Below are 243,493 nucleotides of genomic sequence, written 5' to 3'. Positions count from 1 at the left end.
AAATATATCTATCTCAATATTTCAATAGTCAAAACGGTGACAACTCTTTTTTCAGAAATCCAGTTTAAGTACTCCTGTTCTTACATAAATATTTCAAGGACATTTTCCAACAACTTATACTGATGTTTTCTGTTCACAGTACAAAAATGGACAACTTGTGCAGACTGAATTCAGGAAGCGAGCAGTAACATGGAGGAGTCAACCAGACAAAAGGATGGATCAGTGCACCACTGATGCTCAAGACGAACAGGACGAAGAGAGGGAAGAAGTACCAGAGCAAAGGGACGCTGTGGCTCTCAGCTCCAAGCTCATTGGTTCCTGCTGGAGAACTCCTCACAAATATATAGGCTGCGGTCGAAAAGTCTTTTTTGAGTGAAATGACCCATGAGTATTTAAGTGGCATCCATAATAAGAGCTGGTAGAATTGTGTAAATGCTTCCTTTCTTATCTCCTTTAGCTTAGGGAACACTGGACCATCCTTTACGAAAGGAAAAGAGATAATCCCACAATTCCTTGCGGCAGCAACATTTAAAGCGACGCACCATTCAGCTGTCAGTAACATCCACCGCTGCTGTTTAATTGTAGGCTACACCGTGGATAAATTGAAAACATCCTTCTTAGGAGTTGTGATTCTGCAGCATTGAGTCTGTCAATACACTCATTTTCTATGTATTATGAATAAAGTTGTTTAAAAGGTGCTCTATATGACATTCAGGGCATTAACATAACATCAAACAACTATTTGCTATGTAAGGGATAATGTGTAGTGAGCCGGTCATTGTTGTGAAATAAACCCCGACAGGGCGAAGCGGAGGGGTCTCTCATCGCCCTGAAGGGGTTTATTTCACAACAATGACCTGCTAGCGGTACATTATCCCGCTTATTACACGGCTACTTACTTAAGAAATCCATTATTTGACTCAAAAACGGTCCACCGGAGTACGACATCAGAACTGCGTCCATAGCAACGGTCTGCTATAAAGAAATAACAGACCGTAGAGTGCCGTGATGGACCAATCAGAATCAAGTATTCAACAAAGCTGTGTAATATGTAAAGATATAGAGGAGCCGGCTGTGCGTGCCTTTTAGTGAATATGAGTGTGCCCCACTAGCTAGCTAACTGCTGCTCTGCACTGCTCTCATACGGCGGTTACAGCTGATAACGCCGTCCAAACCGATGGCGCCGTTGCAGAAGCGTAGCACGCACCCTCCAGTTCCCCCCAGGTTATCATTTGTAGCTCTGTCAGCAGTGTTTCCTTTGTTATCACTGTTAGCACTGTTAGCAACTTAGCTACAAGCTGCCGGCTCTGCTGTCGCCATGTTGAGAGCTGTGTGGAGGCAATAGAAATGCTCCCAATGTCGCATTCAGCACCTTTATAACAAACGCAAACAAAATCTGCCGCAAGTGCAGTCAGATTGCGGCTGTATTTTCCTAAGTCCTTATGAATTCTCTTTCACATCTTTTCTTGACATCTCATTTTCCATCGAGGTCAAGGAAAAGTTGTTGGGAAAAGACATTACGACGTAATTGTTTGACTATTCGCAGCCATAGTTTCACATTTAAAAGCGACATTTAAAAGAGCTTTTACCGATTTGACACAGGTAAGATACAATCCCAGTGCTGCAGCTACGATGGTCAGCTAACAGACACATCGTGAACATGGTCTCTAAGGCCTCGTTTCGGATCCGAACCACATTCAGCAGTTGTCTTTTTTCTAACCATAGTGCCTCGTCACTGAACACATACAGGCATAGTAAATAAGGGAAAGGGGTAAAAACTTTAGAAACAAGCAGACAAGAATTTCATTCAAACCATAAACATAATCGTTAAAACCTGTTTGACTATGAGAGTTAAAAAAAATATCAAATACTGTTCTCCGACACTTTCTTTGATTTTTTCTATATATTAACCAATTTAACTTTTAAACCGCACATCGTCTGAAAAGGTCCCGTATATCTGCCGTGCACATTTAGTGACGATGGTTTGGATGACCACAGCAGATACCAGTATGTAGTGTAGTGCTGATGCTTATGTAGTGGTTATTCTGGTTGCCAGTCTTGTTGAGGCTTAGGAGAAGGTAGCGGTGAGGATGGCCTCTTGCTGCTGGTGATGGAGCGTCCCGATACCGACAGCGGGGGCGGGCAGAGCAGGTCGGCTCACTAACCGGAGCTGAGACAGACAGAAGAGACGGTCTAGTATGTGTAATATCAACAGTTCATTTCAGAACAATTATAGGTTTCAAATCGTGGATGATATTATTTGAACCACTGCTCACCTTACAGGCCAGCTGCTTCTCAAACCTGGGAGCTACAAAAGACCAGGGTCCCATGTTCTGTGGCTCCTCCTGACTCCAAATAAACTCTGTAGGGGAAGTTTAAAAAAGAATTACATTGAGAGTAAAAGAGGACATGACTCCTCTGCGTTTTTTCACCAAACATGTGACTTGTTCATGCAGTTTAGGGAATTTTTTTCAGACTGAAACTGGTTTTGCTTCAGTGAGTTTCGGGGAGGTGAGAACAATGAAACAGAGAGCCGAAGTGAAACCTGAACTTAAAGGTTTTGTTCCAGAAGAAGAAAAAAAAAACTCACAAGAATCACAATGACATTTGTAATAACCAATGATGTCAAAGTTCACGTGATAATAAATAATAATAAGGGGGCGGCTGTAGCTGAGTAGGTAGAGCGGGTCCTCCGTTAATCAAAAGGTTGGTGGTTCCTCTTGCTGCATGATGAAGGATCTCCCGATGAGTTTGGTTGCATCTCTCTTTAAATTGGCAGACAAAATGTTTCTGTAGACTTCTGAGTTCATTTTGTTGCTGCCATCATGTGTTACATCATCAATGAAGCTCAATGAGCCCGTCCCAGAAGAAGCCATGCAAGCCCAAGTCATGACATTACCTCCACCGTGTTTCACAGATGAGCTTGTGTGTTTGGAATCATGATCAGATCCTTTCTTTCTCCACACATTAGCCTTTCCATCACATCAGGTTAATCTTTGTCTCATCAGTCCATGAAACTTTGTCCCACATCTTTTGAGCCTCGTCTCTGTACTTTTTGGCAAATTCCAACATAGCCTTCCTTTTCTTATTGCTAATGAGTGGTTTGCATCTTCCGCTGTAGCCTCTGTACTTTTGTTCCCGAAGTCTTCTGCGAACGGTGGATTGTGATACCTTCACTCCTGCCCTCCGGAGGTTGTTGGTGATGTCACTGACGGTTGTTTTAGGGTTTTTCTTTACAGCTCTCACAATGTTTCTGTCATCAACTGCTGATGTTTTCCCTGGTCTACCGGTTCGATGTCTGTTGCTCAGTACACCAGTGGTTTCTTTCTTCTTCAGGCCATTCCCAATGGTTGAACTGGCTATGACCAACGTTTGTGCAATGGCTCTGATTGATTTTCCATCTTCTCTCAGCTTAAAAATTGCTTGCTTTTCTCCCATAAACAGCTCTCTGGTCTTCATGTTGGTTACACCTCTTTAACTATAAATGCAGTCTGCACAGGCAAAACCCAAAGCTGAAACTGAGAGTAGACATTCAGCGCTATTTAGTGTTTGAATAATCAAAGTAATAGGACACACCTGGGCAACAAAAAACACCTGTCAGTCACATGTTCCAATCATTTTGCTCACTTGAAAAATGGGTGGGTTCAAACAAAAGATGCTATCTTCTAAGTTTTTTAAAAGGTCTAGATGTAAATTCCTGGAAATAGAAGCTGAAATCCTGATCTCTTGTATCATATTCATCTTTTGATGTCAAACCCAAATGTTTTCAGTGTACAGCAAATATAAAGGAATTGGCCTCGACAAAACTGCATCCTCCCCCTCTGATGTGCTGTAATCGTGTTGCAGTTCGTTTGAAGAGCAAAAATCATCTTCAGTAAATACAGTTAACAACCCACAAATGCAAAGATTTATGGGTAAAGAGAAGGATGCAGACACTGATGCCTTCAGTTCCTCGTGCTCGGGAAGTCTTGCATAACAAAAATGAAGCAATCACAGTCGCTCATTCAGCTACAGAGGGTGGACAAAATAACAGAAACACTTAACATAATAGCCCTGCAGTGAAGACCAGTCTGGTGAAGCTCATGCTTTAGATTTTTGTTTGACAGATGCATTCTTTGTGAGTTGTCTAATGTTTTTTTGAGGACTCGTTAACAAAAGACTGTCAGACTTCTATTGAAGTTGCTGCACACTGCTGCTGAATGGCATTCAACTTCCTGTGACTCACTGGAAGAGCTGCTTTTGTAATTGTTTTTCTGCCAGACACTCAAATTTCAGATGGCAGTAATGTATCATCGAGTGACTCTGGTCCCAAGAGTGAAGAAAAATCACTTTCCTCCAAAGTAATCAATGATAAGAACTTAAATTACTTTCTGTTGTCAATAAACGGTCAAAAGGTCATTTTGGATCATTTTCACTGAAGATTGAAACCAAAAAACATTTACACCACAATTACAAGGACGTATGTCTCAGCAAGACCTAAAACCTTTCAGTGTAACATTTTTAGTGGGCCAGACTAAATAAATAAATAAATAACTGATTAAATAAATAAAGCTAAGAGGATTAAAACAAACTGTGGAGAGCTTTTAGTTTCTCTGCACCACATTATGATCTGGAACAATCTTCCAGAAGATCTGAGTTTGCACTTGCTATTTATTACATTTTGGGGTTTTATTTCTGCCCTGTACCTGCAACATAAGACTTATTATGTTGTCTAGTATTTTGTCTTTATGTGTCATTTCATTTTAAATCATTCATTTTCATTACCACTGAGTTTTAAATGTTTTAATGCATTTTAAGCTTGATGTAAAGAACTATGAATCGCCTCTGTGTGAAACATACTATATAAATAAACTTGTGTTGCCTCTTGTGCATCAACCACAAAGACTGCAGTACTACATAATGTAGCAAAGGGAAATACCGCAGAAATCATGACATTTACGTGACATAAGTAAACCTTTTTACAACCCCGATCCCCGGGGATGCTTTGGCGTTCCCTTTGGAAAATATACAGTTGGCCTATATCTTTGTTTTTCATTCATTTCTGAGAAAAACTAAATGAATGTTATTTTAAAAGTTTGGATTATTATTTAAGATATAAACAGGATAAGGGCACGGTGAAGACCTGAACACAATTTAAATTCACAGAGCCTTCCCTCTCTGCTAAACAGCCTTGTCCTGAGTTAGAAAAGTACGCAGTTAAAACAACCAAAGAGCTAATAGAACAATGATCAAGTGTCAGGGAGAAGAAAACACTGAATTAGTCAAAAAAAGAAGCCTATTATGTATGAATAATTGTTAAAAAAAATACTAAAATACAGACAAAGAATTGTATTAAAAATTCCTAAAAATAACAAGAAAACTCATCTCTGATTCAATATTCACAGGAAATAATCTGCTCAAAATTCATCCAAATTGCTTGTTTTAGACAAACTTCCTGCAGTTATTGCGTTCACTATTTGGGTTAATTGTACAGTTTATCAGTTGTTCTGTACTGGTATTGTTATGCATTGAATATAATATAAAATATCCATAAAATATGTCACTTAGTGAGTTTACTCAATCATAGAAAAGGGGGCCTTTAAGGAAAAAGGTTGGGAACCATTGATAGAGTTTGGCTGGATTGTAGTGGCTGTTAATTTGCCCTCTACTGCGTTTCCTCTTTGGTTTTTACGTAATATATATGAACACCAGTAATGGTAATGTATGGTGAGGAACAGCAGCAGTGTTGTGAAAGTGTTAATTTGTTCACAAAGCTGGTTTTCTTGTAATACAGCAGCACAAACAAAAACTTACACAAAACATACAGATATGAACTTTTCCTCAATGACTGGACTGAAATCAAACAAGCTGTTGTTGTGATGGCACTTCTACAGTCAGTATGTCTACTAACAGTGAAGGCGGAGGCCCCACACGTACCTTTGGCGTTGGAGTATTTGTTGAGCTCCTGCTGCAGAGCTTCCAGTGGGAACGGACACAACTCCTCCACACGGACGAGTGCTGTGTTCTGGTTGGCTGCCGACGTCTCCCTCTGTTTCAGGAGGGCGTAGTAATGTTTCCCTGAGCACAGCACCACCTTCTGGACACTGCAGGGAATAACAACAGAATGGACTTAATGTATAGGTTATGCTTTTTCCACGTTTAGCCAGGTTTTTATTAAAGGACTATTCAAAACAAACAATGAAAAAACTTGTTTTAAACAAAAATTTATGACATCTGAAGCCCTACAATTTAAATTATTCCTTAAAATGTATTTCACCACATTGAGGACACACTACAGAATAAATTACAATCATTAAATGTTCTGTACCTTTCTGCGGAGACTGAAGCATCACCCAACACCGGTCTGAAAGATGTTCCTGGTGCCAGTTCAGCCAGACTGGACGCTGCCCCCTGTGAAAACAACACACATCATTCGGCCACTTGTATGGAAATATCTGTGAAAAGGAGGAAATGGATTGGAAATGTTATATGTTAGTGCTCACAGAAAATCTGAGCAGCATCTTGGGTCCGACCACAATGAGAGGTTTGCGGAAGTTACGGATCATCTGCCTCCTCAGCAGGTGGAAGTACTGAGCCGACGTCGTGGGGTTGACCACGGCCATGTTCATAGTGTCGCCGTCCACGCCCTCTTCTTTACTGTCACACATCTAAGAGACGAAGACGAGTTAACAATCATTTACAATTCAGGTAATGTGTAACACAAACCAACTAGAAAACTGCTGGTATAAAACACACAATCAGTTAAGAAGCATCCAAACTTAAATCTGTTAACCAGTTTACAAATAACAGCAGAGGTAGAGCAGTGCTTTGAAAAATAAAAATGTTCCTAAACGCAAGTGTCTGCTGGTCTGTGCAGAGTTCGAAATCAGCAATCCGGGAGGGACAGGCTGGGACCTTTTAAAAAATGGTGTTAGTGTTGTGTGTGTGAAGGATAAGAACTACTGTGTGTTGACACATATCAATTCAGATTTAATGAACTTGAATGACAGACTTTGGCTGACCTAAGGCATCCATGTTTGTTTGGTTTTCAGGCAGTAACGTAATCTTAAGTGCTGACATATCTTTTCCGAGCTCTAATTACAACCGGGATGTTGACATGAACATTATTTACACAAAATCTGGTAACTTGGTTTGACATGGATTACATCACAGACCTGCAGGAAGCGCTCCATACGGCAGGATGAGTGTTCAGGTCCGGCTCCATCGTAGCCGTGAGGCAGCAGGATCACCAGCCCACTCTGTAGCAGCCACTTGGCCTCACCTGGGGACACAGCAGTTTCACATCTGATGTGTGAAGATTTTGTATAACGATAATGAGAGTGTGAATTGTGAATCTGTTGCTAGCACCAGAAGTTTACCTCCGGTGAGGAAGGTATCAAAGATGATCTGCGCTCCGTTGAAGAAATCTCCAAACTGAGCCTCCCAAATGGGAAGGAGCTTTGGCTGTGCGATGCTCATACCGTATTCAAACCCAAGCACTGCCTCCTCAGATAGCGGGCTGTTACACACCTGAAAAACAAAGACATCACAATACCAAACAGGAAGGAGGAAATTGTGACAAATTATATTTTAATCTGGTTTCTAAGGATTTTACCTCCATGAAACCGGTCTGCTGAGGGCTGATGTGGTTCAGAGGGATGTACATATCGTTAGTGTCTTGACACACCACCATGGCGTGTCGCTGACTGAACGTGCCTCTTCCAACGTCCTGTCCGCTGATTCGAATATTAAAGCCTGCAACAACAATAATTGGAAATCCATTTCTTGACATCAAAACAATGAGATGATACTTATGCTATGTTCACACTATGAGCGACAAAAGCAACAAAACGGAGAGCATGGCCAGCTGCATTGTCGGTGAGTCGGCGTTGAAATGTTGCTCAAGCGCTTGTTGACGTAGTTATGACATTAAATAGCTCTGGGAACTGGTGGAAAAAAACATATGATTGGTTGACGCTGAAAAAAGTTGAGCAACTTTATTCGTAGCGCGTTACGCAGCGACAAGTGTCGGGTGTCAGTTTGTAGCTTCATGTCACCGGCTTCCATTGAAAATTACTTGAAGAATGTTGCGGTGTCGAACGTAGTGTGAACACAGCATTATATTTGGGGTTCCTATACATTTTCCGATTCAAAATTCCATACTTTTCCAGACACAAATTTCCAGATCATATTTGACATCTGAGTACACATAGCTAGATATTTATTAATGTAAATAAATGGTTTTAAAATCTAACTGTCTACTATCTGACTATGTAGCCTATGTTATGTTGCCAAATAATAGCCAGAATATTGTAGCTGGTTACTGTAACTCATACAAATCAATTAAAACCAAACCCAGACAAGTTCAATGCACAGCATCTTCTTCAAGCTGCAATGCTAAAACAGTGCAATGTTATTCGGTTTTTGTCACGTAAATAACTGTATACCTTCAGCCCCTACAGTATCAGAAGGGATGTTCATGTACAACTCACCATGGGACTAGAAAAGAGAACTAACTTTGCATCACACGCCATATTTCTTTCCTTGCTTTCGACGACATCAAGCTCACTCTGGCCTGCACTCTTTCACACAGTAGTAAATATTTTGGCTGAGCTAGCTACCTGCTCCAAACGCCGTGAAAAACACTCCGCTTGTATGATCCAATACATTTTTAGAAATTCTGAATTTTATATTTTAGAAAACAGAATAGGGACAATAGTCTGGAGAAACTAATATTTTTCCATCCGCTCTTCTTTTCCCCATACTTATCCAGACCTGGAAATTACTAAAATCAAATTCCATACTGCGTAGGAACCCTGAATATTTGATCTGTTGTATTTTCTGATGAAACACTAACCTTGGGAGAGGAGAGAGCCAAAAGCCAAGGCCTCCGCCGTGGACCAGTCCAGTTTGGTCCCTTCTTCCAACTTGGTCAACCGAGCCTGAGTTCACGAAGAAAAACACATCTAGCTGCTGCCAAGTCAACAAAAGACAATCCAGTAGAAAAGATAGAGACGATGGGTGTACCTGTGCATGGGTTTTCCTGAGGTGGCTGTGCAGCTGTATTTCCTCAGGGATGTCCACTGATTTGGCTCCCACAAACTGCATCAGGGGAACGGGGACGCCCGTGTCCCAGGTGGTAACTCTGGCCTGGGGTTCGACCAGATCCCCCCAGCGGCCCTGCAGGTTGGTGGGTGGAGGGCTGTACAGGGTCATGTTGGACAGCTTGTCGTTGAGCATGGCGTAGTGTTTGGTCTTGATCTCATCGCGCTCGATGGCGGTCATCAGACCCTCAGAGATCAGCTGGTCTGAGTAGGAGTCAGGGACGCTCTTACGGGATCTGTGAGGATGCAACAGTGTGACTATGTCTGTTTCATTACCACGCTTTGTGGGTGTGACTTTTTTTGCCATGTCATCACCATATCTATACAGCCATCTATACAGTGTTTATGGTTAAATTGTTTCCTAGAGCACAACAGTATTTACAAGAGTACAATGTTCTTCATAGATCTAGCCTCGTAATTTTGCTCTCAGTGTGCACCAAATTGATCCATTTAAAGGTCACATATTATACTCCATTTAAACTAGTTATTATAGGTCTCAGACACCTCCAAACCATGTCTCTGAAGTTTTTTTTTCAAAAAAACAATCAGATCATGCATTCCAGCATGTCTCTATAACCTCTGTTTCAGCCCATTTCCAAAAGTGCTGATTTCTGTGTCTGTAGCTCTGTAGGTCTCATATTATGCTCATTTCCAGGTTCATAGATGTATTTTAATGTTGCACTAGAACATGTTTACATGCTGCAATGTTCAAAAAACCCTTTATTCTTCTCATACTGCAGCCTGAGTCTGCCTGCCTCAGAGCCTAATTCAGCCTCTGTCTGAAAACCCCTGATTCACAGCCTGTCTCCTCCCACTCTGCTCTGATTGGTCAGCGTTTTCTGTCAATCAAACGTCCTCAACAACAGCGTCACTATCTCCCCCTCCCTCCCGGAGAAGCTCTGGAGAGAGAGGAGCTAGAATAAAGTTTATAAACCACTTTAAAGTTTATAAACCAGAAACTTCACCCAGCGCACGTGACCGGAGGAATCTGATCAGAAATCGGCGACAAATGATGAACATCTGCGGTCCAGACTCCAGGTTTTCCTGACGGTTTCTCTCAGGTAAATAATACTATTTATATCTCTGTTAGTTAGCTCAGTGTTTACCTCATGCATCAACTCTGTAAACCGTAAACATACACTCTGTTTTACGTCTGTCTTTACAGATCCATCTGTGAGAAATGACCGACAGAATCATCCCAGAGGAGAGCAGACAGCTGAGAGCAGATGGCTGAGAGCAGACGGCTGAGAGCAGACAGCTGAGAGCAGACAGCTGAGAGCAGACAGCTGAGAGCAGACAGCTGTGGGCAGATGGCTCTGTTTACATGGAGATACAGAGCTAACCCGGTAGCATGTAGCTAACCCGTTAGCATGTAGCTACATGCTAACGGGTTAGCTACATGCTACCGCTATGACACGGTGTGTAAACACAGCGACCATCAGGGTGGAAAATAGAAGATGTGAAACAGTAGTCAGTTCATTATTTCTGCTAAAAGATAAATGTATGGAAGATCAGAGTAATGGTATATTATTTACAGTAGTAGCTGTCTCTGTGTTACCATGACTACAGACCACCGGAGCTTAGCTTACCATAGTTTACCAGAGCTGAAGACTTTCTCCTGTACCATGTTAACATAACTAACTAACAGGTGAGATGATTACAAATGCTGTGAATAATTAATATTGTCATCTGTCTACTCAAATAAAGTTTGACTGTGAAACAGAAATGTGTTGTGTTGCTTACAAGTCACTATTTACTACCTGTACTCTGCTACATGCATGACATCAAATATATATAATATATAAATATCATCTGTTTAAACAGTGTAATTACATAAAGCCTTTGTGAAAGAACATGTTATATTTAGATGATGGGAGTACATGAAGACTGTTCTGCTGGTTCTTGCAGACTAACAGTAGGAGCTACTTTGCTCAAGTTCGGTTGAGGAGGAGAGACAGTGACGCGCTGTGGGGCGGGGTCAGCTACTGAAGGTTCTGCTCTGGTTCGACCAGGAAACCCTTATATGGCTAATTCTCAAATGACGTCAGAAGAAAAGAAAAGCTGCGCAGCGTTGTTTCGACACCCATTTCCGGACAAACGGAGCAGGAGAAAAAGAGAGAGGATGGTCTTTTATGATACTATGGTGGCCTGTAGACACACTGGGGACAGATATTGATGTTTAAAATACATGGAAAAGTGCATTTTGCATAATAGGTGACCTTTAACTTTAAAATGTAGGCCACAACATGTTCTTTCTAAATGCATGATGTTTGCAAAATCAATGAGCAATTTTGGCTGTAAATTTTCATGTCGCTCTGATTATCTTAGAGGTCACCACAGGTCATTTTATACAGTGAGGTCAAGTTTTTAAAAAATGGTCTCACTATAATGAAATGTCTCCTATGGGGACTAACATCATCACAGATGAATACAGTTGGGCTCCTTGGATCCAAAAGAGTCTCAGCTTTACAGTGATACACAATTTATGTAATTCAAGACTGTTTAGGGACCCCAGTATGCAGAAATATTCAAACACACCATTTTTAGAATAGGTGAAAATAACACATTTATATTATTGCATGAAATAAACTGCATGTTTTTACCCAAAACTGCATGTGACAAGTGGGCATGTCTGTAAAGGGGAGACTCGTGGGTACCCATAGAACCCATTTTCATTCACATATCTTGGGGTCAAAGGTCAAGGAACCCCTTTGAAAACGGCCATTCCAGTTTTTCCATTGCCAAAATTTTGCCTAACTTTTGGGTTATTTAACCCCCCAAGCATGACATGGTACCAATGAATGCCTTAGGTCGTCTAGTTTCATAAGACACCAATATCCTCACTCTAGCTTTAAAACAGAGCCCACTACAACCTCTTAAAGAAAGTAATGTCGGCCTGAGAAATATGTTGTATATGCTACATTAACATTTGCTGTGATGGTGAAAGGAGGTAAATTGAACTGACCGAATGATCTTGTACATGGCCGGGTTGGTGAAGAAAGGCTCATCCATCTCGTTGTGGCCCCACTGACGGTAGCAGATGAGGTCCAGGATGACGTCTTTCCTGAAAAGCCGCTGGTACTCCACAGCCAGCCGAGTGGCCCGCAGCACCTCCTCCGCATCATCGCCGTTTACGTGGATCACAGCACAGTTCACCATCTTACCTGTGGTACAAATGTGAGCATAAGTTTTAGATTATAACAGGACACATGACCAGTGTCCAGTAATATTTTGAAAACAAATCTCTTACACACACAAATTGACAAAGGTATCTATGCTTGATAAGAAAGTAGCAAATATTTAATTATTTTGATGTTTCACTGACCGACATCACTACAGTACAAAGAGGATCTCCCTCTCTCGGACGGAGTGGTGTAACCCACTTGGTTGTTCACAATGAGGTGGATGCTCCCACCGACTCTGTAGTGAGGGAGGTTTGAAAGGGTCAAAGTTTCTGGAACGATCCCTTGGCCAGGGAAAGAGCCATCACCATGGACCTGTGAGAAGAGAACAGAGATTCACTTGAAGTTTTGGTAACACAGCAGGACAGTTCGATAATGACTTCTTTAACAAGGCCAAGAGTGCAGAGTATGAACCTGGGATCCAGAGAGAAGAAAACAAAAGAAAACATTCAGATGTCTATTATTTGAGTGGCTGTGGACACTTTGTTTCTCAGTGGATCTAGCACATAAATGCCGGTGCTGTTTTTGACTGCCAATTCTGTCTAAGCCACTTATCAGATGTTACTTATCAGATGTTACGTATCAGATGTAACATCTGATAAGATTTGTGTTCATATGGGCACCTGACAATGGTTTTGAGACAGACTTGAAAAATTATGAACACATCCTTTTACATGAGAAAGTGTATACCTCTGCCAAGGCTGCACAATCCTTAAATTTTTTTTATAATAACAGAAAATACTCAAATATGTGTCATCTGGACCTGAATTTGCATCAAAATACACATAGTGATAGAGATCAGGGATTGTGCCAAATTGTCTTTATTCTAGTAAGTGCGTTGGTTAATGAGAAAATTGCAAAAATGTTTAAGTAATGCTTTAAAAATAGGAAAATGTAGAGCTGCAATGATTTATCGATTCCTGTCAACTATTAAATGAATCGCCAACTATTTTGATAATCGATTAATCATTTTTAGTCATTTTTTAAGAAAGAAAAGACTTAATTCTCTGATTCCAGCTTCTTAAATGTGAATATTTTCTGGTTTCTTTACTCCTCTATGATAGTAAACCGAATATCTTTGAGTTGTGGAGAAAACAAGACATTTGAGGACGTCATCTTGGGCTTTGGGAAACACTGATTGACATTTTTTTTTTGTCTTTTTCTGACATTTTATAGACTAAACAATTAAGCAATTAATGAAGAGAATAATCAACTGTCAACTCAAAGGTGGGCCTTTCTTTTAGGTGGCTAAAATACGTTTTGCTGCCAGCCCCGTCAACAGCACTGTATTGGTTTGCTCCTGTGTCGGTACTCCGAACGGTTTCTCCAAACTGGTGTCATGCAGACCGTCATCTACTGTAGGTCACTGACTATGGATAAGTACCTCGTACAACCCCGCTTCAAAACAACTGAACTACACCTTAAATTTCAGACTATAGTGGTATGTATATTATAACCACATCCTCCCCTCATTGGATTCTAGCTTCCTGTCTCTCCAGATGTTTCCTGCCAGTCTCTCCACCATCACTATCAAATAAAGTTATAATAGTATTAAGTTGCTCTTCCTCTTCTTGTAAACTTGAACCTCTTGGCTGCTTGATGTGTGTATTAGTTGTTGTGTACCTGCAGACAGGTGACTTGGTCCCCCGGCTGGGCGTTCTCTTCGGGTGAATAGTCTCCTTCGTGCCTGAGCTGCTGCCTGGCTCTGGTTTTGCCCTGAGCCACGGGGTTGATGGCCTCCAGGTGAGACGGGTTGGGCAGCATGGTCACATGAATAGGGTGTGCAGCGCCGAAATCCAACTGCACTGAGGAGGTGAGGTGGGAGAGGACGTCACCGATGGCGGGCGAATTCTCGGGGAACTCGCTGAGGCCGCGCATCTTACGGAACATGAGCTGGAGAAAAACATTTGTGTTGTCTGATGTTACTCTTGTTTACCCTCTGGCAGCTGGCTGTGACTTACTGTTTACTTGTGCTGCTGATTACAGTCGTGCAAAATAAACAATCTAATCTCACCAGGTCACGGATAATTTGAAAGTGTGCATGTCTCATTAAATGTGGCTGTCTAATTAACCTCTGGTGGGAACTTCAGCAGGCCTGTCAGGAGGTTGAGTCGGCCTCTGTGCGGCATGCCGATGACAATGTCGGTGACGCCGCTGTGGGCCGAATGGTGGAAGAGCTCGTAGAAGAATCCCATCATGCTCTCTGCTCCTTCTCCTCCATAACGTTTCACAGTTGCAAACTTTGTGGCCAGAAAGTGGTCAAATTCCTACAGATAGTGAGAGAAAAGTGAGGAAACAGATGGGTTCAAAATACACAACATTACTAGGGCTGCCCCCTCTTTAGTTTTGTTTATACTTGCGCAAGGCACCGTGGCGTGGGCATCCACAGAGATGGCGCGCGAGTTACAAGCATGCACAAAGGTGTTTATGCTCGACGCATTTTTCTTTGCAGCGTTCTCTGAAACGCCAGAGGGCATATAAACAAAAGATTCTGTGACAAAACTCCTCGATGTAAGCAAGGAATTGTAAGTAACTGTAAACTCATGCCTCATATTCATGGACATACTTTATCACCTTTATACAATCCCTGTATAGAAAGGAGTCAAATATAATGAAACGAAGGTTAAAAGGTTTAATAATATCTTGTAAATAATTTGATTTGGCAGGCAAAATAGAGATCTCCTGCTTTTAAAGCATTTCAAAACTAATTGGCCAACTTTCTAATTAAATATTTTACTTCTTAATTGCTTATTATTGTTATTTGCTTTAAAGGTCACATATTATACTCCATTTAAACTAGTTATTATAGGTCTCAGACACCTCCAAACCATGTCTCTGAAGTTTTTTTTTCAAAAAAACAATCAGATCATGCATTCCAGCATGTCTCTATAACCTCTGTTTCAGCCCATTTCCAAAAGTGCTGATTTCTGTGTCTGTAGCCTCTGTCTCCTCCCACTCTGCTCTGATTGGTCAGCGTTTTCTGTCAATCAAACGTCCTCAACAACAGCGTCACTATCTCCCCCTCCCTCCCGGAGAAGCTCTCTCTCTCTCTCTCTCTCTAGAGAGAGAGAGAGAGAGAGAGAGCCACGAGTGGAGAGATAGCAGCTAGAATAAAGTTTATAAACCACTTTAAAGTTTATAAACCAGAAACTTCACCCAGCGCACGTTACCGGAGGAATCTGATCAGAAATCGGCGACACATGGTGAACATCTGCGGTCCAGATTCCAGGTTTTCCTGACGGTTTCTCTCAGGTAAATAATGCTGTTTATATCTCTGTTAGTTAGCTCAGTGTTTACCTCATGCATCAACTCTGTAAACCGTAAACATACACTCTGTTTTACGTTTGTCTTTACAGATCCATCTGTGAGAAATGACCGACAGAATCATCCCAGAGGAGAGCAGACAGCTGAGAGCAGATGGCTCTGTTTACATGGAGATACAGAGCTAACCCGGTAGCATGTAGCTAACCCGTTAGCATGTAGCTACATGCTAACGGGTTAGCTACATGCTACCGCTATGACACGGTGTGTAAACACAGCGACCATCAGGGTGGAAAATAGAAGATGTGAAACAGTAGTCAGTTCATTATTTCTGCTAAAAGATAAATGTATGGAAGATCAGAGTAATGGTATATTATTTACAGTAGGAGCTGTCTCTGTGTTACCATGACTACAGACCACCGGAGCTTAGCTTACCATAGTTTACCAGAGCTGAAGACTTTCTCCTGTACCATGTTAACATAACTAACTAACAGGTGAGATGATTACAAATGCTGTGAATAATTAATATTGTCATCTGTCTACTCAAATAAAGTTTGACTGTGAAACAGAAATGTGTTGTGTTGCTTACAGTCACTATTTACTACCTGTACTCTGCTACATGCATGACATCAAATATATATAATATATAAATATCATCTGTTTAAACAGTGTAATTACATAAAGCCTTTGTGAAAGAACATGTTATATTTAGATGATGGGAGTACATGAAGCCTGTTCTGCTGGTTCTTGCAGACTAACAGTAGGAGCTACTTTGCTCAAGTTAGGTTGAGGAGGAGAGACAGTGACGCGCTGTGGGCCGGGGTCAGCTACTGAAGGTTCTCTCTGGTTCGACCAGGAAACCCTCACGTGACTTGCATTCTCTAATGACGTCAGAATACAAGGAAAAAAGCGAATTTTTTTTCTGCACCCATTTCCGGACAAACGGAGGAGGAGAAAAAGAGAGAGGATGGTCTTTTATGATACTATGGTGGCCTGTAGACACACTGGGGACAGATATTGATGTTTAAAAGACATGGAAAAGTGCATTTTGCATAATAGGTGACCTTTAATCTTATTAATCTTTTGTGTGATTCTTTGTGGAGAAACTCAGTTTTACAGATCTGTCAATTAGTCGACAAAATCATATGAGTCTTAATCGACTAAGACTTTCTTTGGTCGAGGACAGCCGTAGACATTACCATACAAAACCTGATAGGAAGTGGTGTAGTGGAGGGTATACACAGGTATAAGGAGTATAACCAACTCTTTTGCTGGCGGTTTACAGTATACCCACCCATCAGCCAAAAAGCCATTGGAATATATATAGGTGAGTATACCCCACTTCTTTCTCGGTAACTATCCATCTACCTAGTATTACACTCACCTCATCAACGAGCACTACACCACTGGTAATAAGATGTGGCAAATAATACAGTACATTTTCTTCTTGGACCTACCTGAGACTCCAGCATGATCCTGGCCAGCTGCCTCCTCTCCTCGGTGGAGAAACTCTTCTTCTTGAGTTCCTCAAAGCGGTTGGCGAACCACTCCCTCTCCTCCATGCTGCTCAGCTGGCTGGTCTCCACTGACAGGTGGCCACAGTAGGCTCCTTCCAGGTAGGCCTGAACCTCTTCCACTGAAGCCTCCGCTTTGCCAAAATGTGGAAGACCTGCAGAAGCACATTTAACCCGACAAGTGAGGTTTTGACTCTGATGAGTGACGAGTGAACAGAGGAAAGCTTAATTTGGGTGTTTTCAACATTCATGGTTGTTAATTTTCCTGTTTTACTCCTCAGGACTGAGAGCACCAGTGTCTTTACTTGATTTAAGGAGCTCAATACAACTTCAGTGAACTATTATCAGCGTTTATCCTGCAATGCATGAGAAAATGTGAATAAAAATGATAAGATTACATATTGTTGCATGCATACAAAGTAATAAAACATGGTTAGAAGGAGGAGATCATAATCCAAACTTCTTCCTCATGCTCTCTGTGAGTCTCCACCTGTGGATGTAAGCAGCTGTCATGTATGTACCTGAGGTGTTGAGTAGTCCTGTGATGGTGCCAGCCAGCGTGTCTATCTCCGGGACGCTGTCAACAACAGGCTGCTCGGGCAGTAAGGGGTTGATTTTAGCAGCCTTGTGTCCATGTGCTCTGTATGCCTCCACCAGACGTGCCAGACCATGATCTGCAACACAAACAGACCCCCAAAACACACTTCAATGTCAGCCACTGGGTGTTATAGCAACTGTAGCTGATAGCAACTGTAGCTCCTAGCAACTGTAGCTCCTAGCAACAAGACCACTATGTAGCTAATGAACCCCATACTGACCTTGGTTGAGCGCTGCTGTGCGGTCTCTCTGTAACTGGTGCTGGTCCTCGGTCTGTTTGGGTCGGTAACCGTAAACTCCTCTCTCTGTGTGATAACAGCAGCCGACCACCTGCCGAGCGACACTCGGTGGAAGTCTGCTCACCGACTTTTTCAGGAAAAGTACGGCCGACATTGTCTTAACGTGTAAAACTAGTTAACTTTATATCGTCACACACCAACGGCTACTGGACGGCGGCCATACTGCCAGGTAGTGATGTGTCGGTCACGAACGAGCCGGTTTTTTGAGCCGGCTCTTTTACGAGAGCCGTTTTTTTACTGTGACTGATGGTACGTGTCCACAGGCTCCGTGCTTTCCACGCTTCCCATTTATTGTCTATGTAAGCAGCCGCGCAATGCATTCTGGTAGCATGGCGTCGAGATTCGAGAAACGTAGCGTCACGACGCCCGCTCCTAATTTGTATAAAGTTGAGGTCTAGTCTACTTTATGCAAATCATGGGGCGTCCGACGCGACTCGCCACCTCTCGAAACTCCCGAGAATCTTTTAAAATAAAAGTTGTCAATCGAAAATAAAGACAGATTTAGCAACTGGCCTCAAATGTTTTCAGAAACACATTTCGGTGAACTATTTTCGTGAAATAAGAGAAAAAAGTTTCCAAACGAGCTTCCATACTGTTTCCAGTTTGAAAGCTGGGAGCAGCAGCCCACGGCGTGAAAGCGTTCGTCCAATCAGGTGGGGACAGCCTGTGTCTAGTGACAGCCCATCAAGCGTCCAATGTTGGGAAGCGGCGCGTCCCTTCGCGATAAAAAACGCCCCTGTGGACACGAACCATAAGAGCCGGCTCCCGTCCGAGAGATGTTTTTTTTAACGTTTTTTAATTAATTCAAGACAGAATGATAGGACGATCTTCTCCGCACCACGGGCACTGACTGTGACTGAATGTTGTGTTAATGATGTCCGTGCGACCAATCAGGTGATGACAGACAAGGATCATACCATCAAGGGGATTGGGGTGGGTCACGGCTCGCTGACGGTCTACAGGTACAGAGCAGAAGGAAGAGGAGGAGAGAAAGAGATTGAGGAGTGAGGAGTGTGTTGCACGAATAGCAGACAAAATGAGTGACAGTCGGAAACGAAGCAGCATGTAAAATTACGGTATTCTGGAAATTATAAGGTTTACTATAATTATATTGAATAATTTAAGTGATATATGTGCGCACATACTAATTGTAGGTCAAAACAGCGCTAAATTTGGCTAAATTATAAAATGAATGGCCGTTTGGGAGCCGAAAGAGCCGGCTCTTCTTGGTGAGCTGAGCCAAATGATTTGGCTCACTAAAAAGAGCCGTAATTCCCATCACTAGTGCCAGTAGAGAGGGAGAGAGACTGAGGGGTGTGTTGTGGGAGGAGATGCCGCATCTGAAGCCTATTGGCTGAAGCTTCACGTACTCGTTTCACAACTCAAAACACGAGGACATATTTGAGTATACTTGAGGATACTTTTGTCTCATTTATTTAATTAAAACACATGGTTTGTATTTGTTGTACGTGATAATACATGTTGGGTTTTGGCTAGTTTAAGAAATTCCGAACAATTCCATAGGACTTGAAGTAAGCCCCCGTGACGTAGCGCAACAAGTGTCAAGTGAACAAGATCAGTGGTGCGTTCATGTGCTCCTTGGAAATTCCAGAGTCCACATTTGAAATTTGGAAAAGTGGGATTTCAAGTGTGATAAGAAATTGACCCTTTTCTATGTTTCTATATTGCTTTATCTAGTTATTCATTGCTCTAAAAAATCTTTCAAATAGCATACAACACCTCTCTGGGGGGGGGGAGAGGGGACAAAGGAGGACGGTCTGCAGGACAGATAATAATGCACTATACTCACTTTTAACAGTCTCTTCTGCACTATATTCACTTTTTTAATAGTTCTGTATCACAGCTGTTACCCTGCACTATATTCAGTTTTAACAGTTTCCTTCATCTCCTTGTATTTTTATACCTGGTATATCTTTTTTGTACTTTGCACTACTAACTTTTTTACTAACATGTTTTGCACTATGGAACTGTGATGCTGGAAACTTGAATTTCCCTCTGGATCAACAAAGTTACTATCTTACTATCTATCTATCTATCTATCTATCTATCTATCTACAGGGGACGAATTAAAATGAGTAAAATTATGTGAAGCACAGCACAGCTGTCAGACTCCACAACCAGCATTGCTCCCAGTAGATCACTTACACTTACACACCAAAAACTGACAATAACTTAATTTTACTGTACACTGACTGTGCAATATCATTATAATTATTATTACTCAGGTGTAATTCATACTGTGCAATTTTGTCTGTTTATTGTCAATACTGTATATACTGCTCCTATTTTTATATTTCCTTCTATTTAAATGGTTCATATTTTGTTACACTTTGTTTAGCTCTTTTTTACTGTGTTAGCTGATGCATCTTGTTTTTTGCACTATCCCCTTTGCTGCTGTACACTGCAAATTTCCCCACTGCGGGACTAATAAAAGAATATCTTATCTTATCTTATCATATGCTGTGTCCTTCCCATTCACCAGATCTCAAACCAATTTAACACTTATGAAAGATTTTTGGAGCAATGTGCTAGTCAGCTTTCCACCACCGTCATCAAAAACCCAAATGAGGGAATATCTTTTGGAGGATTTGTGTTGAGACTGGGAGAATTTATGTCAAGGTGCATTAGGATGTTCAGAAGGCTTGTGTTGGCAAAACATCTTACTAAGACACTTTCAGTGCCTATTTCTGAACTAAAAAAACATGTTAAAACAATTGTTTTTCCTTTCAACGTGGAGTTTAAAAGAAAGTCATTAATTTGTTTATATAGAAGTATATAAAAGATGAAACAATCTTAATTAGCCTTTGGCTGCTATAATATGCCTGTGATAAGAGATGTTCCTGTTTCCTGATAACAGCATCAACCCACTATTCATTCAACTTCATTGTCATACTGGGATTTACCCATACCGTAAATGTATTGTATAGTTTTCCTGTGATGTTTACACAGAAACATTGTGTCGTTTATTTTTACCCTGATGTTGATCCAAAAGGCCCTGATATCTTTTAATGCTTCCACATAATGCCAAGATTTAAAACCAAAGTTGTATTGTAGACTGAGACAACACGTCTTCGCTATTTTCTGGTATACTTTTAGGGTATTTCACAGCATTTCCTAGTAGAAGGAAGAGGTAAGCCAAATGAAGCATTTATAAAGTTACTTTATATTGCTTTCAGAAGCCATATTGAAGTCTTAACTTGGGGGATCAGGTAGATTTATTTGTCAAGTTGTTGTAGTATGAGAGGCTGAAGAGGAAAACCTGTTGAGGAAAATGATTAATAACATTTTTGCACATTTTTCCCCCAGACTTTAATACCAAATACTGATATACTAATACCATTATACTGCTCTTTGAAGACACAGTCTGCGAACTGTGCTTAGAGACAGAGCTGTACACCAACTGCAGACTTTCTAAAATATATTATTTTCATGATGAAATTAAACATTTGGTTCTCAGTTTCCATGCTATAAATGTTGGTCTTTGGTTCACACTTTTGAGTCAAGTTTTCTTGCCCAAACGTCCTGTTTCAACACGACATACAATAAATTAACGCGCAAGGTGATCTCTGATTACATCCAAATTACTTCCAAATGTGTGTTTTGATAATTGAAATCACGGAAACAACGTCATCATGTTCCTATGTGGGCAATTCAACCTAAAGATATCCATATTATTAAAAACGTTTTTCACATTCTGGCTGGCTGCCACTTCTGGACCCATTTTGTTGGTATAATTGTGTTTGAAAGCAGATCAGGTATCCTAAACCTGGTAAATATCAGGTTTTCATATCAGTTGCCCAAAATAAAAGAATATTCTAGATAAAAGCTACTATTTTATGTCAATTCAACAGAGGAAACTGTAAAGTAAAAGAACCGGAGATGCCAGTTTCTCCACTTACACCATCATCATGTTGTGTCTTGGTTAAAGGGTGAGGCAGGTGAGGCTCTTTGTCCCGACAGAAATACCTTTATTACACCATGTTATACTGATATTACTACGCTGCTAAAGCTCTCAATCTCTCCACATACAGATAAAGAAAACATTCCCAAGGTGCTGTAGAGCGGCACTCTGGACAATAACAGTCTCAAGTAGCTGAAGCAGGTCAATAACCAACAAAATGTGAACACTTTTACTTTATGACCTCAGAAAGATGCGTAACATTGCAGATGATATACATCAGTGGACATTATTGACCGCAGTAGGAGATAAGTGGATCAAACCAATCAGTGACGTCTGTACTGTCAGGAAGCTGCATCTCCTGATGTATAAAGCAAGTTGCTGCTACTATTTGGAAAGTATTCAAAATTACTACGGAGTAGGGCTGCAACTAATACTTCTGCATTATCAATTAATCGGATGATCATTTGTCATTGTGTCTAGAAAATGGAGAAAAACACCCATTTACAGAGCTCTAGGTGACGTCTTCATATTGCTTGTTTTGTCCGGCCAACAGTCCAAAATCTAAATATATCCACTCCGGTGTACAATGATATCAAACAGAGAGGAAGCAAATCATCACATTTGAAAAGCTGGATCCAACAAATGTTTGTGATTCTTTGCTTTCAGGGTTGCACTGAATGATTATTTCCATTGTTGGGTCTATAAAATGTCAGAAAATTTTAAGAAATTCTCTTCATTATTTTGCAAATTACTTGTTTCCTCCCCCAAAAAACACCCAAGACCAAAAGATATTCTCTTTGGTGTCATGGAAGACAGAGAATAGCTTCAAATCTTCACATTTTGAAAAGCTTGAACCAACAAATGTTTGTGACCTTTGCTCTCAGGCTTGCACCTAATGTTTATTTCCATTATTGATTCACTTGTTTGGTCTGTAAAATGTCAGGAGATTTTGCGGAGGCAAAGTTCTCTTCAAATTACTTGATTTCTCCCCTCAAAAAACATCCATGACAAAAAGATATTCTCTTTCATGTCGGCAGACAGAGAATAGCTTCAAATCGTCACATGTGAGAAGCTGGAACTATAGTGACATAATCATTAATCTATTATCAAAATGATCGCCAGTTAATTTCTTATGACTGACTATTGTTTTGAGGTCTAAAAGCACTAATCTTCTGTGGATCAATCATTTCACTACTACCACGGAGTCTTAACTCAAGGTATTTACGACTATTAATTCAACTTTATATTGAGGATTTATTCATGTTTTCACACAAATGTGTCTATAAATGTCTAGTTTAGAAACCAAACAAGAGATCCCCCATGAGAATGCATTCTTATGCGACAGCGACAAGAAAAAAACTCCCCTTTAACGGGTAGAAACAAACAAAATGTGGGTCCGCAGTCTAAATTGTGTGAGTTTAGGGGTCCCTTAAGTGTTAAAAGTTTGGGAACCACTGTATAAGATACCCAAACTAGCTGTATAATGGCATTTTATAAGTGAAACCCAAAAGAACCCCCTTTAACAGCCCCCAGTCCATCAGACATCTGAAGGTTCACATTAAGGTTTAGATAAACCTGCTTTCCTTCATCGGTTACCGCTCAGAAATAAGCAAAGAGAAGCACAACGAAGAGAAACGAGTTAGCGAGACATGACACACTGGGGGAGGGAGGGGGTGGTTTGTAAAATGTCTTTACAACACTGGACAAGCACAACGCACAAAGACACACAGTCCATATTAGGGGAAATGGTTTAATTTGGAGACAGAGGCAAAGAAACACACCACACATGAACAAACATTGACCAAAAAAGAACACAGAGTCTTTCGGCTACGCACTCCGCTATGGGAAAAAACAGAAAACTCTACACAGGTAAAAAGCAAGGCTCAAACTAAACAGATAGTTAACTCTTCAACTAAGACAATTATCCACACAAAGTTGTCGAAATCCTGATGACCATTAAACTATGTGGACAGCACGAATACTAACATGAAACTTACCACGATTTAGAGGATCCCAACCCCCCCTCCCCCGCCCCGAAACTGAAAAACGAAGTGAGGAACACGTAGAGATCCAAGTAAAATCAAAATCAGGCATCTTTTAGAGACAAAAAACAAAAAAAATTGCTTGACACCACCAAGAGGCCAAACTCAAGACCGGGTCAAGGCGAGGCCGCATTGAGAGGCCAGACAATTTTTTTTTTCCAATATAGATTTTTTTTCCTTTAATTTCCAATATAAAAAGCTTCACTGGTACAAAATACATATGAACAACCAGTTGTAGAAATTGGAAAGCCTGTGTATGTCTTTTTTTTTTTTTTCTTTTTCAAATCCCACCCAGTTTCAAAAATTTTTATATTGACTGAACAGAAAAAACTGTATGTATAATACAGATCACATCAAGATGCACCCACTTTGGCTTTCATCAAGACAAGATAAAACATCTATTAAATTATTGGTGAACAAAGTCCTACCGATTATCAGACAAGAAAATAACACAGGAAAAGATTTTTTTTTTCCTCTTTTCTTTTGGAGCAAGACAATATCTATAGAGATGCAAAGCTACCACACTTGTCAAAAAATAGCACTTCAGAATATGAACACAACAGAACAGAGAAAGTGATTGTTAGAGCTCGAACGAGATTTGTGATGGAAGCCCCTGAAGTGAGTCAAGTTCCTGTTTCGGACCGCTGTGGACTGTACATTGTGCTTTTTTTTAATTTATTTTTTATTCATTCACAGTAACACTTCACCATACGCTGCATACCAACTACAGATCTGCATTTCAGTGTTTGACACACAATTTATCACTTAAAAGATCTTATTAACACGGCACCTAAGTTATTTGTTTTAACTTGAGTTTTAGCTTTTTTTTTTTACTTTTCAAAACAAATTCCCCAACACATCTGGTCACATGTCGTCTGTATCGCAAAGTGTTACAGTACACACTCACTAAGAAAGAGGTTTAACCTTCAAATGTATAGGGAAGTTTATTGTTTATCTACAAGTTTTTTAACCAACTGTTCAAATTGAGTACATCACAATACACATTTACCAATAACTCAACACACAGAGCGAAGGGGAGGAGAAAGAGCAGGTGACAAGAGCTTTCATGACACTGGCATAAATAGACAAAAAAAGGCGAACTGCAGCAATCTCTAAACCAAGGCCTGATAAGGATGTGTAGGCAGTTTCTAGACGTATATATGGCACTTTGAATATTGTATTGCATTTGGATAGAAAAAACACACCGTAAAAAGCACATGCCCATATTAAAAAGTGAAATCAGTGGTACCTTTGAAAATTTGGGGATTATAATCACACACACAACATTCTGCAAAAGTGATTAGCTCCCACATTTGTGCTTAACGTTTCCTTACAAAACAACACCATCCCTCGAGCACTGTTTTCAAATTTGGTACCTCTTTATATTTTTTTGGAATATTTATGCATTTTGAGGAAAGAAATAAAAGGTCAAATGGTGATATAATTGTGCATTTTTGTGTCGTAATCCTGTGTGAGTGTCTCGTTTCACACACAAAAAAAGCCCCTGAGTTGACAACTCTTCAGCGCCATCAGGTACGCAGTTTTAGGGAACCCTTCTTTGGGGGTGAAGTGGTTGTTATTTTACCAGGGTCGTCTCCACAACGTGTAGTACAACAGACAAAATACCACCCCGGTAAAAAAAACGTGTAAACTTCGTGCTGAAAAAATGGAATGTATTTGTAAACCAACACTATTTGTGGTGGATTTCGTATTAATGTGCATCGTGTACGACTGAAACATGATACTGGAAGTCACTTAAAAGAACAATCCGCTAAAAACTAAAATAAAAAAGCAAGAGTGTGTGTGTGTCTATAAAATGTGCAGAGACCCACAGGTCGTGTGTCCAAGTGATCTCTTCTTCAGGGGCTCCCACATTTGCAACCACAGAAAAGTGTTTGGTGTGTGCATGTGTGTGTGTGTGTGTGTGTGTGTGTGTGTGTAAAGAAAACTAGGTAATATTACAGGAAAAAATGTGTGAATTCAAAAACACTGAGTTTGACACATGGGCACTTTAACAACAAATTTAAACAAAAAGACATTGTCTGGCATCTGTATGATTAACAGACATTGTAAATCATCTTTCATGAGGCATCCAAACGGAACCAAAGTGAAACATCCATTAATTAAATTAATTATTAATGAGAAAAATTCACAGAAAGTCAACAAGACGTACCATGGAAGTTGAACACTAAATTTTTCTTTAACGCAGGAAAAAAAAAAAAAAGTCTACATACTGTGACCCTTACAAAAAAAAAAGTACTTCTTTACCCAGAAGTTGAAATTACAATTAATGCAGAGGAATTTTTTGACTTTAAGTGTTTTTAATTTACTAGAAATGACCCTCAAACGGCCACGCTGATCAAACTGATTTTTAGTCCTCTTTAAAAATGTAATACACTGAAGACCCCCCCGACACAGATGACATTACAACATAACCTACAAAAAACCCAAAGTTTTGCCTGGGTTCTGTTAGTTAAACTTCTATAGATTCAATGGTATAAAATATAGGTAATCTAAGTGTGCATTTAAACCACAGATTGTCTATTTGTGAATCAGTTCTAAAAAAGTTGACTCATGTAGGTAGTCATTTCTCTCAACAGAGCAAATGTACCTTTTATTGTGCCTTCAATAGTTCAAAAAAAGGTAAATACACTGGATATTTTTGTAAATGAAAAGAAAATATATTTCTAAATAGCCTTGGTGTAAATCTTCACACTGCCCGCAAAATGTAGAGATCATTACAGAGCACTGAGAGGGGTTTTACTGGTCAGACTTTCAAAAGTGTTGGAAAGTGGTCTGTAGCATTTTTTTTTTTTTTTTTTTAAGAAGCCAACATATTGCTAATGGCACCAAATAGCACAGCTGTGTGCCGATCCCTGTATTCAACTTTCAAGTGAACTTTACTGAGAGAGGTAAAACGAAAGAAACATAAAAAAAAACAAAGCTAAATTAAAAATAAGAAATCCCACAGGTTTTTAAAACATTCGCAAAATCAAAAAAAAAAAAAAGGTCTCTTAAATGAATTCAACGCAGGTAAGTTTTCACATTGATTTGCTTGACCTCTCTCCCACCTGTCACATTTCTATACAGAAAAAACAAAAACAAAAAAAAATGAATATACATGCAGAGAAAATCAGGTTGAGCTAAGGTCAAGGGTCAGTGGGTGGCCAGGTATTGGTCAGGCGAGCTTAGAGAGACATCACAGACAATGGTGGGATGATGAGGCCAGGAGTTTGGCTTGGCTTTCAACATCATGAAGACATGCTAGGCTAATGATGAGCAAACAGGCATGGAGATTTGTTCTAAAAAAAGGAACAAAAACACGACAGGAGGAGAGAGAGAGAGAGAGAGAGAGAGAGAGAGAGAGAGAGAAGACAAAGAGGAGAGAAAGTTAGGGGCACAGCACAAGAATCGTTTAGCCATGAGGCACAAAAACCAACAAAAACAATGCCAATCACCACATACAGTAAGGACAGTGAGGTCAACATTTCCCCCGCCCTCCCACCCCGCCGACACACAAAAACAATACACAGATTTAAGGAAGTGACACCAACTAGGACGATATGGCAGACTCCAACATGCACAAACTGTATACTTGGCACCCAAAGAGATCCATCTAGAGCCAGTCCCCCTAGTGGGAGACCTGGAGGATGGATGGAATGACTGGAAGAGGTTGTTAATACGGAGAAGAGAGAGGTAGCCTAGCTCGACATGGCTTAGATAACGAGAGAAAGAGTGGGAGACAGAAAGAGGAAAGATGGGGAGGAGGGGGGAAGCAAAGATTGAATTTAGAGTGCAAAAGATTTTCACATTAAGAATGACAGACGAACGAGACAGACAAAGCCAAACACAGGTTGAAGCTCTGGGCCCGAGGGTCTACGTGGCTTCAGCCCTTTCAACTGATCCTTAGTCAACCTGTCTAGCTTGACCTGAAGGCAATGGAATGGTATGGAAACACACACCTGATGCTCTCCACTAATTACAGTGACACAAAATACCTCCAGCGAACACTGACTCCAGTGATAGTCATAAATAATCATATACATTAAAATATTTAATCCGACTCAAATTACATGATAAAACCGCAGGAATGAAATACAGTAAAATGTGGAAAGATCTTCGCAACCATTTTTTTTTTGTGTTAGGAATAGAGTGAGTCTCCCTCCTGTGGTGGGCTCCTTTCCCCTTGCCCCACTGAGTCTCTGCTGTGGTGACCTTGGCTGGAGGGTGAACTTACCCTAGCAGTGCTAGCATTAGAGCTGGGGAGGGGGGGAAGGCCCCGGGGCTAGGATCAGTAGGGTTTGCTGTCGTTCTTGGAGCGCTTCAGCTGAACCTTCAGCCTCTTCATGCCGATCTGGAAACCATTCATGGCCTGGATGGCAGCTTGCGCAGACACGGGATTGTCATAGCTGACGAACCCTGGGAACGAAAAGGTGGAGATGTTATGTACATTTAAAGAGCACCCAGTTTTAACTTGAACACACCACCTCCACATACTAACAAAATGCAGTCAACCCAACTACTGTCGTTACCTTGTACTTCAGAGGCAAAGTGTACGAGGCAACATCACAGATTTCTTGAACTAGTTTTTGGTCTAGAGCGGTGATTCCCAAAGACTGGGTCGGGAACAACAGGTACGTCTCGCAGGAAATTTTATAAGGGTCGCCAAATGAATTAGCAGAATTTCCTCCATAGTCTTTTATTTAACATTTAGATCTTTTGAGCCACATGAAGGAGCCTGAATGTTCGTAGGCTAGCGTACTGTTTGTTTTACTGATGAGAAAAAAAACAAGGACCTACTAATTCCACCTGAATGCATTTATTTGGTCACATTTATAAAATATTTAACGTTTATATGTTTTCAATAACACATGCATTAAATGAAGTTGTGATTTCTCAAATGTATTTCTCTTCAAAATGGGTGGCTTTATGTATTCAAGATAATATGAGGCGATGTGGACGAGGCTCCCAACTTTTCACCATCCTCCCGAAATACAACCCTAAAGCCATCCCGAATTTAAAATCTTTGTTTTTCTACCTTATCATTAATTAATCATTCAAAGCAACTTTTAACATAAATCAAAAGTGGTATATTTTTGTTCATAAATTTTACATTTATATTTATAAAAAATATTTATATTATATATATATAACATATATATATATATATATATATATATATATATATATATATATATAATATATATATATATATATATATATAATATATATATATATATATATTTTTTTACTGTTTTACTGTAAAAAAGCAGAAAAACAAACAAACAAAACAACATAGGGGAATACAAAATGTTTCCCACCCCTAGTCTAAACAGAAGTGAAAACAATCCTTAAATAAATTAAACGAAAAACAAATATAACCTATCAATTTAAAACAGAAAATATTTCTGTGTCAACATTCATGTTTTTACATAACACTAGAACAGTTTTAAATGATGGCATATTTCAAAACCATTTAAGCTGCAATGAAAAGATTAAACCTTGTGCAAACATAAAAACACATGTTTAAAACACATTACTGTCGGGGAGGTTCAATGCCTCAAAATGAGCATGGTAACTGAGGGAAAAGGACTTCTGTTACAGGTTTGAACTGTACTGAAGACAAAACTTGAGAACCAAGTTTGTTTGAGAGAAAATAAACGGTTGCTGGCTGTAGATTAATACCGGTTCAGCTCTATTTCAATGGGAGGCCAGGTAGCACCACGACAGCCTAATATCCACCACACAACGTAGCATTAATTATTATAAAGAGCTTCAGAGATCAGTGGTGCCAACACACTTACCAAAGCACTTGCTCAGATTGGTCTGTTTGTCGATGAAGACTTTGGCAGAGACCACATTTCCAAAAGGCATAAACATCTGCAGAAGATCCTGATCCCCGAATTCCTGGGGAAGGTGGTAGATGAACAGGTTGGCGCCCTCTGGCCCTACTCCATTTGGTAAGAAAAAACAGATCAAGACACTCAAGTTAATGACACATTAAGATGCACACACAGACACAATTAGGAGTCATCAAGTCTATCTTATTTAGAAAACAGATGGTTGATAAAATGATGTGAAAACAGTCTGAAACAACCGTGATAATTCTCACCTTCCTTCTGTCCGCCAGCGATGCTCTGCTGCAGGAGAGACTGGCCGTAGAGGGAGGGCAGGGCGGAGGCGGTGTACTGCTGCATCCCTGAGTAGGCCTGGGTCAGAGCGTCCATTGAGCTGGCTGCTGACCCATTGGCCATGGAGGCTCCCAGGCCTCCATTCATGGCCCCCAGACCTGTAAAATACAAACAATTTGATTGTACACTCAAACATATTTGAACCCATGCAGAACATTATTTTGAGGAATTGAATGTTTTGGGCCACCAGGTGGCAGAAAAACAAACTTTTACAAATAGACTTTTGCTCATCAAGTCACACTCCCTGACCACTTTTAGGTACACCTATAAAATCTAATGCAGTCCAGTACCACATGTTCTACCTTTACAAAGATTACAATGGATGGAGTTTGTTAAAACCTTCCAATAGGTGTTAATTCAACTATGTGGTTATTACTGAGGTCCTAGTTAGTGGTGGTGTTGTACTGGACTGCATAATAGTGAAAGGTGTTTCTAATATTCTGTCAATGGAGTGGGCAACACATTACGCCTGGTTCAGACTACACAATATTTTTGATGTTACGATGGTCACTATGCAGATTAGGTGATTGAGAGACATACATTTTTGTTGTGACTTGGCCGAGAGACATGACAGACCTGACTAATCATCGCTGGTCGTCTTTTAAGACGTGCGTGATGTCATTGGGAAGGAAGCTTGATGCTAATGGACTCACCGGGTTGCTGAAGTGCCTCTGCTATTTCAAGCCAGCCTTTTTCGTTTTGCACTCTGTCGTGGTAGTTCCTCAAGGGAACATCAAAAACGCTGGGGTGTCGTTGCCATAGCTCTATAAAGCTTTCCTCCATTTCACAATTGCACCTTACAGAACATCTTTCCTCTTTCGCTTCGCCGTTGCAAACAGCTGTGTGCGTAAAATCAAACATGCTAGACCTTGTCGGGACGTCGTGAGGCGTCCCAGGTGCGGCGTCGGTTGTCGTCTACTATGACTACACAAGATGAAACTCATTATCGTTCCCGAGTCGACACCCTACGACGGCCGTGTCGGGCTGTAATCGGGCTCATATCGTGTAGTCTGAACCAGCCATTAGAAGCACCTTAATATAACGAAGTCTAGTTCGAAACCAAACTACAACCTCAATAATAAACAAAGATAAATCAATACCTCTCAATATTTAACATTATCCTTGTAGAGTCGAATTTATGGATGAGCTGTTATTTAGACTGCATTAGATTTTACAGGTGTACCTAATAAAGTGGCCCCTGATCTATGTATCAGTCTTTCTGCTGCCTCATGGTAAAAATGTCTCAATGCAGGATTGTTGTTAGTGTGCAAATGTTAGCAACTTGCTTCTTTTAGCTTTCATCCAGCAATTTACAAAAGGAGGTTCTTACCACTGACGCTGTTGGTGAGAGCGCTGAGGTTGAGGCCCATAGAGGACCCAGTGAGACCCTGCAGGGTGCCCAGAGATGCCAAGGTGTTCATGGCAGCACTCGCACTGGACGCTGAACCAACTGTTGAAAGACACAATTAAAAAAAAAAAAAAAGACATATGTGTGACCACAGGGGGTTACTAGCTCATGTTCAAATACCTCACATCTCTCTAAACGTTGTTCAAAACACATCATGTCGCTCTAAACGTCTGGCATCTTTGCCACAAATGGTTACGGTTACGAGAGGATGACACAGCAGTGAGGGGGCAGTTAAAAATCTGTCTCTTCTTAACGAGGAGAGGTCATTACCGCAGCAGCAATATGCCAAACTCGGACAGATGGAGCCAATGTATATTTACACAGATTAAAGGGAAATGGGGGCTCTCGTAAAATGTTACATGTGGCTGATTAACTCCCATAAAATAAATGAGGAATGGCTGAGGGCCGTTAGGCAACTAGCAGATCATGAGGGAGGTTTGAAGAGCTGTTGGTTGATACCATCAGAGCAGCAGGACGACAAACTGTTAACATGTATGTTCAACTCATTGGGTGAGGGTTTTTTATTTACACTTGGATTTAAATGTTGTTTGGAGATAAACTAAGATAACAGACACAGGGGACTTTAGCAAACAAGGTCAAAAACTCAGCAAGCAAAACACATCAATAAACAAGCACTCTCAACTGAACTAAAATAACCATGAACATAGGCTTAGACTCACACTGGGTGCTTAATACTGTATATACAGTGCATGCACATAGTACAGCTCAAGTTTAATTACCAGGACTGCCAAGGGCTCCTAGGGCTGCACTGTTTGACAGGGCGCTGGCGGCGGTCGGGCTGCCAGAACTCTGGGCTGCAGCCGCAGCAGCTAATGTGGCCAAGTTCTGCAGCTGGAGGGGGTTCACTCCCGCTGCGAGAACGAGGAAGCAGAGGTGATTACCAAAGTCTTCCAAAGTTATACTGAAGTTATCTCAGACAAACGCCTTTCCAAAAAGTAGAGGAAACAAACTTCTCCAGAATGCAAACATAGAGAATTCATCCTTACAGTTTAAGATGGGATGGGATTTTGGGACTACGTCATCAATTAAAAAACTCAGTTTTCTCTCAGCCTCCTCTATCATACACTGCCTCGATACAACATGGCAGTCTTGTAATCAATCTTCTATCGCAAAATTCGATATGGCATAGAATCGCGATATTTTGCGTGGCAATATTGTATAGATACAGATATCAAGTATGGATCTTTTATTATGTAAACTATTAACCTCTTGATCCGATGCTCTTCTGTATTTCAGAGGTTGTACGGGGCTCAGTCTTAAAGCTAAAGTAAAGACACTGGCTAAGGAATCCATTGGTATTAACCATGTTAGCTTGTCGAGTAGAACGCTAAATAACGCTCCCAATTTACAAGATATGTGAATGAAAACTCAGATGAACAGAGTGAAAACCATCTTATTAGATAAAACAGATGTTGACAAGCTGCATAAATGGGAGTTGAAAAAAGGTCATAAATCGCGATTTATTTCACCGCAATACTCAGCATATCGCGAAATGTTTAAAATCACAATAAGATCGTCACATAAGTATCGTGATAATATCGTATCATGGGGGCTCTGGTGATTCCCCACCCTTACTGCTTTCCATTCACTCTTGTTAGTCAAGTTACCATCTAACACATCCTTAGAAAGTTATCTTTCATCATCATGGTTTTGTTTTTCAAAACATAATCAAGCCATTACAGTTGATCACTCTGGCATTACTGTACCAACACAATCCAAAAGGTTTATGTAGTTTCACACTGGTTTCAGGGTTGTATTAGATAGAGTGCTTTATTAATACCAATGGGAGAATGCAGTACTGGTTTTACTACTAGACCTCTATAGTTATGGTGTGTGCCGTTTCTTGCTTTAAAACATGGAACATTTCTCCTCACAACTCTATTGCTCTTTAATTTAACCAAGTCGTGGTTATGTGCTGTGTGTTTGTCTTTAAGCAGCCTGCACAGGCCTAGAATAACAACACTGATTATTAATGTGCCACTGATCTGAACGAGCAATGTAATTTATGGTAGTTAAAACCATGTGGGCGTCAGGCACTGAGTCACAGCGTTGATGACATGAGAAGTGTCTGCTTGTTCATTTATAGAGGATGACTTAAGAAACAGTGGTCACGACATGTGAGAGGGTGAACTCACCTCCTAGCCTCTGCATACTGTTGAAAGTGCCTTGGTTACTGGTAGATGTGGCCTGCTGCAGCAACTGTTGAGCACAAAGAAAGAAAGACTGAATTCAAGAGGCAAATAGGGGACACACAATCAGGTCTTAATTTATCAACAGTATAATCACAATTGCTTGTGTTCATTCAGAGGGTCAAGTGGTGTCCCCGTGATGGGTATGATATGCTGTCCATTTGTCCCAATTCTCAGCAAATGTGAGTCTTTCCATGTCAAATATTTCCTCAACAATGTCATACACTCATCTTTTAATATGTGATGATTTGTTTGTTTATTGAGAAACAGAATTCATTAGTGATTTAGGACCCATTTACGATTGTCGCTTCCAAGTGTTTCATATCCTGATGAATTCCAGATGAAATTTAAGACACTTTCATTTACACTTAGCCACATATACGAGTCTCTGTTAGGCCGCATCGCAAATCTGATTGCAATCCGTCTTTGTTTTCCTAAGCTACATGCAAATCAGGGTCGGTTCTGCTCCAGTCCAGGAAGAGTTGGTAATGCACCTGAAGCTGTTGGTAACTGCCATTAACACCAGAAAAACAATAACTTATGCTCTTTAGCTGTTTAGGTACAACAATATCAGTTTAGCTGGCGTTAGTTACTTCATAAATAAGATTTATTCACATCTTTGTGTTACATTGTGGATAGTAAACCCTCAATTATACTCCCGAATGGAGGCGGACGCGTAGTAGTTCTGTTTATACTGTCCGCTTGGAGGAGGTGTTCTATGTGCAGTAGATCGCTACGCTATAACTTCAAGCATAGCGGCTGCAGTTATAACAAATCGCCGTTACGTGGACATCCGCACAGAGTCTAAGCGAACACCCTCTGATGACAAAATGTACGTCACGCTGACCCTTGCGTATTAAGAAAATATAACTTAAGTGTAAATGGGGTCTTAGTTTGAGGTGCAGAAACAAAGCAGGGGTAATGTTTGTATAGAAACTCACGTCGACATTGTCTGGTTAAAATAAAAATAAACATTACCAAATGGTGACGTGATGTTGGCTTTACGTTTTACATTTCCCTTAAATCAAAATGTATGTGTATTTGGATAGATGAAACAGCTGCTCAGTCAGTTCAATCCGTTCTTCAAACCTGTCACTACTTAATGTGTTCAGCTGTTCATATTCTGCCCATGTTAATGTCACATGCTCACTGACTCCAAATAAGAGTAAGCACATGCAAGTCACATGCCAGAAAGTGAAACCAGATATTCCTATTCTGAGCCGAAGAGAATCAGTTGAATGTGTGAACCTTTTATCTATTTGATTTCTGCACCATCACACTATATACAGTGTATTAGCCTTATGATAAGCTAATATAGTTTGATAACTTAACAATTTCAGCAAAGCTTTGAGGCCTACGAGACGGTCTATATTGTAGACAAAATGGCTGCTGCATTTCGGTCCTGATCAGTCACAGTCACTGTTTAACAAACAGCAGGTAAACAAAACAGGATCAGGACCTGACAATACAAGTCAATACAACATATCCCTGAGAAAAATCCTGCCTTTTTTCAGTTTTTGTTGGGACTGTGTGGTCTGCTGGAACATGATATCCACCACAAACCACACCCTCTTAAATTAAGATGAATCAACACCTCTCTTTTATCTCACTCCGTCTACACAAGTTCATTTATTATAAACTTCACATGTCTAATGTATTGCCTTATACATATTCCTATTTATTATCAGGCAGTTGTGTTTTTTCTACACTTGTACTTTGCAAGTCAAGAGACCCATATGGTAAACATATGGCTACACTATTAATACATTTTGAAACTAAAGCTGTGCCATATGATAATACAGGAGTAGCTGTGCAGCTCTGCGGGGTTGCGTGTTTTTAGCAACACTTACTGCCAGGTACTGCGGTGTGAGGGTCCCCAGGCCGGCCAGGTTTCCCCAGGTGGAGGCGCTGTTGAGCTGCTGGATCTGTTGTACTAGCTGCTGCTGCAGGCGCCGCTGCTCCTTATCTCTCTGTGTGTCGGCAAACTTCGCCACCAGAGGTGAGGAACAGCCCTGGAGCAGTGAGGAGGTCAGAGACGTTAGACCGACTCAGAAGCACACCGAAGAATCCACAGTTCATTCATCGATGCAACGACACAGTCATTGCAAGGAATTTCTCAAAAAAGGGGGTTATCATCTATGCCTTAATGCATTTTTTAATGCCTGTTGCATTCATATTAAAGCCAACACACAGAGGACATCTGCCATGCATAGCTGAGCCAGGCCACATTCCAAAAAGGGGCAAAGGACAATTAGGGATGCACCGATACAGATACCGGATCGGATATCGGGTGGATACTGACTCAAATAGCTGGATCAGATATCGTTGACAATGTTTATATACTATATACATTATATACTCAAATTTTAATTCCTGTTTAAGTTTTGACCAATTTGTTTTTCCCAGTTGTTGGTGAACGATTTGTTTTAATAATAAATAACAATTCAGTAAATGTATATCTATGTATTCATTTGTTACATTTTGTTTTACAAAGTTAGGAAAGCGATGTTTAAGTCAAGTCTGATGTTGCCTTACACATAAAAGAATGATCCCGGTCACTTCCACATAGTGAGGCATACAGCTTATTAATTAAACACTGGTAACGGATCGGTACTCGGTATCGGACGATACCCAAAGCCCAGGTATCACCATCGGTATCGGGACTGAAAAAGTCAGATCGGTGCATCCCTAAGGACAATGCTGCAGACGGTGAATCTTTTTAGCACTCTGAGGAGCTGAATCGAGGCCACAGACAAGCAGACGACAGATGGAGACAACACTTAAACAGACATTCAAAACGAAGATATGTCAGCAGACGTCAACAAGAAAAATGCATTACAATACACACAATCTCACAAACGGACTGTTCAGACAGACGTATGGACACAAGGCATGCGGTGCTAGAGTATTTTGAGAGTTGAGAGCCAGACAGGGACCAGGCCGGACAGGGAAAATGGCTTCTGCACCAGCAGCACCTCCCATGGCAGCTGAGATTTGGGAAGGTTATGATATGCGGGGAAATAGGTGGCAGCACCGCTGGGGCCTGCGTTTAATCTGGTATGAGGAGTGTTATGTTTGGTTGGGCTCCTAATTAGACTTGGTCTGCTGCTTCACTGGGGAGCCTCTGACCTGCTAGCTGTCAAATTACTGCTGCTCCACTTCCACAAAGATACCATCGGCTACACGATGACATGGACCCAGTTTTTGAAGAAATCTAACATAGTAGCTGCTCCAGTCTTTGTTAGCCTATATTTGATGGTGTGAGCTCTTTTCCCTGTGGCCCAAAAATATAGATTGATCATGGCACACTGGCTCTAAAATATTATCAGAATCAATAGAGTGGTGCAGGAATGAGTCCTAAAACCCGGAAATTAATGAGCATTTGAGCACTTACGGTTCCCTCGTCTGGAAGTCAATGGGTTTTTAGTTAGATGCCTGAAATAAACTCTGTAACTATCCAAGCTGAAGAGATTTTAACATTTTGTTCTATGACATAAAACACATCAATAAATACCCCATTAGTGAATTTTGAAGCCTTTGTGTCTTAAAAAGGCGGTTGCAAACAAGTGGCTAAGTGAGACTACTAAACGTCATCACTTTGACTCGTCCGCCTGTACAGTCTCGTTGTGTATACTGTGGTGTAGTTTGTTTATAGCCTAGCTTTAGCTTTTTACTCCTGCCGATTGCATTCACACCTCAAAATCATAAAAGTGGTGATCATTTGTGGAGATTATCTTGCTGAACAAAATCTTTAAGTATCATAAAGGTTTGTTTGCTACAGAGCTTATTTTCTGCAATAATCGAAAACTCAATGGAAAAATCTCATTGGCTTTTTGTCGAGGGAACCCAGGGCGATGCCAACTTCCTGGTTGACCTACAAAAATATGTCATCCCTGGAGCGCTCTATAAATGAGATGCATTTAGTTCAGCCCAAAATTAGAGATGACAGCAGTTCTCGTTGTGTCCTGTTAGTTCCGGATTCAGCAGCTACGTGAGAGGCAATGTTTCAAGTTTTATTCAATTATTTCGCAGACGACAATGTAATTTTGTAATTAGCAAGAGTGGTTTTGGAAATGACTCATGCTCTGTGATAAATGGAGGCCATCTGCTTGGACAGGTTGTTCATCTTTCCAACACAAGGGGGCAGCAGAATGCATGAGAGGGGGAAGGGGGGGAAATGAGAAATAGGTGCTAAGGGGTACAGTACCTCCATAGTCTGAGAGTGATGCATGGTTTTGATTGCATTCTGTGCCATTGCCCTGGTAGCAAATGTGACAAACGCACAGCCTGTAGGGGGGGAACAATAGGAGAGGGGGGGAGGGAGGGAGGGACAAGAAGAAACAAAACAAGACAAAAGGTTTGGACAACTCGTTATGAACCCCAAAAAAACACATTACAGTACAGAGAATGGCAACTCCCAAGCACACAGATCCACCCTCACTGGTTAGCACACGGAGAAAGAACACAACAAGGAGAACAGTAACACGTGTCACATGAGCACAGTGATCGACGGATTAAATTGCCACCCAACGAGGCTCGACTATGTGGTGTCATGGTGAAACAGTGATTATAAACACATAAAATGCACACATAAATACACACTGGAAGGCTTTGATTTGCTAAACTGTGTCAGATCTGCAAATATCAAAGGGTATTTTAACATCCATTTCAAATTGTGGTTACATTTACTAAAAAAAAAAAGAGAGAAATTCATGGTCAACTGTGTATCGTATACATCAACACGAGAGGCTCGTGCCGCCTGCTATCTGAGGCTTTATGTAGTTGGGAGCTACGTAGGAGATGCGACGACAAGCTAATTCCAGCCTTTGTAGAGTGTGATGAAGGAGGCGGTAAAGGAGGAGCTGAGCTGAGCTGAGCCGAGCCGAGCCGCCTGCCAGCTGAGCCCACGAACACCGGCAGCCAGCGGTTGCCAAGGCGACGGGCCATTGTGCCGGACAGCGAGTGCAGTGGCCCTTCGCTGTAGAGGCTGGGAGTGTAACAGTGGCGGGAGGATAGACTATGGGGAAGGAATGGGTGCTACTGGAGGTAAATAGCACTTGATTTTGGGAGTGGGGGGGCTTTAAATGAAGGAGAAGGGAGGGGCCTGTATAAATACTTGATGAGAATATGTACTCGGCTACGCTGAGGGTGTCGGCTGTGAGGCAAAGACACTCTGTGCCTACGCTGAAAGCACACCTACCTCTGCTCTGACCATCTGGTCCCCGGAGAATTCGGCACTCTTCGATCTGTCCGAAAGACGAGAACATCATTCTGATCTCGTTCTCGCCGTATTTCTTTGAAACCATTCCAATGAAGAGTTTTCTGTCTTCTACCGCTGCAGAGGGATGAAAAGGGGAAAAGCTATTCAGACAAACAATTACGGAGCTATGAAAGCGGCAGTTACATCAGGCGTTAAATCTCGCACTTCTCTTTTTCAAGCTCTCTCTCCTTGTCATGCTGCCACATTTTCTGCCTCTCGCTCACGGTGCCAGCCTCTTGTCCAAATCTCTGCAACTTGCAGCTTTGTTTTCCTCGGTGTGTACTTCTCGAGACAGATGACTGTATCATCCATTTGTGCTCTCCTCCAGATCCTCTGTACCTGCTCTACTCCTCTCCCCTTGGTGCCTTTTAAAGCCCTTAATCCTGCTAACCCCTGACACTATAGAGAAATTGTGTATTGCTGCACATTTCCTGAACTAAGTCCCTCTCCGGCCTTAAACGGGGTCATAATCAAGCCCCCGTCTTCTTTTAAAATCTCATACCCCATTCGTCATGGCTAAATCTAAAAAGATTTTTCATCAACAGATATCATGCCTGTATCCTCCTGTCCTATGGCTGATGTCACCCAGCCTCTCTCTATATAAAAAAATTGTATAAAAAACATTGAAATATGAAAATTAATATTCGATACCAAGGCTGTCTGCCTCACCAGCACTGAATGCACCGCGTGACGGGAGTCACACAATGTCACTTTCATTAATTGAAAATCAATTGTAACGTTAGGTCAAGCTGAACGGGGAATAATTTAACAACAACCGTAATGATGGAGAGAACTCGGCCGCAGAGAGTGACACTGTGTCCTAAGAGCAACCGTTACGTCATGTAAACAAACAACGTACTAGTGGTAGGCGATGTATCGAATATACTCAATGTATTGTGGCTTGTTCTAGGTGGGCTGTAGTAAATGACTATCGCCAACGTAGAGTATAAATAGTAATTTTTTTTAAACCGCCGGCACAAGACTCGCTTTGGAGTTTCGCTTCTCCCCCGGCTCTCTCCCTCCCACAGACACACTCTCCTGGGTGTGTGAGGCGTTTGAGCATGGATGTGCGTATGGGGCGTGTGTTTTTGTATCTAGGAAGCAGGGAAATAGGAAAGAGCCTGAGAGAGCGGAAGAAGTGAAGCGCCAACGCAAGTTTATACGTGTTGAGGTATGAAAAGTAGAGATGTGACCGGTTAATAAATCCGTGACAACACCGGTGTTACCGATAACACTGGGCATTTTACAAGAAAAGATGGCGATCAATATGTGTAGCGCGCTTCCTTTGATCTTTTTAACGTTGGATGACTGTGTGTCTTGCCTGTAAGGTCAAGCTTTTCTGCAGCGCGCACACCAGTTGTGACCGCTCCGTCCTCCGCATGCTGATTGCCTCATTAACGTTATGGTTCCCTTATAGCATTAGGTTTAAATCTGAAATATTGCCAAATAAGTTCTTTTGCTTTTCGCTTCGACACCAAATCCTCCGCCATCGTCTTGTCTGTCAACTCTCTCTCGTCCCGTGTGGGAAATCTGACTCCTGCTACTCTGGGCTGAGACTCTGTATGAAACACACTTTCACTTTCAGTTTGTAGCGTATTGATTACACGCCGCTGATACGCCAAAATGAACTAAATGGGTTTTATTTCTATAAAAAAAGCAAAACAACAGTGGGGGAGTTGGGAAAGGAATGTAAAGTAATATAATTAGTAAGTAATGTAATCGGTGTGTGCCCAAACACCGTGTAAAACAAGTAACACTGACTACTGCGGCAAGCCTAATAAAAAGGGTGATGAAGATGCCAGCCTCCACCTCAAAAAAGCATCCATATCGCCCAGCACTACCACGTACCCATCAGCTGTGCACTCAAGGTGAGCAGTACTTGCAACGTTTGTACTTTTTAACAGAAAACACATTAAAAAAACATATATTGGGATATTTAGTGGAAATGAAATACAACACAGCCAACAACAAGTAGGAAACATTTAGACGATCTCCCTCCAGCCAGCTGCCTCCTTATTTAGGTTTTTGTAGTGAAATGAGCAGGTATCGTATAGATAACTCCTCATTTCACCTTCCCGAATCAGCTGTTCCTCGTCCATTGTGGCGCTTACAAAGCAAGCGACAGGACTAAACAGAAACAGGGCTGCTGCTCTCTTAGCCACTAGTTGAAAAACTTAACATCAAGTTTGGCTTTTGAGAAAACTCACATATATAGTTAGAAAGAAAGCTTTGGAGTTTTATGACATCTTGGAAATGTTTTTGGAATTTGTTAAAAATGGTGACATTGAAGAGGCTCTGGATGTGTGAAGTTAGAGTAAAATGACGAAATTATTTTTATTTTTATTATTATTTCATATACTGCCATAAGTTCAATTTGGGGGAAGTTTCTGTGTTGCATCTACAATGTGTTAAATGTATAAAATCAATAAATATATGTAAAAAAAGAAAAGAAAAAAGAAACAGGGCGGTTCAAAACAGCACGCCACGTCGCACAGCGCGGTGTCGCCCGGTCAGATAGGACACGATGTCATGGACATAATGCGCAAAAATAGATATTCGAATCTCGAACAAGTGTAACACGAATCCACTTACCACTTGTTTTCTCACTGTCAGCGGGTTTCATCTGGATAGGATGATGCATCTGGAAAAAAAGGGTAGAGAAATGGTTAACACCACACCTGTCACCATTATAAACTAAGCAGGTGCTTGGCCTCGTTATCCATCATCACAAGAGGCTCATATCTTCACACTCATCCCCTCCATCTTCGAGCATTCCTCTCTGCCTCTTGTGTTCTCTCACTCACAACACCATCATCATCCCTCACCACCGCCAGATTCAAGAGGAAGTGTCTGAGTTGATGGCGGGGATCAAATTCTCCAGCATCCAATTTCACTTCTCGCTGTAGTGTGGACTTGTGATTGAACTTATCGATTCTTCCTGTCAACATCCCTCATCTACTTTAGAGCAATTTTACGGAGATGGTTGACAAGCAAGCCAGATGTACAGAGTTCTAGTTGTCCTTTATTATATATTATATCACATAAAAACACAACAAGGTGTGGCAAATCTGAGCTGTGAAAAATCTCAGCCTAACATCTCTGAACATGACGCTCTTTCTAAAGCTGTGTGTTTCGTTATGTGAGAAAGTGCTTCAGGATCTGTCATTTTCATGCCATTTAATGAACACGTTTGTCCGAGGCAACTCGCAGAACTTCAAGAGAATATATTTTTAGCACATTTTACCTGCCATGTGATGTGAAAGAGAAGAAATAAATCTAGCCGCGAGATGCCTGAGCGGGTTGTACTTATGAAAAAGTGGTGGGTTTGTTTTTGACAAGCACTAAAGAGAAGCCGACAGATGGCCTGCTCAGTATGGGCACTGGCTAGCGTCACTGACCAAGGAGAGCGAGGCACAGAAGGGAGAGAAAACAGGAACAGAAACAAGCTTTTCCACTGTCACGCAAACCAACCTGCAGTCAATGCCAGTAACAGTATGATCGGGGACTGGGATGCGAGAGCTGTTAGACCACACTTTATTTGAAATGTCTGGCTGATTGATAGTCCTCCAGTGAGGAGAGCTAGGGCCTGTATACTCAGCCTGCTACACTCATTTATCAACCCAGTTCAATATTTACCTGTAACCCCACCGACAGTGGCTCCGTTTCCAATAGACTGTGCTATTGATTTAATCGACGGCTGGAGTTGTTTGTTACAGATTTAATTGATTGGAAGGGAGTTATTCAGAACGGTGTATAGGCGGGGCAGATTTGTGGCGGTTTAACAAGCAACTATTCCAGTTGACTGGGCTTTAATCTCTAGATAAATTAAGACCACACTCCCTCTCACCAAGCGTCATTGTTAAAAAGACTTCAAACTCGACTCCCTTTATACCTCCAACTTTGGGAAATAAAAATGTAGATGTGCATCAATGATTCATGAAGACAAGCATTAATAATTTGTTCCACTTTGCAGCGATCGGGTCCTGTGCCTCAGTGAATAACCTGCTGCCTGGTCAAGCACACTTCACCTGATACCTGCATGTGTGTGTGTGTGTGTGTGTGTGTGTGTGTGTGAAGGGTCAGCTGGTTTATCAATGTAGTGTGTTGAGATTCAGGGCAGTCCTCAGTGTGATGTTGGTGCATAGTGGGGGCCGAGATATTTTTCAGGCCAGACAGGCGTTCAGTGAGCCGAGAGCTCATTATCGTCCGGCGTACAGCTCACAGCCTGCACCAGGGATGTAGAGGGGCTCAAGCAGCTAACAGCAGCGCGTACTGTGCTTACTCACCCCACTTAAAGTCTTTATGTTGTGCAGTGCATTCTGGGCCTCCAGTGCAGCTTTTCTTGTATAAAAAGTTACAAAACAGCATCCTGCAGAGAGAGAAAAACAGGGACAAACAATGGGCGGGGGGAAGGAGACAAAAACAGCATTAAAAACGCAGCGCATACAGACAGTAAATGTAATACCACGACTGCTGCAGAGCAGCTAAACGGACGAGTGTATGTTCTCTGTGTATCACATGTTTCAAACATGTGACAGGATATTCTTAGCGCCAACTGTTGGATGGTATACTCATGTAGGAGCTTGCAGCGAGGACACTGGAGTAATGAGACAGTTGAAGGCTGTTGTGTGACATGGCCATAGAGATGACCACAGGGTTAGATAGCTGTCAGGAGGCGCTGATGCAAAATCCGCAGGTCAACGCAACCCAGGCATGCCAGGGCACAGTACCAACACATCGGAGAGTGTGGTGGTGCGTTACATAAGAATCGCATACAAACATACATACATACAGGAGGCATGAAAACAGCACAAAGAGACAAGAGGAGAGCAAGGAAGAGGAATCATGGGAGGAGAGAGGAGGTGGGGGAGGGGGATGAAGAAAAGAAGAGCGGGGGAGAAAAAAAAAAAAGCCTCTCATCCTTCCGTCCCAGCAGACCGCCAGTGGCGTTCCAGCCTGTCAGTTTCACTGGGCTGGGGAAGTGGAGCACTGCAGCGTCTCTGACCTACATAGTGTGTATTATGCTGTTACTGGAGCTCCCAGGCCGCGGGGAGGGCTGTTGAACTCTAATATGCATCGAGCTGCTCTCTTCTCTCTCTCTCGCTCTCTCTCAACCAGCTGAGCTCTCTCTTTCTCTGCTGCTTAGCCCTGCCTTCGATTTACTGGAGCTAAATAAACCATCCAGAGAGGCGCGATAGTTATCAGATGATTTTTTCATGACCTGCGGTAGTCGTGACCTAAAAAACGCGCAAATCTGATGGCTCCTCAATAGATCCGTGGCAAAGTAAACAACCAAAATGGAAGTGGGATTACAGCAATTTCTGCGAACAAATCAAACAAAAGCAAGATTGATGACCGAGGAAGGGGGCGAAGGGTGCATTATCTGCTATGCAAATAAACATAAGCCTGATATCATCAGGCCATCGTGCTTTGATAAAACTGCACCCACTTCTCCCAGTAGGAGTAGGACTACTGGGAAAGGAGGATGGCAGTGAAAGTGATGGGCGTGGGGTTGCCGCTGCAACATATTCACCTCACACAGGCAGAGTGAGCCAACGACCGCTGTGATCAGGCCAGATTATCTATTAGAATACATTAACATTGCATTAACATGTCAATAGGCCATCACAGCTGACACTCCACACAGAACAGGGGAGTGTTGGGGTAAAAAAAGGGGGCTTTGAACTCTTCAGCCTCCCAATGAACTGCACACTGTTTGTTGGCTGTATATCTATATATACACACAGAATAATAAGCACCCTGGAGATTTTCTGGTATACCTTTAAACACACTCAGGATTATTTGGTCACATTAGAAGTGTGTATATCTTTTTAAAAAAGATCATGTGAATCAAGTGCTGTCCTGGTCACATGTTGTTTTGCCATTAGGAACCTGACACACTAAAGGCTCCTTTTGACCAAATAGTCACAGTGAAGTGAGGAGCCCTGGGAACTAAAATCGAGATCTAAATCTAGGTTTCTTTTTGCATATTCCATGAAGCAAATTATACTGCTAACTAGACTTGCCGTGATAGTCAGTGTTACACGGTGTTTAGCCATACCATTGGCGTACCAACATTACTTGCCCACTGCCCTCAGTGTCGTTTTGCTTTCTTTATAGAAATAAAACCAGTTTAGTTAATTTTCGCATATCAGCGCCGTGTTATCAACACATAGTGGGATGACAGACGCTACGATCTGATAGTGAAAGTGTCTGCTCCGTACGGAGTCTCAGCACAAAGGAGGAGTAGTAGGGGTAGGAGTCAGATTTCACACACGGGACGTCACGAGAGTTGACAGACAAGACGATGGCGGAGGATTTAGTGTCAAAGCGAAAAGCAAGAGCGCCTATTTGGCAATATTTCAGATTTAAACCCAAGGCTATAAGGGAACCATAATGCTAATGAGGCAATCGCCGTGTGGAGAACGGAGCGGTCACAGCCGGTGTGCACGGGGCAGCGGCGCTGGGTGGAAATCTGCGGCCTTGCAGCAAAAGCTGGACCAGAAAGGCCAACACACACAGCCATGCAACGTTAAATATCAAAGTAAGCGCTCTACATATTGAACTTCATCTTTTATTGTAAAATGACTGGTGTAATCGATAACACCGGTGTCACAAGTTTATTAACCAGTGGGAAAATTTCCTCACCGTGACATCCCTAGTGCTAATCATTTAAAAAGGAAACACAGACAACACAGTGTTGTCATGTTATGATTCATTGCTGCACGACTGTTAGAATGAATGCTGGAAAAAAGACAAAGAGGGAGAGTATAAGCGCCAGAAAGGCAAGATGTCTGTCTTAGCTGCAGTGTTATCAGCATGTCTTTCACTTGTAAAAGTAGGAAGGGCGGAGGCAAAAAATAAAGATAGACTGTGCTAAATGGGTAAAATCACCGATTCACTTGGCTGAACAGCCAGTCAGGCAACACTCTCTCAAACTCTCAACGATTTTACAGACTCAATCAGTGGAACGGCGGCTTATACAGGTTGAATAATGCCAATACGACCTCAAAAAATACCGGTTGGCTGGAGTCCTTGGTCCGGCTTGGTGTGTCAGGGCCATGAAACCACTGGTGGCCCAAAACAGGCTCCATTTCGATACAGAGTCCAGCATCAAACAGGGTCCCACCATATTAAAACCCCACAGTGGATTAGTGCCTTTAGCCATCGTGAGTCACCCAACCATCAAGGGAATTGAAATTCGGGTGATGTCATAAACCCAGGACAGTTACATCAGGGAAACTGTCGCTTACTTTATTCACCTGCAGTTAGTTACGGGAGACTGAGCACTTGCAGTAGCACTTTGCAGCTCTCTGCAGACAGCAGGCTTCCACTTCACCGTCTCCTCTAATTGGAACCTGAACTGAATCGCTCAACTCGAGCACCATTTCTAAGGTGAGCGCATCGATAGATGTCTTAATGGAAAATAGCAGTTGAGTAACACTTCCTTCATACAATGCTGCTTTTAAGCCAGCACGGCAAAGTAAACGGAAAAAAAAAGAATATTCCTATAATGCAGGGTTATGAAAAAAGGTGCTACTTTTTAACCCTGAAACAAAAGACTATTGAATCATCTCATCTGCAAGCACTAACACAGCTGCATTGCGTGTGCAGACAAGCAATGCTGTGCACTGCCTGAGGGGGTTGTGCTGAAATGTGATGGTAGATGACATGGCAATAACAGGGTTTTGTTTAAAGTGCTTGACCACAAAAAGCCAGGCAAATACAGGTAGAGGACAACGGCGGCCATATAAAGGTCTACGTTTCTCTGTGCTTTGGAAGGTAACCAACCAATCTTTAGATGTGCCAATTTAATAAGGCGGTAACCATTTAAATAATAAAATTAATTGTTAATTTATGTTTTAAATGAAACAGATAATTTACTCTATAATATGTAAAGAATATCAACGCTCAATGCCAAGTTACGAGACCCTAAAATGTCTTAAATCTGCCTACATACCAACACCTCATCTTCCTATAATATGAAATGGTAAGAGGCAGGAAACTGCTTACAATTGATAATCTGTTATTTCGTACAGTGTATTTCGTGTTAATTGGTTAAAGCTAGGGTAGGCAATTTATTTCAGAAGCATTTGTAGAAATTTTCATTACATCCCGACAGCTATCAATAAATCAAATATCCTGAACTGATTGGACGGCCTACCTACCCGTCTGCCTACGTGCACTTATTAACAGCTGTAGCAACAATAGCAATGTTTGTTGTTTATGTTCATTATGATAATGTTGGGTGTTTTCTTACATTATCAGAACCAAAATGCCCTTAAATTGATCTCCCTCAATGCTACATATAACAGACTCTGCAGATTTATACTAGGTTGTTCTTTTTGTTTTGTTTTATTTACACACCATTGCACAATAGTTAGACACACTCCGGTGGCTCCCTCTCGATATAAGACGTCAATTTCACCAATTTATTTTTAAATGCATTAACTTTAACTATCATAATTGCTTATATGTCAAATTATTCACTAAGGCGTTCTGATCAGATCCTCTTTGTAGTCCCCTTTGTATCTAAAGAAGTTGGTTAAACAGTTTTTATGTTTCGGGCTTCTTCTGATTGTAATAAGTTATCCCTTATCCCTTCCCCCCTCTCAGTTATTTAGTTTGTTATTTGTTGTTTGTTTTGTCATTGTTGGGTTATATAACATTGTGTCATATACTGTTCTGTTTTCCACTTGTTTTTGAGTGTTTGTTTGGGACCCCATTGAAAACAAGAGGATACATCTCAAGGGGTTTATCCTGATATAACAAATTGTTAATACATGAGGTAGTTGGATATGGTTAGCGATGACAATGCGCTCCCCTCCCCAACGCTGTCTCCTGGACTTGCCCTCCAGCAGTAGCTTTGGAGGGAGGCCTGGAGTTGCCTTTCCCAGCTTTAATATGAACTAACTCAACACTATAAAAAAATGATCTAAATTTTAATAATCTAGAATTCAACAACCTCTGTGGCATGGTAGAACAAACGATCACAAAAATAATGTTGTGCTTCGACCGTACCTTTGCTCTGAGGGGGATTCTGGGTGCGATCACGGAGGATGTTGATCTGGTGCACAGCTCCGAAGGGCTCAAAAAGCTCTTTTAGTTCTGTTTCTGACCAAGCCCGCGGGATCTGGCCCACAAACATCTTGATGGAGTCTGGATCCGGCTGGTCCAACTGCTCCAGCGACCCGTTCATCTTGCTGCCGTTGCCGTTGCTGAGAGAAAAATAAATAAATCTATTATCACACTAAAAACAACATTTATTTGTGACGCTCACATATTTTGTTAATCACCAAATCCATTTTAACAAACTGTATTGTTGCTGCCACACACTGCCAAGTACTTTGTTAGTAACGTGCTGTTCTAATTTTTTGTTGGAGAGATTTACAATGTGGTTGTCTCCTAAAACAGCTAAATCAAAACCATAAAACAAATTGTTTTGGAAGGCAGTTTCATAGCCATCTTTAACCAATTGTGATTCTTAATGGACGGTAAGAGTAGTAACATTTCAGATTTAAGCAATATACATAATCAGTTAAACAAATTACGTCATTTTAATAAGAGATAAATACAGCTCCAAATATCCTTTTCAAAACCCAAATACTTCCAATGTTGATACAACTTTTCTCATTAATTATTTGACCGTTTTAACAAGACTCTTGTTTGCTAATCGGCCTGCTCGGAGAATGACTGGTCATTGAAACTTTGCAGGCAGGCAATTATTTTGACTGATATTGAAATTGCAATATGATTGGCGATATTAGAGGGAGTGATAGTTTTTACATCATTATTCTCATTTTCATTGAAAAACATTAAAATGATTACGGTGTGATTTTTTTTACAGGGATCTGTACCAAACAAAGATGGTATATAAAGTCTGTGAATATGACGTGTAGGCCAGGACATCTCTGCAACACCACAATATTTATGTTAAATGGTTCTTTGACACACATTTTGCCTTTAACAAATAATGCAATTATAACAAATACTGCAATTTGAAAATTGCAGTAGGCCATTTTGCTCTTTCGATAAAATTTTGATTAATTGTGCAGCCCTAAGGCTATATAATAACCAAAACATAATGAAATCAGGCTATATTTTGACTCATTAGATGGGCTAGAGTTTGTGTCTTTGGGTTTTCATAACTAATCTTAATGTGCTTTGACAGTTTTTATAAATTTCAAATTTACTACCAAGGAGTTAAATGGTTTATAGAGCATTAAATCCTTTGCAATGTGACTATTTAACATGTGTAGACTGAAGTAGATGGTGAAACAATATATTGTTTACAATAATGGATGGTGCAACAACTCTGAATTGCATAGTCAACAACATATCGAGTAACAATCTGGGTGTTCGGGGGTAGTAGAGCAATGATGGAGATGAGTGAAGCACTAAATCGTGCCATTTTCCTTTTGAGTCGAGCCTTAGGGACAGAGAATCAATACCCACCAGTGTACCTACGACTACAGCACCTCTGTCTCACTCACACACACAAACATTTCCTGACAAGTGCAGAGGTGCTGGAAACCAGGAATGAGGCCGGGGCCATAGCCACCCACGGGTGTCGAGGCAGAGAAATCATGTTAAGCATAAAGCATCAATACCAAAACACCATGTAGTACCATAGAGGATCAAAAAAGGCCATGAGTACAACACAATAGATTTGGGGTGGGAAAGAAAAAGAAAAGAACGTATGTATCGCGATTTTTATATTGATTTATCAATGCCAGAATCAATATATTTGCTTCATTTGAGTCTATGCAGAGCTGGAAGGAAGTTACTTTTAATGTTATAACGTTACGTCATATCCGTTCTGTATCCGTCAACCAAAACAAAACGCAGCTGGCCACAATGAGGAAGTATAAAACAGCGGACGGTCCGCGTGGCTATGACTTGAACCCTCACATTTTAAATGCAAAGTGGTAAACACTAAACATACAGTAAAGTATGGAAACACTTTGGGCTTCATACATTGACAGAAAAAGCAGAGCTAGACATCACGGCTAAAGCTGCATGCTAACTCTGTCAGGGACAGGAAGCGTTATCGTATTGCGGTAACGCGCGGTCAAGCCAGCCATCCACTCGCATCTCCGTGGTCAAATTGCCTGACGCTACAACTGTAGAGCACCCATATACTGACATTTATGTTAAATGCATTCAAACGGCTGCAATAGAGCTGACCATGGAGGTATAAAAAGAACTGGCGGCAGAGCTAGCAACAGACTTTGCGAAGTTAGGGGATGTATACACGTGTGACTATGTCTGGTTTTCAAAAAAAGGGTGTTAACAAAGGGAACTGTATATACAAAATACATATGGAAATAAGATTGATTGGATTATATTAACCAGAAGTATAAAACATTACATGTCCCTTATAAATTAAAAAAAATAGCACTAATTTGTGTGGGAAATGTCTTTATTCTTTGATTTTTGGGTTGCTGGGGAAAAAATTTATAAATAACGCCTGACAATGACCAATATATTTGACTACAGGACATCTTAGGCTACATACATGCTGAAAATCAAACATTTTTACTGTATTAATTTAGATATTTTCCAAAGTAAAACTCCCTAGAAGCGTATGATTCAACTTTTTCCCATGGTCCAGTGTGACATTTTTTTTTACAAAAATGGCAATAAATTGTAATATTGAATTACAATACTTGTAGAATCACAATACTTAATAATCGCAATACATATCCAATCGGCACCCAAGTATCGTGATAGTATCGAATCAGGAGATGGGTGAATCGTCCCAGCCCTACAATAGATGGTACAAAAGATGTCTGGCGCACACACACAGTACCAAATTCTTAAAACAACATTGTAAAAAGAGGACAAAAAGATACCCTAACGTAAAAACAATATCACAAACAGACCTTTGGACGCGAGCCATCCATCTCTTACAAATTGAGCCCAGCCGTTCTGCAGAAACACCAAACTCCTTGAGGGACCTAAACGACATGCTAACAAATCACACTTCAGTCCTTGTTCTTCTGAAATCCAACTCCACAACTCAGTATGAATGTTTTTTCTCCTGGAGGCTGTCAATACATTCGAATGACGACATATAAACAGTAAGGAAAAAAAGCTCCAGTGAAACAAAAGCCTCTCTCCACCAAAAAAAAAAGGGGTGAGTGCCCCCCTCCCACCAGCTCCGACAGCTAAAGGAAAACAGCACTGCAGAGCTCTAAACCTACAAAAATCACTGGTTAGCAGACAGAGATTTTTCGGTGCATCTCCTCCTCAGGCGCTTTGGCGATGGTACAGAGAGTAACCTACAGCTTCTTCACCACAGCAGGGGGAACAATCACATATTGTTCGCCCATGCTGGAGAACACTATTCACCGTTCCTCTACAGCACAATGGGCCAAGTCAGAGAGATGCTTTGGAACACATCGAAGGCTACGTCTGCTAAGGCCACAGCGCTGGTGGGTGACACCATTTATCCAGTTTTGCCAGTGGCACTCCCGACGCCATTTTGCTGAGGGCCCTTTGATGAAATCTCGCTGTAGAAACAGCAAACCTCACTTGAAAAACTGGATTTGTGTCACAGCTTTCAAAAAAACATGACGGCTCAAAATCAACTCCCTTTGACGCTGTCTCCTTAACATTCGTAAAACGCACATGCCCCCTGCAGCTGTGCATTGTCTCTTCAGCTTAAGAAGCAGAGAAATGTAACTGGAATAATACATTCTTTAGCCTTCCGAAACACCCCAACAAAAATGAGTTTTAATTACTGCAAAAACATCTATGTAACTCAAGTAATAAAAATCATTGATTCAAATTGTCTGCCTCAAAGTGGAACTACAGTATATTTTAAGTGTAAGAGAGCACAGACAGTAAGCACTGTCACACTGAGAGCTGTATTGACCACTTGAGTTGAAACTGGAGGAAAGAGAAAAGAGGAAGACAGGAAGGTAAAAAAATATCAAATTATAGAAGAGTATTTCAAGTTGCTGCGCTAGCCTTAACAAATAGATAGACATTTCTTGCTTCTCTTTCTTGCAGAGAAGATCAATACCACTCTCATATCTGTAGGGTAAATTTGAAGCTAACGCAGGTGGCCAGTTAGCTTAGCACAAAGATTGGAAATAGATGGAAACAGCTAGCCTGGCTCTGTCCAATGTTACAAATCCATCTGTCATTACCTCTAAGGCCAAGAAATAGTCCAGCTCCTCTCCTACTATCGATAAGAAACCAAATAATTGCCATTTAAAATGTCAAACCACTCCTTTAGCTTAGCTTAGCTACCAGAAGGTGACAGCTGCCTACGAGGATCAGTATCTGCCATATCAGTTTTAAGTGACACCTCATGACATTAAGTAGTATCCATCAGTGGAACTAGAGTCAAGCCATTAAGGCTGCATAATGATATATCAATACAGCAGTGGCATTACGCCAATACAAAGCTGCTGAGATACGCCTTAAACAACACTGTCAACAGTTTTCACAGGAGTTATTTCTTCACAAGAATTAGTTTCAATAAAGACTGCTCACAATGGGTTCAGTGATGTCAGAGTAACCAGGAATTTGTTTCAGTAAAGACAATGCAAAAATTTAAGCACCACAATTGAAATTGCATTCACCTCTCTTGTATTGAGGTGACCCCGGTGGGCAACCTCCGGGCCTGAGAAGTGAAGCCAATGCTTAAGTGCCTTAAACTTGCATTCTTTCTAATAGCCAGCAGGGGGCGACTCCTCTGGTTGCAAAAAAGAAGTCTGATTGTAGAGAAGAAGAAAATGGCCCTACTTCTCACTAGATTTATTACCTCAGTAAACATTGTAAAGATGAGTTTATGGTCTCAATCGCTAGTTTCAAGTCTTTTTCAATACAGCATGATGTTCATTTAGTAAATTATGGTCCCATTTAGAGTCAAATAGACCATAAAGCAGGGTAGGCTTTAGGGCGTGGCTACCTTGTGATTGACAGGTCGCTACCACAGCGTTGTCTGGTTTCAGAGTTGTCTGTGTATTCGTCTTACAACCTTCACCCTTTCAGTGTGTTTTCAGTTCATAAAGGTTAATTATAACCGTTTTGGTCACCGAAAAATATCTTATTCAGCGTTCGGTTGTACTTGTCCACCCTCTTGTGTCACTTCTGGTTGCAAAAAAAACAAGATGGTGACGGCCAAAACGCCGAACTCAAGGCTTCAAAACGTCAGTCCACAAACCAATGGGCGACATAACGGTGACTACGTCCACTTCTTATATACAGTCTATGGGAGACACCAGAAATCTCAAGACAGACGTATCTCAAAACCTGAGGCAATATAACCACTGCTATCTGCATTGCTTGATACTAGGGCTGTACCGAATAGTTCGAAGCTTCTTTCATAATGTTGACATTCAAATTCTAAATCAATATTCAAATGCTGCGCAGGTTTTTTCCATGTCTATTTATTCTGTTTAAACTCTGTATTTATGCTCAACTGTAGATAAGGCTATTTAGCTACACTAATATTATTAGTATTATACCATTTGTAGAATAAGATTACAGTGGTGGCTGCGTTGTTTCCGACTCGTGTGATCCAAACATTTCCAATAACATCAGAGTTGTAAAGTCCAAGAGTCAAATAAAAAAAAAAAAGGGATAATAGCATAATAATAATAAATAATTTCCAAAATTCAAAACAAATCCATATTCGTTGGCATTTAGCCTTTCACAAACAGCCTGGCGATGTGGCAGCTCATCGAGCTCCGAGACGCCCTGCAGCAGCTGACGAGTCATTCAGAGCCAGAGCCACGACAGTTGCATGCTTACTGCTGCACCACCCGTAAAAACAGGTGATTTATCTGGACCATGTGTCTGTCCTGTTGGTGAGCTCTGACCGCGCAAGTATGCCAGCGACACCTTTGCTGTGCCCGTAATAGAAAGCCGGCCAATTTGCCTGGTAATGCACAAGATTGTGAAAGCTCAGCGTTGTGTGTTTGGACGTTACTCATCTCATCAGGGGTCACAGCAGCAACACATGTCACATGATTTTGTGTTGTCACCATTGCTGATGGAAAGCAACATAATTGTGGTCAACTACATTGTTAAAAACCCTTGCTATAATTATATTTTATCATTACTAGCCATTTATTAAGGTTAATTGGTACTCACTTAAACACAATGCAACTTTAATTACAATATTGCGCAAACAAGTCTAGGGCACTGTTACACATAATGTTTTGCCTCTTCCTGTTTTGAGTAATATACTAAAACTCCTTTGCCTTGGGCTGTTTTGGCAACCAGCAGCACACTGCTGTCATGCTTTATAGGGGATAAAAAAGTCAGATCACATGGACACACGTAATGCTTCTGAGAAAAGAGGAAAATCAGTCGACTGAAACAGCTGTTTGCTAGTAATACCCACAAAAAAAATCATGAGTTGCTTTTTCTTTGAGGAAACCAGTGGCCTTATAAGCTGATTCAACGAGACACAGAATGCCTCGGTAATATTTTTGACAGCTGTCAAGCAGAACATGAAGGCTTTCTTTTCTAGCTCCATCTATTTTCACTACTACCACAAAAAGAGAATTTTTTTTTTGACAGGTTGAATAAGGTTTGGCATAAAAATATACTCCTGACAGGCTTGGAGTTGTAACTTGAAAAATGGTCACAGAAAACAGTAGAAGGATTTACATAACGTTTGCCGGACCCCTGAGGAAGAACCAGTCAGACTCGTGGCTCAGGTTTGAAAGAACAAATGACGACCAAGGCTGGATGTCGCTTGAGGCCAGAAAGCAGAAACGGGAGGGCTGTGCGTTATTTGATTTCCATACCAAGTGGTCGACCCCTAATCAGCACATTGTGGTTCTGATGAGAAGTTATTAAGATATTTTCCTCCTGGCATTAACTCCAATTCAGCTCAATATGGCCTGATTTCATTATTGCATTTCCCCTGATGAAGACAGACATGTTCAATCAGCCTCTGAATAGACTGCATGTTAACAGACGGCCAGCATCTGATGACAAGGCCCGCCCCATTAGCTCCATAATCACACCAAGCATCCCTGGCGGTTATGGATGACGTTGCTAAAGCAAAGCTTGTGTGTTAGTTCGTGTGAACGAACAGTCACACATCCAACTAAATAAACTCTGCTCACACCTCTGTTGGTGTCAGGTGGAGCATGAATTTAAATCTTCAGGTGGAACTCACCAGAACAGGCAGCAGCCTTAACAATGCAGCTCAGATAAAGAGCACACTAAAAGCAGCAATTACACTTGATTACTTTGACAGAGTATGCTTACTGCCTTGACTTACTCAGTCATCCATTATCCTAACTCCTGATAGGCAACAGAACATCTTTAATTAACACAAAACTCCCCTTACTATAACATGCGATTTTTTGCTTTCAGTTTATGCTTACAAATACCGCACAATTTTATATGGCTGTGTCCAAAATCACTCCCTCATTCACTACTTCCTATATTATAGACACTTAATAGTTTACACTATAGAGTGGAGCTGGGGATGACATATTTTGTGGGCCAACCAGGAAGGTAAAATTGAACAGGTTCCCTCGACAAAAAGCAAATGGTATTTTATTGCAGAAAATAAACTCTGTGGTAAACAAACGTTTGATAACTCACACGTTTTGTTTTGTAGGATAATCTTCACAAATGAACACCACTTTTATGATTTTTGAAGTGTGAATGCAATCGCCAGAAGTAAAAAGCTAACGGCTATAAACGAACTACACCACGGTTGTATGAGAGCAAGTACACACAACAAGGCTGGAAAGGCGGACGTTTCGGCGTGATGATGTTTAGTAGTGTCATTTAGCCACTTGTTAGCAACTGCTTTTTATAAAGACATAAAAGCTTAAAAATGTGTTTATTCTGGGCAAAAAAGACGAGCGTTTAAGCTATAAACCATCACCAACGCTGATGACACTGAAATGTGTTTGTCTTTTTGCCCAGAATAAACCAAGAAAGACCTTTATCTGTGAGTGTGAATTTCACTGCTGGTATTTTTAGGGCAATATATAATGCATAAAATTCCTGCTCAGAAGTTGGACACTCAAAATAAAAATGACAGTCATTTATACTACAGTATATATTAAATAATTACTGATTTCTGCTCCATAAAGCCATCAATCCACAAGAGAGGTATCTTGTTGTCACATCCCTTCAAACCAATCCATTACTGCGACTCTTGACCTGTCCACTCAAGTGCTTTTACATTCGATTTCATGTGAACTGCAGACACTAGATCACAAGCATGCTGACCTGAACAGTGCATAATCTTAAAAACATTATGCTAATTGATATCCAATTTTAGAATCATAAGCTCAGACAACCCATAGCTTATTTTGCTGATTTAACATGCCTCTAGTGTAGACTCTGTTAATAACTAAACAGCCGCACAGTACAGACAATTTCATGGACATGATGGGCGCATCTGGTCTTATGTAACCATGTCCCACAATATCTCTTGTTTGCGAAGCTTGCAGAGGAATTTGCTCAACCTTCGATCACACACCGCCCCACATAGGGTGCGTGATTATGAGCGTTCCAGGTCTGTGCATGTAGCTCCAAGACAGCCAGTCGTGTAATTATTGCAGTGCCAAGCCAGCAGCAGGAGCGCAGAAACAGGTGACAGGCCAGATCAGAGCCCTCCTACTCTTGGCCTTCAACATCTGGCTCCATGGCACTCTCCCACCGCCACCCTCACAGTGAGCAGAACAGCTGGCCCGGGCAGCCCCCCAGACCCTGTGCCAAGATCCTACACTTTGCACAGATCAACAGCTCCCCGACCACAACAAAAGGGATCACTGTGACGCTTAGCTTACCGACACGGCGAACGCAGTGGCTGCCAAAGGATCACGCTTAAGCCCTCATAGTGACTCTTACGGTCAACAAACAGGGGGATAAATCAATCAAATACAGCTGGGACAAGATCTAATCACCACCTCACTATCTCCAAGTAAATGAGATAATCTTCAAAGAATATCCTGTGAAAGTGATATATCATAAAAAAAAAAGAAAAAAACATTATTTATACATAGACACCTATTGATTTCACCAAGCTTTCCTCAGTTGGGGATTATCATCAGAGGGTAGGCCTACAACAAATTATTTTCATTAACAATTAATAGACCAATTATTTTCTCAGTTAATAATTATCACAGTACAACAAAATACAGGGTAAATGGTCAAAAAAACAGATCAAGAACTGACCTTGCAACCATTTATATCAATCACACTAACATGAATTAGTGCTAAAACTACTAAAGCTGTTAGAAAATGGTGAAAGGCTTCCATCACAATTTCCTTATCTTCAAATTGCTTTTTTTGTCCAACTAACATTCATAAACCTAAAAAGATATAGCCTACTTTACTGTCACATTACACCAAGAAAAGCAGCAAATCCTCACATGTGATAAGTTGGAACTAGTTTGGTATTTTTTATTGAAAAATTACATAACAGTATTTTTCTGTTAATTGGCTGTTTCAGCTATAATCACAGAACAAAATATAATAAAAATAATACATTTTATTTGTATAGCACCTTTCCATTAAAATAGTGCAAACGTCAAGATAAAAACAATACAGAATAAAAACATAGGCCAAAATAAAATGTTGAACATAAGCCTACATAAGACAAAATAGGCTAGTGGTTATCAACCACACCGAAATAAGTTAATGATAAAACTGCTAAAAAAAAAACTAGTGTGAAGAAATACTGTTAGGAAATAACAGTTTGATCATGACATTTCTTTAAGTGTAAGACCATGAAATCCAGGCCTATTTTACTTTAAGAAAAGCAGCAAATCCTCACATGTGATAAGTTGGAACTAGTTTGTTATTTATTATTGAAAAATTACAAAACAGTATTTTTCTGTTAATTGGAGGTTTCAGCTATAATCACAGAACAAAACATAGATTAAAAGGATCAAAATAGGCAAGTGGTTATCAACCACACTGAGATAAGTTAATGATAAAACTACTGAAAAACTAGTGTGAAGAAATACTGTTACGAAATAGCAGTTTGATCATGACATCTCTTTAAGTGTAAAGACCATGAAATCAAAAAAGGACCAGGCCTTTATTCTACTGCTAAATAAAGATAGCACTCCTAAAAGTGTAAACCTTTTAAATTTTAAACAAGTCGTGTAAAAGCAGGCTGTGTGTGGTGTTTGGAAATGTTTGTGTCAAACAGGATTAGCTGGTGTTATGTGGAGAGGACAGAGTTATAATATGGACCTCTGCTCTTTGGTGAATGTCTCTTTCTCCCTTGTTGTGTACATGCCCCTTGTCACAAGATTTCCATGAATGGCTCAATAATGTAGCAAACCACGTGTTTTTTTTTTCTGCAGTTAAGTAAGCACATTCAACATGGACGAGGGCACCAACACTAACACTACTACTTCTGTTTTTATGCACCAAATATCTGGAACAAGCTCCCAGAAACCTGCAGGACCAACTCCACCTCTGAGTTCTTTAAAATCAAAGCTTAAAACGTTCCTGTTTGCTGCTGCCTTTTATTAAACCAGATATAATGATCTTATACTGCACTAGAGCTTTTACTCTTGTGTGTTATACTCTATTTTAGCTTCTATCCAAGCTTCTATTTTCTAATCTTTAATGTTTTTATAACTGTTTTAAGTATGTCTTAACGTCCTTTTGCACTTTGTCTTAATGTTCTTGAATGTTTGTGTAAAGCACTTTGAATTGTCCTGTTGCTGAAATGTGCTCTACAAATAAAGCTGCCTTGCCTTTAGGAGGCTCCACTAGCTGCTGCTGTGAGCTGCAGATAGCCATGTTATCTAGCTTAGCTTAGCTTAGAGAGGGAGCTAACAGCTCGTGTGTTGCCTACAAACAACCTCCAATCTGCTGTTATTAATCACCAAATAAAACAACACAAAACACTATCAAAGTCAGCAACAAAAACATTAAATAGCAAACTTTACATCAACTTAAACACGGTTAAACTCAACTCAACGCACTTCCCCTTTTTATTAACCCCTGTTTGTTTCAACACCTAAACCAGCACAACAACTAGGTCAACAAAACCTGCACAAGATGCTGTGTTTGCACAAGTAAAAACAGCAAACACAGCCACCGTATGTTGTTCTTTACAAGCTAAAATAGACTGTTTTTATGGACTGATACTGAAACGTGTGATGTCTCCGGAAGCACATGTCACTTGACTACCGTAGCTAGGCTAGCAACTGCGTTTACTCTCCAGTTATATGCTGTTAGCTCAACATATATGTGCTCTATTGCAGTTACGAGTCGTTTTAAATGTACTTAACAGACTTATGTTGATGTTAGTACATTATAATGTGAGTTGGACACTTTAACTCCAGGTGAGAGGTTACCACCACACTGCTAGTGTCTGATTAGCATCGTTAGCATTGAGCTAACGGTAGCAGCTAAAACACACAGAAACACGCATACTTAGATTACTTACATTGTGTCGCCGGAAGCCAATAACCGACTCTCGGTGAGAGCCTGGAAATCCAGGTTGTACGCCGAAGTCATGCTGAAAACAACCAGTCTATCTATCTATCTGTATATCTATCTAACAATGAGAGAGAAGCAACGTCCGCTCTCTCACTCACTCGCAAAGAGGCTCAACAACTCCTGCGAGACGAGACGAGGCAGAGCAGGTGCAGGCTGCAGGCTGCAGGGAGCAGAGACCAGGGAGGGAGAGGGGGCGTTCTTCTTCTTCTTCTTCTTCTTCACAACTGCATGAGCTATAGAGAGAGAGAGGGAACCGGTATCCGCCTTATTCCGGTATCCGCCTTATTCCGTCCTCCTCCTACTAGTGATATCGCTCTCTCTCGTTCCTCCTCCGACTGACTGACTGACTGACTGAAATAAAATCAGGCAAGCAGCCGCTGTCACACTCTGACTGCACACACACACACCGAGCTGCAGCAAACCAGAGGCGTGGCCTTTTTTCAACAAAAGTCTGGAGCCATGCTGCTGCTGCTGCTGCTCAGCCTCACACCACCTCTCTACCCCCCATGTAAAAGCACTGTAATGTCCCTGTAGGGGCTGGCACGTGGTCTGCTATAGAGAGTAGTACTGACCTATTTGTAGTTTATGTTTTATCTGCTGTAGTATATTCTTATAATGATTTTACAGAGAGAAATGGCATATTATCCTGTGCAGCTTTATTGGTCTAATGATCCTGATTAGAGAGCCATTTAACATGTTTTCATTATCATCAAGGTTGATAATGCTGCTCAAAATACAGGGTAAATGATCAAATCTTACAAACCTTGCAGGCATTTATATCAACCACACTAACATGAATTAGTGCTAAAACTACTAAAGCTGTTACGAAATAGTGAAAGGCTTCCATCACAATTTCTTTATCTTCAAACTGCTTGTTTTTGTCCAACTAAAATTTATAAACCTAAAAGATATAGCCTATAATTTACTGTCACATTACACCAAGAAAAGCAGCAAATCCTCACATTTGATAAGTTGGAACTAGTTTGGTATTTTTGATTGAAAAATTACAATACAGTATTTTTCTGTTAATTGACAGCTATAGAACAAAACTGTATTGTCCCTATAGGGGCTGGTACGTGGTCTTCTATAGAGAGTTTACTGACCTATTTGTAGATTATCTGCTGTATTATATTATTATAATGACAGCCTTTTCCAGAGAGAAATGGCACATTATCCTGTGCAGCTTTATTGGTGAGTCTGCCAATGAGTCAGGTATCTAATGATCCTGATTAGAAAGCCATTTAACATGTTTAAATATAGAACCCAAGTCATTATCATCAAGATTAATAATGCTGCTCCTGTTTCCATATTTTCCCAGGAGTCTTAGCACCTGTTTGTTTAATTGGATTACACAAATAAGTAAGGCTATTTCTAGGGTTGCACCGCCACCGATCCGACTTTTTCAGTCCCGATACTCATAGGGCTTTGGGTATCCGATACCGAGTACCGATCTGATACCAATGTTTGACTAATAATCTGTATGCCTCGCTGTGTGGAAGTGACCAGCGGTGTAAGAAAATATCGATACACATGAGTATTGCAATATTATGTTGTGTGATACTGTATCAATTTTTAATTAAAAATACGGGAATTACAGTTCAAGTGTAAACCTTTTTAATGCTGCAACAAATTGGTCAAAACTTAAACAGGAATTAAAATTCCAGTATATAATGTATATAAACATAGAATTGAATAGATCGACCCCATTGTCACCGATACCCGATCCAGCTATTTGAGTCAGTATCGGCCCGATATCCAATCCGGTATCGATGCATCCCTATAGCTATTTCCAGCTTGCTTATTGCCTCACATTGCGTATAGGTCCATAAATCTCTTCCAATCAAAAGTGAGATGCTTAAAATGCAGTTTTTCTTGCTGTCATCAGTCCTGCTTTTCCCCAGGGTCATAGGTCATGTTCCCCTTTGTGCTGGGCCTTGGTTTCCCTGGGGGAGGGGAAGCTTATCTTCTTTTGTTGTGTTGGACTGGCAGGGCGAGGCCTCTACACTTGGGGGGGAGACGTAGGGGGCCCGTTGTCAAGTACTGTTTGCGGGGGGGGGGGGGGGGGGGGGGGGGGGGGGGGTTAGCCTAATTAGCAAATCATTCATTAATGCTCCAGCAGCTGCACAATCCAAAAATAATATTCATAGCGAGTGTTAAGAAACATCCCAATCATGAAATCCGATTTAATCCTTGTATCCATAGCAATTTCAAGGCACCAGGGCAGAGCATGCTCTATTAAACAGTGCCTAAAAGAGGTTTGTATGCATAATGCGATATGCGACCTATTTTGCCATATATAAATGCAGACAAGCCCACTATGCAACATGCATTACCATTAAGCTTGAGGGGCGGCTATAAAAAGATCTCTCTGGAGAATCAGGTTTCATTAAAAATGGAGGAACAATACGATAATGTCATCCCATCTGCAGCATCCACATATTTCCTTTGACTCAATTAGATCTCAGGGGATCTCATTGAATAGATTTGTTATAAAAGGAGCAGGATTCTTGTGAAGAGATGCAGCTCCTGTTTCTCTTGTGGGTGTGTGCAATACATACAGTACAGTTTTTCTGTACAGTTCATTATTGCACCAGTTTGTGCATCTTGTGCGTCTTCTCTAAGAGATGTTTGGAGTTCAGAGGCTGATGTCTAGTTTCTAGCACCTTCTAGCCGCATATTCTTAATCTCAGATTATTACTACTGTAATCCTATCATAATCCTTCACACGTACCATGCTGTTGTTGTTTACATCAAATGTTTTCCCCTTATGCAGTGGAGCTGAAGTCACCCATCATCATCATCATCATCATCATCATCATCCTCATCATCCAGCATTTAAATTTCCAACTCTTCGTGACAAACGCACGGTGTCAAAATAGGCCAGCTTCAAACCCAAATGGGTCACATCATCGTCATGTCTTTTTGAACACGAACTTGGAGGCACACTTTTTTCCTCAGCTCTGCCTTTCGTGGAAGCAGTTGCAGAATGGCGACCAACTAAAAGGGCTCTCAAAATGGAGAGAGAGAACTTCATTTCATCATGCTTTCTAGATGAAATCTGCTGGATCAAGATGTACTGAGTATGCATGATAACGCTGCCTTATCAAGATCAAGTTCCTCTAAATTAATTATGTAAATGGTCTTGTTCTTTTAATTGATATATATTTTTGACTGAGGGAGTAGGCCTACAGTGAGGCCTGGGTTGGGTTCAGTAGATATCTAATCACGCGGTTTGTCTTTTTCATCTCAGAGAGAAACACCTGCATCACTGACACATCAATGTCTCTTTATTTATTTATGAAAGTATCTGAGCCCTTGTTTGAACTTTGAAAAGAGGAGGAAGGTAATTAAATGACATGATGATGCTATAAGGCATTGATTTCTCTATTCAAATACAATATTAAAACTAATCCTCTATCTTCTGATTGAATCATTTTGGTCTAAATGGGATTGACATGAACAGCCAAATTCATTACATTTCATGGTTTCTTGGATCCCAGAGAAAAAAAACCCCACATCCCACACCCTGCCCACAGTCACAGCATGAGAGAACGCCTCAACTGGAAACAATACATCCTATGACAATATTCAGCCCAGACAAAGAAGCAGTCCAGATACGGGCTGCTCCACAAAAGCAGCGAGCCCAGATTTGAATGAGGGGCCAACCCCAACATACCTCATAGGCAGGTCCTCATTCCTGACAGAGATCCCGGCCGCAGAGGGGGGACAGCGCATGCTGTTGGCATACAAACTCTGCACCAGGGCCAGCTCAGAAGAGTGTTCCAACATCGGTGCTCTGGAAAAATCCACCCGGTGTAATGGACACTTTCTTCTCTTTCCCTCTTTCCTCTATGTGTTTCTCTCCCTTTCTCTGTCTCCCGCCCACTCCTTCTCCTCGGTTTAGTGCAGCAGAGCGGCGCCCACCCCCTTCGCTGACTGGCGTGGCTGAAATAATCCTCTCTGACAGCTCATCGTGCGCTAATGCATTGTGCTGCCTGCGGCAGCCCAGTTTGCAGCCTGTAAAGCTGTGGCAACAGTAGCACTCTTGCACTAATTGACACCCATATTAGGAAAACTTCAGCAAATTGGACATGGATGATTTATTCCCACTGTCAGATTGGGGGGAAATTAGAGGAAACATCGACACAAGATCTCATCCACAAGTCCTGGTTTTGTGGCACACTTCTGTGCATGCTGGCATGTTTGAATGCTCCAAATGAAGGCCATATGACTGCAAATGGGTGTATCAAGCCTGGTATCCTGAAACTGTTCCCATTATAAGTATTTGTAACAATAAATATTATGCCTGTGTATTGGCAAGAATCTGGCGATACAATGCGTATCATGATGCAGGGGTAACAATTCAATACATTGAATATATTGCAATACTGTAAGGAAGGTGATGTATTGCGATTTTTAAAATTAGTTTTAGGAAAACTGTCATGGTAGAAAACACACCAGAAAAAACACTGGATGTAAAAAACTGCATGGTATTTGCCCCAAACTGCATGTGATTATCATAAAGTGGGCATGTCTGTAAAGGGGAGACTCGTGGGTACCCATAGAACCCCTTTTCATTCACATATCTTGAGGTCAGAGGTCAAGGGACCCCTTTGAAAATGTATGACATGCTTGGTATCAATGGATTCCTTAAGTTTTCTATTTTCAAATGATACCAGTATCTTCACTCTAGCTGTAAAACTGAGCCTGGTACAACTTCCGAAATATCGATTGCGTCAGTGTGTTACGGTTTAAGTTGCCTTTCAATCATTATCGCCAAAATTGTGCGTAAATTTGGAGCGTTATTTAGCCTCCTTCTCGACAAGCTAGTATAAAATAGTTGGTACCAATGGATTCCTTAGATTTTCTAGATTCATATGATATGACTTCACTCTAGCTTTAAAACTGAGCCCACAACAACCTCCGAAAGATTGAATAGCGGATTTTTAAGAGGTTATTTGAGAATCAATACAGTATCACACAACATAATATCACGATACTCATGTTTATTCGATATTTTCTTACACCCCAATTAAACATTCTGCTCATCACTGAGCACCTGCAAATTGTAGGTGAATATTACAACCAGCTCCTGTGGGGATGTACATGTCACTGTCCCCCCCCGTGAGCTGGCTGATGATAAACCAGTGGCTGACAAGTAGAGAGCTGACAACCTCATGCCATTATTATTCTGGAGTAGACAGGGAGAAAGATGGCCTGCTAGAATATAAGCATACATTTTAGTCAGCATGAATACTTGTTAAATAAGGACAGGTTACAGTACGGCCCCCATTGTTCACAATTTCAGACTGCAGACAATTTGCATTGAAATACCTGCAAACACAGGCTGTTACAGGTCCACCTCAGGACCGACCTACAGTATCCAAGGCATAATGTACATCACCAGATTCTTACTAATACACAGCCCTCGGTCCTTGGCACTCTGTCAGGGGGTCCGCAAATTATTTACTATAAATTATAAAATTGTGCTATATCATTAATAAGTGCATATCTACAGATGGGGACCATTTGCGGCAATAAAACAAGCGTATTGTGTCCATTACTCCCACCCATGTTAGCTTTGGGCCAATAAAAACTCTGATATGATTGTGACACACAGCAATAAGGTAATTATTTTAAAGTTGAAGCACATACTGAAAGTCAGCTTTAGACTGGTAAGTTTACATATTTGGATTTATTAGGACTATGACAGTCTCTTGTTACTGTTCATTTTCTGAAAGCTTTTAGGATCAATTACTTGAACTGTAGGCTATAAATGCTGTTAAATTGAGTCCAAATGCAATTTCAATAAAATCACCCTCTGTTTAAAGCTATATACTTAGACTAATAAAGGATCATCTCATCTTATCATGATTCAAGTTGAAATGTTTCTGTTTATTACTATGAAACAGGTCTGAAGTATTTAGGATGAAAAGTTTTATAATATAAATAGTGCCAGTGGCATCTAAGAGTACAAATGGTAGTAAACATAATGCTTAATCTGTGTTACAATTACGAGGGGGTCCTTCGAAAGTTTTCTCCCCTGTAAGGGATCCCTGGCCCCAAAAAGTTTGAGAACCCTTCATCTAGGACAGAAAATGGTTCTCCACATTACATTACAATTAAATTACTGGAGCCCTAACCATCAACTGATGGCGTTTTGAAGAGGCTCAATAACAGTGTGTCATAAAAACTCCCTGCGTGTTAATTTGCATTGGACAGAGCTCATTTGCCTATGTCCTGAGTAATATAATATGATGAAGCGGATCTTGAAGCTGCTGAACATCACAGTACACATATTCATAACTAACACTCTAAAAGCATGTTTTTGCTGTCAGTATGGCATCCAATTAAAAATTTGAAAGCCATTTTGTCTCAATATTCCTTCCACAAAACCCAAGAGGAATCAAATCTAGGTCTCATTCTCCCATAGGTGTTGTGTCCTGTTAGAGTAACGTGACATTAAGTAGGAGAGTCATCTGAAACAGGGTCATGTCGGTGTGTGCTGCTGGTGTCATAGCTGAGAGGACCAGCGTGAAGAGGCTCCACTTCCTCTGATCATGGCACAAAACCGTTTCCATTCCAGCCCTGCTCTTTTCTGCTGACATGCATATTTTAAACACTGAAATCCAGTTTGTTATGATGGGTTTGCTGCTTAGCGTGACTGTCAGAGCCACAGGCGTCATGGAGAGCACAGAAAGCTCTGATCTACCAACATGTAAGAGCACCAAAAATGCTCAATGCAGTAATGGTTTCCAGTTGAATTCAAAATAGCTTGCAGGAGTAAAACAATGCAACACAATGGCATTTGAGTGCTGTATGAAATGCTTTTGTAACGTGTGAAAGCATGTGCAGCAAAGATGAGAAAACGACCACATCCTGTTCATATCCAGAGTGAAGAGAAAGGTGCCGTTAGTAGGTCTGAACAAAACACACTCATGCCTGTCGTGTAAAAAGTAAAATAGCAGCACATATGTACGGCGCTGCAGGTGGCCTGGTGATGAGTGAAAGCAACCATCAGCTTTCCCTTTTTACCACTTGTTGGCTCTCTTGGGACTGATTGCACAAACAAATACCGTCTGTGTTTTTGTGGATTAAAACTGAAACTGTTACAGCTCGCTGCACATTGTGCTCTGTAGCGTGTACTAATACAGTTCTGCACACGCAAGTTTTAACATTGAAGATTCATATTCTGTATTACATCAGAATTATATTCCTGTAAATGGGATGTTTGCCCTAAATGTGATTACTATTGGATATGTGAGTAGCAGCTATATATTTAGCAAAACCTGCCCTGGTTGTTACTATCATTTTGATATAGGAGCGATAACTATACTTGCCATGTAAACTAGTATTACCATGACAAGTGAATGATAGCAATAAGATAGAAAATGCTAATGCTTACCCTGTATGCTTGCAAATATGTCACATCATATGTGTGTATGTGTGTGTGTGTGTGTGTGTGTGTGTGTGTGTGTATGTATGTATATATATATATATATATATATATACACACACACATATACATACATATATACACACATACACACACACACACACATACTGTGTATATACATATACACACATATATATATACTGTATATGTACACACACACATACATACATTTATATACACACACACATATACATACATATATATATTTATATATATATATACTATATATACGGTATATATTATTTTTTATCTTATTTTTCTTCCTGTGGTCTTATTAGTTTTATTGTTATTAAGGTTTTCTTTTTCTTTCTGATGTCTTTGTTCTGTGTGATGTAACCTCTTTTAAAAAGCAATAAAAAATGAATTACAAAAAACATATATTGTATCCCTGTTTATGAGGCAGTGTGGATGCATCTGGACAAGGTGAAAGCATTTTTAACCTAATAAGAAATTATCTTTTTAACGTCAGACGGGGAAGAGTGCTATCTTTACCTGCACTGGGCAGTAAAATTTATGATCCAACAGATGCTGTAACAAGCTTCGACTGTACGAGACCTGACACCAGCATGTGTGACTGAAGCATGTGTGACCACGAGTGGAGTTAGCATTTTAGCATGAGAGGATTTACTGCTATCTACGACCTTCTTGATATTTGAATGCATACAAACACTCATCTGTCTCTCAACAAAAAGCTTTTATTACACATGTATTTATTAATATACTGTGTTTCCCCTCTAACTCTGTGTTAATAGAACTGTTCATGTGGGCTTGCATGAGTGAATGCATCTCTATGATAAGAAGCAACACCACATTGAAATGTCAGCTTGTTTTAGGCAGAAGTCCTTTTACTTCCTCTTTTACTTCAGTCTCACATCATTTTTTCCACTTCCTCTTTTGATTTAGTGTTATCGGAACACACTGGGCAGATTTCCATCCGGGCCATCTACGGGAGCAACACACTCAAAGAGAGAGAGAGAGAGGGGTGAATAAGTAAAAGGAGTAGTTCACAAGTTTAAAAAGTGAGTGTGTGCTTTTCTAGCTCCAGATAATATGAAGCATCCACATATAATCAAGGTAATTGAGGGCCTGAGGTTTAATGCTATATATTACAAAACTAGGACTGTTGTCTGTGACCGCTCTCACCAAATAAGGGCATTGAATTCAGTGATTGGTTGCCTCAATTTCCTTCAACTAAATGAGGATAGTAGACAGTAGACTGAGGATAAAAAAAATTCTGACATTTTACAGACCAAACAACTAATCGACTAATCAAGAAAATAATCAATAGATTAATGGCAATGAAAATAATTGTTAGTTGCTGCCCTAAATCACACTTAAATTTTTAACAGCAATCAAAACAAAAATCAACCTCATATATACCCCAAAAATATAGCAGAATTAGAGAATTAATGTCGGAACAAGATTTTATTAAACTAATCCATGTTTTTACCTTTAGTAATAATAATAATAATAATATCTTGGATTTATATAGCGCCTTTCATGAAACCCAAGGACGCTTAACAAAGACATAAATAAATACAACAAATGTAACAGTAGCTAGAGGCCATAGGCCTTGGTGAAGAGGTGGGTTTTGAGGAGTCTTTTGAAGGTGTCCAGAGATGGTGCGTTGCGGAGCTCTATGGGGAGAGAGTTCCAGAGGGTGGGGGCTGTCACACTGAAGGCTCTGTCCCCAAAAGTTCTCATTCTTGTGTGAGGGACGGAGAGCTGACCCGTGCCTGAGGATCTAAGGTTCCGGGGCTGTGTGTAAGGGTGGAGGAGGTCAGATAAATACTGAGGAGCCAGGGCGTTGAGGGATTTGTAGGTGAGGAGGAGGATTTTGTAGGTTGAACGACTTTAACAGGCTTTTCTCAGGTTTTCCTACAAGCTCTCTGACAGCTCATTTACAACAATGCTGCTCTGCACATCACACCACAATTAATCTAATATTGATCGTGATCACAATTTTGGCTTCCCACAATTAAATGAACATGATCATCTGAGATATTGACATTTAAAAAATGTGTGTATATCAAATCAAGCGCTTCCACAAGCCGATGATTGAGATGTTTTGGCTTCATTTTTGGGTATATATTATCTATACAACCATTGTGTTTATGATTAAAGTAAGAGCATCAAATTGTTTATTACATCTTATTGTTGCTAATTTTGCTCTCGAAGTGCGCCAAATTGAAGTATTTCACTTTAAAATATAGCTAACTAAGGGGTAGGGTGAATATTCCTGTATTTTCTCATATTGCAATATATATAGCAGAAAAAAATATTGCAATGTCAGTTTTTTCCAAAATCATGCAGCCCTAATTGGTACATTAACAGGGGTGTAGCACAGCATGGAAGTGAAAACAGTGCTCCGTTTATTTTAATGTGAAAGAGCAAAAAAATATGTTGTCGCGAAAATCAATGAATAATCGTGATAAATAATCGTGATATCAATATGGATTAAAATAATAGTGATTATAATTTTGTGATGTATATAATCGTGCAACCCTAACTAGAGCTGTCCCGAATAACTTCGAAGCTTCGGTGAGAAATATTCAAAGGTATTCGAAGCTTTGGGGCAGTGCCACCGCCGCCGCCCTACTGTACACACACGCACATCTACACATAACAAACAGTGATATTTGTCTGAGAATAATTAATAATGAATATAAATAATGTGGGATTATTCCTTATTTCATGGGCTATTTGTGGATTTATACTTTATTATTACATACTTACAACAAAAACATACAAAAAGCATTTGAATACTGATTTGGAGCTCGATTACCATGGCAATGGTCAAAGCCTTGAAGCAGTCATGTCCGCCCAACACCACTCTGTCAAATAACTGATTTTAAAGTACTGCTAAACCATTAAATACAGTTGTGATATGCTGTAATATATCAACCAAGAAGACTTCTGAGATCCAGCCAGCACTGGTCTGCTGATTGTTCCCAGAAATAAATAGAAGCACAGACAAACATCTCGACCTTTCACAGACTTGTGATAAAATAAAACCTTCTCCTATAGATATAACAAACCGTTCACTGGAGCATTTGACTTGAATGGAAAAAGCTAGATCAGACACGCAAAACCTGCCTCATAAAAAAATACAGCTGGGGAGATGCACTTTACTATCTCACATTCTCTTCTATAGATTTATAAGTCTTAATAGCTTCTGAGTGGCTGTAAATCCTATTTCAAGTCATCTATAGGTCCTCTCATAAAGGATGGCACTTCTGCGGCTACTTGTGAGAGAAGGATTCAACATGCATCAACTAAGAGACACCTGTCACATTTCTTACATGCATATTGTGGTTTGTGAGCTGTGCTGTATGTGCATGTCATGAGCAGCATGCCTCATCGTCTGCACATGAATAATGACACCGTGTGGTCACTGAGGGGAAAGCAAAAACAACTGTGCAGCAAGGAGACATATTGTCAGACAACACCTCTAAAGATGAGAGAAAACAGCTCCTCGCAATCCACAGTCAATCTTTTAGAAAAACGCCACCCTGTGCACTGTGACTGCCGAGCACTCTCCCACATACCTCATGTAGGTGAAGTGCAGGATGACAACTCTGCAGAATAGACGCGAATCTAGCCGAATGCATTGCACAGACTGCTGCAAGGGAGGATCCTGGATTTGCACACTGCTGAGACGAATAGTTCTGTCATCAAGTCTAAAAATGAGCAGGAACAAAAATTCAACGTCTGACACTTGGTTCGTTAAAAAAATATTTCCAATCTTTTCTATTCCATTCAAGCAAATGAAAATATCAGCTTCTAGATAGAAACTTTAGGGTACAATTTTGATGGTAATGACATTTGCGTCTTAAAGTCTGTGAGTGCACAGACCGTTAATCTTTAATATTGAAATATCAGCGAAATGAATTACATTACAAGCACAGCTACAGTATGTATTAACCTCCAGGACATATCCATGTGAAGACAAAATAAAAATACAAACTTTAAATTTAAAAAATGTACAGAAATTACAGAAAATCATTTGAGTTAAAAACCAATATCTGAAAATGGATTTAACAAGTCAGGATCCGAAGAACAAAATGCACTTGGTTTGGAAGTTGGTATTGACACATTTATACACACCTGATGCCATCATCATTATATACATGACATTTCAATGATACTGCAGAAAACTGGGGAGAGGTTTGACTTGGTGGTCATTCCTTATGAAACAGAAATAAAGACGATGGGTGTTAGTTGTTCTCTGCTTTGTTGAGCTCTCATCTTAGACAAACTGTCTCCTTACACAAACATAATTGTCATGATCTCCTACGACAGGACATCCAAAACAACAAGCAAACAATTTACAGTTGAAGAGGGGAAACCACAGAGCCCACATGAGAGCTAAGGCTGGATATGTGCTGGTTAAATCCTTTTTTCTTACCAACTCACAATGCATCATGGCTGACATCATTTAAAAAAATCATCAGATGTTAGTTTCAGCCACAATTTTCTTTTTTATTTTACAGCAGTGCCACGAGTGTTCAGTGATGGCTTCAAGTCCAAAAAAGTCCAAAATATGTGCTTTTTTGCATAGTCTCAATGCAGTTTGTGTTTCCTTTTCTTGTGTTTTTTGTCCTTCTTCTTGCTGGAACATTTAACACAGAACCACTGCTGGTCCTCCGGAGGGGCTGTAAGCATCCCAACACAAGGCCTGAGCAGACGAGAGAAGAGGAGGGGGTCAAGTTAGTGACAAGATGCAGAGGATATTTCTACATTTCTAGTGTAACACCACATGTATAGCCCCGTTTCCACCAGGACGTTCCTGGTCATTTTAGTTCCGGGACTAATTTTCAAGGAACGAAAACGTTCCTTCAGCCCACTGTTGTCTGCTTTTCCATAGCGGTCTAAAGACCTACAAAGATTAGGCATATTAGTCCGCTGACGTGTGAAAAAGTAACAGGACATCATACTTGCCAACCCTCCCGATTTTCCCGGGAGACTCACGTTTTTCATTGCCCTCTCCCGGTTCCCTCCTGGGGTCACACTTCTCCCGTATTTCTCCCGATTTATGACAAATGCTCACACCTATTTGTCCTTTTCATTATCTCAACCTGTGCATGAGCCATATGTTTCCACCCGGACAACAGTACAGCTACACCTAATGTTTTTTCCTGGCAAAAGAGAGCTGCTCGCGACACAACATTGAGCTGCGCTCGCCGCTGGGTCACAGCGTGCAGCGCCCAGAGTTGGGCTTTGCTCGACGCAGAGAAAAGCCACCATGGTGTGGCACAAGCCATTGAAAATAACTTGTTTCAGAGCGCAGTGGTCCTGTTGTCGCCGTTGTGTCTGAAAGGGCCTTCAGTGAGTGAGAGAAGGAGAGGGAAATGGAGAGAACTAAGAGAAAGAAATACTCTAGCAGGGGCAAAAAATTAATGAATGAATGACAACTGATGAATATTAGTTTATGCCAGAGGGGCAAATTATTCAGTTTTCTTTCCTGAGAATTAAAAGTAAAATTAAAAGTAGGTCTACTTAACATAACAATGCTGTTACAGTGTACTTATTATTTTGCTATTTTCATTCTTTAAACGTCAACAGAATGCAGGAAACAAAGTCTCTGAAACTCAAATTTTGGGTTTTGAAATCCTCCTTATTTTTGTGGTCTCAAGGTTGGCAAGTATGCATGACATGGGATGAGGGCTGCTGGTGGTCGCAGCGGTAAACACACTCTGCAGCCTTCAGTTCAGTGTGCCCGCCTGTTTCATCTAATATACACGTTGAAAAAAGATTTTGTCTCATTGCAACGACATTTACTGCTGCATAGTATTTACTGCTGCATGCTGGATGTAATGAATGAAATGCAGAGGAGGAAAATGAAACATAAGAGTGTCTGTCTCCACAGTAAATCATCTGTTGAGTGTTAGATGATTATTTATTTGTGCTTTAGAACGTAACCGCCGTGAAACAGAAAATAACTTCTTCTTTTTTTTCATCCACAGCACCGCCACGTTGTCTCTCTCTCTTTTCTACCGCTCAAGATATGCCAAGTTAACTAAATGATTACTGTCAAATAAGCATTATGCTTGTTCTTAAATGGGAAAAAAAATGAAGCACCAACTGTCAATCAATGTCTGAAGCGCCTGTCAAGTTGCCTGGCCATGGAAAAGCTGACGTACGCTACCAAAGGCCACCTACAGATATTCCCAAAAATATAGGGACGCTTCATACAGTACTTGTAAACCAACCTATTCATCTTGGAAGTAGGTGAAGTTGTGCCAGAAAACCCCACTCTGCTTTTTCTTTTTTCTTACCAACTGTTTGCCAACGTTTCACTGGCCAGTGAGCTATACATTTTTAACATTTTTCAAAACAAAGGACAAAAATGTCTTCATCTGCGTTTCTGTTGTTTTCACCGCTGTACTGAAAACCCACCTAACCAGGAACTTTGTGTACCATTACAACTCACAAAAACAGATCAGTGAATTAAAGAATTGATAGTAGCAATTCAAACTTAACTGTCAATGTCAACTATGCAAAACTATAATCTTATATAAAAACACGCCATGCTGCAAAGGGAGTCTTTAGGCTAGAAAATAAAAACGAAATAAGTGTCTTACCAATGATACCAATCATCACAGTCATCACATCCTATCATGGGACTGCCATCATCAGCTTTGTTGCATCCAGGACAAATCCAGATCTGGTTTCCCCATTCGTCTCGGATCTAAGGTAATTACATAGGACAAAAAACATGAGCACCACACTGCTCTATGACAAAATAGCCATTACATAAACAACACAGATAAGTCAAAAAGAACATGAATAACCATATAGTTTGTTTTATCTTAGGTGTCATTAATTTACTGTTCACCTAGACTAGAATATCTCTAAAAGATTAAACATACTTTAAAAATACTGTTATCATATGCACATATGCATTTATCAATAAACAAAGTGTACTAGCACTCACCACGTAGGTGCTGACGGTCTCAGTCACTACGCTGCGGACCGGTGTTTTGAAGGATGCGGCGAAAGAGGTGGGGGCAGGACAGAGCAACGACGAAGGGGCAGGAGCTGGTGGGAGTGGAGAGGGAGGTGGCGGCAGAGTGGGTATGACTGGGAGGAGGACTGGGGCTGGCGGTGGCGTCCGAGGGCGATTCCCAGGTCCAGACTTGGCAGCTGGGGTCTTGGGTGTCGGCGTCTTGGGCTCTGAATTTGGAACCACCTTGCTGATAACACTGGTGATGGACAGAGACAAATACTAGTTAATACAGATAGGAGACTTTACTATCTCTATGTAAGCTATAAAATATCAAGAATAGAAATAAATGTCATATCACATTGTAATAACGCCCTTGCTTTTACATCTTAGTGTTTTATTTTTTTAATTTCTATTATTTATGTATTAATTCATTTCAAGTTTTGCTTTGTATAACTCTTTTTTAATATTTTTTTTTGTAATTCTCTTGTTATTGATCTTTAGAGATACAAAACTGCATAAACAAAATTTACACCACATGAACATTAAGACTTTTCAAGCATGAAAATTATAATAATAATTAAAATAATTAAAATACAAAAATAAATAAAATAATAATAATAATAAGAAAAATAAATGAATACAAAATTGGATAATATACAGTAAACGTCATGGACCAATGGGAAGTTATGATTCTCTTTTTTTATATTGTAATGTATATTATTGTTCTTCAGTATAGTGTATTGTTTTCAACTATCTAATATACTCAGGTTTCCCTTGAAAATGAGATCTCAATCTCAGCGGGACTTATCTGATTAAACACATCTTACATATTTGATTTTTTTCTATATTAATAGCAACATCATACCTGCGTTTTGATTTATATATGTATACTAACACAATACTTTTTTTTTTTCTTCAAATAATGAGTAATATAAACATGCCTTTTCCCACAAAACCCATTTCTCACGTAACAAAAGAAGCCAAATGTTTTCAAATATTAATTACAACAACTTTGTCAACAATTAAATAGTCTATAATTTGTAACATTTTGATTCAAATCAGGAACTATCTTATCAAAAAAAAGAAAATAAGACTATCTGAACAGGAATTTGATGAAGTTTTATGAAGTTTTCAATACTGCTATAATAATAATAATAATAATACATAAATTAATATATACATATATATATAATATAACAGAAGTTCAGCTACAGATGTGTCTGTATGATAATACTGCTGCAGTAACAAACATATTTAAGTTTTTTAAATAAAGACAGATAAAGAAAACCTCTCGTAACGTGCAAAGGTGACGGGAGAAATATTACCAGAACTATCACTAGAAACTTACATTTTGTCCTGGCCTGCTCCCACCTTGAGCGTCAGTCTGGGGATGACTGGAGACAGTAGAGCTGCTGGAGTGTCTACTTTCACCTGAGGAAACAGGAAGGACAAGGTAAATATCAGTGACACTCTAACACAGACACATCCTGACATACCAAACAGGAAGACTTACCTTCTCCAATCGGATTCTCTCCTTTTCTTTCTCTTTCTCCTTTTCTCGTTTTTCCTTTTCTCTCTCCTTTTCTTTCCTCTTCTCCTCTTTCTCCCTCTCCTTCTCTTTGGCCTTCTCCCGCTCCTTATCCTTCTCCTTGTCTTTCTTTTTCTTCTTCTCCTTCTTGTCTTTCTTCTTGTCCTTCTCCTTGCTCTTTATGTCCTTGTCCTGGAGGATCGGGGCCAAAGGAGGCAGCATGGAGGGGATGCGCAGGCAGGCGGAGGGACTGAACAGTGCGGGGAGTTCACCCAGAGCAAAGGGGGCAAACGCAGACTTATTCTGCCTGTCCTCCTTGCTCCTGTCTTTACCCTTGTCTTTCTTATCTTTGTCCTTTTTACTTTTTTCTTTATCTTTCTTTTTGTCTTTGTGTTTCTCCTTCTCCTTCTTAGGGACATCTACATCTCTGGTTTTTATCTTGATGGAGCCCTCAGGCAGTGTGAAGTCTCGCTGAAGGAAATGCTCGTCGTCCCTCACTCCAAACTCCTTCCAGGACATTTTGCCATCCTTGTCCTTGTTTTTATCCCTGTTCTTATCCTTGTTCTTCTCTTTCAGCTTGCCCTTATCCTTTTCCCGCTCTTTGTCTTTCGGCTTGTCTTTCTCCTTCTTCTTCATTTTCGTTTTGAGCTCCTTCTTCAGCTTTTTCTTGACATCTACTGTTGCAATCTTGATCTTCTCCTCAAACACCTTGAGTAAAGGCTCAGGAGTGGGTGGTGAGGCTGATCCTGATGAGATGTAGCCTCCTTGGTGTGGCGGGGGAGCGGACGGACCCCCCTGGTTGACCTTTCGGATTACCTCATTGATTGAATCATCCATAGTCCAGTTTCCTGGGCCTGCTTGTGCCTGTAGGTGAAGCGGTGTCGACGTGTCTTTTACCGAGATCCCGATCGAGAGTTTAGGTGTAGACGGCTCCATGATGGTCAGCCTCCTGGGACTGGAGAACCCATTGCTATCCGAATCAGAACCCGAGGAGAAAGCAAACGGATCAGGCTCCCGCTCGGCACACGCTCTGGCAATCACAGAATCAATGGAGTCATCGATGGCTGCATTATCGGGTTCTAGTTTCTTGAAGGGGTCCTCGGCTAACTCCCTGTCCTCTATGTTTTGACGCATATGGATGTTCTCTTTGCCCATCCTCTCACTCAGCGCACACAGCGGTAGCTTATGCACAACATCTGTCTTGCTCTGGGGTTGGGATGTTTTGGCTGAAACCATCTTTGGACTCTTGGGGCTTTTAGGACTCTTCGTCCTCCCTGGGGATTTCTTCTTTTCCTTAGACGGTTTTGGAGAATGGATGGGACTACCGCTCACCGGAACAGTTACGACCCCTTTAGGGGACTTAGTCCGTTGTCTGCCAGGCGATGACACCTTAGACTTTCTTCCTGGAGTGGTGAGGCCCTTTTGATCCGAGTGTTTTGGGGTTACCGGCTGGGGTCTGAAGGAAGGCGGGACTCCAGAAGGTGTTTCAGGTGACAGGGGGTCGAGGCTATCATTTGAAGGCAGCATGCCCGGGGGAACGCGTTGAGGGTTGAGAGATGTGAGGGGCTCCCTGGGCTCAACCCCCCATTCTGGGCTGAGTCCAGTGTACATGCGTGGTCTCTTGGAGGTAGGCATCATGCCCATAGCTGCGTCAGGACTGTCCAGGTGCCTCTTCAGCGGGTGATTCTCGTCGTTGACCGTCTCGTCGTCATCCATTTCCTCATCATCCTCTTCCAGCGGCACCTGCATAGCTTCGGCGGAGGTGCCCATGTCAGCAAGGGCCTCCTCCTCCTCCTCCTCTTCTACAGAGCAAAAGGACAAATAAAATGAGTTGAGTACTGTTTTCAATGAATCTCCAAGGATGTTTTAACACATATACAGGTTATTATCATAGCCCATCCAAACTCATTTGCCCCGACCCACATATATAGTTTCATATACTCAGTTGCCAGTTTATTAGGTAAGCCTAGCTAAAACAGCAGTCTAAGGCCTTGTCTACACGTACTACAGTAGGGGTGTAAGAAAATATCGATACACGAGTATCGCGATATTATGTTTTGCGATACGGTATCGATTCTCCAAAACGATGTATTGATTTTTAATTAACCTCTCATAGATCCGACGACCCGCTGTCGGGCACGGCCGCTATTCACTGGTACTGGTATCGACTACTAGATTTCTGGTACCGTGACATCCCTAATAACCATCATGAATATAGAATAACTTGCAGATTTAGCTAGATGTATCCAATACTAGCATGTGAGTGTATATTTGTATTATGTATATTCTATAAACTGTGGATTAGTTGAAAACATTTTGCCTACCAGTGGAAAACACTGAATACACACACACACGAGAGATATGTGCATATAGATATTGTATGTACTGACCTTCTTGTAAGGAGACGAGGGGTGGCATGTGATCTGGAATGTAATCCTTCCTCTCCTCTGCATCTCGGGCTCCGGGCTGGGGAAACTGCAGCACGTTGTTTTTGCTGACAGGAAACAGCGGCGTTTGTTGGGCGAAGGCCACGGGCTCCAGGTTGTGGACGTAGTCCTCCAGTTCACTCAGACTCACCCCCAGCAGTCTGAAGGCCTGGCTGACATCATCCAGGACTGGATCTGTTCTTCCATCTGTGAAAATGCAGCATCACAACATAGCCCTTTAAACCTCAGAGATCTATAAATTATGGCACCGTATGGCACACACATGGTTCATATCTGATTCTGTTGGAACCGGTTACACACTGCTGGGCTCAATCTGAAACACTTTAAACATTTCTACTTTTCTAATCATATAGTCTGGGCTTGACTTTTTTCAGTGATTTTGTTAGTAAGAGTAAAGTACATGAATATATTGACCAAACACAACACACAAGACCAGTAGCTTCTACACACATTGTACAAATCTGTTCGTACATCCATGCATTTCCAAAGGCTGCAAATAAAAGTAAATATAATATAGTACATAAACACAGCAAAAACATTTGTGGAGCCTAAAAATAAAGCATGAATTACATATTGACCTCACACAAAGTGCACACACTCCACATACCTCCTACTCCTACTAAACTATACTGATAATAAGCTGGGACTAGTGATTGTGCTGCACATACAAGAAGGAGGTGCCCTGATTGATGTTGACATTTAACTTGAAGCTATACTCAGCAGGTACCACATTAATAGAGTCAATCTTTGATAACTTAGATAACTAATGCATGTGACTGATCACAGCTGGAAGGCATCACAGCCACAATAACAACAACCCAAGGGAAGCTAGGGAGCCATGTAGCTACAAGCCCTTTTAAACATCAGCACACACACTCCCACATGCCTCCTACTCCTACTAAACTATACTGATAATAGCCTGGGACAAAAGTGTGTTACTACATACTACTTTCATAGACTAAGCTCCTGGAGTTAACCTGCACTATACTCATTTTTAACAGTCTCTTCTGTACTTTTTAATAGTCCTGTATCACAGCTGGTACTCTGCACTATGTTCAGTTTTAACAGTGTTCTTCATCTCCTTGTATTTATATATCTGGTATATGTTTTGTACTTTGCACTACTAACTTTTTTTACTGCCTTTTTACTAACATGTTTTGCACTATGGAACTATGATGCTGGAAACTTGAATTTCCCTCAGGATCAATAAAGTTACTATCTATCTATCTATCTATCTATCTATCTATCTATCTATCTATCTATCTAGTGATTGTGCTGCAGATACAAGAAGGAGGTGCCCTGATTGATGTTGACATTTAACTTGAAGCTAGAAGTAATACAAACAAGTAAGAGTACTTAGATATCTAATACATGTGACTGATCACAGCTGGAAGGCATCACAGCCACAATAACAACAATCCACTGAAGCTAGTAGCCATGTAGCTACTGTACTTGCCATTTAACTCCTACTATACTCCTGCTCCTACTAAACTATACTGATAATAGCTGATGGGACAAACGTTTGACTCCATACTAGTGATTGTGCTGCACATACAAGGAGGTGTCCTGATAGATGTTGACATTTAACTTGAAGCTAATACTCAACAAGTCCCCACATTGATAGAGTCAATCTGTTTACAAGTTACTTAGATAACTAATGCATTTGACTGATCACAGCTGGAACACACACATGCCTCCTACTCCTACTAAACTATACTGATAATAGCCTGGGACTAAAGTGTGTTACTACATACTACTTTCATAGACTAAGCTCCTGGAGTTACCCTGCACTATACTCACTTTTAACAGTCTCTTCTGCACTATATTCACTTTTTAATAGTCATGTATCACAGCTGTTACTCTGCACTATATTCAGTTTTAACAGTTTTCTTCATTTCTTTGTATTTTTTTGTACTTTGTACTACTAACTTTTTGACTAACATGTTTTGCACTATGGAGCTGTGATGCTGGAAACTTGAATTTCCCTCTGGATCAATAAAGTTACTATCTATCTATCTATCTATCCATCTACTCCTACTAAACTATACTGATAATAGCTGATGGGACAAAAGTGTGACTCCATACTAGTGACTGTGCTGCACATACAGGGAGGAGGTGCCCTGATGTTGACATTTAACTTGAAGCTAGAAGTATTACTGAAGTAAGAGTACTTAGATAACTAATGCATGTGACTGATCACAGCTGGAAGGAAACAGACACAATAACAACAACCCCCTGAAGCTAGGTAGCCATGTAGCTACTGTACTTTCTGACACATCAACCTTTGCTAGGGGGCGCCAGCTGCAGGACCCGGTCAACAACAACGTGATCGACCACTGCACGGGTTCACTGGGTTAAATAAAGTACTAGTACTACTAAAGTCAGCACTTACAGAGCTCCGAGTAGCGGTGGCAGACCCGGGCCAGCTGCTGGATGTATCTGTGCAGCACATCGGACAGCTGATCGCAGGCGGTGAGTTGAACCGCGTCCCAGCCCAGAGCCTGGCAGATCTGCGCCACCGACACACGCAGCAGCGAGCGGGCATAGCTCTCACACATCTCGCTGGACTCTCTGGTGGTTTCAGGGTATTAGTCCCCGCTCAGTTCCTCTTCATGAACATGATGCCGGTCTTCATGTTTCACGGAAACCCCTCAGCTCGGGGGGCTGGAGAATAACCCGCTACGGGAGGTGAATGTTGGACATCTACTTCAGTAAAGAGATATTGGCGCTTTCGCCAGAGACGCCATCTTGAGTTCCATCGATAGACCCAGCCCAGAATGGTACATCGCGCATGCGCACAGATCAACGTCTGCCTCCAACGGCTCTGCGGTGCTCGAGCGGGTCATCAACGGCTGAAAGATGCGCAGCGACTTCCGGTTGACAAAATGAAGTTAACACATGTGGTTCATATATATATATATATATATATATAACACCTATATATATATATATGTAACACCTATATATATAACTATATACAACACCTACATATATAACACCTATATATAACACCTATATATATATAACTATATATAACACATATATATATATAACACCTATATATACAGTATATAACACCTATATATATAACTCCTATATATATAACTCCTATATATAACTATATATAACACCTATATATATATAAAACACCTATATATAACTCCTATATATAAATAACTCCTATATATATAACATCTATATATAACTATATATAACACCTATATATATAACACCTATATATATATAATTATATATAACACCTATATATATAACACCTATATATAACTATATATAACACCTATATATATAAAACTATATATAACACCTATATATATTTAACACCTATATATAACTCCTATATATATATAACACCTATATATAACTCCTATATATATATAACTCCTATATATAACACCTATATATATAACACCTATATATAACTATATATAACACCTATATATATATATAACACCTATATATAACTCCTATATATATAACTCCTATATATATAACACCTATATATATAACACCTCTATATATAACACCTATATATATAACACCGTCAATGGTTTCTGATTCAGCCTGACTTAGTTTATCGATACGGTGGTATCAATAAGTAGAGACAGTTTAGCTCAGCTTCTAGGATGAATGTTGTGCAGGCCAGTAATCTTAACATTAACATATGATTTATTTTTATAACATCTTTGATTAAAAAACGGCAAAGAAGAGAGTGGTCGTGTCTAGAAGGGAGCCCGCAAATTGCAAAATCTCATCTGAGAGCTGCAAAAACAAACTCTCGCGAGACTCGCTGCCCGACGACCTGCTCTACGACATCCATGGGTTAATCGGGTTAATCTGGTTTCTCGGCAATGGAGGGCCACGAGAGTCACGTAAATAGTAATAAAGCATTTAAAGGTCCCATATTATAAAAAAGTAAGATTTTCATGTTTTTTTATTATTAAGCAGGCTTAAGTCCTAAATACTGTGAAAGTATCAAAACACTCAATCCACAGGGAAATACACACAGCCTGTATTCAGAAACTCTGCATTTGAAACAAGCTGTCCGGATTTCTGCCCATTCGTGATTTCACGAATATACAATATTTAGACCCTTGACACAATTTTTAAACGTAAACTTGGCCGTGGTTGGAGTACGCAGGGGAGACCGTAGCTTTGGTCTCCAGGACTGGAGTCTCTGCTGTACTCTGCTCCTCTGCTCCTCTGCTTGCCTTCACTCAGCTCACTCCACCTCACGTGCATGCGCACACACTACACACTGCAGAAGACTTCGTAGCTCTGAGAATATCTAGTGAATGTACAGTGGACGTTTGTGCAGAAATAAATGCTGCAGCTCCTCCAGACCAACAGAGGATTCCTGTGTCTTGTGAAGTGACGGGGCTCCGCAGAGAGAAACGTTATCGTCTCTGAACGGGTGCCGGTGTCTCCCCTGTTCCCTCCGAACGCGGTGCTTATATTTTATGTATGTATCTAAGTATATATTCTGTAAAACGTTCCTCAAAAATGTTTTGTTGGGGTAACAATCCGCAAAGCCTTGCACACCATCTGTTCCCCTATTTCCATTAATTCCAGCTCCTAACTTAAATTTACATTTTATAAATACTTATATTACTGTTTCACAAGGCACAACTGACAAGACACAACTCATGTGAACTATTTATAATTTGATTTCAATGACATCCCAAATCTTACAGATCTTGGGATAAGTTGTGCTGTCAGTCTTTTTAAACTATTTTATTTGGTTGCAATTTTAGGATAAATAATAATCATCACTGTTATGTTTTATTTTATCCATTTTATGTATTCATTTTGAAGAAATGCATATTTGTTTTTATATTCCGTTATGGTAGCCTATATCTATTATTTTATCACTTTTACATTATCCTTCTGATCATATCTGCCAATCAGATGATATAATTAATTATAAGTCTGACCTTTAATGTTTTGCAACGTCTGTGCTCAAAGTGCTGCCGCTGTCTTGTCCAGGACACTCCTGTCGAAGAGATTTTTATTCTCAGTGAGGCCCTCTCCTGGTTAAAGTTCTTACTTCTAATTTTCCATGCGTGTGTCACTACCTACACATTTATTTTTTTCGGTTGAGTAAAGACAGTTTTTGTGCTCATTTGAGTCTATTCCCTATACAGCAAGACGGAGGCCACTTCATCCAATCATTGTAAACATTGTCGTGGGCATTATTTCTGTATGGGTGGTCTGTGAGTGGGAACACTTTGGGCGTTTTCACATATAGTCCTTTTTAAACCAACCAAACTCAGTCCTCTTAAAGTGGACGAACAGAAAGTATTACATATAAACAGTCACTGAAATGCAAATGAAATTCACTATACACAGCCTATTTAAAAAAACTCATTGTGCAGCTGCACCACCATCCTTCTCACTCAGAAATATTAACATATAATCTACAATATTATGTTCCATCAGTGCGACCAATGACATCAGGAGTGATAGAGATCATTATTCACTGATCCTACGGGTCTAAGCTTCATACTGATTTTTAGTATATACACTGAGATTACACATTATGTTTAATAAACATTTTAGTGGAACTGCTCTAATTGACAGCTGTCTCAGTCAGTGTTTTAAAAATGAACGTCGCAAAAGAAGGACAAGCAGAGGTTTGATTCTGAGCTGAGGGGGACTTGATGTTGCGATAGATTTGAATGTGACGGCAAAAACCTCTGTTCAAAGAAATGACTGAAAGCACATAAAAGCTGTAACTTTAGATAGTCAGGAGTAACAAACTTATATTGTAATAATATATAAAGCGTCTTGAGATAACTTCTGTTATGATTTGACGCTATATAAAAAGAAATTGAATTGAATTGAATTAATATCTTTAAATTCTGACATGAACCTCCGCTAATTAATGCGCTTCAATACGGACTGAATGAATGAGAAAAAATGCCATGGTTCCGTATTGTTTTTCAGATCGTCACAGTGTACAAGCCGTACAAGCGCATGTGATCAGTCTACGGCAATTCTAGATGGCTAAAATACAATGGCAAAAGGCAAAGCCAACCTGGAGCGCTTTGTGTTCACAAGGCAAAGATTAAGCGAACCGCAACGCGTACTTGAATCGGCTAACATGGATCGAACTCAGACCTCCTCGGGAGGTGGTCCGAGTTCGGTTCGTTTCAGAGGGGTCTGAGTCAGCTTTGGGAGTGTTAACATATGCGCAAAAAATGCTGACTCATCACTCTAAGTTCGTTTGGAAGGCTGAAAGGGACCAAGTGTGAAAACATCCATAGTGTAGTGTGAGTAGTCAGGCGCCAAGTGTAGATTCGTAAGCTTGGATAATTTTTTCTGTAAAGCAAAACAATTAAAGAAATCTCTTTATTCTCAGTCAAATTGCCCTGTACATGAAACATATTAACTTATTAGTATTAATGTTAAATTGCTGTGCTCCAACTATTTAACACTCAATTGTTAAGAATCACTGCCAGCAACCTTAACAGTGTACAGTAGTATACTTAAATATATATATTTATACACCATTAGAAAACAGCCTAATTTAGCTTTTAAGCAATTTGTTGAATTTTACCTAAAAACTAAAGATAATGATTGTGCTGCAAATATATAAAGTCAAGATATCAAAGAAAACAAAATATACACTGTAAAAAAACATTTTACAATACAAATATAATACAAAATGCATACAGTATATACAGTACACCTGCCTGTATATTGGCATTTTTCTCACTCTATCCATTAACTGAATGATAACTTAGTTGAAATATGAACAATAAAAAAAAACCATGTAAAATTATAAATCAATAATTATTGCTCCGTACAATGTACAGTAATATGTTTGATATCACCATAAAATGGTACGTTACTGGTTTCTCCTCACATCCAGTGAGTATTTCATCGTTGTGTTCTTGAAATAGCATAACTTGTGTGTCCATCGGACTTTTTCCAAGTCAGGCTGTAAATGTTTTGCTTGGCGAATACGTCAGGAAAGACTCGAACGTTGTTGTTAAAATCCCATTCTTTCCAAATGCGCTGTCTGTTGTTGTATCTGTAAGAATAAGAAAAACATGTCATTCCTTATGTTTATGTTTTATGATGATTATGTTTATTTTATTTAAGAAGGGACAATGCACATTAACAAGCACTTGAGTCCATCATGTAAATGTGCCAGATTTAGAGCCATACAGGCTAATTTTCATCTGCAGACAATGGCAGGTTGATGGCATTAAAAAAAAACATACAACCGTACAATTACTAAAACATTTATAGGTTAACCCGGACACAGTGCAGAAACTCAACCAGTACTATGCGACTTGTGGGGATTTTTTTTTTTTTTTTTTTAAAGTTATTTTTTGGGGTGATTTTTAAGTATTTATTGATAGGACAGTGGATAGAGTGTTGGAAAGGGGGAGAGAGAGAAATGACATGCGGAAAGGACCACAGGCCGGATTCGAACCCGGGTCCACCGCTGCTAGGACTGAGCCTTGGCGATACATGGGCGCTCGCTCTACCGACTGAGCTAACCAGCTGCCCGTGGGGATTTTTTAAATGTCCAATTAGTCTGCCTCACAGGATGTAGACTGTGGGTATAAATCTACCATTGGCCGCGGATCTCATGCAGCAATCTCCTTCCCTTCTGCGCTATCTATTTTGCAAGGTCGCTGCATCCTGTGCTTAGTGTCGCCCAAGACGAGTGTGATTGGTTTAAAGAAATACGAACAAGCCAGAGCGTTTTTTTCCCTTATACCAGAATGAGAATGTGTAGAACCAGACCTTTCTTAGCTGTGACAAAGCGCTGTGGAGATGGGTTTTGCTATGCAAGACTAATGTCCAATTAACATGGTCGGTTTTGAGGCACTGAAGCAGTGAAAGCAATTGTTTTTAGTTATGTATTAGAGATGTTTATAAAATCTTGCAAACGACAACGCTATCATGTAGTGGGCAACTCCAGGGGCTGAAAAGTGAAGCCAATGCTGAAGTGCCTTAAACTTGCATTTTTTCTAATAGCCAGCAGGGGGCGACTCCTCTGGTTTGCAAAAAGAAGTCTGATTGTATAGAAGTCTATGAGAAAATGAGCCTACTTCTCACTTGATTTATTACCTCAGTAAACATTGTAAACACGAGTTTATGGTCTCAATCGTTAGTTTCAAGTCTTCTTCAATACAGCATGATGTTCATTTAGTAAATTATGGTCCCATTTAGAGTCGGATAGACCATAAAGCAGGGTATGCTATAGTCCATGACTACCTTGTGATTGACATGTCGCACGCCGGTCTGGGAGTTGTTCGTGTTTTCATCTTAAAACTTTAACCCTTTCAGAGTGTGTTTTCAGTTCATGAAAGTTAATTGTAACATTTTGGTCGCCTAAAAATGTCTTATTCAGCGTTCGGTTGTACTTAGGTCCACCCTCTTGTGTCACTTCTGGTTCCAAAAAAACAAAATGGTGACGGCCAAAATGCTGAACTCGAGGCTTCAAAACAGCAGTCCGCAAACCAATGGGTAACGTCACGGTGACTATATCCACTTCTTATACAGTCTGTGCTATCATGAGACTCATTGAGTGTAATGGTACAGTTAATGTATTTGTGCATTAGTGTCTCACCGGTTATAAAAACAGGGCAACGGGCTGATATATTCTGGACCTGCAACCGGGCCAAACATGACAGATAGTCGGGCTGATCTTTTGACATGAGGTCACACTCATGATAAGGCAAGACCTCCAATATTCCAGTTTCTTGGCACCAGTTTAGGAAGTGCTTCTTCTCTTTTGCCTCTGCACTCAACCTGGACATGAGAGGAGGAGACATAATGTTAACAGAAAGTCTTTTATAATGTGCAAAATCAGCATGAGTCTTTCATAAAATGATGAAAAACACTCTGTATGGTAACTGTGAAAATGTAAGGATAATCTGTGAAAGAGATTTGAATTAAAATATTGAAGAGAATATAAGGAAAAACATTGTGGTTAATGCCAGGAGGTCAGTTAGCAAAATCTTGAAGTACCAAAAAAAGACTTTTAGAACATCTGTAACCTGCTATATAGGGAAGTGTGAAACAAGAGTTTTTTGTAGTTATTTTTCCAAAGCTAACCCCTACCTTGCATTTTCTTTCAGCCGACGGCTGTCTCTGTAGTGCAACATCCATTTCCACTTCCCCGTTCTGCTTAGCTCTTGCAAGATTTCTGACATTTTTTTCAGGTTGCCTTAAAATCATACAAAGTTGATATTATGAGCACTGGCTGCTTACATGACAAGATCTCAAACTACACAAAGCTGGTATACAAATAAAAGTGACATACAAAGGCTGAGGGGCTCCAGTGCTGCTCTGTCGAACATTATAAAGCCACCTCTCGTAAAGAGCTCCTGATGGGTGAGATTCACAACATCATCTGGTTCGTCGATTCCAGCAAAGTGCACACCTGGTGACTTCTTCAGCTCGAGCAAATGTGGGACCTGAGATAGAAGAAAGTAGTCATTAGTTCATGACTACCTATTGCAAAAGTCTTGTCATGATCTTTTTCCACCAGCTGATCAATTACCTCACAAATGTGCTCTGCAATGTCTTCATTCCTGAGGATGATGAGTAGAGATGAAGAACTATCCTCACCAAGGAAGAACTCAGATGGCTGTACAGCAGTGTGGCCCTCTGCTTCTAAATGTGCCTTTTAAAAATAAAGAAAATTACGCAAACTTTAAAAGCCATTTTCCATTAGCAAGTCTTGCACTGCTTTAACAGTAAAAATTAGTCCCGTCTTGACTTGCTTTAATATATTTTGTGATTGCAAATATGTACAAGGGTTATTAAAGGGCTGTATGATATCCTTGAATTCAGTATTCCTTTGATATGATCTTCTTAATGACCAACCAACCTACAATAGCTGTTACAACAAATGTAGTGAGACGTTACATTAAGCTGGAAATGTCTCAGCTGCTTTGGCTTATGCACACGTGTCTGGATCATAACTCCTTTTAAAACCCTCCTGGGAATATATCTCTAATGATACTCCATCCAAAATGTATCTTTCAGTTATGAAACACTCACCCCCACAGGCTTGAAAAAGAGCAGTAAAATATTTGATGCTCCGTAATGAAGTTCAGAAGCTGTGATCAGTTTGGATTCAATGCAGTTAGGACAGTTTGTGTGATTTAAACAGCTGTCTGCGTTGGACGTCTGCCTATCTGCCCACTGTTCACGCAGCTCCCCAGGAGCTGCTTCTGGCCGACGGCTGGCTAACCTGACTTCACCAGGCTGACTGACTGCAGAAATTTACTGAACCAAATAGTTTTCTGTTGGCTCCAAGGGAAGAAATCAACAGTGTTTGAATGTATTGATTCATTGATTTTCTTTCCCCAACCATCGTATTGAGAAATGGGGAATCTGCCTGTTAATAAGCTCAAAACACAAATACAGCGGGATATACTGTATGTGTTATTTTAACAACTGCCTATGCAGGTTACAATTCACTACATGCAACAAAAATAGACTTATAGCTTAAAAAACACAGGGCACGGAATCAGTGTGGATTGATACACCTAATAAAATGGTAGCTTATGTTCTGTGAAATGTGCGAGTGACGCGTTATTCTCCCCCACCCCCCAAGAGTGTTCTGCCTAGAAGTTTGCATGGATATTTCCGCTGTGTAAACATGAATCCAAGCTGACCACAATCTCTTATCTCCATTAAGGAGCAAATAACCAATTTGTACTGGCACTTTCTATACAGGGGATGAGTGTTACATTGTCAAAAAATAAGATTTGGGTGGCATAAGTTAGTTCAGGAATGAAAGCTAAAAAGAGTTTTGCTTTGAAAAAAATTGTTAATATAAAGTCAATAGAAATACTGCATTGGATGTGTGTTGAGAGCTCTTACCTTGGTTTCCTCGAAGAAGGCATCATCTGACGTGACTAATATGTAGAATCTGTACTTTGTTTTACAGGATTTCTTCACGACTGAATTCAGACTACTGCGGAAACTCTCCATCTCTTTCTTCATTTCATCACAGAAGTCAAAATGGTAACTTGGTTCAGTCTTTGGATAAACTCCATCCATTCTGAAGTGCTTAGGTCTAGATGGGACCGTTTTGACAGCACAAACATCATTCATCATTGCCTCATACACCCTGGTACACTCTGAAGTCACACCGGAAACTCCAGCATGTTCCATTGGGTTCCCTGTTCCTTGAGATATTTTTTGAGGATGCAAAGTCTTATCTTCCTCTGTGGTGTCTGTCAGGTATTTCCTGTCAGACATGTCTACCTTGATTTTTTGTCCAAAAAGAGACGGTGCATCCAAATGTGCATTCAAGTGATCCACTGAATCCTCCTGCTCCTCTAGACTGCAAAAGTGCACAGTCACAGGACTGGCACAAGACAAATTCTGTTTGTCATGTGTGTCCTGTTGGCGGTTGTGTTCCCTCTTAGTCCTTTTCAAAAGCTGTTTCATTTGTTCCGAGAAGATAAGGCTCTCCTTCTCCATTGACGCCTCAGTGGGGTCATCTTGTAGGCACCTCTGAGAAACCTGCTCCAGAAAAGAATAAGATCTCTTCTGGCTCGTATTATAGACCGTACACATGAGTGAGCTTTGAGGTCCCAAGTAAAGACTTTCATCGATTATGCCACCATCTTTGAAATCAGCATGTGAGGTTGATGCGTCTGAGCAGTCTTTCTGATCCATCGCAATGCACTCCTTAGTTGTTTGCCCGACTTGCTCATGAAAAGTCATGACACCTTGGTTTCCATCAACACGTTTAGAGGAACTTTTTGCGTATTCAAAAGACTGCAAGGGGAGAGATGATGAAGGAATCTTGTTGAATTTTGAAAAGTCCCTTCCTTTGTGCTGATATAAGGGATCTAGACATACAAATTTAGCTTGATCAGAGTTAGGCTTACTGGCACTAACATTTGAAAACCAATTGCTCTTTGAAGGAAGCTCACTGGCATCTTGCTTATCATCATTTAGTCCTTCAGAAGTTCTCTTGAGACTTTCTGTCTTTTTCTCCAAGAGCATGGTAGTGGGTATGGTGCATGTGATTAGGGGGATTTTATGTGACATTACAGTGTTTTCAATTTGTCTGTCTTTAGACATGTAATCTGCTTGATTTTCATCACTCTTAGATGGTTTCACTGCCATGACAGGACGCTGACTGTATGAATGTGGCTCATGACTTAAATTGGTCTGTGATGTTGTTTTGAGTTTATCTTGGTCAATATTTGGCTTAATGGCTCGCAAACTCTCAGTAGAGGGAACAGATCTGTAAGAATGACAATCTCGCCCTACGGAGGTTTCCTGTAATTTATCTGTTCTTTCAAAATAGTGTTGATGAACTGAGTCAGTTTTTTGTAGCTGCAACTTTACACCGAGTACTTCCTCTAATTTACTTTTGAAAGGTGATATAAGAAAGTGACCTGTTGATTCTGTGTGCAGTTCTTGTGAGGTAGAGGCCGACACCACTGCTGGTGTTGTATTGCGAATTTTCTTGTCCTTAGAGTCAGATGAGGTATGGCTTGAGGCTAAGCAAGTGGGGATGTACTTGCTTCTGGGGTAAGGGGTTTGATCAAGAGAGTGTTTCATACCAGCTGTTTTCATCTGGCTGGAAGTGTCAGTGTGGCTTGATTTGGAGAGGAACTTGTCTATACTTTGTAGAACTCTTAGAGTTCTTAGTTCAAGATCAGGGTGAAGATGATGAAGGTTGGCATCCTTGTTAACAGTAGACTTGTGAGGCATCTCCTCCTTCATGGATGTTGAGCCTCTGCTAGGTGATTTCTGAGTCAAGTTTTTGGAGGTTTCATGACCACTAAAAGCAGAAGCACTAGTACTACTTGGGCCAGAGCAAGTTAAGTACTCATATGGTTTCTCATCCATAGTTGGGGTAGAACACCGGTCATCAGACTCACTTTCCGAAGCCACTGGCTGGTTGGTTTCACTTGCATCAATATGTGAAAGTGATATTTTGCCAGCAGACAGTTCTGCCTTTTGATTGTACATTTGAGATGTACTGCATACCTCTGTGGGTTGGACAGTTTCAGGGTAGGTAGTTTCACTGATGAATGGTATTTTTTCCTGGCATTGAACAACTTCTTCAATCTTGCCTTGTGAGTGTGAGACATGTGGTTGTATTGTATCCTCTCCTGAGGTGTCTATTCCAATAAATGGAATTACAACCACATTATGGATCTTTTCCAATCCCTCATTTGTTTTGTCGATCTGTTTGAGATATGTTTCTTTAGTCAGTGCCACTTCAGCTTCACACTGAGGTGAATGAGACTGATGATGAAATGGTTCTTTTTCAGTTGTGTTATCAACATTTTGCTCTCCCTCAATTGCTTTGGTATCCAGATTTTCATGATAATCACTTGTTTGATTGAAGTTTGCCATTACTTTGTTTGGGCTTCCTGTTTCAACACTGCCATTTGTCTGGGGAATAGACCCATCTAATGAACAGTTGTTCTCATCAGACATGGGTAATTCTGTCTTTGCTGCCAAACAAATATAATTTTCTGAACTTTTCCCAACTGCAGTTTCAGCAGAAATATGCTCCATTTCTGATGGAGCGGGAGGACATTTTTCTAAAATGGCAGGTTCATCTGTCAACCCACTGCCATTTGCACACAGCTTTTTCAACTGCAAATCATGGCAGGCATCGTCTTCGTTGTCAGCTTGAGGTGGTTGCTCATCCAATGGTGGTTCTGGATTACTCTCTGTGATGGAGTCCTTTTTTAATGAGTCTGGGCCATCACACATCATAGGTACTGGCTGATCACTTAAATCACTGTCAGCTTGCACAGGTGAAACACAGCGGTCTTTCTCCTCAAGTCCATCTTCTTTTTCAAAGTGATCTTCATGTTTCACTTTCCAGTTTCCCCTATCTGGCTGATCACTCAAATCACTGTCGGCTTGCACAGGTGAAACACAACAGTCTTTCTCCTCAAGTCCATCTTCTTTTTCAAAGTGATCTTCATGTTTCATCACTTTACCTTTGTGTACTGTACAATCATCCACATCTTCATTTACGTTGTCAGCTTTGCCTGGTGAGATTGCTTTAGGCTCCTCTCCAGATAACTGCTTATCATTTTCCAAAAGATTTCCATTGTAGAATATACCTGATTCTTTGTTTGTTGAATCTTCATTTGTATGAATCAATTTTGGAGAAGGTCCTACTTTGCCTTCTTGGCATGTTTTTTCTTTCACTTTCCAGTTTTCCCTATCTGGCTGATCACTCAAATCACTGTCAGCTTGCACAGGGGAAACGCAATGGTCTTTCTCCTCAAGTCCATCTTCTTTTTCAAAGTGATCTTCATGTTTCACTTTCCAGTTTCCCCTATCTGGCTGATCACTCAAATCACTGTCGGCTTGCACAGGTGAAACACAACAGTCTTTCTCCTCAAGTCCATCTTCTTTTTCAAAGTGATCTTCATGTTTCATCACTTTACCTTTGTGTACTGTACAATCATCCACATCTTCATTTACGTTGTCAGCTTTGCCTGGTGAGATTGCTTTAGGCTCCTCTCCAGATAACTGCTTATCATTTTCCAAAAGATTTCCATTGTAGAATATACCTGATTCTTTGTTTGTTGAATCTTCATTTGTATGAATCAATTTTGGAGAAGGTTCTACTTTGCCTTCTTGGCATGTTTTTTCTTTCACTTTCCAGTTTTCCCTATCTGGCTGATCACTCAAATCACTGTCAGCTTGCACAGGGGAAACGCAACGGTCTTTCTCCTCAAGTCCATCTTCTTTTTCAAAGTGATCTTCACGTTTCATCACTTTACCTTTGTGTACTGTACAATCATCCACATCTTCATTTACATTGTCAGCCTTGCCTGGTGAGATTGCTTTAGGCTCCTCTCTAGATAACTGCTTATCATTTTCCAAAAGATTTCCATTGTAGAATATACCTGATTCTTTGTTTGTTGAATCATCATTTGTATGAATCAATTTTGGAGAAGGTTCTACATTGCCTTCTTGGTATGTCTTTTCTTTCACTTTCCAGTTTTCCCTATCTGGCTGATCACTCAAATCACTGTCGGCTTGCACAGGTGAAACACAACGGTCTTTCTCCTCAAGTCCATCTTCTCTTTCAAAGTGATCTTCATGTTTCATCACTTTACCTTTGTGTACTGTACAATCATCCACATCTTCATTTACATTGTCAGCCTTGCCTGGTGAGATTGCTTTAGGCTCCTCTCTAGATAACTGCTTATCATTTTCCAAAAGATTTCCATTGTAGAATATACCTGATTCTTTGTTTGTTGAATCATCATTTGTATGAATCAATTTTGGAGAAGGTTCTACATTGCCTTCTTGGTATGTCTTTTCTTTCACTTTCCAGTTTTCCCTATCTGGCTGATCACTCAAATCACTGTCGGCTTGCACAGGTGAAACACAACGGTCTTTCTCCTCAAGTCCATCTTCTCTTTCAAAGTGATCTTCATGTTTCATCACTTTACCTTTGTGTACTGTACAATCATCCACATCTTCATTTACATTGTCAGCCTTGCCTGGTGAGATTGCTTTAGGCTCCTCTCTAGATAACTGCTTATCATTTTCCAAAAGATTTCCATTGTAGAATATACCTGATTCTTTGTTTGTTGAATCATCATTTGTATGAATCAATTTTGGAGAAGGTTCTACATTGCCTTCTTGGTATGTCTTTTCTTTCACTTTCCAGCTTTCCCTATGTTTGGATTCATTTTCATCATGCTCAACTGTATGAACCACATCACTTGCTGCTTTGTTGGAGACTACCTCTTTGTCTGTCACAGATTTGGATGAATCCCTTCCATGTTTTTGCAATAAACTCATCTCTGTAGCTTCAGAATTTTCAATGCCATCTTTCATATCCCTCTTCTCATTGCTGCATCCATGTAACAAGTAGCCAATTCCTGAAGCAGTCTGATCATTTTCTGGCTGAACGGATACACTTTCCATCGCTTCTTGTACAAGAATGAATGTTCCATCACCTTTACAAGATGGTCCTTTCGTGTGCTCCAAGCTCCCAGTTTTTTGCGAAGGGGTACAACTCTTCTTATTTTCAGAGGCGCTTCGGACATCATTCACCTCGTTAATAATCTCTGTTGACTGTACCGTCTCTTTCTGACACTGGAAAAAGAAAAAGAAAACAGAATAAGAATAAGAATTACATATATTTATTACAAATGTCTTTCATTCAGTGAAAACCATGACTGCTGTTTCTCTCTGAGTGATTTTTCAAGGTTGACCAATGAAATCCTTTGCTGTAACTGATCTCCACCATTCTGCATAGTAATTAAAAATGTGCTTCTGTAGTACGATTTTGGCTAAAATGTTTGGGAAATACTGCGCATACCACTGGATAAATGAGACTTGGATTGTATTGCACGAGTTGTGTGTACTCCATTGTCGGCCAAGTCTGGATTCTTTGTTCACCGTGGAGGCAAGTTTTCTTCAAGAATTTAAGGTAACACACTGTGAGTAATTGATACACAAATGGTCATTTTAAAGGTGAAGTATTTCTTTAAGAAGATAGTTGCTGCCTGACATGGGGATGCATCAGTCATAAACAAAGTACCAATTTTGGCATTAAATTTGCCTGCTTTTCTGTCCACTTGCCAACTTTATGCCCATCAATCGGAACAGAGCCCTAACACAATAAATGGGATGTATGAAGGCATTCCTGTTCAGTTGGTTAAATCTCTGTAGCCTTTATACAGTACATCAGCAGCATGGTATGTGCAGTCCATCTGGGGAATGTGTGCATTACCAGAGTGCAGCACAAGACAGACATGATAGGCACTGCACAGGGTTCTTGGAAATAAGTACACAAACATCAATACTTCTTCTAGTATATGGTTTATACAGTGCAAACCATTAGGAGCATATGAGGCATCTTCAGGAAGATGGGATGGACTTCCATTAGACTGCCCATAAGGGAAGGCTAAAAAGGGATAAAACGAGCTGATGTGATGGGCCATCTCTGAAGCTACGTCAACTGCAGATAATCTATTTCTACTGTACCAGAAGTACGCGTCAATGATTGTGGAGTTTGCATGGGAGCATTGTTGTCAGGGACAATAGTTCTTGGTAGCGTCTCCCATTGCAAATTGGTCCATGTCTAGAGACCAGAAAATGAATGATTTGAACACCCTGATGAGAAGGCCAAAACCGGACATAGCCACCTTATCTGGAATATGGAAAATGGGCCTCCTTCTTGATACCAAGCCTTGGAGGGAAGTCTACACAGGGTTGCCTAGTAGCTGGGCCTAGCCCCATGCGTCTTAGCCAATCTGAGCCCACAAAAAGAAGGCAGGGCCTTTTCTGTTTTGTGGTAACCATCCACTAGGAAAGGAATGAAGGGTCTGGTACATGGTTAGGTGGGCAGCAAGCAAAGGTGCAGGCCTTGTCCAGTTGAACACTAGCTACTGAAACTATCAATCAGTATGTGGAATGTCACCTTTGGTGGAGAAGGAGCTGAGGCTTGTGCAGAAGGCAGAATGGCACCAACTATATGTGGTTGGACACATTTCTGTACTCCTGGATAGAAGCTGGACTCCCCTTGTCTGGAGTCATTCAGGGTGCTGGCCTTGTGGGTGTGAGGATACTCAAGTCTTGGTTGTATGCTGATGTGTTGGAGTGTCCCCCGGAGAATGAAAGGATAGCCTCAGTTTTGTTTGTGCTGATGTGCCAAATAGCATTTCAGAGTCTTTACATAAAATGATGGTAGAAACTGGTAGATTGACAGAATAAACCTAAATAGGGTAGTGAATTGAACTCTGAATGTACGTCAGAGCCTCAGATTTTTCAGCATCCCAAGGGAGGCTGGAGACAATCTCCATTGCAGTGACAACTGTTTGGAGCTGTGGCCAAAAGGTCTGAGAGGATTTGCAGAGAGCTTGTGACTCCCAGTCAGATGCCACAGCACTCTGCCAGAAAACAGTAGATTGTCCCTTCCAACTTACCCTATTAACTTCAATAGATGATTGTATGTCTATTACTACATGACAAGCACACAAATTTGATTCTTTAATTGTTCTATATTCTAAACACCATCTAAAAAAAATCATGACAAAAACATTAAATGCATAATAGTTTGCCTTCAATGTAACAGTAACATTAGAAACAAACCTGAATTGCTTCCTGTAGCTCCACGGATGACTTGAGTGTGTTCAATGTTTCACTAGCTTCTTTCCCATCGCTGGACACAGAAGTCTCTTTTCTGTTGACTTGTGGATCTGAAGTGACTATCTCTGCATTGGAGTTTCTCAGTGACAAGTCCAAAACCACAGATCCTTGGTCCAACACAGAGTTGTCTTTTTTGCTGAGGTCCAAAGCTTTTGAAATCGAAGGGTCTGCAGTGTCTGTTGTACTCGGGAAAGGAGCAAATGAATTGGCCTTGAGATCAGACTGAGCTGGGGCTGGTACCATTGCACTGGGCATTTCCAAAGAATCACTCTCTTCTGAACATGGGTACGAGTCATGAAAGAACCTGGCTGTTGACCGGCTGTAGAACAGACCTATCCACATGTGGACAATGAGCCGCACCTCTTCACTGGTGTCTTGCATGGAGAAATCCCACGGGCTATCGAAGAAGTGAAATGTACACAAAATTAGCTCTTTCAGTTGAATAATTGGTGATCATGTCATCTGAACTAAAAGTAAACTTCACCGCATATTGCCCACATTTGTCAACTAGATACAAATAGGTATAGCACTGAAATTATGTGAAAACTAAATATACTTATTTTACTTTTATGTCGATATTTCTTGTATAAATAAGTAGCACAATGTACATACCCATGCAAGGCTCGGACGATAGTTCTATCCTTTGGGTCACTTGTAAACTTGCTGTCCAGATCAAAGTCATAGTTTTCTTCCCATTGCTTCGTGACTTGGATAGATCCATCCTGGTCAATAAAGGTACGGGTCTGTCTGAACTTTCTTCTGCACACCATGTGTTTTTTCAGGCATTCTGGAGTTCTGCAGTTTTGATCATTTCTGTCTTTCTGGCCGACAGAGGGGTGTAGTGTTTTAATTCCATTGCCATACAATGTGTGGTGATGGTGCAGCAGTCTGGTAGAACCACTTAAAGGGGATACCTGGAAGGGTGTACCTGGCAAACCCAACAGTAGAGAGGAAGACGGGGGCAATGAGTAAGCATGTTCTTTATTTACCAAATCAACCAATTCAGTGCCTCCCACAAGATGGCTTGGTGTAGGAGACTCAAGAGGCTGCGTGGGTCTAGCAGCAGCAGCAGGCTGTCTAAGCAGAGCATGAAGAACTGACTCTTGTTCAGCACTGGTAACATCTTTTGTAAGGTCACACTTCTTCAAACCTGTCTCAGGTTTTCTCCCAAGTGCTGGGTCTGGCTGTGGTGGAACCTGGTCATTACTGGCACCGAGTGCCAAGTCAGCAAGTAAGTTCAAAGCATCTGTAGATGAGCAAGCACTGGTAATTTTTTCCTTAACAGTCTTCCTGACAGAATTATCCCTAGTACACTCTTTGTTTTTGAGTTTTTCACTGGCAAAACAAGCTGGGGTTTGAAAATGCAACCACCCTGTGAAGACAAAACAGAGGAGAAAAAAGAGCATGAAAATAAAAAGTAGCACATTGAAAGCATTTTAAATATATACCAATGTATTACTATTAGGAACCTGTCACCAACTTGTGAAGGGATTGGTTTATTAAGCCAGTAACACCATGTATGGGTGCAGACGCGCAAGAGAAGCAAAAATGCAGCACAAGCCAGAGAAGAACAAAAGCAATCTATGAACTAGCAAAGACTTAGCAAAGACTTAGCAAAGCGCAGCGACAGCATGCTTAGGACAGATGCAGAGGTGACAGATCCAAGAAAAGGGTCAGTTTCAATGTCATGCACAATACTGAAGAGATGTTAGACACCATAATGCACAAAAAACAAGCATTTCAAATTTTGAAATACAACTTACATTTCTTTTTGACATATTCTGTAGAGATGCCTTGATGCTTTTTGAGCGTTTTAATCCTTCCCCTTCTTGGAAAGATTGATGGAGGCCTATGTAGGATCTGAGGTTGTTCGTCTAAAATGGTTTGCTCTTGTGTCTTTGAAGAGTCTTTCCTTTGTTGAGTATCCTGACCCTCTGTAACCTTATCTGGTGGCTCTTTTGGGGTCAGGCCAAGGGCATATGCAAAAAGAGGGTCAACTGACAGCATCTTTGAAACGTCCTTGACATTGGCGTCCTGGACACTTGTAATTGCATAGTTACTCATCAGCATCCCAGTTTGTGAGTCAACTCTGCCCTTCTTGAGACAGGGCTCAGCGTCTTGGGCACCATCTGCAGTTGTTTCCCCAAGGAGATCCGTTTTTCTCTTTCCTCTTAGAAGAACTGATTTTAATTTACTCAACAGAAATTCACCCTTTGCAGCAATCTTTCCAAGGGAGGTGGTATCAGTGAGTTTTCCCTTAACTGCTTCTGAGGGAGGAGTTGCTGTGCCATCAGTCTTGGAAGAATGTTCACTGCTCTCTCGATTCAAAGTCAATGAACCATTGCCATCATCTGACGATCTCAAAATACTGAGTTCAGGATTCACGTCACTGACGACAACATTTTGAAGATGGTTCCCTCCATCCTTGGATGTTGTGGGCTCTGTTTCGCCCACTGCTGTCTCTAAAGCAGTTCTAGACTCTTGCTGGATTTCAACTGTGCCATGAGCATTCACAGAGGTATCAACCAACATTTTTTCAGGGCACCGTTCGTCTTTTCTAGATTGAAGCTTCGCCTTTAAAAACTTAAGATCAGCAATATCTACAGACCCATGAGGAACCAAGATTCTTCCACATTCGCTGATGACCGGCTTTAAGTCCCAACGCTCTGTTTTCTTTCTCAGAGGAAAAGCTTCAAGGTCCATCAAAACGGTGCTTTCCAAGCTCTCCTGTCCAGGGTCTGTTTTTTGCTCCTCTGGTTCTTCTAATCCAACAGAAGCAGATCTCAAATTTAAATATTTTGACAATGGCATTCTAAAGTTGCGCTTTCTCCTTCCTACTTTCCTCTGATCAACAGTTGAAGGACTACTCAACTGAGGTGATGATTCCTTGGCCAGGTCTTCCTTCTGACTCTTCAAGTTGACATCCTCCACTGGTATTTGTAAATTGGGAGTCTCAATGCAAGCTTTAGATACCCTTTTCTGAACTTTGGACTGTCCCCTGCGTAGTTTCCTCTGTTTTGTTTTTGTGAGATTGGTGACCTCAGGGCAATCCAAAATCGTTTTGGTTGTAGCAGTCTCATCATTCAGAGAGTTCACTCCTGCCATTTGCAATTTGTCTGTTGGAAAACCAGAAAGCTGAAAGTCATTATGCTTTGTTGCAGAAACAGCATTGATCATACTTAAACTCTCATCAGTGACAGCTTGCTCTGCCGAAGTGATGCTGACAATCAGCTCTGCTGGAAGTTCATCTGATGTAGAGGGAATCAGGAGATTTTTTGCTCCCATGTCATCAGTTTTGATCAGCATAGTCCGATCAGATTTGCAAATGCCTTTGGAAGCATCTCCCGCCTGCAAATCATCTGGTGCAACATTTTGAGGCACAGCTGTTGAGTCAACTTGTGCTTCGGTGCTTGTTATACAACTGTCCACAGATGTTTCAACATTTACAGGAGATCTCTGGCCTGTCAACTGGTCTTCTGACTCCATATTAACAGGATTGGTTGGTGCCTCCTCAGGAGATGACAGACAGATGTAGACATCATCATCAAGGTCTTCTATTCGCTCCTCTTTTCCAGCCGCCAGGATTTCTGAAGCCTTGGACACTGGCAGTTGAAAAGAGACTGGTTTGCTCAGGTATGACTTGAAGCTTTGCCATGCCCTGTTAGTCCACTCCGGGGATGAGTAGAGGTGCTTGTGGGCATCCGGCACATCATACTGATCTGGAAACATGCTGACCTCCCTAGAGGGACTTGATGCCAACCCAGGATTTATCAGTGCTGCGTAACTCTGCATATGCTGCGTCAAGACTTCACACAGTTCTTCACCTGGGTCCATGGGTGCTTTCTCAACTTCGCCCTCTGCATAACTTAGCACCGGTAGGACCTGCAGGATTTCAGATGACATGGCACACTTCCTGTGGCCAGATTTTGTGTCTGTGAAAAATCAAGAAAGAATACTTGTTTAATCTCTGCTTTTGTATTCATAAACATATCAACATCAAATCAATATACCAAATGAAAATATCCATTGTTAAACATATGCTTTAGTCACCTCTCTGTATAACTTGTGAGACTGGAAACACAAACATGCCTTGCAGGACATCAGTTGCACTGGACCCAGTATCTGAAAAAAAAAAGCAAAGATATTGTATGTTAGAGTTGGGTCAATTCCCGGATTTGCCAGTCCAGTTCGGTGTACAAGCTTACATCGGTTTGATTTTATGCCAACCAGCAATTGTCACTATGACACGTTATGGCAAATTAAAAAGTAGCCTACATCAGCAACCTGTGCCAATGGCGTCAAGGCGCTAAAGCCAGCTTGTAATGCATTAGTAATAAGTAATATGACAACGTGATTGACATAATATTATGCTTGTTTATAAACAGACTAACAGAGCCACTAGTGTCTGTCAGGCCACGCGCAATTTACTGCCGAGCCGAGGCTGGTGACTTCCACTTAACACCGGCAACATGAAGGAGAGTGGTGCACATTGTGTTTCCTTACTAGGAAGTTAATGTGTTTTTTGGGGTGACGAGACAAGACGGGTTTCCACCAACCAGTGTTTTGCAAGCCCGGCAGCCCGTAGTGTTAGCGAGTGTGCGGTTGCTTGAGAGAGAGAGGGGGGGGGTGGAGCATGTGACTGTGACGGTTAGTATGAAGTTAGTAGAAACGTTATAGCTTTTAACGTAGCAGTGAAGTGTGTGTACAGTTTAGACTGTTGGTGAATAGATGCTACAACTCCTTGAGACCCAAGCAAAGTTCCTGTGTCTTGCCAGCCAACTGCTGATTAAAGTAAAGTAGGTTAGCCCCGAATTTAGCAACAACAACGGCTCACTTAAGGTGGGCTCACCTTTAAGGTGGACCAGCTACTCTCATTTTAGTGACAAACTACTCCTCCAAGTTGCGGCTGCTGAGTCCAGTGCGACACGTAGTGGTAAAATTCGGTATACAGGTCCGGTCCGGTGTTCTGGCTTAACATCAACTCTACTGTATGTAGCTGGTATGAAGTTGGTGGTTGTAAACAAAGATGGAATTCAGCAAATTTTATCGTGAGACTGACAACATAGTACTCTGTTGTCATTTTCATATCTTACCATCATATGTGAGGAAATGGGAGGGGTGCAACAGGATAAGAAAACCACCATCATTCAGCTGAATAGTGAGAGCCTGTGCATAAATGAGCAAGTTTGTCAGGTACAGTTTAGGGATGTTGAATAGCAAGTCAAGTTCAACAAAAATATCATCATGCAGTGCGAGCTGATACAAAAAGGAACTGTTGTAAGGCATTGGAAAATGAGGAAATGATTTTAACAATCATTTTACTGTTAAAGTCATTCTTTGATAAAAAAAATATAATAATTTGCTGGTTACAATTGTAAAAATATTATGGTTTGCTTTGTTACTGTATTTCATATCAGTATAAATGGAATACTATATAAGGTTTCTGACTGTAAACAAACTAAAACACCACTTGATAAGTTGTGATGGGTTGACATTTCTTGGAATGATTGAATAAGCCCTGCAATCTCTGATAGGTTGATAATAAACAGAAACTCACAAGATCTTTTTCCTTGATCTCCCGCAGAAGTAGAGAGAGTGAGCTGGTGTCTTCCGCCTCAGAAGAAACCAGCTCACACAGACTGCAGTATAAACCATCCAGAAAGACTGAAAGACATAAAAATAAAAAAAAATTCACCATTGAAATGTTCAACGAATCTAAAAGTATTTTTGAGATAACTCCTTGAAAATGTAACTCCTGTGTAATAAGGCTGATATTTTCTTTATATTTTCTTTATATTTTCTAACAGCACACCTTCACGAGAGAAGCAAGTTTCAAAGACAGCCTTTGGCAACAGCTGTCGCAGATCCAACATAGAAATGGCTCGGTCAATTTTCACCACTGGTGGCCTTAAATGGAAAAATAAGACAAAGTACAGAAAATAGGTTATAAAATCTAAATTATCAAAGACATTTAAGATGATTAAAAAATGTGTGTATTTTTTATGTGCACATTTTAGCTTACAGTTCTGCAGGGATCAAGGCCCCTGCTGTAGACCTCAGACCAACATCACAGAACTGGGTGCCTATTTGAAGCTGACCCCTCCACAGAAGGTAATGACCAGCTGGAGAGGGGGGAACCATCAAATAAAACAATTATTTAAAAAAATGAAAAAATGAACAACCAGTCCATTTTCATTATGGATATAGGTGTAATACTATTGTATTAGTATATTGCTATGTATTTGTTATGATGACATATTCTTAAAACTAGCAGTGATATTGTATTTCTTTTTGACAGCAATATGTATGGAGAAACACTACCAAGTTTGCTATTAATTACATGTTACTTACCGAGTTTTTTCTCCTCACTGAAAAAAAAAAATCAGGAAACAATTAATCAATATGACTTAACTATTCTCAGTTTGTATGAAATGGTATTTGTGTTGCGGTAGTGATACTGTACCTTTTCTCCTGTGGTGCCTCAAGTGTTGCTTTGGTATCCGTATATGAAAAGGATACAATGGCAAAAGGACAGGCAGCGCTGGGAGACTGAGTCGTCACATCGCTTCCATCATTTAGCAGCTCATACATGTAATACTGCAAGGACAAAACAAAACACACTTGAGCTTCCTGGGGTCTATACCCATGTTTCCTTCTCAACATGAACCCATACATTCAGGTACTCAATATTGTGCTCACAAAGATGCATCCACACCATAGACCGTATATAAAGATGGACGACATGACAGCTCCCCAAAGGTGAAGCCAAAACATCTTGATGCCCCCTGGTGGCTGGCTTCAGTATAGGTCATAAAGCCCACCTCCTCCATGTTAGTGGATAGGACATGGGCCAAACTAAAAAGTCAAAGTATCCGTGAAATATTTTTTTTAGATAGTTGTTATCATGCTGTTATTTGATGCTATAAAAAAGGGGTAAGATGTCATTATTGACAGCTGCTCTGAGTCAAGTAGTCACGGAGCCAGAGGCTCGGGAATTGTACGAGAGGAGATGTAACCTTAACTTTCCGTAACCGTCACGAGTCTGTGTAATAGAACATGGATCAATTTGATCATAAATGTATTTATAGAGACATTATGGTTAGATGGTGTGTCTTTCTAGCCAAACAGCTAACGTGGCGCTAACATAGCAGCTGGGTGGCACACGCTAGCAAGCTGCAGCCGTGCTCGGCTCATGCAGGTGTGTGGGCGGGACCTCGATACCGCGGCTCCAGCACCCCGATCACTACTGCGCAGATTCTGGCTCCAAATAACGTCAAAATCTCAAGATGGCAGCTCCCCTATCCGGGATATTTTGGCTTCACTATTGTACAGTGGGAGGAAGTGGAGACGCATCGCCATCTGTATATACAGTCTATGATCTCCACACAGACAGAAAAGGACGACACATAGCATCATCACTGTACGACGTTCATCATCAGTCACATTTTTCTCCTTACCTGGGTTCGCTCAAAGGCAAGGAAGGAGCTGGTTTTGGCAGATACTGAAGGCAACTGTTCAGACACATGACAGTCAAACCCCACAGTGGGTGCAGTGAAATTCTGGGTGTAGTTCTCCAAAACCTTTTTAACTCTACCCTGTTGGTAACAACAAGGGACAATGATGAAAAAACAAAGAACAAAAAACAATGCTTACATACCTAAGGAAAATATATATATATTTTTTTTTCAATACCTTTGTCAGCCTGATGATGGCAATGTATCCAGATTTCCCATGATACCAGCGATTTAGATCCAAACAGTCAGAGTACATTGATATGTAAACACCTGAGGAACCACAGAATGTGTTCAATTACAAATAAATACAGGGATGGTCACTTATCAGGTTTTTTGAGGACATCATAAAAAAACTACAATAATTAACTCTTTAAAGTGCCCTTCAGAGGAGCTGACACTCCTCCAGCAGCAAGGCCACACCTTGAAATATGAATGTGTCACAGTTGTCAAGGACACACCACACAATTATTGACAACTATTTGAATTACCCACTGCAGCTGAACTCAAAACAATGTTATATAATGTTCTTTATACAGTTTTTAATAAGCCTTGAATACATACATTTCTTTACGTTTACCAGCAAGAGATTTTAAGATAAAAATGAAAGTCCAAAGGGGGTGAACACTATAGATACTTAAGGCATTTTTTTACTTTACAAGCTCCTAACCCATTTGTGCCCAAAGACTATATTTAGTATAAGGAAAAATGCCACAACATTTGTTCCGATTGATCAAAAGTCTTGAAATTTGGTATGGACTTACATCGGGCAAGTATCTTACAGTAAATCTGTGAAATGTTTAGATCACATGAAAAATCACACTTTTATTAATAGTCAAAGTCAGGATTTTGAAAAAGAAAAAATTGGAAAAACTCTAACATTGTGTTTGTTTTCCATATGAAATATTTTTTACACTGTATATGTGTTCATATCTTTGATATTCAACTTGTTATGAGTTGATAGATACCAAATACTCGACTGTTCTCCGTGAAGTTTCTGAGATACAGCCATATTCTTATCATACTATATATCTAGTATTTGGGCACATGGGACTATGTTTTTTTTACTAAAATATAATGGAGTCTATTGCAAAAACAGTAGTCCCATGTGCCCAAAGATATATAGTATGCTAAGAAAAATGTATTCACAAAACTTTTTCACATTTGTGCTTGGCCAAGCCCAGAAAACAAGTTAAAAAATACTTAAACAATTAAAGGCCTTGTAAAGCAATAATAAATATGCATTCTGGGTTTGTCACACCACAGAAAAATATGTTACTAACCACCCAGCCAAATTTGAATGATAAAAAAAATCGCCAAATATATATAATTAGCTTTTCAAAATCATGGAAATATAAGCAGTGTTCTCTGCTCTGACACTTTGTCATTTTCCTGGGCTTCTCTTTTGCCTTTCAGATGGCTCCACTGCGTCATCGAGCCAGGGTTTCAGCCCCGCCCAAAAAATCCTAAACACAAAACTGGCTTAAAACAGTTCAACGGTTTAACTTTACAATCCAGTACTACAATGTTCAGTCTTTTCACGTGTTTTCAGTAATTATTTTCCAACATTTGTAATGTGTTTAGAAATAAATCTCTCAATTTCCTTTACAAGGCCTTTAACAAATTAAAGATTTCTGTTGCGGGCACAAATTCTGTTAATTCTTATTTTCCATAAGGCAAATCAATAAACTTTATTGATTAGACAAGGCGAACATGTAGTCTCCCAGCAGCAGAAAGTAACTCTAATGGCCACTAGATGATAGGATAAATAGTTACTTTCACTACTTCTAATGTGTCTTGGTGAGGATTTTACTACAATACAGATTAGATAAGAAATGTAACAATGAGTGACATTCAGGAAAGTTCTCTCAGGTTGCAAATCTCAATGTAGGAGGCTAAACAAAGAGCCAATAACTGGTTTGGCAGGTTGGGTGTGTGTCTTTCACAGTCCCCTGACGGCAGCGTGCAAGCAGAAAATTACGACATAAAAGAAGTACAAACTGTCCTAACTTTACAAATGTCTCTTTGGGTCGTTAGGAAATGCAGTCATAATGTTAAGAATGAATGTGGCTTGTGAGAAGGTATTTGAGGAAGTCTGTTAAAGTAGCATTGCAATCTGCACAGGAACTGAAACAGATCCGAACAGGCATGGATGTGAAGTTAACCCATGCAACGCTGCTACATTCAATTACACGTGACACAGTGGAGCTCTTGTTCTCAAAACCACCATTTATGGAAAGACAAGGACTTTGACCATGTTTACTTGATAACTTCCACACTTATCAGCGTTTGTGGAGGGATAACAGACAGAATCTTTGAGGGGAAGCATTTCAAATGTGAAGTTATAAAGAAAAACATTGAGTTAAATGAGATCCATGTTACAGTGTACAGGGAAACACACAATAAATGCTGAATTCATTGTCTTTCTGCATTCAACACAATGCATATCCTGAACTGCTGTGCACTAACTTATAGTTTCTGTTTCACCAGAGATATTCTTCCACTTTCATTTTTATACCAGTGCTATCCTAAAGCTATTTAACTTGCTTTCACTTTCAAAGGCACCAGACACTCAACATGTGCCATAACTTAGTTTGATCTGCACAACAGAGAACTTTGGACAGGCTGCATGCATGGACAACATCCTGGATATGGCCATCAAGGTAATAACTTGGGATAAAATACTTACAATATATAAGAAAGGCTTCTTTATCAAGTAACTATTAAGTATATCTATGTTATATGTTACAACAGCTGTTGTGTACAAATTTTAACTTGGTGTTTTCTGCATAGTAATATGGATTGAACTGTCCACAATGAAATGTCATCGTGATCTCACTACTGGTTGACATAGTGACAGCATGAAAGGGGACAAAACATCATAATTTACCGTTCGAGGGATCTCCTAGCGTTGTACATGTGCTGTTTCCATTGAGCACACCGCTTTCTCCAAGTGCATTAGCCTTCAAACAAATACAAATATAGATGTCAGCAAGATTTGTTGGAGCATGTTGTTTCTCAGGTGTGCCAGCGTTTCAGTGTTTTTTACCTTGTTGACATCATCAAATAGCAAAAAACCATAAGACTCCTTCAGATCCTCTTCTGAATATCCTTCTTCTCTCCTCTTTGCTCGGAAAGCACAATACTGATGTAAAAGATGAAAGAAGAAATCAGTTTGAAATCTGTCAAATGTCATTTAGATTTCATGTTTTAGCTTCCTCTGATAGCATTAAAGGGCCGTTCCTATGTTCACGTAGCCTGTTCACTATCTTTGACCATTTTTCCTGACATGAAGGATAATACACAAATTAAAGCTGCAACAATTAATTGATTAGCTGTCAACTATCAAATTAATCGCCAGCTATTTTGAGAATCAATTTATCAGTTTGAGTAATTTTTTTAAGAAAGAAAAAGTCAAAAATCTCTCATTCCAGCTTCTTAAATGTGAATATTTTGGTATTTTTTACTCCTCTATGACAGTAAACTCTTTGAGTTGTGGACAAAACAAGACATTTAAGGAATTTGGGAAACACTGATGGACATTTTTCACCATTTTCTGACATTTTATAGACCAAACTAATCGATTAATCAAGAAAATAATCAACAGATTAATTGACAATGAAAATAATCGTTAGTTGTAGCCCTACTTCAGACCTACATTTTTAACAGTGATCAAGACAAAATCAGCCTGTTATCACACAAAACATATAGCATGATTAGTGAATTATTGTCTGAACAAGACTTAATTAAACTAATCCATGTTTTTACATCAACAGGCTTTTCTTAGGTTTTCCTGAGTTAGATCATTCACAACAGCGCTGCTCTCCATCACACCACTCTGTCAAATAATTGATATTAAAGCATCTGCTACTGTTTAGAGCTGCAATGATTAATTAGTTGTCAACTATTAAATTAATTGATTGACTACATTTGTAAAAGAATGTATATTTAAAATGTATTTGGTATATTGTGATTGTGATTATTTTTTTGTGAACACTTTAAAATTGTAAACACTGAGTCAGTGGTACCAGACCGTAGAAATTTGGAATATATCAGGTTACCTTAATCCATAACTATATTTAATTTAGGCTTTAGAATTGCTTTTTGAAAATAATATTTCTTAATATAAGGAAAACCTGTCTGCCATGTTGGAAGATGACCTGGATTTTTTAACTGCCACTGCCAACATTTACCCTGTATTTGGCAGGTGACAGGTGCTAATTTCATTCCCTGATGCTAATAAAGCTTATTTGAATTTGAATTGCCAACTATTTTGATAATCGATTAACCAATTTGAGTATTTTTTTAAAGAAAAAAAGGTAAAAATTCTCTGATTCCAGTTTCATAAATGTGAATATTTTCTGGTTTCTTTACTCCTTTATAGTCCAAAACAACTAATCGAGAAGATAATCAACGGATTAATCAACAATGAAAATAATAATTAGTTTCAAGTCTCCTTGTAGTTACTGCTACTGGTCAAAAGGAGTATTTAAACAAATATAAATAGCCAATTTATGACATCAAACCCTGTGAAAAGCTATTGATTAAATGTGAACACATTCAAGGTTAACCATTTACTTGTGGTTTAATATTTAATGACCTCTAAATGTTGAGATTTAACTGACCTTTTCTTCCTGAGCCTTGTTATTCACCAGGACTGCAGACTTGTATCTGAAGGACTGCTTTGACTCCTCATACAAGTACGCACTTTTAAGTGGAGCCAAGATATTGTTTTGAAAGACGTCAGAAGTTTCTGAGACAGGCACTAAAACACCTAGAAGTGGATTAAAAAAAACACCAAACATTAGCATAATAACACAGAAGCGAGATTGCGAAATTGCAGCTTTTTTTTTTTTTGTACAAGTTTCTCAAGAAGTCTGGGACTGTTTGTCCTGAGATATATGACACCTTATCTACGCGTCGTGGTTCCTCTAATGACACAGCAAACTGTAGGTCTGTTATCTCTAGTTTTAGTTAGAGGGAATTCACACCCGATCCACATTTACTTGATGATCCTAAAGTGAAACTTAAATATACACGAGGAGGGTTAAAAAGAGAAAGAAGCTCGTCACCTTTACTCGAGGCTCCACCATCCACACTTTCCATCGCTTATGAAATCTGTCTTTCTGCCTTCAGCCTTCGTTGAAAACACTCCTCTTTGGTTTTAAACATAACGGAGATATAAATACACCCTGTATCCAGTGAATCTCTCAAAGTAACTTGATCTTTCTCCGCAGTTTCAACAACAGACATATTATAAAATGCGACAAACCAGGAAGTTACAAAATAAAGCGACCAGTCCGCGAAACACGTAGAAAACAACGCCAATCCACTCCTTAAATCCACGTTTATCACGATGTAAATCCGTTTTAGTTATTAAAGGTTAACCAGTCTTCACTGCGGGGGTCTGATCAACGCGTGTAGAGATCCTCGTTTCGAAAAAGAAACAGAAACCTATCGAGGCGAAAGCATCCATCTTGAAAGTCTACACCAAACTGTGTGGAGCTGCAGAGAGGCAGAGCAGCTAGAGATAGAGAGAGCAGGTCTGACTGCTGCCTGACTGTGGTGAGCTGTGCTCACTGTGTGTGTGTGTGTGTGTGAGTCTTTTCCTCTTTCCAGTGAATAATTAATGATTGCTAACTGTAAACGAACACATTAAAAAACATGTTTTTCTACCCCTTAATGTGATGCTGATTGTTTAAGCTTATAATGTGGATTCTACACTACACACATTTACAGTATGTTTAGTGTAGTTTAGTAACTGTAGAGGGAAGTTGGGATCAGTGCTAACTGCTAGCACATTATACATTTTTACACTCACGTTGAGGCAATCTTTAGTTCAAAGTTATATTTCTGCTGGTATTATAATTTAAAGTGTAGTTTTTTGTGTAAATAAACCAGCAGCCTAATTCTGACAGAATTTTGGATTTGAAGACCGTTCTGCACTCTGTTAGTTATTAACAAGTGAGCACTAACATGGTATGAGGATATGGTTTGTATACTCTTACACTGGACAACTATGCTTGCTTTATGCAAAGTCAAAGCCGGTGAATGTAGATGATCGTCAAACGTGGAACTTTCATGACAGGATGAAGACCCTAAATATGTAATTTGTGTCTCCCGTTTTATGAGGAATTGACAGAAAAGCTCACTGTGGATCTATTTCTCTACTTTGTGCTTGAGGCTAATTTAAAAAAAAGTATTATTTCAACTGTATTTGAATGGTTGGAATGACAAAATAAATTTGATTTTGTTCATTTTAAATCAACACGCAGACACCTAGAAAATGTAAACACAATGAATAGAAAAGTAGGGCTGTCAATCGATTAAAGTATTTAATCACGATTAATCACGATTAATCACATGATTGTCCATAGTTAATTATGATTGAATCGCAAATCAATCGCACATTTTTTATCTGTTCAAAATGCACCTTAAAGGAAGATTTGTCAAGTATTTAATACTCTTATCAACATGGGAGTGGGCAAATATGCTTGCAGTCTTTTCCTCTTTCCAGTAAATAATTAATGATTGCTAACTGTAAACGAACTGACATAAAAAAAACACGTGTTTCTACCCCTTAATGTGATACTGATAGTTTAAGGTTATAATGTGGATTCTACACTACACATATATACAGTATGTACAGTGTAGTTTAGTTTAACTGTAGAGGATTGTGTGGGGGAAGTTGGGATCAGTGCTAACTGCTGGCACATTATACATTTTTACATTCATGTTGAGGCAAACTTTAGTTCAAAGTTATATTTCTGCTGGTATTATAATTAAAGGTGTAGTTTTTGTGTAAATAAACCAGCAGCCGATTGAAGACCGTTCTGCACCGTTAGTTATTAACAAGTGAGCACTAACATGGTAGGAGGATATGATTTGTCAAGTATTTGATACTCTTATCAACATGGGAGTGGACAAATAGGCTTGCTTTATGCAAAGTCAAAGCCAGTGAATGTAGATGATCATTAACATGTAACTTTTTATGACAGGGTGAAGACCTAAATAAACTGGGGGAAAAAAAGTTCAGAAACTTGTGTTTGGTGGATTATTTCTCTGTTGTTACAATGCTAATGGACATTGTATTTTACATGGTTGGAAAGCCTGTTTATTTACCTTCACAATGATGTCCAACTTGCAAGGATCATGCATTTGTGGGATGAGCAGCACAGCTGATTATGTGGGTAGCACCGAAGAAAAATTTGCCAAAATGCTCTGCCAATAGTAAACAGTGTATTCTCCTGTTGGAATTGACTCTTGTTTTGAGTTGTTTGGTGGATTGGATGATTGAACTCTATCAGTAACAAGGAACAAACAAGACATATTGGCAAATTTACACTTCATTCATTTAATACACCGTCAGGAGCCTCAGTAGCGGTGGAAGATCCATACGCAGCCACAACAGCCTGGTACCTCCTCCTCATGCTGGTCACCAACCTGGTCACATGTTGCTGTGGGATGGCGTTCCATTCCTCAACCAGGATTCGTTGCAGGTCAGCCAGCGTGGTTGTGTTGGTCACTCTAACACGTACAGCACGCCCAAGCTGATCCTACAAGTGTTGAATTGGGTTTAGGTCTGGACTCTTGGCAGGCCGTTCCATTCTCTCTACTCCCACATTGTGGAGGTAGTCTGTGATAACCCTGGCTCTGTGGGGGCGAGCGTTGTCATCTTGGAGCAGGAAGTTAGGTCCCAGATTGTGGAGATATGGGATCGCCACTGGCTGCAGAATCTCATCCCGATATCTCACTGCATTGAGATGGCCTTCAATGATGACAAGCCTTGTTTTACCAGTGAGGGAGATGCCGACCACCAAAAGCTGTTACTCGATCGGTGCAACAATCAGCATAGCGTTCTCCGCGTCGTCTCCATACTTTGACCCTGACATCCAACTTTGGCAGACAGAACCTGGACTCATCACTGAACATGACATTCCCCCACATGTTCAGGTTCCATTGTCTGTGTTGTCGACACCAGCGCAAACGGGCTTGACGGTGAAGGGTAGTCATTGCAGGCTTCCTGGTAGCCTTATGAGAATACACTGTTTACCGTTGGCAGAGCATTTTGGCAAACTTTTCTTGGGCGCTACCCACATAATCAGCTGTGCTGCTCATCCCACAAATGCATGATCCTTACAAGTTGGACATCATTGTGAAGGTAAATAAACAGGCTTTCCAACGATGTAAAATACAATGCCAATTAGCATTGTAACAACAGAGAAATAATCGACCAAACACAAGTTTCCGAACTTTTTTTTCCCAGTTGATGTCATTTTTGTCTCGTGTTTTATGAGGAATTGTAAGAACATCTCACTGTGGATCTATTTGTCTACTATGTGCTTGAGGCTAAATGAAAAAAAAAAAAGTAATATTCCAGCTGTATTTAAATGGCTAGAATAACAAAATAAACTTGAAGAAAGTTGTCAGTCAAGACGCAGACACCTAGAAAATGTAAACACAATGCATAGAAAGTAGGGCTGTCAGTCAGTTAAAATAGTTAATCATGATTAATCGCAAATTAATCAAATTTTTATCTTTTCAAAATATACTGTAAAGGAAGATTTGTCAAGTATTTAATAATCTTATCAACATAGGAGTGGGAAAATATGCTTGCTTCATGCAAATGTATGTATATATTTATTATTGGAAATCAATTAACAACACAAAACAGGTACTGCATTTAGCATAAAAAATATGCTCAAATCATAACATGGCAAACTGCAGCCCAACAGGCAACAACAGCTGTCAGTGCGTCAGTGTGCTGACTTGACTATGACTTGCCCAAAACTGCATATGATTATCATAAAGAGGGCATGTGTGTAAAGGGGAGACTCGTTGGTACCCATAGAACCCATTTTCATTCACATATCTTGAGGTCAGCGGTCAAGGGATCCTTTTTGACAATGGCCATGCCAGTTTTTCCTCGCCAAAATTTAGCAAGCTTGTTTGCGACAAGCTAGTATGACATGGTCAGGTCAATGGATTCGTTAGGTTTTTCTAGTTTCATATGATACCAGTATCTTCACTCTAGCTTTAAAACTGAGCCCACTACAACCTAAAAATCGCAAGTTGCGTTAAATAAATTAGTGGCATTAAAACAAATGTGTTAACGCATTATTATCGTGTTAACTTTGACAGCCCTAGCTTTAATGCATATTTGTATTCCATTTACTTACAATTTTAGGCAGTATATAATGTAGTAATATGTACGTAATTTCATAATGTAGCAGAATGAAGTGGGTGAACGGTGACACCCACTGTTGAACATGAACAGCAACTTTAAAAGACCTAAAACTCCAATAATTCAGTGACAGGAAAAATGTACATCTATCTATTTCTGCTATTTCATAATTAATACAGTATGATAGAGGCTCTCTTTCCCCAACAGATGGTACTTTCAAGCAGCATGCCAATCAAGTACTCTGATTGGTGAGAGGGGTTACTGCTCTTTCAATATATTCAGTTATGGCAAGTTAATGTACCACTTATGCAGCGTTACGGCTCTAAAATTTAGCTCATACACCTCAGAGTTGTCATACCACAAGACCGCATGTACCTGCCCAAATATTATTCGTTTTAACAGGGGGAACTCCAGGAGTTATACACACACAAACATATTTAGAAGTAGCTGGTTGGCCACACTAATGACATGGGGATTTTTGCGGTTTTTCTTTGCAACTCAATCTTGATGATTTTTAACTGTTGCTATACTGACATGAGAGGCAACATGTCTTTCCCAACAATATTGTAATAGTGCAATATTTAACTACATTATGTACCAATCAAAACTACAATAAGTGCCTAGTTGATCAAAAAAGTTCCAAAAAATGTTGCGATCTTCTGTGTTAGATATTTTTTCAATTTGTGATAACATTGGGAAACAGAAATTTTACCTCTCCATATGGGGGTAGAACCAGCTATAGAGCATCTTTGGCAGAACTAGCTAAAAGTCCAACAGGAAAACATTGGGCAATCCCACGCAAAAAGTGTGGCGTTCCCTCGCAATACTTTTGAATTACCTTGCAATAAGTTTTGCATTCCCGTACAATAACTTTTACGTTACCTCACATTAATGTTCCCTCGCAATCAAGTGCAAAGTTAGCCTGTAGGCCAACACTAGGATCAGCAGTGATTCATGGAGCGACCTTCGTCTGGTCAGCTAACATTACTGCCAAGCAGGTGAAATATAGAGTGATATTGTGGTTTTAGCTGACATGTGTCGCCTCACTGTTTTGAGCGGTGCTCGTTCATGTCTAGAGCAAGCAAGCGCGAGCCCGACGCTGACTTTCGTTGACTTAACGGCCACAGGTGTCGCTGTTAACAAGCATTTCTGAATCTTACAAACAGTCCCTTTAATGTCAACTTTCTCAGCTAAATATAATCGTGTTCGCCTAAAATTTTAAAATGACACTACCCCAACATAAAGTTAATGCATTTGCTGGTGTTGAAATGCAAATGGTAGAACCAGAACAAAACCAAAAGCCACACAACACATCATGGATTAGCAAGTGTAACTAGCTAGCTAGCTAAAGTTAACCATGTTAAACACAAAGTGTTCTTACCTTGGCATTTGGAAACATCTTTTTCTAAACCGTTTTGTATCATGTTAATGTAGTTAAAGCTTTATGTTATTGGTTAACTCGTTAGCTAAAGCAAAAAGCCACGTTTCTAATGATTGTTCATTATTTAACTTGAATGTAGGAAACCTCCACTGGTCTCCATCTCTTCCAGGTCAGTCGCCTACATATCCCAGAATGCAAAGCGCTTGTTTATTTGGACTGAACCACCGCGGCTCTCTCATTGACACCACCTCGGCTGTGATTTTACAATAATGATAGCCTTCTGCTTAAAAACGATGATCATGTTTGGCTGAATGTAATTAGTTAATATAAACGGTAACATGAAATGGAGATCACTCGGACCAGACCGTCCTTGTATGGAGAAATCGGTAAGTAGCTTACAGTTGACCAACAGTAACCCAGGACAACAGTTATAAACAGAGTCAAGCTAAGCGAACGACCGGGTGGAGTTTGTAGCTGCAGTAGCCTTCATTAGCTTTAACTTCATGGTGGCTGGCTATCAGTGTCTGTCAGACGGTATATAGCTATAGGTCAACGTTATCTAGCATGCCCTCTTATCTAAAGTACATGATAGCAAGCTGTAAGCTCGTTAGTGAGGCCAGCAGGCACTGAAGTACAGTTAGCTTTGCTCTGTAACAGCAAACGTGACATACTTAAAGATTTGTTTATCTTTATCTTTTTATCTTTTATTCGGATCTCCATTAGCTGTGGCTGAAGCCCAGCTATTCTTCCTGGAGTTCACTTAAAGGTCCCATATTATGCTCATTTTCAGGTTCATACTTGTATTTTGTGTTTCTACTACAACATGTTTACATGCTGTAATGTTAAAAAAACAACTTTATTTTCCTCATACTGTCAGCCTGAATACGCCTGTATTCACCCTCTGTCTGAAACGCTCCGTTTTAGTGCATTTTGATGGAATTGCAACAGAATTGCTTTGCTAGGCAACAGCTTGGGTCCATGTGTACTTCCTGTCAGCTGATGTCATTCACATACACTGCAACCAGGAATAAACTGGGACACAGTTAGAATGTTTACGTTTAAAATTGTGTCAAGAGTCTAAATATTGTATGTTTGTGACATCACAAATGGGCAGAAATCCTGACAGCTTGTTTCAAATGCAGAGTTTCTCAACACAGGCCGTGTGTATTTCCCTGTGGATTGAGTGTTTCGATACTTTCACTGTATTTATAAAGGACTTAAGCCTGCTTTATAATAAAAAAACATGAAAATCTCACTTTTTTATAATATGGGACCTTTAAATCACTTTGAACTGATAGGCTACATCTCAGTACACAATCACATTACAATCTTTACCAACAATGACCACAACATCAAAAGCAACAGCAACAAAACACAACAATATTCAAGACACAGCCCAACACACAACACAGGATCTATAGGTTCAAGTTAATACTATTCACAGAGTATAGAGGTAAATATGATTCATTAGAATAGATTTTTGCTATTTTCTTGAATGATATACCCAGGCAGAGTGTTCCATTTCACCATTGCTCTGTACACTACAGTTCTTACCAACATGTTAGTTTTCCCCTTCGGAAGTGTGAATCTTCATATAATCGACTGAATGAATGTGCAGGTCAATGGACCCAATAACACACACCGTACAATGTAATACAATACACAAGTGCTATAACTGTGTGCATGAGTGATTTTGTTCCTTTCTGTGCCAGTTAATGTAGGTGATCATTAACATTTAAAGCTTCCCAACTTGAAGGTGAATAACTTTTATGACAGAATGAAGACCCTAAATATGCCATTTTCTATCCAGAAAATGGATGGATGGATGGAAAACAAATTTGCGTTAACTTTGACAGATCTAATATAAAGGCTCAGTATTGTTTTGCTTCACATATTTGCAGCTCATGGTCTTGGGTTCTGGACGGACCGGTCAGCAGTGCATGAGGCAGCTGCACAGGGCAGGGCCCTCCAGCTGCAGAAGCTGATAGAGGGAGGTGCAGCAGTTAACATCGTGGCAGTCAACTCCATCACCCCCCTGCATGAGGCGTGTATAAAGGGACAGACCCAGTGCGTCAGACTGCTGCTGGTTGCTGGTGCACAGGTGAGATGGTGTCATTGATGTCGATGGCTTCCTTCGTCAGTGCATGATTGACTTTATTATGGCTGTGTCTTCCAGGTGGATGCTCGTAACATCGATGGAAGCACTCCGCTCTGTGATGCCTGTGCAGCTGGTAGCCTAGAATCTGTCAAGCTGCTGTTGGAGTACGGAGCAACAGTTAATCCTCAACTGTTTACCTTCTCACCGCTTCATGAGGCTTGCATGGGAGGTACGTCTTGTTACATACAACATCGCACAGGAATGTATGTATGTTGAGTCATGTATCTAACAAGATGTCTTTGTTTCATCAGTCTTGCATTGCCACCAGACCTGATTCCAAACAATGTTGGTACTGTGTCAAAGCTGGTGAAAAGTGGGAGAACTAGTTATCTTTCTGGAAAATGTGAATAAATTAAACATCAAGGCAGGCCATAACTTCATTAAAGGGGTAGTTTGGGTGTTTTGAAGTGGGGTTGTATGAGGTATTTATCCATAGTCAGTGTATTACCTACAGTAGATGACAGTCGGCACGCCCCCAGCTTGGAGAAACACAGGAGTACCGACACCGGAACAAAGCAATACAGTGCTGTGGACGGGGACAGCAGAAAAACATATTTTAACCACCTAAAAGAAAGGCTCACCTGAAAAAAATTAATGTCAGAACATTATCAGTTTGAGTGTACTATATATTTAGAAAATTTTCACCGCTTTATCTTGTCGTCAGACAGCCATTTCCTTATTTTTTCCGACGGAAATCTGAAGTGAAAATGGAACTTATCCATGCTCTCTCCAAAGCCAGCAGGCTCAGATGACAAACAGTATAGATACATTTCACTTTTTAGTTCAGTTCGCCATTGGAAAATATTGACTCTCCATTCGGATGATTGCAGTATTGACTTGAAAACTGAAGTGACGAGTAATGAGAAAACGAATGAATGAAACTCCAGCCAAAATCTATTTATGCTGAACAACCGATTCTTTACTACAAAATACATCCACCTTTAAAGCCATCAGGAAATGAGTGTTGGATAGTTAAAAGACAGAATTTTGGGTGGAGTACTGTATCTGTGTTAACTGCCACTTCCTGGGATTTGTTTCCCAGCTGTGCTTGGTAAAGTCACTCTGCTGCATACATTTAATTTTGTTCTAAACAGATATTTTTCCTGTCTCTCACCACAATAGGGAATCCAGATTGTGTTCAGCTCATGATTGATCAAGGAGCTTTCATGGAGGCCCACGACTGTCACTATGGGACACCACTTCATGTAGCCTGTGCAATGCAACATTACTACTGCGCCAAAGTTCTCCTCAATTCAGGTGAGATCACATTTGTCCTCTGCACGCCAGAGCTGGGTAAAATTAAGAGTCACAATATTTAACGGTCAAAAAACCTGGATATGGATAATTTGTCATTTTAATGTGATATTTTGGTTGTGACCATCTGTATATGCATATAGAAATTATTTCAAGGCTGCAAGGCTGTGGTCATTTGACTAGTACAAAAAAATGGCGATTGTTGTTAGTTATGGTGTAAATTGTTGTTGCAGCTGGCAGGGAAGAGAGCGGACGCAGCTCGTTCTCTTCATACATCCATGACGCAGCTCTGGAGATGGATGGCTGGCTAGTTAGCTGAGTAGCTCGTACTTCTCCGGAGCGGTGAGGAGTGAGGCGGCGGAACTGTTTGACCCAGTGCTGCCACTAGCCACCAGCCCGCTGTTCGGCACATTTTCTGTCTCATCTGGCAATAGTAATGTGCTTTCCTCCGCTGTGACAAGAGTGTGTGGATGAAGCATAATATTGTTAAATTGTACTCATTTACTCTGGCTCTCGGTGCAAAACCTCACCTCAGTGAGTCCGTGACTTGCCAGAAGTAGTTTTAGTTTATACAGAAGTTTTGGTGCATTAAAATGAAACTCGTGAGAACACCGCTGCTAGGCAACAGCATAATTAACGTTGGCATCTAGAAGCCACAATTTAGCAAGCTAGCCAGCGGGTAACATAATGCAATAAATGCAAAGGCATAATGACGGAGGAAAAGGATGAGGCTGTTCAATATCAACATTTTCCTCAGACATATTATAAAATTACGAAGAAAAACAATATACGACAAACTACAATATATTCACTTATGTACTGAAAAATTTACTTCCAAGGCCTCCGCCATTTCTGACAACGTCAACAAACACGTTACAACTCGTGAACTCTGAGCTTTCTGAAACTTTCCACTTATGAGGTTGTGAATACCACAAGAGGGGGGCGTTCATATGGACTCTTCTCGTGAACACGGTAAACACGACCCCATTTGAAGGCACCATCAGCCCACTACAATGGTGGCTATGGCAACGGTACACATAAAAATGGTCACCACTCTGACCATCCTACTATGTTGATTTGAATGGAAATGTCCATTCTACTCCTATTCTATTTCTGTGGTATAAACACAACAATGCTATCGTACAGTTTTGTCTTTCTTTCCCAAAGGGGCAAATGTGAATGCTGCCAAGCTACATGAGACGGCCCTCCATCATGCAGCCAAAACCAAGAGAGTTGACTTCATTGATCTACTTGTGGAGTTTGGGGGTAACGTGTACGCCAGAGATAACCTGAACAAAAAACCCATCAACTACACCAGTGTGGGATCTCCCTCTTATCTCTGCCTTGAGTTCTATGAGAGTAAGTTTGTTTATTTAAAGTGTCACTAACAGTGTATAGATCATCTACGAGCACAGAAAAATTTCATCTCTGATGTTTTCTCTTCCCTAGATACCCCTCTCAGTCTACAGCAGATCAGCAGAGTGGCTGTCAGAGGGGTTCTCGGCGTAAGAGCACGTGAAGTTGTTTCCAAGCTGGACTTGCCCGCTCGCATCATAAGTTTTCTTTCTTACATGCCACCTCCAGTTATTGAAATTGAATCACCTATGAGAGACTTAAGCTACAGCTCTGAGGGTTAAATCTAGACCAGTTATGTCTGCTGACTCTGTGGATCTCTCTCCCGAAGGTCATATGACAGAATGTTTTGGCAGAAGTGCAGCACAGATGAAATGTCTTAAAGGGGACGTATCATAAAAAGCTCACTTTTTCAGTGCTTGTGCTCATACATTTGGGTATCTGGAGTGCCTACTAACCCACAAACTGTGAAATAAGATAACCAAGTCAGTTTTTGTGGGCTGCCCTACATCAGAAAACATGTGGTTCAACCAGCCATTCAGATTTGGCTCCCCTTCCTATGTCACATGCAGGCTCATTATAATATATCACCCACAGCTTGAGAACTACCTTTGCAAAGGTGCACCATATTTTTCTCGCAAACCAATCAGAGCAGACTGGGCTTTTTCAGGAGGGGGTCTTTAAGAGACAGGCGCTAAAACAGAGCGTTTCTGACAGGGTGAATACAGATACATTCAGACAGATAGTATGAGAAAAATAATGTGTTCTTTGAACATTAAAGCATGTAATCATGTTCTAGTAGAAACCCAAAATACAAGTATGAACCTGGAAACGAGCATGATGTGTCCCCTTTAACACTGAAAAACAAGTAAGGTGCAGAGAGATTTCATAACTTAAAAAATCAGACTGTTTACCCAAACATATTAGACAGTGTTGATATATGTACGCTCAGCTTATCAGGATGTTCTGGCCATCAAACAACAGCAAACTACTGCCTGCTTATACATCCAGCAAACACAGAGCAACAGGAGCATCCCACTGGAGTCTTGTTAGAGGCCACCAAATTAATGTTAAAGGATAACTTCAATATTTTTCAACCTGAACCCTATTTTCCCATGTTTTTGTGTCTAATGCTAAAATCACACCTGGCAGCGGCGAAGTGCGGCATGCTGTAATAATAAAATGTTTCTGTGGCCGGGGGGCGTATTCATGTGTTCAGGTGGGAAGAAATTCTTTGTAACATAGGTCAACATGTCACAGGAGTCACAGGATCTCTTTACTGTTTGTCTGCGGGTACTCTCTGGCCGCACTTCACCGCTAAAAGTTAATCTTTTCCCAACTTTTCTACTTCGCCATAGAATCAAACGGCCACAGCTTGCTGAACTCGTGAGCGGCTGCCGCATTTTATTGAAGACATTGCATGGCAGCTCGCTGCAGGCTGCTGCTTTGGTGTGAATTCAGAGTAAGTGACTAATGGGAACAACACTTTTTGAAACTGGTCCAGTAATGAGGGAGAACGCTGCAGCTGCTAAACAGGCTGTTATGTAATCATTTGGGGAAACCTGGTGCCGTCAGTTTGTGTCTACTAAAAGTGCTTGTTGCACTCCTCTCTCCAACTCTCACTCACGTTTCCACCGTTGTCTTCCAGCAACAAGTGAAATAACACAATAACAACTGGAGAGCGAAAGGCAAGGAAAATGTTTAATTTCTCTGTAGGGTCCTTTTCCCTTAATGTTGTCAGACACTTATAAAAACAATCTGAGCCTGTCAGTGGCAAAAACAAGCACTTTTAGTGGGCGTAAACTGACAGTGCCAGGTTGCCCCAAATGATTACATTACAGCTTGTTTAGCGGCTGGCGGCTGCAGCGTTCTCCCTCACTACTGACCAGTTTCCCTATTAGCATTCAGACACAGAAACATGGGAAAATAGGGTCCAGGTTGAAAAATACTGAAGTTATCCTTCAAGTCCAGTATTTACTTTCATTTAAATAATTTGTTTGCAAGAAAAATGTCTGCTTCTGGTGGTTAAGAGAGATGAGACTCAACCATACAGTCTGGATGATGGCCAAACGACTATAACAACTAGTTATAAAACCACACAAGTGATAACTGTGTGAGCATGTACAGACTGTCCATCAAACACAGACTCTTTTGTCAGCCCTTTGCAACACATTACACCTTGTTATTTTCTTTATTACTCAATGGAATCTGATGTCCTCACATAACTTCCAGCATAGCTCAGCCCACGTTCACCCTGAGCAGACGCCAGATCAGCCACACCTGTGTGGGCGTAACAATACATTCCCAGAAACTTTGGCGTCACAACAATTTCACCTTACTTGGAGTAATTTGAATCTGTGTTAATATCAAAAGTATTGCTTAATGGAGCATGAAATATATAAACATGAACCAAGCATGTGTGACTTCATCATAAATCCTGTAATGCTGAATTGAACCCACAGGGGACATGAAGTAGTTTGATTACTAGGATTATATCACTGTAAATATTATGTAACTATTTATTTTTAATGTAAATTTGTAAATAATACAGATGGTTCTACCTCTATTAAATTTGTGTAAAAAATTAAATAAATAGACCACTACAGGACTATTGTAAAAATAATTATTCAGTGTTGTGTCTGTAACTGAACTACAAGTATCAAAATTGGTTGTTGTTGTTTTGTTTGTAATGTTTCTTTCAGGAAAATATTGCTTCAAAAGGGCTGCATTTGTCAAAACTACATTATTGTCATGAAGTAATTCAGTACAGACTTTTCAAACTAATATGCATATTATAAAAAAAATGCATTACTTATTGAAAATGCAAAACTTATTGCAGACTTTCACTGTGTCAAGCAAGTTTCAAGAGCTTGCTAAAGTTTTCATAATGCATGGAAATGCAAACTGCCCCAGAACATTAGGGGAATAATGCATCCAAATACTGTATTATACACATTTGAAATGATAAGAAAAAAATGTTAAAGGGACAGTGTGTAGGATTTGGTGGCATCTAGTAGTGTTGTTGCAGATTGCAACCAACTGAGTACCCCTCCGCTCACTCCTCCCTTTCTAAGACTGCGGTAACGTGAGACGCAGAGTGTAAAACTATGGCACTGCCAGCCGCCGTCTGACTTTTGTTGCTCCTAAAGTAGTGTTATTATGGTAAGGATGGCCTCTGAGCGAGGCGAACAGCGTAAGCACGGTTTTGCACTCAGCGGCTCACATTACCGCAGTCTTGGAGTGAATTGAGGAGTGAGCGGAGGGGTAGCCTACTCCTTTGGTTACAATCTTTCACAAGCGTGTCGGAGAACTACGGTGGCCTACAGGTAACGTAAAAACGCAAAGGGCTTTCTCTAGAGCGTAAAAACGCAAAAGGCTTTCTCTAGAGCCAGTGTTTAGTTTGTCCGTTTTGGGCTACTGTAGAAACATGGTGGACTCTGTGCCGCTCCCTATGTAGATCAAGACTTACTGAAGAGGCTGGGACACAGTCTTGAGCTATGTGGTATGACACATACATTGTGTAACTGGAGCTGTGGTGGTGCTTTGCTATTGGCTCAATTTCGGCGAGTGCAGATAAGAATTTATGTTCTTATCAAGGTCATCTCATGACTGACACGCTGTGCAGATATCAGGGTAGCGAGTTAGAGAGGGATCTACTGAAGATTAGATGCAATCCAATGAAAATGAGCTGCACCCAGGCACAGATAATAACTGCATTCATTCAGTCTGACTTTCATAAAAAACATGTCTGAACTTGTACTGCTGCTACAAAGCCTGACAGGTACCAGGTGTAAAATGTTTCATTACTTACTTAGTCCTTGTTATGCCTGGTGGCACATAGGGCAAAGACTAAAGATCTCCACTCATCTCTGTTGTTTGCTTTCTTCTCAATGTTGTTCCAGCTGGATCCTCTCGTCTTCATCTCTCCTTCCATGTTGTTTTGGGCCTCCCTCTTTTGCGTTTTCCCTCTGGTGTCCAACACAATGCCACTTTTGTCATGTCATCAGATGGTTTCCTTAATAAATGTCCTAGTCATCTCCATCTTCTCCTTATCAATATTGTTTCCATGTCCAAGCACCCTGTCGTTTTGTGTAGTTCATGGTTTGTAATCTTCCTAGGCCAGAATATCCTCATGATCTTTCTGAGGCGGGTATTGTGAAAGCTGGAAAGCTTCCCTATGTCTCTCTCAGTCATTCTCCAGCACTCATTACCATATAAAAGGACAGATAGTACACAGCTGTTGTATAACTTTATCTTGGTGTTTCTAGTTATGTGTGTCGACTTCCAGATGTTTCCAAGTCTTAGAAATGCTGTCCTTGCTTTTCCTAATCTGGCCATAATGTCTTGGTCAGCTCCACCATCTGATGTTACCCGGCTTCTGAAGTACTGTATGTGAAAGATGACGTCAGTTATTGTCCATTTAGCTCTATGACAGGTGGTTCTTCCATTTTGAGGGGCATGACTTATTTTTTCTTGATGTTAATCTTAAATCCCAGCATGCTTGCATTCTTCTGTAGTCTAGATGTTCTGTCTTGCATGTGACTTGGTAGATGTGATAGGAGAGCAAGGTCGTCAGCATAGTCTAAGTCCTCTAAATTGGAAAAGAGGGTCCATCTGATGCCAGTGTTTGAGTTGTTTAGGGTTGTTCAGTTAAAATGTTTCATATTGATGGTTAATTAAATGAACAGAAACAGCCATTTGAAAGATAACATCTGATCCAATATGTTAGTAAGCATGTTTTTTTATGTATGTGTATCAGTGGTGGCTGGTGACTCAAAAAATCGGGGAGGGCAGGAGGAAAACAAACCCATGGTGTCATGTCATTTTATTAAGTTATTTCTCGTATTTTGCACTTGCATCTCCATTCTATGTATGGGCTCAGTGCTGCTTGATATTTATTTATTTTCCTTTATTTAACCATGTTAGTCCCATTGAGATCACAGATCACTTTTACAAGGAAGACCTGGCCAAGATAGCAGCAAGACAGTTATAGTGAAAGTAACAGACCACACATAGATTAACAACATTATAAAACTCACTCATACAAAACACTTGCACACAGACAACCTGGACTGCAGTGATTTCACCAGAGCCTTAAACTCATTCAAGGTAACTAAATTGAAGATCAGATTGTACATTATTCCAAGCAGTAGGTGCCGAAAACCTAAAAGCTTTCTTTCCTAATTCAGTCCATTCTCATGTTCCTCATTTTATCATACGTGGGGTTTACATGGGATTTTGATTTTTTTCATTTTTATTCTGTAAATCTTTTTATCTGGAAAGAACTTTGTGCTTTAGTTTGACAAGTGTTATATAAATGATTATTACTACTACTAGTTGCCTAGGTTACTTATGTAACACTAAGCAGTAAAACATAGTTTATATGATTTCCCTGCAGCCTCAGGGTGTGTGTGATGTGTGACTGCAGTCCGTTGCCCAGCAACGTGATCTTCAGGGCTGCTAGGCGACAACAAGCTAACTGTTAGCTGCTAACACCAGTAGCTAGCTATAGCTCAATAAACAGGCCTAAATAAAAAAAAGGATTTGTTTTGTTATGTATTTAAAAAGTAGTTCACAATGTGTACGTTATAATTCATGTCCTAATAAGCTGCTGTCTGATACTTATTATGTTGAGCGTAAGCTACATCTAGCTAGCAGTGTAGCTCCTAGCTAGCCTGCTGCTAACAGGCTTAGCTTGGTGCTACTTCCTGTTTGACCGGACTAACTACAAAAACCTGTAACACTAGTTCCTACTAACACAATGACTTCAGGCTTTTAACTCTGAGGATGGATGAAGTCATATAACGGCATTGCTTTGTATTTATAGTGTTTAAATTATTAATTATAATTAATAAGGAATGATATTATATGATATTTCCAACAGCAACTATGGCAGGATTTGTGCAAACTAACTAAGTTAAGATGATCCAGATAGAAAGCCTAGAAACAGAGATGTTTATAGAGGAGTGTGGTAAAAAATGATGGAAAGAAGCCCCAAAAATTGTTAGCTAAATTGGGTCTGAGAGGTCAACTGTTAGGTTAAATTCGTAGCTGATAAAGATGGTTTAAATTTGAGGGGTAATTGGTGTAAAATGAAAGACAGACAATCTCTGAAGAAGTTGAAAATCCTAAAACCCTTTCACCTCCCTGAGCTTGTTTACTCATTTGATCCTACCTGAACCACAGCTGCCAGTTGTCTCCACTGATCACCTGCAGGAAAGCAGGTGTTGTGTTTGTAGGAGTAGGGCATCAGGGATAGCAGGATATATTTTCATTGGGCAACCACATTGAGCTACCAAAAGGAATAATCAGGGTTAATGGTGAATCAGGTGGTTTTACACGAACTGTTGCCTTTTAAAGGGGAACACCACCTAAATTAAGAATTCCAAAATGTTATTTCCATGGCCTCGGAAAGTTAAAGGGACTGTTTGTAAGAATCAGAAATGCTTGTTAACAGCGACACCTGTGGCCGTTAAGACAACGAAAGTCAGCGTCGGGCTCGCGCTTGCTCGCTCTAAATAGACATGAACGAGCAGACGATGAGGCGACACACGTCAGCTCAAACCACAATATCTCTCTATATATATTCTCAGAGCTACGAATTCTGCAGTGTGTAGTGTGCGCGCATGCACATGAGGTGGAGCGAGCTGAGTGAAGGCAGGCAGCGGAGCAGAGTACAGCAGAGACTCCGGTCCTGGAGACCAAAGCTACGGTCTCCCCCGCGTCCTCCGACCGCGGGCAACACTGTTTTGAAAGACGGGCTTCACTAAATATAACTTTGCGGTTTTGGTGCTTCCGTGTAGTTTGTGTTGGAGTCTTGTCTGAACAGCGCGCATATGCGCGCTCGCATGGGACACTGACCGGGTGATTTATACGTGTAAGAAGTTACAAACCGTCCCTTTAAATCTATATTTGTGAACATGAGCTACTCTCTCTCTCAAAGCCAGAAACCAGAGAAGTAGGTCTCAAACTTGTGATGTCATATGGTATAAAGTCTGGAGCTGCTCCATAGACAGTGAATGGGAGGCTGATGTTGTGGACCCACAGAATGTTATTATATATTTCCTTTTTTTTTTATACCCAAATGAGCTTTATTCTATTGTAGTGTTGTCAGTTGTGAAACAGAAATGTTACCCTATACTCAGAATGTTATCCTGGATGCTCTAGGTGTCATCTACAACATCTCTCCCTATTCATTGTCTGTGGAGCAGCTCCAGACTTTATACTGTATGACATCACAAATTTGAGTTTTAGCACTCTAGTTTTCGGATTTGGGAGAGAGTTGTTCAAGTTTACTAATATTTTTTTGGACTGTCTTAGACCATAGGAATAACATGTATGAATTTTGAAAGCGGGCGTAGTTCCCCTTTAAACTCTAAAAGAAAGACTGAATTGGCAGCAGTAAAACTGCACGGTGTCTTACTTCTGCAGAAAAATACATTTTGAGGAAGATGGTATCAGCACGCAAGCAAGTTAGTGTTCGTGGTCTTAGCATGAGCTATATACGGTATACTGCAGGTTCAGCAGCTGACACTGTGCCAGAGAGGCTACTACAGCCACATGGGTAAGGGATGTGGTGTACAGCTGTGGTTGTGGCAGGACCAGCAGGCATCTAGAAGAAAAAACTTTCACAACAAGGCACATGTTGCTGTGGAAATGTTGGTTTAAATTTATGACCCTGATCTTGTCCCAAACACCTGCACCCCAGTTGCACATTACTGGTGAACCAGATGAGTCAAACTATCCATTTGTTTTCCTCTAAGATTAATTAAGCCATGCACTGGAGAGTGCCCTGATCAAGCCCCTCTGAGGGGTTTTGCACCTCTCCATGGACATTTGTTGTTGTTAATGTAATATCAACTTGTACCTTTTATATGTGTAAACAAATAGAATCTAAATCTAAGAGCTGTTCACACAGAAGGAGGATTGAAGTCTGTCTCGTTCCAGGACAGAAATAATTCAAAAGTTAGTTCCTTTTTTGTGTTCTTTCAGTTTTGGTCCCTTAACTGTTTTTATTTCCTAATGAAACCGCAGTCATTTTGATATCTGCATACACACATCAATGCTGTTTTTTTTCTTCTGCATAAACAATTGTGATAAAGTACATCTCCTTTTCTTATCTGGAGTGCTAGCGTGTCACTTGACACACCAAACGTTGATAATCATCGACTTTACAGGAAATTATTCAGCAAATAGTCCCTTCTTCAGTATTCAAAGTCTTTGAGGCCAAAAACAAGCTGAGTATAGAGAGTATATCAACAAGTCTCACAAAGCAGTCATCAGCATTTGAGAATAAGAACTAAAGTGAGAAGGTAGAAAATGAGTCAAACATGTTTCTGAACTGAAAATAAGTAAACGTGATTTTCTTTCAATGAGTATTTAATGTTTCAAGACATTATATCAAATAGCCTGTACAACTGTATCATTCTGAAGTGAAAAATTAACTACAAAAAGGATATGCAGGATTTCACAACACTAAGTGGAAAGAAGCACACTTCAGAGTTTTCCTCAGCTTCTGTTTGCCTGACAAATGTTGCAACACACTGTTGAACAGCTCTGTCAACAGTAACAGGAAGTGACTGAGGGGTCAAAGTACTACCGAGAGGATGTTGGAACAATCAATCATACTTCGTCAATCATACTCAGGACTCTTTAAGTACAAACTAAATGTTTTATCTTTTTTCCATTTAACAAGTTTTCACTGAATACATCTAGATTCATTCACCTTTTTTTCTCCAATTTTTTTTTTAGCATATTCATGGTTATAGTGTTCTTACTCATGTTCTGCTCATTATCTCAAACATTTTTAGACTCTTCTTCCTGCACATACCACTGAGGCCATCACAGTTTCTCAGTTTCCTGATCCCTTATCTTGGCACAGATAACACTGCACACATGCTACTTATGATATACATGCATTTACATTTTGAGAAACAGAGGAAGTTTAAAAGTGTCGACACTAGAATGACACAAATTTTAAAAGGGCTACAAGTGGTATAAAGTTGTTTGTAGGTAAACACATAAAACCCTAATTCCACACACATTTAGCTGGTGTAAACATACATCTCAGTCACACTGACACATATAACTTTTTTTTGTAAACTAATTACACTTTTTAAAGACTAAAATGTGACAATACATTTGGACGGAAATGATAGGGAAGACCTTTTCAGTGCAGCTACAAGGACAAAGAAAAAGCATGAAAACAGCGGTTGTGTGAAAATTCACCGACAGACATGTGACGAAACATGTGTCTGTCCAAGAGGAACCCTTGTGCCGGGTTAAATGTCTACACTCCAGTCTCCTTCCTCTTTAGTGAGCCTTGTAACTTCCGGTCCAGTCTGGTTTTAGACAGCTTCTGAGGCCTGAGTTTAGGACCAGAGACAGGCGGACAGTTCTCGTCTGTCTCCTCATCAGAGACGGCGACTGAGATGGTGGAGGAGCGGCGCTTGGCTCTCACAGCTTCTCCCTGCTGAACTCTGGGTGGCGCCCCCTGTTGTTGGGTCATTGCAGTGCGTAGACAGTTGAGCCACTGCTGCTTGTGGTAGACGTCGTTGACATGCAGGGTGTGGGACTGGCCATGGGAAGGATCCAGAGAGCTCACACGAAATACGTTCTTTGCTAGAGGGACACAGGAAGAAAAGAAATACAGTCATCTTCTGGGATCTTCTAAGGGTGCTTTCACAAGCCAAAGTCTGTTTGGCCAGCCCGAATCAGAGTGAAAATTATACTTTTGGTTATTTTTCAATTTAGTCTGGTTCAGTTTCACTATGCACAAATTAAAGTGGACCAAATAAAAAAATAAAAAAAGTTGTTGCTGGACTTGTATGAAAGAGTGAATTTATGTTTTCTGTGTCAAGAGCAGCCAATTCTATGCAGGGAATCACAGACTTTGAAATATTGTAGTTGAATTTTGACCTGGCACTGATCTACTATGCGCACAAATCCCTTCTCCTCCAATTTATCTGGAATTATTTTTTAAACGTCACTATTTTTGTGGACTTTATTTATCATATTCTGTATGTTGTCTTCGGTCCAGATGTCAAGCAAACACCGAACTTCTGCAGAAGTCCAGGTCAGTCCTCTCCCACTCATGTTAACCTGTTGTTTACTTGTGTCCATCTCAACAAATGCCTGCACAGGCAGCCTGCGCTTTGGTTTGCTTGGAAGCAGTCCACACCAGAGTACGATTACTGAGTTAACAACGGACTAAATGTTGGCTTGTGAAAGCGCCCTAAGTATAGGTTACAAAAATCTAGTGTTATGTCACTTCCTTAAAAAAAATCCTTTCTTTCCTCATGCCATTAGGATGACAAACTGATCTTGCAGCTAGAGAACACTGGCACTACTCTAACTCCCCTCCTCCATCCAAAATACTGTACATATTCTTTCCATGTAGTAATTACTCTAACTTCTCCATCCCATTGTTAAAGACCACTTTACAGCACAGCAAATTAAAACGGCTTATCTTAAGTATGGATCAAATGACTATGTATAATGCGAAAGGGGTTTCTTGTAGTGATGAACCAATAGAGTTTTACCATCTCAGTCTGCAGTTGAAGCAGTGTTTTTTTCCAAACAAAAAAAGCTCTGATGAACCCACATCTACAGTAGCACCAAATGACAGACAAAGTTTACAACTAGCTGGAGAAATATAGTGGAACTTTTAGCTGCTAAAGAGCCATATATCCTTCATGAGTTGGTGTAGACCACAAAAGTGCCAAAAGAGAGTGAATGTGACTTACATTCACCAGGTGGCCAGGTACACATCTCTAAATGAATGACATTTTTAGGTGACCAAAAATTAACTTTCATGAACTGAAAACACACTGTGAAAGGGTTAAAATTGTAAGACAAAGACACGGACAACTCTCAGACCGGACAATGCCGTGGTAGCGACCTGTCAATCATAAGGTAGCTGCGCCCTAAAGCATACCCTGCTTTATGGTCTATTTGACTCTAAAGGGGACCTATAATTTACTAAATGAACATCATGCTGTATAAAACAAGACTTGAAACTTGTGATTGAGACCATAAACTCATGTTAACAATGTTTACTGAGGTAATAAATCAAGTGAGAAGTAGGATCATTTTCTCATAGACTTCTATACAATCAGACTTCTTTTTGCAACCAGAGGACTCGCCCCCTGCTGGCTATTAGAAAGAATGCAAGTTTAAGTCACTTCAGCATTGGCTTCACTTCTCAGACCCGGAGGTTGCACACTGAGCGCAGCCCATCTTCCTTGGCCTATTGTTTAAACCTTTTGTTTGCCTCTTCTTCTTCTTCTTCTTCTTTAATAATGAGAAAAAACAGCCCTTTGACATTGTACATTTGTGTACACTTGTGGTGCTTGTCACTTCGCATTTCAATGAAAGTCCTGGGATGTGCATGTGACTTTCACTTCTGTGAATTATTTGTCAATGCGTCATTTAGTTTCCAAAAGGTCAGACCACAGAAAAATCCCCCAGGACCCAATGTGACGACCTCAAATTGCTTTGTCTGGCCAAGAGTCCAAAACCTCAAAAGATATCACATTTTCAAAGATATTAAAAGAGAGAAAATCTTCACATCTGAGAAGCTGAAAGAAGCATCTTTGCTCGATCAATTAAATAATCAAACACTTAGAAATTCCTGTCAATTAATGGGTGACACAACGTGCCTCAGCCGCACTCCGCCAGCAGGTGGAGCTCAACACAACTCAACCCACCTTTCTCTCCATTGGTGAAAGCCCCTCTGAAGGAGCCACCCATGCGGATCTCTCCATCCTGAAGGTCCTCCAGAGCCAAGTCCCGAACTGGGATGGGCTGTCGATACACCTGGAAGCAGCTCCGGTCGTTGCGGGTCACCGGTCGGGTCAGGACCAACAGCTCACAGAAGAGGAACACATGCAGCCTCTGCGAAGAAACACATTGACAGAGAATGAAACTCAATTTAATACAAGATAGACGACATGTATGTGGATAGTAATTATAAGGATCCTAATTCTCACCGAGCCACTCTTGTTCCGCAGCTCGCCGTGACAAAGTAGAGTCTTACAGTTATCTATGAGAGGGTCCCGCTGCTTATCATCCAGATACTCCAGTTTGTCTATATAATACTGACACTCAGACTCTCCTTTTCTCACGTTGATCTCAGACAGAATCTCCTGGATTATAGTGATCTGGTTGATTAAAGAAAGACCGATCTGTTGGTTATTTGGCAAAACACACAAGACTACATAATCAGGGAAATAATACCATAATATGTTATTTATCAACAGCTAAATATGAGGAACAACACTGTCTGTGACTGCAAAGGTATGTAATTTGGATAACATACAGCTCTCTCTAGACTGGCTACGTCTGAGTGATCAGGAGGAGTGTGTCTGAGGATCTCTCGCAGCAGCAGCGGGTATTTCACTAGGCGTGATCGTGGGATGTCCAGGAAGCTCCAGAGGTCCAGCTTCCTGCTGAAGGGCGACTCCAGGCAGCGCTGCAGGAAGTCCTGGACACGCTTGTCCTGCTTTTTCTGGTCAAGCAGGGCTTTAGCCGCGAGCTGGTTGCTGCAGTAGCCTTTGTAAGCGTTCAGACCAGGTAGCTGAGAAGATACAGTAACAGTTACGATCTTTTTGCATGATCAAATTGATCATATGTGTGTGAGGTAAACATCAACACATACCCAGTCTATAACGATCTGTCCAATCTGAGCTACTGTTCCATCGGGGCCAGTTCCCTCCGTCAGTTTCATCAATAAGTCTGCAGATAAAAAAAAAAAAGGCACACACATGGTCAAAAACACTGGCGCCATTGGGCCAAAATTCCATAATAACCTTTCACCATACTGTAATTCATATGGTACCTCAGGGTGGGCAGTTTTCTGTAGCGAGCTACAATATCAGCAAAGTGTTTCAGAGATGGAGAGAAAATGTTGCTAATACTTTAGCCTTCTTTTTTTAAAGCCTGAAAACAGAGCCATGAGGAGGTGCAGAGGTCTAGTTATCTCTCAGAACACTTGAATTACAATATGCTGAAAGGTTATTATGGCATTTTTGCCCAATGGCGTCAGAAACAAACAGCCTACCCCCACTTTAAAAGAGTTAAAGTCCAAGAATGGTTAGTGGTCATTTACCCTCATGTAAGGGGATGTATGCATCCAGGTCCCCAAATATGTGAGCTAGTTCCTCCTCTGTCATGATGAGGAGTTTTAGCATCGGATCATGGTATGCCTAAATGTGAGAAAAGCAGAGTGAGCATAAAAGAAAGTTTACAAAAAGGGAGCATAAATATTTTGATTTCTTTGTATAATTTTAAATAAATATTTTTTTAACCTTTCGTGCAAGTTGGAGATCTTCTATGAGATCATGCTCTCCCCTGTAAAGCTCATGGATTGCCTGAAGAAGAAACACAACAGAAGCAAGTTACTTTAATCTGCTCTCCGTACTTTTAAGATGACTGTGCTGTAGACTTTAAAAAGATTGAACTGCAGCACCTCTTGTCTCTTGATCTCTTTGGTGGAGAACGTGCTCTTCTGATGGACGTCCAGCGTCTCCGACCACAGCGTGCTGTTCCTGCGTTTAGTGGGAGTGGGACCTGCTGCCTTGCTGCCGGCTTTCAGGGACATCCCTGGTGACTTGCTGTCACCACGTAATGACATTGACTAGAGAAAAACATAGATTTTAAAGTCAAACACAAATTGGACTCATTTAAATTTCTACATAGTAAATTTGTAAAGTGAGTGTTAGGCTGGGTATCGGTACTCGATACCTTTAAGGTATCGACCGAAATAACCCAGTACCAAGTAGTATTGTAGTATATACTACACGCCTGTGGTGTCTGATAAAAAATACTTAATTCAATACCCATCATTCTCAAATGAAGTAGAAAAAAAAGTATCAAATGAAGCACTCTGTTGGTATCGGTATCACTTTAAAAAGGTACTGGTATCGTCATTTTTTTAAATGATACCCAGCTCTAGTGAGTGTCAGAAGAGTATGACATTTACCTGGATGGTCTGACCAAAGCGCCGCACGGCTCCATTCTTTGAAGGCGACATCAAGTTGACGAGGGATGAAACTTTGGCCAGAGGTCGGACACGCTTGATACTGGGTTCCTGGGAATCAAGGAAATAAACTGTCTTCAGTTTAACTTGATTGTACTGAGGTGTAGACTGTTGTGGTGTAACAATACCTTGAATAATACAATATTGTTTAATACAAGGCTCTCAATTACAAATTGTGAATAAAACGGTTACCAACTCATTTTGTGTAACACATGATAAAACATGCTGATGAAAAATTAGATATGTCCTATTTCTGTCAGATCTACTTTTTTCTCTTTATTACTTACTTACAATATAAGTAAAGGATAATATCCGACGAGGTGTCCATTATCAGGAATTAATGGACACCCTGCAGCCAATCAGAATCAAGTATTCACCAAGACCATGGTATAATAGTTGATATATTATAAAGCACTGCTTTTGCTTGGTGTCATTTATACTGCTGAGAAACCACTCTAAATGCGTCAGGAAAACTACATTGTTTTATTCCGCTTTCAAATAGTATAACTGACTTTTATTTAAGTTTAATATTATGGTATCAAAATGGAAATGTAAGTCGTTGATGTTGTATAGAAAGTGTATTAAACAATTTTCACAGAGCCATGTGATTGCGATCCTGCTGGAGGACAATGTGGCTCGGATTTTCTGTCCCCATTATCATTTCCTCAGACAGACACTTGTGCCAGTCTTAGTGGGTAGTGGGATTATCCTGAGCTCATAACACACAGGAGCACTCATGGCTGTGTGTGGCGGGAAACCTGAGTCATGGGATTAAAGTTTATTGTGGTGACACGTTCAAGGGTGCTACGCTGGACTGTCTTGCACCCAACGGACAGACAGGAAGCTGCCCTGACTCTCACCTTGAGGTCGAAGCTGGACAGACTGACTGTGTCGTCCTCCTTCTCTTTGCGCTTTCTCTTCTGTGGCGACATAAGAATACAAACTGGTTACTTTCACAACACATTTGCAGCAACATCTATAAGATACATGAAAGGATCACAGCCCAAAATACTACCACGTATTAGTGAGACATGTCCTTCGACAGATTATAGGTGCGTGGATGGGACCACTGCAATCTAATATGATGGTGTTATGTTTTTATCATTTACTCACTAGACTGAAGTCCCACGGAGTCCCAGGTGTGAGGAAGGTGAAGGAGCCGCCTCTCTGCAGTGGTGGTCTACAGGAAATGACACAAATAAGCAACTGTAAGCACAGTGACAGAGAGTTTATATATCTACTTCATTGCAGAGTGACCGCCTACTACTCTGCTGAGGAGGTTTTCTTGTCTTCTATTGATGAAGACGTACAGATTCTGATCATACATGCAGACATAGCAGCTGAAACACCCCGCAAACAGCAAGTCGAAGCAAACAAACACGACTGAAGAGAACTATTGTTTTCATAGGGAATGCATTGATGACGACTTAGGGATGTTAATATTTAAAATCAAACAAGGAGCCGGACTGCTCTCTGCTGCTGCAGAAAAAAAGTCAGTTAAGGTGACAAAACAATGCAGCTACAGTCTTTTTCTTAGTGCATGACACCCTGAGGGTGCTGTCAAGGCCAAGGTCAGCTGAACACGCTGCTACACAAACCTACTACTTATAATCATGCCTTCAAGCCACAATAAGTGGAGAGGGAAAGATCAAAGAAAATGATGAAAAATAATTGGTAAAGTTGCATTTATCTGCAAACCAAGTTCATTGAGATGTGATTTTGAAGGGGGCAAAAAGCAGGTCAGCATATACACAGAGTAATAATTACAAGCTAATAATCATATTAGTTAAAATATTCTTATATTACTTTTTGAACTTTGTAAGCATACGTTACTACACTCTGTGAATGCAGCGATATATTTGAAGCCAACACAAATATTGAGTATTTCCTCAACCCTATCTGCAGTCTGGAAGAACAAACAAAGGTGCAGTACAGGTTTAACTATGCAGACATGCTTTTCTAATGGAAATTGAGTGTGTCCACCATGACATACAATACAGGCAGAGAAACCATGACAATACCAACTCCACAGTATCCCAGTATCAGCAGTATAAACAATCCTGAACTGATAGGATGATATCTGCTCATTCTGCAGATTTTAAAAGTATGATGATGCAACTTATTATTTAACTTAGACTACCATTGATTCTAGTGCTTAACATATTGATCAACAGAAAAGTGACTGATATTCAAGTAATTTATCATGCAAGAATGCCACATTTGCTGGTTCCAGCTTTTAAATTGTGCCAGTTTTCTTTTTCAATTTCACACCACTGTAAAATTAATATCTTTGTTTTTTTTTACAAGCAATATGAAGACATCTTTTGGGGGCTTTCAGAAGTTGTGATAGGCAATTTTTTTTTACATTTTATAGACTAAACCATAACTCAAAATCTACTTTAAACTTCCATGCAACACACACACACACACACACACACACACACACACACACACACACACACACACACACGTCTTTTTGATATATTTACTGTATTGTTATTGTTGTTATAATATATATCTTGTCCTAATTGTTTTGTTATCACTATTATGTAGTCATATTATTTCTTTATATTAATCTTGTCTCTGGGTAGAGGCTTCAGATAAGCCCAGTGGGTTTGTTTGGCTCTTCCTGCACTGTATATTATTCATTTATTTTTGTTGTTATGTTGTAATGTTGTATAGTCTTAAATTGTGCAAAACAAATAAATAATAAACAATTTATCCATCGATTAATCAATAATGAAAAATAATAATAAGTTGCAGCTATAATTGATCATATTTTCATTCTTATTTTTTTACTTGTAGTTATCATCAGCTAAAAACGCAATCATTAATTATGGTAGATAGATATATAGATAGATAGATAGTAACTTTATTGATCCTGAGGGAAATTCAAGTTTCCAGCATCACAGTTCCATAGTGCAAAACATGTTAGTAAAAAGGTTAGTAGTGCAAAGTACAAAAAATATATACCAGATATAAAAATACAAGGATGTAGAAAACTGTTAAAACTGAATATAGTGCAGGGTAACATCTGTGATACAGGACTATTAAAAAAGTGAATATAGTGCAGAAGAGACTGTTCAAAATGAATATAGTGCATTATTATCTGTCCTGCAGACCGTCCTCCTTTGTCCCTCTCCCTGGTATATCTTATATTTAGTTTCTCTTGTACATTTATTAGTGACACCACACGCAGGTTAAAGCATGGCAAATCGTGGTGACAACATAAAGACAATAGTTTCCGAGGTGCACTTGAACGCATCCTTTGCCAGTTACAATAACAGACCTGCCCTTCACAGTCGGATAACCCGATAACGATAGCTCCAAATGTGCTAAACATTACAAAAAGAGCTTCCAGATAAATATGTAAACAAGTACATATAATGATATGGCATATATCTGACGTCTCCTACTCACTTCTTAGAGTTGTTTCTCCGCAGTGTGAGAGGAGACGGCTCCGCAGCGCTGATGGTGGAGGTGGTGGACGTCCTCGATGACATCCTGCGGAGTTTGGGCTTCTTCTTTACCACCGTCATTCCTCCAACTTCTTCATTCTCTTCCATATTTTCAGGAGGCTTAGTTTTGAGATCAGTTTTACCGAGACGTAGCGACAAAAAGACAGAGTCCAGACGTATAAAAACTGTCCCGATGTGTACAAAGAAAGAGAGCAGAAGATCGATGACAACAGAACACACCACACACCACGGCGGAAGTTTGAATATGGCGGATTCTTGGAAATGGACCAATCAGGAGAGGGCTCAGAGCTCCGCTGCTAGGATACCGTGAGGTGGGAGGGGCCAGCGAGACTAATGGAAGAGGACCTTGAATGTAGCATCATCATGTTTCTTACCAGCGAGGGATAATGGGAAACTAGGCAACTGTAAAATATGTTATAATAATAATAATAATAATAATAATAATAATAATAATAATAATAATAATAATAATGATAATAATAATAATAATAATAATAATAATAATAATAGTACTACTACTACTAATAATACCAATATTAATACCAATAATAATAATAAATAATAATAATATAATAATAATAATAATAATATATAATAATAATAATAATAGTGATAATAATAATAATAATAATAATAATAATAATACCAATAATAATAATAATAATAGTACTACTACTAATAATAATACCAATATTAATAACAATAATAATAATATAATAATAATAATGATAGTGATAATAATAATAATAACAATGTATAATAATAATAATTATAGTGATAATAATAATAATAATAAAAATAATAATAATAATAATAATACTGGGGAGAAACATATAAAGTTGTCCCACACTTATGGTTTTATATGATTTTTTTGCATGAGATTGATATAAATTTATTTGATCTTTAGTCATATTATCTTACCCCAAATATCATATATCTTATACTGTATATACTGTACATGTTCTTAATGTATATGTTCTTAATATGCCTGTATATGTTCTTAATATGCCTTGTCCAAAGTATTTCCTTTTATAATTGTAATATAACTTATTATTTTTAATGGAGCTTCCCAGCAAAAAGCATTTCACACGATTGTACTTGTATAACCGGTGTGACAATAAACATCAAATAACTTTGATAGTGATATTGACCATGCAACAGTAACATTTCTGGATTTCTAGCACAGTAACAACCAGACCATGACATTTTATAAACAAAAATGCAACAGTTTGACCTGTATATAGCTGCTTTGTTTTTATGTTATTTTCCTCATATTTTTGTTTATACTTGCCTGTACACAGAAGCTATATTTCTTTTACCATTGTTTAGCTTTGTTGTCTTTGTTTCACATCATGTTTGTTCTCTGCTTTGTGTATTTAGAGCTACTCATTCCTTGTATGTGTCAACACAATTAGCAAATAAATTAGATTCTGATTCTGATAATTCAGCTGCCATATTCTGTGTAGATGAGCTCCTAAAGGCGACAGGGAACAATTTTGCCCGTAGTGGGTTAATTAACATAAACTTGTATGAGATTATAGAGAAAAAAAACAAAAAACAATTTGTAAAATGTCTCATTTGAATATACAATATAGACCTGTTTGTGTTCAGAGCAAGGGATGTAAATATTATGGAAATGAATGATATCATATAAATATTATATCAGGATGCCTGCCTGTAACTTTTTCTCATGCGTAATTGCTTTTGATATACAACTCAGAAACTATTGTCATTTCAGTATAAAGGCAATGCATGTACAATTTCAAAAACTGGATGAAAACAAATATGATGTCATTGATTCCCTCCAAATATCTTGTCTTGCCATCAAAATAACAAAAGACTGGTGATGTGCAATAAACATTTTTGTTACCTCCATATACTGTATGATCAGAATTAGATCTTGTAGATACTCAGTGAGCTTGTTTGACCGTCCCCTCTATAGGACGACCTGACCATCAGTCAAACAGGACGCATGTGAGCTCCTCGGACCCTACAGCTCTGTCCTTCATGAGCACATCATCGCCTCAGTGTGGCCATCCATTCCCCTTTAATCAACATACCTGTCAGTCACATGAAATACGATGCCTGACATCACTGCTGTATAGCGTCTTCATGAAGTCAGGGCATTTTGAAAGGGCTGCTTTATGAACAAGATAAGACATGTAGCTACTGTACAGAAACCATGCAACATGTAATAGTATGCAGTTGAATGAGACAACAATCCCACAAACACACATTCACATTCAGTAGCTGTTCTGGAGTTTCAGTTGTTTATAATGAATAAACCAACATGGACTCAGATTGTGTGATCAAAAGCTCAAAAGCAGCTACTAAATGGACCTTCCAAGATCGAGACCATTAAAACCATTAAAGAGGTGATGGGGTTTTTACATTTTTTCCAACAACTGAGTCTGGCTAAGTGAGGCAGATGGATCAAATCCAGCCATTCAATTGGTCTCAGCTGAAGCCAGAAAACCTTGAGTGCTCACAAAGCAGTTATCTCCAGTTGACAGAGTACAGATGAGTTTAACCGGGGACATGTTGGTAGCTGCACTGAAAAGCTTTATTGTGAATGTTTTATCTATGACAGATGCTGTGAGATTTATCAAGGACACACAAACACCAACATGTAGCCTAATTTTACAATTTTATTACCACAAAATACAAGTTCATTTCAGTATTTTATAAATAAATGTACAGTAACATTTGATTGCCTCAAACTGTATAAAGTTAAAATCTAAATAGTACATTTCTGAATCAGTTGGAAAAAAAACAATACTATATAGAGAGAATTTAGTAATGGGATGAAAAGCATGCCAGTAGTTGGCACCAGACTTCAGTCAGAAAATAGGCCTTTTAAGTGAGACTATGTAGTTTTTGAAAGACCTCGTCCTTCGTCTTATAAATGAAAAGTTGAAGGTAATAACAATAATAACAACAAACAACACAGTGACTAATGTTAGCAAACTTTAGCTAGATATTGTTGTGTATTGTTGCTACTGTTACACAAAGTTTTTGCATTTACTATCATCTCTTAATTGGCAGTTATGGCCACTGTTACATACTGTAGTTTAGCTTAAATATCCAAAATGCATTAAAGGCACAATAAGTAGGATTCACTCTCGTTTTGGTACAAGCTTCATCGGCTTAGCTTTTCACCTCACTATATTTGCGTTTTTTTGGCACTGAGTCCACCATCATTCATAGCTTCCTCTTGTATGCATGCTTACAATCTGGCACCTGGTCGCTACTTTTTTATAAAGGAAATACAGGCAGAGGGCAGCGTCTCTGCAGATACACACACCGCCACACACTTCTACTGTACAATAAGAGGGATTATTTTTGTATACATAGTTTTTTAGGAAAATCCTGTTTATTATGCCTTTAAACAACAAAGCTAATGGGTTCAGAATTCATGAATGAAAGTGGATTCATGATAAAAGTATGCTTCAGAGGGAAGAAAAAGGTTTAACAAGAAGCAGGACAGCAGCTGTAACCAGTTAGTGAATGAACAGTAATTTATACAAATGTGACCTACTTTGTTTTTGGCTGGCATTATAAAAACATCTCATATTTCAGTGTATTCATGTACATGTCTGTACATGCTGATGGTCCACCTCCCAGAACACTGATTTCATATGGTGCTAGAGACTGGGTACAAACATCTACGTCACCAAATGAAATCAGTTTCTGAGTGCAGTCTTCCGATTTTATAGACGTGAGACAAGCAATGCAATACAAGACATGTTGGATTCAGAAACAGAGATCTTTGATATTGTGTAATACGGTCCGCTAAGCCTCGTGCTGCTGATTGGATGCAGATGTAGGTCAAAGTGGTGTTTTGAAGAGTCCTGTGTTTGCTCCTCTCGCTGCACGACGGCCCGTTCTACAAACGAACGGCAGAGGGTGTGGTTACATTGAAAGCCAGAGCCAAACCAGTGACCCAGTGGCGAGGGAAATTTTAAGGTGAACCTCATGAAGTTCAAAGGGGATATTTTTGTAGAGGAAACCCCCGCGTGTCTCCTGGTACTCCACCTAAACAGACCAAACTCAACACACACAAACATTATAGTAAAAACAATCATATAAAGTTACAGACTGACGTGGTGTTGTACATCAGGATACTTCTGGGGAAAAACATTTTTGATTGAGATGATATTTTACTATCGGTAAGGGTGTTTTTGAAGGAATAGTTTGACATTTTTGGGAAATATACTCATTGGACTCTAATGAAGCTACGGCCAGCAGGGGGAAACAGCTAGCCTTAACTTTGGATGAAAATAATGGATTAAAAGTAGGCCTATTTAAGATAAAAATGCTGTTGCAGTGTACTTATTATTTTGTTATTTTCATTCTTTAAAAGTCACCATAATGCAGGAAACAAAGTCTCTGAAACTCAAATTGATTTGATTTATTTGGTCATTTATTTGGTTTTGAAATCCTCCCTATTTTGAGGTCTCAAGTATGTGTATCCAGTCTTTATGCAAAGCTAAGCTAACCGTCTGTAGCTTCATGTTTAACAGACAGAAAATAGAGAGGGATCGATCCTACCCTCTCACTCTCGGAAAACAAACAAACAAGTGTGTTTCCCAAAATGTCAAGACATTCCTTTAAGAGAAGAAGTCGCTGGAGAAAAGGGAAAACTGAGTATGAGTTGATGCAGAAGCAGGGTGGACACCTCCATGCTGCCTTTATCATGTCAGGGCGGTGTATCAAGCATCATCTAACAAGGTCAAATCCTCCATTCAGGTTAGCCTATAAGGTCAAAAAAGGTGTTATGATGTTGGTGACGTATATAAATTACAGCCTTAATATGAAAAAATTTAAATGTGACAGAAAACAACAGGTATTGCAAAGAAACAGCAGCAGGAAGAGAAGCGAGAAGTGCATTCAAAACATGCATTATGGTTGAATAATCAGACTTGAGCTATAGAAATACTGTTGACATTAAATGTGCAACATAAAGGGATCGGGTCTAGCGGGTCTAATAATAATGCTGTGACTCATGTTTGCTCCCAGATGGCTTCATTTGAACAGGAGCTGAAGGAGGTGAAGGTTTATCATATGACACACTGTTCATCACACCTCCTCTTCCTCTTTCTTCCCACCATGCATGGGCCGAATCCCATCTGAATAAATATATATAAAAACTACATGCAGAGACAAGAAGATGGAGGATAAATCATGTTTCAATTCAAGGAGAAGGTTTGTCGCGGAGCAATCTTCGCTACACCATCCTGGATGAGTGAAAGGAAATTAAATTCTGCCCTCCTCTGGGTTTGATGGTAAATGCTCTGCGTCACCAAACTGGGACGATGACTGAGCCACAGCTAAATGAGAGAGGCCCTGGGAGGCATCCAAAGACACTGTATCATCCATTTATCTCTCATCACTCCCAATATTTTTGTCTGGAGTCATCGAGCGTGCAAGAATTCAGAGCAGGAGTGAGTCAGAAGAAGACAGTGGAGAGTCATGGAGGAGGAAGATGATGTTTGTGACGTATCGTTCCTCTGGGCTCTTCCTGAAGGTGGTGTGTATCTCGCTGCAGCTTCATGTTCCTATTGGACCGAATGCTCCTCAGCATGCTTAAGTGAGTTCATGCCTAGGGCAAGCAGAGCAATTATCCTTAATGGCGGAAGGTATAACCCCATGAATATGTGCAATCATGTGCTCGCGAGGCAGCGAGATGAGGACGGGGGAAGGAGTGAATCTAGAGGAAAGGTTTCCTATTCATCATGACATGAACAATAGGAAAGGTTTCCTATTCATCATGACATGAACACGGAGGCTTGTTGACCCAAGCAAAGCAGAACTGACATTTAGGTTCCTGAAGTATTGACTGATGAATTTGATCAATTCAGCAGGTGAGGGGAACACGAGTCACCTTTGGGTGACTTAAACCAATTATTTGAAGCATTTACCCTCCAGGGCAGCACTTTAACTTTTAGCTTAAAGCAGAACAAATACCGATGGATCGTTCTCATGATTTACTCCCAATGAAAAGTCTTTTTTTAGCTCATGTGACATGCAGACACATATTAGCATCATCAAAGAATTTCTGCTTCCTTCAGGCTAAAGGAGTAGTTCAACATTTTGGGAAATACACTTATTTGCTTTCTTACTGAGAGTTACATAAAAAGTTTGATACCGCTCTCATATCTGTCCGTTAAATATGAATTGTGACCGGAAGGTCACCGGTTGAATCCCTCAGATCGGCAGGATAAATCTGAGTGGGGAAAGTGAAAAAGCAGCGCTTGCCCCTCCCTAATTACCACCAATGATGTGCCCTTGAACAAGACCCTTAACCCCAACCGCTCCAGTGGAGCTGCTCAGTGGCCAGCAGATCAGACTGTGGTTGTACTGGGCAGCTTCCAGGAGTGAATGTGTAACTGTGTGAAAAAACCTACTTAGTTAAGTTTAGGAAAAGATTGAGATTTGGGTTACAATAACTCCGGAAGTGCCGTAACTTAAGTACCAAAGTTACGTGACAAATAAATCCACGTTAACTTCTGGTTTCACAAACTAGAGTCTCCTGGGCAAAAGTCTGGTGTTTTTTGACCCACCCATCCCAAACTCCTCCCTAATGCAGCATTTGATGCTCTTTATACTTCCTGGTTCACGATTGCTTGGATTACATACAAATTGACTCCGTGGTATATATATATAAATTTAAGTGCATTACTTTTTGTAGGTATAGCTACGAACGGTGTATAAGAACAGCCTGGCAAGTTAGCTTAGCTTAGCATAAAGACTGGAAACAGAGGGAAACAGCTAGCCTGACTCTGTTGACAATGATATCAATCTTCTCATCAATCTCTCGAGAAGAAAGTGAATCAGCATATTTCCTAAAATCTCCAACTATTGATTTAACAGAAGTGTGAATCTACAGGACGATGTTAGGATTAGAAACCCAGTAAGGCTTCTGGACATTTGGCCACATGGAGGAAACCCATCCCCAACTGCCTTTAACTGTAACTGATTAGTCAATCCACCTCCACTTACTGTTTATGATGTCAACTCTTAAGCTGAGATGTGCGTCATGTGCCAACACAACAACTTTACTTAAAGCACTCAACCTTGTGACAGATGAGTCATAGAAAATATTTCCTGGGCTTTTTCATCTTGAAGAGTCAGCGGTGGACAGTTCATGAAATCATACATCTGTCTCTCGGTGTGGTGATGGTTATGTATGAAGACAAGTATGTAAGAGAAGCAGAATTATTTTTTATCAAAATATGGAAATAAACGTCATCGTATTTGATGTTGGAGGATGAGCAACCAGTGGATTTTAGAGACCTGCCAGTCTGTCGGTAATTAGTCTGGACCTTCGTCGCCTTGCCTGAGATCAATGACGGTGCAGACAAAGAGAGACTTCATCACACGCAGGATTTAAATGACAGAATGAGGTTTGCAGTTAATATAGGCTATACTGTAGCTATATATACCTGCACCAATGTAGGACTCACACATGCAAGACTTAGATATGAGAGCAAGAGAGCAGAATAAAGACAGAAAGTGCTGTACAGACAAACAAGATAGGATAAAGGAAGGATGTTTAGCCTTGAAAATCAATCTCACAGACTCACCAAGTGGCATCACATCTTTCTGAGTGCAGACTGAGAGAAAGTGTTTCTCTGAGAAGAGACAGAAGGACATCTAATACTTTGTGTTAAATCATTTGAGATAGTAACTCAGAGAATAAACCTCCATGCTGGATCTCCTCCTGGAACTCTAGCTGATTAATTTCCTCCCACCATCAACACAATCTTCATCTTGTTCCTGGCAGAGTTGTAAGTGTATACTCAAGAAAAATGCCTTCACAGCCAAACAAGTTTTTCAAGACATGATAGCAATCAGTCCCTCCGCATGGCTACAAGTGACTGACTGTGGTTCAAAAATAGAAAGTGAAACTGCCACGTCACTTTCTGTTAACACCCCATAAAATTAAATCTAACACAAGTTGTGAAACAGAAGAAGCAGCATCTTTGTCTTCAGAATAACTCAAATAAATGAGCACATACATGAGCACACAGTGATAAACACAAACACTAACCTGTTGCAATTGATCCGTCACCTACCACACGATGCATTATTTCCTTCCTGGAGACATTTTTCACCCTCCGACTGTATTAACTGTGGATGTTGTAGTCCTCATGGTTGTCTTCAAGCTGTATGAATGTGTGTTTCTGTGTGTGTGTGTGAACACACTGAATGACAGAGGAGTTATGAGATGGAGATGCCAGAGAGAGCACAACCCCCTCTCCTCTCTCTCCTCTCTCTGCTCTTTACAGTCAGTGTGAGCTGTTCATCCAATGGCTCTGCCAGAGTCATTATTGTAACTGTGAGTCACACACACACGCACACACACACACGCACACACGCATGCACGCACGTACATATATAGACCGCCCTGTATTAATATCTATATTTACAGTAAGTTATGAGGATGTAAAACAGTGAAGATGTTAATGTTTTGTAAGCCTTAGAAACACTATAAGATAATTATTCATACAGGAAATAAAATCTCTCGCGTCACAAACAAACATTACACACCCAGCATGACAAAGCATCTTCTCTCTTGCCAACTCAAACAAGCCATTTACTCCATTTACACGCCATGATTTATTTCCTCCATGCTCTGAAATGATGTGAGATTAGTAGCATGTTTCCTAGTTTCCCCTCATTTATTACTGGATTAGACTCCTGACCTTTAAATTCGAACAATAAATTGTGTGCAGAGAAAACAGGAACACAGCCGCAACTTGTCTCCGATTATTGCCAGAACAACATGGCTTAAACAAACTCGGTAACTTCCTCCATGAGTACAAACTGGGGAATTCCCGGGCCGAAGGGGGAAAGGGAAGGGTGAAATAGTATCCGCATGGTGAAGGCAGGTGAGAGGGCACGACTCACAGAGCAGGAATCTCACCCTGCATTCCTCTGGTGTGACGGGAAATGGAATAATTGTGCCTCTGTCAAACACCAAAGGCACTCATACACATGCATGCATAAGCCCATCACCCATCACACACCACCCTACACGTGCTTCCTCTCCCAGTATCCGTTCCTATATGGTGAGTCAGCTGACCACACGATGAGTTGCTCCCTCTCCTCCTTTCATCTGTCCATCCTGAAGATGCCAAAGGAAGTGGCTCTGAGGGCTGAGTCACGTCAACTTCTCACCCCCGAAAAACCCCTCCTCATCATCACTACAACATCTACACTTTGATCCTGCTGCCAGCATCCTCCTCCAGCGCTGTGTGCACCTGCTACTACCGTCTCGTCCTCTGACCTCCCACCCTTCTCTTTCACTTTAATGCATCTGTCCAGCTGTGTGTGAATCCACAACCGCAGCATTGACAGGAATGTCTCTCTAAATGTCCCCAGCCGGCCTCCGCCCGCCACCCAACATCCTGACCATCCTTACCAGAAGACACTCTGCTATAAAGACTCAGAGAGACTGAAAATATCTCTCCTCTCTTCGCTGTGATGCACCTCCTTCTTCTTCTCTCTCTCTCTCTGTTTGTGTAACTCTGACAACCAGCGTACAGCTATATCGAGACTGCTGAACTGTCAAAAGCTCAGTTTAACTTCACAGTCTGCGCTGAACTGAAAGCTACATCAAGATTTCCTGACAGCCTTGGTGGGTGTTGACTTTTGTACTTGTTGGGGGAACATGAAGCAGAAGTTGAAGAGTGGAGTTAAAGGAATAGTTTGACATTTTGAGAAATGCGCTTATTCACATTCTGGCAGTGAGTTAGATAAGAAGATTGATACCACTCTAGTATCTGTCCGTTTAACCCAGTTTCATGAGAAGGCGTATAAATAGAGCAACATTACAAGGACATTCTGCGTGTTATGAGGACACATTTTAGGCTTTTTTCGTTTGTAATTTGTATAACGTCCGCAGTTAGGTTGAAGCAACAAAACCACTTAGTTAAGTTTAGGAAAAATGTCATGGTTGTAAGTATGTAAACTAAGTAAAATACGTACAGAAACAACGTAACAGAAGTATAGAAAACACACGTCACTAAAAAACATGTGACAAAAATCACTAACGTGACTTACAAAACAAAACACTGGTCTCCTGGTTAAAGGTCCAGTGGGTAGGATCTGGTGGTATCTAGCGGTGAGGTGAGGAGATTGCAACCAGCTGAAGCCTCTACCGTGTGCTAAGTGTGTTAGAGAGCTACGGTGGCCGATGCAAAAACGTGAACGTCCCTCTCTAGAGTCAGTTGTCATAAGAGTAGTGTAGGTCATTTGGAGCAGAGCCAGTGCGTAGAGAGTGTGTACATGGGAAGTGAGTGGTGAAGCAAGAGAGAGAGTGGCGGCGACAGCAGCGAATAATGTTAGCGACTCCAGCCCAAGCAGGAAAAGTTTGCAAAGTTCGTCCGTTCTGGGCTACTGTAGAAACATGGTGGTGCAACATGGTGGACTCCGTGGAAGAGGACCCGTTCCGGATGTAGATATAAACGGCTCATTCTAAGGTAAAGAAAACACAACGATTGTTACTATCAGGTAAATATACACTAAAGAAAACATACTTATTAATATTATAATCCATTTCTGCCAATAGATCCTCTGAAATGTTACACACTGGTCTTTTAAAAGTCGTGTGTTTGTTGGACTCATCCACCTCCCCTCCTGCCCACCAGGAGCGGCCTTTCTTGCGTTTTATTCTACATCACTATCTCCGAGTGTAGCATATTCAAGTGGATGCATTTACATTGCAGTCAATGCAGTGCACTACATGGCGCACAAATGACACGCCAAAAGCAAGAAAGGTGTTCTTATTGCACGCTAAAGGCCTTGCACATTATTGTGTCATTTATATGCCTTTTTGTGCAAACAGGCCACCGTTAAATATGCAGCTACAGCCAGCAGCCGGTTAGCTTAGCTTAGTACAAAGACTGGAAACAAAGGGAAACAGCTAGCCTGGCTCCGTCCAAAGGTGACAAAGTCCAGCACCTCTAAAGCTCACTGATTAACACGATGTGTCTTGTTTGTTTAAACCATAAAGTACACAGATAACAAGTTGTGGTTTGAGTCTTCCGTGTCTCACATCACAGTGAGGTTGCCAGGCGACCGGCAAGAGACTCCAGGAAGTAACTGCACCTAGTTAAGAAATAACCCTGTGGCACAACCCGCCTGGTAAAACAACCACTTGTTGTTTTTACATCCATTCCATTGCTGAGCAAAGATAAACTGGCTGCTTTTTGTAGCTTCATATTTAGCGTACAAACATGAGAGTGGTGTGAAAAGGACTGAGAGGTGTGGGTGAAGGGTGAAGGACGGTTGCCACTGGAGCAGACAAACTGCACAAAGACAGGACGAATGAACACAGGATGTTGGTACATTGTTAGAGAAGAAGGGTAAGGAGAGTTTTTAAGGGAAAAATAGATGTAATATCGGGAATAAACGCTGTAAATTTACCCTATAAACATTGCAGGTTGCAATAAAGATACTGGTGCGTGGTGCATTACAAGTGGATTTTGTTGCACCTACTGTGTGTATGACCTGTGCCCTGCGGGATTATTATGGTAATATCTCATCAGATGTCACACTCTCCCTCGGGTTCAGCAGGCTACAAGGTGACAAGAGAAATACACAGAAAAAAACAAGCAGCGTTATGTAACAACCCTACACAAGTAGTCTGCAAGGCTTCAGATGCGTCCTTGGTAACAATCACTATAGCACCACTGAAGAAAGGACAGGATTGCATAACGACAAACTCAATGCCTTTGAAAAGTAGCTTATGAAACTACATACGGTACATACAGTACAGTACAGGTGACACTGTGAAGAGGATCTTTATGTTTTAGTAGCCAAAGTTATGATTAACATGAGGAACATGCAGTCCTGCAGCTTCATAGTATTGTTTTATTGTTTCAGCAAAGCCATATGCACACCTCCCACACAAAGAGATGAGTAGTTTCCCTCAAAGGAGCAATGTGTCCTTCATTTTGTAACATGCAACTGATGATACATTGTGATGTGATGCCAGCCAGTATTCTTTATCTAAGTGTAATGTGAGTTATTTTGTGGTATTTTTCAAAACACTGAGTGGGTGATAAGGTTACAGTGACGGGCTTTTCTCTGTGGGATGCGTCTGGGCACCTACACGCCTCCTTTTCTTGTTGTTTTTATTTTATTTCGTCCTTCTAAATATATTTTTATCAACTTACATTCACTCTCCTTCCAATTCCAAAAGACCTACGTCCTTCAGAGACATCTAAATGCTACACTTTCTATCTTTTTACTTGCACAATGCGCTGAGAGATCTCACAAAGCGATGTGTATCAGAGAAAATCTCAAGGACATCTGCCCAAAACATGTGGTACATGTATCTGTTTCTGTAATCACTATCATTGAATGTGTTTTATCCAACACTGAGGCAGTTTCACAATTGTTCCCAGTAAAAACTTGCTGCACAGTGAGGGCTTATAGTTCCTTATTAATGCTACAACAACTATGAGAATTCACAATGTTAAGGTCCTATTGATTGAAAGCACTGTGCTCACTCAGATGCAAAAAAAAGGTGTCATTCAAATCTGACAGATTTTGCTTCTGAGGAATTTCTTACTGAAAGAGAAGAAAGCAGTCTTTTAAAGCTTGTTTACATGTCAGCAATCCACATGAATGAAACTGTCGGGTATATTATCCTCTGCACAGTCTGCACATTTTACATTTTACTCTTTGTGTGATGTTGCATCATAAAAATAACTTTAATATAAGACAAATTAACACTAGGAAAATGTATTTTCTTTGTTTTGGTAAACTCAAAGGTGGTTACCATGTATGGTCAAAGCGAAGGATCATCAAGATAGAAGTGTTAAACCTCAGGTCGTCTGCTCTGACTTGTGGCTAGTTTGACCAAATGTGGTGCAAGGAAAAGGTTAAAGGTGCGCCAATTCAGCTCAACTTCCCAACTGAACACGACCTCAGCACTAACAGCTAGTGCAGAGAGGAGGAGGAGGAGGAGGAGGAGGAGGCCTCAGCAGCCAGTTACTGTTGGTGACTTCAGTCCACCAGGAGCAGATTGACATACAGGTCCTGAATCCAGAATCCAGAATCCCTTCAACGACATGATGTTTGAGGAGAGGAAATTTGTGGGAGTCACCTCCTGTGTTCACTCACCTGATGGACGACATAGCCCGTGCAAATGGAGAGTTGACTGCAATCTGGAGGGTCAGATGATCCTGTCTGTGATCTGCCCCATGACCATGGACGTGACAATATTCAGCAATGAGGACAGACAGCAGGACGACCACATAAAGAAACAGAGTAGCCAGAACCTGAGAATATTAGTTATTATTAAACCTGCATTCAGTGATTGGTTTTGGCCACTTGGAGGCAGCGATAAACTGTAAGCACAACATTTAAATATACTCTAGGCTACACACAAGTAAATGGTGAACATGTTTGCAACCTGTCCCCTATTTACACATCCAGCACACACAGAGTAACATTAGCATTCATTTGGAGCAGACTGTGTATAAGAAGTGGACGTAGTCACCGTGACATCACCCATTGGTTTGTGGACTGCCGTTTTGAAGCCTCGAGTTCAGCAAGTTGGCCGTTGTCATCTTGTTTTTTTGCAACCAGAAGTGACACGAGAGGGTGGAGCTAAGCACAACCGAATGTTGCATAAGACATTTTTAGGCGACCAAAAAAGTTCTAATGAACCTTCATTAACTGAAAACACACTGTTAAGACAAGTGCGGACATAAAGCATACCCTGCTTTATGGTCTATTTGACTCTAAATGGGACCATAATTTACTAAATGAACATCATGCTGTATTGTACAAGACTTGAAACTAGCGATTGAGACCATAAACTCATGTTTACAATGTTTACTGAGGAACTAGAACAGTAAAGTTGAGCACGTAAAACCAAAACAATGACTTATTACTTCTTGTGGGAACCATGAATATCTGACACAAAGAAATATTGATATATAGTCCAACTTAGAATCAAATAATGAATTAATCAACCAACCAGTCAGTGATCAATCCATGAATCATGTGAAATGAGAAAATCCAGCTGCCCTTGCTATAACCCATCACCACCAACAAATACTGTGTCTCTCGAGTAGCTGGGAGAACAGAGCGCACAAAGGTCCACTTTTCCACTTTTGCATTTTATTGCAGTCGATGTTTGTACTTCATTTGATAGTAAAAATGGATCAAACACATACAAAAACACAGATACATTTAGAGTAGCGTTATTTTCAAAAGGCATGCGTGTACTCAAATGCAATTACATAATGTTTAACACACACCACTCTTGTGCATGAACACAAAAAGCCACAGATAAACACTGGTGAGTTTGGCCGCTGCTTCCTCCAATGAAAGAACATGACGCCAGGTCTGGTCTGCAGACCACAGCTTCACCTCTGTTTTACTTTACTGGCCATGTAAGCTGCTCGGGTAAAATAAACACTTTAACGTCTGCTCCCATCCATTACTATTTGTGGAAGTCCTTAGTGAAGGCATTGACATGAAACAAAGTTGTAACAATATCTAATTATATAAATTAGATTTGTAAATTTTAAGCTTTGACAAATTACTAAATTTGTGAGGTCAAAGCAACAGAGCGAGCCGACTGAATGCAGCAAGACCGGAATAAGAAGGTTAAAACTCACAGACACATGCAACTTTACCTCTAAAATGTAAACATTTAGGGAACTAACAGAACAGTCTCATTTTTAGCTTGACAACCATTCAATAGTCAATTTATTGAGGAAGTTTCCATTGCTGTAGAACTCTCTCAACCTACATAAAGAGCGATGTCATCCTTTGATTTCATTTCTTGCATGTAAATTGGAGTCTTAACCCAACATCTCTCTCTGGATGTCTGCACCCACGCACAGCCACACGTACATGCAAACACTCACTTCCTCTTCATATTGACCAGGACATGGTGCACCTAAAATTAGATGAGACAAACACTCACATGTTTACAGACACGCAAGTCCTCGATTTAGCTGCACTGTGGTTTTACTGAAATTAGGAGCACAAAGACACAAGATTGGGTAAGAAAACTCATGTTGAAATGTAACTTACCACAGTTTCACTTGTACTTTACTTGCAAGTATTTCCATTTTATGCCGTTTTATGCTTCTACTCATCTATATTTCAGAGGTAAATATTGTGACCTATGACACATGTGACCACTTTATGCAATAAGATATAGATTAAACTTTGTAAAAATATATAAAGCAGTTAAAATTAGACCTCAAACAAATACAACATTTAAGTATTGCTAACTTGTTATTATGCATTAATATGAATTATCCAATAATATAACACACAAGGGGTAATTCAGCATAATGAGTACTTTTGATACTATAAGTTGCTTAAAGGTGCAGTGTGTAGGATTTGGCAACATCTAGTGGTGTGGTTGCAAATTGCAAACAACTGAGTACCCCTCCGCTCTCTCCTCCCTTTCCAAGACTGTGGTAACATGAGCCGCTGAGTGCAAAACCGTGATAACGCTGTTCACCTCGCTCAGAGGCCATCCTCACCATAATAACACTACTTTAGGAGCAACGGAGGTCAGCTGGCGGTACCACGGTTTTGCACTCTGCGGCTCACGTTACCGCAGTTTCACAAGGTGTCAGAGAACTATGGTGGCCTTCAGGTAACGTAAAAACATGAAAGTCTCTCTCTAGAGCCAGTGTTTAGTTTGTCTGTTCCGGGCTACTGTAGAAACATGGAGGAGCAACATAGAGGACTCCGTTAAGAGGACCTGCTCCCTATGTAGATATGAAGGGCTCATTCTAAGCTAACCAAAACAATTTTTTTTATTCAACATAGTTATGAATATTATATTCCATTTCTGCTAATAGATCCCCCGAAATGTTACACACTGTTCCTTTAAGTTTATTTTGTTGCCAATACTTATCTAGTTTTGCTCGTTACATTTTGCCAGACTTGCCAGACGTACTTCTAATGGAATATTTTGTATAGTGTAGGATTGCTGTGTACACATGTGAATACTTCTAACATTTATTGAGACACAATCTTTTACTGCTGCTGCCAAGACTCTTATTTACAAGCAAATGGAAGTCACTGAACTTAACCAGTAGTAGTAGTAGTAGTAGTAGTAGTAGTTTCTACTTGGTATAATTGACTCTAACAACAGGGAATGCCTTCCTTCTTTGAGCCAATGACAGATGAGGAAGGAAAGGTTATGATCAGAAGCCTGTAGCTGCAGGTGGAGGGACCTCTACTGGTGACGTTGTTATCAGAGTGTCCTGTCTGATGTTGAGCTCCTGCAGAGTTTGAAAGTGAGGAATAAGACACATTTATACTCCTACTTAAAGCAAAGTGTAAGAGTGACATTTAAGAGCAACTCTCAAGTGATTAATCATACGTATGTTCAGAGCAGGAAGAGCCAGTTCCATACTACTAATTGTATACAATAGGGATGCAAAACCCAGCCGTAAAAAAAAAAAACGTTCAGTGACGCACAAACCAAGCTGTGGGCTTGTTGAACTGTTGCACCGCTATTAAATACAGGCCTGCTAAGACAGAGAAGAACAATTATCTGTACATAGGCCTACTTGACCATTGAGTACCCTGTCTTATTTCATGTATAAAATCTGTGTTTTGGCTTCATATAATATAAAAATAGCATTCATTACTATTAGTCAATATATTTATATATTTTAGAGTTCAAACACACTGGAAATGGTTCTGTTTTTCTTTTCCCTTATATGCCACACAAACTGAACCGTGGGCTTGTTGAACTTCTGCACCACTAGTATATAGTATATGATATTAATTGTCTTAGTATATTGATTTTACAGTCACAAAAAAAATCTACATATTTACCTGTTTTATACTAAAAGGAAATGATGTATTACATGCATCGATGCATGTCAATCACTCAAATAGACCATATTATTTCTCTAAGGATATAGCGGATTGTTATTTTGTTTTCTGAGGTGTTCCGGCTGCTGTTTTACCATCCATGATGTTTATTATATACAGTGTGTGTATATATATATATATATATATATATATATATATATATATATATATAGAGAGAGTTTTGTCTTCACATATACAGTACATCTCACATCTATGAAATCTGTTTTATGTTTTGGATATATTGTTTTATGACTGAATAAAATCAAATCAACAAGGGAATATTAAAAGGAGTACTACGGAGATTTCTAATAAACACAATTATTTTGAAATAAGCTCCACAACTTCTGTAAATGATGGAAAATAAAGTAAAGGTTCAGTGCTTCGTCTGAATTATGAAATGAGGAAGAATGCACACCATGTGTTAACTTTTAAAGAGAAGATAATTCACCTGTGTACTACATCACTTTTGTTTTACAAAGCAGAACAAATGTCTCAACAGAACAGAACGTTTTTATAATATCCCTCTAATATTCCAACAAGTGGAAGTTTTCAGTCATGCAACATTATTATTAATTAATTATTATTATTAATAATAAATTATTCCACTGAACTCTCACTACATGTACATTTTTTAATTCTTTAACAACAATGTTAACTCTATTTTTAACCATAGATTAATAACATATGGTTTAATTCCAGCCTAATGAACTGTTTTCTTTACTAAACTGTGCACTCTTTCATTTAATCTACATCCACCAGAGGGCAGCAACCACCTACCAATATTTTCTCAAACTGCACAATATAAAAGCCATTATGTGATTCCACAACAAACTTTATTGTGATGAATTAAATTGTCGGCTTGCACCAGAAATAACCCCCAAAATAATTTATATACAGTACAAACACGTACAGGTCTTTGTTGCTTCACACTCATTAAACAGCTCTTTCATGCATCTGCAATCTGATAATTAGCTTTCATAACTTCAAGGCACACATACATGATGATTTACCAGCATCTCATTTCGTATATATATATATATCTCATACCTCAACCTTACTTGAACTCACAAGTTAAACTTTTCTCATTATTTGTTGTGTTTTGCCTCTTTTACAAAGACAACCACTTAAACTGATTTGACCCATCCGTTATTGTTGTGGCACAATTGGTTTTAACGTGATCCCAATAACCAGATGAGGTTGAAAACATGGCATTACCAGTAAGAACAGACTACTGGGCTGGGTATGCGGCACTTCTTCCAGATGTATGCAAAGGCTTGAGATGATTCTCCTGTGACTCATCTGTTTGTTGACTCCTGTCCATCAACTTTTCTTTAAAGCTGTCAGACGTTGTCATCTTCATTAACCTCCAGTGCTCGATTTATTCTGTAGAAATGTCACCAACAATAAATCAACGTTAGCAACAAGTAGTGAAGAGTGAAAGCAGTAAATGTTTATACTGTATGTAGAGTCATACCTTCTTGGCGTTGTCCACACACTGCATGTAGGCCGAGGCGATACTGGAGCAGGACAGCGTCTTTCCTGTGTTCTCCTTGTAGCATTTTAATATCTGACTCTGCAAGTCACCGCACACCGGCTGGATATTAAAACGCCTGAGAGAGACATGCAAATACAGTTAGGAGCACCACAATATTTGTGAAACAATCAAACTAACCTATTATCTTATGTATAAACTTCTTTGTAATGAATGTCAAGTCCTTTTGTCCTTGTACCATGTGTCAGGGCAGCCTTACTAAGCCTTACTAAAAATGTTTGCATATTATTAAGACTAGGTTATTAATAAAGGCACATTAGCATATTATTTTTGCATTTATACAAGCACGGTGACTCCACACTTACGTGAAACGGTTATGAGTCTCTTCTTTGCCCTTCTGGAAGCTCTCAGCAGTCACTTTGTAAAACTCAGTACACTGTTAAAGAGGTAAAAACACCAAGTTACCATCAAGGTAAAATATATAAATACTACTCTGAAAACATCTGCCTGCTGCGGCTCATAACGACACTACAGTATGGCTGTGGTCGGAAAGTCCCAAAAATTCGCTCCAATGTCTTTTACGAACCACTTTACCTTGACATCGATTGAAAACAGGTCCTTCCTTCCTGCTGCTGTCACACTTTACCATTAACACTGCTCCAGTAGAACGCAGATACCAACACTGACAATTCATTTATGCAATATCAATTAAACTGTTAAATATCAATATTTCCTACGTGCAATAATGTGAATTCAACCGTTCACCCTGTCTACTTATTATATTTTGCTTTTTTTTTTTACTGTTTAATTATATATTACAGGCCTATCTTGCTTTTTAACTGATGCTTCTTGTTATTGTACTATCCCCCTCGCTGCTGTAACACTTATTCTAAATGTGGACAACTCGGTGAAAAATATTACTTCATTACCAAGGTTGGAATTGAAATAAAAAAAGAAATATAGGCTACCGAAAGGTGCATCGCTTTAAATGTTATGGCCGCAAGGAATTGTTGTTGAATTGAGATAAGAAAGGAAGCATCGACACACCTTTCCTAAGCATTTAGAGAATTCAACCAGCTCTTGTTATGGCTGCCACTTAGATACTTCCAGGTCATTTCACTCAGTTAGGAACCTCCCTAAGCAAACAAAAAGACTATACGACCGCAGCCTATGAGAGCAGTGAGAGTGAACCAAAACAGTAAAGTTGTAACTGGACCACTGAACAATGAGCTGAAACTCAATATGAAGCTCTGTAAAGTCGAGAGGAGCTGCAGATTCAAGTGTTAATGGTCCCGTCAAAAAAACTCGTGAGCTCGTGTTTACAACATGGGAAGTCGTGTACACAATATGCTTGACGTTCAAGTGGTTAAGTCGTGACAACACCGCTGCTAAGCAACAGCAATATTAACGTTGCTGTCGGCATCTAGAAGCCTGTGGGTAACATAATGCAGGAAATACAAAGGCATAATGACAGAGGAAAACGATGAAGCCGTTGGGAACATCAACGTTTTCCTCAGACATATTATAAAATTACCAAGAAAGACAATATAAGACTAAATATACAATATATTAACTTCCATGGCCTCCGCCATTTCTGACAACGTCAACAAACACGTCATAAGTCGTGAACTCTGAGCTTTCAGAAACTTTCCGCTTACGAGGTCGTGAATACGACAATAGGGCGGCGTTCATATGGACTCTTCTCGTGAACACGGTAAACACGACCCCGTTTGAAGGCACCATAATTCTCTGTAGATTCTCTTTCACATTGCTTTTTGAGTCATAAATATTTAATGTTATCAAGAAAAACCTGGGGTTTACTGAAGTTTTCAGGGGCTTTAGTGTAACTTAAACTTAAATGAGATGCAGGGATGAGGAATACTCAAAATGTTTCTCACCTTTGCTTCAAGTTTTGCGACATGTTCCCTGTAAAGAGCGTCTCGCTTCCTCAACTGTTTCTCCCTCTCCTCCAGCTGATGAGCCTGTGTGAGTTTAACATATTTATAATGACATCATCCCGCCTCTGAAACCATATTCATATTCATGCCAATACAACACTTTATTGTTTTATATTTTGTATATGCACAGAACTTCCACACGGTTCTAAATAATTTTTTTGTCTCATAAGACATAAAGAGCAACGAAACGGAGCGGCCATTTGAAGTGGGATTAGAGCAGAATGAAAGTGAAAAAGAAAGTGAGTCATGCTCGTATAAATTCTCTCCCGTCTTACCTTCAGCTCCATCCGCTGAAACAACACAAGAGGGCCAGAAAGAAAAAGAAGAAGCAAAGTAAGAGGAAAGATTTTCATATTTACAAGAGCGATCCTGACACATGTACAGATCGTGTTTTTGTCTTGCTTACGTAAAGCTGCACCATGAGCCTCTCGTCTTCAGTCTTCATTCGCTCCTTCATGATGGATTCCGTCAGGTTCTCCATGTACGCCGCCTTCTCCGTCTCCAGCGTCTTCCTCACCTGATGCTCCACCTGAGCCTGAGCGGCTGCCTGGGCCTCTGCTTGAGCCAGAGCCCTCATCTCCTCCAGCCTGCACACACATCACACTTTAGTACTTTACATACTTACAGTGATGCGTTCTTCGTACATTTCATTACAGTGAATGATTAGTCGATTAGTCGATAGACAGAAATTTCATCAACTGCCATTCTGATTTCCAAAAAATAGTTGGCTCCAGCTTCTCAAATGTGAAGATTTCCTGCTTTATATCACTATAAACTGAATAGATTTGGGTTATTTACTGACATTTCATTCACTAAACAGTCAATCAATCAATCGACTAAAGTATTTGGGCGGTTAACTGATACTGAAAACAATCGTTAATTGCAGCGTTACAGTTCATGTCGTTTTATAATTTTTCTTTTCCCACTCATACTTTATATTTCTGTTTATGATTTGTGACATAGATGCACCTTTCTGTGCCGATTATCAACTGCTTGTCATTTGAAATATAACATCCGATACACTTCATTCATGCGTTGCACCCACAATTGCATTTTGTACCTTTCGTAAATTATATTTTGTTCTACTTTATTCTTTTTAACTACGTTCATATTCATGTATTTTACAACATATTAGGGCTGCAACTAACGATCGTTGTTACTATCGTTATTCTGCTCATTATTTTCTCAAATAATCGATAATTATATCCAATGAAATATAAGAAAACGGTGGAAACGCAACTCATAGGGAAAAGCCTACGACTGTCATTAAAACACAGTTGTTCTTAAAGTAGCGGTATTAATAAAATGGGGTATTGTACTGTTTTTAACAGCAGGGTATTGTGATACCTTTCTAGAATCGGTATAACGTGCAACACTAGATTTGAAAAGTCAGAACAAGTGAATTTTCATTCTAAATTAAATGATTAATCAATCGACTATAGAATTCAATGACTAACTGTTTCAGCTTTACTATTTATATCGAGCATCTTACTTTACTTAAGGTAAAAAAAAAATCCTTACTGTCGCTGCAGCTCCTGCCTCCTCTGGTCGATCTCCTCCTCCAGACTTAGCTGCAGCTTCACTTTGATCTTCTGCCTCATCTCTTCCTCCACCACTTCCGGAGGAACGGGTGAAGCTGTAAGCAAACACATTAGAAAATAAAGCATCAGATGTTTAGTTGATTTATTTCAAACTGCTGCTACAATCATCATCATCAAGGTGGTGATCAGTTCACCTGCTGCAGGTGGTGGCGCTGTGGTGACAGCAGGTACTTCGTCCTCAATAACAGGGGGCAGAGACGGGGTCATGGTGGGCTCCTCAGCAGGCGGAGCCGGAGCAAGTGGAGGTGGCGTCAGAGGCTCCACAAGGGGTTCGCTTACAGGTGCATCAGTGGGTACGATGGCCAGCTCCACACAGCGAGAGGGCAGCAAGGGCTCTTCAAAAGTGAGCTCTGGAGGAGGAGGGGGTGCCGCCACCGGCTTTGGAGGAGGAGATGGTGCCGCCACCGGCTCTGGAGGAGGAGAGGGTGCCGCCACCGGCTCTGGAGGAGGTGAGGGTGCCGCCACCGGCTCTAGAGGAGGAGAGGGTGCCGCCACCGGCTCTGGAGGAGGAGACGCTGCCGCCACCGGCTCTGGAGGAGGAGACGCTGCCGCCACCGGCTCTGGAGGAGGAGACGCTGCCGCCACCGGCTCTGGAGGAGGAGACGCTGCCGCCACCGGCTCTGGAGGAGGAGAGGGTGCCGCCACCGGCTCTGGAGGAGGAGAGGGTGCCGCCACCGGCTCTGGAGGAGGAGAGGGTGCCGCAACCGGCTCTGGAGGAGGAGAGGGTGCCGCCACCGGCTCTGGAGGAGGAGAGGGTGCCGCAACCGGCTCTGGAGGAGGTGAGGGTGCCGCCACCAGCTCTAGAGGAGTTGAGGGTGCCGCCACCGGCTCTGGAGCAGGTGAGGGTGCCGCCACCGGCACTGGAGCAGGTGAGGGTGCTGCCACCGGCTCTGGAGCAGGTGAGGGTGCTGCCACCGGCTCTGGAGCAGGTGAGGGTGCCGCCACCGGCACTGGAGCAGGTGAGGGTGCCGCCACCGGCTCTGGAGGAGGTGAGGGTGCCGCCACCGGCTCTGGAGGAGGTGAGGGTGCCGCCACCGGCTCTGGAGGAGGTGAGGGTGCCGCCACCGACTCTGGCGCAGGTGATGGTGTTGCAACCGGCTCTGGAGGAGGTGAGGGTGCCGCCACCGGCTCTGGAGGAGGTGGAGGTGGAACCAGTTCGCATGGAGACGGTGGATCGACAGTTGAAACCCGGACTTGTGGCACTTCTTTTTCAACTGCAGCCGGTGGGACTACAGGCTCAACAAGAGTCGTCTCCACTTGCGGATGTGACACTACAGCTTCAACTGGAACTGAAGCAGCAGGACAAGGTGGTGTTATTGTTTCAACTGGTGTAGCTTCAACAGTGGGTGGAGGTTGAACCATTTCCACTGGTGGCGTAGACAGGACAACAGGTTCAATAATAGCTGGAGGTGTTTCAGAGGGCAGAGGTGAAGCTAAAGGTTGAGCTGATTCTACAGGTGGAGGCAGGACAACGTGTTCTGCTATCGGCGGAGTAGACAGGATTTCTGGCTCTACATGAGGTGGGATGAAAGATTCAACAGGAGGTAGGACTACTGGCTCCACTACAGCAGGAGGAGGAGGTGATGCAGGTGCTTCTACTTGTGGAGAAGGTGTAGATGGAGGTGGAGGAGTGGCTGGGACAACACGATCGGTTAGAGGTGGAGTTTTTGGCTCTAGAGGTGGAGTCGGGGATGCAGAGGTAGGAGGCAGGGAGTGAAACTTTACAGGAGGAGGAGGGACGAGTTTTACAGGTTCCACTGATGGAGGTGTGGATGGGGCTTCCTGAGGAGGAGGTGGAGATGGGATGAATGGAGGAGGAGGTGTCAGAAGAGGTATTAAGTGTTCGACAGATGGGGCGGGAACTGGAGTGGGTGGTTGTGTTTGAGGCGAGTAAGGACATCCATTCTGGGAGGGCGGAGGAACGACCTTTGAAGACTCTTTCATCCGGTGGATCACTTTATCTGACAGCTGAGGAGAAACAAGAGAAATGTTATCATTAATAATATGGACTTAATTAGCATCTCTTCGTATTCTAATGTGTTCTTCTTTCAAGTGCATCCAGCCTCTTTCTCTCCTTCTGACCTCAGCAGCCTGAGATGTGACCAGCCTATATGTTGATTTCAATGTAATGAGTCTGAAAATCCTGTTTTTGCAGCTTTGTTTCTGTCCAGTTTCTACTTTTGTATTTTTACTTTAGGAGGAGGAGGACCACACAGGTCTGACAGCACATTATATGGTTAGATTTAGGGCTGAAAGATTTTGAAAAAATATCTAATTGTGATTATTTTGAGTGATATTGCGATATGATAGGGAATGATACTTTTTTACATCTTTATTCTCATTTTCAATGAAAGACATATTAAAATGATTATGGTGTGATCTTTTTGGTGTGAGGGGATCTGTACCAAACAAAGATCTGTAGAATATGATGTGTAGGCCAGGACATCTCTGCAGAACGACAATATTTAATCAAAAATGGTATTTTGACACATACAGTATTTCAACTTTAACAAATATTGCGCCTCCTGCGATTTGAAAATTGCCGTAGGCCATATTGCGATTTCGATAACATTTCAATTAACTGTGCAGCCCTACTTAGTTTGGGTGTCTTCCTTTTCTTGTAGACATTTCTCACAATCACTTCAACCTCCTTGGCTCTAGCATTGATTGCAGCCTGATCAAATTAATGTTCTTTTGAGTTGATAACATTTTTTCACAATTACAAGAAAACATTTTAGATTGAAGGTTCATTCTTGACCCCTAGAAACCTAGAAAGAATAAACTTTCACTTTTTGAGCAAACCTGAATGAGAAGCCCTTAAAGTGCTCAGAAAAACAGATGGTGTATATGTGTTTTAGCCTAACCAGGAACAAAGACTGCAAATTAGCTACGCTAGAAGTCGAATATACATTGCAACGGGTTTAATTGAATCTAAATGTAACAATGCTTACAAGTATAGTCCCTGTCAAATAAACTAATACAATCAAATAAACCTGGACATCTACAACTCCATCTGCTGAAGAAAAGAAGAGTTTAACAGCCTGATATGATGAAATAAATACATTATTATCTATTTCAACATTAGGAAATCATGATAAACTTATCATAATCACAACTGTATTATTCTATGAACCACCTCAGATTATTGTTATTATTTATAGTGGTTGGTAAAAGGACATGTTTTGGCTACTCGGTCCTTAATGTTGGTGAGGTCACTGACAGAGGTCAAGGACTGATAATTGTCAAAAAATAACTCAAGGATTGTTAAAGAGTTCATTCACAGACTTTAAACTCCTTTAAATTATATTGTTTATGTTCTTTAAGGATTTAGAAAAACATAATAATTGCAGTTATATTCATGATATATTTGATAAATGCAGATGTCATAAGTATGTTTCTTTTAGTGTGGTCCACGTGACAACCGACTATGTTCTTTCTATATTTAACACCAACAGCAGTGAAGACAAACAGCTGACTTTGTGCAGAGTCACAACAAACATGAGGGCTGATCAATACTTATTGATCACATATCACAGAACTAGAGAATTAAACATCAGCCAGGATTGCAAAATGAAATATGAACAGTCATGCACTCTGCAGCCACAGTCTCTCCATTAAAAAAAAAAAAAAAGTCTGCACTAAAAACATTTTAGTTTGATTACTTCCCTCCATGCATTTCCCTCCCGGAGCTTTCACTCACCCGAATGCCCTTCACAAAGTGAACTCCTCCACCTTCTCCATCCTCCCCAGAGAGGTGACTCTGGCTGTTTCCTCCCATCCACACAGCTGCACACTCCTGCTATCAGCACTGTGTGTTTACCGACACAATATTTAATCCACAACGTGGAGTGAAATCAACTCTAACAGCTGCAACAACCTGCCCTTCCCACCAAGAGACGCAACAACAGCTGCTGCTATTGGTCGCAGCTGAACAACAACTCTCCTGATTGGTCGACTCATCCTGAAGCCAATGAAACGTGAAGGAACATTGTGTCCCAGCGTTTACATTTATAAAACTCATTAAGGTAATTTCATATCTCCATAACGATATATATATATCCAGCTATAGGTCAATTCATATCTCCATATCGATATATATCACGATATAGGTCATTTCATATCTCCATAACAATAAATATATCAGCTATAGGTAATTTCATATCTCCATATCGATATATATCACGATATAGGTCATTTCATATCTCCATAACTATAAATATATCAGATATAGGTCATTTCATATCTCTATATCGATATTTATCACGATATAGGTAATTTCATATCGGTATATATCCAGCTATAGGTCATTTCATATCTCCATATCGATATATATCACGATATAGGTCATTTCATATCTCCATAACTATAAATATATCAGATATAGGTCATTTCATATCGCCATAACAATAAATATATCAGATATAGGTCATTTCATATCTCCATATCGATATTTATCACGATATAGGTAATTTCATATCGATATATATCCAGATATAGGTCATTTCATATCTCCATATTGATATATATCACGATATAGGTCATTTCATATCTCCATATCGATATATATCACAATATAGGTCATTTCATATCTCCATAACAATAAATATATCAGATATAGGTCATTTCATATCTCCATAACTATAAATATATCAGATATAGATCATTTCATATCGCCATAACAATAAATATATCAGATATAGGTCATTTCATATCTCCATATCGATATTTATCACGATATAGGTAATTTCATATCGATATATATCCAGATATAGGTAATTTCATATCTCCATATTGATATATATCACGATATAGGTCATTTCATATCTCCATAACAATAAATATATCAGATATAGGTCATTTCATATCTCCATAACAATAAATATATCAGATATAGGTCATTTCATAGCTACATATCGATATTTATCACGATATAGGTAATTTCATATCGATATATTTCCAGATATAGGTCATTTCATATCTCCATATCGATATATATCACGATATGTCATTTCATATCTCCATAACTATAAATATATCAGATATAGGTCATTTCATATCTCCATAACAATAAATATATCAGATATAGGTCATTTCATATCTCCATAATGATATATATCCAGATATGTCACTTCATATCTCCATAATGATATATATCCAGATATAGGTAAATTCATATCTCCATAACGATTTATATCCAGATATAGGTAATTTCATATCTCCATATCGATATATATCCAGATGTCTGAAAATTGGACATAAAAGTGTTAAGTGAAATTATAGTGATTTTCTTTTTTAATATAGGCCTTGCCTATATCACGATAGAAACACTATAGAAAAATACATACAATTCATATTGTTTTGACGATATATATCGTCATATTGCCCAGTCCTAACTCAAATAAAAGTCACGTTTACTTAAGTAAAAGTACAAAAGCATTAGAATCCAGACTACTTAAAGTAGACTACATAAAGCAAAAGTAATCATTATGCAGAATTGCCCATTTCAAAATAATATATATCGTATCATAAATTTGTATGCATTTATGTGTGCATCTCTTTAATGTTGTAGCTGGTAAAGGTGGAGCTAATTTTAACTACTTTATATACTGCTGGGTTGCTTAACCTATAATAATACACCATAATCTGAATCTGCAAAGTAACTACAGGTCTGATAAATGTAGTGGAGTAAAAAATGCAATACTTCTGTCAGAAATGTAGTACAATAGAAGTAAATCCTGAAATCCATTAAAATTGTACTGTTATTTCCACTTGCCATATGTCTCGATTTACCTATTTAATCAATGTTTAGACTGATGGAATAAATGTTTTGGGACAATGTAGTAGTCTTTGGTTAGTCTGTGTTTTATAGGTTGTACATGTCACTGTATAATACATACACTTGTCAAATTTAGACAACGTGTTGGTATTTAAAATATGTTTACTATTAAGGAGCATAAACTAGAAATACTCAAGTAAAGTACAATTACCTCAAAATTGTACTCAAGTACACCGCATCTTTTCAAACATGCACTTCTCATGATAAATGATTTGACCTTGCAGCAACAGGGACTCTCTAATCTCTATTTTGTAGCCAGGTTGTCATTTTAATGTCAGTGTGCAGGGAGTGTAAAGATTTATTGTTTATTGAGAAGTTTCCTGTTGACAAATAGCGGACTAATACACCTGAGACAGTTTGACACATTACAGCACCTACACTTACCTCCTTAAACATGAATACTGTATATAAATGCTCACTGTAATCCTATTGATGAATGATATCAGTGCAAATATGGAGTAAATTACCTATCACCATTAGAAAATAAATATTAAAATCATATTATAGACAAAAAAAAAGAGTTTTTAAACAGATTTTGCAACTGTGAAAGCTAATGAGGTACGAACATTAAAGGATTGGGTTGGTGATACTCTATATTCTATTATAATTAAAAGACAAGCAGCCAAAGCCTGATATAACTTATTCATCTGTGCCATTAAAACACATTAATGAGCCACATGACATGTTCCCTCAATGAACGTGAGCATTGTAGCTACAGTAGCCAGTTTGGCACAGAGAAACTCGGATTACAACACACACAGAGGGAGAGTGACTTCATTCTCTGCTCAGGTAGACATTACTCCCCTATAGCTTTACATAGGAAATAGTTGTTTGCTGCTATATTAGTGCTCTGGATATCGAATTTAGTGCCTTTTAATCCAATATTCACCCTCTTTTAGCTCTGTTGTTGTCTCTACCAATTCCCGAGGTAAATGTCTATGAACTGTGTTCACTAGCTAGTCGCTAACTGTGTCTTTCTGCTGTTTTAGATACAGACTGAAATGAAAATGTAAAATATCACCAGCCTCATCCTGTACACTGTTGGGTGTCTGAGAAGGATTTACTACGGCCTAAACAAAATTACATAACGGTATAAAATCGCAGCAGGATAGTCGACCAAAAAGTCCAACACAGAGGCTGTTTTTTTATTCGACCACCAGTCCCTTCTTCTTCTTCTTCCTCTTCACTCTGCCTTCTTCTCCTCGACATCAGGTTCACGCAGTGCGGCCCGTACGCTGCTCCACACCTCCGTGTACAGCAGCGTGCCCAGGAAGACCACCGCCGTGCCCACCCAGTGCCACACAGTGAAGGGGTTTTGGAAGTACATGATGGAGATGATGAGGCTGAGGAACTTTCTCAGGGTCACCACCAGGGTGACGGTCAGCGAGGCGCACTCTGTGGTCAGAATGAACACACCGCGGATGCACACATATCTGAAAAAAATGGTTAAAGTCTGTAACAAGAGTGTGAGAAAAAAACAAAAAAAACTGCCATTTAAATTAAACTTTAATTCCTCGACCGCTAGTGATATCAGTAGTTTTGTCGGTTTGTCTGTTTGTTAGCAGCATATTTGCAGGAATGTTGATTTCTTCACATAAATCTAACTACAAAGCGAGGAATCTCTGTCTTTCTGTACGTCCTTCACATATCTCAAGAACCGTTCATCCGAACGACTTTACACTTTAATTTGTCTAACCTATCTATTTTTTTTTACATTTAACAAAATATGCATGCTTTATTCAGTGTATTAGTGTTTAATGTTGTGTTAACATATGCAGAACTACAAGAACTTTGATTTAAAATTAGCAAAGTATCCAATCAGATAATAGTAAATGGGATTGATGCAATGCTTCTGTGACGTCGACGATGTGTCTCGCACTTAAGAATCTGAATTCAACACCAACTTTTGATGCTCGGCCCTTCAGACAAAAAAAAACAACCATTTGGAGCAAAAAAAAGTGATGCTGTTTGATCACCAGCACTAATTTTTGACTCCTTACTGTAAATTGAAGCAGCGTGTCTACTTGCAACCTATCGTCACAGGTTGGATGTGTCTATTGTGCCAGTTGGGAGTAGATGTCCAAAGAAGCAGAACAATACTGTATTTCACAAAAAGAAAGCACTGATAAGAGGAAAAAATTACATTTGTGTGTTGTTTTTCTATCCTTTTGTAACCTCTTGTTGAGGTTGGGCACCAATATAAATAGCTATAGAAACCAGTGAGGTTAACTTGACAGGATACTGTGTGATGACGTTGATCAGCAGGTAGAGCCACATTATCGGCATAGTCAGTCCAACCACAGGAACAACTGTAGGAGCTGAGAGAGAGGAGAGATTTATTCACATCTGTGAGTAAAGATACAAAATGTAAACTTTCCTGAATGAATCCTGATGGCACTCACTGCTCTGACTGAAGTAGACACCGTGGTTGTAGATGTCTGTGGAGAGAAGCAGGAAGCCCGGCAGAGGCAGGCAGTGCTATAAAAGGGACAAAAAAACAATATTATTCCCAAGAGAGAATATTTCCCAACAGCTCAAATGAAGCTTGAATCTCCCCTGAAGCTGTTTGGATCTTTTGGGAGTGTCCTGCAAGTCGGAACAGAGAGAAAGCTCACATTGTAGAATAGGGCTTCCTTGGAGTGTTTTTTTCCGTACTGCTTGTACAACGTCTCCTGGAAGATGCCCATCCTCGCAGACATCAGCAGAGCAAACGTCAACATGGCGATACCTGAATGGACAGAAATCAACAACGCTTAGTGTTAAATCTATGTGAATATCTCTCTAGTTATCTATCTATCATAGAAAGAGGTGAAATATTCAGCTGTTTAATGAATTATCTAGTCATTTATTATGCAATAATGACAAAAATGATCTTTAGCTTAGCTGCTTTTCTCTCTTTCGTTTTGGAAAGAGTCATTTTGGACTGTTGGCTGAAAAACAAGCAATTTGAGGACGTCACTGTAGGAACGATTTATTTGTTGTTTTACTAATAATAAGTAGTATTGTTTGATTTATTATTATTATATTCGATTTTTGATAGTGTTTTCTTTTGCTAGTTATTTGTTTAGTTTGGTATATTTCGTTTTTTTCGTTTGGTACCCGAAACTCACCTATAAGCCAGTGCATGAATGCATGAAAGCCTTCCTCTTCTGATCCCTCATTGGCCACATTCTGCACAAACAAAATGACAAAAAGCATTACAAAAAATATTACAGGTCAAGACTGAGTATTCATAGAGAGAGTTAGTCTTGGATTAAAGAAATTACTGCATAGAAATACTAGAATAATGCAACATGTTCTGCCGAGGACTCACCACTTGTTTGGCAGACATGATGGTGCAGATGAAGATACCAGCTGAGATTAAAGCTATAGACAGATATTTACTAAATGAATACCTGCAGGGGGAGAAGAAGGTCAGACACCAATATCTACAACCAAACTGCATATTGAAGCTTTTAAACCTGCAGACATTTTTCATCTATACAAGTAGAGTTTTTCCGATACCAGTATCGGAAAAAGCGTCCGATACTGCCCAAAATTCGGTATCGGCGAGTACGCCAGTCTATGCACCAATCCGGTACCATAATTTATTAACCCAGAAAAAAATCAACTTGTTTATCAATTCTTCTACGCTGCTACAAAACAGCAGCCCTCACTGTATTGTCGCCCTGGATGTATCATGCCTGCCACTGGCAACTACTGTTTTAGAGCAGTGAAGAAGAACTGACTGCAGGTAGTTTGTCACGTGACGATAGCAAACAATAACCGTGCGGTGCTAGTGGAGAGTATAAAGGTAGTCAGAGCGAGGAAAATGCCAGCAATTTGGCAATATTTTACAGTGGAAAATCCAACAAGTAAAACTGTATGTATTTGTTCATGTTTTACAGGGTTTAACCTGAACCAGGCCATAAAACAAAGATAGTAATGACATCACATCCATACATGGTCAGAAGTAAACAGCTGTTTGCTACTACTATTACTACTACTAATGATAATAACAATATATATTATTAATATAATGTATATTTTTTAATCATGGTGCTATCGGATCAGTACTTGATATCGGCCATACCACAAGTTCAGGTATCAAAATCGGCATCGGAAAGGAAAAAATGATATCGTAACATCTCTACATTCAAGCTCTGAAGTATTATTGTTGGCAGAGGAAGTACCTTTTCTTCAGGATGATTATTCCCAGTATCATGTTTGCGATTAATGATCCCTGCAGAGAAACAAGACAGAGATCAGCCTGAGGTGGAGGTGACGGATGGAGGTGAGGGGATAAAAGGGAAAATTCAAAACTGAAGGTGAAAAGCAGACAAACAACAGGTCTTACCGATCTGAAGATCATGTGTAACGGCATGGCGATGTTGAAGTTGAGAGCGTAGTTGTTGATCACACTGACTGTGAAGAACATGGTCACCATGATCACATAGTTACTGGGAAAAAAAGGGAACATAACAGGTTTGTTTTAGCATCCGTTCTTTATCTTTACCTGCAGCGGGAAGTTCAAACCCCGTTGATGACTTTTTACCTTAGAGGGATCGCTGGCTTCTTCCTCCCAAAGTTTGTTTCAAAGATGAATCCTTCTAATGCGATGAAAACAAACTGAGCGAAGGTGACGATGTTTCCACATCCTGGAAACTGTCTGAAGGACAAAACAACAGAACATATACAGATTTAAAGATGTTTAGCTTTAAATGATGAAGTTGCAAAACACGGACCACCATAAAACCGGCCAAGACAAGATGTTTATATTTATATTACATGGGATCATTTGAACATTTATTGATATTGTTGATCGTGTTGTTATTGATTTGGTTGTTCATTTACTTCACAACAAGTAGTTGCCGGCACTTACCATTAATCTCAGCGTATTTTTACTGATGTGGCCCTGATCTTTATTTCATATATTTTCTTAGACCTCTTTGAGTTGAATGGAGACCAATGCACTCCTAATGAATAATCCATATTTTGTAATACATTCATCCACTTACTTGTATTTATATTTAACTGTGTTTAAGTAACTCCAGTGCAGACCTCCTTTGTGCCCTGCAGAAGCTAATGAGGATCCAGTAAATAAACAAATAATAAAATAACCAGTGCCCTCATTTGTACTTTGAAAAAACTACATGTACATTATTATGCTAGTTACATGAGTACCTCAATAGTTTCCACCTCTGGTAATGCATCACTCCACAGTAACTACACTTCATATGTGAAAAATCATTTGAGAAACTGTTTATTGGTTCAATAACCACACATTAAATACCTTATAGTTATTTTTACTGATGTGGTCCTGATCTTTATTTCATATATTTTCTTAGACCTCTTTGAGTTGAATGGAGACCAATGCACTCCTTATGAATAATCCCTATTTTTTAATACATTCATTCACTTACTTAAACACAGTTAAATATAAATAAAAGTAACTCCAGTGCAGACCTCCTGTTGTGCCCTGCAGAAGCTAATGTGGAACAAACTTCCAGATGAGATCAAAGATGCATCATAGACTCAAGACCAAACTGTTCTCAGACGCTTTTTATTAATTGATCAAATGCTGCACTTTACTGTCTTTTGATTGTTTTTATTATCCTTTTAATTTTTTTCTTTTAACTTATACTTTTATATTCTTTTATTTGTTTTTATCTTATGCACTTTGTGCTCTTTTATCTTGCTTTTATATATGTAAAGCACTTTGAATTGCCCTTGTGTATGAAATGTGCTATATAAATAAACGTGCCTTGCCTAATGAGGATGTATTAAAATAAACAAATACTCAAATAACCAGTGTCCTCATTTGTACTTTGATTGAACTACATGTACATTATAATGCATTACTATCACATGAGTACATCAATAGTCACTTTTCCACCTCTGGTAATGCATCACTCCACAGTAACTACATTTCATATGTGGATACATATGATAAGTTACAGCAGTGAAAACTTGAATGCAGTGAAGTCGACAGGAGTTCATTAACAACCTAAGTTAGTCACTGACCTTACAAGCAGCTCCAGAGACACCACATTGCTGCAGCATCCAACAAACACCAGAACCATAGCAGAACCAGGACCCATGGTGGTTTCACTGGTGGTGACAACAACTCTGTAGAAAATGTGTCACTTAATAACGCGTTGCTCTGATCGGTGCATATCTGCAAATAAGCAGGAGATCTTCTGCCTCAACACAAACTCAGCTGAACACGTCTGAATCTGAAATTGAGGGACACTTCCGTACCGCGGGGGCTCATGGGAGTTGCAGTTCCTCCCTGATATAACGGGTAAAAAGGTACGCAGTGTCGCTAATGTTCTCTGTAGTTATGGCAATATTACACATTAAATATATATGTTGTCTGGCGGCAATAGTAGGTGTAAATATGAGTGAAATATGCGAAAAACAACGTAAATTAATGAGTTAACGGCGCAATGACTGCGCAGTCGTGACGCAGGGGAACGTTCACGAACGCGCATGCGCAGATTAGTAGCGTGTTTAAACTATGTGAAGAGCTGTCACTCTGCTGGAATCTCTGGGTACCAGAAAAAACAAACAGACCACAAAATAGCTCTACACTGCTTTCTTTGGACCACACCTACACTAATATACTATGTCAAGATAAGATAAGAGATAAGATAAGATATTCTTTTATTAGTCCCACAGTGGGGAAATGTGCAGTGTACAGCAGCAAAGGGGATAGTGCAAAAAACAGGATGCATCAGCTAACACAGTAAAAAAAGAGCTTAACAAAGTGTAACAAAATATAAACCATTTAAATAGAAGGAAGTATACAAATAGGAGCAGAATATACAGTATTGACAATAAACAGACAAAATTGCACAAGTGTAAAATGATATTGCACAGTGAGAATGAAATGAAATTCCACCTGAAAATATTGCACAGTATGAATTACACCTGAGTAGTAATAATGATAATGATATTGCACAGTCATTATACAGTGAAGTGCAGTTATTGTCAGTTTTTGGTGTGTAAGTGTAAGTGATCTACTGGGAGCAGTGCTGGTTGTGGAGTCTGACAGCTGCAGGAAGGAAGGACCTGCGATAGCGCTCCTTCACACACATTTGTAAGTAAAAGTTGCAATACCGCAATATAAAAGTATAATAAAAGTAGAAGTCCTGCATTCAAAATTATTCTTATAATATAATATATATATATATATATATATATAATATTCTAAAAACTATTTACAACATATCTTTTTTTTTAATGAAAGTGCTGCAGTTTAGTGCAAAAGTTTACAGTATTATTAGATAGATAGATAGATAGTAACTTTATTGATCCCGAGGGAAATTCAGGTTTCCAGCATCACAGTTCCATAGTGCAAAACATGTTAGTAAAAAGGCAGTAAAAAAGTTAGTAGGGCAAAGTACCAAAGAATATACCAGATATAAAAATACAAGGAGATGAAGAAAACTGTTAAAACTGAATATAGTGCAGGGTAACAGCTGTGATACAGAACTATTAAAAGAGTGAATATAGTGCAGAAGAGACTGTTAAAAATTAGTATAATTTAAGTAAAAAGAATATGTTCAATTTACAAAATAGAAAAAAAGAAGAATAAAGAGTAGCCTACGAGTGTAAAGTTAAAAGTAGTACAAAATTAATTAAAATTGTACTGATAACAACATCCACAGATTGTGTGTGATATGTGAAGATTGCACCAACAACAACTGCAACATAGACGATCTTTGGTGGAATTACGTGGCGTGCGTGGCTCCGGACCACGTAACGTAACGTCAACGTCACCAACAACCCGCTAGCTCCGCTCTCATCTCTCTACTCTTCATGCTACTGTTGCATCGCTAACGGAAGAAAAGCAGCTGGTTTGAGTCGTTAACGAGCTTTATGTTGTCTGATAAATTATCCTGCTGCCGCCAAAATGATCTCACTCACGGATTCACAAAGTAAGGCGGGTTTTATGTCTCTCCGTGTCGTTGTTTGTGTGTATAAACCGTAAAAACCCGGTTAGTTATCTGAACATTATGAGGATAGCAGCTCTAACACCATTGGCTGAGAGCGTCCTGACGTCACGTAGCTGCACGTCACTATTAAGGGTTTTAAATTAAGAAATAACTAATTTGTTTTCTTCTCTTAATATGCATTTATGGTATCAACTACTTTGTTTTACTTGATTTATTAATAATTTATCTATTAACATATTAGTTACCGTCAATTACCTAAATCACCAGGTTTTAAACTTGGTCTGTGTAAAATATACCAAAGTATATTTATAGAAATATGGAAATGCAAATGTGTAATTATTTGTATTGTCATTAAATTACTATAATGATTATAGCTGTCAGACTCCACAACCAGCACTGCTCCCAGTAGACCACTTGCACACCAAAAAACTTCATTCATTCATTCATTCATTCATTCTCACTGTGCAATATCATTTTCCACTTGTGCAATTTTGTTAAAAGTCTGTTTATTATCAATACTGTATATACTGCTCCTATTTTTATACTTCCTTCTATTTAAATGGTTCATATTTTGTTACACTTTGTTTAGCTCTTTTTTCTGTGTTAGCTGATGCATCTTGATTTTTGCACTATCCCCTTTGCTGCTGTACACTGCACATTTCCACACTAATATCTTATCTTATTAATTGATTGTAATTGATTCAATTTCAGCACTAGTTTACACCGAATGTAGTTTTACATTGCCGTGATATATTGAATTTTCTGGAAAACATCATTTGAGAAACTGTTTATTGGTTCAATAACCACCCATTAAATACCTTACAGATCAAATTACTGTGTCTCATAGATGCAAAGATCATTTAAAAATCCAATATTATCATTAAGCAGTCCTACTTAGTGCAAAATAGCCCACAATAAGCGGATACAGCCAGTATGATACATACACAGAACACTTGAATTACAATATCCTGAAAGGATATTATGGAATTTTTGCCCAATGATTCCAAAACTATTCGGCCTACTGCCACTTTAAACCAGCCCTGCTGACAAGTCATGGTACCACATTGTTGTTATAATAACGGTTTTGTTTCTTACAGAAATCGGGATGGGGCTGACGGGGTTTGGTGTGTTTTTCCTCTTCTTTGGGATGGTGCTGTTTTTTGATAAAGCTCTCCTCGCCATTGGAAATGTGAGTTGGTCAATAACACTACTGCCACACTGCGTGACAGTCAAACATCTCCCTCACCTGTGTTGCTTGTTGTGCAGATCCTCTTCGTCTCAGGCCTGTCCTTCGTCATCGGCCTGGAGCGAACCTTCAGATTCTTCTTCCAGAAACACAAAGTAAAAGCCACCAGCTTCTTCCTGGGAGGAGTGTTGGTGGTTCTGATCGGCTGGCCGATCATCGGAGTCGTTCTTGAGATCTACGGTTTCTTCCTTTTATTCAGGTCAGCTCAAACAGAAAGAAATATCTTTATCATCAATGTCCTGAATCAATGTGGATTATTTTGGTCTCACCTCATTCTGTCTCTTTCTCTAACAGAGGGTTCTTCCCGGTGGCGGTGGGCTTCATCAGACGAGTACCTGTGCTCGGTTCTTTGCTCAGTTTACCAGGGATCAGTAAAGTAAGTATCATGACAATCAATGAATCACAAATTGAATGGCCAAAATCTTCTATCCCGATATCGGTCATTTCATATCTCAATAACAATATATATCACGATATAGCATGTTTTCCAGTAATTCAATAAATAAAGTCTATATGAAATAACCACATGGTAAAGCCTATTTTTGTATACTCTTGTGTGAATTAAATACTTGACAAATGAAAAGTATCTTCTCATTTTAAGAACTTGAGTGCAAAATGAACACAACAGTTTTAAGTGAAATTGTAGAGAAAAAAATAAATAGATAAATATAGACTATATCACGATAGAAATGATACAGAAAAATATATACGATAGACATTTTTATACCGTTTTGACGATGTATATCATCATATTGCCCAGCCCCAATAGTAATATCATATATGACAAAAAAAAAGCATAAAATCATCACATTTTAGAAGCTGGAACCAGAAACAATCGACTAATCCATTAATCAAGTAATCATTGCAGCTATATTTATGCCATTACAGAGATTTCCCTTAGCAGCCGACTCCAGTCTCAATCTCCTGAATTTCCCCAAATACTTAAACATACCAGCAGGGAAGACTGTCCATGTTTACGGCTGTATTACTATGCAAGATTCAAGCCTCTGCAAGTTAGATCTGCAAGACTAATAACTAAAACCAATATCTGACAGGAAAATAGGAAATCATTCTGAAAACGATCAATAAGTGTCTGAAAACGCTGAACAGTACTGCAAAGTAAACCTAGTTTTTAGCTGACCTGTATAAAAAGGCATGAAAGTTAAAGGTGTTATTGATAACATTGATATCTTTCATCCAATAAATATCACATTCTCCCTCCGCCGCTCCATTGCATTTACTTCACAACAAGTCGTTGCCGGCTCTTACCGTCAATCTCAGCCATTTATCTGTTTTTTTTCCACACTAACTGACGACCCAGAGATACCAACCTCGTTTTACTATCGGCTCACAAGCCTTGATAGAAGCGGGAACCAAACGTCAGATATCTCACACAGAGATAAACAAAACATACATTTTCAACCCGTCAAAAGTTTTTAAATGATTAATTCACAATCATAATGTTTTTCCAGGAAAAGCCATACTTTCATTCTGCACCTTTTGTAAAGGCTCTGTGGATGTATTATTATTTATTTTTTAATATTTGTCCACATGAAAATTGATTATTGTTCAGTCATTAAGACCTTTAATTATACCCCCGAGACAACGTAGTCGGGGTTATATAGCGCTCCGCGTGTCCTTCCGTCCGTACATCCTTCCGTCCGTTTCGTTTCTGGAGCAGAACTTGGAATCTATTTAACTTAGGAACTTCAAATTTGGTATGATGGTTGACAGTGTGGTGTAGTTGTGCGTTTTGGGGGTTAGAAGTCCCAAAATGTTTGAAATTTTGGCCAAAAAATGACTTTTTCGACTTCAAATAAGCTAGAAGTTGAGATCATTTAGTTAATCTGTGCTGTCTTTGTGAAACCTTTTTGAATTATTGGGTACAAAGGTTTATAGGAAGGCTTTCACTGAGTGTTGACAGTCTGAGAACAGAGTCTCTGTTGTACTGAACACTTAGAGTCTGTTGTCTGTGTGAGACCTTTGTAAGTTTATGAAGACTGTCGGCATCCAGGATCAGTTATAAAAACCTCATTGCGTCTTCAGGGAAAACTTTCAGTGGTTTCAAATGAACCGTCTCACAGATATCTTCCTCTTTCTCTTCCTCTTTTTCTCCCTCTTTTCTCCCTCCCTGAGCTCTAAACTTTGTTTGCATTTAATGTCTTTGTCTGATTCAGTATAAATTGTAAAAACAAATGCAGCTTATAAATAACTCTGTTGTCTTATTCTCTTTCAGCTGGTGGATAAAATTGGCGAGAGCAACACGATGGTATAACAGAGGACTGGTTTTGTATCGGAGGAGAGTTTCAGTATTTATCATAGTTTCTAATAGTGACTGTATATTTTGGTCGTTGCCACTCCAGAACTGTGAATCCAAACAACGTGTAATCTGTTGACGTTTGACTGATATCATGATGTTTTGTATCCGACTGCCAAGAGATTTTTTGATTATTTTAAAAGCTGGAAGCAGGTCTCCCATTTTGTATCATTCCTGTTTGATATTTATGGACTGATAACTGGGATCACTGGATTAACTCTCCTCCAGATTGTGTGCCTGAACAGTCACTGAGAGCTTTTTTATTATTGTAAAGTCGATGAAGTGTTACTGGAATTTTGTACATTCAAAATAAATAATGTTGAGCTAAATGTGTTTTGGGCAAAGAAACCTGAACTGTTGTGGAAAAGGTTTAAGAAGCTTACTGTAACTGTTTTACTGTAACTTTTGTAAGTGCATACTTGGAATAAAGTGTGTCTTTTATAAAATTGTGTTTCATTCTTTTGCTGCAGAGATCCCTGGATTCAAATACGTCATGCATTAACTCCCAGTACTTCAGGGTAACGGTGTCCTTCTCAACAAAGAGCCTTTGATTGGATCACATACACAACATTTCATCTCCTGTCTGAGAAGTCAGAGATGACTAAAAGTTTCAGTTCACGTTACATTTGAATTAAATCATGTCTTTGATAATTAAAATGTAGGTTTATCCCTCCTCTTATTTTCTTATTTGCTGTAATAATATAGTCATTATAGAGTAACACTTAGTACATTTACTCAAGTACTGTACTTAAGTACAATTTTGAGGTACTTGTACTTTACCTGAGTGTTTCCATTTGATGTAACTTTATACTTCTACTCCACTACATTTCAGGTGCAAATATTTTACCTTTTACTCTACTACACTTATTTGTTACTTCTTAATACAAATTATAAACCAACTAATAAATTATGATGCACCTGTGATTGGTCAAAGTCTCCCATCACTGGCTAGATTTAAAGCCTGAAAACAGAGCCATGAGGAGGTGCAGAAGTCTAGTTTTCTCTCAGAACACTTGAATTACAATATGCTGAAAGGTTATTATGGAATTTTTGCCCAATGATGCCAGGAATATATACAGCCTACTGCCACTTTAACAAGTTATAAAAAACTAATATGACAATATGACACAGGCAGCTTTTTATGGAAAGCATCAACACCCTCCCCTCAAGGCCTCAGGCCTCATGCAGGTGTCTACGCCCACGTACTCTACCAACACGCTGTCATCACGTCAACTTTCATTCATAAAATGTCACCAGTGTCGTCATCACGCGGTGACCCCGTGAAGAGACGTGAGAGTCTTAAAAAGTTTAAATCTCTCTCAGTGTGTGTCTGTGATTAATGAGCAGAGACAGTTTTAACAACACCTGTCACTCTCGTCAATTATAGAAGTAATTAAGTTACCAATTAGCCTCATCAATGACGCTGTATAATGAGGTGATTTACATTGATAATGTAGCAGTGACAGAGGAAGCACTAATCACACATTTAGCCTGCAGAAGAGCACAACACATACCATTAACGGTAAGCATTTTATTATTATTATTATGATTATTATTATTATTAGGGTATTAGTAGTTGTTGTTTTTGTATTTTGTCAGTATTTTGCACTATTTTCCTTCCATACCTTACACTTTTCCAGATATCTGTGAAGTCAGAGATGAATGAAAATTGAGTTTATTTAATTGAGTTATAATTAAAATATCAATTTAAACAGCAACACTTTACTTTAAGTGACCATATTTAGAATAAGTACTTAATGAAGAGCTTGTAAGACACTGAAATGAAGATGTAAGTATAAATAAGAGTTAATTAATGTATTTGTCAACAAGTATAACTCCTGTGTGTAAACAGATAATGAATCACAATATAGTAAAATACATTTGAAACTATAATATTAATATGTCTTCATAGGAGAAATTATAACTCTTGACAAATGCTGTACATTAATAAACACTTTAAATGTCCTTATATCTGATTATAACTACATCATATTGTGTTATTCCTTTTCTTCTATTCTGTTATCATTAGTAGCAATATTAGTGTTATTTTTAATTAAACTAAATCTCGTTGCAGAGTTCAACAATGTCTCTAATAGTCACGTTGCTTGTGATGACATTGGTTACTGGGTGTTGGAGTTCACCACAGGTTGGTTTTCTATCATGGTTGAGCTGAATTTAAATAAACACATTAAAACCTAATTATGAGATAAACCTAATGATGATCTTTTGCACCACGTTTCAGCGGAGGAACTGGACTCCTCAGGCCATCTTATACCTAAAAGGAGCACGTAAGAATTTGCAGATGCAATTTAAAACTGTAGTAGGTTTTGAGCTGCTTGTCTTGTCAAATGAAGAGAAAACAGCGTTGAATGTTGATGTTTTACAGAAGGACACCGCTCAGTGCTGCAGCGCACCAGCAGAGAGGAAGGGGATACTTTTCATATAAGTGAGTGATATGTGATGCTCTGCAGCTAATAAATAAAAAATAAAATAGTTATGTATGTCTAATAAGTGTTACATTATAAAGAGTTTAGCTACAAGTTGTAACTAATGAATTTCTTAATGGTGAATAAATGATACGAGCTGTTTACGTTAGAACTGCAGACTTCCATTGTTGTAAAAAACGTTTTAATTTCAGATATGACCACATGAATTTCCCTTTGTGGGATAATAAAGTTGACCTTTGACCTTTGAGATAATTTTCTAACTTTTGGCTTAACGTTGGCTCATTAAGAGTGAAAAATTCATTACCCTAAATTACTTTATTAACATACTGTATTGATACATATCATCATCTTTTAGATACGCCTTTATTTTCAAAGCTTGAAGGACTTTATATTTAGGCTTTTTATTAGAAAGAATAGATTTGTTTTTCATTTAAATAACTGGAATAGTCCACCAATAAAATTGTCAGATCATATTTTAGTCGTGTTTTTGTTGATATAAATGTAACAGATTGTGTTAAATGGGCATAATGATATCGTCTCATATCGATCACAGAATGAATTGAATCAAATCAATATGGTATCGTGACAGATTTTGTATCGTTGTCCAAAGAATCTATATAATATCTTATTGTGATGAAACTTGTGATTTACACCCCTAATTTATAGCCCAAGACTTGACTATTGACTATTAACGACTTAGCAGAAAGACAGATGTTTCACAACCTGGCAACTCAAAAGGTGCTACTGTTAATGAGTTATACCTGATCTATAAAGTATTCATTAACCATTAATAAAGGCCATTAATTACACTATTACTTGCATGACTAGTCTGCATCCTGTTCCCATCTGAAATACTGTCGTCAACAAAATTACATTACTATTTTATATTTACATATGTTTATATTTATTTTAACTGCACTATTTTATGCCTTAGATTATCATTTTGCTTGTGCTTTTACTTGTGTGATTTCCCCTTTTATACATAAATATTGTATGAGCATTGTTGAAGGAACCTGAGACCAACGATTTTTATTGCCAACAAATGACAAATAAAGAACCTTGAACCTTGATTTTTAAATATAATTTCCTTTTTAAATGTCTTTGCTCTGCATCTCTGCAGTGACTCACAACCAACGCAGCAGTGATGGACCTGGGTCATCTTTGTCTTCCATTCTTCTGGAGCTTCTGCAGCGAGCTGTGGAAGAAGGTAAACACACTGAAAACTATCACCAACACAGTCTTTTAAAGATTTTTGTTCCACTTCTTTTATGAAAATCTATTTTCTTCCTCAGGTAGAGGCAACCCAGATGATTACCCAGATGAACAAGACCTGATTTTGAACTATTTGTGAAGAATTTTTTTCTTTTCTTTTCTTATATTTCTAATTATGTTTTCTTATGCATATTCCTTGTCGCTGTTTGAGTTTACTTGTAATCAAATGTGCTAAATAAATAAATTCACTTGCCTTGTCGGTGAGCTGCAACATGGAGGGGTTTCCTTTTACAGACGCACAACTTGACATCGATTAAGAACAACAACAAAAATGAAGTCTGGTTCAGCTTGCGGCAACAATTAAGTCATTCACACCACACAAGTGATTAACACCATGCTAAACATCACTCAGTCATTCATCATCACACTGTCTGAGAGAGGCGGCCCAGTCAGTTTGATGGAAATGGCAGCTTGAACCTGCCGTGACTGAGTCAAAAAAAGGTCACCAGCTTTTTTAGACACATAAATCTGAATAAAAGCTAATTTCTATAAGCGTATGGTTCCTAAATAAACAACTATTTAGCTTTAGAAGATGTTAAATGTGATCGGCACTGACTGGAGGTCACGCATGAGCTGAACATTTACATTTTGTCCTTTAAAAGATCTTAAACAATAAAGATTGTTTACAATAAACGTTATCGGACATGTCAGATCTGATAAATGTGGGAAATATCAAATTATATATAGACTGGCAGAGGTGGGACCAAGTCATTGTTTTGTAATTCACAAGTCTTTGCACTCAAGTTCCAAGTCCTAAACTTTGAGTTTTGAGTCCTAAACAATGTGCTCTTCACCAAATGACACCATTTTAACGACAGAGTTATAATATATTAAATTTACAAAAATCATGAATGCTTTTTCAATTTGTTTAAACAATAGCAACTGAACTTAATCCTTAAAAAAAGATCTTGGGAATTAAGTGTCGACTTGCTGGGAATGAATAGAGTTAATGTTAGTTGATTCAGGAAATGAAGTGAATTGTGGCACACTTTTTAAATAACATACGTCTTAATCTTTGGGCTAGGGGGGTAAGATAGCAAGTATTTTCAAGTTAAAAGGCTCCAAGTCCAAGTGAAGTCACGAGTCATCGATGTTAAAGGTATAATACGCAAAGAATATACTAAAAAACAATGTTCTATACATTGTTTTTAGATACAAAAATAAACCCTCTCAATCATGACTTATGTCAGATACAAAGCGGCAATATTTCACGGATGAGAACGGTTTGGCCAACTTTGAATGCGGTGTGTTTTTACAGGCAGCAACCTACAACAGTTACATATTATACCTTTAAAGTCCAAATCGTGTTGCAAGTCTTTTTGATTTTGTCAAGTCGTGTCCAAAGTCATAAAATTTGTGACTCGAATCCACAGCTCTGTGGACTCGTATTTTGCATCATCATGCACCATATTAAACCTGTTATTCAAGGATATCTATACTCCATGACTATAGTTCCCCTACATGTGATCGATGTCAGTGTAAACATTATGCACATGTCTATCCTTAGAGTTATTTAAGGACGTACATAGATACGGATGGACAGAGATATTATATATTACTGTTCACAGTTTTATTCCTGATCTCTCCTTCACTCTCTCTTTCTGTACGAGAACAACATTATAGCTTTTGTCACCTTGTTAGCAAGACGAGTGATATTAAATGTCCAAATGTCCCTCTCATTCTCATTAGAATAGACTCATTAAAGGTCTCATCTAATTAAAAAAAGACTTGAACTAAAGCTTTTATCAGGAGTTCATCCACTGACACAGATTAATGACTAATAGAGCTTCCTGTCTGTGATAACACATACAAAAAGATTTTTGACTGTAGGGCTGTGAATCAGAAAATACACCCACATCCCAGTAAAATCCCCTCAGGAGCTTTCACGGGTGTTTTAGGATTTATATAATAATTACTTTAACCTTTTAGATAAAACCTTCAGGGCACCCGTCTCTGTTCCCTTCACTACTGAATAAATGGACACATGCACTTTACTGTTCAAGCAACAACAAACTTGTTTTATTGGACACCAAAGCAGCAACACGACTGAGTGAGTCCCACTCTGCAACACAGCCGAGGACAAATGAATCAGAGCACTCAGCTGATGTCACAAACTGACACCTACAGCTAAATCTGACAGGATTAAACTCCCATACGCCTGTGAGTCTACAGAGGGCAGTGGGTTGGAGGTGTGGGAGGTGGAGCTGTGTGGTGTTTAGTGACCGCAGAGTGATAATACGTCAGGAGGGTACAGCTACGTCGCTCCCTGCTGTTCAGTTAGACGTCCTGCAGGTCCTTCTGGATGTCCCACAGCGTGTTGGCACTGGCCTGCAGTTGGGCCACCTCGTCATCTGTCAGGGTCATGTTGACCACGCTGGCCACGCCTCCGCTGTTCAGCACGCAGGGCAGACTCAGATACACCTCGTCACTGATCCCATACATGCCCTGAACACAATGAACAACAGCCTCACTGTCTGTATGAGACCATACTTCACATCTCACAGACAGACACGAGTCAGTGGAGAGAGAATATAAACTAAATCATTTGAATTATTGTGCTAAAACTTGAAAAGGCTGAAACAAAAAATTCTAATTTGCCACAATTCGAAGCTGAATTCTTGAAACTAAAAGTTATTATTTGGTCATTTGTTTTTCACACCTGTTTTAAATGTGACACCCATTGAACAAAATATATGATATATATAGATATTTTTTTTTTATTGGGCTATTTTGCTTCCATTACATGTTTTCTTTCAGACTAGTGGAGAGAAAACATCCCAAATACACATTTAAAAGTTTATTTTACTACTTTGTCTGTTAACGGCTGTACATTTCTCCTAATTCACCAAAGTTAGCATTAAATAATGCCTCATTTGCATATTTAAATCTTTAAAGGCTGTTTTCTCAAAACTCATTTTTGGCACTCTGAGCCATAAATCTCCACTTCAGCAGCACTGACATCCACCACACTTTCAAGTTTCATTCCTGTCTATATTCTGAAGGTTTCTACAGAGGGGTTTGTTCATATATCATTGAGAGTCTGATTTGTAGAACATTTTATTCATAAAAACATGATGAAAATGTATTTTTTTATGGCTGTTGACAGTATTTTCTGGTTCATGGAGTGATAAAAAGATATCCCTCTGTAAAACCATTTGATTCTAATATGTCAACAAAATGAAGCAATAATTTTGAACCTGGCTTTATCCAACTTTCAAATTTCTGCCCTAGAAATTAGCAGATATTTAATAAGACGATGCATCATTTGCATATTTAAACATAAAACTTCAAAAAACTTGCAATACAAAAAATAATTGCCTTAATGTAAGTAATTAATTGGGGAAGTTTCATGGTGATATCGATTAGTTAAAACATTTCTCTATTGACCTGGGGTGTCTCCCCTTAAAGTTTGAAATAAGTATTATTTTTTCAAAATTGTATTTTAATCAGCTTCAATCATAATCTGTTTCAGATTTTGCCTTAAACCTTTTTTTTTTTATATTTCTTGCAATAAATCAAAAAAATAATATTTAAACTAAAAAACTAACTGATTTAGACGATGCTACATAGCAACATAGTTTTTGCAGGCATAGGTACAGTTTGTATTCATAACTCGCTTCAGGCTCTGTGAAAATGAATCTGTGTGTGTGAGCTGCCGTTACCTTCACCATGGTGGAAACAGGATGAATCCTGTTCATGTTCCTGATGAGGCTTTCTGTCAGGTCAGCTACACTCAGACCGATGGCCCAGTTGGTGTAACCCTTCAGTTTGATCACCTCGTAGGCACTGAGAGGCACAAGACACAGTTTAAGGGTTGAGGGACGGCTTTCAGACGGCTTCACGTTTGTATTTATTACAGTTAGTTGATTTGAATGTTGATAAAGCAGACGAGAAGTGCTAAAAATAAACACACTCTTAAAAGCAGATTTTCCCTCAGGACTGCTGCTTTTGTCCTCTACGCTGATGACAGAGACAGTGACAGAGTCAGACAGAGAGAGCTTTTTTATGTCTGGTCATCTTATTTCAAACATAAGATGATCTTTTATTTTCATACTAATACAATACTAGTTTGTACAGGTGACAGTAGAGGGCAATATGGATACCATTAATATGCACAGACTGTAAATAAGAAGTGGATGTAGTCACAGTTATGTCACCTATTGGTTTGTGGACTGCCGTTTTGAAGCCTCGAGTTCGTCATTTTGGTCGTCACCATGTTGTTTTTTTGCAACCAGAAGTGACATGAGAGGGTGGAGCTAAGTACAACCGAATGCTGAATAAGATATTTTTTTCAATACCAATTTCCAGACCGGACAACCCCATGGTAGCGACCTGTCAATCACAAGGTAGCCATGCCCTAAAGCATCCCCTGCTTTATGGTCTATTTGACTCTAAATGGGACCATAATTTACTAAATGAACATCATACTGTATTGAAGAAGACTTGAAACTAGCGATTGAGACCATAAAATCATGTTTACAATGTTAACTGAGGTAATAAATCAAGTGAGAAGTAGGCTCATTTTCTCATAGACTTCATTTAGCAACCAGAGGAGTCGCCCCCTGCTGGCTATTAGAGAGAACACAAGTTTAAGGCAATTCAGCATTGGCTTCATTTCTCAGACCCGGAGGTTGCCCACTGTTAATATGTCAATACAGTAGTTATCACTTTGTCTCCGTTTTGATATGTGACAATCATTATAGTATTCAAATTAGATAATATAAAATTTGACTTATGTGTAAAACATTGTGTAAGACAAATGATTTTTAGGGTTTTACTGGACTAAGACCCTATAACTTAAGAAATTATGCTGAAAACTATACGTATCTAGAATTATGATTATTTAAGGTCTAATTTTATGACCGGATTTTGATAAAACAACAATATTGAATTATCACCCTACTCTACACGGCTTATATAAAAAACACCAAACCTAAAAACTGCATATTAGGCGAGGAACTCTGTCCTACCTGTCCACCACCTTCCTGTGTGTTTCCATCCAGTTCTCTTCATCACAGTCAGTGCCGATGTCCGGGTTTAACGTCTGCAGGTTGACTCCGGCCACGTTGGTTCCACTCCACACAGGCACTAAAACACATGTTGAAACCTGAGACCTTGGTCCACTTGCTTCACACATCACACAGTCACAGTCACTGCGCCAATGTTGCTCAACAACATAATAACATTCAGAGAAATCCCACTGATCCTCACCACTGGTGTCTCCATGTTCTCCCAGGATCCAGCCGTTGAAGCTGCTGGCGTGGATTCCCAGTTTGTCGGCCATCAGGAAGCGGAAGCGTGCCGAGTCCAAGTTGGTGCCACTGCCGATGACGCGGTGCTTGGGAAGGCCGCTCAGTTTCCAGGTTACATACGTCAGAACATCAACTGTTGAAGAGTGTTGTTAGCGTTATTAGAAGGTGCACACTGTAAGTCTGAATGAAGAAATGTGTGTTGCACCGTACCTGGGTTGGAAACCACAATGATGGTGCAGTCGGGGCTGTATCTGACAATCTGAGGGACGATGTGTTTAAAGATGTTAACGTTTCTCTGGACGAGGTTCAGCCTGCTCTCTCCCTCCTGCTGACGGACTCCAGCTGTCACCACCACAATACGGGAGTTTGCTGTCACGGAGTAGTCTGAGAGAGAAGGAGTAGATTTATCATAATGGTTAAGTGTCCTCTAAACCTGGTTGTCTTTAGATAACCAAGGTCATAAATCAAGAATCTAGGCTATTTTAATGCCAATAAGGACAAAGACGGTTCAGTCACAATGTTATCCAGTCAGCTTTACCCTGTGCTGTCTGAGGCGTTAACTTGCCTTTGTCTGCTACTATTTTTGGGGTTTTGAGGAAGAGGCTGCCATGCTGCAGGTCCATCATCTCTCCTTTCAGCTTGTCCTCCATCACATCCACCAGGGCCAGTTCATCAGCCAGCTCCTGCACACATCAGGGAAGTTGAGAACACCTCCGCTTCCCCTCACAGTACACTCATTCACCAATCTACCTGTTTTTGCAGTTGGGGTTGCAAGTTGAAATAATCTCAATAAGAGAGGTTCAGGCTGTTTGTTTGAGGTAGAGGTAGACGTTTTACAAACTATCGTTATCGGCAAAACTGGGCTCTGATTGTGGCCGATGGCTGTAGAGCCACCACCGGTCACGCCGGGACGCGTACACAAAGTCAAGGTGGAGAGGGAGAAAAAAGTTATCTCTCGCATATATAACGCAACATCATCAGCTCTTTGTCCACAATACACAAGACAGGCAGACAGGGAGGAAAAGAAATCATTCAACTGTAATAAAGTACATAATCCAGCCACGTAACCATCCATTCATGAAATGAAATCGCACACTTAAGGATCCTCCTTACCCCGGGAATATGCCAGATAATTAATGGTTTGCAAGAGTGGCATTTAACAATGTGCGAGACGTGCAACAGAAGTAATCCTGGTCAGTCATACTGTTAGCCACAGAACAGCATTGCAAATAAATAGAACATTTTCCAATGATGTAATCACACTTCAGGATATTCTCTTACGAATTATTAAATTTGGAGTGACAAATAAATTATTTATTAAAAACGTGGTATGCAAAAGTCACCGACTAGGCTGCTGCAGAAGAAGATGTCAGCCAATTAATCGGCTATCAGCTTTTTCCTGCTCCAAACTATCGTTATTATATAAGCCTATATCGGTCGACGTCTAGTTTTAGGGACTAAATATATACCTGGCTCACTATTGTAGTATTGCCTCCTCCACCTTGCACAACCACTGGAATTGAAAACCGTCTCGAACCTGATTATAAATATATTTACTTGCTTACATATCCCTTGGCAATACTTAGCCTTACTGTGCAAGCAGTTACCGTCTTTGCCTACAGTATAATGGGTATTAAAATGTGTCATTGTGTATAAGTAAATAAGGTCAAATTGGTGCCATCACTTCTGCACAGACAGAAAACTGCTGCCCAATTTCAGCTGCTTTAGTAGAAAGTCATTATAGGTGTTCCCTTTTGATGACAAATACATTTTCTGTCATTGTCACGACACCTTCACAAGGACAGTGAAGACAGTCAGATCAGACACCAAGAGGTCAGTAATAATCCTGTGTCAGTCCAGGAGGATCCTGGGTATTATCCTGTCCTGTCACACCAGCAGGCATGAAGGTAATCTGAGAAGAGGCAGAAAACCAGCGGGACTCTTACCCTGAGCAGGATGCTGATGGCACAGGCCATGCCAACCTGGCCCACGCCCACCACTGTCACTTTATTCCTGGGGGGCTCAGGAGGACCGCTGAACAGCGGGGTGATCAGCTTCTTCAGAATTGAGGTCATGTTCAGTGCTGAGGAGAGTAAAAGGGGAGGAAGGAGGAAGAGAAGAGCGTTCCTGGTTAGAAAACATGTCGGCAGCAGACGTGTGACAAACACTCTGTACAGACACAACTGATGGAAACAGTCCTGCAGGCTGCGTGCTCAAACTTCATAAATACTGCATTCAGGACGCTGCGTTTTATATGTGAGAGTAGAGGGATTACAAAGCACTAATGGAAGCATGACTTCTCTGTCATCTAAATCCATTACAGAAAAGAAGAGAAAACACTGACTGAGCTTTTTGTCCCACACATTATCTTTCTGCAGAGTTCACCTTGAAATGACAAGCAGTCAGACACAGAAAAAGCAGCAATACTTGCATTGTTTGGCGAGGATCCGAGCTGCGAGGTATAAATACCAACATGTAATCAGCATGGCAAAGTGAACGGATACCTATAGGTGTGTTCCCACAGAGCTGCGTACCCCCTGCATCCACGACACCTCCCACAGTTACTGTGCGTGCTGAGGAGGCAGGTATCCGATCAGCTGCAGAGGTAGCCCATGTGACTCAGGGCAGGCTCCTCTCCTCCTCTTCCTCCTCCTCCCCCTCCTCCTCCTCCCCGAATGGAGGACGGAGGAGCGCTATAATCGGATGCTGAACTTGACTGACTGACTGACTGCAGACTGTTAAAGGAGTTACTGTAATCCCTTAACGCTGCCGCCATCTGCTGCACCCGAACTACAGATGAAAATGAACCTTGTATCTAATAGGATGACTCTAAAGAACAATTACAAATTACTTCTATCATATACAGTCTAAGAAGTATTTTACACATTATGCTACCTTAATTCTCTCTCAGAGATGAGTGCAATGCGATGCATTATATCCGATATTACAGCTATAATATTGCCACTAAAAAAATAACAGGCAGAAATTATGTGTGATAGCTGCCACTGAATTTTCAGCACATCTGGGAATATTTTTTACTTTATGCAGCAGATTGTAGATATTATAATACATGAGGCACTCTCCAACTGTTGTCCGTGCACGAGATTACTGCTTGAAGTTAAATAAATCATATTATTGTGAACTAGAGCTGGGCGATATGGCCAAAATCTTCTATCCCGATATAGGTCATTTCATATCTCGATAACGATATAAATCACAATACAGCATGTTTACTTGTAATTCAATAAATAGATAATCGATATGAAATAACCACATGGTAAAGCCTATTTTTGTATACTCCTGTGTGAATTAAATGCTTGGCAAATGAAAAGTACTCTCATTTAATTAAGAACTTATGTGCAAAATGAACATAACGGTAAAAAGTGAAATTATAGAGAAAAAAAATGAATACATACTCTGACTATGTTTACATGCATGCATACAAATACAGAGTAATACGATTAAGACAATATTTATTAGTAGTTTAACTGAGTTTGATCCGGTTTTCTGACAAATTTGAGTTAGTATGTGCTTGTTATTATAAATTTAGAAGACGTATTTGTGTATCACGATATCTCGGTATATGATTTAACCATTGAGACGATAAATTATCGAGACGATATGAATTATCGCCCAACCCTATTACGAACCAAGACATCTGCAAAAATTAGCAACCGTTCTCACAATTTGCCATCTCTTAAGGAGGACAAAGGTCCCATTGAAAGTGTACTGGTAAACTCTCCATTCAGTAGCTGTTAGTGTCACTGGATTACCAAGAGAAAGCGTTATGCACTCAAAGCACAAAGTAAACACGAGCGGTTAATGAGAGTGCTTAGCCTGCAAGGTCACAGTGGGGACAGTAGCTTTCGTGACTTTTAGTTACACAAAATAAAAACAAGGTTGGTACCTGAATGATCAAGGAACCAAAGTATCATCAGAGACGTTGTCTTTTTACACCAAAATTGTAGACAAGACGGCTGTTGTGTAGCAACCTGTCAAATGTTTGTATGTAACTGAGACGGTTAAGTCTATCTTGAACTTGAACACAGACAGCGCACGGTACAGATGGCAGACAACACATTAAGTAATTAAAACTGTTATCTACACTATGTTGTGTAAAACATTGAACTTTGATAATTATGTTTCATGTAATTATTTGATGAGCCACAAGGTCCCAGATAAAACTACATTTCAAAGGAAACAACCTACTCACCCATCAAGATGTTTATCTATTTATCTTTAGCACGTCATTTATTGTTCTTGATTAAAAAACGTGACTTTCAATGGTTCAGGTGGTGGTTGTCTCAGCGTGCCTGGAGATAAACTGGAAGCTGCCACAGCTAGTGATGTAAAAACTGTATGTCGAAAAACTGTGGTGGATAAACACATTACCAAAAAAACATTTCATTTGCAATTCTAAAACGCCTGAAAAGCACCAAAACTCTAAAATCGGCACAAAGGATACAGAGAGCAAGACAAGGACACACACAAAAGACTTTATAAAGAAAAGGTTGGACGGAGTAACTTTCCCCACAGTTAGACAAATGCACTGCAAAACCAAAAATCCAACCAACCTTATGTGCCTTCTGCAGATATTTAACATTTCCACACAACAAAGGGAATCGTGGCTGTTCACCTGTTGTCTTGAGGGTCCAGTTATTTTGGGTGCAAGTCCTTTCTCCAACACTTCAGTAAGACTCTGGACTGAGTGCCTGCTCCTCTTCCTGTTGTGTTGTCCGACTACAGCCTTCTGGATTTAATTGACTAAGCCTCTCCATCCCCTACAAAGACTCAGTTTGGCACTCCAAGGGTCACCTCGGTCAGCTGGTACATATTCCCCTACAACAACACATGCTAAATAATAAAGACAAAGAAAGATGGTTAAAAAATGTTCCATATGCAACTTCACAATTATGATTATCTATTCCTTTTGTGCAAACCCACATAAAAAACATCAACTTTGTAGGAGCCAAAATGTGTATTTAGCCTGTGTTGTTTATGATTGTTTGTTTAGGCTGCACACGTTCATCACTTCTGATTTACCTGTTCACTTGGACATCAGGATTCACACAAAAAGGGTAAGTTAGGCTTTGATATTTTCTGTTGACCGTCGTGTCCTACTTTATTTATTTCAGTACAGTTATTGCTTGTAATAACTGTAACTTTTCGTTTAATAAATCGCATCTGGACTTAAGTATGGATTTTTTGGGATTTGTGTCACAGTTAAGAGCCTACTTAGCCTCTTAGCGGCTTTTTGATCAAGAGTAGTCGCCATTAACTTTGTTTTTCATACTCAATGTTACACACCTAGAGTTGTAAATAAGCACCTGCTTCATAACCTCTCTGCACTGGTTAAAGGTCCTATATTATAAAAAAATTAGATTTTCATGTTTTTTTATTATAAAGCAGGCTTAAGTCCAATATAAATACTGTGAAAGTATCGAAACGCTCAATCCACAGGGAAATACACACAGCCCGTGTTCAGAAACTCTGCATTTGAAACAAGCTGTCAGGATTTCTTGCCACTTGTGATGTCACAAATATACAATATTTAGATCCTTTACACAGATTTAAAAATAAACATTCTTAATGTGTCTCAGTTTGTTCCGTTGCAGTGTAATGTGAATGTCATCAGCTGACAGGAAGTACACATGGACCCAAGCTGTTGCCTAGCAACGCAATTCTGTTGCAATTTCGTCAAAATTCCATCGAAATGCGCTAAAACGGAGTGTTTAAGACAGAGGGTAAATGCAGGCATATTCAGATCGACAGTATGAAGAAAATAAAGTTTTTTTTTAACATTACAGCATGTAAACATGTTCTAGTAGAAACACAAAATACAAGTATGAACCTGAAAATGAGCATCATATGGGACCTTTAAGGCCCAGTTGAAGGGCCAATGCAGAGCTGACTATTTCACATGAAAGTGACTCCAGCACTTCAGAGCTGCTCCAGAACTGATGGATTTCAGGGAGTGTGTCTAATTTTGGCAGAGTTACCACAGACAACAGGTTTCAATCATTTACTCACCCCTCATCTTGAAAATGTTGACTGCTGAGCTGCATTTCTTAGTGAAGCACAGACACCACTGAGCCATCAGAGGGAGAGTCACTGTTAGAGCAGCAACCACCGCAGGGAAAACCTGGAGGATGAGCAGACAAGACAGACATCTGATTAGCTGTGAAGGACAGCAACACTCAAGATAGCCATTAGGCTTGTGTCAAATACATACTGACTATTAGCATTTGTTGACTATCTGCCAGTCATGTTGTCCACCTCCGAATATGAGAAAGTTCCTTACTAACCTACAGACTAAAAGCCTTAAAAATGTTTTTTCCCCTGGAGTGCTTATTTTAAATTGGTCAGGCAACTTTACTGGCAGCTGACAACACATAAAGATAAGAAGATAATTAATTTGGGTCTCAATTTAGTGTATAAAAAAATATTCACATTTAAGAAGCTAGAATAAGAGAATTTTGACTCAAACCGATTACAAAATAGTTGCCGATTAATTTAATAGTTGACAACTAATCAATTAATCATGACAGCTCTACTATATTTGCCTCTTTCACAAACATTCATGCTTTAGGACCTCAGGTAAGGACACTTTGCAGCAATCAGGAATTTACCCAGAAGACCACAGCAGTGTGTGCGCTGTCAGGGAGAGAGAGAACAGTGGAGCGCTGAAAGGACTTTAGCTGGTCAAGCTGTCACATGAGATGCACATTCAGGTGAACAGAGGCCACAAGAACAGAAGGAACATTTGCATGGTAAGAAAATGTGAATTAAAACCTTCCTTCCGGTAAAGCATCTTCTTCCAACAGCTGGCAAACTACCTTAAAGGAACAATATGTAGGACTGACAGATAGCGTTTAAAATGGGTAACAGCAGTTCAAGTTCAGAATATTGGAGCCGTGGCCCGTCCGTTCCTCCGGAGTGACTGATATTAGTGAACGTTTTCATATGTGGCAGCGGGGTGTCGGAATGTGCAGTGGACGGGATCACACCGGCCAAAACAAAAACAGACGTTCTGGACCGGAAAGGAAATTTCAAAGGAGAACATGCTGGCTGTAGCGTTGTTGTCGGAGTAGCCAATATTTCAATTTAGCATGTTTCCTTAATCTCTGATGACATATCATGGTCATTTAATGATTTATTACAGTAAATATATTACATGTTGGTCCTTTGAGCTAGCAGTTATGTTTATATTGTTGGCTAACTGCTGGCAGTGCTTCCATCACATTAACTCCTTCCCTCAGGTGTCAGTTTATTGCAGTAGCTGTGTTTTAAACAAATGTATTTAGAATATTCAGAATATCCCCTTCGTCTTGGTATTATATTACCATACTATTTTAAAGGACGTGTGTGCACCTGCCGTTGTTTTACATTCAGTTTCTTGAGGTGTTATAAATTAACCCAGATTTGAACATCACATCATCTTACACTTTAAAACACATTTTCATTTTCTACATAACCCCATATTGATTGTGACTTCAGGCAATAGTAGTCACAATATTCTCTGCGATCACATCCACATTCAAATGAATGGAAAGCAATGGTATACTTTTTAAAAAATCCTAAAAAGTATAGATTGTTGGGAAAATGGTTAGTAGTGATGTTATATGTGTATGTGTAGCGATAAATTGGTTAAAACATGCAAAAACACTGGTATTGCCCAGACAGCGCTACAGAAGACAAAGAAAAAGTACCTGGTAATAGTCACGTTTATTTCATGATACACTGCCTACATTATCATAAATAAACAGATTAAAAATCCTTACCCACATAACCCCTGTCGATTCTGTTTGTTGTGGGAGAGCTGCCTGGTGATCAATCGCTTGTGTTAAGTCAGCAAGGTTCAAATTAAGATACAGTATCACTTTCACGTATTACATATTGCTTTCAAATGTTACCTTAAAATGTGCTATAAAAAATTGAACACGTCATTTTAGAAAAATATCAAAATAGAAACAAAGATTCCCCAGAAGTCATCCCACCCCAACATCACCTTCAGTGAATGAGTCTTCTCTCCCAGCGCGTTAACGGCCTCTTTCAAAGTAACATACAGTCTCTTAATTGTGGTAATTTGCTCAGGCAGAAGTAGTCAAAGAGTCCTGAAGAGAATAAATTGATCAACTGTCCCAAAAGGATTAACGTTCTCCATGTGTCTTCTTTGCATGTCTGGACACATACAGTCAGTGAGGCGGGCTATGTGGGTGCACTGCAACAGCCAATCCTGCGTGTAGGACTGAAGGATCAGAAATCTAATAAAAACAGGACAAAAAAAGCACAACAGAGCACTAAAACCCAAAGCATGTAAACTCAAATGGGCACACTGGCAGGGCTGGAAAAATCAATAATCTATGATCAAACACTGCAATTTTAGTTTCCTTAAGGAGGAATTGTCAAATAAGCGCTAGATAAACACTATAAAGCTGTTTCATTTAGATTTTTGTTTGTAAATTGAGGAGGATTGATAAAAGATGCCGAAAGTAAATTCTCTTCCTCAATCCATTAACCTCAACTTGAACATGGGCGGATTTTTCCTCATGCAGCGATGCGACCTGATTACATCATGTGTCTCCTCCCAGCACGGACCACATTAAAAAGTTTGAGCTGAATTAACCTGAGCACCATAGAAATAATGAATCACTCTACCTAACTAGCTACAGAGCAAATTTTTTGAAATTCATACAGAAACACATGAAATAAACATTCTGGTATTAGCACTGCTTTGCGCTGGAAAACGGGAGGGCACTACGTGCTAAGAGTGTCCAGGCACTTCACCATCAGAAAAACACCTGGCACAGAGAGTTAGAAACTACAGTATGACCTCCAAAAACTACAACCATGCATGGATTAACTGGCCGCTCCATTCTGCATCTGTTTCTACATATAAGGGTTAAATACACACAAAGACACAAACAATTCACAGATTAAAAGCAACATTGAAATGAGTCTCTTCTGTGACTGCCACAAAACAGTGTTATCCAGAAGCTACTGTTTCCTCGTGGTGAGAGGAAAGTCCAGACAGGAGAAAGTTTATCGTTCCAATTAAATCTGTAACCTTTGTCCAACCATGTGGGTAAAGAGAAGAGGTGAGCCAAGTTTGCTGCTTGAGTTGTGGTGTGCTGTGGCAGGCGGCAGGGAGGTGGCGTGGGCATGGCGAGAGACTGCTGAGGGTCTTTAATTGCCAGCGCTCACTGTGGCATCGCTGCTGCCGATGCCCAGGTAGGTGGCTGCGTTGTTCACAACGCCCTGAAGGGGGACGACGACGTTGTCTAGGAGGCCTTTAAGGGTGTTGATGCTATCGGCATCCAGGTTCTGGTGGGCGTAGAAGAGAGAACCACCTACCACGACAAGGAGCAGGAGCTTGAGCAACACGGACAGGAAGCCTCGTCGGGCTGGCGCTTTGCTCCAAGAGACGGAGCTGCCCCCTCTGGAGAACGACTCGGAGTAAGAGCGTGTCTCGGTGAGGACACTGCGCTGCACACGGGACTCATCCAGCCAGTATTCACTTGGTTTTAATGGCCGACCAGCTGCCCCTCGGATCGGGCGCCTGCGGGTTGCACTGATCAGGGAAACAACAAAATCAAACTTTTAGGCTAGACGTAAAAACATATCTTAACCCAAGATCCGCTTCCTAGATTTTCTAAAGCTTTCAACTGCATCTCATGGTCTTCTTTAGCAGTGTATGTTTGCTCAGTTGTCATGGAGATAGCGGTCACACCTGAAACAAAAAAAACAACCCTAAAGGAGCTTTGATCACAGTCCCTGTCTCTGTTAAAAGATGGTCTTTGGTTATTAGGCTACATCCCTACATCCACACCATTATGTTTTAAAAACGCATGGTTTTTGCTATGTTCATGCCGAGCTACTCCGGCGTTTTAGAACCACTAAAACGGAGACATTTGAAAACGCTGCAGTGGTGTTATCAGCCCTACAGAGCGGATGTTTGAAGGCATGGTTTGCAGCTTTGAGGAGGGCAATAGACATAAAATGGAAGACTTTCCTTTTGTTATCTATGCTTATTTTGTTCTGCACAACTATTGTGAAGTTCACAAAGAAACTGTAAACAAAAAAGCATAAATGCTGCTCTTCAGTAGAGCTACGAGTGTGAGAACAGACAATGTCGACCAAATTTCTTGACCCATAATGTAGTAAAACTTTGATTTGTAACGGTTTTTAAAGTACATTTGATGTGTGTGTGTGTGTGTGTGAGAGAGAGAGCAAGACAGGCTATAGTAACCCAGTAGCAGCCTTGTAGCTCGAAAAATAAAAGTTTTTCCCCAACTTAATTCATCTCTGATTTTGTTTTTTTGTTTGTTTTGGAAAGATAGAGTAAGATCTTAAGTATCAAACAAGACTTTTTATTACAGGAAGTACAATACCAGTCTGTTGTATTTTCTGTAACTAAGCAACCAACCGCAGAGTAGACAACCTGATTTCCTGTTTACACTGGCACGCGCATGCCCAGTTTACGTGAATGGTCATGTGATATGCGTGTTCAGGCGTGTTATATGGACGGAGACTATTTCTAAACGGTGCTAAAATGCTTGCGCGTACGGAGATTGTTTTCGTTTTAAAATAAAAACGTATTTGTATGGATGTAGCTTTAGATGCGACAGCTACCATTGCTGAGTAAGGATGTGAAATGGAGTTGAATGCTCTGGAAAAAAGCTAGGAAGTGAACCTTGATTTAAGATAATAAATAAATAAATAAACAACAAAAATCAAGGTATTGTTTCCAAAGTTAATTTTTCAGGCTAACATTTTGGTTGATATTTTTGCAGTACATGATTCATGTGCTTGTTACCTCATGCCTGTTGGTGTGCTTATTTCATTGGCAAGGATATCTTCAACACTGTCGCTGGCCTTCTTAGGGGTGTCTTCAATAATAATTTCCTCCACCTATCAGAGTGATATAAAGACAGTGTTAATACAAACTTAAAACATTCTCTGATCACCAAGATTGGAAATGGCAAAATGTGCGTCACCTTGGTTTGTCGTCTGCTGCTGGTTCTGGTGGTAACTGGAGTTTTCCCTCGGCTCCTCACAGGCTTCTCCACCACGGGAACAGGCTCTGGTTCAGGGGCAGCAATCTCCTCTGAAAAACATGAGTAATGTTAGCACAACAGTGAAACATGGTGATATCAGTACCTTAATCAGTGTTTTTCCAACATTTAATCAGGGACCTGTTGCAAGACGCAGGTTTATAAATGTGTCTGGATAACTTTGCAAATAAAAGAAAACATACTGACATATTCAGGCCATGTTATTTGTTATTTGTCATGGCCATTAAGTAGATCACAAGTAATGTGTGGTTAGAACTCACCATCTTCCTTGTCACTGTAATGGTCTGAATTTGTGTTTCCATTCTGGTTACTGTCTGCCTTGGGGAGAGCTGTGACGTCCGTAGGAGCTTCAGGTTCAGCTGGAGGCTGGTCCAAAAGCTTCTGCAGCTTCTTCTCATACAACTTACGGGTGGTGGCTGAATGGAGGGGAGGAAGGGGAGAGTAAGGATGAATGACGTATAATACATTGCATTTAACTCTTGAAGGATTTATACGTTTAGACCTAAGACTGCCTGTAAAAAAAGGACTCTAAAACATATGCAACTTTTGAAAACAACCTCCTAAAACCTGAGGGTTTTCTTATAAACTAGCAGAATTGTCAACTAAAACCTTTACTTCTCAACCTCTGAAGCAGATAGAAACATGAAATGAAAACCAGTTGAGAGCTTAAACGTTTGTTTTTTATTGTTAAACATTGTCTTTGCCCCGATGACCATTAACATTACATTTTTTTTTTAAATCAATAAACAAAAGAAAAATGTACTGAATTGAAAATGTTGACAAATGTTTCCAGCCATATTTTCAGGATTTTTACCAAAAACGTTATGTATGTGGCTAATATATTATTAGAATTTAAAATATCAATATCAGAAGCAGCCTCAAACATTCACTGTATGTTGGGCTATACTTAAAAACTTATTTGGAACCCAATAAATCGCCCAATTTGTTGTTTGATACATTGGTTCACAATTGATCGGATAAACTGGTGAGCTAATGTACATATACGATAATACTTTATTGTCAGACAGATCTGTAATCACAGCAGCTCTATTTGCAACATCACAAAAAGGACAAAGACAAGAAATAAGGATACTTACATTTAAACATTACAATCACAGAAGACGATATTCAGGGCCCTTCAACGTACATTTAATCTGGGATTAGGCTCCATATTTAGTTTTAGGATTGAATATGGAGCCTAATCCCAAATCAAATGTACGTTGAAGGGCCCTGAATATATATTAATAATAATAATTAATAATATATATGATTTCTAGGAGAACTGCTTTGTTACTTGGTGCTAAACTAATTAATAATGCCAATAAATGTATTCCTAATCTCACATCTTTGTATATTTGAATAAATGTAATCGTATTGCTCATGTTGGGAATAACATGAAGACAAGGCCTCCAGGAACTCACCAACAATGGGTCCTGAGTCCACACCGTGCTTCTCCAGCTGCTGTTTTAAATCATCATCAGTGAGGTCCGTCACCTCCACCTCCTCTGTGCGAGGCTTGTCTGTCTTTTTGGTTGCTTTCTGCAAGAAAATATACATAAAGTTGCATATCAAGTCTTAACTCACACGTGTTCACACATACAGACGACCATCACATCACAGTTATGTACAACATTAAAAACAAAAACTCTCTGCACTATGGACTATTTCCTATGACCTCCTATATACATTTTTTGATCAGAGCTGTACCAGTGTTTGTTTGTTTGTTGTTGTTTTGTTTTTTTATTCTTATTGTTTGTGAAAATAAGAAAACCCAATAAGTATATTATAAAAAACAAAAAAAAACATACTCTTCCAGATCAAAGAAAAGATTCATAAAGTTGCATAATCAATACAACAAGTCTTATAACTCACACACGTGTTCACACATACAGACAACCACAGCATCAGATCACAGTTATGCACATTAAAAACAAAAACTCCCTGCACTATGGACTATTTCCTATGACCTCCTATATACATTTTTTGATCTGAGCTGTACCAGTGTTTCTTTGTTTTTTTTTTATTCTTATTTTTTTTCTCTTTTATCTCATCTTGTTTTTATTCTTGTATTTATTGCAAATATTTTTATTCTTGTACTTTTATTGATCTTGTACCTCCCCATATGCCACCTACTGTGTTCCCAGTTATAAAGCAAATAAAACAGGTAAAGTAGATGTAATAAATAAATATATACAGAAGTGTTACACTAGAAGTATAAAATATAAAAACAGATGTAAGTAAACAGAGGTAATTGCACACAAGCACACGATATATAGATATATGCTGCCTTCCACTGTGTAATTGTCTGAAATATATTAATTATTTCCTATATTATTTTTTATCTGAGCTGTACCAGTGTTTGTTTGTTGTTGTTTTTTTATTCTTATTGTGTTTGTGAAAATAAGAAAACCCAATAAACATATTATAAAACAAGAACTTACTCTTCCAGACCGACTCTTGTTGGACACCACAGGAGCAGGCAGGTCCTCATCGCTGGAGAAAGTGTCTGCAGGAGGAGGACTCTTGTTGTTCAGCACCGTTAAGTTCTTCAGATACAGCTGCACATACACATCTTTCTTATGCTCTCCACTGGGAAGAGACACATTGTTGAGTGTAAGCTCATTCTTCAGCTTATCCTTCGTGAGAGTCGACGGATCTTCCAGGTATTCAGCCATGCTTGACTTTATTCAGCCCGCTATAAACAACAACACCGCCGCCGGTACCGTGAGGGAGTAACGCGCTGTTGTCTGGCGCCTAAACGCCGCCAACTCTAGCTTTAGCAACGCAGACGCGCTTTACCTCAATAAAAGCACCGTGTTGTGCTTTAGCCAGCTGGATTAAATACTCACAGGTAGATGCGATTTTTCACTAACAGATGCGCGCTTGTGCTGCAAACTAACCCGATGCAAAACAATGAAAATGAACCCGCTGAGATGTGATTGAATTAGCTTTAGCTTCCACTCGCTTCTGTCTGTCCGCGGTCACAAAACAGGAGCCAAGCAGCGAGCAGCCTCGCTGTTGGCTGGAAGGATCCAGTAAGATGCGCTCTGATTGGCTGGCTGTGAATGGAGCAGCAGGCCTTGTTTCAAAGCTTCACATGAACACTGCAGACCACATTTACCCTATTGTTTGAGTTAACAGGCGTTGTGAACCTTATTGTGTTAATAAGGAGACAAATGCGAGTTTAAATGATGAATTTGAGTGGCATTGCGTGATGAGATAGCAATGTGAATGCTGATTTTTTTTTTTTATTGTGTTATAAAGTGATTACAAAACAAGTGAAGATGTGCAGGGACATTATACAGAGAAAGAGAAACAAAGTACAAAACAAAACAAAAGCACACGAGGGGATAAAAGCAGGTTGAAGAATGTGTGCGTGCGTGTGTGTGTGATGTGGGTAACGTGTGTTTGTGCGTGTGGGTGATGTGGATAATGTGTGTGTTTGTGATGTGGATAATGTGTGTGCGTGTGTGTGATGTGGATAACGAGTGTTTGTGTGTGTGTGTGTGTGTGTGTGAGATGTGGATAATGTGTGTGTGCGTGATGTGGATAATGTGTGTTTGTGTGTGTGTGTGTGCGTGATGTGGATAATGTGTGTTTGTGAGCGTGTGTGTGTGTGTTTGTGGGTGTATGTTGGTGTGTGTGTGTGTGTGTTTGATGTGGATAATGGGTGTGTGTTCGGCAGTGAATGAGACTAGATGGTCATATATGATATATCTACTCTTAAACACATATACTGTACACATGCACACATAACTAAACACACACACGCATACAGATATCATTCCTTTTATGTGTAGAGCATAGGGGGAACAAAAACAAAACAAAAAGAAAATAAATAAGTAAAATATATATATAATACAGTGTATATACATACACATATATATTAATAATATGAATAATAATAAAGATGATGATGATGATGTCATGATAATAATATCAATAACAATAATAATACCAACACTTACAATAATAAGTGAGATAAATAAATAAATAAATAACAATAATAAAGAAAAAACAATGTTTTAAGTTAATTTGAAGATCATATATAATTGAAAAGTGATTTAATAGTAGTGGCTGTTGCTCGCTTTTATACACAGGCCGTTTCAGTCTGTAGCATGTTTGTGGCATGAATTAATAACGGATAGCAGTTAATAACAATACAGTGTCACCAATGGTTTCCATTTTACAATAATGTAACAGTGAGTGAATATTATGCCATTTAGATGAAGTCTGCCTCTGTAACAGAAGAGGGCAGCATTGGCCACGTTATTCAAAAGAATCTTATTTTAGGTTTCATGTTATTCAATATCAAGCCAGCAAGCAAGCAAACTTAACGTTATATAGCTAAGTAAGTTCTTTATAGGAAAGGAAATTGGGAAAGAGACAGGAGAACAGTGCAATATGTTAAATTGGGACAGTGCAATATGTTGCATCTGTGTAATATTGGACTATTGTCTGTGCAATATGGGCAAGACGGTAGACGGTGCAGTGCACTACCTGGGTGCAATACCTGCCATGGTGTGTGTGATGGTATGTGCCATTATATATGTGGACTGTGTATGTGTTCAAACATCTGTTTCTGTGAAACTGTTTCCCTGTCTTGTGTGGAATCGTTTATTATTGTTGTTGATGTTGTTTTAATTTAGTGTTTGTAACTGCAGTTGGACGGAGTCCAGGAAAAATGTCCCAACGGGGACAATAACAGTATATCTTATCTTATCTTAGAAGAAATTTGTGTGCAGCCTACGAAATAAAATGTATAAATAACATCAAGAGAAAGCCAAAGAAAACAACGATGTTTATTAAGAGTGATTTTGCTTTTCTGAGACTTTGGCAACAGCAGCATCAGAGCGATCATCATTCGTTTTCAACCTTGAACTGGAAACAGCTAGATGTGTCTGCACAGAAGTGCTCAGACGCACTTTTGTTCCACCTTATAGCTGAACAAATATGAGATGAGGTCTGGAGCCAGGTACAATTTTCAGTATTGTTTGACATCTTATTGACTAAATGATTCATTAAAACTAATAATTAAATATTACACAGGCTTCATTTTACATCATTACTGAGAAACAAACTTGGTCAAAGCTCTCCTAAATGTATTAAATGCAATTCAGGAAATTGGCACATATGCACATATGTTTTGGAAATGTGCAAGGATGCAAACATTTTGGAGATAAGTAAAAAATGAGTTGGTTACCTTGATTGGATATGACTTGGAGCTATCACCTCTTCAATGTATATTGGCAGCTAAAGTGGACAGTGCAAGCAACAACCACAACACTGGGATACTCCTATATATATCAATAAAGACTATTCTCAAATTCTGGATCTGTGATGACTTCCCTGCAGTGGATGGTTGGTATAAGGAGGTATTGAGAATACTCTGGAAAAGCTGACCTACACCTTTCATGACAATGTCGAGGGATTTGTTAAGATATGGCAACCAGTCTTGGACACGGTGGACCCATCTGGACTAGACTTTGTTCTACCTAATTAACAACTAATAGCTGACTACAGAAACCCTATTCATTTTAAGGTAATCATGTAATTTTTTTGATATCATTTTTGTAAAGTTGTGACTCCTGCTGTCTTTGTGTTGTGAATTGTTATGGTTGTTCAAAAACGATGAAAAAATTGGTTCTGTACTAGGCTTGTTGCGGTAGTCGGTGTAACCGGTGTTACGCGGTGGTCGGGCACACACCGATTACATTACTTTTTTTTAAAGAAATAAATCCCATTTAGTTCATTTTGGCGTATCAGCGTCGTGTTATCAATACAAAGTCGGACGACGGACACTACATACTGACAGTGAATTCTCCGTACGGAGTCTCAGCACAGAGTAGCACGTGTCATATTTCACACACACACACACCGGACGAAAGAGAGTTGACAGACAAGATGATGCGAAGCGAAAAGCAAAAACAATATTTCAGATATAACCCCAATACTACAATGGATCCATTACGTTAATGAGGTCATCGCTGTGCGGAGGACGGAGCGGTCACAGCCAGTGTTCGCTGTGGAGCGTCGCTGGGTGGAAACCTGCAGCCCCGCAGTGAAAGCTGGACCGGAGAGGCCAGACACAGCCACCTGATGTTGAAGATCAAAGTAAGCGCGCTACACATATTGACCGTCATCTTTTCTTTTAAAATGTCCGGTGTAATCGGTAACACCGGTGTTGTCACAATTTTATTAATTGGTGGGAAAATTTCCGTCACATCCCTATCTGTACATATTCGGAACTGGACATATATGCAGTTGTTGCCAGAACCTCAATAAAAAAAACGTAATAATTGACAGATCAATCAATAATGAAAATAATTGCAAGTTGCAGGCCTACACACTCGCACACAGACATGTTAGTGTTTTCCCACCTCCTGCCTGTCATGCTGGTCTCTAACTCTGCGGTGAGGCCTCCCCCCTCCTGCCGTGGGGACAGTGGTTTGAGGTGGCACTGTGTGGCTCCCCACCTGTCCTTCAGACCTGCCTTCTGGGGCTTTCTGGGATGCTGCTGCAGAAACCAAGCAATTGATCCCCACCTCAGCTCCAAACCACACTAAAATACAGCACTTCAAGTGTAGTTCAGCTTTTCCATAGTGCATTTGCCAATGGAGTGCAAGCATAAAAAAATGTTGAGCCCTTGAGAAACACCTCTTAAGCTTTCTTTGTATGTAATTTATACAGAAAATAAGGCATGGGCCAAGAATCATAGCGAGTGCCTCTTTAAGCATAACAGTCATGGCCTCTGAAAAATGATCAAAGCCCGCTCTTTAATCGTCAACATTCACATTTTCAGAATGAGTTCATTTAAAATGGAGCTGCTCCACTCAACGTCGAACAGTCAGTATAATCGACGACATTTCTTGACAGATGATTGTAAAATAAATCTGGAGAGCAAATGAAACAACTGGCAAAGACACAACACAATTCATGGGAAAAAAGACGGCACATCTCAAACTAAAACATCCATGTTATAAAGGTGGATTTCTGATCACTTAGAAAAATGTTCAACACAGACTCCTCGGCCGAGTTTATCTTGGATTTTAAACATTTCTAAATCCCAATTGAGCCAACCACAGAAGTAGCTTAGGAAAAGTCAACCTTTACCACCCAGAGGATGTCTGATCCAATTCCACTGACACGACAAAACACATACTTCGTTATACCTAGTTATGACATTTCAGCACAACGTGTGATCACAGCCCTTGTCACCTCATGGGCGCACATCTGTTGCTTGGTCCAGATTTACATAGAAAACTAAAGCTGTCAGCTGTTTTTTTCTTTTATAAATTCTTTTAAAAAGGTTTATTTTGTTTGACAAAATTCACATTTAAAGGAACAGTGTGTAATATTTCAGGGGATCTATTAGCAGAAATGGAATATCATATTTATAACCGTGTTTTCATTAGTGTATAATCACCTGAAACTAATAATTCTGTTTTCGTTAACTTAGAATGAGCCCTTCGTATCTACATAGGGAGCGGGTCCTCTTCATGAAGTCCGCCATGTTGCTCAAACAAAACACTGGCTCTAGAGAGGTCCTTTCACATATTTACATTACCTGAAGGCCACAGCAGTTCTCCGACATGCTTGTGAAACTGTGGTAATGTGAGCCCATGGATGTATAAAGAGAACTGGATACAGCGTTGTAGGCGGGCTCCCGTTCATTCCGATGAGAGTTGCTCAGTGGCGCATGAAGCCAAAATGGTTCAACTGCCGAGTGATAAAGTTCCCGGATCATCCAGTGATCTTCTGCATCCATTGGGCCCATAGAGCAGGCGCAGTAACGTTTCCTTTAACTCCGCCTCCCAGCCCTCGCTCCAGCCTAATGATTTAAATAAGGGCTTCTCAAGTGTTCATACTGGGAAGTTGATTTACTTAAAAAACAAAATATCCGCTGAGTTACAGATGCCTCTTTCCCAATGTAAGTCTATGGGACTCGGATGTTGTAGTACCACCGTTTGGCCACTACAAAATTTGCTTCACAGCCCAGCACTCTTCCTGGGGACTTGCGTGAGTCGCAGATTGCACAACCATGGTACCGCCAGCCACTGTCTGACTTCCGTTGCTCCTAAAGTAGTGTTATTATGGTAAGGATGGCCTCTGAGCGAGGCGAACGGCGTTACCACGGTTTTGCACGCTGCAGCTCAGGTTACCGCAGTCTTGGAAAGGGAGGAGTGAGCAGAGGGGTACTCAGTTGGTTGCAATCTGCAACAACACCACTAGATGGCACCAAATTCTACACACTGTCCCTTTAGGATTTTTACATTACCAGAGCATTTTGTTGTACCATCCAAAACTAAAAAAAAGGTAAGGTTTCCTGCACTAATGACAACAATCTCTAATCCTCAGAGGATGTTATTACACTGTGCCAAACTAATTAAGATCAAGTCCTGGGCAGTTTCCTGTGCATAAAGGAGGGTAGGGTGCAGGAAGTGTCAGCAGTGTATTTCACAGGAGCTGAGATTTGTGTGTCCTGGCCTATGAACAGCCATCTAGTAATGCTCACACAGTATATTTTCATCTGTTGACAATCCAAACTGGACACACGCTTAGTTGTAGGCATTTCTGTCCGAAGGAAAAATGAGACTCCCTCCCTGGTCCTTGTTGATGCCCATTTGGCCAACCGCCTGTTTGTATCATAAGTACTCCTCCATGTATTTGCGTTACTATTATGATTCGGGCTTTTCCCGTTTTATTTGGCCATTGAGTACAGAGACACACTTGCTCATGTCCTCACTGAACTTAAGGCAAACATTACTGTGTGTGAACTTCCATGTAGTGAATGAGGAATTTCTATAAAGTCTCCACAGTGTGGCACCAATGGGATGCCGTGTTGGATCACTGGGAGGAAAACTTAATGTAGGCCATCCATCTCCTCAAAATGTAATGCACCGACATAAAAGGATCAAGACAAATTTGATCCGTTAGAGCCGCTGAAAGTGCCTCTTCTGCTACTGCAAATGCACTGCAACGCTAAGGAGCTTCACTGATGTAGATCTTTTATCCACTTCAGGAGATCACGGACTCTGTGTGCATAGATAAAGCTGCTACTGAAAAGTATAAACAGAATCAACTTTTGGAGAAACACAACCCGACGTCACACTGCGGTGGCCCTTCACATAATCGTCAATCCAGAGCTGTACAACCCAGCCATGACGGAACAAAAGACGTTAATCGTCACAGTTAACGAGCCATTAAAGTGACTCGCAGAGGCCTCCGCACAACCCTGTGGCGAATCGCCACAATGCCGGATTTCACGTGAATGCAGCCTTAGAGTGTGTCTGTGTATGTGGGAAATGAGTGGTGAAGTAAGAGAGAGAGAGAGACAGCGGCGACGGGAGCGAGAAACGTTATCGGCTTCGGCCACAGCAGGAAAAGTGTTTGGTTTGTCCGTTTTGCGCTACTGTAGAAACATGGCGATGCAACATGGCAAACTCCATGAAGATGACCTACTCCTTATGTAGATATATATGGCTCATTCTAAGGTAACGAAAACACAACAACTTTTATTTTCAGGTGATTATACACGAAAGAAAACATACTTATTAATATTATATTCCATTTCTGCCAATAGATCCCCCTAAATGTTACACACTGCTCCTTTAAATTCATCAAGTGGCCAGAAACACAACTCCAAATGAACGCTGATGTTGCTCCACATCTGCTGGATGTGTAAAGAAGCAACTGTTGGCTGAGAAGTTCCCCAGATAAACTTTATAAGGTGATGTTAAAGTTGTGTTTTTCAGCTTGTTCCTGCTGCCCCCAAGTGGCCAAAAAATCAGTTAATGCAGTTTAAAGGAGAGCATGTGTTAGTGAGCTACTGTGCGCCAAATACAATCAGCAGCCTTGCCCAAACAGAAATGTATCCACTGTTCCTGAGCGCAAACCTGGCTCCAAAATGACAGGGCCTTCAGGAACTCATTGCAACTCTACACTTCAACAACTTGTTGAAGGAATTTGTTCAAAGTGAACGCTTTCTTAGTTAAGAGACAATGATACGCAAAGCAATATATTGTCAAAACAGTCTGTAAACACACCGCAAAATTTCAGAAACTACATATTTGACTTAACTCATGGTTCATCACCAGGTTGGCCTTATTTTTAACGTGCCTGACACGGCTGAACCGAACGGCCGGTGGCTCGCGACGAAAAAAGAGGGCAACCTCACACAGGTGACTGCCAGACTCTTGAGTTAACAGGAAAGAAATATTTCCGTGCTTAACTTGGCCGAAGCTCTCAACAGACCTGCCTCTGCTTAGTTTTTCTGTCCGCATGGCTGAACACTGGTACCGGACCAGTATAGGAAGAGCCAAGGACTTCTCAAAAGCCTCCTGTGATGTGTCGGTTGTGACACCGCCATGCCCCTCGACTGTTTCCTCTCTCTCCCGGACGCCTGGGCTCTGAGCTCACAGGCCCCTCACTCAAGCAAGGAGTCACCATTCGGGAGCGTCAGCAATAACCGTACCTAATGAATGAGAAGTAGACAATCAACAGAGACTCAGCAGCACTCCTGGGTGCAAGTGCCAGATACGGGAACATGCCAACAGCTCAGTGCATTCAGCATTTTATTGCAATCGTTGGCAGGACTCAAGCTCAATTTTCAATTAAGTACCAAAAAAGAAAAGGGAATGGATTTTATAAAAGCTGACAACAAGGGAGCTCTTTGGGGACCTTTGTGTGAGGTGCTTCCATAGACTGACATGACTGTGTTTGTAATTTCCTTACGGGTGGATTTGAGGTCCTTCTGGTGTCGAGTTATTTTAAGTAATAGCTCTCAGCTCTGTCTCTACTGCAGCCAGGACACATTCCCAAAAACCTGGTGCTTCAAGCTGATATGATCTTATTTATTTAATCTTGAAAACTGAAACTTTTAGGCCTCATAGTGCCTAACCGCCTGAATAGACATGCTCTTTAGCCCGACCTACATCAGATCTATTTGGTCAGTAGACTAGGAGGTGCACCATGTGGAAAAAGCACTTGTCGTCATGTTTACTGTCCTTCCAGGAGGTAGTGTTGATGGTTCGGCTCCTGTAGCAGCTCATAGTTTTGGGTAGTAAAACGCCGGGGGCCTATCGATGCTCTGAAGCCTCACAGCGTGGCTCATCCGTGCCAGCGGTGAGGGACAAATGTGCCAAAGTCTGCTGGGTTTGGCTCTTTTCTCACCCCCTGGCTTCCAACACCGATGTATCCAGCTGAGGTACAATAATTTGACACCTCTTAAGCAGCTGGACCCTTTAGCGTGACAACCGCTGCTTTGTTTCATATTCCTGCGTATTTTGAACGCAATCAAAAATTACAGTCAGCAACATCTAAACTGTGTTTTTATCCACTTTGGACTTTTGCCCCTCTCCACCCCCCTTCAATCTCCTTTATCCCTCCCTTTCCTATGTGGGATTTAACGTACACTTTGTGGTAACCTTGCTAAGTTATCAATTTTTTCTATGTTCTCTCACACTGAATAAAGGCTTGTTTCTCTGCGCCTGCTTGTTACGACTTCAAGGACAGCTCCCTCCATCTGGCATTAAGTATTCCCGGTGCCAGTGTCGGGTTAACTGACACTCCTGCACTTAAACTAATGGCAGCGAGCAGTCATCTCCCATGAGGTGCTCACCTTGGAAAAAATCACCCAGCTCCCTCATCCTCAATCATAGTGGTGCTCTCGCCACCCACTGAATGAAACCGTGGGCATGAAAAGAGGGATTGTTTCACTATTCAGGCATACATGAGGGCAAATGAAAACATGTAATACGCATGTCCTGCCTTGGATTTGCCCTCCTCCCGAGTTCAATGAGACGTTGAGGAGTGGGAAGAGTTGAACAGCACGCAAATAGAAAAAAGACACAGTCAGCAAATCGTCACTTTCATTAGGAAGGAAACATGCAACCGGATTTCTTAAGCAAAAGAACAAAAATAGTCAAGTATTAAACATTCGGATGCTTAAAAGAATAGTTTTGAGAAACTTAAATCTAGACTAGAAATTCAGTATGGGGACAAATTTTCTTTCACTGTGAATTCCTATTTTTTTCCCCACACCTGCACCGTATATATCCAGTATATACCGTATAATAAAGTGCTATCTTATTTGACTCTTTTCTAGAGTTGCCAAAGTTAACGCGATAATAATGCGTTCACACAAATTCGCAACTAATTTCTTTAACACATTAACGCAACTTGCGATTTTTTGGTTGTAGCGGGTTGAGTTTTAAAGATAGAGTGAAGATACTGGTATCATATGAAACTAGAACCAAAGAATCCATTGGTACCAACCATGTCACACTAGCTTGTCGGGAAGGAGGCTAAATAAGGCTCAAAACTTACGCTACATTTTGGTGAGGAAAAACTGGCATGGCCATTTTCAAAGGGGTCCCTTGACCTCTGACCTCCAGATATGTGAATGAAAATGGGTTCCATGGGTACCCACGAGTCTCCCCTTTACAGACATGCCCACTTTATGATAATCACATGCAGTTTGGGGCAAGTCATAGTCAAGTCAGCACACTGACACACTGACAGCTGTTGTTGCCTGAGTTTGCCATGTTTTTTTGCCATCATTTGAGCATATTGTTTTATGATAGTTCCTGGACAATATTTTTCATTGTTTTGTGTTAATTGATTTCCAATAATACAAATATACATACATTTGCATAAAACAAGCATATTTGCCCACTCCCATGTTGATAAGATTATTAAATACTTGACAAATTTCCCTTTAAGGTACATTTTGAACAGATAAAAAATGTGTGATTGGTGATTTATCACGATTAAATATGGACAATCATGTGATTAATCGGGATTAAATATTTTAATCGATTGACAGCCCTACTTTTTTCATCAGAAATTGTGTTATTGGTCTCGACCAAAAGTTGTTAAGGCTTCACACCCCTTCCAGACTCAATAATCATTTTCTATGTTAATTAGAGTCAAAATATCATAAGGAGAATTTATATATAGGCTAAAAATCGGTTAACTGTAATGATAACGATGTCTCTTATTGGATTTCCCAGGACCTGTCTTCTTATTTTAACACATTTTACTTGGCTGTCCTTCGGAGATCGACTATTTCCATCCTAGGTAAGCTGTTAACATAAACATCTTGTACAGGTGAGTCCAGGGCAAAGAGAAGCACCTCTCAGACCACAGGAGAGCAGCATCACCACCCGTCCTCCTCTGAACCCCCTTCTCAAAGGAAACCTAAACAGCTTTTTAAGAATGAAGAGGTTTTTCAGTTTGTTGCTAAATATAGGCCAGCCCGGTGGGAGGTGGCAGGTTCCAGAGCCATTTTCAACAAAGATGAGCCCCAGGTCCTGCCCAGGGCCCGGCGGGTGGTGACTGCCGGTGGTCCGCCTTTCTCTTATGCACCGGCTCTTAAGTAAACACTGCAATCCTGCGGTCAGCTACAGCATGGCAACGGGCGAAAGGACTCACTGTGCAGTTGCACACAGCTATGGTGTGTTGTCTCCTCCAGCCCACTCAATCTTGGCTCCTCCCCGTCACAGAGGCCTCGGCAGGGGTCGAGGGCCAGCGACAGACCTTGATGTGTGATCCCAGAACCCTGCTGGGAACTCCTGGTGGGGGCAGTGTTGGACTTCACCCTCTGGACCCCTCTGACGGACCATTTTCCTTCTGGAAAAAGAGGTCTAAATTAAGAACATTATCGTGTTTACTGGCATTATGTTAATTCACGATGATTTGCAAGTGAAATTTATCAGGACGGAGGATCTCAAACATTAACGAACCATGATCCGCTGTGATGGATAAAATATACCTTTATCAGTGAATTGTTTAAGATGTGATAGGTTTATTTATTTATTTATTTATCTACCAGGGACAGTGCACATTAATCAATATTTCAGTTTTTACCTTGATGTAAATGTGCCAGAGTTAGCTAAAGAGCTAATATTCATCTGTAGTCCCTGGGCAGGTTATTACAAATTAGGAATATTATCAATACAATGCTTCAGTAAGCACTACAGTACACTCATCAAAGGGAACACAGAAAATATAATAATGATATAATACACTGAAATTACTATGGTTAGCTCAGAAGAAATGCTCCCTGGAGCTTCTTTTAGGTTGAAACAAAAGTTTGCATGTTGTAGGCATTTCTTTGTCCATATCAAATTGTCCATAAATTAATATTCCTACAGTGAGATAGTGTAAATGGTTAATTGTGCGGATGGAATTATGTATATATCAGGTTTAGTAAGTTTAGCGTGTTAAGGAATAACAGCCACAAATATCAGGTTCAACCAGGAAATATCTGAAATCTCAATGTTTTTATCAGAAGGGCAACCTTTCCAGGATAATATGCCATTAATCATCAGGATCATATCCAATAAAGTGCCAGATTAATCAACACAGAGGAAAACTGACAGCCCTAGTCCTTATCCACTGAGGAAAATAAGGGGCAACAGGTAGGCCTTTATCCATTGAGCTCTGTTCTTGCATCGCTCCCCTATACACGAAGATCATAATTTGGGGAGTCTCAGTGGCTACCTGTAAGGACCACAGGGGTGGCAAATAGCAGGGCTGTGGCTTTCTGAGCTTCTTAGTGGTGCGAGCAGAAGGATTTACGGTAACTCTCAGACAAGCGTTCACAGCTTGGACTCTTGGCACGGATTCGATATTGTCCCTGGCTGAGCATCAAACCCACTGAACCTGAGGTCCAAAAGTACCTACACAAAAACCCTGGGATGTTTGAATGATAAATCGCCGACATTTAGTGGCAGAACAAAAAATATTGGCCTTGCTGGGGATATCAATTTTAATTTTAATTCACAGTGAGAGCGCATACTGGGTGGCTTGATTGACCAGAGATCGGCTTCTAGTTTAATTGACGGGCTCTTCTCTTTCGGGTGAGTTTTCCTGCAAATTCAGCACAGGTGCGATAGCAGAAGGCAACACTGCGGTGTGAAAGGTGCAACAAATGCCAGCGGGGGGGATATCAAATATCAACCATGATTTGAAATGCATTGACAAAGTTATCTTTAAGTTCATGTCCAGTCCCTTTGGGACACATAATTTATTCCTCTGAGTAACTGGACTCTTTTCTCGGTGCCGGCTTCAGCCCGCCATGGCCAGCACTTCTGGTTTTGATAAAGGAGAAACCAGTTCCATGAGATTTCCTGAGTTCAATGATAAAACCATGTGGCAAAAATAGCTCAAGAAGTTAATACATCTGACATGCCAAGAAGCATAACGAATCAATTCAGTAATCTGCTCTGTTTTTAAGAAGGATTAGTATTCAAAGTAAGGATGTTTTTGAAATCACTGGTATCATTACCTTCAGGTAAAAGCATTTTAAACAAGGTTAATGCTGGATTTTATTAATGTGCTGACTGCTGATTATGCCAAGAGGTGCTTTACGAAGCCACAGGACTGAATTTAAGGTGAAAGAGGATGCACTGAGCCAAACACACCAACCGCCACCCTGGAGAAAAAAGCCATGTTGCTAATATTAGCGGGAAGACTGATTACACTGCTACTATTAGGTTTTGGCGTCAATTTTGGTCCATAAGTAGGAACGCCCTCGGCACTTTTCTTTGGTGTTCATGCCCTCGGCCCTCAATGGCACACTACATGATATTGTGAAGAGCCAGACCAAACATGCCGAAGCAGACCACAGGGTTACTCACAGCCCCTGCACATTCTTTTGAGGCTGAAATGTGACCCGGTCCTATTTTTCAGCAGCTTGTCAGACTCAGTGTGGTGCAGGGAGGTAAGCTAGGAGGGAAAACTGTTGTCACCTTTCTATAGCTCTTACTTTTTCTGACTTACAAGATGGCAACCTCGGGTGTCAAAATGAGACCAGATGGGCGGGTTGGGTGAGTGCTGGCAGTCGCCACGGATATGGAAAGCAAAGATATACTTTCAACATCAGCGGCAGTAGACAGTAAATGGAAATTAGTTTATTGGTGAAGCTTTGCAAGTTGACGGACACACTCTGGTAAAGTAATAAGTGTAGTAACCACATGCATTAAGACATATAATGCCATATGTGAGACTGAAATTGAAGTGACAACATAATGATTTGGGGTGAATTCGGTGAAAATTTTTGTAGCAGCTTTAGGAAGCCGTGCATGTCCAGCTGTGTGTAAGATGCCTAAAACATTGCTGCCCCGGATGATGTCTGCTTCATTTCCAAAAAACATTCATTTTCTGTTTCCTCTCTTTATACAGTTGGAGAGCAAAGTCTTTGTTGGACAGCTTCAGACTTGGACTGGAAAAACACTGTCGGGCATTCAATATGTCCGAGGTTGTCATCAGATGAAGCTCATTTTGAAAAATGCTTGTTATGACTGCTGCTAACCATATCCACCCACTCTGTGCCCAGTGAGAGGGACAGCGGAGAGGAAGTGTTTCAGTCAGTCAGGTCGTACTTCATCTCAGCAGGCTATTGAGCTGCTGGACGGTGGACAGAGCTTTAAAGTGAAACTTTGCACACTTGAAAGCTGCTGGTGACACAAAGCATGGGAGAAAAGCAGCAAAACAGTTTCTGAAAACACTGTAGGACTGTCTGAGGAGGTCACTACAATGTAACACTGCATTTCCTTTTGTTAACATGATGCGAGTACAATGTTTTTGACCGAAATCAAAACCCGCAAAATTAGCCTGGTCCCAGATCTCTGAATAACTGCCTACATGTTTTCAGCGATTCAAAAAGGTTTGGTGTTGTGCTCATCGATGGCTCTGAGCCAAAATAAGCTTTGCATGTGGGATTAAGAATGGCGACGTCACCTTCCTGTGCCAGAGCCAGAAGAAAAGGGACAGAAAGATTTCCACGAAAATGGTAACAAGTGTGAATGAGATTGACGCAGCTGTACAGGTTGTGTTAAAGGAACAGTGTGTAACATTTCAGGGGATCTATTAGAAGAAGTGGAATGTAATATTCATAACTATGTTTTCATTAGTGTATAATCACCTGAAACTAATAATTGTGTTTTCATTAGCTTAGAATGACCCTTCATATCTACATAGGGAGCGGGTCCTCTTCACGGAGTCCACCATGTTGCTCCGCAAGGTTTCTACAGTAGCACAGAACGGACAAACCAAACACTGGCTCTAGATGCCGCCAAATCCTACACACTGTACCTTTCAGTCAACTTACAGCAATAACTCTTAAATTTGCATATTTCAATGTTGAAAAATGATTAACGGCGTGCAGCAACTACTAGTTCTGTGTTGACTAAAAAAAACATTGGTTGCGAATTTTACCAACCCTCGTGTCAGAACCGACAATCACTCATGCAATCAAATCATTTTTCACATTCCCAGACTTATTTTCACTCACATATGTAGTGAAAAGCTGGACTGTAAAGCCTGGCTGTCATTAAAGAGAGCAGCGCTGTACCACTAGCAGGTGGAAGTGGATTAAACACAGTAGAATACATTAAACAAAAGGACCGTATTTCATTCCATTAAAATATGCCCGGATCTATCGCATTGTTAAGTATCAGCATAGATCGGGACACCTCTAACTGTAATTATGGTAACTCTGATATGGCATGAAAGCATTATCTGCAAAAGTTACATAGGCTCACTTCAAACTACCTTTACTATTAATGAATTTTCCTACTTTATGATTTCCTACATTTGCCCTAGATTACTTTACATTGTCATGCATACTGCTGTTGGTTTTATTTGGAGAGCCAGTTAAAGTCACAGTGAGGATAGCAAAAGCAAGACAAGAAGTATGTTGGGTATAGGGCTGTCTTCGACCAAAGAAATTCTTAGTCGACTAACAATCATACGATTTTGTCAACTAATCGATTAGTTGATTTAATCAACAGATCTGTAAAACTGAGTTTTTCCACCAAGAATCACACAAAAGCACCAATTTAAATCTGGTGTTGACCAGAGATGTGCTCATAAGTTTCTTGGAAATAAGTCATTCAGCATGAAAAAAGCATACAAAATGACTAATCGACTAAAGAAATCTTAGGAACTAAGACCCAAACAACCGATTAGTCAACAAATCGACAAAGAGGGAGCAGCCCTAGTTGGGTCACTTACTCAAAACACATCTTGTAGCTGCAATGCATTATGGACCACTGAGGTGGCTGTTAGTGAAGAAATTGTATCTTCTTCCTCCATAATGGATTTCTCCCTGTAACATTGTTGTAACCCCTGCACTTAACTTGTATTACTGATGTTTGATCGACACATTTTGTGCTGTCATACTACATTATCCAGTCAAATTGACAGTCAATGTGATGCTCTGCTGGCCACTTTTCTGCAGTAATAACAATCACAATGTTTTCATTTTAAACATGAAAGACTGCGATCAGTCTATACCTCCCCATTATGACCAGTTCCTCTAACTGCAGGTTTCCACCGACCACAAACCTACACATTCCTCCCTCCGAGCACAGCCACAAAAGCAGTTCACCTCCGCATTGACCAAAACTCACTGTGCGAGTTTAAAAAAGGGCCAGACTCCCCAAGAAACACGGCCAACTTTACCACTGAAATAGATTTCAATAAATTTTAATTTCCGCAGCCACTTTTCCCGGTCTCGAGAACGTAATGAATTACCAAACAAAAGCCTCAAAAGAATTCCTTCCCATTTCGCTTTACTCAATGAATTACCTGCGACCACACAAGGAAAACAAAAGATGGCAAGTTTATTTTTCTGTGGTTGGGCCGTTTCAACGGAGCGATTATTCACTGACACCACCTTCAAAGGTTCCTCAATCAAAACCTTCAAGCACCACTGATAGTCCTGAGCTACAGTGGGAACATTCCTGTACTGTGTATTACATTGTCACTTTATAATTAGTTAAGAACTGGAAGGGCATGTTTTGTATATTTTTTCACTGATAAAAGTAACATCTGTAAAGTATTTATCCAAGAAAGGTTTCAATGCTGTAAAGCAGATTGGCACGCTGTTTAAATGTATGACTTCAAGCTACTAATGTGTTTATTATAGTCATATTTAGATAGTTGTACACAAAGAAGCATATTGTTCATTATGTGAGCACAGATAAGATTAGATTATTACAGCAGCAAACACAGCATTTGGTTCCACACCTTTGAATCGATGGCCAAATCTAGATTATTTTCAGTCTGATTACTGGCAAAACACCATGCAGCAAGAAAAAACAAACTTCACAGGAAAACAAGTAAAATTCTTTAAACCGGGGTTACAAAGTGCTTTACAATTGCAAATAAAGGCGATAAAATGCATTTGAATAAATATTTAAATCAAAGACGAGCATGAATTATTAAAGAATAAGAACATCGGGGAAAAGAAGCACCAATAAAATGTATTTGACAATAGTGAGATGAGATTAACACTCCCTCAGAGGGACAGTATGATATAACCCGGGAGCCTCACCGTAAAAAGTAGAAGCTACACCGAGACCAAGTCATGACCAAGACCAGAGTGCATCGAGACCGAGTCAAGACCGAGAGCAGAGTGCATCGAGACCGAGTCAAGACCGAGAGCAGACCAGTGCGAGTCCCACACTGCTCGAATTTTGAGCTGCATGACTAATTTTCGAGTCAGACCGAATTTCAGATTTGTCGGGCGCCGTTTGCCATGCAGTGTACAGGGAGGGGCTGAGGACCGATTAACTCCTCCCGACTGTCCGTCGGACATTTTGGTCGGCCGTCCACAGGCTCGCGCACAGTTGAAGCAGAGCCACGAGCCGATTCTCCAATGTCAGTGCCTTTTTTTTTTACTTTTCTTACAGTAATCAGAGCGTAACTATCAAGATAACAATGTACAAAAGATATAGTAAAAAGTAGCTGGCTTACCTCCAATTTTCTCTGCAAAATAGACAAGCCATACTGTTCACGTCTTCCTAGCCACCATACACCGGCGCCTCTTTTTTTTTGTTTTGATCAACAAGGCAGCACATTGCTGCCACATTGCTGCCTTGTACGGGTCACAATGCTAACAAGGCAGCACATTGCTGACTTGTTGGCATTGTGACCTGTACAGATCTCTGCCTCGGAGCTTTCTGACAAATCTTTATTGACAACTGTCAACAGCCAGAGCGGTCCGCAGGGGCCGACGGGCCGTGTTTTTTAAAATGATTTTACATGTACAGTGTGAGCGCTCGGGTCCTGGCAGACGATTGGACCGTGCAGTGTGAGCACATAAATCGTTAGCTTTGGCTTTACATCGGAAACTATCTACTCGTACAGTAGGGGCAGGAATTACACAACAACATTTCTAAAATCGTACAGTGTATGCCCATCTTAAAACAAATGAGGATTATGTAAATATAATCATAAACAAAGTGACATGAAAACTAATTAAAAACTGGATAATAATAATAATAATATGGGAATAAGAAGAAAACAGATGTGTGAATATATGTCTGGTGCATTTTGTTGCTCTGGCAGAGACCGGTTTATTGCAGAAAATACTTGTGTGTTTGTTTGTTTGTGTATGCTTGTATAACTGTGGGGGTATACATGTATGTGTGTGTGTGTGTGTTTGTAAGTGGCCTGTGTGTGGCCAGACTCGCTGGGCTGATCTTGGCCCCTGGCTGTTGCTGGCGTTCAGCATGTCTGTAAAGAAACAGCTGGAGGCAAAGCCAACACCAGTCCCGTTCAGGAGCTCGGCCCTGCCAGCAGCGACAGATTCCAGAACTTTCCATGGTCCCGCGTCGCCATGCCAACAGGTCTTGGCACGGCACAGCTGTCCTGATCTGCACACCTGGCCCACCAAGAGTCCAGAATCACCTCTCCTGTCACTGTGTGATGAACAGGTCATTTACAACCCAAGTGTTTGTGTGTTTTTAAGAGTTATGGGCCCAGGTAAAGAAAACACCGTGGCAGTGGACCTCCTGTATGTTGCCCTAATCAAACAGAGCTGAGGACCTTAGCACCGGAGAATAGCCGGGATTGAATTTGTTCAGACGGGTACTGTGGAAAACCCACACAGAGGGATATTCAAAAAGAAACTGCATTATGGAAATGAAGCTTGATAAAGATTTGTTTTGTTTGCCTTTGATTTTTGAGGTTTTGGGAGTTTTGGGGTTTCAGCTTGAACATAGAGGGTCGCGCACCACACCTGGGACAAACAGGAATATCTAACTGCAGTGTAGCTACAGGGAAATATTTGAAATTCAGTCCTCACAAATTATGTGACATATTTTTGTCATCTGCTATGCTTTCCAAAGTGACAAAATGCCCAGGTTTCTCTGGACAGAGAGGTTACTCGCTGGAGAAAGTTAATAATTTTGCTGTAATATTCAATTTCTCAATTCTTGTAGGTAGAGTGTCTCCATTACATTATATTACATTTATTCAGCAGACAACTTTGTCCAAAGCGGCTTATATTTTTTAACATCTTGACTCAATGACTTTGACATATAGACTGGTAGAACCAGGAATCAAAACACCAACCTTACGATTACTGAGCTCTACCACATGGAGCTGTACCCGCCCCACTGGTGGCCGCCCCATGATGAAAACAGGAGGGATCTACTCCATGACATTTCCATCATGTGATAATTTCCAGTTTGCCACCCAGCTGCTTGCTATAAGGAAATGGTCTTTAATGAGAAAAAACAGAGAATAAGTGTTTTTTGTACTACTGGGGGACAAAACGGTGGGTTATTTTAGAGTTACACTGATCCACTTTTTTTTCAGTTACGATCCAATTCCGATACCGGAATTTGGATATTTGCCAATACAATATAAGTCCGATATCAGATATCTTTTTGTACAAAATTTGCATAACATTGCAGTTTTGCATTTAATTCAAATGTATTGCAAAGCAATTTAAAGAGCCAAAAGACCGTCACTGACTGAGACAAAACAAAGGCAGGCCATGTTTATACACACACACACGCGTTTGAATGAATCTTTATTGAGAGCACCGTGGACTGGCTCTCACCGCCTGCTTAAGGCGGGCCGACCGTGTTTTCCCGGTTGAAAGCCAGGGGATCGTTACTGTAAAATACCAACAATAGTAATGTGTTGTTTATCATGTTTATTTCCTCGACCTCCGTGCTAAAGACGCTAGTGTAGTTAACTGGCTTCTTTGCAGCCGTAACACGGCCGGAGGGACTTTCTCCAGTTTTTCGCCACACAATATTACATGTTTTGAATGGTACGTGGATTGGTAACCTCAGGCCGATATCTAATGCGTGAATTACGTCAGTATCAGAACCCGATACCGATATTGTATTGGATCGTCCCATCTCTAGATTATTTGTAACGAATAAAATAAAAACAGGATATTTAGCAGGAGCGGTAACAAAAACTCAAATGTTAGTAAGAGATTGTCCACAGCACTGACCGCTGTACCAAATAACATGATCACAAACATACAAATTTTAGTAGTAGTTTTAGAGTACTTGTGTAAATGTATTGTGTTGCCCCCTTAAAATAAGGGGCTAAATGTAACAACTGTTATGTCAACATTAAAATGGGACATTAAGAAGCCAAAATAATTTGATCTTATCACGTCTGTTTTGCAACATAAGAACAAAATAATCACAGTAAAACTGTTTACATTATTCTGTTGCGTACAGAACATGAAGACCAGATAACACTGGTTAAAAAGGTCTATAATATTCATATCTGAACCACATTATACATGCTGAGCTTCACAATGATAAACTCCCTGGCTGAAGGAGTGAAGGACGGTAGGTTTTGATTTAATTTGAAGGATATTTTGTTCCCTGCTAGCCGTGCTGAGACTACAGCAGTTATTACTGCTGAACCTTTACGTTCCTGCGAGGAATGCTGACAGAATATGAACCATGAAACACTAATCTGAACACAGCCAGATTCATGACAGCCAACATGTGTGGCCCACACACTTGAGATATCATATATCACTAATCTAATATCAAGTGAAAAGTGATAATTTAGGCTATTAATGATATTGCAGTTAAAAACTTTGGATCAATTCTGAATACAGTCACGAGCTTGAGCTCTGTAAATAAGACAATTTTATGTTCAGCGGCTTCTCTGTTGCTTTGGCCAAGTGATGCTTTGACAGCATCTGGGCTGAAAACTCTGTTGATGTGTTCAGTTGTGACTAGCCACTCTAATTCAATTACGGAAAAAAACATTTCAAAACCTGATATTTAAGGAGGAAAAGTAAGAGGTTATGCACATCATGAAAATGCACATTTCACCTGGTGTATCTTGGCTCGACATCTTTTAAAAGAAGCCAAACTTTATTGCCATTGGAGAAAAAGTTGTAATTTTTGAAGTGGTGTGTGTATGAGGGGGATTATTTCTTGCTCTGTCTCCCTGGATATAGTTGCCACCCATGATATCTAACTCTAAGCTTTACACATAAACACACTCTCACACATTAGGGGTGGAGTACGGAGAGAAAACATGATTTGTGTGTGGATGTCCGGCATGTGAACATTTTGATTGATGGGCAGCTAAAGAACACAGGCCGATCCTTATTAGTTAGGCTGAAGGCTGCCAGCTCTGAGGGATGCGTGGGCATGTCCTCCTTGGTAAGTGATCAGGTGTTTGACTATGTCTGGTAGGAAGGAAGTCCTTATTAATGTTGAGGAGAAGGCCGAGGCTCAGCAACCTCAGGCATGCCCGCCCACACACACACACACACACACACACACACACACACACACACACACATACACACATACACACACACACACGCTCCCATCCAAACAGCACAGTACTGCTCTCGCTGTGGTTCATTACTGTAGAAGAGAGCTGGTGTGCTCTTACATGAAAAGTCATGATTGGGAACAGATATCTACAGCTGTGGAGGTGTTAAAATAAATCTATCAACATCTTTTACCGTTTTAACCCTCCCTGTACTTTTTTCTTTTCTGGCCTTTGTTTTACCGAAATACTTTTAACCTGCATTAACTAACGTAAGGTGTAAACACAACAGTGACATATTATCACCTGTTAAGTTAACCATAGACTATATATAAAGATGGACGACATGGCAGCTCCCCTGAAGTGAAGCCAAAACATCTTGATCACCCCCTGGTGGCTGGCTGCAGTATAGGTCATGAATCCCCTCCATGCAGATGGGACATGGACCAAATTAAAAAACACGTCAGAAACATTTTTCCCAAAGATGGTTGCTGTCATTTTAGGTTCTTATCACGTATGTTCATGTGTTCATTTTTCTGATGAGTTTGGTTTTAATTAGTTATTTGATGCTATAAAAAGAGGATGAGACGTCATGATTGACAGCGGTGATTGGCAGCTGCTCTGAGTATAAAGCTAGTTGTACGTAGAGTAGGAACGTCGAGAGGAGATGTAACTTTAACTTTCCATAACCGTGAATGTTTGTTTCAACCATAACGATCTGTATATAAAGTTATTCATAGAAACGTCTGTATATATAGATCTTTATATAACATATAATAACATATTATATGGTTCATACAGTCACTGACCGTGTTGCTTGCTAGCTTAGTGACATTTCCACTGGTGGTTAGCCAGTGATGTCTGACCATTGTGTGTGTTCATATCCATACGCAGATAACTTTTGTACAGTGGGTGGAAGTAGAGACACGTCGTCCATCTACATATACAGTCTATGTGATGAACATGCCACTTTAGTGTAAAAAGGTGAAAGTCTAGAGCCAGTGTTTGGTTTGTCCATTCTGGGCTACTGTAGAAACATGGCTTTGCTAAATGGCGGGGTCCGTAGAAGAGGATGCGCTCCCTGTGTAGATATGAAGGGCTCATTTTAAACTAACGAAAACATGATTCTTAGTTTCAGGTGATTATACACTAATGAAAACACAACGAATATTATATTCCATTACTGCCAATAGATCCCACTACGTTCTACATACTGGCCCCTTTAAGTCCAATATTCACTCTCTTTTAGCTCTGAAACTCACTAATTAACACATTATATCTTGTTTGTTTAATCCATGTGTAAAAACAGCATGCTGTGGTTATATGTGCCAGACATCAAACAAACGTAGATATATTTTGTTAATTAGTGAGCTCTAGAGATGCTGTCAGGTGTATTTTGTTACTTTCGTAGTGAGCAAGACTAGCTGTTTCAGTCGTTCAGCTAAGCTAAGCTAACTGGCTGCTGGTGGTATCTTCATATTTACTACGAAGATATGAGAATGGTATCAATCTTCTCATCTAACTCTCGGCAGCTGCAAGTCATAAACCAAAAAAAATGAGCTGAAAGAATCGGGACCACTTTTACATACAACTTGTGATTAGTGATCAGTGCAGCTTTAAACTCTGTATCTTTAGCAAAAAACACCATCCATTTTGGGTGGGTGTGGGAATCCCCTTGACCCTTCATCGTCGGGGACAGAAATACCAGCGACCCGTGAAACGAACACATCACACCTACACAGCCACTTCACTCCCACCATTAACACTGAACTTTAAAGGCCTACAACAGCTCTTTTCCCCCTGTAATCCATCTGCACCACAAAGCTCAACTCTCCTTGGGGACAGTGTAATATAAACATATTCAGCATGCCTCAGTATTTCCAAAGCCACCCACATTAAGCCTTACCCCATCTGAGAGAAAGGGGATCTAGGTCTGAATCAGTGCCGCTTTATTTACAACTCTTACAAAACAAACTTTTAAAAGCTAATTCCCTTTTGCTCGTGCAGTGGAGAGGCAATGAAAGCCCTGCCTTATGTTACAGGGTTGTGAGACCGTGGGCAGCACAAAACCAACAGTTGTGAGCTCTGCCTTCCTTCCTTTGCTTTACAAGGGGATGCAGATTGGAGAAATATGTTGGCTGTTGTGAGCAAATCCGCTTCATGGAGTTAGACTGTTGGAAAACCACAGTCGGACAGAAAACAAGCCGCCTGGCCAGAGCCCATGTTTGAATTACACTCAGTGTTGATTTATCTGCTGCCCAGAGTATGTAATCGAATGTCTAATGGACTCACTGTTCATTAGTGAATTAACACTTTTGAACATTTACATCATCAAGTCACGTGTTTTCAATTTATGAAAGAAAAAGTTATTTCAGAGTTTTTCCTCAGAGGGTGGGGATATTTTTTCTCTGGTGAAACCCATTCTGAAAAATATAGAATTACAGAACCAGTTTCATTAACTAAAGGTCAACACGAGACCAGAACACCTCTTAAAACTGTGCCTCGTAAAGATTTAAAGGGAACATTACTGACATTTTTAAAGAACCAATCCATAAATGTCTGTCTGTGGCCTGTGTTGAAATACTATCATCCCAAACTAATCAAAAACTCAGTGTACTTTTCTTAGTTTGACAGACAGAACATGATGTTTGACCTACATGTCGTGTGAATTTACTAGGGGTGGGGGAAAAATCGCCTAATCACCTATGTTTCGCAATTTTTTTTTTAAGATTTTGAAATTGATTTTTGAATGCCATAATATACTGTATAAACAGTATATATGAATATGATGGGGCTGCACAGTGGTGCAGTGGTTAGCACTGTCGCCTCACAGAAAGAGGGTTCCCGGTTCAAATCCGGCTTCCTTCCACAGTCCTAAAACATGCAGGTTAGGTTAATTGTTGACTCTTAATTGCCCGTAGGTGTGAATGTGAGCGGGAATGGTTGTCTGTCTCTGTGTCAGCCCTGTGATAGTCTGGCGACCTGTCCAGGGTGTACCCCGCCTTCGCCCAATGTCAGCTGGGATTGGCTCCAGCCGCCCCGTGACCCCGGATAAGCGGTTACAGATAATGGATGGATGAGTATGATGTCTATATATGTCTATATATATATATATATATATATATGTCTGTATATGAGTCTATGAAGAGGTAGAAGGAAGTTACCGCTTTTATTGTTGTAGTCCGAGTAACGTGATGTCATATCTGTTCCGTATCCATCAAAATCCAAAACAAACTGCAGGTAGCCAAAATGAGAACGTAGAAAACGACGAAGGGTCTGCGTGGATACGACCTGCACCATCATATTTTAAATCCAAAGTGGTAAACACTACAAATACAGTAAATGGAAACACTTTGGGTTTCACACATTGCCAGGAAAAGCAGAGCTAGACATGGCTAAAGCTGCATGCTAACTCTGTCATGGAAAGGTATGTATCGTATTGCGGTAACTAGGGCTGTCACGATATCAATTTTTCTCAATACGATTATCATGGCAAAAAAATATCACGATAACGATATTACGCAATCACTTGAAATACATCTGTAACTTTATTTGGTCCAACGTTTGTTTGTTTTCTTTCCTAAACAATGGATAACAGTGTATTTTACATAGCAGTGTGTGTCTTAACTGAATAAACAAATACAATATAATAAATAGGCCTAGCTGACCTGCTCCTTTTTCATTCCCTGATGATTTCTCACGTTTCTTGGATGCTGCTGCCTGACCACAAGAAGTAGAGTACCAGCTTTCACTGTCTTGTTTAACAGACAGTGAAAGCTGGTACTCTACTTCTTGTGGACATAATCATTCACTATCACCGGTGGGGTCCGAGCTAGCCAACACCGCCCAGCTCCAGCCGGTTGAAGCTGGCCAGCCAGGACCCGCCGGTGGTGACGGGTGGCTCGGCTGGTTGGAGCCGGGTGGGGTTGGCCAGCCGGAGCCCGCCAATGATAGCGAACGACCCAGCCAGCCAAAGCCAAGCAATGCCAGCCGACCGGTTCACAATTAGTAGTTAATAGTTACAATTCAACTATATATGTCACTTTACTGAGTTAAAACATTTTATTATTATTTTCCTGTCTTGATTTTAGCATCAGCCTGATTTTGAATAGATATGATGGTATTTTATAAATTTGTTTAGTGTCTGTTTCTCAGTGACATTTTACTGCATTTACTTTCACATACAGCTATTTTAATAGCCGTCAAAAAGAAATGCTTGTTTATAGAGTCTGTTCATTTAGAGTAGATCTAAAGAGACATAGATCCTCCTTTAACACTGTCCTCTTGTATTTGGTCACATTTTTAGTGCTGCTCTAATTTATTGTGTCTGCACAGAAAAAAATAACCACTTAGATGACCGAGCTCATGTAATTTTAAAAGGCTGTCTGTCTGTGTTTGGTGAAATTGTCAGTAACAAAATATGTGGGCGTCTGTAAAAGAGCATGATGTCATTGTTTGTGTCACCACATTTGACCATTTTTGCTTTATAAACGAACTGGAATGCATTTTCTATAAAATAACAAATACCATCTTTGAATATTGCAGATTTAACAGTTCCTTTTACAAAGACACTAAAAAACTAAAACTAAACTAAAGAGACCACACACTGGACCATACCAATTTATAATAAATTATCAAACATGACATATCCCTTCTCTATTTAGCACCAGTGAGTCTGACAATGGAGTGGCTCCTTCTGAAATTTGTTTTGCTAGAGCCATAAAACTTCATGTGCGGTAGTTTTCTTTGTAAATGCTATTTGCTGCTGCAGTGACCCGGTATCATCGTACTACTTCTCACCTTGTCTTCAGGATTCACCTTTAAAAGGTGCTAAATATGAGATTGGGAGCATTTCTATTGCCTCTGCACAGCTCTCAACATGGCGACGGCTGAACCGTCATCTCATCGCTAACGGTGCTAACAGCGAAAACAACGGCAACAGTGCTGACAGAGCTAAAGGCCTCACAGTTTAACATATGTCTCAATTCCCTGATTATCAGCTCTTAATTAAAAGATTCGTTTTTCCACTCAAAAAGTGCAGCATTTGGAAAGGAATACGGTTGGATTTCTGTGCCAATGTGTTAGTTAAAAATACTTAATAAATATAAAACACATTACAAGGATTGTGCTGTTGCCCCTCTCCAGTTTCCAATCTGTCACCGCTTGTGTCAGAGATGCTCACTGTGTTGCTCTCATAAAGGGGGCGCATCTGCAAAACACAACTTTTTATCTTCCACTCTGAAGTGATGTGGTGGGCAGCCAGTCACAGTTTCAGTCATTTTCAGTAGCCCTGGATGTCCATCCGTCTCTGTAGTAAGAGCTACACGGTACAATTCTTTCACAATTCCTAGTCGTGTCTGTTCGAGAATTACTGTGTTGCTTAAGCGCGGCTCAAGTAACGATACGTTAATCATATGCTGAAATCCAGCGTCCTCCACGACTGCAAAAGCTGCATATCTTTCGATATAAACCTCCCCAATGCTGTAGTTGTGGTTTTTGCCCTGTCTGAATCTGCTTGTAGAGGCTGTTTAAATGCTGCGGGGAGAAGGAGTTGTTCTTTCCCACCCAGCTCTCTTCTCCTTGCGCTAACGACAGACACACCGAGGTGATGTCTTCATAAATGGCTCATCATATTGGAAGTATTGCCGCTAGCATAAACCAGACATGTTGCAGAGTGTCCGTTTTATCCACCACATTTTTCCTTCGTTTTCATAGGTAACACTAAATCCGTAATGCTCCCATACAGTAGAGCGAAACAATGCTGGTGGATCCTGTACTTTATCGTGTCCACTCACCATTTCCTTAACTGACTGACAGCCGCACTCTGCATTTCATCCGTGCCAACTGAGAAGGAGGCTTGGTCACGAGCCAATAGCAACGCACGACCGCAGCTTCAGTTACACTCGCATGTGTTATACCCCATACCTCAAGACCCATGTTCGCCCGTGTCCATGCCTCTTTCCATAGGCCTTGAATTGTAGTGTGACAATAAATGGGAGCCTAACTCTACATGAAATAAATACACAATCTGCCTCATAAAGTGTTTCAAATGAACCGAACAATGCTACATTTCCACAACGGAGTTGTCGGTCGGAACGGCATTATCAGCTGTAACCGCCTTATGAGTGCAGTGCAGAGTGGGCCAGTACCAGTGGGGCACACTCAAATGCACGAACATGCACTAAAAGCATAATGTGTTTTCGTTACCTTAGAATGAGCCGTTTATATCTACATAGGGAGCGGGTCCTCTTCACGGAGTCCGTCATGTTGCACCGCCATGTTTCTACAGTAGCCCAGAACGGACAAACCAAACACTGTTTACTTTTCCTGCTTGGACCGGAGTCGATAACTTGCCTGATTTCTCTCCAACCAGCAGTCCAAAACCCAAAGAAATTCAGTTTTCTATCACATACTTTAAGACAAAGGAAAGCAGCCAAACGTAACATTTGACAATTAATATATCATCAAAATAGTTAATGTTTCTGTTGATCAGCTAATCTATTTTGCTTCAGCTCCAATTTTAAGAAGAAAAACATATGTAGTCATTAGTAAATATATTTTTTGCTTCTCAGTTTATCAATCAAATTACTTAATAAACTCATGTTGTACTTAACACCACCACTATTAAATGTATATAATTCACTTAATAATTCCCCCATTGTAGTGTCTTTTTAAAGCTGTTCTTTCTTAATAATGTATTAAGCAAAGTTAGAGTCTTCCTATTCTCTGGTTGGCCTTGATATCCTTTCATGGTCACACAGCTTTAAAAAGTGCACAGTGTTCTCCAGTTCTCTTGGAGAAGCAGAAAATTGAGTAACTGAGGCCGGGGAACGCCGTGCCAGTCACTGTGCCCTGGTGAGCACGAAGCGGGTGGCCTCGCTCGGCGCAGGATAAAGCTGTCCAGAGGCTGCCTTCAGCATCCGTGTCTGTCTGCCAAGCGCTGCTAGCATGTCCCAGGGTAGGCTGGGAGGACAAGACCGCTCAACAAGGCCTCTGCATTGAGTGCAGTCCATTTAAAATAACCTATGGATAAATAAATACAGGACCTAAGTTCACTGTACAGTAATTGGTCAGGAAACCAACAGAGACAAGCTCATTTACAGTAAATGGATCAGCTTTGAGTCGGTGAAGTGCACTTGGCTCACACCGTGCATTATAACGATTTGGAAATTTCAAGTGAAGCTTTTTTTCTTCTTCAGTGTTTAAATACTTACTGAAATGTCTCATAGAAGTATTTTTTCACTGGGAAAACAAAACTGTATCTGTGTGTCAGAGCACAAGTAAATATAGAATAATGTTAAATATAGAAACATTACAGCGAGTGCTTATAGATGATGTAAGAGCAAATTAACACGCGAGGAAAACAAGGGGAGTCTGACTAATTCTGATAATATTACTTCAGTTTCTGCAAACTTTGTTTTACTTTTCAAGGACATGCAGGAACATGTACACACACTCTCTCTCTCTCTCTCTCTTTCTCTCTCTCTCTCTCTCACACACAACCACACACCCACACCCACACACACACAGTGGTTAGTCTGGCCAACCTTGTTGACCCACTGGCTTAGCTGTGGTTGCACGCTGGACGCAAAGCACTCATTAACGATTTGAGCCTGCTCTTCACTTATGCAAACAAACAGACTCGGCCCGTCATTACCGTAACACCATGTGTGTGTGGTCTTCTCAATCAGACCTCTATTGATTCTTCAATTTTCGCCGAGGCTGAGGCAAGGCGAAACGGCACGATTTGTCAAGCGTGTAAAAGACGTGGAGCACGCAGACTTGTGGCATGTTTCAAAGCGGTTCTCACACCGGCGGACACATTTTTCATCAGCCTCAAATACTGCACAGTAGTTGTTGCAGCGGGCAGAAGTCTGTTCCACAGGCAATGCCACGGCATCACCACAAGCCACAAAACATAAAACACCACAGTGGGTTTTATGTTGCGTGTAAAATGCCATCATAACCCGAGAGCGCTTACCTACCCCTCTACACCAGCTCCACTTTCGCCCCTCAGACAGAGCTATCTTTACATGGACGAGCAGTGCAGAGTCTGACTGTGAGCTCTGCTCGTGTGTTGCTTGGCAGCCGGGCAGAAGTTTATGGTAATGTTTTGGGTGATAGGTCAGGGGCAGGAGGGTGGCGGCCATTGGTGGTGGCTGTGTGGTGACTGTGTGGGGTTTCAGGCTGTGTCCAGCTGGCCTGGGGTCTACCTCTGAGGTCAGGAGAGTGAGAGGGGGGCATCAGACATGGGGCAGCTTGTGGTTTAGGTTTGGGGGGGCAAGTAAGGAGTAAGGAGCAAGGAGCCCCCCCTCCCCTCCCCAGAGCCTGGAGCACAGGGCCACTGCAGAGAGGCCGGCCACAGTCAGACACCCCACCATCAACATCTGCCAAGAGAGAAATGCTAATGTGGTGGGCACCTCATAAAGCCAGGTCAAAGACTCGGCCTCTGGACTTGTTTTTCTGCTTTTTGAATCACTCTGAATCACATCATGGGCATGATCAAACACACGGTTTAATCATAAGATGAACAACATTTATGGTTTTCACTAGAAACAAGCTCTAACATTGAATAAATGGGCGTAAAAACACTCCAGTTCAGATGAGAGTAGAGCTGTGCCAGGCAGGAATCATTTCATCTTAGAAATACATTTTACAGGCAAAATGTCCAGTGGCAGATATTTCCTGTCTGAAAAATAATGATTTAATGTACCTGTGCTCTAGACTGAGTCTGGACAACATGCTTTTGTCCTAGTAGGACCTCCCCGACTCACTGTCTCCAGGAGCTTGACATTTATGGTTAATGTTAAGAAAAAAGTCCAGCAGTAAATAAGAAATCAGCCCCAAAGCGCTACCTGAGGAGGATTATCATATATCAAGCAGCAGAAACAGAAACAGACAAATCTTGCAGCTACTTTCAGATCAAGTAAATGCGTGACGGAGGAGGGCATGTTTGGGTAACCCTGAGCAGGAATTAGGTAATGTTCAGGATGTATGCCTCTTAAAGTGTGGAGCAGTGACCCTTCTCTGACATCCTGACTAAACTGTCCATTGTGCATTGTGGCTCAAAACTGAAAAGTCTGCTTTTACTTTTGGAAACATCGACTCAAAACCTGCAAATACAATACAATGGATGTGAAGATGTAAAATGTTGTACAAAACATTATTGTTTTAAGCAATATGCTAAGAGCTACATCCACAGTATCAGTTGGATCCAGGTTCTTAAGGAATTCTTTAAACGTTATAAAGTCGAAACAGTTAGTCAATTAATTGATTATTTGATTGACAGGAAATTAATTGGCAACTATTTTGATAATGAATGAATCATTTCAATATTTTTTTGAGCAAAAATCCCAAACATTCACTGGTGCCAGCTGCTCAAATGTGAAGATTTGTTGCTGTTATTTGTCACATATGACAGTTGACTGAACACTTTTGGATTTTAGACTGTTGGTCAGAAAACAAACACAAAACCATAAATTGATTAGTTGAGGAAACAATCTGCAGATTAATAAATTATGAAAACAATAGTTGCATGCAGCCCTAAAACAGTATTTATATAATAACTGGCACACTGCTATGGCTAACAACAATATCAGAAATGTCCATTCTTTAAAAGGTGCTAAATGCGAGTGGGTGCTATGCTTCCGCAACGACGCCTTCGGTCGGGACGGCGTTATCAGCTATAACTGCCGTATGAGAACAGTGCAGCCCAGCTATGTCAACAAAGAGAAAAACTCGTACAACACACACAGAGGGAGAGCGACTTCATTCTCTGCTCAGGCAGACATTACTCTCAAACATGTTTACATAATTCTGGATGCTTCATTCATTTAGATTCGGTACCACAGCACCACCAATGCAATCAGGAAATATTTTTGGAATAAAATTGTATACAAGTTTTATAATTGAATATGTAATCATGACTTTTGTCGTGATTTGCAAATGATCCAGAAATATTGTTTCAGTAAAAGGACAATATATTGTTTACTCTAAACTCAAAACCTGCCTGCTAACTTTTTCTGAAACTTCAACCACATCTCATGGCCTTTTCTCGACAGATGGAAGTGGTCTGAAAATATAAAAAAAACTGAAAATAGCCTGAAAACATACAGTAACAAACAATACAGTAAACACCATTTTACAGCCTCAGCACATACAACAGCATGGCTCAGCCATACTAAAGAGCGATTTAATGGAAATCTTTAACAACTGATTTCCATTTCCAGAGTTTTCCATCTAACCAGACAAATCACTATTTAAACAAAGTCACCTGAAGTTCACAGCATTTCAACTTTGCAGTGTCCCAAAGCAAATCTAATGGAGAGCTCTATTCTTCCACTGCTGAATTTGAGCATCCAGATTTAATGTGACACATTTGAAGCACCAATAAACCACCAACCGAAAAGAAAACAGAGTGCATCAATTTTAAATTTCATCTCCTGAGCTTTTATGAACAAAACGCTGCCTCAGTAGCAGAGCTGTTGAAAATAGCTGAACCAGAAGAAGGTAAAGAGGAATAAAGAGCATTCCTGGGATGACAGTTATGATTGGTAGGTGTGAATGATTAGAAGAAAACTCTTCCAACTACCCACAATATGACATTATAAAGCATGCCTCAGATGAAACGACTGAAACGACCCGTACAGTAACTCACCGTTAAAAAACCATTATGAGGGGAAAGTAACTCTGCAAAAGTCATTTTTCAAGTGAGGTTTTCCAGGATAACAAACCTTAAGTTCTCATGTGAACAAATGGCCAAGCGATTAAAGCCCTGAGTGCATCATAAAGGGACCATTATCAAATACACTGTAAAACCTCTGATTCTGTTTTTTGCAGCTAAATATATGGTTATAGATGACATTTGAGGTGTTATATAAGATTGTTTGAATGTCATGTTTAACAGAAACGGCAGTGAATTATTATTTTTTAAATGTTTTTAGTGTACATGTCTTCACTTTTCACTTAACCGTAATGTTCAAATTTCACTAAAGCTGGGATAGTGTTAAAGGGGAGTGGTGCTGTAAAAAAGTAATAAAATAATAGAGAACGCTGACAGCACCAGAGTATGACTTGTGCGGGAATTAACACTGACTAATGTACATGCCAAGTACATGGTGTCTCTGAATGTAACTCCACAACAAAAGCAGGAACTGTTGCTGCAACTAAAGCCGGGATTTATGACATAATTGGGTGGTCCAATAAGAGGGAATGGGTACAACACATCCAAAAATAGATGCCGAACTCTGAATTTATACATGAAATTTGGGTGTTTCTCTGGATGCAGAGTGTGTGTGAGCTGGATGCTTGGAACAGGAGGGTGGGTGTGTATATTATGTTCTGTATGTGTGAAGTAGGTGCAGTGTGAAAAGGATGAAAAACGGACAGGAATACTGCTCTGTGTTGAGAGTGCAATTTAGCATGAATCAAAAGCAGCTTTCCTGGCTCCCGTTCCCTACGCTGCTGTCTGCCAGGAAATGGGATTTTTTTCATATTTTCTTGCAGGTAAAGTCTTTGCAGAATGGAATCAAATGAGGTATTTTTTCCCCACCGAATGTTAAAGTGTTGGAAGTTTGAGGCAGACTCGCTGGAAACAGAAGAAAGCTGAGTTTTGGAGACAGCAGGGGGGGTCCCGGCCCCAAACCCCTTCTGGACCCCTTGCTGAATTGAATCATGACTGCTAGTAAAATACTGAGCCCTCTATTAAGTAATTTACCACCAACTGGTCTACAGTCTAGCCTGAAGTGATTCTACTAATCATCACTGCTTGCAGAAATAATTTATGGGTTTTATTCATGAGGAGTAATGCAAGTTATTCCATCCAGTAAAACAGTGCAAGTAGGTGCAGTAACCACATAAATGACTCAGAATTTTTGAATGGACTGTATTCATCTTAGTCACCTCACAAACATTTTTAACTATGAATTCCTAAAAAAAGGCAAAGACGCAGTGTATTTATATTGTATCTATGTTACACTGTAAATGTTGCAGTACTACATTACGTATATACTGTAAGTATAATATTACAAGAGAATATATTTAGCAAGAAAAAGAGATTGATAAGTATCTAAAACCTAAAAGCTGTGCAACTCCTTGGTCTGAAAAGTGAAGCCAATGTGGAAGTACCTTAAACTTGCATTATTTCTAACAGCCAGCAGGGGGCGACTCCTCTGGTTGCAAAAAGAAGTCTGATTGTATAGAAGTCTATGAGAAAATGACCCTACTTCTCACATGATTTATTGCCTCAGTAAACATTGTAAACATGAGTTTATGATCTCAATTGCTAGTTTCAAGTCTTCTTCAATACATCATGATGTTCATTTAGTAAATTATGGTCCCATTTAGAGTCAAATAGACCATTAAGCAACCAAATTTCATGGCAATCCATCAAATATTTGTCAAGACATTTCACTAAAAGTCAAATAGTCAACCTACTGGTAGCACTATAAAAAGCCAGGGGTCAACAAAATCAGTAAGGTTCATCTTCTGGGGACCATGGATGTCTGTATACAATTTCACGGCAATCCATCAAATGGTTCTTGAGATATTTCAATCAAGTCAAGAGGTGGACAGAAAGACCGACCAGCGGACAGACCAATACTGCTATTCCTAGAGCCACACCACATTGAGTTGAGTATAATAAAGGAGGACATTGGTAGTCTGTACGGAGGCGGAATTTCAGAATGTACTTACTGCATCAGCAGCACAGGCTGTACTATTGTTCTTCAACTGATGGGTCATGACCCAGAAATGAATCACAGGAACATTGAACTGATTTGAGAACAATCTGCTGCCAGACCTACACTAACTGTAATCACAACTGAGAGACTCTCATGAACCCTGAGTACACATACAGCCATGTTCATGTTCTCATTATCTTTCATTTGAGTCCAATTACATTTTACGCAGAGATCACTTTGAACAAACTCAAGAACAACATGTTCGTATTGTACCTACCATGAATTATGCGGAAATAATTTGCAGACTGTGAGATTCAAGATCACAAAGTTTCACAAGCGAAGCAACATGCAGAGTTTACGGTCCTCAGTTCAAGGAAAATGTTTAAGATCAAACATTGCAGGCTTCAATTGATTTTGCATCGGACAACACATTTTAGCCATGATGGCAGTGTGGCTCTTTAACGTTGGTCCAATACTTTGGTCCAGAATGCACCTCCTCATGGCTCTTTTTCGTTTCGTTTTCAGGCTTTAATCAGGCCAATCACAAGTCATTTCAGAGAGAGCGTTCCTATCGGCTGTGCTCTGGCTGGTGGGCGGTGCTTGGTATTTCCTCAACTGTTCTCAACATGGCTGCCGGGTCAAAAATGTTCTCATTTTACAGCTGAACAGAACACTACAAGATGTTTGTAAAAACATTTAAAGTGAGAAAAGGCATTACAGTAACAGAATATTGATTCATATTTGATCAGCGCTGCCTAGTTTGACCGTTTTATCGGAGTTCGCAAGTGATTGACAGCTCCTCAGAGACGGCAGGCTCCAGCTCGGCTCCGATTGGTTGTTTTCCTCCGGTCTGTGAAACCTTGCAGACGCCATTAGGAGCACCAGAGGACACAGAGGCACATGATTTTTTCAGATTACCTGTCTCATGCACTACTGTGGATATAGTGACTGCTCCATTTCTACCCACTGCTGCTTTAATACTTGAAATTAACCATGCTGCATATACTACTACACTTGGGCATGTCATGCTGTCAATCAATGTGATACTAAAAATACATGCACTTTTCACCACAGAGCTACCTCTGACATCAGACTACCGAATTTTAATGCGTGTATTTAATACGTTTTCAGTAAAATCACAAATGTTGCTCAGACTTCAGACCAACACAGTGAACCAGGAACTGTATACAGTTGCCTCAATGCAAAGCTCTCCACTTTCCTTATTAGCTGGATTTGAGAGATACCTCAGAGCCCACTGTAACCATTCGGTGGTGAGCTGGTTTGCTGAGGCAGAGTGGAGGTGAATTGAATGGTCTGCAGTGAGCGGCTGTGGGTTGGGTTTCTCTGAGGTTATGGTCATTCTCCCCTGGGAAAGTGGTTAGGTCTGGCTGTTTACTTTGGAGTAACCCTGCCCCTCCCCTTATACACTCTGCTTGGTAAACCATGATTACCTCCATTGGTGCACACCTGTCATTTCTGACCTCTTTATGATGAAATAATTAGTAGACTTTATTTGAATAATTTGAAATTGATTACAAATTAAGCTTGTGTTAAGTAAACTCTTGTGTGTGGGGGTTTGGATGCTACGTGGGCGCCACCTTCTTGTCACAGCAGGTGTGTGTGAAGGGTTGGGGGGAGAGAGAGAGGGGAGGGTGTTAGGACTAGACTTAATGGGTAGGGGCTAAGGTAGTGCCTGCATCTTCACCCAAAGAGGAGTTTGGCTTTCTCACTGTGCCTCTCTCTCAGACAGACTCACACAGTGCTGGACTGTAAAAAACCCTCTCAGCCCTGCTCTCCGGCTGCGGCCACCAGAGAAGATGCTTCATCGCCACTCTTCATGAGATTACTGCAACACTGGGTGGAGTGGCAGCGCTGCAGCTGATGGGCTGCTGCTGCTGCTCTTTCCATCTTTATCTCTCTTTCAATTGGGACGCTGGGGAGAAATAAATAGCTCGCCACACACTGTTGGGAGGCAAATGAATGGAGCAGAGTGACGGGGGATTTCCCCAGGCTGCCTTCACACCAATGGATCTGGACACAAGTTTTGAACTGGCCAAACTGTATTGGGCAGAATAATTTTTTACTTTGTAAATTAATTTTTGCAACGAGATCATTTCTTAGGAGCTTGAAGACTGACCTTTTTGTGGATTTTCTCTGTAAAGATTCACACCATGTAAGTCTATGTTTCTTCTTTACTTTAATAAACTGTTTGTTGGCACAACTAATGCAGCCTGGGAGATCTCACGTACTCAGGAACGGTGTCATTTTTCAGCTGCTTTCACTGCTACTGACAAACAATTTAGTATAAGTTCGTAAAACAAAGTTTTATTTAATTCGTTGAAGTGACTGATATAATATTTCTTGTGTTCTTCAGATCTTAAGCTCAAGGATGTGCTCTATAGTCGTGCTTCATCAGTGGAGTCTGGCAGTGTTCTTGCTGTGCTCCCCAGTGACTCTTGATGGGAGACCAGTTGATGCACTTAGTAGCAGAATGTGAGTTATTTTTTTTATTAATTTTGATGACCATAGAAAAGTAAAAGCAATATGCAACTCAAAAATTAAAAAACTAGTTAATTAGTAAAAGTGTCAAAGCAGCATTTTTGAAAGATTCCCGTTGTTTGGATTTAGAAAATACATTTACAGTTAATTAATCAGATTATATTAAGCTACAGAAGGTTTTCTCTGTTTCACCTCTGGCTTGTTGGGGTCTGGAGCTCAGATTAGTGATGGCTCTCACAAAGTTGTTTATGCTGCCACCTACTGTACTGAGGTTTCCTGGTGCCTGACCTTACATTTCAGCTTCCACCACTTCTAAAAACAGAAGCTAAACACTGTGATGTAAAATACAATTTCAAAAAAAGGTCAAACAAAAAAGAAAACAGATTTTGCTGGTGCTATCTCAGAAATGAGGAATTCTGGTTTAATTGATTCACTGGTAATGGTGAAAAAAAACAAAACAGATTTCTGACACATTTACAGAAAAGTGAACTTGGTGCTGCTCCCATCTCATATGATGCAGTTTTAGGATTTATTCATTAGCTTTTATGCAACCTTCCTTGTTAATCTGTGGTCTGTTCACTTTCACGCTTTAAGGAAGAGGTCAGTGAGCCACGCCCAGCTGATGCATGACAAGGGCCGCTCCTTGCAGGAGTTCAAGCGCCGCATGTGGCTGCAGGAGCTGCTGGAAGAGGTGCACACCGCCGACGAGCGAGCTCCACCTGTGCAGAGCAGAACCCAGAGCCAAACCTTCAGTGGGAATGCCCTGCTTGAGAAGCCCCCAGGGGCCACCAAGAACCTCCCTGACAGGTTCAGGCTGGACAGAGAGGGCCCTAACCTGCCCCAGGAGACCAACAAGGCTCTGGCTTATAAGGACCAGCCACTAAAAGTGGTCACCAAGAGGAAAAAAAAGGTGAGGTTAGGCCGACGCAGAGAGAGCGACAAGAAGCGGAGGCGAGCGCGGTCTGTCTCAACAAAAGAGCCATGAAGGACGCAGTGCCCTGGCTAAGAGACTCACAATAGCCTTTACATGGTACTGCACTAAGACACTGACATAGTTCAACTAGGCTGGGATCTGAGAGACTCTACCCATGGCTGACTCAGTCACTTCATATTACAGCCCCAGGTTGTACTTGTAAGATAATATTTTGCTGTGTTTGTATTTCCGATCATGAAGTCATATCAACTATCATCTTCTTAGGTCCATATTTATTTGGAACATCTCTAGGCATCTGTAACTTTGACTTCAAAACAAAGCCATATGTTGTCATCTCTAACCAGCTGTGTGCGCGAGTAGATCATAGGAGGAACTATTTATTGCCTAAATATAATGTAACTTCACAAAATTGGGAGGCTGAGTGGTCTACTTTTGTTTGGCTCTATATGTGTTGACTATCGTGAACTTCAAGTTACATACAAACTGTTCACTGCATACATCTGTTCCAACTGTTCTGCCATAATTTATTTCACTTTGAAAGTGTGTATTTATTTTGTGAATGTATCACGGTGCTGCTGACTAAATTCCATAATGCACTTTAGTTATATCCTGTACATGTTCTTTTGTGGTTGAGTTTTATTTTGATGTTTCTTTTTGATGGTCCTGCTCTCCTTTCCCACCTTAGATCCCTCATGGACTTGTAACTTATTGGATGCTTCATCAAATCCACTCTCACCATGTCACATTATAGTTTATTTTTATAGAAAGAGCCCGAGTCAGGGGCTGTCAGACTCATTTAATGTTCTTCACTTGCACTGAGGGCATACTGTACATGTTTCCAGTTAATCATTAAACATTAAAAGTGTAGCCATTAGAAATATTTTTGATTCACGGTCTCTTTGTTCAGCAGCCATATTACACCGGACATTTTACAAGAAAAGATATTCGCCAATGAAGCCCAATATCTGTAGAGCGCTTACTCTGATCTTTAACGTTGGATGGCTGCGTGGCCCATTATTGTCTAGAGTGGCCACGATCAGCTCCGGCGGCCGCGTCACAGTTGGAACGTGGCACAGCTGTGTTCGGTGGAATCCCAGGTGTGTTTGAAGGTGTGTTAAGATTAAGAGGTGTTGTCTCCAGAGGCTGCCACCTTCATCAGACAAAGTTCACAGATTGCCTCATTAACGTCATCAGGTTCCCTATTAGCATTGGGTTTAAAGCCAAAATATTGCCAAATAAGCTTTGCTTGTCGCTTTGACACCAAGTCCTCCACCATCATCTTGTTGGTCAACTCTCCTTCCTCTCATCACGTGATAAGTTAATAAGTCCTGCTACTCTGTGCTGTGACTCTGCTGCTGCATGGAACAGACACTTCAGTTTATAATTTTAGCGTCCACGTTCGTTGTCCGACAACACGCTTAGTATTTTATAAATTATAGTTTTTTATTTGATGAATGTGGGCGCTGATGTGCAAAAATGAACTAAATGGGTTTTATATCTAAAAAAGCAAAAGCAAAATGACGGTGGGCAAGTAATGTAATCGGTTTATGCCGGAACACCGAGTAACACCGGTAACACGGACTACCGTAGCAAGCCTAATGAGGTAATAGTAAAATGATTAGTCAAGTAATTGATTAGATACTAAACATTACCTTGATTTACTGCTTTTAATAGTCTTTTGTGATATACTGTATTTGAATTTGAAGACACATTTGAAGAGGTCACCGTGGGAAAATTATGATGGGCATTTTCGCTATTTTCTGTCATTTTATAGTCCAAACAATTAATTCAGAAAGTAATATAATATCCCTAACAGGATAAGTGATTGCAGATGATGGATGGATAATAAGATGAATTGATAATGAAAATAATTAGTTAGCCTAGTCGTTAATGACAAGTCAGACACTCTTCTCTGTACCATGATTGCATATATGTGAACTTTAAGTGTTGGTTGCATCAGGTGGACGTGAACACCTCAGCACTCTTTGAGCCAAAAATGAGATATAGACTAAACGCTAGTTTTGTTATTTCTCAGAGTAATATGCATAAAATTATATACTACAACCATACGTAGATTGATTGCTAATCAGATTAATCTGCAACATTGACAACTATGTATTTTACTTCTAAAACCTGACGATTATTATTGACTATTATTTTTGATAAATCATTTTGTCTATACAATTTGAGAAAATAGTGAAAAATGTACAAGGTGACCTCTTCCAATAGCTTGTTTTGTCCGATCAAAAAGCCGAATATATTCAGTATTTGATCATATAAGACAAAGAAAAGCAGCAAATCCTCACATTTGAGAATATGGAACCAGCAAATGGTTTGGTGCTCTTGCTTGAAACGTGATTCAAACAATTTAATTGAAAATAGATTATCAAAGTAGTTGACAGTTGATTTCCTGTTGACTAAAAGATTAGTCAACCAATTACTTCAGCTTTATTGTGCATAAATAAATGAATGATATACTACAAGGTAATACAAAAACTATGATTGCAAAGCAGCCTAATTTGCAGCAGGACCAGTTACCCATTTTATCCCTAAAATCTTAAATTGATAAGGACAGGACCAGTATGCACTACCAGCCTCTTCATGAAGAATCAGTGGCTTAACAGAATCAGGTAAAAATGGCAACGAATGGGCCTGAGTTCAATCAGCAGTAAGTATCTGTCCTGCTGAAGTGTCTTTGAGCATATCATTGACTTCCTTTCAGTTTTTGAGGTGCTGGTTTGTATATTTCATCATAACCTTTAACCTTACTAAAGAGGTGGGAAGATTTGGGTCAAGACAGGTTTTTAAAATTGACTATAAAAAGGTGAAAAACATCAATGTTTTTGTTGACTTTTGGGCACGGACAGAGCACAATGAAGCTGTTAAAGTCCCACTTGAGAACATGTGGCATTTTTAACAGCCGCTTACTGAATGGCACAGACACTGGTAATGGAGGGGTTAGCAAATGCATCAGCATCAGCTATATCCTGTGCTAAGAGCAGCAGTGTACACCGATGGCCATTAGCTGACACAGAGTCATAAATGCTGTGGAAAGCCTGATAAAGCCGCCGTCAGGAGCCTGCAGCTCACACTGAACAAATCAATCAAACAATGGAGAGAGACATTAATATCTCCAGAGGAGGGGAGGAACAGTAATCAATGGACTGGTCTCTCTTTCTTTGGAGAGTGCTCATTTTTAAATATAATTCATACAGTGTGAATGAAATCCTAATAAACAGAGAGGCTTAACAGGTTAGGAAAGGTCAATACAAGTTTATACAAACAGCAACACAGTCTCAGTCAATGAGGTATTTTTATAGTTCCGAAAAGACTGATATAGTTCAACAAGTGTAGCGGTTACTAAAAATGAAAATAACTAAAACGACTAAAATACACACATCCTCTAATAACAATAACAAAACAGGCATGTATAGTACATCACTGTTCCCTGAGCAGCTGGTCGTTTCTCTTTAAACCAAGTCAACCAGAATCAATTTGACCCAAGTGATGTTTGCCTTCCTTCCCTTCACATTCAGCTATCACACTTTGTAATGAGTCCTGAGAGGCTGCCACCTCTCCCTTCATCAGTCCAGTTTAACAGGATGGACACCAGTGAATTACAAGTTAACATTATTGGGATAGCTCACTCACAAACATGAGCCTGAAGATACTGCTTTGAGGAACGACGATGGTGAGTGTGTCCCGATGATGGAGAATTATTACATATGGCACCATTTTATAATGCAATGACCTCTGATCAGACAAACACCTGTTACAGTTGATTACACTATCAGTCCAAATATACAGCAGTTAAGAGTAGCTGTCAACACGTTTTGTATCTTAGCAGACGACCATATTGCTGTTGCTATGTAAAAACCTTGTACCTTTTATTTTGGTGGTATTACATTGTGTGTTTTGGTGACGTTATGATAGAAAACATACTATCAATATGGGTCTACATAAGCCTTTCGGATGCTATTTGATTAACAAAAAATGCATTTTGGCCATGCTAGAATGACAAAGCTGTTATGTCTTGATAAGAAATGTAACTCTCCTCTAGTGCTGCAACTAACGATTATTGTCATTGTCGATTAATCTGTTGATTACTTTCTCGATTAATTGATTAGTTGTTTGGTCTTTAAAATGTCAGAAAATGGTAAAAAAATGTCGATCAGTATTTCCCAAAGCTCAAGATGACGTCTTCAAATGTCTTGTTTCGTCCACAACTCAAAGATATTCAGTTTACTGTCACAGAGGAGTAAAGAAACCAGAAAATATTCACATTTAAGAAGCTGAAATCAGAGAATTTTGGCTTGTTTTTCTTAAAAGAATTACTCAAACTGATTAATTGATTATCAAAATAGTTGGCGATTATTTTAATTGGTGACAACTCATTGATTAATCGTTGCAGTTCTAGTTTCCTCTTTCACTAACAACATAAATAGAGCTCCAACTAATGATTATTTTCATGATATTTTATCAATTAAATGATAATGTTTTGTATACAAAAGGAAAATAGCAAAAAATACTCGTGTTTTTCCAGAGGCCAATGTGACAAATTTTGTCTTGCTTTGTTTAGCCAATAGTCAAACCCACCAAAATATGAAGTTTACTATTGTATATGACAAAGAAAAGCAATTTGGAATTTTTGCTGAAACAATTAAGCTGCCTTCACATACAGAAATCATAAAGAAATTTGCTCTTTGCTCACTGCCAGGTAGGGCGCAGAGCCTTGCACAGGCAAAGCTCAGCACAGGTATAATATGTCATTAAAAAGTATGCGAGGAAGCTACTTCACTGTTCCTAGGCAACAGTTGTAGCTGTTATCTCATTGGTTGTGCTTTGAAAGGTCAGCGGCAACCAAGGTCAAAGTTTAAATAATTTGAACTTTGAGCGCAGTGCTCGGTGGCAGTTTCGGGCGGTGCGCCACGCCAAGGCTAGCGCTTCCGCCTGCTCTCCCCATAGGAAAACAAGGGCAGTCTGCAAAGAGCGATTTTACCTCTGATCATGTGTGGGCGGCTTTAAAAGATTATAAAAATAGTTACATATTAGGATTTTGTCAATCGACTGATCCTAAACATAAATGATGAATAAATGTTTTATTTGTTTTCATTTGAAAGGTGATGTCAAGTCGGTGATAACATGGCTGTTCCCAATACGTATGTGCTGATCTTTGCCTGTACCTGTGCCGTGATCCTGGGCATCGGGCTCTGTGCCAACCTGCTGGTCTTCTCTCTGTTTGCCAAGTACAACACGTTGCGTAAGAATCGCCTCGACATCCTCCTCCTCAGTATGACTCTGGCCGACTTCCTCACCCTCCTGCTCATCCCCTTCACCTTGCACTCTGCCGTCAGTCTCTCCTGGCCTCTGGATGACACATCCTGCAAGGTCTACCAGTTCCTGCTGGCCTTCAGCCTGGCCGCCAGCACCTACTCGTTGTGTGCCGTGTCCATGACCCGCGCCATGATCATCACCAACCCGTACCATCCGCCCACCATGGACCTGGTGATCCTCTTGTTTGTCTTGGTCTGGGCCCTCAGCTTCTTCATCAGCCTGCCGCTGCGTATGTTTGCCACCAAAGAGAGCCTGGGCCCAAGCCTTGCCAACTTCACCTTCTGCCTTCCAACCATTCATGAGCACCACTACCAAGTGGTGCTGAGCCAGTTTGTACTTTACTACTTTGTTCCAATGCTAGTCATCGCCTTCAACTATGTCCGGCTGGCTCTTTTTCTCCACAAGAGCCCTGTAATGTCGGTGTCCAGTGCCAGGAACACCCGCCGTGCCTCTGTCATGGTGTTCTTGGCTGCCGCTACCTTCTCAGTGTGCTGGCTACCTGGTTATGTGCTGGAGCTCTGTGTGTACCTGGGGCTGTATCGCCACGGACAGGCTTGGGAGATGTTTTACTTCATCTGTACTGTGCTGCAGTACCTGCACCCCTGTATCAACCCTGTGCTCTATGTGCTGCTGTCGAAGCGCTACCGCCACAGGAGGGCAGCCTGGCTCTTCAGCTGTAACAGGAACAGAGTGCAGCCGCAGGTCATCAGTGTCACCACAGACAGCTTTTAAAAACAGCTCATTGAGCAATGACTTGACACTTCAGGGACGCTTGTATTATATTTACTACTGTTTACAACAAGATGGATGTTTTTGTGATTACTTTCAGATTTCACCTCCATATTTGAAATCTACAAATAAGAAGACGTGAAAAATAATGGTTTAGGATTTTTTTTCAGGCTTAACTAAAATCAAATGTTCACATTCACTACAAACAGCAGCAGTAATTGTCAAAATTCGAGTATCTGCATCTAATAATTTTTAGGGAAACTATGTAATTATCCCATTGCTCCCAAATCTTATTGCTTTGATTCTTTTTGTTACCCCAGATGTTTCCGTCCCTTAGATTTTCTCATTTAGTGTATTTGTGCCCCAGTGTTCTCACAGGACCTTCTATTTCTACAACATCATTACAAACAACTTTCTTAAGAAATGTTTTTAGTCTTCTGAGACAATTGTAGCTTAAAAGGAACAGAGTGTAACATTTCGGGGAATAGCAGAAATATAATATAATATTCATAACTATATTTTCATCAGTGTATTATCACCTGAAACTAAGAATCGTTGTATTTTCGTTAACTTAGAATGAGCTCTTCATATCTACATAGGGAGCGGGTCCTCTTCACAGAGTCTGCCAATCACTGGCTCTAGAGAGAGCCTTTCGGGGTTTTTACGTTAGCTGAAGTTCACCGTAGTTCTCTGACACGCTTGTGAAACTACGGTAACGTGAGCCGCAGAGTGCAGAACCGTGATACCGCCAGCCGCCGTCTGACTTCTGTTGCTCTTAAACTAGTGTTATTATGATGAGGATGGCCTCTAAGCGAGGTGAACGACGTTACCACGGTTTTGCACTCGGTAGCTCACGTTACCGCAGTCTTGGAAAGGGAGGAGTGAGAGGAGGGGTACTCAGTTGGTTGCAATCCACAATCACACCACTAGATGTCGCAAATCCTACAAACTGTACCTTTCTTGACTTAATATTTGTTTACTGGGGAAAAAAATTGTGTTGTAATAATTTAAAATGACTAAAATCAATAATAGAAGAGGATGTTCTTGTTGTAGCGAGAAACAGACCTTTTCTTTTAATTTAAGGCAGGAATACAACGTATTATCATGTACTTTCCAAATGTTTGCATTTAAAAAAAAATAGGAATGTTGGAGTAGGTTTAGTGGTATGTCTCGTCTTTTCCCTTTGTGCTGTGTTTATATTTACAAAGTATGTGACGTTCTGGTGTCTTTGTTTCACATAAGTTTATGTTTGAGTGCCACCAAGACAAAATCCTGGACATTTACTCTACGGGACAGGATAGCAGGACTATCTGACGTGCTAATGTACTGTAATAAAGACTACTGACATATTCCTACTCCAGAGCAAAGTTGGTCTCTATTTCTTTTACTTCTATTTTATGCCAACAGTACATTGAAAAACATAGCTGTACTCAGGGTCTGAAATTAGCACCCGCCAAATGCGGGTAAATTGTTGGCAGTGGCAGGTGAAATCATCAGGACATCTGCCACTTTGGCAGGCAGAGAAAACGCTAGGGATCATCACATGCCTCTGTGACTATCGATTCCTCGTATTGATGCTCCGACAGTTACGCTGCACAATGACTCATACGCACGCTGTATCATGTTTGAGTTCGATTGGGACCGGAGCCACGGCGGAGAGGAAAAAAGTGCTCAAGAGCACGGTGTTACTAAACCGGAGGGGATGCACCCTATTTTTCCCCGATAAATCTGTGTTGAAATCAGCAGGATGAGTGCTCGTAATGTTACCTGCTAGAAGCCGGTGGGCAGCACAGTCCTGCTTGGATAAATAGCGGAGCTACAAACGTTAACGGAGGTGCCATTCAGTTATTATTATTATTATGAGGCATTCACGGTCTGCTCAGCAAAATGATCATTGGGTGATGGTAAATTACAACGTTATCATGATGCGTTCAAATGTAATCTCGTAAAATTAAGTTATTGGCGAGAAACTTGAATAAATCCATTTGTTTGAAGGAGATGTTTTTCTTAAATAATAGAGGGGATTATGACCTGTTTAACTTCCTAACAACCAAAAATATTTTTTAATCAAAGCAAATATTTAAATAATCAATAATTTGAATTGTG

The 243,493-nt window shown here is 40.1% G+C and overlaps 14 protein-coding genes and 1 long non-coding RNA gene across 28 annotated transcripts; 5 read left to right on the top strand and 10 right to left on the bottom strand.

Moving 5' to 3' along the window:
• Positions 1-2,023: 2,023 nt before the first annotated feature.
• Positions 2,024-18,121, bottom strand: dhtkd1 (dehydrogenase E1 and transketolase domain containing 1). Its single transcript, XM_074632421.1, has 17 exons — positions 17,859-18,121; positions 17,562-17,714; positions 16,984-17,195; positions 14,338-14,532; positions 13,889-14,158; positions 12,409-12,580; positions 12,049-12,247; positions 9,007-9,319; positions 8,837-8,921; positions 7,595-7,734; positions 7,359-7,509; positions 7,155-7,261; positions 6,483-6,647; positions 6,308-6,390; positions 5,917-6,083; positions 2,277-2,362; positions 2,024-2,170 (listed from the first exon to the last, which is right to left on the bottom strand). Exons 1-17 carry the CDS (start codon positions 18,028-18,030, stop codon positions 2,069-2,071), a joined length of 2,772 nt encoding a protein of 923 aa, XP_074488522.1. The 5' UTR covers positions 18,031-18,121; the 3' UTR covers positions 2,024-2,068.
• Positions 18,122-24,818: 6,697 nt separating this feature from the next.
• Positions 24,819-63,327, bottom strand: LOC141766005 (CUGBP Elav-like family member 2). 9 transcript variants are annotated; one of them, XM_074632411.1, is made up of 14 exons: positions 63,109-63,327; positions 47,991-48,187; positions 43,256-43,338; positions 41,562-41,610; positions 38,910-39,044; positions 37,917-37,996; positions 35,560-35,721; positions 33,656-33,719; positions 32,240-32,371; positions 31,422-31,541; positions 30,013-30,189; positions 29,705-29,851; positions 28,138-28,319; positions 24,819-27,202 (listed from the first exon to the last, which is right to left on the bottom strand). In XM_074632411.1, the coding sequence occupies exons 1-13, from the start codon at positions 63,219-63,221 to the stop codon at positions 28,192-28,194; spliced, it is 1,587 nt and encodes a 528-aa protein (XP_074488512.1). In that variant the 5' UTR covers positions 63,222-63,327; the 3' UTR covers positions 24,819-27,202; positions 28,138-28,191. The 9 variants fall into 9 exon arrangements, with proteins under 9 accessions (XP_074488512.1, XP_074488513.1, XP_074488516.1 ...); XM_074632412.1 differs by having other exon boundaries at positions 29,705-29,848; XM_074632415.1 differs by lacking the exon at positions 63,109-63,327 and adding an exon at positions 59,380-59,855 and having other exon boundaries at positions 29,705-29,848.
• A 6,263-nt stretch (positions 63,328-69,590) lies between these two features.
• On the bottom strand, positions 69,591-80,596 carry taf3 (TAF3 RNA polymerase II, TATA box binding protein (TBP)-associated facto). 2 transcript variants are annotated; one of them, XM_074632409.1, is made up of 7 exons: positions 80,205-80,596; positions 77,756-77,998; positions 75,351-77,167; positions 75,186-75,268; positions 73,826-74,093; positions 73,473-73,579; positions 69,591-71,566 (listed from the first exon to the last, which is right to left on the bottom strand). In XM_074632409.1, exons 1-7 carry the CDS (start codon positions 80,368-80,370, stop codon positions 71,452-71,454), a joined length of 2,799 nt encoding a protein of 932 aa, XP_074488510.1. In that variant the 5' UTR covers positions 80,371-80,596; the 3' UTR covers positions 69,591-71,451. The 2 variants fall into 2 exon arrangements, with proteins under 2 accessions (XP_074488510.1, XP_074488511.1); XM_074632410.1 differs by having other exon boundaries at positions 75,351-77,164; positions 80,205-80,581.
• A 3,575-nt stretch (positions 80,597-84,171) lies between these two features.
• tasor2 (transcription activation suppressor family member 2) lies at positions 84,172-114,174 on the bottom strand. 4 transcript variants are annotated; one of them, XM_074632403.1, is made up of 22 exons: positions 114,051-114,174; positions 108,111-108,259; positions 106,535-106,630; positions 106,376-106,448; positions 103,667-103,758; positions 103,432-103,569; positions 102,438-102,571; positions 102,326-102,342; positions 101,997-102,096; positions 101,787-101,881; positions 101,532-101,638; positions 101,068-101,140; positions 100,025-100,096; positions 97,738-99,906; positions 96,587-97,346; positions 95,918-96,371; positions 88,688-93,916; positions 87,357-87,479; positions 87,117-87,270; positions 86,915-87,020; positions 86,421-86,602; positions 84,172-84,866 (listed from the first exon to the last, which is right to left on the bottom strand). In XM_074632403.1, the coding sequence occupies exons 1-22, from the start codon at positions 114,091-114,093 to the stop codon at positions 84,769-84,771; spliced, it is 10,464 nt and encodes a 3,487-aa protein (XP_074488504.1). In that variant the 5' UTR covers positions 114,094-114,174; the 3' UTR covers positions 84,172-84,768. The 4 variants fall into 4 exon arrangements, with proteins under 4 accessions (XP_074488504.1, XP_074488506.1, XP_074488505.1 ...); XM_074632405.1 differs by having other exon boundaries at positions 96,587-96,902; positions 114,051-114,173; XM_074632404.1 differs by lacking the exon at positions 114,051-114,174 and adding an exon at positions 108,558-109,071.
• A 75-nt stretch (positions 114,175-114,249) lies between these two features.
• asb13b (ankyrin repeat and SOCS box containing 13b) lies at positions 114,250-120,055 on the top strand. Its single transcript, XM_074632408.1, has 6 exons — positions 114,250-114,436; positions 115,952-116,151; positions 116,227-116,377; positions 117,331-117,465; positions 118,630-118,821; positions 118,912-120,055. The coding sequence occupies exons 1-6, from the start codon at positions 114,394-114,396 to the stop codon at positions 119,097-119,099; spliced, it is 909 nt and encodes a 302-aa protein (XP_074488509.1). The 5' UTR covers positions 114,250-114,393; the 3' UTR covers positions 119,100-120,055.
• A 7,121-nt stretch (positions 120,056-127,176) lies between these two features.
• Positions 127,177-136,670, bottom strand: LOC141766001 (neuroepithelial cell-transforming gene 1 protein-like). The gene is made up of 12 exons (XM_074632402.1): positions 136,274-136,670; positions 133,967-134,033; positions 133,714-133,773; positions 132,797-132,904; positions 132,284-132,451; positions 132,123-132,185; positions 131,924-132,020; positions 131,474-131,550; positions 131,135-131,392; positions 130,806-130,976; positions 130,524-130,710; positions 127,177-128,436 (listed from the first exon to the last, which is right to left on the bottom strand). The coding sequence occupies exons 1-12, from the start codon at positions 136,417-136,419 to the stop codon at positions 128,105-128,107; spliced, it is 1,734 nt and encodes a 577-aa protein (XP_074488503.1). The 5' UTR covers positions 136,420-136,670; the 3' UTR covers positions 127,177-128,104.
• A 2,292-nt stretch (positions 136,671-138,962) lies between these two features.
• LOC141766000 (uncharacterized) lies at positions 138,963-145,699 on the bottom strand. The gene is made up of 2 exons (XR_012593558.1): positions 143,919-145,699; positions 138,963-141,087 (listed from the first exon to the last, which is right to left on the bottom strand). It is a non-coding gene; the product is annotated as an uncharacterized LOC141766000 (long non-coding RNA).
• Positions 145,700-154,021: 8,322 nt separating this feature from the next.
• On the bottom strand, positions 154,022-162,175 carry LOC141765998 (uncharacterized). Of its 2 annotated transcripts, XM_074632400.1 has the most exons (9): positions 161,962-162,175; positions 158,396-160,229; positions 158,182-158,296; positions 157,067-157,247; positions 156,936-156,950; positions 156,601-156,684; positions 155,068-155,138; positions 154,685-154,820; positions 154,022-154,593 (listed from the first exon to the last, which is right to left on the bottom strand). In XM_074632400.1, the coding sequence occupies exons 1-9, from the start codon at positions 162,037-162,039 to the stop codon at positions 154,570-154,572; spliced, it is 2,538 nt and encodes an 845-aa protein (XP_074488501.1). In that variant the 5' UTR covers positions 162,040-162,175; the 3' UTR covers positions 154,022-154,569. The 2 variants fall into 2 exon arrangements, with proteins under 2 accessions (XP_074488501.1, XP_074488502.1); XM_074632401.1 differs by lacking the exon at positions 156,936-156,950.
• A 2,213-nt stretch (positions 162,176-164,388) lies between these two features.
• slc35b4 (solute carrier family 35 member B4) lies at positions 164,389-170,560 on the bottom strand. Its single transcript, XM_074632398.1, has 10 exons — positions 170,101-170,560; positions 168,632-168,745; positions 168,434-168,536; positions 168,270-168,319; positions 167,411-167,492; positions 167,208-167,268; positions 166,713-166,825; positions 166,500-166,575; positions 166,340-166,415; positions 164,389-165,530 (listed from the first exon to the last, which is right to left on the bottom strand). The coding sequence occupies exons 1-10, from the start codon at positions 170,175-170,177 to the stop codon at positions 165,281-165,283; spliced, it is 1,002 nt and encodes a 333-aa protein (XP_074488499.1). The 5' UTR covers positions 170,178-170,560; the 3' UTR covers positions 164,389-165,280.
• A 1,293-nt stretch (positions 170,561-171,853) lies between these two features.
• golt1bb (golgi transport 1Bb) lies at positions 171,854-176,046 on the top strand. Its single transcript, XM_074632397.1, has 5 exons — positions 171,854-172,019; positions 173,135-173,226; positions 173,304-173,482; positions 173,578-173,659; positions 175,520-176,046. The coding sequence occupies exons 1-5, from the start codon at positions 171,995-171,997 to the stop codon at positions 175,556-175,558; spliced, it is 417 nt and encodes a 138-aa protein (XP_074488498.1). The 5' UTR covers positions 171,854-171,994; the 3' UTR covers positions 175,559-176,046.
• A 1,637-nt stretch (positions 176,047-177,683) lies between these two features.
• LOC141767071 (spexin prohormone 1-like) lies at positions 177,684-179,480 on the top strand. The gene is made up of 5 exons (XM_074634318.1): positions 177,684-177,746; positions 177,843-177,888; positions 177,987-178,046; positions 179,168-179,254; positions 179,340-179,480. The coding sequence occupies exons 1-5, from the start codon at positions 177,684-177,686 to the stop codon at positions 179,396-179,398; spliced, it is 315 nt and encodes a 104-aa protein (XP_074490419.1). The 3' UTR covers positions 179,399-179,480.
• Positions 179,481-181,309: 1,829 nt separating this feature from the next.
• On the bottom strand, positions 181,310-209,278 carry ldhbb (lactate dehydrogenase Bb). The gene is made up of 10 exons (XM_074632396.1): positions 209,081-209,278; positions 190,602-190,713; positions 189,208-189,425; positions 186,518-186,654; positions 185,137-185,254; positions 184,782-184,955; positions 184,531-184,704; positions 184,290-184,407; positions 182,982-183,105; positions 181,310-181,764 (listed from the first exon to the last, which is right to left on the bottom strand). The coding sequence occupies exons 4-10, from the start codon at positions 186,644-186,646 to the stop codon at positions 181,597-181,599; spliced, it is 1,005 nt and encodes a 334-aa protein (XP_074488497.1). The 5' UTR covers positions 186,647-186,654; positions 189,208-189,425; positions 190,602-190,713; positions 209,081-209,278; the 3' UTR covers positions 181,310-181,596.
• tmpob (thymopoietin b) lies at positions 192,278-198,694 on the bottom strand. Its single transcript, XM_074632393.1, has 6 exons — positions 198,088-198,694; positions 197,068-197,185; positions 195,907-196,062; positions 195,569-195,678; positions 195,388-195,482; positions 192,278-194,142 (listed from the first exon to the last, which is right to left on the bottom strand). The coding sequence occupies exons 1-6, from the start codon at positions 198,319-198,321 to the stop codon at positions 193,758-193,760; spliced, it is 1,098 nt and encodes a 365-aa protein (XP_074488494.1). The 5' UTR covers positions 198,322-198,694; the 3' UTR covers positions 192,278-193,757.
• A 24,293-nt stretch (positions 209,279-233,571) lies between the features above and the next one.
• Positions 233,572-237,652, top strand: pthlhb (parathyroid hormone-like hormone b). Its single transcript, XM_074632395.1, has 3 exons — positions 233,572-234,064; positions 234,266-234,384; positions 234,985-237,652. Exons 2-3 carry the CDS (start codon positions 234,281-234,283, stop codon positions 235,373-235,375), a joined length of 495 nt encoding a protein of 164 aa, XP_074488496.1. The 5' UTR covers positions 233,572-234,064; positions 234,266-234,280; the 3' UTR covers positions 235,376-237,652.
• A 905-nt stretch (positions 237,653-238,557) lies between these two features.
• Positions 238,558-242,634, top strand: LOC141765993 (galanin receptor 2a). The gene has a single exon (XM_074632394.1). The coding sequence runs from the start codon at positions 240,467-240,469 to the stop codon at positions 241,388-241,390; it is 924 nt and encodes a 307-aa protein (XP_074488495.1). The 5' UTR covers positions 238,558-240,466; the 3' UTR covers positions 241,391-242,634.
• The last annotated feature ends 859 nt before the right edge of the window (positions 242,635-243,493 follow it).

This window comes from Sebastes fasciatus, chromosome 4 (assembly GCF_043250625.1).
Source record: "Sebastes fasciatus isolate fSebFas1 chromosome 4, fSebFas1.pri, whole genome shotgun sequence".
In the NCBI taxonomy this organism is placed as follows: Eukaryota; Metazoa; Chordata; class Actinopteri; order Perciformes; family Sebastidae; genus Sebastes; species Sebastes fasciatus.
Note: the sequence above shows the minus strand (reverse complement) of the source record. Positions and strands in the feature narration are given on the sequence as shown.

Excerpts from the sequence above, each read along its gene's own strand:
- LOC141766001 (XM_074632402.1), bottom strand. The coding sequence starts at position 136,419 with ATGGAAGAGAATGAAGAAGTTGGAGGAATGACGGTGGTAAAGAAGAAG. Across the intron at positions 132,021-132,122 it reads ATCTCCAACTTGCACGAAAG|GCATACCATGATCCGATGCT; the intron begins GTTAAAAAAATA and ends TCTCACATTTAG. Across the intron at positions 131,551-131,923 it reads ATACATCCCCTTACATGAGG|ACTTATTGATGAAACTGACG; the intron begins GTAAATGACCAC and ends TTTTATCTGCAG.
- asb13b (XM_074632408.1), top strand. The coding sequence starts at position 114,394 with ATGGAGATCACTCGGACCAGACCGTCCTTGTATGGAGAAATCG. Across the intron at positions 114,437-115,951 it reads GTCCTTGTATGGAGAAATCG|CTCATGGTCTTGGGTTCTGG; the intron begins GTAAGTAGCTTA and ends ACATATTTGCAG. Across the intron at positions 117,466-118,629 it reads CAAAGTTCTCCTCAATTCAG|GGGCAAATGTGAATGCTGCC; the intron begins GTGAGATCACAT and ends TCTTTCCCAAAG.
- tmpob (XM_074632393.1), bottom strand. The coding sequence starts at position 198,321 with ATGGCTGAATACCTGGAAGATCCGTCGACTCTCACGAAGGATAAGCTG. Across the intron at positions 197,186-198,087 it reads ACAAGAGTCGGTCTGGAAGA|AAAGCAACCAAAAAGACAGA; the intron begins GTAAGTTCTTGT and ends ATTTTCTTGCAG. Across the intron at positions 194,143-195,387 it reads AGCACACCAACAGGCATGAG|TGCAACCCGCAGGCGCCCGA; the intron begins GTAACAAGCACA and ends TTCCCTGATCAG.
- LOC141767071 (XM_074634318.1), top strand. The coding sequence starts at position 177,684 with ATGTCTCTAATAGTCACGTTGCTTGTGATGACATTGGTTACTGGGTGT. Across the intron at positions 177,747-177,842 it reads GGTGTTGGAGTTCACCACAG|CGGAGGAACTGGACTCCTCA; the intron begins GTTGGTTTTCTA and ends ACCACGTTTCAG. Across the intron at positions 177,889-177,986 it reads CTTATACCTAAAAGGAGCAC|AAGGACACCGCTCAGTGCTG; the intron begins GTAAGAATTTGC and ends GATGTTTTACAG.
- pthlhb (XM_074632395.1), top strand. The coding sequence starts at position 234,281 with ATGTGCTCTATAGTCGTGCTTCATCAGTGGAGTCTGGCAGTGTTCTTG. Across the intron at positions 234,385-234,984 it reads GATGCACTTAGTAGCAGAAT|GAAGAGGTCAGTGAGCCACG; the intron begins GTGAGTTATTTT and ends TCACGCTTTAAG.
- taf3 (XM_074632409.1), bottom strand. The coding sequence starts at position 80,370 with ATGTGTGAGAGCTATGCCCGCTCGCTGCTGCGTGTGTCGGTGGCGCAG. Across the intron at positions 74,094-75,185 it reads GGAGCAGGCCAGGACAAAAT|TGTTATCAGCAAGGTGGTTC; the intron begins GTAAGTTTCTAG and ends GTCCATCACCAG. Across the intron at positions 73,580-73,825 it reads AGACCGTCAGCACCTACGTG|ATCCGAGACGAATGGGGAAA; the intron begins GTGAGTGCTAGT and ends TAATTACCTTAG.
- LOC141766005 (XM_074632411.1), bottom strand. The coding sequence starts at position 63,221 with ATGTTGGAACACTCTTCTGAGCTGGCCCTGGTGCAGAGTTTGTATGCC. Across the intron at positions 43,339-47,990 it reads GAATCCCCCTCAGAGCAAAG|GATGCTGTTTTGTAACTTTT; the intron begins GTACGGTCGAAG and ends CTCTCTCTGCAG. Across the intron at positions 32,372-33,655 it reads CAGTATGCAGAGGCTAGGAG|CGGGAGTGAACCCCCTCCAG; the intron begins GTGAGTTCACCC and ends TCGTTCTCGCAG.
- slc35b4 (XM_074632398.1), bottom strand. The coding sequence starts at position 170,177 with ATGGGTCCTGGTTCTGCTATGGTTCTGGTGTTTGTTGGATGCTGCAGC. Across the intron at positions 168,537-168,631 it reads AAGCCAGCGATCCCTCTAAG|TAACTATGTGATCATGGTGA; the intron begins GTAAAAAGTCAT and ends TTTTTTTCCCAG. Across the intron at positions 166,576-166,712 it reads AGGAAGCCCTATTCTACAAT|CACTGCCTGCCTCTGCCGGG; the intron begins GTGAGCTTTCTC and ends TCCCTTTTATAG.
- golt1bb (XM_074632397.1), top strand. The coding sequence starts at position 171,995 with ATGATCTCACTCACGGATTCACAAA. Across the intron at positions 172,020-173,134 it reads CTCACTCACGGATTCACAAA|AAATCGGGATGGGGCTGACG; the intron begins GTAAGGCGGGTT and ends TGTTTCTTACAG. Across the intron at positions 173,660-175,519 it reads GTTTACCAGGGATCAGTAAA|CTGGTGGATAAAATTGGCGA; the intron begins GTAAGTATCATG and ends ATTCTCTTTCAG.
- LOC141765993 (XM_074632394.1), top strand. The coding sequence starts at position 240,467 with ATGGCTGTTCCCAATACGTATGTGCTGATCTTTGCCTGTACCTGTGCC.
- tasor2 (XM_074632403.1), bottom strand. The coding sequence starts at position 114,093 with ATGATACAAAACGGTTTAGAAAAAGATGTTTCCAAATGCCAAG. Across the intron at positions 87,480-88,687 it reads CCTTCTTCGAGGAAACCAAG|GCACATTTAGAAGCAGAGGG; the intron begins GTAAGAGCTCTC and ends TATTTTTAAAAG. Across the intron at positions 87,021-87,116 it reads ACTGGAGCCCCTCAGCCTTT|GCAACCTGAAAAAAATGTCA; the intron begins GTATGTCACTTT and ends TATGATTTTAAG.
- dhtkd1 (XM_074632421.1), bottom strand. The coding sequence starts at position 18,030 with ATGTCGGCCGTACTTTTCCTGAAAAAGTCGGTGAGCAGACTTCCACCG. Across the intron at positions 7,735-8,836 it reads TGGCTCTCTCCTCTCCCAAG|GCTTTAATATTCGAATCAGC; the intron begins GTTAGTGTTTCA and ends TTGTTGTTGCAG. Across the intron at positions 6,648-7,154 it reads GTATGGAGCGCTTCCTGCAG|ATGTGTGACAGTAAAGAAGA; the intron begins GTCTGTGATGTA and ends TTCGTCTCTTAG.
- LOC141765998 (XM_074632400.1), bottom strand. The coding sequence starts at position 162,039 with ATGGGAGGAAACAGCCAGAGTCACCTCTCTGGGGAGGATGGAGAAGGT. Across the intron at positions 157,248-158,181 it reads AGGCAGGAGCTGCAGCGACA|GCTGGAGGAGATGAGGGCTC; the intron begins GTAAGGATTTTT and ends ATGTGTGTGCAG. Across the intron at positions 154,594-154,684 it reads GTGTGGACAACGCCAAGAAG|AATAAATCGAGCACTGGAGG; the intron begins GTATGACTCTAC and ends ACATTTCTACAG.
- ldhbb (XM_074632396.1), bottom strand. The coding sequence starts at position 186,646 with ATGACCTCAATTCTGAAGAAGCTGATCACCCCGCTGTTCAGCGGTCCT. Across the intron at positions 185,255-186,517 it reads CCATCAGCATCCTGCTCAGG|GAGCTGGCTGATGAACTGGC; the intron begins GTAAGAGTCCCG and ends TGATGTGTGCAG. Across the intron at positions 184,408-184,530 it reads AGAACATGGAGACACCAGTG|TGCCTGTGTGGAGTGGAACC; the intron begins GTGAGGATCAGT and ends CATGTGTTTTAG.